The following is a 288,358-nucleotide window of genomic DNA, read 5'->3' on the forward strand; positions in this document are numbered from 1 at the left end:
AAAACAGAATACTAATTTGCACCCCTTGCATTGTAACATGGTTTTGTCCAGGAGACTGAAATAAGAAGTTTCTCAAGTTAAGATCCTTAATAAATCAGGCCCATAATAGATCCTAAATAAATGAGTTCCTCTCCTAAATGTAACAATCCATATTTTTTTAAATGATGAGGGTCCTCTTGACTCTACAATTATTCTTACTTCTTCATTATTTTTAGTTACATGTACAAGTTATTTTGCAAATGTATTTACAGATACAAATTGAATCATTTGTTTTCCTTTCAGAAAAGAAATGACTATGCATTATATCTTCGGTTGACAGTTAATTTTTTTAGGAAACTAAGAAATGATTTAAGTGAGTGTTCTAAAGGAACTAACAATCCCCCAAAAAATTGTGTAGATCTTTAATAGGAGAAGCAGTGCAATCACTGCTGCAATTGTAAGATTTTATTTTTTAAGTATAATTTGGTGAATTTGCGGAAATCACGGGGATTAGGAGTTAAGAAAAGTCTAGGTACGGTGCTGCCATTAAAGTCTATGGAATTTGGATAGTTACTGAAGCATATTGAACATGGATGAAGTACTGCAGCATGTGCAGAACATGACTATTAAGCTAACAGTAGTTAACCTCATTTAAGACACTAAGAACCTTTTTGCATTATGTTTTACTCCCTTGGCACATTTACTTATGCTATATAACTGTGGATGGCGTCAGGTTTTACATGGGAACAAAGATAGTGCCAGGTCATTATGAATCTATAGCTGAGTTGGCAGACTCATTTGATGCTCATAAAATCTTTGCACCTAATAAAGCTAATAGGATGCTGGTAGCATGTTTCCATTAATTAAAAGTGGAAAAACTATAGCAATGAGTCAGTATCAACTCATCATAATCATGTAAGCCTGGTCCCTTGACAAATGACTGTCAGACCCATATTTCTCTTTCAGCAGGACTATTATAAGTCATGAAAAATATTAATTACAGATTTTTTTCAACAATATATAGACTGGACGGTAGCTGAATGGTAACATAAAATGTAACAGACAATGTAATACTTTATAGTAGAGATGAGTGAAATTGGGAGAACATTTTGCACCATAAGACCTGAATTGGAACAGGCAATTTCTGCTAAATACCATCCTGCAACTGTATTTGTAAACTCTCATTTATGCACAATTTATAGTCTATGGATAAAGCTGGGATGATGATAATCAATTTATTCTGCTTTTATGTTTTGTTTGGGTATAACAATTAACACACAAGGTTATATTCCCCTGGTGAAACATTAGAAATTTTGCCGCACAATGCAGAACAAGACAAATATTAAGCGGAATTTTGAAAATGTTGTTTATTTCTAGCCATTACTAAACATACACAAAAAAAATAGAAATACAGTGACCCTGCTAAAGGACTGCCCTATAGGGTCATATCACCTTTTAAAATAGATCCGTTATAGGTTTTTAAACTGAAAATGTTGATGACACACTTATGGGATTAAACAAACAGTAATAGATAGATAGATTGTATGTATACTGTAAAATATAAATGCATATTACATAAATATACTATGCCCCCTAAGGTAGAATTACTATGTGCAGTTGGCATTGCCTTTCAGACTGTTTGAAGCTACAAGGTTTGCAATGGTGGTTGTCAGTGTTCTCACTGCAAGGGAGAACAAAGAGCTTTGTTTTCTCATTGTTGATCTTGTCCACAGGTTCTGTATATGTTGCAGAAAGGAATTCAAAACACCAGCATTATATATGCATATTACGCTCATATTATGGTTTACAGTTGCTTACGTCCTGACTTTTTAAAGGTATCCCCACTCTATATGTGGAAAGCAAGTCTCAATTAAACTGCTTAAATGAATAGCATTGCTACTACTGAAATGAAATAAGCCATCCCCATTGTACATAATCTAATAACCTAACCAACAACAACATCCCTTTTGAGAATAACATGATCTCACCCCTAGTGCTGGCAGTCAGTGGATTAGTTTACAAATGACATTAGCCAACATCAACTGGGTTAATCTAATTTATTTAAACATACAACACTAACCCTTTAGAGGACCGAAGATGAGATCTTATATACAAGTATTAGTAAACCTTTCTCTGGTCTTCAAGTAGTTAAATATCATATTTGGATTTCTGTGTCTGAATTCTGAGACTACATAGAGACAGAAGAAGTGTGGACTGAGTGGGAGATGATAGTGAAGTAGACAGCTGAGAGATCAAATCTGGAGTTGGGATAGTCAAAGACCTCCATGACATGTACAAATATAAGTACATTATTCATGGCATGCTTCAAAACGCTAAGGTCATGATACCTAACGTCAGTACTGAAATGAACAACATTGCAATAAGTGCTACAATGTTGCCTTTTAAAAAGTTGTTGCTTTTCAAGTGACACTGAACCTAATATATCAACACAAACTTTAAACTTGCCCTGTAGTAAATAAACCCTTGTTGGTAGAATCTCCAGGTATTTATACAGTGGAAATGAGTTTTTGCTGACATTAAATATTTATGTAAGAAAAGAAAATAAATTCTGAAACAGCCAGCCAAGGAAAAGAGCATGATCAACCATCTTTACAACCCTTAAGCAATATGGATTATATTCAAGCCAATCTCTGGGCTGTGGATTTAGCAGGTTACCGAAAGCATGTTCACCTGTATCCTTTGGGATCAATTCAACTCCTGAAAGATGATGCTTTTCTGTACACCATAACATGTTTTCTTGAACTGAACATATTACCATTTTAAGTACTGTAGAGAAGGTGCTTTAGGGTAAAAATGAACTATGTTTTTAATTTAAACCTTGCTTTCTGTACCGAAGAGAAAGATATAGGTGCAGCTCAGAAAGGTAGGACTACAGGAACTATTTCTTGGAATTTAACTCTTAGTGGGAAGACTGGAGCTAACTCTTTGTATAAAAAAAGCAAAACTGTGCAATAAATGACATTCTAACAATAATATTTCATTAAAAAAAATAGGCATTTTGTAAAAGTATAACTTATTTCTGCTCCAATTAACAATGGCCCAGTTACTTTAAACTCTCTTATTTAATCTAAGAAGACCTTAAAAGACTGTTAGCATCTTTGAAGCCTCCTTAACACTAAGAGGTTATGCTCTAAGATAAGTAAGACTCTTGCTTAGGAAGCACTTCGGCATTACTTATAACTAAAGGGTGAGTGAAATGATATGTAAATATGAGTGTTAAAGCTCTCTTATTCTTAAGCAAGGTGAAAAATGTAAAACAAAAAAAGTAACTCCTAAACCTACCATTTTAGCTTATAATAGGCTTTAGGTTATAAAGATGATTCCTATAATATTTTGGTATTTAAAGCTACATTACCACATGGAGATAATTAGTTCCTTCCCCTCCCCAGATCCCTGGGAGCCGCTTCATATAGATATTTTGGGATATTGGGGCTGTATCATGTTGCAGAGGGGGTTTGTGAGCTGGAGAACCAGTTAAAAGCCAGAATAGTAAACATTTTGTCTTTTGATTGGTCTTCCCATTCATGCACTTCTTCTACAGCTGGTAATAGTGCTTTAAGAGATGGAAATGAAAGCAATAATCTGTACTATCACTTCCATTGTGCATCTCTTCCCATCTTTTTCACCCATCACAATCACCTTTCACAATCATAATTATAATTCCCCCATATCACCATCATTATCCTTCTCTCCTGCCTTCAAAAGAAAGGAACATAAGCAGTGGAAGCATTACTATAAGACCGATTAGCAAATAAAAAAGGGTTCAATATAAAGTTATTACAATATATAAAATAACAATATTCAATATTTATTGATAACAAATCATTAATTTCAGTTAAAATTACATAACGTAATAACATCAAACTACTTGGAAGGCTGATGTCACGAATCGGGGTCTTAGTCCTGTTTACACCACTCGGTGGTACCATATCACCGTACATCTGTACATCTGTGACTTCTGTCTGCAGTACTGGAGGCTGCCATCTTGAGTGAGACATTTGCTAACATCCTGCTGAGTCTGAACACCTGGGGATAAATGTATTATGGTCCGGTTTTTTCAACTCAACGGAAATCGGCGAGTTTACAGCTAAGATTTAAAGCAGCGCTGGCTTGTAAAGGCAAGTTTGCCTTTACAAGACATTGCCGCTTTAAATTTTAGCTGCCAAGTCGCCGATTTCCAGCGAGTTGAAAAAAATCGCACTATAATACATTTAACCCCTGATCTCATCCACCAATTGGCTTCCTCTGCAGACTATGAAAGTCTCCTCCTACACTCAGCAAATTGCCAGTGCAACACTTTCCTAGTTCCTGGTTCCAAATCACCACAGTTGCTGCATGTGTTGCTGCTCCATTCTGCCTGCTGTATACAGATCTCAATCCTTCATGTGAATTAAGCTTCATCCTGGTTGCTGCTTCATTCCTCCTGTTATATACAGATCTCCACCATTTATCCTCTGAGGGATTTTAGCCACATCCTGCAGCTGTGTTAGGGACTTCTCTGTGTGAGTTCATCTTCATCTTACTGGCTGTTATATGAACTGCAAACCAATAACCCTCTGTGTGAATTCAGCTGTTTCATCTAGTTGCTGTTATGTGAACTGCAAACCATTAACCCATTCTGCCTGTTGAAATAAATACTTTGGTTATTTATTCCTTGTGTGGATTCACCTTCGTTCCAACTGCTTGTGTACAGATTCCAGCTGTTATCTTCTGTGTGGTTCCTACTCCCAGTTTCCACTAGTATCCTGCCACAGCTAGTCCCAGGGGTCCTGAGACGGATTCCAGAAACCCTATTGCCATGACAGCTGAACGCTAACTAGCAGCGGAATATGAATCTTAATACAGCAATGGAGTAATGTAGCAGCATTATTCACTGATCATTAATAGCATTACATAGGTTAGCATACAATATGTCTCTTAATAAGGAACATCTTGTTGAGGTATGAGCTGCCATTAATGGGACTGACATCATGGATTTTGCTCGGAGCGGTCAGTGTCTTGTCAGTTTTTATTGTTTGTACCTATTACTGATTAAACATGTTTTATATCTCTCCGCCTCCTCCTCACTTGTATCTACTTTTTATTAGCACCAATATACACATCTAGTCTCAAATAATAATTAAAGAGAAACAATCAATTCAGGAAACAGTGAGGTGAATGAAGAAAGGCCAGGGATCCTCACTTTAGGAAACACGGGCTGTCCAGCTAATTTATGAGTGTTACGCAATGGATAAATGAGTCATTCTGAACTGAACTCTTTTGTATGCTTAAAGCTGTCACCGGATGTTTAAGCGGCTGTAAAGATCAATTGATATCCACTGTGTCCAGTTAGTGACACCAAGGAAATCCAAATAAAGCTGCTTTCGTGTCCTGGCTCTTCTCTCTTCAGATACATTTTCATTAGGGGCATCTCCTTCTTCAAGCTGTTTCTCTCCTACACTATTTGGTTTTTTTTCTAATTTTCTCTTTTTTACATGTTATTGGAGGAACAAAATTCATGTGAAACCGTAGAACTGTTGAATCCACCATTAATAGTCCTGCTTGTACGCAGGACTATTAATGGACATAATATAAGGATTTTTATATTTCACTAGGTGGATATGATTTAATGATTGTTGGTTGGCACTTAGCTGCATTATATATTTGTGGTACTTTGTGGGTTTATGTGCCATTATATACTCTAACTATACTTTACATATAAGAGTTTGTTAAGGTGGTTATGGTAATTCTCTAAGAGGATTTAGGCAGCATTACCTAGGTGCGCATTTAGGCAGCATTACCTAGGTGCGCTGGAGTGGGCTCATTGATTTTTGATAACCATGTCATTCTGTTCACCTGTTCAGAGCTCAATAGTCAGTCCCTTATGAGCTCTTCACTCTGCACTGATGATCATACATCGGTCCCCTTTGAGGGCATAACTCAGTTGAGTGGGACTGGGGACAACACAGTGCTCAGAGGGGAACTTCAGGCCACTGTATTTTGTCCTTTCACTACACCCAATCACTACAGAGCTAGCTCCATGATCCCATTTCCACAACATTCCTTTGGTACAAAAAATAACTGTATTATACCAATGGCTAAAAGTGATCATGTGCCAAAACACTCTTAATGCTGAATCCCTAGCATACAGCACATATAGATAAATATAAATGTAAGAAAGAAAAAGCAAATAAAACTACCAGCTTAAAGTAAAACAAGGAAAAACCTGTCCATTCCCAGTTGACTATCAGAGCACCCTGCAGTCTCTTCATAAAATATTTTACTCTACTATCCACAACTTTTATGTGTTCTCAGAACTCTCCAGTGAGCACTATTCACTCACTTCAGAAGCTGGCTTTGGTCTGAGCTGTCTTGAATGCTTGCCCTCCCTAAAGCTGGATACACACCTATGCAATCTTACTTCAGATGAAATTTCTGTAACATTTTCACCAATGACTGAAAGTCATTGGTGAAAATTGGTGAAAATGTTGTTGATCTTCATTTCAGAGTTTTAATGGTACACCTGGGTACTGGCATCAGAGCGGAAGATTGTTACCACTTATATCCGGTCGCCCAGTTGAAAATGACAGATTTGTGTCTTTATAACTTGGTGCAGCTGCCTGGTCGCTCTCATTGTGTTCTCTTTATTTTGCACTGTTCCATAATATGCAAAAACACCTTAGAACAGATCATAATCGCATTATTACACATTTAGAAAAAATAAAACAAAGATTTTTTTAAATAACATTTTTTTAGAACATTTAGAACATTTAATAAATTGAAAATGATTTTTAACAAAACAACAAGAACTCAACTAAAATGTTTTTGTAATAAATTAATATATTTTGTTATCTTTAACCATTTGTGCTCTATTTTTGTATTAGGATATGCGCTGGTGGGATTTCTTCAGCACATGAGAAAAAAATTTAAACCTCGCAACATTATAACATTTTGTTAACATATCTTTGCTCTGTGGGTGTAAATTTGGCCCACATTTTTCTAGCTCTGCAAAGTTCAAAGTTGCTACATTAAGAGAAATTCTCTGCAAGTATCCTAAAGTGAATGGAATCACATTCACTTGATCCAGAACCATCACTATTACAATGCAGGCCTTGTATTGTACTTTGTCCGATAAAGGTAATTACAAGCTACATTACTATAAACAATTTTCTCTTCTACACTAGGATAGATCAAACTGTAATCAATTTATTCAAATGAGTTTTTTCTTGATTGAGAACTTATGCTTTGCAATTGAACTTCAAGCAGCTGCGGATGCCTTGTCCTGAGATCGCTCCAGCGACACTGCAGTTGCACTATAGTGCTTCTACAACCAAACCTGTGCCGCAGTCTTTGCTGCCCTGTAGACAGTATTCTCTTGCTCATTACTTATGTACTGAGCTGCAGGACCCATGCAACGGTCTATTGCAAATGTAAGCGCCCATAGCTCAATAAGAGTAAAACTTGCTGCCGTCATATTTACAAGGGAATTAGACTTTTCAACATTCTCTTAACTGATTGGCTCGCAGGCCATCAGATCCCTTTTATATCATATCTAAAATGGAGGATTTCCACTCACCTGTCATTCAATCACAATAGTGAGCAGGACCTGATTATCCAGTAGGTGAACTAGGCAGCAGCCTAGGGCATAAGATTTTTTGGGGTGCAACATTGTGATAGGGAGAAGTATAAAGTGGAATTAATTTTAAGATATGAGAATAGTTCTACAAAGTATAAAGAAAACATGAAAGAAAAATGTAGTAAGGTTTAAGTTTTGACGCATCCCATGGTAAAGGCTGAAGACAATGAATCATCCTTGGGCGGTGCTTGAGGATCTGCGTTTAGGAGAGATAAGTATGGCAACAGTCACAGGCATGACGGCCCCCTTCACATTTCTCTCTCTTCATGCCTGTTGTGCAAGACTTGGGAATACCAAATCTTTTATAAATATAGCAATATAAATATCTGCTAGTTTACATTGCAACCTGTTTTAAGTGTAAAAAATGCACTATGGCTGTGTAGCAGTTTGAGATTATAGTGTGGCCTTTAGTACTATTAAAATATTACAATTATATTTAGATGAATGTATGCAACAGTATTTTAAACTTGTTTTTGTCAGTATGCTTTGCAACTTTTTCACTTTGAACATTTCACACAGGTGGCAAGACTTTAAGTAGCACCTTAAGGACAAACTGAGAGACCCCGAAGACGTGCCAGGGGTACAAGCCGTTGGTCACATGGCATCCTTAGACCTCTGTCTTCTGGACAACATGGCATTGGTCTGCATAGATGACCAAATGTGATAGGTGTGGGGTGTATTCATAACGACGAAAGCCCTCCTACAACAGCACAACAATCCATCCCAGGTAACTTTGATAGAGATGGGCTCCTGCAACTGCATTGGTAAATGACTACTTCATATGCCAACACTCTTTGGAGTTTTTGTTAAAACATGAAGCTTGTTGAAGATGAAATCAGAAAAACAAGTGTCCAAGAAACAAAAATGAGTTCAGTCAGAATCTGCATGTCAAAAATTACCTCTTAGGCTTACATAAGGAGATATATTGTATTTTAATCAAGGACCTATTAGCACACATCATGCCTGAATAGCTCAGAAGCTGAGAGAACTAGCTTGATTTGTTTTTACTGTCATGAGTTAGAGTGACTTTGGTGGTAGAATGTGTAAGGAAACTGTGTGGTTTTGATCCTGTAACTAATACAGATTGCCATCCCTGGCTTTAAAAATTATGTATTACCTGAATAAAGTTGCAGATATAGTGATTAAAGAAAACATTGTGAGAGATGACCATGAAACAGAAGACCAGGCTAAAGATTTAATCTCACTTCTTGAAACACAATGGGACACCTATGTGTCTAGCCATGCCCCTTGTACACTGCATCAGGCAAAGTGGAAAAAGTGAATGTGATCCCTCTGACAAAAGACATTGTGACCTTGAAAACGTCCCTAAGGAATTGGCAAAACAAAAGCTGGAAGAAAACCCAACTTTTATTTGGAAGATGCTGAGTAAAACTCTTTTAACTCAAATCATATTGTTCAATGAAAAGGAGAAGCAGCAAAACTACTCTTTGAGACATGAATAAGAACAGAATACCTCTTAATGCATTTGTGTATGAGAGGCTATCAAAGCTTGAAAACAAACATTCATAACTTGACCAAGTTAGAAAGCAGAGATAAAAGGGCTGAAAGGGTCCTATTTTGCTTTCCACAGAGATGCATTGGAGATCATTATTGGAACGTGCAGCAAAATTGGTGTACCCTATGTTTTCATGAAGCTAGGAGCAACAACTCCTGTCAGAGGTCTGACTGTATAAAGAAGGTTTACAAGTGGAGCTAACCACCCACACACCATACCATACCTAAACTGAGGAACTCTGTAACCACCCTGTGCCAAATAATGAACATAAAACCAGAGGTGATGGCTAGTGTGGCCACTATCTTTGCTACCACTAGTCTGAAGTGGTGAGTGTGCCGATAATAAGGCCACACACCATATAGACAGAAGGTTATCCCGAGCACTTCTCTGGTGACGTAATTTTCCTGGGGACAAACCAAAATGGGGTAGCTTTATGCCAACAGTCCCAACTTTCCAAGTACAAATCGTTTTTGGCACCTAAAAAAGGGCATAGCCTTGCCCAGAACAGGAATGGTTTGTGGATTAGGGCAATGTTTGGGCAGCTCAAGACATGGCCTAAGGTATTCCAATATTCCAATAGGGAAAGTTGGCAGATATAGAGTTCTAGTAATGTGAGTATACTGGAGGCAAGAGATGGGGCAATGTGCATGAACCAAGTGTGTGTAGCATTTAGTAGGAAAATATTGGATCCTTGGATTAAGGATCTGTGACAATGTGTATGTGTATGTATGCGTAGGGCCGCCATCAGGGGGGTAACCCCCTGTACGGCTGTATGGCTACCAAAAGTACTGCAGCTCAATATATGGTCCAGGCCCCCTTCTTGCTGGCACAGGGCTGTAGCAAAGGTGGAGCCTGTCCCCTGTTTCCTACTCTCTGCACTGAAACGCTGCCCGCCTGGTGTCATGACGTCATAACTTTATGAGGAGTAGCCGTCAGGAGCTCTCAGTGCCAGCAGAAGGAAAAGCAGGAACTAGAAGAATATGAAACAAGAAGAAAGAAGAAGGTGTTCGGCCCATAAGTTATGTACAGGAAGGGGAAGGAGGGAGAGGGTTTCAAGGTTGTTGGGGGTGTCTTAAATACCTCTATAGGAATTAGTGTTTACACACATAGTACATCCTATTGTCCACTACTCTCTGCTGCTAATTACTTATTATTAGCCCAGAATTATGCTCTTTAGCTGGATTTTATGCCTGTTATTCTGTATGGAAATCCTGTTTTTGTTCCATTTGCTCACTTTAAAAAATTAAATAATTAAAAATAAACAGCTTAAAATATCTACATTAAGCAAGAAATTGGTACAGTATCCAGAGTAGAGATGCTCAGGCTCGGTTCCTCGGAAACCGAACACACCCGAAGTTAGGGGATCCGAATGTCTCTGTACTTTCCCGCTTTTTCGGAATCGAAAATGAGGCAAAACGTCATTGTGAAGTCGTCGGGTCTTCAGAGTTTTGGAATCCTATAAATACCGCCCGCCACGGCGATTTAGCGCCATTTGAGAGAGGGACACAGAAGGAGTAGCATAGAGTGTAGAGCAGTTGGGCAGTCAAAGTTAGAGAATTGAAAGAGGGTGGTAGCAGTGTTAAACAAAGTAATCAGTGACATTCAGGAGAGCTCCATAGCTCCATTGTTAAATCTCATTGCAGAAAAATACAAATAGTAGTGCTTACAGGGTTGATTAAATTCTACAGTGTTATATAGATAACATACAGAAAGCAGAGCTCCATTGGTAATTCTCATTGCAGAAATACAACTACTAGTCCTTGCAGGCTTTTCTTCTAAATTTGCACAAAAAAAGTGTTATATACACCCAGGGCCGGATTAAGGGAATGGAGGCCCCTGGGCTAAGGGGCCCTCCATTCCCCGCGAGGCCCCCAATGTGAGCCGTCCGCCGCCCCCACCCCCCGCGAGGACCCCCCCAAGCACTTACCTGTCAGTGCAGTCCTCCGTCCCGGCGCGCTGTAAGCTCCTTACTGAGGAGATCTCGCGAGAGTTCATGAACTCTCGCGAGATATCCTCAGTAAGCAGACTACAGTGCGCCGGGACGGAGGACTGAACTGACAGTACTCAGCAGCATCGATCGGGCCGGGGGCGCCCCCGCCCCCGACCGATCAATAATGCTGCTGAGGAGTTTGAAGGGCCCCCTGGATGCCCGAGGCCCCTGGGCTATAGCCCAGTTAGACCTCGGGTTAATCCGGCCCTGTATACACCCAAAGAGAAGAGCTCCATGGCTAATTGTCAACAAATACTAGGCATTGCAGGCTTTTCTTCTGACTTTTCTTTTCTGCCACTGTTGTGTGCCAATGTGTCCTAGATGTGGTAGATCTGCCGTGTGTTTGAGTCATTGCTCTGTCGCTTACCATCCAGCCAGGTCGCTGCAGTATTTGTCCAAAAGTGTATGAAAATAATAATGTGACCCGTGAGGTGGTCAAAACTGACTTCAAATGATTTAAAATTAGTGTTATTAAAATTAATAATTATGTAATTTTTGCATATTTTAGCAATTTTAAAAAAAAATACAAAACCAAAACACACGAGGGTGGTTTTGCCAAAACCAAAACCAAAACACGAAGCTAATCCAGATCCAAAACTAAAACCACTTCACAGGAGTCAGTGAGCATCTCTAAACCAGAGTTGATTTGTCTTAAGAAACCAAATATAAAAACAATATAGGGGTTGGGAGTTACATTGCTATTCTGGCTCCTATTCTATAAATAATATAAGCATATGAATATTCTTCTGATGAATTTATAAACAAAATGGGTTTGTTATTATACTGACGCCAAATCCATACAAAAATAAAGGCGGAGATATTTGTTGACTATTCTGGCGCCTAACCTCTAAAAAATATATTTGGGGTTGGTGTTTGACGAAACTATTCTGGCACCCAGTCTGAAAATAGGGTGGGTGATGGGAAAAATAGCACTTAAATGGGAGTGATATTATTTTAATATCAGAGCTGGTGCTGGGGGAAATATATGTACATATTGAAAGGGAATTATTCTAATGTAGGGGCTGTTTGAGGGGATGGAGGCTTATTAAACATAAACACTTAATTTAATATTAGAATGGTAGGTCGGAAGAAGGCCTAATTATTAAACGTGGGTCCTATTAATGTAATGTCTGGCTTATTGGGGTTAGGCTGACCTAGTGTTTAATCATTGTTCTGCCTTCCAGGAAGGGAATAGTAACTATCTCTTCCAAACAGGGCCCCAACATTCTAAGATATGGCCAAGCAGCAACTGACCTAAATATACTATCAACAGCACCAGGTAGTGAAAGCTGCAAGGAGAGCACAGCACCGGGTTGGAGAACGGTCTAGCACTTGTAAAGATTAAGGCACTGCCTCTGGGAGGCAGCATTTACTTACACCAAGATAAAAGGGAGTGGGGAGGCATTGACGGTTTCATCTGTACTGGGACCCACAATTTCTGATGGCGGCCCTGTGTGTGTGTGTGACAATAATCTCAAAAGAAGGAGAAAAGGAGAGCGGGGGTAGTGTAATAAGAATGTATTGCACTTCATGGGTGCATGTGCAGTCTGTCTTTTTGGGAGGTGTATAGAGGTGAAGTACATTTTGTGATTAGTGCATATGGCCTAATGGAGAGGGCCATGTCCATTGTTAGGCTTGTGTCCAACAAATGGGATAAAAAGATTTATGGAAGACTCCCCCTTTTCATCAGAAATGCCACTTTTGATTACCAGAAATCAATACTTTACTGGCAAATATGTGTAAAAATATTTCTCCATAATGGGCCTGGTTTAGAGTCAATTTGCATCTTGTCAAGATTTGCTTTAACAAGACTACAGGCACCAGCATGCGCAAGCACTTATTGCTTTCAGGTCTCCCTGGGACATATAATTCCACAATAGTTTGTAGCACATTTCCACATAACACAAAACACAGAATAATTTACTAAGTTGTACCTTATCCCACATATAAATTCTTAAATGGGCAAAATTATTGCCACCTTTTAGAAGTAGTTAGAAAAAGATTTCAAGCATTTGATTCTCCTCCCCCATCCTCTTCCCCCCTCACTGACTTCATCATCACATCCCGAGTGTCAGTGAGGAGCCCAGCAGAGAGGAACAGCTGCCTCTAAAAAAGTTTCAGGTAAGTAAAAAAGGAAGGGGGAAGTGTAATGCAAGGGGGGAAGTGTGATGCAGGGTGGGGGTGGTGTGGGGCATGGGGGACATTGTGATGCAGGGGGCACACTGAAGCAGGAGAGGCATTGTGATGTGGGGGGCAGTGTGATTGAGAAGGACATTGGGATACAAGGGGACATTGTGATATGAGTGGCAGTGTGATGCAGGGGGACAGTATGATGCAGGGGGACAGTATGATGCAGGGGGGACAGTGTAATTGAGAGGTACATTGTGATGCAGGGGGGACATTGTGATGCAGGTTGACATTTTGATATGTTTGGCAGTGTGATGCAGAAGGGGCAGTGTGATGGAATAGGTACATTGTGATGCAGGAGAGACATTATAATGCAAGGGGAGCAGTGTGATGGAAGGGGGAAATTGTAATGGAGGGGGTCATTGTGATGCAGGGGTACAGTGTGATGCAACGTGAACAGTGTGAGGCAGTGTGATGGAGGGGGGCAGTGTGCTGGATGGGGGACATTGTGATGCAGTGAGGCAGTGTGATGGAGGGGGGCAGTGTGCTGGATGGGGGACATGGTGATGAAGGGGGACAGTGTGATGTAGGAGGACATTGTGATGAAGGGGGAACTGTGAGATGAAAGGACATGTTAGGGATGTCTACTTGGATTACTGAAAAGGAAGTAGTGTGATGGAGGAGAGCAGTGTGATGGAACGGGGAAATTGTAATGGAGGGGGTCATTGTGATGCAGGGGTACAGTGTGATGCAGGGGGACAGTGTGATGCAACGTGAACAGTGTGATGCAGTGAGGCAGTGTGATGGAGGGGGGCAGTGTGCTGGATGGGGGACATTGTGATGCAGGAGGGGCATTGTGATGAAGGGGGACAGTGTGATGAATGGGGAACTGTGAGATGAAGGGACATGTTAGGGACGTCTACTTGGATTACTGAAAAGGAAGTAGTGTGATGGAGGGGAGCAGTGTGATGAAGGGGGCAGTGGTGTGATGAAGAGGGCAGAAGTGTGATGAAGGAGGCAGCAGTGTGATGAAGGGGGCAGTAGTGGGATGAAAGGAGCAGCAGTGTGATGAAGGGGGAACTATGTGATGAATGGGGAACAGTGTGAGGAAAGGACATGTTTGGGCTGTCTATTTGCAGGGCTGTCTTTTTGACTGGGCATGATGGGCAGGTGCCCAAGGGCCCCACGGGCAAGGGGGACCCAGGCAGGGCGCTTAATTAAAATAAAAAATCCTGGAAAAAAAACAAAACTTATCTTTTGCGGTCACGCAGTCAGGTCAGGTGGCGATCCGGCTCCCTCCCTGGTCCCCTCCTCCTGAAAACAAAATCTTGATTCAAGATTCCAGAGCAGATTCAACACAAGGTATGACAGTTTCAAGTTTTCAACCCGTACCATTCATCGTCAACTCAATGAAAGGAAGTTATATTGTCGAAGGCACGAAGATCATGACTCTTACAGCAGGACAGGGATTCCAAACACCCTTCAAAAAGTACCCATTAACCTGTGCGACTTCATGCTGCAATTAACATCTCAAGTAGTGCCGGCTATGGGGTACTTGAGCACCCACTATATTATTGGGATTGCAAGTTCTGGTTCCTGCCATTTCACCTATACTCCAAACGGAGAGGATCTTTTAACAACGAGAAAACAGCCGATGCAGAGTCAAGGAAACTTGGTTCACTCTGCGAGGGAATCGCAGAGTGCATACGCAAGTTATGAATGATAGGGAATTATGAACTACTTAAGACTAAGGAATCTTGGCGGGAAGAGCAGAGCATACCCCCTGCTGAGATGACCCGCTCCTTTGGATTCCTTTGTATGAACTGGCCAATGATGACGACCTCTTCGACCTTCCTGAGACCTGGACCAATAGATGCATGCTATTCCATCTTCATTGTATTACTGTATGTGATTGTGTATATAAGCAGCATCTTGTGATCCAGAGTGCAGACTTCTTGTCCCCAGACTTCAGGATTGAATGACTGCACTGGATCCAGAGCGCCTGCGATAAGTAACGGCTGTATTTACTATTACTTCGCTTGAGCATATTATTCTACTTATTTGCGAATAAATCTTTGTGCTTTGGAAACACAAATCGAGGTTCGACAATCGTTATTGGTTAGCGACAATACGCACATAACAATTTGGGGGCTCGTGAGCTTTGGAGGTTTCGTTGCCGATGATACGCAAGACCAACGGATTTCGGTTCCTCAACAAAGGGTGGAGACACGTCATAAACGGGTAAGAACGCATGGTGTTCAAAACCTGAATTTTACTCTGTGTTGCGAAACCGAATGTCCGTTTTGCATTATCTAGGGCACGCTAACTAGAACCTAGGGACAAAAGAGAAAACTGTTTCTTTTTACTGTCATTGTGCGTTTTAACTGTATTGCATAGCGTATGTGTACTTCCTGCTGTGCATACGCGAACTTCCGGTAAACTTGCCACGTGGTTAAACAATCGTTTTGATAGTTATTGTACATGCATAGTATAATCACTTGTGAAAGCCTCTGAGACATTATTACTATTGTTGGGAACTTTTGATTTTCTGCGCAGAAAAGGTGTATAGTGTGTGATGTTGTAACGTAGATACACTGTTTTATTGTGGATTGTGCTCAGTTGCTGCCTGACGAGGCGGATTGCCCAACTGAAGGACGGTATACAGGGCAGGTATACCGAATGCGAAAACGTGTTTTTCGCAAAGCGCTACCAATAGATCGCAAGGTTTGCTAATAATTAGTATTGGTAGGCAGTGCGATCCGATCGCACCGTTAGTGCGGATTGGTGAAGCAGCTAGGAGGAATTATACTGGAAAGGCAGGTTGATTGTATCGACTTTGCGCTCCCAGCGATAATAAACTCAGCAGATTTTTGTGGTTAAGCCATGGTATCGAGGAGCTGATAGCCCTTGGGGCCCACAGTGATATTTCTGTATTAGGGATCCTCGCCTGGTGCGAGAAAAGCGAGTGAACGCGGCTAAAGGAAATACGTTCACCGAGCATTATAGATCTCTAGCAGTGAGTATAGCAACAGAGTTGAAATCATTAGGTGGAAGGAACAGAGCACTGCGGTGTGTCTGTGTTTTACATTTGGCCGGAAGGAACAGAGCATTGCGGTGTGTCTGTGTTCCGGGTAGAAGGTATATTGTTCAACATGGGTGCTAAGCATACGCTAGAGATGGTCAGTGTACTGCCTAAGGAAGGCCCTATTGGTTCAGCTAGGTTTCTCATGTGTAAGAAATATGGTGCATATGCAACTGTGTATTGTGACACGTGGGTCGGGATGACCATAGCTTGTGATAGGCCTTTCCCAACAATAGGGAGTTTTAATGCAGAGGTACTAAATACTGTAAAAGATAAAGTATGGTTGATCAAGTCAACGAAAAAGAGAAATAGACATAATGATTGTTTAAAATTGTGGCAAATGGAAGGTAACACGTGGCAGAGCAGCGAATGCAAACCGGAAGTAGGCGTGGCGAAAAGCGCGCGCGAGGCGGATGTTACCATTGAGAAGCGTGGCGAACTCAGCGCAAGCGCGCCCCCGCCACCTTATGTGGCGGGAGGGGTAAGTACAGCCGTTGTTAAAACTGAAAATAGAAAAATTACTAAGTTGTACCCTGTTTTAAACCAGTTTCAATCAAGTGTATCTGAAAATGAAGATGAACCCACTGTGATTTCGTCTATTGCCCATGCTGTTAGTGTACTAGAGGCTCAGCGCAAGTATGAGAAAATGGCTGAGATAGGTGAGAGTAGCGTGATCACTAGGAGTGAAAGTGTTCTAAATCTAGGGCCTGTAAATCCTGTAGTGTCCCCTGAAGTTAGTGTACCAGAGGGTGTGTTCCCGGTCCGCACAATATCGGTTCCCAATGGGAAACCGGATAAGGATGGTGTAGTTCCTTTAAGAAATGTTACAATGCATTGTCCCTGGACTAGATCAGAATTACGTTCCATTATGACTGAATTCCCAGACCCTAGAAAGGAATTAGCTAAATGTCAGAAATTTGTTAAAGACTTAGGGAATGCTCACGAACCAACCAGTAAGGATTGGCGGTTAGTGTTGAGGGCGTGTCTTCCTCCCAATACTAACATACAAAAATTTATTGAAGATTGTTTGTTGGAGGAAGATGACACCTTGACTGATGAGATTAACCAACGGAATATAGAACAAATTGTCAAACATTTAGCTATCTGTTTTCCAGTAGTAGTAAATTGGAGTAAGATTTTCACCATTAAACAAAAGGATAGTGAAACTGCCTCAGATTACTTTTCTAGAGCTATAACAGCGATCACACGATTTACTGGGATATTCAACATAAGTGAGGATCCACATCACAGAGAGGTAGCTGTAGGAGTACTGATGGACGGCCTTAGAGAAAATTTAAAGTCGAGAGTACAAACCACATTACCTAATTGGAGAGGCGTCACGGTAGACTCTCTTAGGGAGTCTGCTGTGGAGCATGACAAGAACCTTTTTAGAAAAAGGGAAGAGAAAAGTGATAAGTTAATGACGGTAAGTATACAGGCTCTAGAAGGGGTGCACACACGACCACCAGCATACAACCCATATAACAGGAAACCTAAAGTGATCAGGTGTTTCAACTGTAACGAGGAAGGACATTACAGGAGAGATTGTAATAAAGAAAGACTCAATACACATAGGGGCGGGTCACATAGATATCCTCCAAGGAAGGATTCACATAGACTAGAAGACTCACATCTACCCGCACATATTACGGCAGCAAATGCTGCGCGGGAAATCAATAGTCAGCGCTAGGGGTCAGGTCATACCTGTAGTCTACAGCCAGTGAGGTTAACTGAGAGTCAGAGTGAAGAACCAACAATGATAGTTGACATAGCTGGTAGGAAACAAACTTTTCTTGTAGATACAGGGGCGGCCCGATCTGTGATAACCTCTCCTTTCAATCTACAGGTGACCAGTAAAACTATTCCAGCTATGGGGGTGACGGGAAAAGTGCTACATCATTCTCTAACTAAACCCGCTGAAGTTACTATCGGCCCTCTGCATACTAAGCATTCGTTTCTCTTAGCTGTAGCGGCTCCTACTAACTTGCTAGGGAGAGACTTGTTATGTTAAATGGGATGTGTCATATACTGTACTTCAGATGGTGTGTTCCTAGATATACCCGAGAAGGTTGCACATGAGGTACAGGACATATTGGACACCCCTCAAAGGTTAATGTTACACTCTCCTGTTATAGAACAAAGTCCATTTCAAGTAAAGGAGATGTTGCTGGAAATACCAGGTTCCCTATGGACCAGAGATGGACAGGACACTGGACTGATGGCAAACGTAGCCCCTGTCATGGTCAATCTAAAAAGTGGTAGGATAGCTCCAAAAATCCCACAGTATCCATTAAAACCGGAGGTGGAACTAGGGGTATATCCTGTTATTGAGAGGCTAATACAACAAGGGATTTTAATCCGTACAGCCAGTACAGCAAATAGTCCCATTTTCCCTGTGAAGAAGAGTGGGGGGAGGGGGCTATAGATTAGTCCAGGACTTAAGGGGAATTAACAAAGTTGTTTAGAGCCAATTCCCCGTAGTGCCGAATCCAGCTATCATCCTCATGCAGATTCCACCATCTGCCAGTCATTTTACTGTCATTGATCTATGTTCTGCCTTCTTTTCAGTCCATCTTCACCCTGACTGCCAATACCTTTTTGCATTCTCCTACAGGGGAGTGCAATATACATGGACCAGACTACCCCAGGGGTTCATTGACAGCCCCAGTATTTTCTCCCAAGCCTTACATGTCTGTTTGCAATCCTTTCAACCCCACAATGGGTCTGTTGTAATTCAATATGTGGACGATTTGTTGTTGTGCTCTGATTCTTTTATGTCATGTTTACATGATACTAAATTGTTGTTGCTTCATCTTTCACAAACAGGGCACAAGGTGGCAAAGGATAAATTACAGCCATGTCAGACTAAGGTCAAATACTTAGGACACTGCCTCAATAAGGGGCTAAGACACCTGACAACCGACAGAATTGAGGCCATACAACACATGACCCTGCCACAGAGCCAGAAGTAGATTCGTACTTTCTTGGGGATGTGTGGATACTGTAGGTCCTGGATCCCAGGTTTTTCTATTCTGGAATTACCATTGCAGGAGCTAGTCTCTTCGTCAAAACCAGAACGTGTTGTACACACAGAAGAGTCAGAGCAAGTGTTCTTTAATCTTAAAGATAGTCTGACTAGAGCACCTGCATTGGGAATACCTGATTATGAAAAGCCTTTTGAGTTATTTTGTACAGAAGCTGATGGTTGTGCAGCAGGTGTCCTCGCACAGAAACATGGTGACGCTAGCAGACCGGTAGCATACTACAGTGCACAATTAGACAATGTGGCAAGATCACTCCCAACATGTCTCAGAAGTGTAGCAGCAACGGCCCTTCTAGTAAGTAAGAGCGAGGATGTAGTATTAGGACATAATTCAACCATCTATACACCCCATGCTGTATCAGCTCTGTTAAGATCAGCCCAAACCAGACATGTTTCTTCAGCTAGATTCACAAAATGGGAACTAGCCCTGATGGCACCCTCAAACATCACCATCAAACGATGTAGCACCTTAAATCCAGCTACATACCTTCCGTATGGGTCTCTAGAGACACAAAGGGTGGGAGGTGAGGAGACCCTGGTTGATTATGAGTTAGGCAAGAATACTGACACGCATGACTGTATGGAACACCTGAATCAGACCTTTACTGCAAGGCCCAACATACGTGACACCCCCTTAGAAAATGTAGATTTTACGTTTTATACAGACGGAATTTGCCATAGACAGACAGAGACAGGAGAGCTATGTACTGGTTACGCTGTTGTAGACGATCAGGATGTGGTAGAAGCTGAACCCCTTGGCCCACCTCACTCAGCCCAGGTGGCGGAACTAGTAGCACTAAGGAGAGCGTGTGAATTGGCAGAGGGTAAATCAGCTAACATATATACTGACTCTAGGTACGCCTTCGGGGTAGTGCACGATTTTGGGGCCCTTTGGCGTCTTAGAAACTTTACGACAGCAGCAGGTACACCAGTAGCACATTCACAACACATAAAAGGACTTCTGACAGCGATACAGTTACCCAGAACAGTAGCCGTCATAAAGTGCAAAGCCCATACCTTTGAAGAAGACCCAGTGTCACTGGGCAACAACAGGGCAGACGAAGCTGCTAAATGGGCAGCAGGCCAACCTATGACTGTATCGACCGAGACTATGATGGTTTTTCAGACATTAGACATGCAGAAATTAATTGAAATGCAAGATTTGTGTTCCCTGCAGGAAAAGGCGGTCTGGAAGGCAAAGGGATGTGGTCAAGAGTCCTCAGGACTCTGAAGGGATGGACAAGGTAAGCCTGTAGCTCCCCGAACATACTATCCAAGCCTGGCTGAAGCAGCACACGGCCTGACTCACCTGGGTAAAGAAGGTATGCGCAAACTGGTGAGAGCATACTGGTGTGCTCCCGGATTTTCCTCTCAAGCTGGTAAGAAAGCAATGTCATGTCTTACTTGTTTGAGGAAAAATGTTGGGAAAACTATTCCAACTGAGCCATCCCACATCCCTCCTACAGACGGACCTTTTCAGGTAATACAAATTGACTATATCCAATTACCACCGTGCAGGAATCTAAAGTATGTGTTAGTGTGTATTGATGTGTTTTCCGGTTGGGTAGAAGCATATCCAACAGCCACTAATACTGCTGTGTTCACTGCAAAGAAAATTGTACAAGACTTTGTGTGTAGGTTCGGTATCCCTAGGATCATTGAAAGTGATAGGGGTACCCATTTTACTGGTGATATCTTCCAAAATATGTGTAAACTCATGGGAATCAGTAGCAGACTTCACACCCTTTACCGACCACAAGCCAGTGGTAAGGTGGAGAGAGTAAACGGTACTATCAAGAACAAACTGAGTAAGATAATGGCTGAAACTGGGTTGGCATGGCCTGAGGCTTTGCCGTTGGTCCTCCATAGCATTCGAACCACTCCTAGACCTCCTCTTAATCTGTCCCCCTTTGAGATACTGTTTGGACAACAACCTCATTTGATCGTGAGTCCACAAGACGACTTAAAGTGTAATAATGAAGTGACTGTACAATATCTTATAAGAATGAGTAGACAGCTGAAACAACAACAACAAAAACTAAAAATTCTGTCACCTGGTATGCCAGAGACGAACTGTCATGATGTTGAACCTGGAGACTATGTTATGATCCGCAATTTCTTACGTTCAGGTTGTTTAACAGACCGTTGGGAAGGCCCGTACCAAGTGCTGCTGACCAGTACTACATCACTGAAGGTTGCAGAGAGAGACACTTGGGTCCATTCCACCCACTGCAGGAGAGTCCATAATCCGGAGAAAGTGCAAGATAAAACTAAGACCGACGACATAGAGCTGTCACTTGTGAGCCTGTTCCGGGAGACCTAAAGCCTGCAGTTGAGACACCTGAACCAGAGATGTTGCCTCAGAACTATCTTTCCAGCGATGGAGTGGCGGTTTTTGTTTTTCTTTTGTTCCAGGATTTTCCTTGTTTTTACTTTTTCTAGGACATTCTATTTTTGTGAAGGAGGATGGAGGACGGAGGAGAGTTCTGGGAGTGATACGGATAAAATGGAGGCATGTAGCACAAAAAATATCAACTTTAAATTTCAGTGTACAAATAAGCTATCTATAGTATTTGTGTGCTACATGAAAAAACAGTCAGTATTTAACTTATGTGCAAAACAGAATACTAATTTGCACCCCTTGCATTGTAACATGGTTTTGTCCAGGAGACTGAAATAAGAAGTTTCTCAAGTTAAGATCCTTAATGAATCAGGCCCCATGTCTTTAAAATAAGTCCATGAACACAAACAACAAACTTTTTCTTCTTGAAGGTGTGTTTCATGCAGGTTAAAATCTGCATTTGTAATTTGGGGAAGTTGTTCTTTCACAGATATTTTAATGTTCCAGGTTTCTTATAAAGTTCAGAAGGATGATACATCATAACTAATAATTTATTAATATTATTTAATTTATCTTTTTGTTACTGGCGTTACTACAAAAGGTTGCAAATTTAATCAATATTCAATTACATTTTGATTTTTAGATTGTAGTGGTGGATTTACGTTGGACATACTGTATGCAGTTTTATGTTGTCTTAATTATCTCCAATTTTGGAACTATTAATTTAACTAGTCAAGTTGACTTTAATCTGTCATTCACAAAAATAAGCAACAAATAATACACATGGCCATTGGAAATACCATAAGTGGTCCTGACAAACCACCTTTACTGATCCATACAGGTCTGGATTTGTGAATGGCCACAAAGGTGATAACAGGACCAGTTCCCCCCCATAGGTCTCAGTGACAGTCTTGGTTTCAAATGGTCCCCACTTTTTAAAGTCAAATACGTAAATAAAATGGGCAGCGCACATCCTTCCTAAATCCTCAAGCAGCTCCAGTTCTAGATAGACTGGGCTGTTTTCCACTATAATTATGAGACTATGGTCATGTGATTCCCTTGCCATAGTGAAAAGCAGCCTAAAGCTAATCTAGATGGTACCTCTATGAGGAAGGTGCAAAAAACAGCATACTCCACCGATTCCCAGAAGAAATCAGTCTCTAGTGTAAGAAAAAAGACAAATAAGCAATTATTATTCATTATTATAATTATCACATGATTTTGTATATCAACTTCTAGGTATAAAATAAATAAATAATGATGTTTCCGGTTGCCCTATCCCTGTGTAATTATCTATTTCCAGAATAGCCATCATCTTAACAAGCTGTTTAAATGTTCTTTATTGAATTAACCATATTAAGCTTAATATGCAAAACATGCCTTTACACTGCTAAATATTGGCCTGTTTGCAAGACAAGCATAAAAGGGATTACAGGTTTCTAGAATTCTTGAGCAGACTTTATGTTTATGTTTGAAGTAAAGCAGTAGCACTGCTGTGATTAGTGCTACACTGGCAAGTTTTTATAACGTAGTGTGATTTTTATACTTTTCCAAAGCAGTGTATGTAGATATATTTTAAGCTATGATATATATATACACACTATGTAAAATGTGTACAGTATATACATGTAATATGTATACTTTGAGGGGTGGGCTGTGCAGAGGGCAGGGGAGCATCTGCCCCCAACACTGGTACAATTTTAAGACTGGCTGCCTGCAGTCAGGGCTGCCAAGAGGAATTCAGGACCCCGGTACAACAAATTCATGGGGCCCCCCTTATAGTTGAGTATGCTAAAAAAAAAAACAGAAGTGTGGTCATGCATTTGGGGGCGTGGTAAATGCACCATTGGGGCGTGGCTAACACATCAAAATCACTAGGCTCTCAATTCGCCAGAGCGTCACATATGTCCAAGCACTCCTGACTTTCAGGACATCTAGCACCACAGTGTAGTATACAAAGAATGCAGTGTGTACACAAAGAGTTTAACCTTGGCCTGCACCCTACATTGGACACAACACTCACCAAAAATTGCCATTGTCCCTACTAGAATCACAACATTTCTAATACTGTCCTGCTCTCTCCTACCTGTTCTTCTCACTTTCACCACCTGTGGCTGCATGTTTCTTTAGTTGCGACTTGTCTGGATCCTGGAATGCTGGGGGCCCCATTTGGGAAAAAATGGCTACATTTAGATAATTCCAAACAACACTGGCGTTAAATCAATATCACCCACGATTAATAATTAGGCCTTCCTCCAGCTCCAATATTACAATAATGTGCCCCTTCATCATCGCCATGCCTTATGATCACACTGCGCCCTCCATGCTTCTTTTGCCCCCTTCCCCTGACTCCCCTTCATCACACTATACTATGCTGCGCCCCCCCTTTTTCAACCCCAATGTGCCATGCCTCCCCCCCTTTTAAACCCCTCTTTGACAGGCCCCACCTCATTTTTTAACCCCTCTATGACAGGCCCCCCACTGTTTTTTAACCCATCTATGACAGGCCCCCCTTCGTTTTTTAACCCCTCTATGACAGACCCCCCCTCATATTTTAACCCCTTTATGACAGGCCCCCCTTCCTTTTTTAACCCCTCTATGACAGGCCCCCCTCGTTTTTTAACCCCTCTATGACAGGCCCCCTCCCCCTCATTTTTTAACCCCTCTATGACAGGCTCCCCCCCTCATTTTTTAACCCCTCTATGACAGCCCCCCCCTCATTTACTTACCTTTACCTTTTCTTCTCTCTTGGGGCTAGATTTACTAAGCTGCGGGTTTGAAAAAGTGGGGATGTTGCCTATAGCAACCAATCAGATTCTAGCTTTCATTTATTTAGTGCTTTCTCCTAAATGACAGCTAGAATCTGATTGGTTGCTATAGGCAACATCCCCACTTTTTCAAACCCGCAGCTTAGTAAATTTAGCCCTTGGTCTTCTCTGCTGCTCGGTGCTCCATTGCTCCAGACTGTCTGAAGGCTGGGCGTGACATGATGACGTCACACCCGGCATTCAGACAGTCTGAATGGAGCACAGAGCAGCAGAGAGGAGGGATGCCGGCGCCGCAATCACGTGAGTATTAATATTTTTTTTCTTTACTACCCTGCTCCCCCCACCAATGACCGAGCCCCCACGCCCCCCGCCGAAAAAAAAAAAGAAAGGACACTGGAATGCTCTCTGTATTGTATAGAGGACACTGGAATGTTCTCTGCTTTTAATAGAGGACACTGGAATGCTCTCTGCATTGTATAGAGCACACTGGAATGCTCTCTGTATTGTATGGAATGCTTTTCTTGTATAAAGATCATTAAAATGTTCTCTGTATGTATATTGCTTATTAAGATGCTCTCTGGACTTTATATATTATATATGTTATTAGAATGTTCTCTACTTTGAATAAATATCACTAGAATAACATCTGCCTTGAACAGTAGTCAGGTAGGACTGTTAGGTGTTGTAGTTGATTTTAGCTCTTTAACACAATAATGTCTCATATGTTTCATTGGCTATATAATACAGCCATATTAGACGTAACATGACCACATTGTTTTTGACAATCCCATTCTTTACTGCATGCTGTTGGAAAATCCTAGGCCACTAGCTTCTGCGTGCCCCCCCCCCCCCCCCTCCCTCCCATACCAAAGGTTGCTAGCCATTCCCTAAATAGTATGAGCAAAATTTAAATCCCCCTAGAGAAATCCTGCACTTACCCCTGCATGTGCAGCATTTCCAATTGCCAAGCACCAAACACTACTGTGTGTACCGACCTTGCTATCAACACACATAAATGGGTATTAGTTATCTAGTTACATTCTTAATTAACTAATTTTAAATATGTTTAACTAACCATACATACAATACTTGATAATGATCATGGGTACTAATTTAATAAACAATTACCTGAAATGATCAGTTTTGTTTCAGTAGCTGCAGTTTACACCTTGAATATGTAGAAATATGCATTGTGGCATGCTTATATAAATGTATTCCGCCCTGCCAAAAAGTATTTACAGTTTCTCTAAAACTGGTTACATTGTATTCATATGCTATAAGAAGTTGGACTAGCGCAGAGCTAAGTCCACCTTTCAGCTGTTCTTCATAAACCGGAAGAAATCTTTATTGACACAACAGGCTAAACAGTTTGGCATTTTTAAATCAAAGATGACAACTCTAAACCGAATTCCAAAAGCATGTTTCATTTTGAATAGAAACTGTTGTGAAAGATCACTAGACCATCAATTTTTAATGCTGCATAGTGTAAAGGAAAAGAAAGTTCAGCTCACGTCCACTTCCTGCTAAATAGGTCAGCTTATGTGGAAAGCAATTATTGTAAATGCTATAGGTGAAATGTAGGTATGCACATTATATGGAAAATCCACTGAGAAATATGTACAATTTATTTACTTGTATAATGGAATTTTTACCATGGCGTCTAGCACTGTTAGTCCAGACTTAATTATGATATATGCTTCATAAGCAATAATTTAAAGAAAATTATTATTGGAGACTCTTATTCTACTAGAGGAATAATTCATGGGCAGAAGCATAGCAGTGTAAATAACTACTCTGATATATAAACACTCTTAGTGTAACCACATGTTTAGCTAAAAACACCACTGAAGCATTAATTGTACTTTATCCAATTTATGTAGCAAATTCTTCTTGTAGAGGACAATTTAACATTGAAAAAGTATTGCAAAGAAGTGCTTGCTCCTGATCTGATATTAAGGCTAATGCTTCCTTTTGTGTTTCAGTAGATCATTTGGATAGTTAGAATATCCAGATTAACGGCGCTAAATTGTACCCAGGGATCTCTTGTAAAAAGTTCAACATATGAATCAAGAATGAGCAATAAAAATATCAAAAATAAACAATAGAAAAATAAAAATAGTAAAATGTATTACATTAACATTGCAAAAGAAGTGTCCAAGTAGCACAATAACCATCTATATTCAGTTCATCATATATAATCCCTTCAATGCTGGATATGCAATAAATCAACTCCTACCATGGAAACAAAAAAATATGTACATCTAGCGTGATATAGTTTAAAAGTAGCGGTTTTATTTATGTCCCATGAAACATGTGACAAAAAAGGCATAAAAATTCCAACAATGAATAAAAGTCTCAGTAGCATTTATGTAGAAATACTCCTACCATAAAGCCAATGTTTAAGCGCATATCATATATCCAATGGATTTCAACCGTTAATACGGTCTTTATCAAGAAGGCCTGACCTTCTTGATAAAGACCGTATTAACAGTTGAAATGCATCGAAGCCCAGACTGATCTATGAACTAACCTCAATATTTTGCAGATGATAGAGAGTGAGATCGAATCCATTGGATATATGATATGCGCTTATACATTGGCTATATGGTAGGAGTATTTCTACATAAAAGCTATTGAGACTTTTATTCATTGTTGGAACTTTTATGCCTTTTTTGTCACATGTTTCATGGGACATAAATAAAACCATTCCTTTTAAACTATATCACGCTGGATGTACATATTTTTTTGTTTCCATGATTCTAATGTTTGAGAGACATCACGAGGAAGGAAACATGAACTAGCAAGATATTTTACTATTATTATTCAAGAGGAAACGGAGAAGAGCGATAAAAAACCTGCTACATGCTCATTATCTAACATCCTCTGGTAGGAATTGATTTCTTACTTTTTATACGGAGGTGACGGTGAGGTGGAAGCAGGGCCATCTTAACAACATTATGGGCCCCCGGGCAAAGCAGTGCACCGGGGCCCCTATATATATATATATATATATATATATATATATATATATATATATATATATATATATATAGATAGATAGATAGATAGATAGATATAGATATATAGATATATAAATATATATAAAGATAGATAGATATACTTGCTCAGTGACCCTTGAAGGTTTTTCTGCAGGTTTTTTTCTTTTGCAGGATTATTTATTCTAATTAAGAGCCCTGCCTATGGGGCCCCCTTGCCCAAGGGGCCCCGGGCACCTGCCCATCGTGCCCAATGCAATAGATGGCCCTGGGTGGAAGTCACAACTACTTTTGCTCCACGTGTGAACATTTATTGCATATCCAGCATTGAAGGGATTATATATGATGAACTGAATATAGATGGTTATTGTGCTACTTGGACACTTCTTTTGCAATATTAATGTAGTACATTTTACTATTTTTATTTTTCTATTGTTTATTTTTGATATTTTTATTGCTCATTCTTGATTCATATGTTGAACATTTTTCAAGAGATCCCTGGGTACAATTTAGCACCATTAATCTGGATATTCTAACTATCTGTATATAATTCAATATGTTTGTGTACCCTGTTTCATCCATGATATTCGGCAGCTTTTTTGATCATTGAGCGCTGACAGTTTTTTCTGTTTCTATTTACAGTAGATCATTTAGTTAGGTTGTTAGCTGTGTGGGTTATGCAGTACTCTTGTATTATATACACTTTTGAATCTCATACTCCCACTTTCAAAACTTACATATGCAGTCAGTTATTTTATAGCTGTATACATTACACCCAGGGACAGCACCACCATCTAAGAAAGGTAAGTGGCTGCTTAGGATTCTAGTAGGTCCACTGCCTTGTTGATGCTCTTCCAGTCATCCAGCCTGCCCCGTACTCCTGCTTATCTTTTCCTGGGTCTGGTCTCTCTCTTTCTGTGTACACATACAACTAACCAACTTTAGCTTCAAAACAAATATTGAAGGGAGGGGATGGAATATAGAAGACCACCATGGGTCGTACATTCTAAGCCTTCTTCCAGGTTTCCAATGGAATTGCAGACCTGCAGCAAGACCTGAACATAAGTATTGGAAGCTGATGACTGGTTGACCATCATCAACAAGAACCAACATGATGAATATAAGTTAAATCTAAGTTGGGGGCGCCAAGAGGGATTTGGGTCTCCGGTACAGCAAATTTCTGGGCTCCCTCCCCCTCCAGACATAGTAGAGTAAGAAATATGTGCTGCCACGCAGCAGTGGCAGCGAAGGGGGCGTGGCCACATAGTGACATGTATTAAAATGGTGTTGCTTTCTCCTATCTGTTATTGCAGCTTTCTCAACCCGGTACTGGATTTTTGTATGAATCCTAGAATGTTGGGACCTTCTTTGGAAAATGTGTAGGTAAATGAAATATGGAAGGCAGAGCAATAAGTGAAAATTAGAGAGTAAGGAAAGCACCCTTGTGACTGCCACAGAGTACAGAGGGCACCCTTGTGACCGCCACACAGTACAGAGGGCACCCTTGTGACTGCCACACAGTACAGAGGGCACCCTTGTGACCACCACACAGTACAGAGGGCACCCTTGTGACGCCACACAATACAGATGACACCCTTGTGACTGCCACACAATACAGAGGGCACCATTGTGACTGTCACACAATACAGGGGGCACCATGGTGATCGCCACACGATATGGAGGGAACCCATGTGACCGCCACACAATATAGTGGGAACACTTGTGACCACCAACTCACATCCTACACAGTGTCATACACATATATACCCACAATGCCATATACATACACAAGCACAATGCCATATACCTACATACACAATGCCATATACCTACACATACTGCCATATACATAAAATGCCATATACATATATAATGCCATATATATACACACACACACTGCCTTATACATACACACATACACACACACACACACACACACACACACAATGCCATATATACCCACACATATGATGCCATATATTTAAACAATGCCATGTACATACATACATACATACATACATACATAATGTCATATACACATACATAATGCCATATGCACATACATAATGCCATACACATACAAAATGTCACACATTCATAATGCCATACACATACATAATGCCATACACACACATACTGCCATATACATATACACACAATTTCATATATATATATACACAGTGCCAGACTATAACACACCCACCCCCCAATGTCCTTACCTTCTGACATACGCTGGTAAAACTTGTAGGAAAAGGAAAGGAAGCCTAATATTCAGAAGCTAATAGCTCCGCGGCTGCGCTCTGAAATGATAGGGGGCCTGGCAGCAGTCTGATTTGTTGCCTGGCGTCCCTGGATCTAAGCTGCTTCTATTGAGTATGTCATTTCTTCGACCATACATATGTAATTACAGTATATACTCTGTAAAGTAAATATATTTTGATTATCAGTAATAGTTATAATTGTTCACCTGTGTCTGTTTTATTACAATGTCCATGCTTTATGTAAAGTTTATTTTACATCACTTTATTTTATTAAATTAATATATTTTGATGTAAGGTGTATTATTTCTATATTTGCAATATATTTTGGTCTGTTTTAAGCACCAGTGTTGGGGGGGGGGGGGGGGGGCACACATTTTTTTGTTTGGGGCATCCAAAATCTTAGAGCCGCCAATGGTGCTTTACAAATATTAAAACATAATGCAATGAATATTATTATTGATTAAGAAAAACATGACCAAACAAGATTTTACAAAGTCAATGTTCTTTTTTGCAAATTTAGACTGGAGCTAAAACTGATCAATCAGCTCTTGATGTCTGCAATAGTATTAGCATACATGCTTTTGCAAGGATCTATTCATGTTCTTGAAAGTGGTAAATGGACAATATATAGTTCTGCAAACTGTCTTTGCTGAATTGGAGCTGCCATGATGATAGATACTGTATATGTGGAAAGCAAAGGAAATCCCATAATAATCCTATAATAATAATGAACATCATTTTCTATTTCATCATTATCATCATCATCATCATTTATTTGAAAGACTCCTCAAAAGTCCAAAGCACAAAATACAATCACTTCTTTGACAACAAGAAGTCTGGCGTGTCCTATGAAAATTGGGACGTTGGCAGGTAAGGCTTTTTTTTAATGAGTAAATAAAGCTAACATCAAGGGAAAAGTAAAAAAAAAAAAAAGCCCTTGATCTCCTTTGTAACAAATATGGGGTGTATATGTTTTTAATATTAAATTAAGCTATACTGTGATACGTAAGACTCCCATGCTCAGGGCAGAAATGCTAGCCAATGTTTCCTTTTGATTGTTAAATGAAAAAAAATCATTTAGGAGCTATTTCCCACTTATTCTGTTCATTTACATCTTTCTGTAGCCTGTGCTTTTGGAAAATAAGCATCCCAACTAATTTGTATTGGTTAACAGTAGATTATGTTAGGTAAGTATATTATGTCTTCCAGTGAGCACTAAAATGCTGAAGGTTTCTCACTCTGCATAAATAATTAAGTCTAGATAGAAATCTACTGGCAGTAAAATAATTAGCATAGCATAACCTGTTCTACACTGTACCTCTAAAATGTAAGTTGTGTGTCTAAGGTCAGATGAACAGATACCTTATTAAATATATTACATACTATAATTAAATCTGCTCTTGAAAATCAAAGGAATAATCAGTAAATTAAAGAACTGCAAAGACAAGAAATGCAATATATTGGATGACAGTTTATGAAACAAACATGAACAAATCAATCGATGAACTAGATTTAACTGCTTCTTTTTACACAATTATGTGATATATATGATATAGGGAAATGCATCCCCTACTGTGAACTATAAGTGTATTGGAAGTCACAGAGGTGATATGTGACCATATAAACGCACAAGTACACAGCACATATAATTCCATACTGACTTGTCGTTTTTTCCCTTATGCTTCATGGTGCTAATCCTTATGATACCCCAGTAGTAGTTCTTTAAATAGAAATTAAATATGTTAGAATTGCTATTATGGTTTAAATAAATTATGTTTTGGTATAGTAACTTGTTTTATTTAATTAAGTATTGTTGAATGAACTTTGGAAAGAGGTATGAGGATACTGTGACTTTCTCTGACAGCTTGGGCATGCGGTGGGGAAGGGGCCAGAACAGATGCTAGTTGGTGGTTTTACGACCACCTCTAAGACTATGGTTGATAGTGTAACCTCTGGCTGCAGTAATTAAAATGAGGGTGAGTGGAATTAGACAGAGAAGTATTAGGGAACATGAAGCACTCAAATATATTTTGGTATATCTGAAAATGGACAGAGTACTATAATATATTGTGGTCTTTTTCACTGTTCTTTGTCACTGTCTGGCATCACTAGTGACCAAGATAAGGATATATTTCACATTTTGAAGTCATCGAGACTATACTGTGTGCTATATATACCTACCACCTGTATAGACTATACAAGTCTAGGAGTCTTATGAATAACGTGATTTAATATGGAATAGATTTATTATGTAGTACATAAAACTGTAAGTCTTACTATTTTATATAAATTTTGTGATAATACTTTATGTCAGACTTTTATTTGTATAACATTCCACCCATTGGCATTCGTCCTACGAACATACTGTTTTGGAAATTATGTAGAGAAACTATAAAACATCATTTTCCAGAGTATAGAAGAAAAAAAAATGACCATGAGGAAATTGCCATTTGAATCTGAAATAAAAGAATAATAAGAATTAATTGAAATGATCATGGAAGAATGTGTAATACAAAACTGTCAAATCGGTAAAACATTATAAAAAATGTATTACTAGGAACTGAAAAACATATGTGCATTTTCTCTACTGTACATGTATGTCCAACTCTCGGAAATGAAAGAAAGTATTACATTTGTTTATTGCAAGATACAAATATTGATGACTTTTAAAAAGGGCTGTATGTGGTTTTTTTCCACATAGGAAGCAATGTAACGTTATGGGGGACAAAAATAAACAAGTGGCCCAGACTCTTCTACCAGTGTGCCACAGCAGGTTACTGGGCACGTCAAATATTATGTAGGCATGGTATTAAATAGCCAATAAAATGTATAAAAAGTTATGTCGAAGAACTATAATCAACTTCAACATCTACCAGCCACATCTGACTAGTATTGAATGCAGAGGGTATCCTAGCGTGTAGAGTGCATTCTAGTGAGCCCCACTTGTCTCCACATATAATATTAATCCCCCTCTATAGACACCAGTCCAAACATAACATTAATACCCTTGCACACACAAGTGCTCACATAACAATAACTCCCACACATGCACCAGTTCCCACATAACATTACCCCCCGCCCCATACACACCAGTCCAAACATAACATTAATACCCTTGCACACACAAGTGCTCACATAACAATAACTCCCACACATGCACCAGTTCCCACATAACATTAATACACTTGCACACACCGGTGCCCACATATCAATAACCCCTACACATGCACCATTTCCCACATAATGTTACCCCCCATACACACCAGTGCCCACATAACATTACCCGCCATACACACCAGTGCCCGCATAACATTACCCGCCATACACACCAGTCCAAACATAACATTAATACCTTTACACACCAGTGCCCACATAACAATAACTCCTACACATGCACCATTTCCCACATAACATTACCCCCCATACACACCAGTGCCCGCATAACATGAAACTCCCCAACACAACATTAACTCCCATCCTCACATAACATACACTTACAATAAGGTGGATGGTACCATCCAGCAATGCACCAGACAACCAGCCTGTCTCCTGCTCCCTCTCCCCCCGTAGGTTTTTTTCCCTTTTAAATGGCCAAGTCAGGCAGTGAATTGTAGGACCATATCAGGGGAAATATGCCATTTTGCCCCCTGGTGCAGCCTGCCATTGTGTAAACATAACGGGGATTGCAAATTTAATGTCCGATAGCTATGTATGTTATATGTTATATCCAGTAGTTGGAAATGGGCCAGTTTACCTAGGCATTTTAAGACATGTGTTACTTGCATTAGGCAAGGAACCCACTGGCATTGCTTTAGCATAATATTATTCCTTTTATTTTTTTCTAAAGATTTATACAAAGATAGAAATGATAACAGGAGAAGAAAGAAGAAATGGGTATATAAAGGCAGCAATTGATTGCAGGATAGAAGTTATAATCATTACACAAAAAGATAATTGAAAAGCTGTAGAAATCTACATTGAAAAATGTGTGGCATCAGTTGTCATGTTACCTTCCATTAACATAATATTCCTACATTTTATTCCCCCAAATTGTATCTATCACCTGCTGAATTCTAAGGACATAGTAAACTAGTCCTCTATTATAAAGATGTATCAGTAAAACCATCAAAGTTATTAATGACTATACATTTATAGATCACAATAAGTGACTGCAAAAATGAAAAGAAATTTATGCTAATGCATCTCAGCTCAATTAGCTCTTTATCTTCAGCAAAGTAATTGGGACCTATTGAATTTGTGACAGCAACCCCCTTTCTTTGCTGACTGAGCTGTTTTTCTCAAGATCAAAGAAACACCCGTTAAATAGAGTCCACTAAGTATAGATTCACAGCACATACACAACATAAAAGTTTTTGTCTTCTTTTTTTGTCTTTAGTATTTATTTAAAATGATTTATTTGCAAAATTTATCAGAGAAAGATGGTGCTCTGAGTGCAGACATTGAATGCATTTTGGTTCGATATTCTCTAGTTTTATCCATTGAACTATAATTCTGAGGATCACCAACAAGTAAGAAACAATAAAATTACATTTTCATTATAACATAACAATTATAGACATGGTTGGGATAAAGTGATAAAATGCAAAACGGAAAAAAAGTAAAATACGGTAAAAGAACTCACTTTCTGGAGAACAATATGGTTGTGTTTTGTTTGTTCTCTTCTAGGTAATTAAATGTTCAGTCAACCAGAAAGATAACAATTTTAAATACAATAAAACATCATATTTTTTTTTAAAATGCCGTGAAAAATATTTGATTGCAAAAATATAAAATGTACTTGGATACCTAAGCAAATAACACAACTAATTCTAATTGCTTTATATATTCTTTTTTCAGCAACAGATATGTACAGATGCTGGCTGGGCTGGGGAGTAGGACGGCATATGCCACTGGGCCAGTCCCATAGTGGGCTACCTTGGGCTGGGTCACTGAGCTACCTGCATTGATTTTCCTTTAAAATGTTCCTAAAAGGCTGCTGAGCCGAGTCTTGCCCCCATAAGCTAACATTTGCCAGCCCATGGATATGAATAGCTTTGGAATTGGTTTTTTCACAGGACCTCCTTTTTATGGGAAGTTAATTTTCTTTCAAGACACGGTACAGTGAAATGTTTGATATAAGACATGTATTATGTTTGCTGTATTTTACTTGTTGATATTTTATGGCAGTTGTGACCACTATTAACAGTTATGATTTATGGAGTCATTTTGCTAATTATATTTTTAGGTTTGTGATGGGGATTTCTCAGCCATTAGTGAATCTAGCCATGTATTTACTGGATGAACTCTGCAGTATAATTAGTTAACCTTTCAATGCTTTGTTTGTGTATTCATTGTGCATAATACGGTCTTCAAATACATATTTATTCTAGCTGTATTTACATTATGGGGGAGTAACTTGTTAGTAATTCCATAGCTCTTTGAGGACCTCTACAGCGATTGTAAGTCTATTTTCATGATAATAGAATTCTGCACCTTCTTACTTTTGTGCATTATATAAGGTGACATTAAACAGACAAAGACTTTAAATCGGATGAGATCCACGGTGATAACAAAAAAAACATGAAGGTAATTTACTGAGTGCAGTGGTGCAGTACAAAATCCTCTTTGGTGCTGCTGTGATTGGATTTACCAGGTGTGCCTAAAATTCCACTGAATTACTTGGATTTGAGGATGAGAGGGTAGCAATGATGAAGGGCAAAATCCTGCACCCGTCTCCGGGGTGGGAGGAGGCGTTGTGTTCCTTGCTAAATATGGAGTAGAAGCAATGGTGCTCCTTGTTTTTACAGAGCACTGATAATACAAGATTTTATTTTTCATAGAAAGTGGATTAAAATGAGATTTAAGTGGGCAGCACGGTGGCTAAGTGGTTAGCACTTCTGCCTCACAGCACTGGAGTCATGGGTTTAATTCCAGACCATGGCCTTGTCTGTGCAGAGTTTGCATGTTCTCCCTGTGTTTGCGTGGGTTTCCTCCGGCGCCCTCCGGTTTCCTCCTACACTCCAAAAAACATACTGGTAGGTTAATTGGCTGCTATCAGATTGACTCTAGTTTATCTCTCTAAAATTGACCCTAATCTGTGTGTGTGTGTGTGTGTTAGGAAATTTAGACTGTAAACTCCAATGGGGCAGGGACTGATGTGAATGAGGTCTCTGTACAGTGCTGCGGAATTAGTGGCGCTATATAAATAAATGGTGTTGATGATGATGTGAAGTGCAGAGGGGACACATTTTTAAGGCCTTTCCTTGGTGTATGGAAGGTCACACAGCCATCTCCGTCCCACACAAGGGCTTGAGAGTAGGGATGAGCGGGCTCGGATTCTCGCAATCCGAACACCCCCGAACAGTGCAGATCCGAGCACTGTTCGGGTATTCCCGCCGATCGCAAAACTGTAAACGAGGCTTAACGTCAGGATGGCGAGATCCGGATTCTTTATATTCCCCGCTTGCCGTCGCCATCTTCACTCGGGCATTGATCAGGGAAGAGGGAGGGTGTGTTAGGTGTCCTCTGTCCTGCTCTCTCTCGTAGTGCTGTGCTGTGCTGTGCTGTGTCCTGCTCAGTCCAGTGGTGCTGTGCTCTGTCCTGCTGAGTTCAGTGGTGCTGTGTCCTGTGCTCTGTCCTGCTGAGTCCAGTGGTGCTGTGTCCTGTGCTCTTTCCTGCTGAGTCCAGTGGTGCTGTGTCCTGTGCTCTGTACTGCTGAGTCCAGTGGTGCTGTGTCCTGTGCTCTGTCCTGCTGAGTCCAGTGGTGCTGTGTCCTGTGCTCTGTTCTGCTGAGTCCAGTGGTGCTGTGTCCTGTGCTCTGACCTGCTGAGTCCAGTAGTGCTGTGTCCTGTGCTCTGTCCTGCTCAGTCCATTGGTGCTGTGTCCTGTGCTCTGTCCTGCTAAGTCCATTGGTACTGCAATATAACTACGTTCACTGTTCCTGCAGTATATAAGTCCATCAGTACTGCAATATAACTACGTTCACTGTTCCTGCAGTATATAAGTCCAGTGGTACTGCAATATAACTACGTTCACTGTTCCTGCAGTATATAAGTCCATTGGTACGGCAATATAACTACGTTCACTGTTCCTGCAGTATATAAGTCCATTATGACTGCAATATAACTACGTTCACTGTTCCTGCAGTATATAAGTCCATTGGTACTGCAATATAACTACGTTCACTGTTCCTGCAGTATATAAGTCCATTGGTACTGCAATTGAACTACGTTCACTGTTCCTGCAGTATATAAGTCCATTGGTACTGCAATATAACTACGTTCACTGTTCCTTTAGTATATAAGTCCATTGGTACTGCAATATAACTACGTTCGCTGTTCCTGCAGTATATAAGTCCATTGGTACTGCAATATAACTACGTTCACTGTTCCTGCAGTATATAAGTCCATTGGTACTGCAATATAACTACGTTCACTGTTCCTGCAGTATATAAGTCCATCGGTACTGCAATATAACTACGTTCACTGTTCCTGCAGTATATAAGTCCATCAGTACTGCAATATAACTACGATCACTGTTCCTGCAGTATATAAGTCCAGTGGTACTGCAATATAACTACGTTCAGTGTTCCTGCAGTATATAAGTCCATTGGTACGGCAATATAACTACGTTCACTGTTCCTGCAGTATATAAGTCCATTATGACTGCAATATAACTACGTTCACTGTTCCTGCAGTATATAAGTCCATTGGTACTGCAATATAACTACGTTCACTGTTCCTGCAGTATATAAGTCCATTGGTACTGCAATTGAACTACGTTCCCTGTTCCTGCAGTATATAAGTCCATTGGTACTGCAATATAACTATTTTCACTGTTCCTGCAGTATATAAGTCCATTGGTACTGCTGTATAACTCCAGTCCAGTGGTACTGTCCTGTGCCGCATATAATTTTTAAAGGCTTTGACGAGTGTGTGTGGTTTAGGGGTACGCTCTCTTGTGCTGCATATAATGGAGTACAAAAATTTGGAGGATAAAGTAGGGAAAGATCAAGAACCACTTTCTCCTAATGCTGAAGCTGCTGCCACTAGTCATGACATAGACGATGAACTGCCATCAACGTCGTCTGCCAATGCCGATGCCCAATTTCATAGTAGAGGGCATGTAAAATCCAAAAAGCCAAAGGTCACTAAAATGATCAAAAAAAAGAAATTGAAATCATCTTAGGAGAAACGTAAACTTGCCAATATGCCATATACGACACAGAGTGGCAAGAAATGGCTTAGGCCCTGGCCCGTGTTCATGACTAGTGGTTCAGCTTCACCCAAGGATCTAAGCACTCCTCCTCCCCCCCTCTAAAAAATTTAAGAGAGTTAAGCTGTCATCAACAACACAGCAAACAACTCTGCCTTCTAAAGAGATGTCATCACAAATCCCCAAGGCGAGTCCAAGGGTGTTGGTGGTTGCGAAGCCTGACCTTCCCATCACTGTACGGGAAGAGGTGGCTCCTTCCACCATTTGCAGCATGCCCTCTGCATATGCTGGAAGGATCACCCACAGTGCAGTTACAGATTTGGATAATGAAGGTGTCAATGTTGTACACCGGGAGGAGGATACTGATGTAGCTGGCGCTGAGGAGGAACTTGACGAGGAGGATGCTGATGTGGTTATCTTAAATGAGGCACCAGGGAGGGAAACAGTTGTTGTCCATGGGATGAAAAAGCCCATCGTCATGCCTGGGCAGAAGACCAAAAAATCCACCTCTTCAGTCTGGAATTATTTCTATCCCAATCCGGACAACAATTGTATTGCCATATGTAGTTTATGTAAAGCTGCAATAAGCAGGGGTAAAGATCTTGGCCACCTAGGGACATCCTCCCTTCTACGTCACCTGAAGACCCTTCATAATTCAGTGTTTAGTTCAGGAGCTGTGGCTAGGACCGTCAGCAGTCAAGGGACACCTAAATCCCTTGGTCCTGTTGTATCCACACCAGCAACACCCTCCTTGTCAATTTCCTCCACAATCTCGATTAGAGATAGTACTGCAGGCCATGTCACCGGCATGACTGAGTCCTCTTCAATCCGGGATTCTTCCGGAGGATCCTGCAGAGGTATGCCTACTACTGCCGCTGCTGTTGCTGCTGGGAGTCGGTCATCTTCCCAGAGGGGTAGTCGTAAGACCGCTACGTCTTTCACTAAACAATTGACCGTACAACAGTCGTTTGCCATGAGCACGAAGTACGACAGCAGTCATCCTATAGTAAAGCGGATAACTGCATCCTTGACAGCTATGTTGGTGTTAGACGTGCGTCCGGTGTCCGCCATCGGTGGAGTGGGATTTAGACGGTTGATGGAGGTATTGTGTCCCCGGTACCAAATCCCATCTAGATTCCACTTCACTAGGCAGGCGATACCCGGGATGTACAGAGAAGTACGAAAAAGTGTCCTCAGTGCTCTGAAAAAAATTGGGTTGTACCCACTGTCCACTTAACCACGGACATGTGGACAAGTGGTTCAGGGCAAACTAAGGTCTATATGACTGTGACAGCCCACTGGGTAGATGCATCACCTTCCGCAGCAACAGCAGCAGCTGCATCAGTAGCAGCATCTCCGAAAATGCCTGCTCGTTCCAAGGCAAGCAACATTGTGTATCACCGGTTTCAGTAAGAGGCACAACGCTGACAAACTCTTAGAGAAACTGAGGGAAATCATTTCGCAGTGGCTTACCCCACTTAGACTCTCCTGGGGATTTGTGGTGTCGGACAATGCCAGTAACATTGTGCGGACATTACATTTGGGCAATTTCCAGCACGTGCCATGTTTTGCCCACACAATAAATTTGGTGGTGCAGCATTACCTGAAAAGGGACAGAGGTGTGCAGGATATGCTTGCGGTGGCCCGCAAAATTACTGGACACTTTCGGCATTCTGCCAGTGCCTACCGCAGACTCGAGCAACATCAGAAAAGCCTGAACCTGCCCTGCCATCACCTCAAACAAGAGGTTGTGACACGCTGGAACTCCACCCTCTATATGCTGCAGAGGATAGAGGAGCAGCAAAAGGCCATTCAAGCCTACACAGCCACCTACGACATAGGCAAAGGAGTGGGGATGCGCCTGAGTCAAGCGCCGTGAAGACTGATTTCCGTGTTGTGCAAGGTTCTCCAGCCGTTTGAACTTGCCACACGAGAAATCAGTTCCGACACTGCCAGCTTGAGTCAGGTGATTCCCCTGATCAGGCTGTTGCAGAAGCAGCTGGAGAAAGTGAGGGAGGAGCTGGTAAACCATTGCGATTCCACAAAGCATGTAGCTCTTGTAGATGAAGCCCTTCGTACGCTTTGCCAGGATCCGAGGGTGGTCAGTCTTTTAAAGTCAGAGGAATACATTATGGCCACCGTGCTCGATCCTCGGTTTAAAGCGTATGTTGTGTCTCTGTTTCCGGCGGACACAAGTCTACAGCGGTGCAAAGACCTGCTGGTCAGGAGATTGTCATCTGAAGAGGACCGTGACATGGCAACAGCTCCTCCTTCTTTTTCTTCCACACCTGTGGCTGCGAGGAAACAGCTGAGATTTCATAAACGACCTTCTGGCGGGGATGCAGAGAACATCTGGTCCGGACTGAAGGACCTGCCAACCATTGCTGTCTACTGTCGCTACATTGGATGCTGTCACCATTGAAAAAATGGTGGAGGATTACTTTGCTGACACCATCCAAGTAGACATGTCAGACAGTCCTTACTTTTACTGGCAGGAAAAAAAGGCAGTTTGGAAGCCCCTGTACAAACTGGCTCTATTTTACCTGAGTTGTCCCCCCTCCAGTGTGTACTCCAAAAGAGTTTTTAGTGCAGCGGGGAACCTGGTCAGTGAGCGGCGAAGGAGGTTGCTTCCTCAGAACGTTGAAAAAATGATGTTCATAAAAATGAATTATCAATTCCTCAATCAAGTACAGCACTGCCCTCCAGATAATACAGAGGGACCTGTGGTTGTGGAGTCCAGCGGGGACGAATTGATAATGTCTGAGGATGAGGAAGTACACACTGTAGGGGGCCAGGAATCAGAGGATGAGGATGAGGACGACATCTTGCCTCAGTAGAGCCAGTTTACTTTGTACAGGGAGAGATGAATAGCTTTTTTTGTGTGGGGGCCCAAACAAACCAATCATTTCAGCCACAGTTTTGTAGGCCCTGTCGCTGAAATGATTGGTTTGTTAAAGTGCGCATGTCCTATTTCACCAACATAAGGGTGGGTGGGAGGGCCCAAGGACAATTCCATCTTGCACCTCTTTTTTTGGCATTATGTGCTCTTTGGGGCCTAGTTTTTCAAACTGCCATCCTGTCTGCCACTGCAGTGCCACTCCTAGATGGGCCACGTGTTTGTGCCGCCCACTAGTGTCGCTTAGCTTAGACATCCAGCTACCTCGGTGCAACCTTTTGGCCTAAAAACAATATTGTGAGGTGTGAGGTGTTCAGAATAGAATGGAAATGAGTGAAAATGAATGTTATTGAGGTTAATAATAGCGTAGAAGTGAAAACAAACAAAAAAACAGGATTTTAGTCGTTTTTATGCTTTTTAAAAAAAAAATCAGAACCCAAAACCCAAAACCCAAAACCTTGAGGGGGTGTTTTGGCAAAACCCATTAGAACCCAAAACCTTAAGGTAATCAGAACCCAAAACCCAAAACCCCAAAAGTGGCCGGTGCACATCCCTACTTGAGAGCAGAAAGTAGGCGTTCACCTAGAAGTTCCCTGGTCAGACCATCTAGGCACATTGATGCAAAACCAAGACATTTTGCTGATTGCACCCGGTATACTTCATATTTATGTCCATAGTGCATTTTTAAGGCTCAGGCCATCAAATACAGTGATTTATGGTGTAGTGAGAATTGTTTAGTATGTTTGGAAAGATGGTTCTAATATTTAAGCATAGATGGAGTTCTACTTTAATGTTTAAACAAGCTTCTGCTCATTCATTCTAGTGAGCAGCTTAAAGTTAGGATGATGTTATCAGACACTTACCACTTTATCTACAAAGACCAATCAGCAACATTGACAATCACAAACACTATAGAGATATTGACATGGCTCTTTCCTGCCTACAAGCGTGTTTGCAGTCACGTAGTCAAGATACATGCATCAACACTGACTTCAGGATAGGGGTGTACTTCTATGAGGGGACACCAGGAAGAAAAAGACATATTTCATCAGGGGAATGAAACAGGGATTCTCACTGCATAATCTAACTAACATACAGCTTAAGTATAACTTATTATCATATAGTTAATAGTTTAAAATTATCAAAAACATACAATATATAACTTATACTTAAGGTAAGACAATTGTTATTCCATAGTCAAACACATTTGATTGTTTAGAGAAATACCCTATTTTTATACCAATTGATCCATGTTTGATATTTGTGAAAATCCTGAATGTAACCAGTTAATTCATGTCTACTTTCAATTTACTTATTATTATAATTCTATGTTGAATAATTGTGATCACTACTCTTTTAACGTAGCAGATGCATCTATAATTGGACTGTTGTGCGTCTTTAGATATTGGATTGGATCCGTGTCAAAAAGAATGCTGAATAGAATATAAGCTTTTATTACCTTTCCAAATCCCACTTCAGAGGTCATTACACCCTGATTTGTGTTCTACAGTCCAACATTGTCCTGGAAGAAATAACTGCCTGGAAACACTGATGAGCAGGTTTACTGAAGAAAGAATCATTATTCATATACACTCAACATCTGAGTTCATTAACTGCAGTTGTAAAGTAAAGCCCTCAAGTAGATATGCACCTTTATTCAGATTCTGCCACCCTTGTATAACTATGTCCTCATAATGTAAAACCCTTTTCAAATAGTTTTTTTTCTTTTTTCTATTCACAGTCTACAGAAAAATGCAGATAATAAGACACCAATTGTGTATCTAGCAAATACTTGAACATTACTATTTGGCAAGGGCATTATCTTATTCTGAGCAGATGTACCTGGTAAAATGTAAATTAGTTGATTAAGGCTGAATACTGAGCTTGTTTTGTTTCTACCTCTTTCTTATGTCTGTCTTTCTCTCCACATGGTGCCCACGCACATTGCAATCTGATCATTTGGCACAACATCTGAACACACTCAAATTTGAAAACAACAAGCACTTTGTCCACACAAATGGATGGTCAAATAAAACTGATCTGTTTGCTCAGGTACTTGGCCGAACAATTAAATTTCCGTATAACAAATGGGCATCTCCACTTTAACATTAAATGAAGATATACAATCAACAAGGAGAAGATTGAAGGTCATTGTTCAATTATTTCTTTGGAGCTCACATGCAGTACAATGGAAGCTTGGTCAGTAAAATTCAGTAGGAATATTTATAATAAAATGACTTGCATTCAGCTTTTAAGGATGGAAATGGGGTGTCTGAATATTATGAACATCTGTACTTTTTAGATTAAGAAAGTTGAAGTATATACTTCTGGCATGATAATTCATTGACGTCAATGTCTTTAGAAAGAGTAAGAAAACACATGCAAAGGGAGGTCAGGAACAGGGAACGTGAAGCACTGTTGACATCACTTAATAACTGTTAATACAGTGTTTCTTACAAAACTAAGATCCAGTGATGCGCACATGATACGATCCCTTCGTGTACCAGACATTACATGAGAACGCAGTAGCCCAGATATTATTATTTATCTCACAAAGTAGCATCCTCAGTTGTCCCAATTTTCTGTCATCAGCCATTGTCCTCATTTTGCATCAGCAGCTACTATCCCCATACTACCAGCCATTGTACCAATATCAGCAGCCATTCTCCCTCCTATCCTGTCACTGCCAGGGCAGGCTGGGCTGGGGGGCAGGGAGGCATCTGCCACCCGGGCCGGGCCCGTAGTGGGCTACCTTGGGCTGGGTCACTGGGCCACCTGCATTTTTTTTCCTTTAAAATGTTCCTAATAGGCTGCTGAGTCGAGTCTTGCCCCCTGGGCTAAAATTTGACACCCCTACCCTGGTTATTGCCCACACGTACGTAGCCTGTGTTTCAGGGCAACTATTTCACTATCGTCACTTTCTCTGTGTTATATTTGAAGCTTATTACTGCTAATGTGCCTGCCACACCCAGGCATGGGCTATGCCTTGTAATAAAGCTTGCAATGATTGATGTTGTGCTGCTTATTAGTAACAGGCCACAACACAGTCTTTCCACAATATGCTCACACTTCCCAGAAAGCTATGTCTTTTCTGATATAACATTAACCAAATTATTCTTTAAGATTGGCATGTGTATTTATTCATTGGTATATTGTACAGTCCAATACAAGATTTTTGAGTGTTGCCATCTCTAAATTATTGGTAGTCAGACCGACCTGTCCCTCAAACCCTCTGTGGTTCCATCTTCAATGCTCCAGAGATGGCTCTCTGCATTCCAATGGCCATTGGTATCAACTGCTTCAATAAACATGTAATCAGAACCACCCAAATATCACAAATTAATTTAAGACATCCAGATTTCTCAAAACTTGACAAATAACAAAAATTAAGAAAGTGTTGTGTTCATTTGTAAATACATTTGTGTGTGTTATACTATTATTATAAAATATTTAACCAATATTATTAGTCTATGATTTTTTTTTTGTTCACTAGTTAATGCCTGTATACACCTGTCTTAATATCACCTTCATTTCTAAGCTGTCTGCACTGTGGAAATTGTAGTGTCTGAGACAGAACATGTTTGGTGGAAAAATAAAATTTTGCAAGGTTGCACTTAGCAGCTTTGATTAAATTAAAATATATAAGGATGCATTGAATGTGTAGCATACAGACATAGCATGATGTCTACCTACATTTTACAAAAACAAAGCTTTGATCAGAGGACAATTTAACAACAGTTTTTTTTTATCAAATAAGAGATATGTTCTATTTTTTATTCATATACAACTAGTGCTGGTCACATGTCATCAAATGGGCCAAAAATTGCTGTCAGTGTGGTTCCAAAATGTGCCTAAGAGATCTGATTAAAATCTTAAATGTGGTCGGCAGAAGACTGCTATCGGGCTGCGCACAAGTACTTTTTCTTACCGCAGTAGCAGGCTCTCAAGTGAGCTGGTCATTCACGCCAAGTGGAAACTGATCTTTACACTCAGCACTCCAGCCAAGCTGCTGAATTCTAAGGTCCTCAGTACATTTTCCACTCTGAGCAACTATGTGTAACTTAGGACTTAAAGAAAGAAAGAAAACATCCTAAACCATTAAACTAATGTTATTTGTGGGATAATTTTCTTGACTATTTGCTGAACGTCAAATATTCTGGTTTCTATTTAAATTCCTAAACAAATCAATGTTCTTTTGTGGTGATTATTATTTTATAGTGGCAGAAAAATGAAATATTAGCTTGATGGAGCAGAATTTTCTAACTGGTTTCCTTGTACAACTGTCCGTTTTTATTGAAACATAGAAATCAGGCCAACACTCTGTCGCTCAGGAGCTGCTGATTACCTTTTTAGTGGTTTTCAAGTAGAATATCGGAAAAGTCAACTTTTGGAATGTCATGCCTCAGAAAGAACATTGGCAATGTCAGACCTTACCACCAATCTAAAATATTTGTTGACAGAGCAATTTTAACGGAACAAGTATTCCATCTATATCTATATATACATGTATTATTTGCTTGCACGCAGGTTAAGTCTCTAAGCACAGGTTAACATTCATAATGTATTTTCTTTGCTGTCATGAAAAGTAATTATGTGTTTTTTGATGATATCCTGATTTCTAGTAGGTGTTTTTTTCATTGCAGGCAGTTGGCAAAAAGACACTTGTGTTATGTGAGTTAAATACAAATGTCTTGGCTTAGGGAGGGAAGCCAACTTCCTTAGTTACCATCAAAAGGTTCTACAAGTAAAGAAAATGATTCAAAAGGACTACCCAGTCTAAAGTATTCTGCACAATTATCATGCTGTGTCTATTAACTCCCCTTAAAATAACGCTTTATTCAGTGAATAAAAAGTGTTTCCACTAAAGGGAAGACAAGGCAAATAAGGTAGAAATGCTTACACATGACATTACAGTATAAGACACTATACATGTGTATTGATTTATTTGGATAAGCTTTACAATGTTTCTTCCTTGTCTGGTCACAGCTCATCACATAGTAGTCTAATATCCCTGACATATTATGTTTCTCTTATATATATCGTAATATCTTAATGTGCACAGATCCCCTTCAGTCATATCACTTTCCCATGCTACATATGTGCCAACATTAACACCTGTTTATTCTCCCAGTATATAAAGGGGTATGATGCACACCAATACACCAATACACATTTCAATTGTAGATGTGCTTTATATACACAGTTTATGAAGATGAATAACTTTTAGATTTTCAGCAAGATATATGGGAAAATATATCTTTATATACAGCAATTTACTAAAGACCTCAGGAAGAAGATATACATTTATGGTATACATACTACATAACTGAGACATGATGGACCTCAGTCACTAAGGAGAGTAAAGCATAGAAAAGGTGTAACTTTGCACACGGGCAAAACCATGTTGCTTTGGAATGGGAGGTCAGTTTAAAATGTGGGGACAGATTTATCGTTGGGATAGGGCATGTCCTAGATCAACTTTAAATTTCAATGTAAAAATAAAGCTATCAAGTATTTGTGTGCTACATGAAAAAACAGGTAGTATTTAACTTATGTGCGAAATAATAAACTAATTTGCGCCCCTTTGCATTGTAACATAGTTTGCCCAGGTGCAAGTTTACTTCTTTTGTTGCTTTGCTCCACTTAATGACTCAGGCCTGACAAGTGTATTATCACAAATTTGGAACCACAAATAAAGTACAATGTCAACTGTATCCAACAGCAATAAATATAATATGGAACAGTTTGATACCTACTGTTTTGGAATTTATATAAGTGAAGAGGGGAAAAAGTTATAAGGAAGGGCGCTATGTTGGAATGAGGGGGGTTATAGGGGTGATAAAAGAGGGGTGGGGAAAGAAGGAGAGGGATCCATTCAGGCAGGATTGAGAATAGAGACAAGTAAAGTCATTAACATTTAAAGAAATCTTTTCCAGAGTTATGAAGTGGCTCAGTAGTCAGGGAGAGACAGGTGATTAAATGAAGGTCAGTGTGCTGAGGTTTTTACGGAAACAGACAGGGGAGCCTCTTAGAATACTGGTCATTACATTTCAAAAAATTGACAAACATGCTTGACAAGAATTAAAAGTGATGTAGCCACACTAAATATGCGTCTAATAAGTTTGTTTTATGTTTGGGGATCTCCAGGATGGGGGGAGGCAGCAGGACAAAATTTGGATTTAGCAGAATTATAATATTTGTAATGCTACAGATCAATTTTCTTTTATCTATGTTCATAGAGCTTTGGGGAGAGTTCCAACAAATGTGCAAGAAGGAACCTTTCTGGTCACACTCTCTGCAGCACATATCTGACTTATAGGAAACATGTTGTGTAGCTTTAATGGGACACAATACATTTGTATTAATAATATGTAGGTGGGTTCTTTTACTGGAGCATTTATCAAGGCTGTAGAAGCTTCTACATCCTTCAACCAGTCTTTTAAAGGAGTTTTTAAGCTTTTGAGGTAATAAAAAAGTGTAAGATTTCTGTTTTGGCTGCACTCATTTAAAAAATTAGACAGAAGGATGAATCGTTGCAAACATGATTGCCCGCCACCTAATAATACTAGTAGATAATCACATTAGAGAGGGTAAGTAGGTTTGGAGACTGAAAGTTGTTGCCTGGGTAAAGGGTAAAACTTTATGTCCATGAGAGCAAACTACAGTATCTAGGTTTTGTCCCGGCAGCCAGTTCTTTTACTACAGCAAAGATGATCCTTGCTTAGTGCTGAGTTGTTTTGACACAGGGCTGATAAAGGAGAAAAACAATGCAATCAAATGCCTTATAGGCATCTAATGCCAGAATCAATGGTGGTTTGGACATGTTTACATACTGGATCAAGTCAATAGTTCTTTTAGTGTTGTGAGCAGTCCGGTGCCTGGGAATAATACCAACCCGATCTTGGTGTTTAGGAGAGAGTAAAATATTATTGAGCCTGGCAACAAGAGTTTTGGCAAAAATCTTGGTTCACATTAAGTAAAGAGATAGGACAATTACTACTACAGAGAGTGTGACATTTGCATTCCTTGGAATCTTAGCCCCTGTAATACCAATATCAAAGGTGGGTCCTTCCAGAATCACAATAAACAGGGTCAAAGGTTTCAGGTGTCAGAAAGTCACCAAATTTCTTGCAATAGAAACAGGCCATCTCGAGCCTGGAGAGCAAATATCTCTTTTAAGCAAAGTTATGTTTCTATTGTTATAAGCAGTAGCAGGTGTTGTGGTAGTAGAAGCAGCAGCAGTAATAATATTAATATTTGTTTTGCAGTATAGTAGTAGTATTTTATTTTACAAAAACCTGCATTCTATATCAGTACCAGACGCCCCCACTGAATTTCTATGTTGTTTAAGTAACTGTTTTTTAAGCATATTATATTCATGAGTATAATAACATTCACCAATGATAATATCTAGCTTACTAAAAGTAGTAAAACAAATCACTATGATGCAAATAGCATTGATTCACTGCAATAAAACAAATACTAGATTTGGTAAATATATCTGCACAGTTTGTTAGACAAATGAAAGCAACTGTCTGATTGGCTGATATGGTTAACAATACATGCATTATTTCCACCCTAGTATTAAATAAGCCTTTTAAACAAACAAACTTTACAAAGTAATATCTGCAAATCTGGTACTAAACAGGAAGATTTACATTCTATATCCCTGTGAGAAAGCATACAGTCTTCTGCCTTTTATAGTAAAAAAAAGTTTTGAGATGTTAAATGGGCATTTAAACATTTTGCTTTTTACAGTCTATATTACCATTGGTCCTTCATGTCCATTCATGATGTTACACCCTCCAATCAGTGTGTAATGCAGTACATATATGAGGTCAGTAGTGACTACCAATATGCTAACTAAACACTTATGAGAGAACAAAAAAAGACAATTCGATTTTTACTTTTTTTTTATTAAACATGGGGATTGACATTAAGTCGTAGACTTTAAAGTTCTGAGGTTGAAATGTCAAATGAGCCTATTGATCCTGTGGTTTGTTCTGCTACCGAGGTTCTCACGTGTGAAAATCTATATAAAAAGTCCATTGATTTCAAGTCTTTGGAATCCAGTGTTCAGAAGTACAACAAAAGATACTTGAATGTTCCCATCAGAATGAAAGATATGAGCAATACCAGGGAATAGGCAGCGCTAGTTCCCACTGAATAAATGGATGGAGTCAGGAGCCATAATAGTGCTAAATGATATAAAACTGCACTCTGTTCTCAGTAAGTAAGCTTCCAAAACAGTCAGCAAGTCTCTTCTTTGAATCTTTCCAAGCATAACTTTCCTCAAACCATTCTGGGTAGAGTTCCTGTATTTTGCCTTTACTCTTAATGTTTCACATCTTACTTCACTGCCTCTCTTTTCTGATAAAATGTCCTTTTGTTTGTAGTGGATACATAACAAATGTGTTCCTTTTCAGTCAGGTTAAGCTATTGTTTTCCTCTGGTGAAAAGCATCTCTTTCACAAGACTGTTTTAGTTTGTCGTGTACTTGATGTCATTTAGATCCATTTAATGATTGAATTACTGGGTTCAGTTGACTTGAAAGCTTACGTGGGATCTCCTACTAGAAATGGTGTAAAACTCATAAATATTTATTTCACATATCAGAATATATAGTTTGACATATGGAGCTTTAATTTAACAAAATATAAGAACTAAATTAATCAATAAAGTGGCCAATGTCTGACAACAGTAACAAAGTTTTGATGTAAACTATGTGTAACGTATCATTTTTCACCTTTGCCCTCAACAGTTAATGTTACAATCACATTTAATATAAGAACAACTCTGGTGATGGGTAAATGTGCTGCACTGCAGCTGTGACCAAACTGGAATTAGTAAAATGTCACCTGTACATTGACTGGTGTTAGATTGTTGTTTAAAGAATAATGCTGGTCCCATGCAGGCCAATCTGTGCCCAATTTGGACACCCATAGCTGGAGAAATTGGATTAAATTAGACCGATCTGTTATTTTGTGGAGTGGTTGTATTACCTCTGGCATCACTTGTGCCTGTTAACCCCTTCATCACCCAGTTACTGTGTAGCTTTGACACCAGACTCATTTTAGCATATTTGCTATGTGTTGGTTAAACAACAATCAATTATTTTTTTTTATCTTTATGGTGTCAGAGTGAATTTTATGTTGCTCTTTGTGGCAGGCATTGCTTTTGGTTACTTATTTTTAAATCAATAGATTTTTATTTTACAGAATTATAAAAGCTGAATTAGATGGAAATTGTAAACAATACAGTTTTCCATGTTTATGCTGATTATTTTTAAACAGGTAACATGCACCTAGAATTATTTCCTTAAATGAGTTTGTTGTCAATTCTCCAATTCATTTTGATACCTAACAAATAACATTATAGATATTTTTCCATTTTTACAGTTTATTTGCTCTATCTGCATTTGACACTCCAGCTTCAATTAGAGTTTAAACGAAGTAAACCTATTTTCAAACTAATCTGAGACTTCTTCAACTCTGTAGTACACATTCTACTGCAGGTGGTCTTGGTGATCATGTGATCGATTCTTTGTTAGGCGTACAGACATCTTTAGTCCACAACAATATCAAACCAGTTGACCAATACTGGCTATGATAACACATCATGTGTGTCCAGCAGTAAAATAGCCTTGTAAAGATTTGTTTGAAAGCTTGTGCTTTTTGTGTAAGCATGTGTTTCCCATTGTATAATTGTGCATGAAAGTGTGAGTGGGATACCATAATACAGCTACAAACCAACCCTCTGCCTCCCTCAACCCCTCCTTGGTCTGTCTTCCGCATTACTTGGCTCAGAGGTATTCTATATTGCTGTATAATTTTACTTTGTGTTTTGATATATGTCATCATTATACCTAAATTAATTACTATTAGGAGTAGTATATTTGTATAACCATGTAGGTGACTATTAGTCACCTTGTACATCTGTGTTATATGTTTTCGTGATATTTATATTTTATTGAGATTTTCAAGAGTATATTCAGTTCACCATCCTGCTTTACAATCTATTACAAACTGAGGTTGTACTCTATGTATGTTATTAGCTGTCATGTGAGACTTGGCAACTTGATGCAGGTACACTGAAGAGGATGCTAGGAATGAACATGAAAGTGTATGTGGATGCAAGAAACTGTGCTCACTTGCTGGTGGACACAAGGATGCAAACAGATACATGTCTATTCATATCTCAGCTGCATGTACAACTGTAGGTTGATAAACACCTACACTGGTGTACATGACTAGCCCTTATCCATGTTGTTTACTGCTTGTCCCGATCTTTAGTCTGTCTCCTGATAATGCTCACCTGCTGCCTGCCTTGACCTCGGCTTGTCTGATTTAGATTTGGTTTCTTTGGACTTGTTATAGCCTACCTAGTCTTAGCATTCCTGTTATTCTACTATTCATTGGTGCTCCTGTCCCATGTGAGTAACTTATCTTCAATTCATTAGCAATCTATTTACACAGAAAAAAAAAAAGTAAGGGAAATATAGAGTATGGGGTAGATCTAACGTGGCGTTAAAGCTAATACCGTTAATATGTTAATATTAAGCCTGCTGTCTGCTCGCGGCTCAGCAAAAAGTCAGCATTGAAATTACTGTATTAATGGTAGTTACATGCACTATTACCATAATGTCGATAATAGTGTGCAGGTCGCATTACTTTTACAGTAACGCGGCCAATTGAATCTGCCCCTATGTGTCAGTACAAATCTCTAAGGAGGATCGGCATCCCTCCATGGAAGTCCAGAAAGGTCAAATTTATCAGGACTTGCTCAGCAGCTTATTCCATAAGATTTTGATCCAGCTAACTTTTCAAATAACTGTTGACCTGTCCTTCTTGCACCAGCTAAAAGTCCTAGCTACGGCCAGAATGTACAGCATTTTCATGGATTTTGGAGATTTTAAAACTGAAAGGTTGCTACCTTACCGGGTAATGGCCAAATGTGAATGCCCAAAATTTGGGAAATAACTTAAAATGTGAATGCCAGGGCCAGCACATAAGGAAACAAGTTTATCATCTAAAAGATGAGGAGTCGATTGTGTGAAGATTTCAGTGTAACACCAGTGGAATAGAATCTTGTAGGCACTCTATTTGATAACCCCAGTGTGGGATGTTCTGTTTGCCTTGATTAAGACCCTCCTCAATTTAGGATCTATTAGGTTCATCTGTAAATATCTCTCACACCTTTCCATATATGGAATTCTCAACTGCATAAAGGGACATAAAAAAATAAATAAATAAATGAGAACAACAGCTTGAATGATTCAAAAGATGTGTAAGATGTTAAGTGGGAGTATGTAGTGTTAGAGGGAGGTGAATATTTATTGACAATTTGTCCTATATAAATCCTTCTGCCCCTACAACTTTGCTAATTTGCTGTTGTAGATGTGTTATTATCTCTGGAGTCTTCTTTCAGGCTCTGATGGCAAAAGTATATTTGTGGTCTACTGGTAGAAACAACACTGACACATGTCTGACAACATTTGGGAGCTTCCAACATTTTTCCCCAGTATATTGATGCAGTGCAATACATACAATATTGAAAGACCTGCAGAAAGTTAAAAAGCAATATTTAATGATAATTGAAAGAGCATTCAGTTTACTATAATACACAAAGCAAATGGTGATTTTAATTTACCTCAGGACAAGTTTATTCCTGGGTTTATTTCTAGATACACAAGTGCTCCATTATATACAAATATTTTAAAAGAATTGTATTCCTCGCTAAAGTTATTCAAAATCTGCAATAAAATCATAGCCACCAATTAGACATTTGTTCTCATGGTGCAGCCTGCATACAGATTAATGTCTGGTTAGATGCTGTGGCTTTCAGCCACAGATATTGACAGCCACAGATATTGTATAATTTATCTTAAAATTAGATAGATTGATAAATTTCCAAAATTCATTGGTTAGATTTGGGAGGGATGTGAATGGATTAGTAATTACAGCCAATGAGTCATCTGCAAACATCTCCAGACGGTGTTTAATGCCATTTACCAGGATGCCCGTGATGTTCAGGCTCAGGCGAAATGCTCTAGCCAATCCCTCCATACATAAAATGAAGATCAAAGTCGGTAGTGGACAACTTTGGCGAGGATCATTAGTAATCCTTACCACTTCAGAGAGTGTCACATTAATACTTGTTTTGTCTGATGGAGATTTATAAAGAGAATGGATCCTGTCAAGTCAAACAGGGCCTGGGTCCATGTGCTTCAGCATCCCCTCATAAAGAGCCAATCAATCCTATCATGAGCCTTTTCGGCTTCTGTGGTTTAGGGGCATGGCAGAGCTTTGAGAATATGTTGTGTTTGATCAAATGGATTAATTTGGTAGTATTATCTCTTCCCTCCCTCCCAGACACAGAACCAACCTGATCAAAAGGGATCTGAACCGGGAGCAAAGGTTTAAGTTGATTCGCTATAAGTTTAGTAAATAACTTTATGTCCAGATTGAGCAATGAAATGGGATGGTGGCTAGGGCACATGGAAGGATCTTTTACCACTTTTGGGATTACAGATTTGTTGGCTACAAGAGCCTGGTCTGGAAAAAAACATTTTCTCTGACATTTCATTAAAGGCTTACAATAAGATCAAATCACTGAATTTATCAAGAAGATGGCGAAATCGTTCTAGAAAGTCACCCAATATGCTATCATTTTTACTTACGGCTTAATGGGTAAATATCTAGGTCCATAACAAAGAGCCTAAATATCCCAAGATGAACTATTTTCTTTATGCTTTTGGGTTAGTGTGAAGTTGTGCCTCTAGTCTGATGTGGATGGGCCTCATTATTCTGATCCTTTACACAAACTACTATACATTTTTGTACAGTAAATATTTACAGTGTAAAAGACAATATTGTCACTAGTAATTTCTAGATGTCCAGTAAAGTATAAACTGCTTATTTAGGCTTTGGCAGCAAGAAATTTACCACTTTATGTTTACATTTTGCTGCCCCATAAAACCTGCTGCCTGAGACATCTGGCTCAGACTGTACCATTATAGGTAGATCTGTGGTTAACTGGGATCATGAAAAGGTTTATACTTTACTAGTAGATATGAATTCAATTTTCAAAAGTGTTCTGTGAAATATTCACCTTTGGCCGTGAAATTTAAATGTTTTGCCAGCGGAATTTGGTTTAAGTATTCCCAGTCCACTACACAAAACAGCAAAATGAATTGACCATCGCTGTAAATTGTAGACTGTAAATTTTGTGAAATGCGAACTTACAAATACTGCGCGGAATGCTGACGCCAAAGCAGAACTTGAAAATTGTGTCACTGGAAGCTCACACCTCTAAGAAATAGCCTGTTGCACCGTGAGACACAATTTGCATGATTTTTTGCTGTACTATCGCCAGGGCCGTATTAACCCGAGGTCTAACCAGGGGCCTCGGGCATTCAGGGGGCCCTTGACAGAGCTCAGCAGAATTATTGATCGGGACAGGGGCGGGGGCGTCCCCGGCCTGATCAATGCTGAGCTCTGTCACTGCAGTCCTCCTTCTCCGGCGCTCAGTTATCTCCTTACTGAGGAGATCTCGCGAGAGTGTCACGAGATCTCCTCAGTAAGCAGCTTACAGCGCGCCGCGGAAGGAGGACTGCAGTGACAGGAGAAGGCAAGCGCTTGGGGAGGGGGGCGGTCGGCTAACAGGGGGGCCAGTCTGCTAACGGGGGGGAACTCACGGGGGAATGGTCCCCTTAGCCCAGGGGCCTCCATTCCGTTAATCCGGCCCTGACTATCGCCCACCTCTAGTTTAGTATAGTAAGGTATAATTATAGCCACTCCTAAACACTGCCACAATGTATGAAAAGAATATCCACCAATCCCAATACATCCAATACATAACAAAAACATACGTACAAAGGCGCTTATGGGTATCCACACTAACAAGATGGCAAGCTTCTTCTCATGGTCATAAACTGGATCAATACATATAAAAATGAACCAGAAATAGTAATATGGTGTAGTATATCATACAAATAGTGTCCTTCACTATACAGAGGTAACAAGATTCCCAGAGAGGTAGTGAATAAATAAAATCACTCTTCAACCCCGTATTGTGGATATACATATTGGCCTTTATTCTATATGCTTAGAAGATGAAATTTTGAACATGTGCGTTGTATAATGACCACCAGTTTTTTTTTATTATTTTATTTCCTCACTGTTTCTCTGGGAATCTTGTTACCTTGCCATCTTGTTAGTGTGGATACCCATAAGCGCCTTTGTACGTATGTTTATGTTAATTATTGCCCACCTCTATTTACAAGATATATAAAGCTGGAGAGATTTCTCTTTCTCTTTGCCACAATCCCATATCAAGAAAAGCTTGCACACCAACAGCACTGAATAACCCTTATATGTCTGTTATTGAAAAAGCTATTTAAATATGCAGTAATTAGGGGAAGCCTATTGTTTAAATTTTATTTTTGTGATGTTGTCTATAACCGCCACAGTCTGGACATGCTAAGTGCATATCTATCTCTTGTAAAGCATTCTATATACTAGGGAAAATTGAATTCATTCAGTTAATATGTCTTTCTGTTTCTACCAAAACATACCTGTTAAGCGAATGATGAAGCTGGGCACGTTAAATTTTGAATCACATGAATTAGATAGGTGGTGTGATCAGGAGGATCAATGATCTCTGTGTTACCAAGTGCTTTACAAGTGGTGTTCATATAATCAGCACAGAACCTTGTGTCTTTCTGTATTTAGAAAGTAATTGCTCTGTCACTTATGAAAAGCGTATTACTCCAATAACTGAAGAGATGAAAAATCAGAGAACATCTGCCTGCCAATATGAAACACGACCAAGTGTTCTCAGGTGGATAAACTGGATAGAGTAATGTTCTAATACATTAAGCACATATACTTCTTCTTTCTTATAAAGCGCATTTGAATCAAGACTTATACAAGACAAATTAAGGCAAAAACAGAAATGTACACTGTCAATGAAAAATCAAGGATATATAATACCAGTCATAACCGGGGAATGTTAAGTCATCCACAAAGCATCATTTTTATGTTATTTTCCAACACATTACCAGACTGCGCAGCTCTACAGACTGCTCTGCTATAACTATGTTAAGTAATAAACACCAAGACCATACTTTAGTGGATAATGTGTGGGTTGGCAAGCTCAGGGCTTTCAGGTACATTTCGTAAGCCCCATTCCCAAGCCAGCCAGGTACTTGTAAGGTAGTAGAATGGCTGAAAAGACAAAAATTCCATGGAACATATATAATCTATTATGACAGATGTAGGAAACTCATAACTGACAATGGAATAATCATTTTCACTTTTCTTAACATGTTCTAGAGAATTAAGAAGGTGAACGAAAGATTTATTCACATGATTTTTATTTTTTTTATTCTGCACAAGAAATATAGACTGCTAATGGAGTTAGATGTGTATTATAATTTCAGTTTAAGGATGTCTGTAAAAAAAAAAAGGAAATGCAATCTATCGATTTACCAAGGAACCACAGAGAACCCCTCCATGATTTGTATCATGTGACCAGGCCAACATATTTCTCACGGTTTCTCCAGGAGTGACTTGTTAATGTTGAAGTCTAAAGTGAATGTAACTTTTTTTTAGGACAAATTGTACTTTTTGACTTTCTTTCAATGGCATATGGGAAAAATATACATTTATTAGATTATATGACAGGGAGTATTACAGGGAACAAAACAAAGACCACAATGCAGTTAGTCCTGGTATTACCTCCTTGTTATTTTTGCATAGTCAATGAAACCCTACAAATACATTGCTTCATTTATTCATTATTAAATTATGTTTATGATGCAAAGCCTAAAATCAAGATTAATCATCACCTTTTATGCAGAGAATACTGTCTTTACACAATTCAATCAGGCATTTTGTCTTTTAAATGGACATCTAATCTAACGTTAGAACATATTGCCACATGGTTTAACACCAGGACAGGGTCTATAGAGCCTCCCATTAGACCAAGGCGCTCTCCTCTATGGAAGCCCCAATGATGACTTCACAAAGCTTTCTGGAAGAGTTGAGCAGTTTTTTGTGTGCATAGCATTGTATATTTGACTTATACGGAAACCTAGGAATTAAAGTTGTGGTATTTTTCCTATCTCAGATTCTCCCATAGAATCTGTGAAAGATTTAAGTCCAAAGTGACCTGGATCAGCCATTGTCAAGTCATCCATCCATAATTTCTCACTTTTGTTTAACCTCTTGTCACGGTAAACACAGGCCATGCACAAGCTCAAATCTGTGCTTCACATCGCTCTTCTCACCGGTAAGCATGTGTAGGAGACAGAAAGTAGTTTTCTGATTGTTTGCTTGTTTTTTTGGTTACAGGCAGCCTGGGACCATGTAAACAACAGGACTTCCATAAACAGTAGATGGACTAAATGTTGAATATGAAACAGCAAAAGGTATTAGAGCATATGAACAGCAGAGGATTATACTGATTATAAGAATAAGAAACTGATGGGAAATTAAAAGTGTCCTGTCAATTTAGACTTTAGAGATGGAACTGACCTGGACATAAGACATGTGTGATTTATATTGCAAATCAATGCTAACAGCATAGCATATCCGCTGAAAGACAGCTATAGGATGACAAGCAAGTAAAGGGCTATTCTCATCAGGATGGCTTGTTAAGACAGTTGGCAGATAGTGCTTTGCATGCATTTGCTAATCACAAGATGTGTTTAGCTTTCAGTGTGGCTGCTGCATGGTTCTCAAGCGGGTGTGTGGATTTGTGGTGAGGAAGTGGGGGCTGGAGTGGCAGGAAGTTGGGCATCATAAAGAGTAGTTTCCATGAAACCTAGCCTTTATTTCTGGGCATTAATGTAGCATTAAGCTATTCACATTTTTAGAATCGGCTACATGCAAGGATAACTGCATACAGAGCACATCTCTATGTACAAATAGCTTTAAATCAAAGGTATAGGATATGTATATTAAGTTTACATGGGCTCCTAACACCTATAAGATATCTGTCTCATTATTATATTTTTATATGAATGAAGGTTCTGTTTTATGCTAATGTCACTATCCAAACAATAAGTGCCCCTTATAATAGCCAGGAACAATGACTAGGAAACATTTGCATTATTTAGTAGATGTTAATGTTGGGCATAGTCACAATTGTAAAGCACTACAGAATCTGCTGGCGCTATATAAATAAATGTTGATGATGATGATGATGTTCAGTGTAATGAAATTATGCTAATCATGGGGAAAGAGCAAGCAGGCTGTAAATAACAAAATAGGGGGGACAAAAAGCATGGGACCCCCCAAATTTACTAGTACCAGTAGAAAGCTTTGTCAGAACTGATGACAATATCGCAGGGAAACTGGCAGCATGGGACTCGCATGCTATAATGCCAAACCAACCCAAGGCTGCTCAGCAAGACATTCCCTATGGAGATCGGGTCTGCAAAACAAATGCGGGCCACATACCCCCAACCCCTCTAGGTATAACCAGCCCGGTGCTGTAAAGTACTAGGGCTCTTCCCACATCCCTGGTGCAGTGGGTGTGGGGCAATAGTATTAAAAAGGTGTAAAACCATTTTGTTCATGGTACACTACAGATACCAGCACACCCAGACTGTTATAAAGCATTTAGGCATGCTGGTGCTTGGAGTATTACAAGTGCCAGTATACCAATGGCTACCAGGGCATGCTGGCACTTGAAGATCCACAATTGCCAGTGTGCCCTGGCACCCAGGGCCTGCTGGGACCTGTAGTGCACCAGGGGAAAATGTAAATAGAATACAGATAAAGGTTTAAAAATGTAATTGAAAAAAACACTCCTACACTACCCTCATTCACCCTCTTTATTGCTCACTTTTAATTAGCCCATTTTGCTCCACCATGTGGCACTTTGGAAGACAACGGCATTTCTAGGTGCACTCTGAGAAGAATAATAAAAAGCTTCACACACACAAAAGTAGCACATGTAATAAACCTATTCCTGACATCTGCTTACTGTCATGATTAATTTAAGCCACTAACAAGGATAAATCATAAGTATGAAATGAGAATAGGGTAGTACTTAAGTGGCAGAAGGTTGGCCGCTGATTGATTTAATGTTTATACTTTTGCACAGTGAGTCTTTTTATTTGTCCACACACCTAGGTGCACTTCTAGTTTGTGGAGGTGTATTGCGAGGGAGAAGCGTAAGCATACATCTTTACGTACCAAAAAGTTATTTGAATAGGCGTTCTTTTGGAGGGGGAGGGGTTTTGAATGCTGCCACAGACCTTACTTGGGGTTGTCTCACTCCCCCCCCCCCCAAAAAAAATAACAGAATCAAAAATGGTATACTTAAGGAAAAATGTGCAACAAGGTGATCAATTACTGGCACACACTTGTGCTCCCATACATTGCCTGAGTGTGCTGGTATAAAATTAGATGGATTAAGATATAGTTTGGTTGGATAAGAATTGGATTTCCATTGATATGTGAACCTATTTTAGCAATGTGGGTCTGAACCACGAGTGCTATCATTTAAGACTTGGGGGGATAGTTACTAAACTGCGGGTTTGAAACAGTGGAGATGTTGCTTATAGCAATCAATCAGTAATCTGGGGCCTGATTCATTAAGGATCTTAAATGAAGAGGTATCTTATTTCAGTCTCCTGGACAAAACCATGTTACAATGCAAGAGGTGCAAACTAGTTTTCTGTTTTGCACATAAGTTAAATACTGTCTGTTTTTTCATGTAGCACACACATATCAACTTTAAATTTCAGTGTACAAATAAGCTATCAAGTATTTGTGTGTTACATGAAAAAACAGTCAGTATTTAACTTATGTGCAACAGAAAACTAGTTTGCACCCCTTGCATTGTAACATGGTTTTGTCCAGGAGACTGAAATAAGATACCTCTTCATTTAAGATCCTTAATGAATCAGGACCTTAGTTATCATTTATTTAGTACATTCTCCAATATGAAAGCTAGAATCTGATTGGTTGCTATAGGCAACATCTCCACTTTTTCAAACCTGCAGTTTAGTAAATATACCCTTTGGAATTATACCTTGGAAGTATATGAACTGCATTTTCAAAACTGACTACTTTTAGAAATCATATTACTATTTCACCATCATTTCAGTGTTCTTATTTCAACTGATCTAATATTTTTCTCAGATCACTAATTTCATTATTGTGGAATTTTGGATACATCTTTATGTGCACGGTACAGACCATCCAGTCATACCAGTGCAACACTGAGGCACACCAGTGTAAAACTAAAGCATTTGTATTGAGTGCACTTTATAAATGATGGCCACATTGTGCCACATTTTGTTCTATGGTCAATGTATATGTGATTATTTTATTTTAATAAGTGATCTTTATTTTATTTCACCCTAATGTTTAACTTTTACCCACTACATTTTCAAACCAATGCATCTTTCTGAAATCAAAATATATTAAGATACCTTATACAAGGGGCAAACAATTGAAACACAACTTACCTTGCAAACAAAATATTTTAAATAAATATTTTAATTTTATTATTGACATTTACAAGAAGAAAAAAAAAGCATATTGATTTGTTACAATTGTATCAAAATTTTAAAAATATGAATGTTACACAAGTAACAGATTTTACAGAAAAGCATTTCCTTGCTTTCCCTGAAAGTAAGAAAACTATACAGCGTAGGAAAATATCAATATCAAAAACATAGGTCAGGTAAAAGCACTTATAAAAACAAATGTTCCACAGTACAAAGTTTCACAAAATTGATGATTCGTATTTTAAATGTACAAATTTCTATGTAAGGATTTCAGTAAAATCTAGGATCAAGGTTTTGCCAACTTATTACCCATTTTTTAGTGAGAATTTGGAAATGACCTTACAAAAATAAATCTCTGTCAAAGTAGTAAATGCAGTTTTGAAATGCAACTTAATTTTTACAAACAGGGATTTTGTTTAAACAATGCTTGTATTTTTCTTTTTAATTTAGAAACCAATGTTAAGACAATCCTAAGGTGCTGATCATCTTGAACTTACTACTGTCCCTTTTTATTGTTATTATCACAATTTTGTGCCCTTGTGCAGAATTTATCTAAAAAACATATGTGAGGTTAAGGACTAGATACTCTAGTAGTTCTTTTAGAGAATGCACCCAACTTTCAAACATCCCCGTCTCATCAGAGCAATTTCTCCAAAATTAATGTACTATGTCTGGCTTACACACATAATTGAGAAGTACAAAATCAGACAATTATAACATCAAAATAAGATCACAAAGAACCAGTTTAAAGTAGGACATCTACTTAACATTCTGCATGCTGGAAGTTAGGCTGTGAAGTGTAATGCATGCAGGAAAATTGAATATTGAACACAGTTGTTTGAAATATGTCTCTGTCTTTTTCCAGCAGCAATAAGATTATTATTTTAAAAATAGTCTCCTTAAAGTATGGACGTTCACTGGCCTGTTCTTAAAATGGAGACGTTTCATTGTAAACAAACATATAATGTTTGACTGTCATAACTTTTTTCATTTTGACAATTCAGATATGTCACCTCTAAACATATTGTTCTGCTTCTCCATCTTTGGAAACTGTCTTAGATGTACTCATTTTCGATTCCTCATTTACATTTGCTGATGTCTTTTCTGGAAGTGATGCCAAATCTTTAAAAACATCTACATAATGCCCAAAACCTGGACCCCAGTTCAACAGATTGTCCCAGTTGAAATTACCAGCTTGCTGGCTTAGTTTCATGGGTAATGTATTTTCAGCCTGTAGAGTGGCTGTTGATGTTTGGGTTCCTGAAGGACCACCTTCAGCTCTGCGGCCTGGATATCTCCGGGGCTTTAGTCTAGCACCATAATTATCTTCATCATCTGCATCTGACTCATTAACTTGACTTAATTTTGGCATTCTTGATGTGTACACCATTGGTTTGTCCCTATCATACTCCATTTCTGAGCATGTAAAGGATTCATGTGAATCACTATCAGATGATGATTCAGGAGCTGGAATTCCATCCGCTGGATTCCTCACTCTTGAAAGGGGCCTCTGGCAGTCCTCCTCAGATGAAGATCTCCCATGGTCTGCACTACAGATGCTTGGATTTCTTGGTCTGGGAGTATTAAGTCTTTCAACTTCCTCGATTGAAAGACCAACAGGGGGCCCACTCTCCATAGGAATCTGTCCTATAGGTTGCTTAAGCCGACTTCCTGGTCTGGAACTATGACCTGCCATGGTCTGAGGACTTTTGCTTCTTCTACCCAATCGGGTTGCATAATTAAAAATACCAGGTTGGCAAACATCATTATGCATTTCCAAGGATGAAAGATGGAGTTCCCGTGCTGGACTGCTTCTGTAAAATGTAGACGACTTAGAAAACGGTGCTGGACTATGACGAGACAAAGGGTTAGGTGGTGGACAACCGGAATGGCCAAGTGTAGCAGTTCTAAGTCCTTGACTATAGGATGGTTGATATGTTAAACTGCTTGCTCCCAAAGGAAGTGGAGATTGTCTTGCAAAGCCAAGAGGACTGTGTCTTTGAATTGAGAATTTAGGAGTGTGGCTCCGGAACTGTTTGTAGTGCTGGATAATGTCTGCATCAGAAGGAGCAATACTGCTGGCATTGTCAATATCATAGTGCTCTATTTCAGTTTCAGGCATGGCTAAGGGAGCACTAGGTATTATTTCTGAGCTGTGTTGTATATCTGTTTCATCATATATTAGATATGGGTTTTCTCTTTCAATAATATCTGGTTTAGGATTTCCTTCTGGTTGTTTCCTGATAGTCATGTCATCACCATATGGTGGAATATTGTCAGGATCATCAAAGGCAACGTTCTCACTTCCCTTTTTCTTCTTTTCTTTAGGTTTTTTCTCTTCTTTTGGCACTTTGTTTTTTCTCCCTCTGCACTGATTACACAAGATCAAGCTAAGTACCAGCAGAGCAAGAATTGTAGCACAGCTTCCAACAATCGCTGGGACAGCCCAAAGTGGGAGAGACAGGTGCTCTGTATGTGTGTTCAGTGTACATATGTGTCCTCCGTGTAATCCACTCTTGCAAATGTTACCCTGAGGGCAAATAACACCAAGACAAGCTACAACGGTTTCACAGAGCTTCCCTGTGTGTGTTTCAGGACAAATGCAGGTAAATCCAGATTGGGAGTGAGGTTCGCAACTCCCTCCGTTTTGGCAAGGGCTTGAGGAACAGTCCCCTGGTGGTACACAGGTGTATGCGTGCCACTGATTTATACACATCAAGTCACCCCAACACGGGTTACTGGCACAAATATTAGGACCTCTGCATCCTAGTTTAGCATATGTATCGGACTTAGTTATACGCGCCATGTCGTGTTTTCCACTGAACGGAAGAGTTTCCCGGTTATACTTCACATAGGCAATACATCCATCAAAACCTAAAAAAAATAAAAATAAAAGTAAACAATGAGTCAACATGTAATAAAAAAGTACCTACATATCCTCCTGCTGAAAAACAATGTGTCATTAACAAATACATTGTGTGAAAAGATATGAGCAGATCTTTGGCATATTTATCTTACATTCTTTCTATGGATAAAAAAGTATTTACATTTAAGGACAACACATAAAAAAATGACAGCACATATTTCTCAGAAACTTCTCGCTGTTATTTAATTTACTAGAATATGAATAAGCGTACTTCTATTAAAGGATTAACATTTCTTATTGTTTTAATTCATAGTAACTTTAAAAGAAAAAAATAATGCAATACTATATTTCATTATACAAACTAAGAAAGGCCATACTTGATTTCTGTACAATCATATGACTACAGCTGAGCTGGCATTCATGGTAAAATTATTCACAGAAGTGGAGATTGAAGGATGGAAGTGTAACATGGGCAGGTTCAGGCTGGGCTAGGGGTCATGGGGCCATCTGCCCCATGGGCCAGTCCCATAGTGGGCTACTTCGGGCTGGGTCACCTGCATTTTTTCCCTTTAAAATGTTCTTAATAGGCTGCTGAGTAAAGTCTTGCCCCCTGGGCTAAACTTTGCCAGCCCTCCTCTGAACATTGGTCCATAAGGTACTAGATAAAAGGGAATGTTTTATCGGAAATCAAGTAGAAACTATCAACACAACGTTCAAAACCCACGGGATAAATCGACAGGAGGAAAAGTGTAGATTGAAAATGTTAGGAGAACCTGACCTGAACCTAAGGGTACCTTCAGTGAAAGAAGAAAATAGAGCAGGTGTAGCCTGAGAATTAGATCATATAGAATCTGATGAGAACCTAACTTATAAAGTGTTCTCAAGAACATAGAATTTTGGAGAAGTGTGGTCAACAAAAGAACAGCTGTTTGGCACTGTGTGGTGTGATGGAAAGTTAAAAGAGATAACATGAATTAGAGAATAATTGCCCAGGTATTATACAATATTGGATTGGAATTGAGGGTGAGAAACATGATGGTAGCTGTTAAAGAAAGGGTCAAAAGCTTGTTCCGTCAGAATAGAAATATACAATATAGATAGAAGACTGCCTTACATGATGTCATAGTATGTAACATATACAACCATTTACTTCAACAGAAAAGTCTTTATCTCCATCTTTACTGGAAGAGGAAAATGTTGAGTCAGAGTGAGATTACTAATTTTATTATCAACATTGTGTAAAGTATAGCAACACCACAGTCAGCGACATGAGCACAGTGAATGGAAAGGAAATGCATGGATTTGTAACATGAAACGAAAACAGAAAAATAACCGAACAAATGTCCAGCGTTTACAACAGTTCAAGTATTTGTTTTGCAAAAAATTTAACATTTTTGCAAACATCAAATAAATCATGCAGTTCACAGAATATGAATAAACTAGACAAACATGTTATCACAATTAGCTTGATAATAGGGAAAATTGATCTTTCTGTAAATGTTTTACCATTTTGGTTGCTTTGAGATGTCTGTCCAGGTGGAAATCCTCCAAGCTGAAGAGTAAGAACATTAAGACCTCCAAAATCTTGTGTTACATGATGAATGTCTCGGATGTAGGTTTTGTCCAAAGACATAGTAGTAGTAGAACCATTCTTCTCCATCACAAGAGTGTGCCAACGTCCATCAGCTAGGTACATCTCTGGAATATTTCTCTCCACTTTTCCTGCAACGCCTGCATCAGATGTGTAGTGTAATTTTCCATTCTTCACCTACAATGGGAAAAATAAAGCATAAACACATTATATAATTTATTGTCTTTGTCTGACGCTTGCTCAAATGTTGTATGCATTCCATTTACTTTGTGTTTATTGTTACTCTCAACTAGTTGTTAGCTTTGGTCACAGTACTAAAATGTGACGTGATGAACTGGGTTCATTGCGTCTGGCACAATCATTTTAAAATGTGTATTATTATATTTATCTAAGTCCTTTTCCCAAGCTAAATTCAAACTGAGTACGGCTAAGTAGGACAATTAGGACTGGCACCACATATCTACAAAACTCAGATTAAATCATGTTTTGAAAAAACACTTTAACACTGAGTCACAAAATCCTGTTTCAACCTTAAGACAAATACATATTCAACCTGACGATATAAATGTGGGAATAATGAGCTCTAGCAAATTTACGAGTTTAAATAACTATTTCTATGGATTTTATATTCATCTTATATAACTGAAACAGCCTTTAATGGGTCCACTGTGTTCCATTCCAATGGGTTTGCAGCACATTCTATAATCAGTCAGAATCAAAATACATTGTATTTAACTTGATAATGTTCTACTTCACCTAGTAAAAATATAATCTGTTAAACCAAGAGCAATAGAAACGTTGTTGGCATATTAAACATTTTTCCATCTATCCAAGCAAAATTATTTATGTCCAAGAGCAAAATGATAGATACATGCAACTGCTAAAGCCACATTGTATAGGGTTTAGATATTGGATCAATGGATATCCAAAGAGCAAAAAGCTTGTATGGAAAAGCACAACATGTCAGTTATGCTTGCTGTGACACTGCAATCTGTAGAAATAAATCGCCACTCCTGTAGGCAGCTATCTAACTAATATGCCCCCACATCACCTGCGTCTTAGGTTGCTCACTTTCATAATGAAGTCATGACTGTTAATGAAACGATTAGTATCACTGAATGATTTTTACACACATGGAATGATTTAAATATAAAATTGCAAGTATACGTGTAAACTATATCCCTTAAGTGTAATAATTTAATCTGCACATGCATACAGCGATACCATTGTTTTTAAGTGACAGACAATCAAAATGATCAAACTAGGATGAACACATTTATAAAACAAACTTTTGGATGAGATGAACCCAGCACTACTGAATTTAAAATCTTAAATAAGTTTAATGAAATTGATGTTCATGGATTTTAAACTTAATGATGTCAGATGTCTGAAAAGAGATGGAATATATAGCATGCTGGACAGATTTATTTACGTATAAATAATTTACTATCCAGTAGTTCCTTTACTTGCTTTTTAATCACTTACTACAAAATGATTGCCGAAAACTCACAGCAAGTTTCACATCCCTAGTGCAGGTCATGTGTATGGGTATGAGTATTTTACTTAATTCTTAACATAATGGTCAGGTAAAAATATATACAATAAGCGGTTTACAGTCTACCCCTAATTGAACTTTAATTCTGTTATTTTGCATTTATATACTTTATCGAGCTAGACATATGTGTTCAGTATCCCTAAATCAATTCACTTATCAGATGATATCATGGAAAGTGAGTACACATGAAAACTGCTGGACTTTTGGAATGAGAAGCTTCTTTATACTAAAAAATATATAAATATATATAGATATATGTATTGGGAAATATCCAGTAAAGGAAACTTTTGGCTAGTGACCTGTCCAATAAAGTGTATTGCCAACATTACTGCTGCTCTCATTTAGAATTATGACAAGCTTGATTGAGCCGCGGCCAGGGACTAAACTTATCAGGTTCTCTTTAGGGAAAGGTAACTTCTGCAGAGCTGTGCTTTTTTATACTACAGGGAGGAAGATAGGGACACTTTTTTGGCTTCGAAACACATTTAGAGTTCTGTAACTAGTTTGCCATCTTTAAACAAATAAAAAAAAACAACATAAAGTTCTACATTTTAAATTAGATATGACATGGACTGTGGAATCCCCGGTCACAAAAGAAAGTCTTTTCACGCTTTCATTTGTCACAAATGATTAAAGATAGTGAAGGGTTAGCATGTATATTAAACAGATCAAACAGGCGCGATAAAGTGAAAAGAGACAAAGGAAGAAAAGCGTCAATACAAAAAAATTGGGAGAAAATGTTCTTCAAATTTTGGACCTAAAAACAACTGGGTACTTTTGTTTCTCTGCAGCTGATTAAATAACTTTTTTTCAATATCTGATAGAGATGAGGCTTTTAATTTTAATACTCTACTCATGTGGATGACAGTTATATGCCGTACCTATGACGTCATGGTCTTTTTGCTAGTACGTGTTGGCTGAATGTATGCAATTTAAAAAATAGAAATGTATCCTCATAAAATTTACATAATTATCACTGGGCTGAGCCACAAACTGACAGTGATGTCTGAAAGCAACAATTAGAGAACCTCTTGTAGGTAATTTGTATGTGCACCTTTCTAATAATTAAACATAACATGCTAGTCCTGTGCAACAAAAGGGCTGATGGTAATTATTGTAGTCAGCAGTTGTATATTTCAACTGCGTTTCACATTATGAACAATTGTATTGTTCTTTTTGGTGTTTCAGCAAAAGTATCTTGAGTGGTTTTGACTTTTTTTATGCATATTTTTCATTCATTTAATTAAACGGAATCCTGCTTAAAGAATGGAAACGTAATAAAATACTTGCACTTTTTCATTCATTACTAATGCATTGAAAACAGGACTCAGTTCAGCAGATGTAATCTTAAATCTTCAACTTAAGCATTTCCCATTTCAATGAATTTAGCCAATACTACATTTGCTGAATGTACAGAAATACCACAAAAAAGAGAATAAGCTCCTTTAAAATTTACCATATAGATTAGCAGAGGCAGGGGCCTTTGGAAAAGCAGCTAGAAAGCTTTATGTATGTTTTTCCTTTGCTGGTGGGTCTGTGCCAGTCATTTATAAACCCATCAAACACAATGGAGGGCAGTGTTGGCCAGTGCAGCATGAACATGCACAATTACTAAAGCTAGGGCTCTCATAATTGTAAAAATAAAACTAAAACGGGACTGCAATGTGTCCTTAATTTTTCTCAGGCCATAACATTCAACCGATACTACAATTCAGGTCTCAAAAAAGGCAAAATAGTGATGGAAATGTATTGCAACTTATTTTGGTTCATCATGAGGTTCATGGAAATTCACGGAAATAAATGTTAGGTGTTACAGATTTTGGATGGAAAAAGGGTCCTGTGCTAGGAACAGTTGACACAAAAGAGCCCTAACTACAGTACCTTCCCATTGACAATGGCCAAGTAAAAATACAATACTGATAAGACACTAACCATTTATACAGGAAACCCAAATGGTCTAAACAAGACTTTGATTGCTTTTTGCGTGCAAATAAAATAAGCATCCATTAAAATACGTACCTTTACAATAGTATAATTGCTGCTTTCATGAATTTGAACTAAAACACCATTTTCACTTCTTGTCCGGAATTTAATCTCCAAGTGATTAACATATATGGTCTCTGAATCTACACTACGTTGTCTTAAAAGATATTCCCGTTTCTTGGTCTGACTTAGTGCGTACTCCAGATAACCTCTGCCTTCAAGAGATAAGGCAGTGTCTGCAGTCATATCTAAGACATGAAGAAAACAGATCAATTTAAATGCTCAAAAATCATAAGAAGGTAAAAAAATCATTAGAAACATATACAAAATCATCAAACCAAGCACAAGGCTAACCTGTCAAATTATTACAATTGATATATTTGAGATATATTGCTGAAACAGGCAGTAAATACAAATTGAGAGGTTTCCAGAGATTGGATGACTGATTTGCTTTGTCCGATTTCAAAATGTTGATGAATTATCAATATATATTATAATAAAATAATAATTAGCTTGAAGGGTATTACTGAAATAAAAACAGTTCCAATATCAGTTTACTGTTATGAGTTATATAGTAAGTGAGGTTTGTACCAGCAATATTTATGGAGAAAAAAATGCAAACTAACGAAAAGAGATGTCAAAATAAGATATTAAACAGTAATTTGAAACAAAGCTTTTATTTTTGCTGACATGTATTTCCTAAAAAGATGAAAAATAGTGAAAAACAACACAAAGCATTTTCTCAGGAACATTGTGAAAAGAATGGATGTGAATTTGGACTGGGGGATTATGCGATTCACCAAAATAGACCTGTTTGTACAAAATCTGGTGTAGTGTGGAGACATATTTTTTCACTTCAATGACCCAGAAAGTAACATCTTTTAATACATCTACCACTCCTGTGTAAAACCAGCCCTAAATCTGGAAAAGGAACAGAAACACCTGTAGTGTGTATGATAACACTTTAAACAAGAACCGCATAAAACCAGCATATAAAATGCATTACTTTATATTGTGAGCACTTAGGCTATTTTTCTAGTGAAGTCAGGTTATTATATAGCAATGTAAAACTTAACGTACACTTTTCACAGTGCTTTCCAGTAAAGCCATCTTTACAGTTACACTGCTGCCAGGACCAATTATCAACACAGTTTCCTCCATTTTGGCAAGAACTTGTAGTACAGGCTCCTTCTAATCTTGGACACCTACACATAAAAAATAGAGAAGTAAAACAATTTAGTATGTGTTTTGGATAAATGTGACAAATGCCCTTTTCAGTTTCTTTATAGGATTTCTAAATTAGGAAAATTTGACTATAGTTTGAACGTACACCGTTATGTACAAATCTATTTTTGTGTTCTATACTTTCAAAGGCTACTAGCTCTAACTTTGAGAAGTTTGTATCTATTATTAAAATTGAAATATAGATTTGATGGGTTAAAATATAACCCCTATCCCATAAGTAAGTGTTTTCTATAGTCACTCTCTAGTAGAGTGTGCATAGCACTTACCTGTCCTGAAACCCCTTTAATCTGAGGACATACACAGTTAGTCCCTGTCTATGGACAGCCTCCAGTATCACAATGTCTTAGTGTTGGAACTAAATAGCACAAACAGATTTATGTGCTACTCAATTCCAGTTACATTCCCAAGATGGTATAATGGAAGCATAATGGCTGGGGAAAGAAAACTCCCTGCCTTTGGAAGGTGGCAGGAGCATTAAGACAGGCCACTTACACCACTAGAGTGCAAATACTTACATATAGAGCTCAGGGCCTAATGCAGGTGTGGCCTGATCATTTATCAGGCAAATAAGGTATCATCATCATCATCATCATCTCCATTTTTTTATATAGCGCCACTAATTTCGCTGCGCTGTACAGAGAACTCACTCATATCAGTCCCTGCCCAATTGGGGCTTACAGTCTAAATTCCCTGACACACAACCACAGACAGGCACACAGACTAGGGTAAATTTTGTTAGCAGCCAATTAACCTACTAGTATGTTTTTGGTATGTGGGAGGAAACCGGAGCACCCGAAGGAAAGCCACGCAAACTCCTCACAGATAAGGCCATGGTCGGGAATTGAACTCATGACCCCATTGCTGTAAGGCAGAAGTGCTAACCACTTAGCCACTGTGCTGCCATCATGGCCAGGGTCATCTATAAAAATGCTGTATGGAATTGTTGCCTGTAATAAGGCTTGCCTGACTAGGAGAAGAGACTTTGGTGATTTTGAAACAGGGGTGATTGCTGGGGTGTGTTTGGCAGGAGCTTCAGTTACCAGCTCCACTTGCTGATGTTTCACAAGCAATGTGAGAAACTATACAGAAAACAACTTCTGTTTCACTATGAGGAGACATTTATTATAATAATAAATGTAGACTTTTATCCAACTTTTAATCTGAGATCATATAGATAATGACTCTACCTCATTGAAAGTTATGTTTATGCTTAAATTTATATTGCACTTTTTTTAACAATATATCCCATTACGAAGCACGAATGTCAATATGTAATATGTGATCAATGTAAGATTATCCTATTGCAACCTGAAAAAAGCTAAAGATTTACAATAAAACATTAAAGAAATACACAACTGTATCATTATGTTATCATATTTCTTGGTCACTGAAACATACCGATCTAGGATTCCTTGTGCTGACAAAGCTTGGCTGGGTTCTAGAGGACGCCCGTTCACTGCAAATTCCATTATACAACCTACAAAGTCATGGCTTTGTACTTGTCTTTTTCTTTGTAGTATTGGTTCCAGGGATCTGATACCTCCTACTGTTATTCTGTTTGGCTGAACATCCAGTGTCCTGTTCCAAGAAAGAAGAATTATTGCAAAGCAAATTACTTTTTTTAAAAGCAATGATGATCATAGCATAAATCACTTTTTTTGTCTAGACTGAACAGGAGATATGTATACTTATAACACACGCTTTAAAATTATTTGCATAATCCTTGATGAAGCTTGATTGTTATGCTTCTGGGCGATTATGTATTGTAATCACAGTATAGTAAGGGTGACGTTGGATAGATGGGAGATCACTACTAATTCAGAAAATAATAATATACAGAAGGGCTCACAGTTATCCTACATTGTATCAGATTCAAATTCAATGGATTCGCACTTTAAGCAGTTAGGGATCTATTTATTAAATGGCGAAAACCCTATATGGGGTGTTTTCTCCAGAAATAAATAGGTGTTTTTGCCAGAGATATAGCTTCAATGGGTCACTGCTGCAATCCATCTTCTGTTATATTAGGATGGCAATAACAGAAGAAAATTATTGAAAAAATTCAATATTCTTATGATAGACTATTTTTCCAATGGGCAATTCTTTTTTTTTTTTTTTTTTTTTTTTAAATATTTGAATCTATTTTTTTACAATTTCATTTTATATTTTATTTTTTTAATTAGAGGTCTTACAGTTCCACTGCTCATGGCTAAACCGGCTGGACGGGTCATGTATGCTCATAGCCCCTCAGACTGGCCCCACAAAGTGTTAAGTTAACCCTTACCGCTCCAGATCAGTATCGCAGTGGCAGCTGAGTATAGCACGGCTGCGTCGTCAAGATTGTTTTGCCAGTATTAATAAATAGATCTCTAAGAGCAGTTACTAAGTTTGCAGAATTTATTTTTAATTTATTGAGTTATCATGAAAAGAAAACTTTAGAGGTCTTTATCATGTAAGGTTGATTCAAGTGCATATTATTTTCTCTGTAAGCATTATATTACAAAGAATCAATGTGTCTTTCCCATCTAAATATTTCATGGTGACTTCTTCACTCTTACATATTATTTGCACTTCAATATACTCCCAATCTACAAGTCATCCTGAAGCAAAAATCCTCTCAATATTATTACTATTTTTCTTTAACTATCTTCATTCACCCCGTAGTCTATATGATGATTGTAACTCCGTGCTCCTTGATGACCTTTGGAATGCTCAAGAATCCATTTGCAACATTATGATACTTAGGAGATGCATTTAGTAAATTTCCAGTGAGTTGGTGTTAATTTATATGTTATATTATGTTTGTTTATTTATTTATACCTGAATTTTTTTTAAACATTGTATAAAATTCAAAAAGAAATTAAAACTATATAAAACAATCGCTTAATATTTGTCCTTCTGTGTTAAACAACGGGACAAAATGTTGTTTTAATGTTTACTAAGTTAGTGATAAAATTGAGTGATAGAATAATTTAAATGTCCCATGGTTAATATCTGGAAGTCTTTTCAGCAAAACACTTACTGACATAGGAGAGATCTTTACAGTTCATTGAAATGAATGAGTAATATAATCACAGATTTTATGGAGTGCGATCTAATAGGAAGTTAGGGCCAGCATGTCTTGAAAATATGTCCTTATTAAAAGTAGCTGTGCCTATAGGGAACATCTTGTGAAATTTAGAAGAATTTACTGTAAAAATGTGACAGTAGGCAGATGACTATTTCACTTAACAACTTAACAGGGAGATCATGTGTTCAAGGCGTGATAAAATATCTATACACTGGGATCTCGTTAAATAATCAATTACATATGTTGTCCCTATTAAATTGCGCGCTGCCATATGGCATTAATGTAAAATAAATTTTTTGAGATTTACCAATCACTGGAAACAGCCGTAGTACTGACGGTGCAAAATCCTGGTTCCTGGTCCTCCGAGCAAGTGTCAACTGTCAGTGACGCCGCCTGCAATAAAGTTTCAGATTCAAGGTTATATAGCTGTACCAATTTTCCAGTCCTGTTGTAAAATATTATACAACAGTATTACCCAATGGAAAGGAATACATGTAAAGTCATTTTCTTTTATATAAGTTATAGATTCCAGTAATACCATCTTCAAGTACTACTTTTCGTTTTACCATTCCACACCACTTGTCACTACCGCATTCTGCATTTTGCCGAATTCATAGTCTATAATTAGAGCTGGAATGACAATGATGTCAATTCAGCTTGCTCAGTGGTTTGTGAATTCTGGATAGAAGAAAAATAATGGATGAATTCTGCACGGAACACTTGAGGCCAAATTCCGCCAGAGAAACGTGAGAACTTAGAAATTCAACAGCCAACATGGTGAGTATCACACAGAATAGTTTTTAAAATGTCACTCATCTACATTATAGATACATAATTGAAATATATATATATATATGCAAAGATGTGGGAGTGCATTTTCTAACCAAAGTTATTTACATCTTGCAAAATTATGTTTGCTAAACAAATTGCTTGCATCAGCAGATACAGATGCAGATTGGAAGCATATCAGACATGCTAATAAACAAATAGAGCCTGAGTCATTCAGGAGAGCAAAGCATAAAAAAGGAGTAACTTTATACCTGGGCAAAACTATGTTGCATTGGAGGGGAGGTAAATTTAAAATGTGGGGACAGATTTGTTGTTGGGGTAGGGCATGTCCTAGATCAACTTTAAATTTCAGTGTAAAAATAAAGCTGTCAAGTATTTGTGTGCTATATGAAAAAACAGACAGTATTTAACATATGTGCAAAATAATAAACTAATTTGCACCCCTTGTTTTATTACATGGTTTGTCCCTGAGAACATTTACTCCTTTTTTGCCCTACTTTCCTTAATGACTCAGGCCCATTGGGTTTAATTTACAATTAGGAGTGAATACAGCTTGAAGGTGCAATATTGCACATTTACAAAACCATGTTGCACTAAGGGGGATGGGGGCAAATTTAAAATGAATGGTCAGATTTAGATTTGGGAGGCATGTCGTAGCTGAAATCACAGTGTCATTAGAGAAAATGTTCAGAAACGTACGAAAGTCCCCAATTTATGTTAAAATCCAGTTAATGTTGCTTAGTTTACTGATAATTTTTGCAGACAGTTGCAACACTGTTTCAACTAATTGAAAAAAACAATTTAGAATCAGATGATGGTCATGCATGTCTAGTTGTTTAGTAACTAGAGAAGAGATGTAAGAGCTCAGACTACTATCTTTACAATCTGAATTGATATATGTCAGATCTCCTGGACAGCAAGATTAAAACAACTTTAATGTAAATGTGTTTTCCACCATCATTCAGCAGACAATTTTCTAACAATAATAATAATTTTCAAGATAATCGGCTAATTTGAGTTAAAAAATATTATGACATGCTCTTTTTCTTTGTATGAAATATCAATAATATTATTTTAAGATTCCATTTATTTCCATCTCTTGAATCTCAGCAAATAAAGTATGATGGTACTTTTATTCATATAACATAAAAATGACATATATGATATTTCATATGAAAGAGATTGTGGCATTTTTTTAATATGTGCAGACATTTTTTTAATATGTGCAGTGTTGTTATATTTCCCAATTCAGATTCTACCTATCCTTTTCTAATCTGCAATATCTCACAAGTGACAACTTAATGCTTTTACCAGTTTCCCACAAACTCCCGTTGCACTTTAGGAAATGACAGATTTGAAATCCTGTGGGTTGAGGACAGACTTATATTGTACAGTTTTACATGTGGAAATCATGGTTCATTCAAAAAAATTATATGTGGCAGAAAAACTGTAATTCAGTTATTCTTGGGTTCCACAAAAAGTCTGCACACGGCGAACAAAAAATTTAATTAAATTTACATACAGGCTCAAAAAATGTCTTTGGCTTGAAAAATTACATATCAAAAAGAGCATCTGTCGCTGTGAATTAACATTTTCTAGTTCAATGGCATAGTAAAATGAACTAAACTACCAAGCTGGCTGCTTGCTCCTTGAATGCATTTTTTTTAGTTGTGTAATGGCTTTTAATCTGTCTTCTCAGTTTTAGCTGGTATTTCCTGTGGTGACATTACTATGCCATATAGGGATGTGACTGATTAAGCAGACATTCTATCAGTTTAAAAAGAAAGATGCACATGTGTTACTTTGGAGAGGAGGACAAAGGTAAATACTGTATTTCCATCAGTTCTGAAGACCCAGCAGCAGCTTATGACCACAGCACAATAATCATAGCACTGTTTCTGTATTAGCTGCAGCCTAAATACATCTGTGCTATGGTCGCTGACCCTTTGCAATTTTAAAAGGCAACTTTTCTATCAGGGGATTTTTCTGGTCTTCTCTCCCATCCCCGTGGAGCTCCATTGCCCAACCACCACCATGTCCGAAAGGTTAAAAAAGTTAAAAAATGTATTCTACTAGTAAATCAAATATTAATTTGTAAATGATTACAGTCATTCAGAAGAAAGACAAGTTATACAATTATTATTATTTTTTTAAATAAAATAAAGAGCAGTTTAATGCCTTTGTAATTCTGCTAGCCTTGTTCTGGGCCTATATGGTATAGCCATAAATTCTGTATCTTGGTCAAGCACACAGTACTAATGATCATTTCTTTAAACTGAGTGCTATTCTCAGTGTCTTTTCTTATTCTGTATAAATATTGACTGAAAGTGAGCATATAAAATGATTGGATTATGATCACTTCCAATGTGCATGCCATACTGAAGTGTATACTACAGTGTTGCCTAACCTGTTGCACTCCAGGTGTTGTGAAACTACAAGTCCCAGCATGCCCTGCCAGCTATAGACTGACTTTCTACTGGCAAAGCATGCTGGGGCTTGTAGTTTCCCAAAACCTGGAGTGCCACAGGTTAGCCAACACTGGTATACTATGACTCTATTAAGTGTTTTATACATAATTTGTTTGTGTATCAATGTACAGAGCTGCATAACATGTTGGGCCTTTATAAATAAAGTATAATAATACAAATTGAGTATAATACACTTTGATGCACTAATCTGAACGAAAAAGTCTGCCAGGTACCGTATTTGCAAGCCAGTGTTTTCACCAATGATTTGTAATGCAATTTTCTTCATGGTCCATTTGATCACATTGCTGTTTGATCAGATTCTGTGCTTCCTGTACTGAATAATAATCCCTACATACTAGTACAATATGATAATGCCATTACAACTGAACACACGAGTCCTGAGAGTTTTGGTACTGGACAAAGGAGTGTATTGAGGTAATAAATTGCCAAGTGTCAGTCACAATAAATAAGCAGTGAAGAGTGTATGAAGCCTATAGTCGACTACACACTAGTTCATTATATTAAGAATTGGAAAATTCCTGAACTACACAGGGAGTGGCGATAATTGTTTTCAATGACCAGATCAGAATGATGAGCCCCAGATGTTCAATGGACACCTGCTTCTCTGAATGATTTCATATCACTGATTTATTAATGAATCCTTCATGTTCAGTGCCCCATAGGCATGTTATCTCAATCACAACATGTCTATATGTACTGCAAGAAAAATATATATGCATTTTACTCTTATCAATTAAAGTCTAAACATTCTAGAATATGAAATAAGAATTTTATACTTATAGATAAACTTGTGATAGAGAGAGTTATTGACTAGCAAGTATAAGTGTAAATATAGGTGTAGGACACAATTCTTATTGCTTAAACCATGCAATCATGTACCTAATCCCCCTAGTGATCTAATCTATTTTCACATGTAAAAACAAATTTTATTTCCTCGGGATGCAAGAGCAATAATAATTTATACCATGTGGTATAGGACTCGATCAGTTGACTAAAACATACAGTGCTAAAGCAAATGTTCCTGAAATCATTGTGACCATTCCTTCTCACTGCCTTAAGGTGGTGCTCACTGTCGTTGTCGTGAGTGTTAGGCACAGGCTCCCTAATCATAATGTCATTCTAATGAATATTTCTGCAAATATGTTATGTTCCTTGTTTCACTATAAACCCTGGCAGCAGGGGAGGGCTTGCAAATTTAGCCCGGGGGCAAGACTCAACAGAGCAGCCTTTTTTAAAAGAAAATAAAATGCAGATGGCCCAGTGACTCAGCCCAAGGTAGCCCACTATGGGACCGGCCTGGGGGGCAGATGCCCTCCAGCGCAGTCTGTCCCTGACTGGCAGTAGCATATGGAGCAGAGAACCGTCCAATCTGCTTTTCATATTATGCAACAAAAAATGATAGATGCTTATGAAAACAAAATCAAAAAAAGATTTGTTAACATTGCTGAACAAGGTTAAATCAACACAATTATCTATACCTAAGAGAAGATTATAAGGCATGTTTAAGTAATTTTGTGCACCAGTAAATGGTGTTATTAATCATAATGATACTAAATTATTCTGATTTACATGACAAATCTAAATATTCCTGATATATTTCATTGCATGGGTTAATGTCCACTGAACACATCACGTTAATATAAGATACTTCTATTAACTTCTGCCTATGGACAGAACTATAAAATGCTACAAACTATAAAAATGAAACAATATTTATTACCATTCCAGCTCTACGCGCAATCACTGTGTGGAAATATCCATCCGAGACTTTCTTCATTGTTGTGAGCTTGTATGTTCCACTGCCAAGATTATAGGAGAACCTCATCCTCTCCTCTACTATCTCCAGTGCAAGAAATTCAGCTGTATCACCAGTCTGGTTGTCGTAATTATACAGCAGCAAAGCATTGGCTTTAATGGTAGAAAATTTTATGTAAATATAATTATTGTTGGGATCCAAACTGGGGAACTCCATGTATGACAGTTCTTCAAATCCATAACTGTTTAATTCACAATGTTTTCCAAAGACACCTACATGAAATGAAGAAAAGAGTGGTATAAAAGAAAAATCCATTGTATTAGGTCTATACATCATCATCATCATCATCATCATCACCATTTATTTATATAGCGCCACTAATTCCGCAGCGCTGTACAGAGAACTCACTCACATCAGTCCCTGCCCCATTGGAGCTTACAGTCTAAATTCCCTAACATACACACAGACAGATATAAACTGTTATGAATTAAAAATATAATTTGTTTAGTAATATTTTTTTTTTGTGGTGCCAGCTTACTAGCCACATGCAAAGCAGAAAATATGTATAACTTATTCCAATATTTTCTATTTTTGTCCCCTTTAATGCACATGGCTGCCTTATTAGAGCTTATGTTTAAACAGCAAGGTCACATACTGCTAAGCAATGCTCTACAGCTAAGCTGCACAACAAGTAAATTATTTTGGAGTGCCCTGGTTGTCAGACGTGCACTAAATTCTATTGGAAATCACCTTTCCTTGGGGTTCTCAAAACATCTGACATTTGGGTACCATCTAAAGGAAGGGTGAGCACCACTGCTCAAGAATCTAGAATCAGCCTTCTTACTGTATGGACTCTATATGCCCTTCTGTCTCCTCACCTGCTCAATCTATGGGATACCAAAGCTCAAATGAGTGAATTGAAACTTTCATTCACAAAAGAAGCTGTTGCTTATCACCATGCTGAGTAAAAGACCAATAAGAATATTGTATAATAAGTATACTGTTATATTATTATAGTATATTATCAATCTAACGTTCACGTCTAATGATATGAATTATGAGTTCTATGTACTGACGTAATGTACAAACTATGTACTAAAATACATAGAGCCCCAGTGCTCCATTTTTGGAGCAGAGCAACAACATATGTAAAATTTAGTTATCACATATAGCGCAGCTTTGTTAAGAAAATGGAGCATAGCTTTACAACCGTCAGTGGTGCTGGCTGAGCTCTGGCCAGGGTGGAGGGAAGAGAGTAGAGTAACACAAGTATTGTAATGATAACAATCATTCCACCTCCAGCCACACCTCCGGTGCACAGCCGCGCAAAGCAAGAAAGAGTGGAAATGTTCCGCTGTTTCCTCCATATTTGCATGATACATAGCCTTATATGAGTCTTGCAGAGTATTCTTCCATGTTCAGAAAATATTTCAATTGCTTGACACAAGTGAACTGTAGCCCATATCATAGTTGTAACCCATAGCAAAGTGATGTTTTAATTGACACTTTTTAGCATTAGAAAATAAAAGCAAATATGTGATTTATTGCAACAAGTAACAGCAATTTCTGCACATTTTATTTGTTCGAAAACTTCTGCAGATGTCCCCCACTGTAAGTGTTCATCAGGACTTTTCACTGGTTAAAATTGTTTGAAACAACAGAAGTCTGTATTGAAATGTGTTTAGATAAAGGAATTTTGCTGAATGTCCTTCTAGCTCTTTCTATTGTTTTCTTTTTGTTTTAATACCATTTTGGGTCTTAATTTGATGATCATGATGAGCTGAAGCGAATAACCATAGGGGTAATTTGGAGGCTAGAATCAGGTAAAGAATACATTTTATGTACAAGTAGAGATGGTCTCACTGTGCAGGTATTTGTTAATGTTATTCTTCCTTTGCATGCAAGTCAAATGTAGCTTCCTGCACTTCATTAATCATTTTGTGTCTCTCATTCCTTCTGGTTTTTTAAGCTTACTTTCACATGAAAACCAATGGAACATTTTCAAGCCAGAAAGTTGAAGCTGCTTCATTTTTCATGTAAACTTGCTGTGCCTGATCTCTTCTTTAACGTATTATCCAAAAAGAAAAAAAAAAATCTGTTTTAATGATGCACAAAAGTTTGGGGAAGTTGGCTTACCTTTTTATACAGCCCCATTAAACCTTAAATCCTGTTCTTATAAATTTTAGTGAAGTGTATCAAATAATCTAGTTAAAATTCTAAAGCAAGGTCATCTGGAAATGTAGAGGTCTGACTTATCTTGAACGGCAATATACATTGCTTTATTTCCTTGTAAATCCTGATGGTATCAGAGTATGGTATGAATGAACAGCCTAGACACTGGAGGTTAACGATGAGCCACTGTAACTATCCCTTTTGTGATGTCATGACCCTATGTTTGCGCAGTTGGTATAAACATGCACAGGTGGTTAGTCTGGCAAGATGTCTATTGAGAGGGGAGTAACTTTTTGCTCCCTATGATGGGAGTACATGGGCAAATTAAGGTCTTTCATGGAAAATGTGGCCACAGTCAAGCTCCTAATTCTGTGTACATAGGCAGGAATGAGGTTTCAGTCTGTGGGAAAATATATTCTAATGGACTTCTAAGAGTGGAGACTGAGCAGTATCCCCAAACAGGTGTTTTTAGTAGTGCAAATGGCCAGTTAGGTATGCTATATAGGAGTGATGCCAATAGGCCATGGACTAGTTGTTCTATATAGTGAGGAATTTAAGCAACTTGCTGTGCCTGCTGAACGAGGCCTCACCTTGGAAAAGAAGCTGAAGAGCATGGCCATGCCTCTTATTGTCAAGTTAAGTACAATTATTTACTAATTATCTCTGATTTATTTATTGCACCCTGGAGTTGATTTTTCCATAATAAACCAGCAGTAAAACTGCAAATTTGTGTCTGATTGTTGAATCAAAAGTCTTGAAAAGCTTTAAAAGAACCTTGAACGTGTGTAGATATCATTCCATACTATTACAAGGAGGTGGTGGTGGTAATAGGGACCTTGGATGACTATTTTCAGTGTGAACTCTTTCTGCATTATTAAGGTGCATTTCATAGTGGAAGCTCATTATTATGTTGACATAACCCAAAGTAAGTAAGCGAGGTTGTAGATTTTATTGTTCACAGTTTTATTTGGTTCCTACTTTTTAAACTAAGGAATACCCATCAGCGGATGTACAAAGAGCAAGTGGCCAGGACACAGTCCCTTACCAGACTCCTAGTCTGTCCTGGACAATCGGGGTGGAGCAAAAGTGAACGCAGAATTACCTGGTTGTAATCTTTATTGGAAACTTTATTCAGACAAAATAAAGAGATACAACGAGTAACAAAAATAGTGACTTTAAAAAATAGAAAGTTAAAAGCATAGGGCTCAATCAGAAAGGTCGTATTTTATATGGTTTGTACTTTTCATCAGTCTACTTGTGTAGTGAAAAGTCACTTCTTGAGTCATGTCCCTACTTCTTGAAAACCTCAATAACATCTTAACTATAACTAATTATCTGTCTGTCTCTACATTCTTCCAAGATGCACTGATCACCAAATTGATAAATAAGGTTGTATCCTCATGGAAAAGCTGGAAGGCACACACCAACACTTATGAGGTAATAGATCTCTGGCTTTCAAAGAGAATGGAAACAAGTGATTTAACGGAGTGCTTCTTCCAAGATGTATGAAGACATAGTTCTAATTATTTAAAGACATCTTTAACTTTCTCGGCTGATTTCTCTCCAAAAGTCGGTCCTATTGGCACATCACAATATTCTGGTTCCAAGTCCATATTATTCAAAATTAAAAATGAGCTGCATTAAAGTTGATACAGAATCTGACTTCATTGTTCATTGTACTTGTGAAGTGCGGACAAATTCTTAAATTGTGTGGAAGAGTTTACCTTTTGTTTAGGATGGGCTTTTAAAACCTGCAGATTTGTAGCTATCTAGCCTTGAAGGAAAATAATTGTTGCCATATATCTATGATGATGATGATGATAAATGTGTACAGTCATTTTGATTATTGTTTTGCTATACTATTCCATTATCCTGCATTGGCAAGGAAAGTTGCAATCTATACAATACTATACAATACTAATACAGTACTAATTGCAACATAGCGAAAAGCTGCAACGTTCAATAGTATTTAACAAAACATCATAGAAATAATGTAATGACTGCTACGCTATGCATTCATCTTATCTTGAGCAAGGATTGGCATGCTTGGTGCAGTACTTGGGCTATTGCTGAGCATCCTGGGTAACAGCCCAACCATCCCATTCACATTTTATAAACATATCTTTTCTTAGTGTTGCTTCCACACTAATTAAATGACTAAATCAAAAGATAATAAAGAGTAAAGAGTAATAAAACTCACCAAAAGGGCAATAACAGTAGTACCCATCCACTCCACTTTGGCAAGATCCCCCATTGAAACATGGATTGCACTCACAGTAATTTATAGCAGATTCACATAGTTTGCCTAAGATTGAAGAAAAAAAATCAATTTGGTATTTATAAAAATAAAATAATAATCAAAACAAAATGAATTACTTTGGAAACTAATAAAAATAACTTTTGAAATATCCACCTGCATATGAACAATCTGAAAATGAAAACACTGAATGTGTGCTAAAGACACATCTTTAGCCAAATTAAATTTACATTTACACATATAAAAATAATTATTACTTAATTAAAATGTACCAATCGAACACAATGAAGACATTCCTCAGCATTAGCCTGTAGATACCAGTTACAAGCTAATTTATAGGCTGATTATGCCTGAATGACATCAGTATTCTCAGTGGTTCCACCCACAAATGGCTGCCTTCACTGTTGTATGTTTCTTGTCCACTTTTAACACTAGGGGGTATATTTACTAAACAGTGGTTTTGCAAAAGTGGATATGTTGCCTATAGCAACCAATCAGATTCTAGCTGTCATTTTGTTGATGGCACTAAATGAATGAAAGCTGGAATCTGATTGGTTGCTATAGGCAACATCTCCACTTTTTCAAACCCGCAGTTTAGTAAATCTAACCCTAAGGTGTTAAATAACTAAGGTTGGAAATATTAATTCTGTATTTTGCCACGCTATTTTGAGCATAGTAGGTTATCTATATTTACAAACGTATTAAGCCACATATTTCTATTCACATAACACCATGAGTAAAAAAACAAACAATCCAAAAAATAAATTTTTAAGATAAATCATATAAGCCTTCACCCTGAGAATTTGATCACTACATGTATTTCTACTCCAGGAACCATGTTTGAGCAGATTTTCATTTTAACGTCCAAGTTATAAGATAATGGCAATTCCACATGTTGAGAAATTTACAGACCATCAAACTGAGTCAGGGAGTGGACAGGGAACGCTTAAAGCAATATGGTTCCGATCTGTCAAATGTGCACAGAGAATTTAAAAGCATCCAAAAATTATGGAATCTCCCAGGCAAAGATTCATATTTTGATTAAAGAATATTTCAGCGACACTGACTGATGCACAAACGTATACAGATAGTGAAAAGCTTTTATGTTGATATATTCTTTGTAGTTCTGGTATATTACAGTACCAGGACAATTTGACCTCTGGCTCACTCTTAGTCAACTCTAACTGTCTGGAAAACTTAGTCATGATGGTTTTCAATTATATGCTTTTTAAACACAGACTATATACTGTACTTGCACTATAAACAAGATGGTTTAGCTATATGCAAGGGCCATAGCAAGCCATGCAACTGGTATTTGCTCGGCAGCAGAGAGGGTCTAGGACAAAGAGGAAAACATGTGCCAAGTCCCACTCAATAGTCAGATTTCACAGCTACTGAGGAAGAAAGGAATGTACATATAGTTCAGCAATGTCAAATAAGTGAGGACAGAAACAGTGCATTGCAGGGTTGTGTATTGTTTTGGCATAAGACAAATCTCAGTAGGTGTGGTAAGTGTAACTTTAGAGCGGGAGCAGAATCGGGTTATGGCGCATGTCTTCTTGAAAATGTTGCTATGGGGTCCTGTAATTTGTAGTAATGTCCTAGCTAAATGCACAGTTCTGTATATCATGCATAATAATGTATTTACAGGTTGTTTATTTTGCTGATGCTCAGTAAATTTCTGCTTTATTCGCTTTATAATTATAAGTTGCAGAATTGGGATCATGTATGCACAATTTCATTTTGACAGCACTGCGGGATGTTTAATCCATAATAATAAAGTCCTACAAATTATTAGCTGGGCAATTGCCCAGGTGTATGAACATAATATAATTGCACAAATTCCAGTTGATGGATTAGTAAATGAAGCTTCATGAAATTATTATGCCAATTATAGTTACATGTGTATAATAACAGCAGTAACTGTGTGTTATTATGGCCTGGTCACCTCCCTGTTGGCTAAATGCAGCTAAAATTGCTTTAAGAGGATATGTGTCAGCTTACAATATATTATTTGCAATCTATAATTCACTTGCTTCCCACCACAGTGACTATTTTTCATCTTGTGAAGCAGTTAGATATTATGGCAATGGCTTCATTCTTGTTGGCTTTATACATTTCTGTACTTCTTCATAGCTGTCTATTGAGAGTAGTGTTTGACCTTTTAAAATTGGCTTACTGGACTGTTCTATGCTGTCCACTAACCTTTATTTCTATCCCATTGGTTTTGTTTAACGAAAAGCTAACTGTATGTTATGTACAGTGACATTCATGTCACTAAGGGGCATATTCAATTACGTTTCCGGTCAGCGGGATCACGCCAGAACGGGCCGCGAAGTTAACCCACGGTACCGCAATAACATGGATTTTCGTTCGTACCCCATAGGGTTGCGTACGAAAATCTGCGTTATTGCGGTACCGTATTACCGGCAATACTGCGCACTTTCCGTGGTAACGCGCGTTACTGTGGACCGGAATCCTATGTAAATATGCCCCTAAGTGTCTACAAATGTGTAACTAACTCTTCTATTAGAGCTCATTATGTTCCTTAATCCCCTCATCTTCTATAAACCCCGTCCTGTTTTGTATTCCTATTTAATAATACTTTATCCAAAAACAACTTGGGGAATAGCGTACCCTAGGCATAACCTGTGGCTCTCCAGGTAAAACTACAAGCCCCAGCATGCTCTTGTGTCATGCAAATATTTGTCCTTCACAGCCTATCCTTTGGCTCTAAATATTGCATGTATGTTTATTAGCATTTATTCTTAGACATATTGTCATTATGTTTTACCTGTGGAACCAGCTTTACAGACACAGTTGAAGCCTCCTGGGAAATTTTGGCATATGCCACCATTTTTGCATGGACTTGAAATACACTCATTGATATCTCTCTCACAAGCAATTCCGGTAAAGCCATCCGGGCAACTGCAGGAAAATCCTCCTACTAGGTTGTGGCAGGATCCGCCATTATGACAAGGGAGAGGCAAACATTCATCAATATCAGTTTCACATAAATTCCCTTCATATCCAGGCATACATTTGCATATGAAAGTCTGAAGTGGGTCATTTGCCACTATAATTACAGGAACACTTTCCAAAACTGTTGCGGTTGGACTCACGGCAAGTCTTCTCATGCAGCTTCCACCATTGTGACACGGATTATGCATACATGAATCATGATCTACTGATTCTATCCATACACCACTTTGCCGAAATAATATTTCCTTGATGCTCTCAAAGAAAGTACCTACACCACTTGGGTTGACATATTGATTGTTACTTCTTTTCACTGCTGTCATGACATAGGTCCTGTTATTCTTTTCAAACACCCCGTAGACTTGTACTGCAGTTCCAAGGCCAGTAAGCTGTGAACTACTTAAACGCAAAAAGTGCAAGTAATTATTGGTTAAAAAGTCTTTAACAGTTGGTATGTTTATACGAAGAAGAATACTGTTATCTATTGTAGCATTGCTGAATCCGGTAAAGAAAACTCGGACGTTATTCGTTACTGCACTGTGTAAACCATCACTACTGTGAACCATAAGGTCAAATGTTCCATCAGTAGATCTTGACTGAGAATGAAGGTCACAACTATCTGTTGGAATGTTAAAGAGACTTGTGACGCCTGATGTAAGAGAGCAGTGGAAGCTATCCAAAACGTCTGGATCTTGAGGTTTCACACTGCCTAAAGAGCCACCAGGAAAGAGGTTTCCAAAATAGTGAACAAAAATTTCAACTGTCCTTGATTCAGATGGGTTATCATTTTGGTCGATAACTTTAACATGTACAATTCCTGTAGATGACATTTGTGGAAATCCAGAGTCTCTTGTCACAACAGATAGAAAAAAATCACTAATTTGTTCCCTATCAATTTCTCTGGTTGTAGTAAGCATTCCTCCAGGGCTCAGACTGAAATAACTGGTAGCTGGTCCAGTACTAAGGAGATAATAATTAAATGGACCTTGATTTGGAGGAAGGTCATAGTCTGTGGATTGTAGTGTCATCACATGAGTCCCTGCTCTATGATTTTCCTTGACTTCTCCTTGAGTGGTAGATAAAGCAGGTCCATTGTCATTAATGTCTTCTAGGGTTACTCTTAAGGTTGCACTTCCTGTTGCAGATGGAGTTCCAGAATCAATAGCTAACACAGTAAAGTTATATATAGGTGTAGTTTCTCTATCTAGTTCAGTGGTAACAGTAACCTGGCCTGTTTGTGGATTAATTGAAAAGGCACCTTTATCATTCCCAGCACCAATAAAGTAGGAAAATCGGCTCCAACTAGGAACTGAATCGGAGTCAAAGGCACTTACAAAGGTGACATGTGTACCTGGAGGTACACCTTCACTGATCTGCACATTATACAATTTTAAGCTAAAGACAGGGGGGTCATTAGCATCAAGAATAGTGATGTTCACATTTACTTCATCAATGTCAGCACCACGAATGCTACCAGTATTTTTAGCTAGGACTTTCAATGAGATTCGTTCTTCCTTTTCTCTGTCTAGAAGACCAGAGACATACAGCTTTCCTGTCTTTCTCTCAATCTGGAAGCCTTTTTTCCTGCTACTGCCAAAGATTAAATAGTGTACTTCCCCATCAACACCCAAGTCACGATCACTTGCAAAAACTTCCCCAACTACAGTTCCTTTAGAGGCAGCCTCAGAAACCTCAAAATAATACATTTTGGATACAAATCGAGGTACATATTCATTTGCACCATCCAGTTGGACAGTAACTGTCACAAAACTGCAGCGTTCTTCATCAGGAACATTAAAAGCTTTCACAGTCAGATGGTAAGACTGTTTTGTTTCATAATCAAGAAAACCTTGAGTGGTGATTACACCCGTGTTTGGGTCAATTACGAAAAGGTCACTATCTGATGATTGTATTGAATATGCTATAACTGCATTAGGGGCAGAGTCTACATCAGATGCATTCAGGCGTATAACTGTTGTGCCACTTGGTGCATTTTCCATGACCCTAGGTAAATATTCTTCTGCTTGAAAAACAGGAGGATTGTCATTGACATCTTTAATATGTACTGTTACAACACAGTAACCTGTTTTAGCTACCCATCCTCCATCAACAGCACTGATGGTTAAGTCATGTTTTTGGCACACTTCATAGTCAAGGTTTTTGGATAAAGATAATGCACCTGTGGAAGTGTTTATAGCAAAGAGACTAGCTTCATTTCCTGCAGTTATATTATACGTGATTACTCCATTCATAGAGGTATCCCTGTCCCTTGCCGATACAGTTCTGATAACTGCTCCCACTGTAAAACTTTCCAAGACAGTTATGCTTATGTGGCTTTGAGAGAATTCTGGTGTATGGTAATTTTCCTCAGTCACAGTAATGTTAACCATTACTTGGGATGACAGTGGAGGATTGCCTTTGTCTTTTGCTGTAACTTTAATCATAAAGTTTTTATGCAAATCCATCATTAAAGATGATACCACACTAATCCAGCCAGATTCTTTGCTTATGTCAAACTTTCCGCCAATGTTCTCAGCTGAAAGAGAATATTCCACTTGTGAATTAAGTCCAAAATCCTTTTCATCAACAGCTGTAACTTTAATTAGTTTTGTGCCAATTTTCGCATTTTTGGCAACAGGGGTAAAGTATTTACTCTGCAAAAATTTCGGAGGATTGTCATTGCTGTCAACGATGTTAATTGATATTGTAGTTTCACTCATGAGAGGGGGGCTACCTCTGTCAGAAGAACTGACAATAAAACTGTGTCTGTTGATATTAATGTTTCCTGATGCACTGGGGTTCTGATACTTTAAGTGTTGTTTATTGAAAATATCCCCTGTAGTAGAATTAATTCGGAAAAATTCAGATTGGGATTTAATAAAATAATATACTTGGCCATTGAGCTCCTCATCTGGGTCAAATGCCAAGACTTGGGTAACCTTAGTTCCAGGCTCAGTTGTTTCTGGAAAGTTTAAATAATACGATGGTTTACTAAATCTTGGTGCATTGTCGTTTACATCTGTCACAAATATGGTCACATCCGTACTTACGGTCCATCCAGAATCGTGAGCAGAGACACGAACAATGTAGCGATCATTATCTTCTCTGTTTATTGGTCTGCTTACTGTAATCACACCAGTACTGGGATTTACATGGAAAGGCAGACTAGTGTCTGCAATGGTGTACCTACTAATTGCATTTGCCCCAGAGTCTTCATCTGAAGTTGTAACTTGTGTAACTACATAACCCAGAGCTGCATTCTCTGGAACTGATGCACTGAATATTTGAGAAAATCGTGGTGCATTGTCATTGTCATCTAAAACATTGATGATAACTTTGACTACTGAGCTCTGGGAAGGAGTCCCTTTGTCCGAAGCTTTGATAGATAAAATATGCTGAGAAACTTTTTCTCGATCCAGTAGCCTTGTGCTTCTAATGTCACCAGTAACTCTATTTATACTAAATAAGTTATCTTTATTCCCGTCAACTATGGCATAGTCCATCTGGCCATTGGAGCCACTGTCCTTGTCCTTAGCATAAACTGTGAGTATTTTGCGTGGCGACAGGTTTTCCATTATTTCGGCAATGAATGGGTCTTGCCTAAATTGTGGCATATTGTCGTTGACATCTAAAATATCTATCTCTAGCTTCTGGTAAGAGGAGAATGGTGGGAAGCCCATGTCTCTAGCTTCAATCCATAGGACATATTTTGAAATGATTTCAAAGTCCAACGGGTTCTTGATGTAAAACTGTCCATTTAGTTCATCAATATGGAATGTATTGCCAAAGTTACCACTGGCAATATAAAAAGATAAGGTTCCGCCTCTTGTTGATGATCCAAAGACTGTTGTCACCAGTGTTCCTACTTCTTCATTCTCAGAATACACAAATATTTTCTCATCAGCTCGTATCTGTGGGAAGTCAGCTTTGTTAGCAAACCTCACAGTCACTGTGGTAGAATCGGATTTGGAATTAAATCCACCATCTTTTACTTGGACAGAAAATGTTAGCTCAGAGGCACCCTCTAACGACTGTGCAGTACTTATAGCACCTCGCAGTGGATCGATGTGAAACTTCTCTGCATGTCGACCTTTTAAAGAAAAATGAAGCTCTGAGTTTGAGCCCATGTCTTCATCCGTTACTGTCACAGCAAACACAAATGAGTCTAAACGGAAAAAAATAAATAAAGACCAATTTAGATAACAAAAAGCAAAAACTAAAAGCAGACATTTTCACATAAAGTGCAAAGAGTATTTCAAAATCAGTACTGTATCTGAATATTCAGTCATCTTGTAGAATAGCGATCAGTTTAATTTATCACAAAATTACACAAACTAGGAAACTTGATTATCAAATGTCATACAATTCTGCAGTTCTTTATGCTAAAGAGTTGGCATTTTCCATAAGTTCATAGTAGCAAATTCTTACAACGGTAATCTTGCACCAGATAGCAATAAATGTACTAGTAATTATATTATATATTGTATCTTAAGAAAAAAGCCACTAGCTCCTAATTGCAGAATAATATTATCCAGCAGTGGCCAATGCTTACCTGAGGCTGTAGGAGATGGTATGTGAGTGACATATGGATGATGTAGGAATCTTGGTGGGTTATCATTTACATCCAGGATATTCACGGTCACACTTGTTGAACTTGACAAGGTAGGTGACCCACCATCAGTAGCCATAATGAGCAATGTATAATTGTCCTTTATCTCCCTGTCTAACAATGAGCTACTGATGATCTGACCAGTGGAGGGATTAATCGTAAACTGAGAATTCCCACCAACCAGACTGTAACTGTATAAAAATACAAGATAAGATATAAACAGTTAATATTTGCACATTAAAACTGGTTTTGTTAAACTAAATAAATGTTGTTTCGGTTTAGCACAGACTATATTATAGAGCTTTCTACTGGCTACAGAGAAGCACCCTTGAGACAGAACATTAAAATGAGTTACTCTGGGGAAACTCATTAAATTGTACGTATTCTGTTAATGAATACTAAGCTGAGATGCAGATTTAATGTTCTATTAACATTGCTTCTGCTTCAAATAAACCTCTACGATCATTTTAAATGACTTTAAAATTACAACTATGGCTATTAAATCCTAGCTCTTAATAATCTGCATCCAAAGTAAATAACCTCCTTTATGAAAAATTAAATACTAAATATAGGTTTCAAATGCATTACATTACAATCAAAAGACCAATTTAATTAGTTTTTTTCTTTTGTGGGAAATGAGCCATTGAATGTATTACAAAAAGTAAATGGCAATTTCAACATATAAGTTTGCATTATTTTTATAATGTATTTTGTCAATTTGCCTCTGAACTGACTTAATCTAGAAAATAAAAATAGAAAGTCTACATATGTAATGCTCCAGCAATATAAAGTGATGGGTCAGTAATGTTCTTACAAGCTTGAAAAAGACTCCCTACATAGCAAGGCCGGCTAGCACAGAAGACTTAATTAATAACTACTAAAAAATTGTTTTGAATTCCCCAAGTACTCAGTAGGTAGCATTTGGCTTGTCAATACAACTTAACATCCTCATTATTCGGCTTGAAGAATATAGTAGTGGCAAATACCTTAAATTATGGTTTGTCACATGAAGGCAAATGGTGTTGACAGCAGGAGGTTGTTTGAAATAGAGGGTAGAAATGAAATGAATAACTTGTAACAGAATGAGACTAGCGGAAGCGTAGGCTACAATGCTTACCGAACAACACCATTCAGGCCAGCATCAGGGTCCGAACAACTGACCAGCAGAACATCTGTGCCAGTGGGTGTGTCTTCTGGGATACTTATAAAATGCTGACTTAAAGCAAACGCAGGTTTGTTGTCATTGACATCATCAATGTTCACTGTAATCGTGCCTGTTCCAGTCAGGGCTGGGGACCCTATAAAACAATAATAATCATAATAATCACCAAAGGAAGTTAAAATACAATGACATTTGTGAGACATCTCAAAAATAGGCAAAAAATTGATTAATGTCTCATTTTGGCAAATGTATTAGTAAATATGAGAAGGATGCAAACACAATTGTAAGCATGTTAGCATGCTGATAAGCATTGTATGTGTGTTTTAATTACTATAAATCAACCTAACTTAAGCTATTTGTTACAGAAATACTTGTAGATATAATTTTTTAAATGGCCTGTTATTGCCAGTGGACCCAGTATGCAAATTAGACAGAGACGGCAGTCATTGGAAGGAAAGATGGTCTATTTGTTTATTACAACAGCCTAATTTTATTAGATGGCTGAGGTTTTCGTGAGTTGCTTATTTATAGTTATAATGCATGTTGTCTGTATCAGAAGTATTCAAAAACACATTTCAAAATGTCAGGAACTAGTTTCACACAATATATATATACCTATGTTGGTACAAATATAGAAGTGCATATTTATGAAACTGCTACAAAGGAAAATGTGCTTTAACCAATATCAACCAATAAGATTAAAATCAAAGTAAATGTCTGTTTGGGTTGCTATGGGTTACAGGACCTTTTTCACAGGCACCATATTTCCTAAAACCCCCCTAGGTACAGATGTTATTGCTTTGCAATATGAAGCACACATTCTATCCTTTTAGAATAAATGTAAATATGACATGCAGCGACATAATGTGTACAATAATGTTGCATTGAACACTCACGGAAGATAATGTGAAAGTAAGCCCTGCTTATAAATAGGATACAAGTGTATTTTAACAGTGTTTCTAAAACACACGCATGCAGAAACATATGGACACTGTAATGGCTATATTTAAAAAAATTGACAACAAATGACGTAAGTAAAATTCCCGAATTAGCACATTTGCTGCAACATAAAACCTATTAGTCTGACTCATTTCACACCACCCTGTTTTCATCACGTAGCCAATGACAGGTTTTGCTGGCAATGACAAGTAATGTTCTTGAGATAAAAAAAAATTGCTGAGTGCTTTTTCTTTAAAAATGAAACGTCCATTGGCAATTTAACATTTGTCAACAGCAATAAAATGTAAGAGGAAAAGAAGCGTGTGATTGCTTCCTGATTTCCACAATTACTTTAAGAGGAAAGGAATGTTCAGTCTGTCACTTTACACAGGTAATAAAATGTTCTTTCACCATGTTTAACAAGTAAATCTTTTTCTGGACAAATTCCCTTTTTTAATTTGTTTTACAAAGCTACAAGTTTGGTAATGTTTACTAAATAGGTTCCTTTTCAAATTCTCATTTAATATGTGTCAATTTATAACAATTTACACAGTGTGCCCCGCTAACTTCCACTAGATGACGGCATCTAGTAAAATATATCACATTTTACTAGAAATTACAAAACATCTAAGGGTAAATGTATCAAAAGGAAAAGTGGAGATATTGCCCAAGACAACCAATCAGATTTGAGCTATCATTTATGGAGTACATTCTGGAGAATGATAGCTAGAATATGATTGGTTCCTGTGGCCAACACCTCCACTTATCCATTTTAAAAGGTTTGATACATTACTCCCTAATGTTCTGTAATGTCCAACTGAATTGAACTATTTCAGAGCCTGTAAGAATGGGTTTACAGTTGATGGAGCAATATGTTCTGAGGAAAAGAAACAAACTGACATAGTGCTACATATCTCTTGTCCACTTCTTATTTTCAACCATTAGACAGTCTGCATTTTGCCTACAAGCAGACGGTGTGAAATATACGAAGAAGACGTCAAGGTCTGCACATTCAATGCTCAACATATTTTAGTCGGGAATTTTGTTGCAATCTTGAAATATTAACAGTGTCAACAGTCTGTCGACAGGAACAGGAGTCTTCAGGCTGGTAAAGTGGCAAAGCTGTACAGCCAATAAACTCTGACATACTACTACAAAGCTGTACAGCCAATCAACTCTGACATACTACTAAAAGGTTTATTTCTATGTGCTTTACTGTACTTATGTAGTTATACAAGGCTCTAGAATCTAATGTTAGTTGAATTGATATGCACAGCAGGAGAACAGTAGTGCAGTGTGATCTAGGGGTCATTCATCTTGTATGAGAACTATTGGTGCTAATCAAAATAATATTTATCTTTCTATCATGGTATCTTCCTCTGTCAGAGGTGCATAGATTCTGGATTTCCAAGAAGGATGTAAAATCCAAAGGTAACTAACATCAAGTTCCACCAATATAATGTGGGGCTTTGTTAAAAAATCCAGGTTAGTCCTTCTGGTCACACTTCCACATTTTTACCTCTTGTTGGTTAAAGACAAGTTCCACCTGTGTAAAAGATTTAAGGGCTAAGCACAGGGGCACTAGATGGACATGTGAGTTCTATGATTCCACATTTTCTTTCCACCCAAACATTTGTATTATATGTATATGTATAATACAAGTTAGACACAATTTTCATCTAAAACAAAGAGGTAACTTGCATCTGAACAAAAGACACATGATGACGCATTTCAAGATGCGGCCACGACTGAACACCTTGTATATACACCTGGGGCTAGATTTACTAAGCTGCAGGTTTGTAAAAGTGGGGATGCTGCCTATAGCAACCAATCAGATTCTAGCTTTCATTTATTTAGTACCTTCCACAAAATGATAGCTAGAATCTGATTGGTTGCTATAGGCAACATCCCCAATTTTTCAAACCCGCAGCTTAGTAAATATACCCCCTGGTCTATACCTGAAATAGACATATGAATATGCATCTGGTTTACAGCCAAGGTTACAAGCCTACAGATAAAGCCTAGAGAATTTAACATGAAAGCATTAGCATATCTGAACGCAGTACCTAAATTGTTCACAAACTAATATTCTAACAAAGTGTCATATACATAACAGTGTAAGAGGCGTGTTACTCATAAACGTGAATGTCACATTTAGCATTTTAAATACCATTGAATACAAATAATTTTTGTTATCTTTTAAAGTGAAATCTTTTTTCCTGCAGCGGTCATAATGCAAATAAATAATTAATGCAAATAAATTTGCAGATATTTAACATAACATAGAATTAACAATAATGCTTTGGATTAGGTCAGTGGGAGGGGTAAAGATGCATTTATTATCAGTTTGTATCTTACACTAGGGGTAGAGCAACCACAACAGATATGTTTCCTGACAGGCCTATCTGCGTCTGCGCCCAGGTCTAAATCGGTGGCATTTACATGAGCATGTCCTTACTGCACTCGGCCTACGCTTGCACGCTCCTTGCTTCCACCAATCCGCTTCTATGAGCGCAAGGAGTCACATGGGCAAGATGCAACTTGCTATGCATGCGGTCTTTTTTGTGCACAGTAATGCAATTTATATTAAACGCTACTCAAGTTGATTTGCATCCAACTCTACATAAGGCTCAGGATGTGTAGCAAACATTATATGGTCTTCTCTGGAAAACATGTAATTGCCTCTGGTTTAAAGTGATTAAATAAAGCTATATATTTGATTGGCTTTATGTACTGTTCCTACAAAAGGGAATCAGTTTTTGTTGAATTGTTGAAAGCTCAAATTCAGAGCAATAAATATTGTACTCTGACATGTGATCTGTGAGCAACAGAGTTATGTTTAAATGAAGTCATGAAGACTACAGAAAAAAGCAAGTTGGTAACTGTTTAACTATGCAGTCTGAGTCTAATACCAATATCATTTTTTGTGGTGAGAGATTCTATTTTTCTTGGTCAGGCTCGTTTCCCAGAATCCTGGATTTCCCTGCAATAGCAGTTACTGCTGGGGACTGGGTTTCTAATCATTCACTAGTGGACCACCAGTAAGCCTTTCCTAAAGCATCCCTTGACAATAATCTGCATGATGAGGAAGAGAGCTTTTGTACACTCTCTTTGTTGTGTTACTATGAAAAGCTAACGTCATACGGTGCCCATTTTAGGACATTGCTACTGCTTGACTTGTTTCTCCATCAGTCTTCCTCCAAAACAACATCCTAGAAAAAGTACCTGTTTCCTGCTCCAAACCCTTTGTCAGCCCTGCTCAAAATATCTCTGCTTCCTTCTCTCAAAATCCAGTCTCCATTCTCTGCTACCAACTTCTCCACAACATGGAACAAGTCATGAACAGTGTCAGTGGTCAATTCTTTCACCCAGAGCAAGAGACAATAGTGCGGTGGCTCAGTGGTTAGCACTTCTGCCTCACAGCGCTGGGGTCATGAGTTCAATTCCTGACCATGGCCTTATCTGTGTGGAGTTTGTATGTTCTCCCCGTGTTTGCGGGGGTTTTCTTTGGGCGCTCTGGTTTCCTCCCTCATTCCAAAAACATACTGGTAGGTTAATTGGCTTCTATCAAAATTGACCCTAATGTCTCTCTCCCTCTCTGTCTGTGTGTATATGTTAGGGAATTTAGACTGTAAGCCCTAATGGGGAAGGGACTGATGTGAATGAGTTCGCTGTACAGCGCTGCGGAATCAGTGGCGCTATATAAATAAATGGTGATGATGATGATGATGTTGTGGCCACTCTTGCATCTAGTACATGCATACCTGGTAAATTGTAGGTTCTATCCACTGGAGCAGGGAACACAGAGCATGGCACCTGTGCTGTGACTCAAACGGTTCAACTAAAATGCCAGTTGCTCGCAAATGCCAACCAGAATAGAGCAGCAAAACAAAGTATGTGAGTGCAGCCACTTATATCTATCTACTAATCTGGCTTCATTGTGTGTGTTCATGGCACTCATTAATTGTCTTGTTATTGTCTAATTTAATCTATCTATGTAGCTATCTATCGTACATATATGTGTTGTGTGATATATGTAATGTATAAGGAATTTCACTCAAAATAGGTGAGCACAACTCACTTTGCACTTTTATTATTTATTTATTTATTTATTATTTGATTTCGAAACAACACATGTTGTTTTGTTTATTTTATTTTTTTCCTTTTGGGGCCATCTGTATGTGCAATCTTGTGTGGAAGGACAATATAATAACAAAATAAAACCAACTATTAGCAAAATGGAGTGACGATTTACTGATTAAGTGAAACAACACATAATTATGTGACAAATTAAATTCTAGCAATTAGCGTGTCTATGATCTTTAGTCAACATGAGCTTTATTCAGCAGATTTTTAATAAGCTTAATTTAATAATTATTCTGATTTCTTTAAAGTAGGACAGATGTGACATATGGTATTTAATGGTTAAACATTTTGCAATGAATCTGATTTAAATTAAGTCGTAAAAATGCTGTCATTGTGAAGTATAATATTCAGGCAATATATTGTGCAGACAATTATGGTTTTCTTGCATATGGACAGCAAATTTGACCTAAAACCTACACAGTAACATATGTGTCTGATAACATCATCATCAATCTTAATTAGTTCCACTTACTGAGGAAATAATCTCTCCAACCGCACATCATTTTATCTCAGAAAATATACAGAATCATCATATAAAACACCTTAATAATTCACAATGTTCTGTAAAACTGTTAAATCCAAATATATTTAGAACACTATTTCATTAATAAGATCTAATTAATAGCACATTGTACTAATTCAATTAGGAAAAGCATCTGCTCTGAGCTACAGCTTAGCAATACAATAGTATACATGAGCCATTAATATTTTGATGCCTTATGCCTCTTAATCACTAACATGTCTGCTAACTCGTTAATGGTCTAAGCTGATCAAGACACATTACAGGAATAATTAGGTGACAGCACCTGCACCTGATGTGGTATATTTTTTGGTTATTTGACTATATAACAGATTTTTCAAGTTTTAATATAATACGATTTTTAAGTTATAGCATTATAATGAAACAGAAATCCAGGACAATAATGTTATGCAAAAATAATGGGAAACAAACACAGTCAAACAGTATAGGTGGCTATTCCCACTAATCCTGATAATCCCGATATATACCAGCACTCTGAATTATAGGAAAAAATATCCATCTCTTATTTTAAGATTTCTAGTGTCATAAACTAGACCTACTTCTTGGGAGACCAGAGATACATTTATGAAAAACAATGTGTGCACAGGAAAGCTGTCCAAAATAAAAGCTCCTGACCCCTGTACAGCCTGTTTTTCTACACATATGCATTAGAAAATGGATAAGATGCATGGAAAGCACCGTGCGTTTTGGACATGTTTTAGTGATGACATTTTATCTTGTCTTCCATGCATTTTTAAGGTGTTGTACTTTTACCAATACAGTACATTGTATTGTTAGTGCGTATTAACGCATGAAAAATAGGTTGTGCCATGTTTTAAAATTGACATAAAAATGTTAGCACTCAATGATGGCCACAAGCCCAGAAGAAAACATTCATTTAATGTGCCTCATCTCTGTCCAGTTTTATATTATTGCTGTGACTGATATTCAATAAGTCAGAGCGGCAAAGCAGTCTGAGTCACATGACCGTGGCAGAGATAGAAATAAGTGAACAAGATATGGAATTCATTGCCAGGGAAGTTCGTGATGGCAGATTCAATAGATATGTTTAAGAAAGGGGTAGACAAATTTTTAGCAGAAAAGGGTATCCAGGGATATGACCGTTAATTAAAATGAAGGATAGTAGTGGATATAGGGTAAAATAGGACTGCAGTATTGAGTTTGGGGGAATTTTCACAATTGAAACAGATTGGCGGTTGCTTACTCTGGATCAATTTCAAATATAAGTGCAGGATCGCAGGAGATCCAAAATAGGTTGAACTTGATGGACTGGTGTCTTTTTTCAACCTCATCAACTATGTATGAACGTGATATTGTGGAAATTAATTGTTAACTAGTGGCTATTAGTTAATTAGTTGTTATTAGCTTTTAACTATTGGTGGGGGATCATTGGTACTCCATGGTGAAGGCAAGTTGGGTGTTTGAGTGGCATGTGGGGCAATTTGTGTCAAGTGCTCAAATGAGGGCACGTTGGGGATGCAGAGGTAGTTTGAGTTTGGGGAGGCTTTTTTTTGCATTTCTAACTTTTTTGGCTTAAATTTGTATTTTTGGGGGTGGTGAGCTGTGTGTTGGGGGGAAGGAGAAAGAAGGAAGCAGAGTAAGAGAGAAGAGGAGGTGTATGTGTAAAACTGTATTTAATACTAAGATTGAGGGTAGTGTACGTCCAATTGAAGGTTAGAAGGCTGCACATGCAGCCATTGATGTGTATAAGGTCGCCCATCACTGGTCCGTGGACACCACACTCTACTAAGAGATACCAAGTTAGTCACATGCTTATAGTGACCAAAATTTGCAGACTCGATAAGCCTAAGGATACTATATACAGTGTTGTATAATAAATATTTGCAATAAGGTATACATATTAATATGAAAATCACTCTAAAGATATTTATATGAAACAGAAAAAAGAAGATGTAGCAAAAAGAATCTTGGAAAATATTTCACTAGTTTCACTAGAAAAAATGAACTAAAATTGGTTCAACTGAGCGTTGTTTGGAAATTAAAGGACGAGCTGTTAGTTTATTTTAACTAATATGTAAACTACTTTCACACCTTAGCACATGGCTTTACTTTCTATTGGTTTGTCTGCCAGTGACTGCATTAAACAATTCTCCCTGAAGCATAGCTGAAAGATTTAAATGTGTCCTGCAAAGGATGATTTGTGTGTGTTCTGAAGACTGTATTCTACTGGGGAAATGACTGAGCGGCTGATGGCAGTGAGACAATAAATAGGATAGACGATGCAGTCGTTCAGAGTACGAAATGTTTCATTAGTGTCCTTACTTAACATTTTCAATCAATCTGTTTGTGAGTTACCACTTTCCTGAGCTCATCCTACATCAATAAAATCATACCCAGATGTTTTCTAGTACAGCACGGGAGGATACCAAATTTCATTTTAAATTGGCAAATTTACTAGAGAAAAATATTTGATACTTTACGTGTGTAAAGTAAGTGTGTTTGTTTTACTTTCCTCAGCTTAAATGTCTTATAATTTATCCAGAGTAGCAATGTAAATAATCTAAAATTACATCCACAAGAAAAAAGTCATCCTTAAAGTCTTATTTCCATCTAATAGTTATATACAATGTGATCCTTGTGATTAATAAATACTACATCTTATATAGTACTAAATGGCATGTTACAGATTACATGCCTCTAAATACACTTGAGATATGGTCCATCCGACCGACATCTATCGTATTATTGTTGTGACAATGTTGAACACAGAAGGCCACAGGGCATTGAGCAGAAAATTAAACGTTTACCAACTGTAATTGGTCTTTGCTGATCAAAAATAAAGATTAAACAAGTATAGTTTTACAAGAAATGCTTTTCATAAACACACAAAATAAAGTAAAACAAATCAAATGATTTGTAATGTTTTTGTTTGCATTTACATGTTGACTCCTATCCATTTTTTTACACATACAGTGATGTTCTTTTAAACCTGGCATACAGGATATTCCTAAACGCTTTTATTAGTAAACTTGTAGTTATTATATGCACCTATGGGAAAGTGATAGCAAAACAGACACTGGGTGCATTGTAAGTATGTGACTATTTCAATGACTCACAAATTACCACTGATGACAAAAGGAAATGAAGAAAATTACTGCAAGTTTCCTCTTTTATAATTGGTTCACCTCCCAGTAATTGGCATAGGATAAAGATGGATCAGTGTTAGGGCCGGATTTACCATAGGGCTAACTAGGCTACAGCCCAGGGGCCTCGAGCATCCAGGGGGCCCTTTTAAGTGCTCAGCAGCAGTACTATTTGGTCGGGGGCGGGGGCGCCCCCGGCCCGATCAATGCTGCTGAGCACTTTCACTGCGGTCCTTCCCCAGCGCGCTGTAGTCTCCTTACTGAGGAGATCTCGTGAGTCTCACTCTCACGAGATCTCCTCAGTAAAGAGCATACAGAGCGCCGGGGAAGGACTGCAATGCCGGGAGAAGGAGGTAAGTGCCTTGGGGGCGGCTCAGATCACGGGGGGGGGGCCCTCACGGGGGAATGGAGGCCCCCTTAGCCCAGGGGCCTCCATTCCCTTAATCCGGCCCTGATCAGTGTATATACCCAGCAAGATTTTACAATTTAACAATTGTGTGTTCATTATCATTGTAAAAAAATATATATGTTATAATTATTTTTATTGGCTTGTCATGCAAACTTTTATGATGGATGCAACTATATAGAACTGTTTCAATGCTTGTAATATTTATATCAAATTATTTGTACAGTGCTATTTATGCAGTATTGAAGAAGTGAATCAATATAGGGACTCCAAGAATGTAACTGAAGTGCATACATACATAGTTTAATGGACTCCTAGATACAGTGTAGAAGACGCAGTAAGGGTGACTTACAAAGAAAGGAGGTTCATTCCTCCCAGCTTTCAGACATTATGCACTCTCTATAGCGCCATGGAACCAGTTATAATGGCATGAATTAGCATAGCAATATGCACTGAGTGCAAGAGAAACACTTTAATCATCAAGGAAAAAATTAAGCATTTTTTCCTTTTCTGACCCATCCTGAAATAGCAATAGTGTTAGGAGGACACTGGCGGTACTTATCCCGCCACTGCCCTTGTTAAAAGACTTCCCTCCCATGCTTTGCATAGGAAAGATTCGCCGGAGGCCTCTGGCAAAGGCTACCGCTGGCCGATTACCCAGGGATAGGCTTCAACAGTCAGGAGGCTTTGTTAAATAAGGAGAACCCCTAAATCCGGTGAAAATGTGAGCTTTTCTCCCCTTGATAAATAGACCCCTTTATTCTACAATTTTATTATCTACTACAAAAACCTTCCAGTCAGTCTAATTCATACTAAATGTTTTACAATATAAAGAGCATGCGGTGTTATCTAGTGACCAGGTGTATGACATTACTGGGGATATGCTGTGATATTATGTAATTGGGTGTATGGTCTGGTCAGAAGGACCAGCAAAGTGGAGACAGAACGGAAAAGGGAGATATATACAGAGATATATATATTGCCAGGCTGATTCAGTTAGGAGCAAATCTAGCTCTAGGTGCAAAATTTGATTTCCAAACAACTCTCAGGGGAACCAATTTTAGTTCATTGTTTTCTAGTGAAACTGGTAAAATATTTTCCAAGATTCTTTTTGCTACATCTTCTTTTTATTGTTTCATATAAATATCTCTAGAATGATTTTCATCTTAATATGTATACCTTATTGCAAATATTTATTGTACAACACTGTATATAGTATCCTTAGGCTTATCGAGTCGGCAAATTTTGGTCACTATAAGCATGAAACCAACTTGGTATCTCTCAGTAGAGTGTGGTGTCCATGGACCAGTGATGGGCGACCTTATACACATCAATGGCTGCATGTGAGGCCCTCTAACCTTCAAAGGGACATACAATACCCTCAATGCACACCACCACTTCTCCTATTACCTTCTTTGTAAAACTATAAAATTATCTTCGCTTACCTGTCCATTACATTTTCCATACCCCCACTTCTAAATTTTAACCTTGACCACTGACAGCAATGATTTATAAATAACATTTGCCACCTCTGATGATCGACTCCCTTAATGTACACAATTAATATTTCACTATTAAAAATAGATTATATGGGACAGGAACACCTGTATTACCTTAGCTGAGCCTTGCCAGCTGGGATAAGTGATGTTTACTCAGTAGTGCTATATAAATAAATAGAAACATATGCATGAATGTCATATATATATATTATCAGTGATAGGTCATTCATATCACGAAAGAAAGAAAGGAAACATTTATATCCATTTCTGCAGCTTCATAGAGATCTTATAGCTATAAATAGCAGCATGTAACTCCACAGGGAATTCTCCAGCCAATGACTATACAATACTCTTAATATTCTCTGTGCATGCTCTAAAACATTGGAGTTCTCATATTTGCATTCTGCTGCAAGTACTGTAAGTTCCAAATGATATTTATGGTTGGACGCAGCTGTGTGTTTTATAGAAAGAAAAGCTCTTGGACTCCACATCCAGTTCTTGTATTGAAACAGTAGACCCTGACTATAAGCAGGTTTCCAGATGTGCAGTTTAATATCCATGCAACCAATAAATAAATGGATGATGATGGGTAGAAGGCAAGTCTTAATAGAAAAATGTTGAAAGAGTTAAAGGTATTAATGAACAAAGCTGCCGTACCGGCACTATTCCTGTCATACAGCCAGAATTTAATATTTACCTATCTTTCTTAGTCTCTTCCAGATGGAATAAAAGAGAAGAATTCTCTCATTGGCTTTCGCACAAAGCAAGGGACAGTTACGCAAAACAGTGATTTACACACTTGCAAGCTGCAACAGACCCGTAAAAATGCTTTCACATAGACGCCTATTGCTTTTCTGGCAAACGTACGAGGTAGAGTGATAGGTAAGTATATGCAATTTGAAGGCTGTCATGGTTGTTGGAGTATTCATATCCCATAGAGATGTAAGCACAGCCCACTCAAGCTAATTTACGCATCAATGAATATCTTGGGACAAAAATCATGACCTGAATCTTTGGCGTTTTTGCTAGGGATAGTGCTACAGAAAATAATTCAAATGAGAAATGTTAGTATGACCAATTATTGTATTGACAATTAATATATTTACTGTACATTTTATGACATTCGTATATTTAAAAAAATGCAGAAAAACATTGATTATAACCCATTGTGTATAATTAGATACTTAGAATGTAAGCGCTCAAATGAGCAGGGTCCTTCATTCCCTTTGTTTTCATGTCGATTTATTTTGTCTGCCTTGTATTTCCCTGTTTTATGTATGTACTGTTTTCCCTACTGTACTGCGCTGCAGAGTACTCTTGCGCCTTAGAAATCCACGATAATAATAATAATAATAATAATAAGGTAGTGTGGATGGACATGTTGCACAAGCTGTAGAAACAAAAGTTTGTGCATTTTTATTTATTGTTATCTATTGTCCATGGTTGTACAAGGATATTATAACCATTACAACACTAACTCATTATTTCTTGTAGGTTAGTGAGACAAGATTAATAAAACATCTTACGCAGGGTTGGTGAAATATAGTAAGCCCGGTAAGCACAGAAGGTGGGTACCACGTAGATCGGGAAGTTCCGTCTGCCCACGACGTGACGTGACCGCTTGCACTCTGAGTCCCTGCTCTGAACAGAGCAAGGATCGGATAAGTGGGGGTATTAGGGAACGGCGCTTCACTCCACATGCGCAAACTCCAGAATTGGGGGGTTGCTGGGGATCTCAGCACCGACCCTAATTATCATCATTGTCGTCTATTTGTTTATATAGCTCCACTAATTCTGCAGCGCTGCACAGAGAACTCACTCACATCGTTAATTTCCTCCAGGTGCTCCAAAAACATACTGGTAGGTTAATTGGCTGCTATTAAATTGCCCTCTCTCTCAGTCTCTGTGTGTGTAAGTTAGGGGATTTAGATTGTAAGCTCCAATGGGGCAGGGACTGATGATCCATTCAGACTTACACATACTTTGTGATCATATGATCACTTTTTTCTGTAGTATTCCTGGACTAGACTTAGAAAAGCATAATAAACATCCCGTTGCATTAAAACTCAGATCAGATATTGAACTTTACTCATCATTATGCTGAATGACTTGCTGCAGTAAGATGTCTAAGTATTTCATTTATTTTCCACTATGACAAACTATTTTTTAGACTTTATTAAAATATTTTGTCAAACTGCACCCATTTTGAGTAGGTCCAAGCCTTCATTTGGGTGTCAAAAGCTTAGCACTGACCTGTAAAAATCAGGCAAGCATAGTATAAACTAACTATGAATCACTGTAACCACAATTCCAACCCCCCGTTTCCTCAAAATAAAGATGGGGAACCCTTGTTTTTATTTTTTTACATGGCGATCACCAAACAAATAAAAAAAAGAAATAAACACATTATAATTATGTAAATAAAGTGGTGTGTATATTTGTACCCCTGGAACCCTCTTTGCTAATCATTCCATACAACGGGGTACTATTCTTGTCATAAGATTGGGAGCTATGCAGAAAGGTATGACAATTTCTCCTTCTCAACTGTTTGCTCAACAATAAATTAAACCACTGGGCATTTAAGTCTTGCACTAGAAAGGTCTGTTAACCATCATATGCATAGGGTATTTAACTTTTCCAAAAATGTTTGGGCTGCCCGTATTATTAAAGCACATTTTATGTATTTCATTCAAAATAGCAAAAAACAAACAAACAAATTGCATTATCATTTTGAAGTGCTGACCTAATAAAAACCTATAGGTAGAATCCTGATTTTTGCTGTTTTAAAAGGCAAATTGATACCAAACCTATAATCAGAAAGTGTTTCTTTGTAGAATTTAGCAAAAAAACACACACACACACACACACACACACAAATTTTAATTATAAAAAATCACATTTTTGGCCGGTTTGTTAGATTTTTGTTACTGCGTCAGCAGTTATAAACAAAACAATGGTATTTTCTGAATATGCAAATTCTTATGAAAAAAAACCAAGGTATAAATTGTGTGGGTACTGCACAAAGGAATGACTCATATCGATGTTGGAATATGATCAGCCCAAAAGATCCAAAACGGGCTCAGCACGGGGGTGGGAAGTGGGGGGATTGGGATTGGGAACAGCCTCAGCAGTGAACGGGTGAACAGCAAAATTGCAAGCGTACTCATTTGTATGTGATTGCAAGAGTAACATTTATCACTTATAGAGAAGGTGGATTAAGGACAGCATGCAGTAATACCCCACAAGAGACAGACGAGACAGAATTGTTTTACATTGTCATACACACAAACGTAAACATTGGTTTGTACAACATTTTATCTCAATAGCCCTGGTACTGATTGAAAGCATGATATATTATTTCTCCTGCAGATCTTGCGATATGCTTCAAGCATAATTATCCTTAGAAAGTTTAAAAACGAAATCTCAGTAGTTTTAGTGTACACACATAAATATCACTGTTATATTAGGTATCACCACAATATACTGGCCTTGAAAAATCACTACAGACTCTGTAAGATCTATTGTTAACCGTCTGGCAGTGACATCACTCATTGGAAACTAAATAACACTGACACACTTCTCAGCATCTTAAATGGCTCAAAAGACATAATACTAACATATTAGTTATTTTAACAAACAACATGTGTTCTGTGTAGCTCTTGTAACTGAATTAAACTATAGCATTTCTATGTATCAGATATCTCATACTTACCTACTTTCTTCAGCTCCCTTCCGGGAGCCAGCCAGTGGAGGGGGGCGTGAAGGGGCGGGGTGGCCGAAATCGCGTCATTTCGGCCCCGCCCCCTGTGACGTCATGACGCAAATTGCGTCATTTGACAGCGGGGGCGGGGCCAAACGCCGCGATTCACCGGGAATCGCGGCGTTTGGGATCTAATTCTGCCCACTTCACTAGGAAGTGGGGCACTTCCTAGTGAAGTGGGCAGAATTCGGGAGATTGCCACACTCGCCCGGGAGTCCGGGAGACTCTCACAAAATGCGGGAGTCTCCCGGACATTCCGGGAGAGTTGGCAAGTATGAGATATCTTTTATCCAAAAGTGTTTTGGTTAAGCCTACCCAGCATTACATTATGTTTCATGATAATTTGGTTACTGGGGCCAGATAGTGGCAAGAGCATATAAACAAACTTAAATTTAAAACTGGAGAACAGCAGAGGTAGAATCATAAGGATGGTGGAAGTAGCAAATGCTACCAGGAACCGATATGGGCCTATATGTTGTCGAGGTTCAAGGCCAGCATGTAAGGTGCAGATAAGAATGGACAGCCATAAGGAGATACAAAAGAGGCAGACAGCAAACAATGGGTCCCATAAAAAGACAGGCACTATGGGTAACACACACCCATGGAAGTAGATGCATTTTGATGTTTGTGTAAGTGGTGATAATATTGGTAGGGTATGTGAGGAGGGCACCTGCTGATATTTCCACCAGGACCCAGGGGCCTTTAGCTATACCACTGGAGAAAAGACTATAAGAGAGGAGAATAGGTTATTATCCCATGTTTGCCTATTTTTCATACCTTGCTGCCAGGAAAAGGTGGGTGGGACATGATGATGCCATACTGGTCATTAAGTGATTGGGGCAAGGTGTATGATGACACTATTTTCGTCACCACGCCCATGCGATGTGTTCATTAAAATGTGCCATTCTCTCCATTATGTGCCTGGGAAAGCTGTATGATTTTTTGATCTGAGCCATCACAGTAAGTCCTGTCCACATTGCAGGCAGGTAAGTTCCCTTCCATATATTGCAGAGTAGACAACTATGGTTTATTGTTGGAGCACCTAAGACATGCAGGACCGCACTGTCAGGGCCGCCATCACGGGGGTATGGCCGGTAAAGCTGTGAGGGGGCCAAGACAGACTAGGGGGCCCGGATAGACAACTTCATCTGTCTGGGCCCCCTGGACTGTCCGGGCCCCTTAGGCTGACCAACTGGTCCCCAGACACAGATTGAAATTGAGCCCTACAGATCCCTAACACCTAGGATCCAGACGTATGTGCATAGCGCATGTTTTTGCAGCTGCGAGACAGGAAGCTGTCTGTTCTACTTCCGGCGTTTGGAACGCACTCGCAGGTAAACCATCTGACTCCTGCTGTGAATGGAGGGATAAGGAGAGGATCGGTAGCTTCAGGAAACATCACCTTGGAGTGGTAATTCCATTTACTCTTTACCACCATTGCTTAATAGGGAACGCAGCTTTCCTTAAGAGATATTTCATAAGAATCTTTTCTGCTCACCATATTATGCTCGCGTTTAGATGTTAATTATTCCCGCATTTAATTTTGGCATGTATGTACTTCTATAAGTGGCAAATCAACACTAGGACTTACTGTTTGTGATTTGCAAACTATCACCTTCATTACCATTTGGAATTGATTCCTCTGAGGACTTTTGCTCTGTTTTGTTTTGGACTTTGATCATTTGCATATCAGTATATACGCCTTTGGACATTTTTATTTTAAGTATTTAGTGCACTGATCATTGTTTAAATACAAGTAATTAATTTTTTAATTATTTGCATGTCTGCAGTTTCCTTCATTTACATTTTGTGAACACCATCCTAATTGCTATTGTTCGTCATCCTTTGTTTCATTATTTAATGTTTTTGGGGTGTTACTTTCTTTACATTTTCTATTACTTTACGTTTATAAATTCACTCATTGCGCCTTGGGAATCTTTATTTTGATTCCCAGGCACTGATAGGCTGGAAGCACGGTGACATCATCACTATGTTGCGCACTTCCAGTCTATAAGTGCCCGGGAGCCACAGCATCGCTTCAAGAACCAGGTAAGTTAATTGGGCATTTATTATGCTAGAAGGGTAGGGGTGGCATTTACTATTATGGGATGGTGAGGTGGAGAGGTGGGGGTCATTTACTGTGATTAGATGTTGAGGTGGAGAGGTGAGGGACATTTACTATGATGGGTTGGTGAGGTGTTGAGGTGGGGACATTTACTATGATAGGATGGTGAGGTGGAGGATATTTATTGTGATGGGATGGTGAGGTGGGGGATATTTACTGTGATGGGTTGGTGAGGTGTTGAGGTGGGGACATTTACTGTGATAGGATGGTGAGGTGGAGGATATTTACTGTGATGGGATGGTGAGGTGGGGGATGTTTACTGTGATGGGTTGGTGAGGTGTTGAGGTGGGGACATTTGCTGTGATGGGTTGGTGAGGTGTTGAGATGGGGACATTTGCTGTGATGGGATGGTGAGGTGAGGGACATATACAGTGATGGGATGGGGAGGTGGGGGAAGAACATTTATTGGGATGGTGAGGGGAGAACAGAGCATTTACTGTGATGCGGAAGTGGGGAGAGACATGTACTGTGATGAGGGAGAGGAGGAATGTACTGTGATGAGGGAGGGGGCATGTACAGCGAAGAGGGAGGGGGAATGTCTGAGGGAGGGGGGGCTGCCAGATTATTTAGTTCTGGGCCCCACAGTTTCTGATGGCAGCCCTGCGCACTGTATTTGATGATCAGGTCAGCAATAAATGTTGAAGCACAAAGGAAAAGGGATATGACTTAAAATTTGATACTAAATTCTAAAAGAGATGAGTACAAATGGTGTGGGATGTAAATGTGTCAAGCAATGGCATTAAGGACAAAAAAAAATGAGCGTTAAGACCGTTAAGAGGAGGGTGTGCAGTAAATACGGCATACCAGGAAAATGAATTAATCCTAGGTAAGCAAATTATATATTCTGTGAATTTTGTGGCAAAAGTGTGGGGGATTGAGTTTATTGAGGTGGCTGCTACTGTGTCTTCTTCAGCAGTCAGGGATGGGAGTTTTTGGAAACAAGGGTATCAAGATTGTATATATATAAACTTTCCTTGAGAAATCTAGCAGTACTGTAACAACAGGCACAATGTTTGTAATTCTACATAAAACAAAGGTTAGATGTAATTAGAAAAAGTGAATTTGGCTATGAAGTTCATAAATGTGATACAATAACCCATAACTGTAAATATATATATATGTATGTATAGATATATATTTATGTATACATACAAATATATTTATGTATATATATATATATATATATATATACATGAATATGTGTAATATATATATATATATATATATATATATATATATATATATATAGTCTTCTAAACTTTGTGCTTGTTTATATACTATTGACAGATCATCCACTTTGTCCAATTTATATTTGCAGTTTCAAGATTTAGACCAAGTCATTTTAACTCCTCCCTAATTTGTGCTTTTAAATTGTTCTATGTGTGCTGAGCTGATAGATGCCAGATATTTGGTATTTGAGGATACTATATTCTTCCCTTTATACATAATGCTGTTACAGATGGAAATTATTATTAATTTAGCTTGTAAAAAGTATAATTTTAAATATATTGCTGAATGTCATTGTTCCTACCTCTTTAGCATTATATTTATTTTACTGGACTATATATGATAAAGTAAAGTTGTAAGATTTAAGGAGTAGCTACCCTGATGCAGACATATATTATTTATGATGTGCACAACGCCAAAGTGCCAGCTCAAAGGGCACACTACCCAATTTAGAAGAACAAATCATCTGGCCATATTGAATACTGCTAAGCACAAATCCGCAACTTTTCAGCCCTTTGCCCTCGATCTAGGCAAAACTGCTCAGTGAGTAAAAACTCTGAATATGATGCATGCCCTCAATATATGCCACATGAGTAACAAATTCCAAATATGTGAGCTATGTTGCCTTTTGACTTAAGTGGTTAAACTCTAGGTACACATAATGAATAAATACAATCTAAGCTATTTCTTAATACAAAACAATATATACCCTCTAACTATAGACAACGGGTTTTGAACTTGTCATCAGGCCTCACTAATAGGTTTGTGAATCTCCTCCCAGGAACATTTCATGTTTTAAACCGTGCCCTGCTGAGGATAGATGTGGAGGGACACTGTTTTATATTAGTAATAAAAGGGACACAGTTATGATCTCTTCTTTTTATGTTTACATCGGAGCGTAGCTTTAGAAATAATTATTGCTTGTGTGTGAACAGATTATATCAAGATGATATTAGTGTCAATAATAAATAATAAGAATTTATAATGCATTTAAAAGCAACCATGAAAAGTACCTGAATCGGTAGCTGTGATCAGTAGGATATATTGCTCTTTCACCTCTCGATCCAGGCTTTTCACAACACTTAGCTGCCCATTAGGTGACAATCTGAAGGCCTCGTCTTTATTGCCAGAAGCCAGTGCATATGTCAATCTGCTGTTAATACCTTGGTCGTCATCTCTTGCTACAACCTAATACAATGAAAACAGAGGTTAAATATTTCACAAACGTATTTCCTTTTTTGTTCAAAGTTGTTTTTGATCTCCTGCAGAATTGGGATTAAATTGACCCACTAACTGACTATATATATCCTAAAAATTGCACTATGAGACTCTGATGTCCCCAAAAGATTTAACCAGGTAAGTCATGTAGAACCTGCTATTGAATCTGTCTATTGGAAAGTATATCTCTCAGAGGATTTAAAATAAATTATAATGAATAATCTTTTTTCTACATATTCCCATTTCTGAGCACTGCTTTGTCCTGAAGTTGTAGCAAGCATCCTACATTTTGTTAGATCCACCACTGACTACTTTATTGTTGGCTGCAAATAATACTGCTGACTTGTAATAACAACACACACTTTCCCGTCTAGCTGCTACAATTAGAATTCCACTTCCTTTTGTGGTCCCAAACCTCTTTGATTTTAAGATCATTTGGGTAGGGCTATATTTACCTTTTGTTTCATGCTATTGTATGTAATTTGTTTATGTCATGATCCTCTCGGTGTAGAGCGCTGTGTAGTGTGTCCGAAGTTTATGGATAAAAGATAATTATAATAATTGTGTTATGTCAATGTCACCACTAGGGGCACTGCTCCACTGAAATCTACAGGTCATAAATAACCTTAAGAAGACCATCAATGTATTAGCTACCACTCATCAATAAATACAAATGAAATAGAAATTGGTATGTATTGAAAAAAAGATACATGTTCATGTGTTTTACAGAACATTTATTAAAAAAATTATAATCAGAATGAATAAATAGTGAGTAAATTACCCAGTGCAGTACCTGTCCATGTATGTTGTATGTTATAAAGACTTCTGACATATTCAAATAGTTAATAATGTTGAAGTTTGCACTGGGATTTGGATGAATGATTACTGAGTTACACTTACCTGAAGAACAATTTTTGGCAATGTCTCCAGATTTTCAGGAACATTAACTGAATAGGGGGACAATTCAAATTTAGGAACTACATCATTAACATCAGACAGAAGAATGCTGACTGTCGCTGTGTCAGTCCGTGGGCTGCTTCCACGGTCCGATGACTGGACGACCAGTGAGTATGAAGACTTCTTCTCTCGATCCAAAGGTTTGGCAATTGATATTACTCCAGTGACAGAATCAATCCTAAATTCACTTCTTGGATTTCCATCTGTAATAGTATAACGAACCATACCATTTATCCCTTCATCTGCATCTGCTGAAACCACCTGAATGAGGTCTGTTCCAGTTAGGGTGTTTTCACTAATCTCCACTTTATAGAGACTTTGTGAAAAGCGAGGACTGTTGTCATTGACATCAAGCACTATAACCATGACATCCATTGCAGAAGAAAGTGATGGTTCTCCTTTATCAGTAGCTATAATTGTTAGGGTATAGTTGGAAACATCTTCTCGATCTAGCTCCCCTGTCAGACGCACCTCACCATCAATATTTCCAATACTGAATTTGTTCCCCAAGGAACTAAGCAATGAATACTGGACATAACAATTTGGACCACTGTCTGGGTCTGTGGCTTGTGCTCGGAATACAGTAGTGTCTGTGGGTGTATTCTCTTCGACATAAGTCAGCTTTGGAGAGATGAAGCTTGGTGGGTTGTCATTGACATCCAGCAAAATTATGGACACTTCCACCATGCTTGTGTATCTATATGCTGGAGGAGGAGTCATGTCATGAACTTGAACCATTAGACTATAGAAGGATTGGCTTTCCCGATCCAAAGTCTTAATAATACTTAAGGCTCCATCTTTGTTAATCTGAAATTGACCCATACTGTCTCCAGAGGATATACTATAATGCAACTTAGAGTTCAACCCTGAAAGTAAATGAAAAAACATGATTATTGTTTAAATCTTGCTATGTCATGGACTTCAGTGGTATAAAGCACGATGTTAAGATATTAAAGACACACTAGCCATAAAAATGTATTTAATTAATTATTCCAAACAAGAGGGTTTGTATGGTATCTCTTGGAACAGGCTAAGAACAAAGTTGTGTCCATCATCTCTTTCCCTGCCTATTTTATTTTCGTGTTTGCCTTGGCCTTCCCACATCCCCACTAACATTATGTTACATCCCTAATTATGTGAGAAACCTTTCCTGCTGATAAGCCATATACCAATCTGTTATCTTGTGAAAGATTATCACACATGGATAAACCTGAAAAAAGGTCTTTGGTAGGACATAAAGGGATTATGGGACAGATACAAAAATGATGGCTAAAAGTATTATTAAATGACCATTTTTATGTTTACACTAGACGAATACAAGAGAACAAAGGATATATTAAAACAGGGTTAGTGTGCAATAAAGGCAAAATAACATGTTTGAAAAATATCCATACTATATATGTATTTATTCCGGTTTGATTGTCTCATTCAATAACACATTTTCACATTGATCTGTTGCACGTGAATGTATAGAGAAGCTCTGTTCTTGCTTACAAGTAATTATGACAATTGTGTTTTAGTAGAGCGTTACTGTGTAGATAAATAACCAAGCACAGTCCTGTAATACGAAATGTGCTCATTCTATAGAGTCACTCCTTTCTGAATTCCTCATGGTCAGGAAACAGTTATCTGCATGGACCCAGCTTCAAAGACCAAATGCTTGGTTAAAATTAATATTGTATTTTGTTAAGCCATGCCATTATTATTGTTAATAATTCATTAATTTGTATATTATTATCATTATTATTAATAATTATAATAATAATAATAATAATAATAATAATAATAATAATATTATTTGCACAAGTACTGAATTTCATAAGTAACATTTTAATTAGGTGAATCAATAGTTTGATTGCTACTTATGTAAAGATTTTTATCAGTAAAAAGCAGAACAAAGGGCAATACTAGTGGAGACACCTCTGATATTATTGGACCATTATGATGCAGAGCATGTAGAGCCCCATAACTAATGAGGCTTGTGGACAGAAATCAGTAATCTCATCTCAGGGAAAGAAAGAATCTACAGACTTGTAAATTCACATGATAGCAATGAAATAACTGAAGTAACTGAAATAATAAGATCCTTCAGAAAACTGGTGGACCACTAGACGGATTCAGTTAATAAACATAATCAGTTTTGAACTAAGTCACTGAAGGCAAGATTATACAAAGAAGCTTTATGATTTACCAAAGCTACCAGCTATAGATAGGGGATTAATTAAGTTAATTGTTCTGGAGGCTTGTCTCTCTTAATACAATACAAACATATGTATTTACTCATTAGCGTGAGTTAATAGATTAAATCCCACCCCAAAAATTGGATGATGCTGGATATATTAATTAACAGTAGCTTACATCCTGTTCTATATAGGAATATGCAGTGTACATAAATATTTTATTAACTCAGCAGAAAAAAGCTGTAAACTATATCAAACACTAACCCCTATTCAAAAACATTCATGTTTTTTTAATGAGTGTTTTTAAAGCACTCTCCCAAGCCAAACCATACAATATGAAATCTGCATAAAACAGACACAAACACACACAAAGACACAAACACACAAAAGAAGAGGAGTGGAGGTAATATTACTACTGCACAGAACCTAATGTCTGAGGCTGAGAAAGAGTATGATAAGGCATGGTAGAGAATTCCATAGGTGGTTCAGGGGACACAGGAGAAGCTGGAGTGATAGGTGGTTGTCAGTGAGGAGGCAAGGTGCAAATCAGAGGCAGATTTAAGAGGGAATGTGTTCCTTTGATTTAAAATTAAATTCAAATTGTATTTAAATTAACTTCAAAAAGTATACCAAACTAGTATAACACATACAATAGTTATTGCTATTGCACTGTTAACAGATGATAAAGGAATTGTTGGGCAAAATTAAAGAAGTCATAAGGTTATGTATTGTAAAAATTGTGTTTGGCCTAGACTTCTTAGGCTAGTTTCATTGTATAATTTCAGGGTAGGAAAAATGCAAATATAATGTGCTTCTAAACATTACCATAACACACCTATATTAATTCATTTTATCACAATCTTACATATCTATCATGATGTTTCTGTAAGCTTTAGTTGTAACGTGCTTAGCTGTAGGTGGTATGTGTGTGAACTCCAATACACGTGTCCTCCACCTTGCAGACCTAGAAATAATAGTACTACTTAACCGTTCATAACTGTGGAACGTCAAGACTACAAACACAGTTTTTGATTACCCCTTCTATACTCATTTGTTATACTAAGTTTTCTCTTTATTTTTATGTAATATTTACAATTAGTTTGTATGTTCTCCCCATGCTTGCTTGGGTTTCCTTCGGGGGCTCCGGTTTCCTCCCACATTCCAAACACATACTGTTAGGTTCATTAGAATGCAGATAACCTCCTTGGCGCTGTTAGCTGCCTAAAGGAGAAAGGTAAAGGTGACCCCCTGTACCTTAATAGGAAGAAGAGAATGTAGTAAACCTCCTTGGCGCTGTTAGGTTAATTGGCTGCTGACAAAATGAACCCTAGTTTGTGTGCCTGTGTATGCATGCGTGTGCGTGAATTTAGTCTGTAAGCTCCTACAAATCATTATCTCTTTTTCAAAAGTTCTCTGGTTGGCGAACAAAAATGGCTGCCAGACTCATATAGTCTGCAACACATACAGAAGCTTACAGCTCTCAGCATGTCATGTGATTGAGAAGGGGTAAGTAGGAAGATGTCACAGTGCATGCAGAGTTCAGATTGGCATTCCAAAGTCTCTCTGCTCACTACATTATGTGCCACGTGATTGTGGTTGTCATGGTAGTCCAGAAACATAAATCATTAATAGCAGCCTAAAGAGAAAAAAAAATGGAGTGGAAACAGCAAATACTGCATACCCGCCAACTTTTATAACCTCCCCTCCGAAGCTCCCAGAGGTGGGTTGGTGGCAAGTGCATGAGGGGGTGTAGTGATGTCATTGCTTTCATTTCTTTTTCCACTTCTAACCTTTCTAAATATCCTCCTCTGTCTTCACCTCTCTATAAACAAATTTTTCTTAACTAGTTTTCTTTTCCAGCTTACCTGCATCTATTCCATTGTACAGTCATTGCCAAAAGTTTTGAGAATGACACAAATATTATTTTTCACAAAGTCTGCTGCCTCGGTTTTTATGATGGCAATTGCATGTACTCCAGAATGTCATGAAGAGTAATCAGATGAATTGCAATTAATTTCAAAGTCCCACTTTGCCATGACAATGAACTTTATCCCCAAAACAACATTTCCACTGCATTTCAGCCCTGCCACAAAAGGACCAGCTGACATCAGGTCAGTGATTCTCTTGTTAACACAGGTGAGAGTGTTGACGAGGACAAGGCTGGAGATCACTCTGTCATGCTGATTGAGTTAGAATAATAGACTGGAAGCTTTAAAAGGAGAGTGGTGCTTGAAATCATTGTTCTTCCTCTGTTAACCATGGTTATTTGCAAGGAAACACGTGAAGTCATCATTGCTCTGCACACAAATGGCTTCACAGGCAAGGATATTGCTGCTAGTAAGAATACACCTAAATCAACCATTTACCAGATCATCAAAAACTTCAAAGAGAGAGGTTCAATAGTTGTGAAGAAGGCTTCAGGGCGCCCAAGAACGTCAAGCAAGCGCCAAGACCATCTCCTAAAGTTGATTCAGCTGTGGGATTTTGGCACCACCAATGCAGAGCTTGCTCAGGATTGGCAGCAGGCAGGTGTGAGTACATCTGCATGCACAGAGAGGCAAAGACTTTTGGAGGATGGACTGGTGTCAAGAAGGTCAGCAAAGAAGCCATTTCTCTGCAAGAAAAACATCAGGGACAGACTCATATTCTGCAAAAGGTACAGGGATTGGACTGCTGAAGACAGGGGTAAAGTCATTTTCTCTGATGAATCCCCTTTCAGATTGTTTGAGGCATCTGGAAAAATGCTTGTCCAGAGAAGGAAAGGTGAGCGCTACCATCAGTCCTGAGTCATGCCAACAGTAAAGCATCCTGAAACCATTCATGTGTGGGGTTGCTTCTCAGCCAAGGGAGTGGGCTCACTCACAATTTTGCCTAAGATCCCAGCCATGAACAAAGAATAGTACCAAAACATCCTCCAAGAGCAACTCCCAACCATCCAAGAACAGTTTGGTGATGAACAATGCCTTTTCCAACATGATGGAGCACCTTGTCGTAAGACAAAATTGATATCTAAGTGGCTTGGGAAACAAAACATAAAAATTTTGGGTTCATAGCCAGGAAACTCCCCAGACCTTAATCCCATTGAGAACTTGTGGTCAATCCTCAAGAGGCGGGTGGACAAACAAAAACCCACAAATTCTGACAAACGCCAAGCATTGATTAGGCAAGAATCGACGGCCATCAATCAGTATGTGGCCCAGAAGTTGATTGACAGCATACCAGGGCGAATTGCAGAGGTCTTCAAAAAGAAGGGTCAACACTGCAAATATTGACTCTTTGCATAAACTTAATGTAATTGTCAATAAAACCCTTTGACACTTATGAAATGGTTGTCATTTTATTTCCGTATACCATAGCAACATCTGACAAAAAGGTCTAAAAACACTGAAGCAGCAAACTTTGTGAAAACCAATACTTGTGTCATTCTCAAAACTTTTGGCCATGACTGTACTAGCTTTACTTAGACATTTTTCTGCAACACTAATAGTATCACATTTTTCATGACCTCTAACAGCCTTCACCTCCACTACTCTACCCCTCATTCTCGTCGACAAGGATGTGAACCCTACGCTCTGATGAAACACTACTCCAGGAACTATACAGGGAATCTAGAAACTCCATACAGTGCTCTGTGTATATAAGTGTTAGTGTAAGCAAGACTGGCGCTTACTAAGTATGACATTCATATCACACATTAAAAAAGGAATTAATAAACAAGACCTATATGGCGATAGGTGACAGCTAAAAAAGATCCCCAAAAGTTTCACAAATGTTTGCAAAGCATTCTTGAATTTTTTTGTAAAAAATATATGTTTCAAGAGAAAATCTTTCGATAAGCAGTCATTTAAATGCCTCTACATGAATACTAATATATGCAATTTAAATCCTGCCTTGAAAAAACATATTCCTAGAAATGTAGGGAATGAATTGAAATATAGAGAAACAGATTAATGTGACCACAGATTTGTAAAGCCTCAGCAGACACTCTAAGTCGCTGTGAGGATTTTTCTTTGAATGGATTTGGAATAGTGTCATTGTTGTAAATATTCATGATTGGTGTATGTGGAAACTTCCTGAACTGCAGACAGTTCCTTTGTGCAGATTCCTGCGAAGATTAATCATGGTCTGCCATAAATGGAAAGGGTGTAGTGCTAAATGTGGACGGACAATGTGCAGGAAGCTACTATGATAACAGCATAAACAATATTACACGGTATTAATACTGAAGATACATATTCTAGTTTAAGAGATAACAGAAATAACACACAAAAGTATCAAAGGTAGAAGTACATGACCTGATGATAGCATATGGAGATTCAATTGAGGTAGATTACTGTACTCAAATATATTAATCAACTGCCACTCACTGGTAGATTATAAAGTGAGTTGTAGAACCTTAGATACATTGCTTTATTATCCACATGTCTTCCAAATTCAAGGAACAAACTAGAGGTCAGCTCACAAGGCTGCACATGCAAAAGCAATGTAATTATAGGATTAAAAGGACACTGTCATAGATCATGTATAGTATTATATACAGTATACAATGTATGAGGAGATTGGTGCTTATAATACAATAGATGGGCAACAGGCGGCTTGTGGTCCTTCCCCTTCCAGCTGCTCTGAATCTTATACTGTGCTTAATAGACAAAGAATAGCAGAACCGGGGCAGACAACGTCCGCATCACATGACCTCCTCTGCAGATGCGACTCTCCGCCTATTTCAAGTTGCCTATCACTGCTATAGATAAAAATATCTATATACATTGATCTCCTTACATAGTGCATAGTGTATAATACAGCATAACTCCCTACTGCATAGGTCCAAAAATGTCTGTGCTCGGCAGCGGGACAGGGAGTGCGACCATGACGCAAAGGGGACATGACTATGGTGCCCTGTAAAGCACCATTATATACCTCTCTTCCCCCGACATTCCCACCCGCGGGAAAAACATGTCCCCGGGTGGGATAGAGACATAAAATCGGGACTGTCCCACTGAAATCAGGACAGTTGGGAGGTATGCAACTATCCCTGTTTACGTGGGACAGCCCTGATCAGGGCAGCTTTATACCGACCTGGACAGAGGGTTGGGAGCTGTGTCCCATTAACTGCTGCTCTGCATAGCAAAACAGAGGTGAACGGGTGCTTCCAAGCAGGTGAGCATGTCAGAGAGTGGGTGCTAAGGGAAGGGGGCTGGGGGCAGTTCAGCATGTCAAAAGCTATGGACACACCACTATGATGAATGCATATTCCCCAAAGATGCTACTCATGTGTGCACCATTGGGAGGTATAATACAGGATTGATAAGTAATACTTTAGATAATTTATAGTAAAATGTATTAATACTATATTATATATATACTGTGCACAGTATGAGGACAACTTTATACTTGTAAAGCCTCTGTTTAAAATCTAAATGTAATTTATACAAATTATGGCCATTTAAAACTGTACTCCTGCAAAACACAAAAACACTATTTAGCATATGAGCGGTAGAAAGGGTTGTGCACCGAAGTACCTTAAATACCTTCCACAGCTTTCCCCTTTAAATGCTTTGGAGAATGCCATAGAGAAGTGGTTCCCAAACTGTGTGCCGTGGCTCCCTGGGGTGCCGCGGCAATCTCACAAGGGTGCCTCGGCCAGGGCTGCTTGTAAGCAAGGCGGGGGACTTCTTGGTAAATATTTTGGCTTAGTGGTGCCTTGAAAAAATGATGGAGACCCTAAGGGTGCCTCGAACTGAGAAAGTTTGAGATCCACTGCCATAGAGTACTAGTTTCAAACTAATCAGTTGCTTCCTTCTATGGCACTGAACGCTCCCCTCTCTTCATAGATCTCCCAGCCAAAAGCTGTTGAATCCTATGGGAGGCGTTTACTTTGGTGTACAGCCCATTTAATGAAGCATTGCACTCCAACAATTATTTGAACACTAAGGGACTGTTGCAATAGTCTATGACAGGTGTTTAATTTTAATTTGGCTGTGCGAGCACTGTATCAGTTTTCATTAGTTTTATGAAATGCAAATATGAAGAGAAAAGAGCAATATAACATATGTTAAAATATTTTAATGAAAATTTATATAGGAACAAAACAGGATTATACTTTTATTAGAAATAGGGTATATTTTCACTTTAAAACTTAGCTCAAACTCTAACACTTATTATTACTGCAAATTTGCTTGGGTCCCCAATAGATAGATTCAGAATATTACTTATTACTACCCAACTATGTCTGGGTAATACAAGATTATTTAAATGAGAATACAATAGCCACATGTTTTACAGTGTCAATAACAAATGGTAATATATGAAGACAAAACATAATAATAATAATAATAATAATAATAATAATAATAATAAAACAAAAAAATGCAATATATTCACGTGAAATACAGATATCCATATTTACCAATTATTATTTAATATTGAAACACAATATACAGTATAGTTTAATGTCCTTAGGAATAGCAGTAATTGTGTTTCTAATTTTTAGATAACATTTGCCAGAAAAATTAGAAGCCTGACTCAGTATTTACTGTATAATCCTAATTAAAGTGGATTATATCTAAATAAATATTCATGCTAGCTACAATACTTATCGTATATCTGAAATAAACAAGTAAAGTTGTCTATGCAAACATTCTTCATAATATTTATACAGTCATACTGTTTGCAATGCTAGCAAATTGCCTGTCTGTCAAATAAATTGATTCACTCAACCTCAAGCCAGCTGTCTAACAGACGATTCTCATGACTTAAAAATTCTAAAGTTCTGCTTTCTTACACATTGAGGCTTACAATATGTTCAGAACACTAACCTATCAATGGTCTCGACACAAGACAAGCTTGTCACCTTTGGAGAGGACTGCTACATGACTGGCTCTGTCCCGCCCAGGGACATGTTTGTCCCACAGGTGGAAATGTTGGGGCAAGGGAGATAGCTAATGGAGAGCCTAGCTGGTTACAGCGCTAGGCAGCCCTCTGGGAGCATAGCCACGCCCCATTGTGACTTGACCCTGCCGCCATCTAGATGTGACCACGCCCCCTTTCCTCCTCCCAGGGTCTTGCCTGTTCGCAGGCATGCATCACAGGTAGCAATGTGTTAAAACAGCAAAGTTTCATATTTCTTTTGCCAACGGTGACTGAAAAAGCAGCCTATATACTTAATCAGCCAATAGACATCAGGAGGGTATGTATCTCCTGAACAAAAGGGGACACAGGCATGGCCGCTGTTCTGACACCTGAGAGGAAGGGTGTTTACAAGTAACACCTCTATACAGCCAATGTGATATATAGTATGTACTAAATGTTTTTTAAAGATTTGTAGAGTTCTGAAGTGCTCAATATACTTATGGGCCTATAGTGCCAGCAAGAGGAGTGCTGTCACCGCTGATACCCTTTGATATATTGGACAAATCTAAAAATAAGACTATCTCTGGTGAAAACAGCCATTTTGACCTGAGACTTATGACTGCATTATAAATAGACCAGTTAATATCAATATAATTCTGGCTTAAAAAAAAATGGAAATGAAAAAAGAGTGAAAACTGTTGTGACAACCAGGCTTAAAATAGCAAATAAAGATCTCCACCCAAAACGAAAAAACGTTTATTGGATTAAGTTCAATGAGTTAAAATATAAAACAGGAATCGTTATAATTATTGAGTATGCGCTGTTTGCCTCATCTGCCAGGACCGACAAACCCTTTAATAATTTAACCATTCATCTGTTTAAAACAGGCTTAACGGGGGTTGATGCCCTCCACCGCAAACGTTAGAAGTTATAGAACATGCACAAGTGTAAAATGCTAGAAAAAAATGTATCCGCTCCTAGTGTATAATTTAATATTTATATGCTTTAATGAAAATTAAAATCCATATTGTACAGTTCTGGAAAAAATATTTTACTTTATCATAAATAAAAAAAAATGTATTGCCACCTTCAATTGAGTAATGTTTTAAATTAATTATAATATATATTGACATATTGGATTTTAAAAGGCCACACAATCGCAAAAGTGCTTGGCTGAGGGACAAGCCGAACACCTTGTTTTTCTAGACCTGATTTAATAAAAGTAATAACTAAATTGTCTGGAAATGAAACCATCAGAAAACAAGCCATACCTTCATCTGCATCCGTCACATTGAAGGTGAGAATTGTTGATCCATAAGGTAAATTCTCCATTACAGAGGTGCTATAGGAGCTCATACTGAAGACGGGAGGATTGTCATTGATATCCAAGATATTGAAATAGACTCTCACACATGAGGACTGTCCTCCACCATCCCCTGCGCACACCGTGAGAATGTAATACTGTTGTATTTCATAATCTAGTGCACGTGTTAAGTTAAATACTCCAGTCACAGGGTTCAAAAAGAATATGCCATCTTCATCATCATCGATAACAGCGTATGTGATCTCTCCGTTGACACCAGAGTCATCGTCCATGGCCAATATTGCAGCTACAATGGAACCTAATAATAATAAGGAAATAATTTATAATAATACTATTGGGCATATCAATGGAAATATGGCACAAAGTAAGAATTTGCCGGTTTGCAGATAAGATGTAATAGAACATAAGTTTAGCTAGCAAATATGTGTACAAACATAATATATTCCAATGAGATCGTCCAAGTAACTGTACTAAAGTGACCAAATAATCAGAGAGGATGCCTTTTGTGTTGTCTGTCAGCTTTGATTTTCATGAATCATTCCATAGAAAGAAAGGGAAGATAAAGAAAAAGTTTTATAGTTAACAAACTTAGCCAATCAGCATGACTCGTCTCTCGTGCCGTTGAAGTGTTGGGTCGTGCTGCATTAGCTGCACCATTGGTGATAGGTTTCTCCATTCTACGCATTGATTATTTCAAAAGTTGCAGCATTGTTGCCCTTCTATAACGTGAAGCTTTTGCAACATGTTGTTGAAAGATTTACTACCAAGGAATTGCTAAAATGTGTTCTAGTGTGTACTGTACGTTTTCACATCCATACTGCTTCATGCATGTTCTAAAAAGCTTATGAGTACAATATGTGCATTTCTCCATGAGATCAATGATCCATACATGAACATCTGTCTCCCTTCAATACACCTGGATAGAAGTAAAAAGAGGCGAATGTGCACATGGCCTAGTGACACACATTAGCTTCTTATACTAACATAAAGCGCAGCTGAATTAATTATTACTTAGAGAAATGTGTTTTACCTGGCATGGTGTCTTCCGCAATGTCGAATGAGTAGACGGCTCTGGTGAACTTAGGTATGTGATCATTGACGTCACTTATTGTAATGTTTATTCTCATGTCTGAGGACTGAAGACCGTCATCTGCCCTGACCAGCAAGGAATACTTGGAGCGTCTCTCTCTGTCCAAACGTTTGGTAGCAATCAGATCTCCCGACTCCGGGTCAATACGGAAGCTATCATCCGCACCACTGATGATAGTGTACGTTACAAGTGCGTTAGCACCCTAAAAAAAATAATGAAAACATCAAAATGTTCTTCCTTAAAAAAAGGCAACAACTCAATAAAATAGGCGCAGATATTGCTTTTATGGAACTTATTACAAAGACCATGAAATGGGATTGTACTTTTTGGGATTGTAGAAAATAGAATTTTTTAAAAAAAAACAACTTTATTTTAAAAAAAGGAAAAAATTATATATTTTTACTAATAAAGCATTTTCTTGTGGTGACCCCCCCCCCCCCACACACACAACCAGTCATATCCTTATTAAACAGTCTTCCCCATGTGTTCCCCTTAATTAAAGTTCGTTGTAGGCCCCCAGGTGAAGGCTATCCCACAGCAATAGCCATCAATAGCATTCACCGGCCCAGTTTTTCTGTGTTGATAAATAGGCCCCTTTAATTTATAAAGACCGACTTCCATTAGTGTCCTTTAAAAACATACCTATTATTTACTTACTTTTACTAGACTATATTACGCATCATTGTACAATGGAATAAAAGAACAGCACTGAGAATTATAGAACGCACTGTTTGGGCAATGTAATGTTATTACTTGCTCATTGAAACAATTAACATGGAAATGAAATGGCTGTGAAAGGTACATAATCTTAGCTATGATTAAAATTATAAACAGATGTCATTTAGCTAATTCCCTTACATTTTTCACTCACTATGAGTGAGTCAGTGGTTTTACTTTTGTGTAATAAGAACTTATACTGTAAGTAGTACAGACATTTTAGCAGTGATATTATATTATATATTGCTGAAATCACAAATTTGGAAACATAATAAAACAGACTCTTAACGAAGAGTGATAATATCTGAAATTAAAACAAATCTCAGTGAAAGTTACAATGTATTTCACTTTTTATTATTTTTTTTTTATTAGACTAGCCCATTCTTTCCCCTATTAGTACTCTGGCTAATATCGCTTTACCATAGAGTGTCCAATAATGTTTCCATAAATAATACTGGCATTATCTGCTTGTTCTGACAACAGAATGTGCCAGTTATACAAGTACGGTACACTGGTAGCCACTGCTACCATTGACTTGCCCTGCTGCGCAGTGCCCTATCTTCTGAGAACCTTACAGTCTGACTAGCCTGCAAACATATCATATGCTGCTTGAATCAGTGAAAATCTCAGAAGAAAAGGAATAGGTGGAACTGCACACAACTTGTATTATAAGGAATAATGTACAGATACTATAAGTCACTGAGTTGTCACTAAGGAGTTCCATGACTTGTTTTAATAAACTTTTTATACTAACAATAAATTAATAGTTTACAGTAAACCAGGTGCAAATGCAGGATTTGTAGAGGGGGGTTTCCACACCACGCCACCAGTGGGAGTGACCAGCATGCCTGGGGCATTGGTATAATATTAGACAGTGCTTGGCTGCTCTCCAACTCTTCCTATCCCCATAATATACATGGGCAATGCTGTGTGCACTACTGATAGGTGCACGCAGCTCTCCCTTTTCAAGCAGAGCCGTGTGAAGCGGGGGCAGGGTCCAGCCACCTCAATTATACAGTGCCCCAGGCTTGGAGGGGGGTTTCAGGCACTAGGAAACCCCCTCGGTTTGCCTATGTAAGGGGTACATTATCCTCTATATAACCTGCAGGTATCACTGCTACTATAGCTGTCCATGACTGGACGGTCTTCATAGACAACAGCTTACAGTAGAAGCCCTTACTAATGTTAATGTCATTAATACCATTGATGTTAATCAGAAAATGCTACATAAGTGTTGAATCTAATCCTATGAAAAAAAGTCATGAATTCAGAATTAGGAACCTAAAAGAGTTGTATACCAAAACTAGTGCAAAATGGTGATCCCTACTATGGACAGGATCAACTGGGAGTAGGTTGAATAAGGGAGCAATGTTCAGTGCAGGAAAAGGAAGCATTTGAGTGTTGGTTGTGAAGTGATCTTGTGTTGCTACTGGCCATCACCACCTTTTCCGAACCTGTCCCAGTCTAACCAGCAGTGATCGGTACGCAGGAGCTATATACAGTATAATAATGTGTAATAGCCAAAATACATATTGATAATTAAATAAGTCAGAACTCCTAAATTGCTGAACTGTAAGACGTTTTCAGCAGCATGTGTTCTGCTCCTGAAACTCAGCTGCATGTTACACTGTACCGTATCTGGAAAACATTCCTGGAGTATTTAACATGTCTTTATAAACCACAATCTTAATTTTTCTTCTGCCTCGTTATTTTTCAACATTTTTATCATAATATAATCCAGCTATTTAAGCAAAATCTATACCAGTTTAATAATAAATGGATCCTGTAGCAGGTATGGAAGTGAAGTAATCCAAACACTAAATGCAATACAATACATAAAGCAAAATAAATACTAGACAAAGTATGATGACCACAGACTAAATGGAGCACAATGAATCACTACTTAATAATTTTATTACAAACACTTTTTGGTACTTAAGTAATTATAAAATTTGAGGTGTTACAAGCAGAAATTTTCAAAACAGCTCTGCGAACAATTCACCTCCAAGCTATATTCAAAAATTGTATAACCGGAACGTTGAACCTCTGAGAAATGGTTTATTCCAACGTGCAATGCGATCTGTGGAAAATTGTGCCACAAATTCACTCATCTCTGGTTACAAGAGATGATCTTATGCTTTCCAACTATAGCGTTGTATTAGAAATCCTCTGTGTTAGGCTTTCACGCGTCTTATACGCTGAAGGGTACTATGCCTGAATTCAAATGATTTCTGGTGTATAAAAACTGTTGTAAGCTCTTTCTGCCTGTTGGTATGACTGCCACACGATTTGCCCTAAGGACATTTCAAAGCAACATTTCATTTATGAAATACAAGTAGTGGAAATATTCAATGTAACAACTGATGGCTGTTCAATAGTTTGATGCAACAATCTATTCATCTTATTTTACCAATTACTCATGTCCATATGGGGGCAGCATGGTGGCTAAGTTGCTGGTATTTCTGCCTTACAGCACTGGGGTCAAGAGTTCAATTCCCGACCATGGCCTTATCTGTGAGGAGTTTGTATGTTCTCCCCGTGTTTGCGTGGGTGTCCTCCGGGTGCTCCGGTTTCCTCCCACACTCCAAAAACATACTGGTAGGTTAATTGGCGGCTAACAAAATTGACCCTAGTCTCTCTCTGTCTATGTGTGTGTGTGTTAGGGAATTTAGACTGTAAGCCCCAATGGGGCAGGGACTGATGTGAGTGAGTTCTCTGTGCAGCGCTGCAGAATTAGTGGTGCTATATAAATACATGATGATGATATCTCCAGTGATGTCTCTAGTATCAGTGACCCACTTACCTCATAGGCAGATTATTTTGCCTTTATATGAGATAAATAATGTTCAAAATTAACTATTAAATATTGCAGAGAAATGTGAAATGTTTGAACACTACAAGGAGTGTTTCAGTATTATGTACCTTTCATCTTCCTGTACCTTATTGGTGTCTCTTTATTTGAACCAATTGCATTTGTAAATATATAAAGTTAGACTTTTCCGCTTGGAGAATTGCCCAGTTCAAACAATGTTAACAATTCATGGGCTCGTTATCCACAAATAAGAAGTATCACAAGTAAAAGAGCGATATTTCCTTTCTGTCAGTTACCGCGTGAATTATACCAAGGTGTCACAAAAATATGTGAAAGATAATACAAAAAATTTCAACAGAATATCCATGATTTTGCAAGGAAATTCCAGGTGCCTACAGTCCCCGGAGACCAAACATAATTCATTCCTTGTTTAAATGTTGAGAAGGGCGTTCCTGGTGCGGTACTATGTCTAGCTAGCAGTCATTCAGTGTAAATGATAGGCTAAAGGAGAGTTCTGGATACTGCATTATGGTTATTTATGGCTGGTTCAGGCAATCTGTATATCTACAGCCATTAATGAAAAACGCTGTCAACATCATGAGAGACATGGTTTGCCTATAAAAGACCTACACCTTACGTTACTTTTTATAATAAAAGTTTAAGGATTTATAATGTAAATCAACTAAAAAGTATCCAGGTTAGAACCCATGTCCTCTCCAAATATGGCAACCCTCATGCTTCCTATGAAGCCCTCTATTCCATAGCTAAGGCATACCTTAGTAACCATCCTCAGATGTGACACATACACTCCTTCCTCACACCTTAACTACCGACATACCAAATATCAAAAGTTTGTGTCATGTGCTTGCAATGACACATATTATTTTGTAATGGTATGTGTTACATGTATCTATAAAGAATTAAATCCAATACTAAAATATATTTTTGAAAAAAAAACAAGCCGGAATTCCAAACAGGAAATTTAGCATTTACCTTTGCAGAACTCAAAATTTAAAATATGGGGACAGATTTATAGTTGGGGTAGGGCATGTTCTAGATCAATTTCAAATGTCAGTGTAAAAATAAAGTATTTATATATCAAGTATTTGTGTGCTACATAAAAAAGCAGCCAGTATTTTCCTTATGTGCAAAAGAATAAACTACTTTGCACACCTTGCGTTGTATTATGGTTTTGCCAATGTGCAAAGTTACTCCTTTATTTGCCTTACTTTCCTTAATGAATCAGGCCCACTGTGTTATGTAATATCTACATGTCATTAGTATTTAATTTAAATTCAGCATAAAAAAGCTGCCTCCTGATTTAAAAAAATGACGCTTCTGTGTTATAAATCATACCCTCTAAATATATATTGTGGCAAATGTGCATTTCTCCTCTAATGCTTAAATGTTTGGCTGTTAACTTTTAGCTTTTCATTCTTTCTATTTGGACGCAACCAGTTTCTACAAGTATTATAATAAAAAGATAGTAGGTTTTTTGGATGATTAGATAAATAAAAGGGGAATTATAAAACGTCCTCTCTTTATTAGCCCACATATGTAAACAGTTACTTATTTGATTACGTAAGGGCACAAATGGAGTTTATATTAACTTGCATAAACTTTAATTGGTCGATTTTTAAGTCCCAGTTAGTCCTTGGTAGCAGGAACAGCTGCCTGGCATTACATGCTGATCACCATGGGAGATACGACTATCAGGCAGCAAGATCAGGAGTAGAAAGCACCAGCCCCATCTGTCTTTCGGCCCTAAGTCAAAAGGTTTAAAGAGACCCTATATGTACAGCTATTTGTGTTGCGATTTCAACCCTAGTGACATTGGCTGAATGACGCCCAGGGAGAGGTTGGATCCATTCTGTAAGGTGATGGCAATCAGGGCAATCCATATAAAGCCAGGCAGCCAGTACAGATAGCTGTAAGTCAAATATTAAGAGATTGAAGTAGTTCCCTAAATGGGATAAAATAGAGATGAGCGAAAGCTTATAGAAATTTCATGCAAATTGGGTTTTGTGATGGAACAGACCGATTCTCAGAGGTGCAAAGTTCCGCAGGTACTATCTTCGAGGACCGATTTTACTACTCCGTTCAATTTAAGATGTTCAACTATGAAATAATATACAAAAACATTGAATATATCTGTTGTGAATAAAACATTTTTTAATTACAAATACCTCATCAGCATCTGTTGCAGTCAACTGCATTATTTTAGATCCGTCTCCAATGTTTTCTTCCACTGTGAGATCAAGTATATCTGTTGGAAATACTGGTGGGTTGTCATTTATATCCTGTAGTGTTATCTCCACCTGCAGAAGAAACAATATCACCTGGTTACTACACTGCTTAAAACCTAATGACTCGTCAGGCAAACAAATGCATCAGATAAAGGCATTTCAATGTCAGCTGGCCACAACAGCACTTAACCACACCAGTTGTTGCTGAACTACATCATGTTGGTGCATGATGGGAGATGTAGTGCAGTAATATTCCTTTGTGTACTTCAACTATTGCTGATCTCCATTACACTGGTGTGTCATTGGTGATGTAGCTCAGCAACAGCTAGCATGTCAAAGATTACTCATAATAATATAGATACTATAGATATTTAAATTACATTTTTTGCATTATACATAATAAACTGAAATTATTTATTTGCAAACTAATTTATTTGGAAGACAAGTAAGCATGGCCAGTTAATTACTTTTAGAAAATGCAACCACAAAACTAAAACAGAGAATAACTATTTTTTTTTTAAGTTACTAATTCAGAGTGGCCTTGAGGGCATTTGGACTTAATCAAGTGTAAATACAGTCCACATTCACAGGCTCGGTGGCATATATCTGCCAAGAGCTAAGTGAAAAACGCTTTTCAGTCATTGAAGACTGTAATTGACATACGGATAAGAAGAAATAAAACACTCTTTGGTATATTTATACATCAGACTCCCTCAGTGAGAGAATACAAATTTCCCATTTTATATAAAATTACTGAACTTTATTTTTTTTTCCATTTAAATCTAAATGGGGACATTTTACTATGGGGGCATCCCAAACCCACTCATTCATTCAGATCCAAACAAACGTCCCCTCTACATATAATGTTTATGTACTGTTCAAATATTAACAAATGTTTCTAAATGATGCAGGACCAGGCTATTTGCACATATTTTTTGTATATGCTGTTTGTTTTACAAGCTTCAGATGCAGCATTGAAAGACAAAACTGTTTGTTTTCCTTAACTGTGAGATGGGCTGTAGATGCCTAACATCTGATAAGAAAAAACAAAACAACTGCATTTAGTCTATCCTGAAAGCAATCTTTTCCTTTACTACATGCAGTGTTGAGTGGTCACCAAAATTACCAGGACCACCAGTAAGACACATTTTAGTTCCAGCTTGTCCAAATCTAGTAGTGTTTAACCCCTGGCGCTAGTTCACTGCAAGAAGGGTCATTTCAGAATGGTAAGACAAAGCAGAACAATGCTGCAGTACCTTTACTGGCCTGAGTCTGGTGGTGGTGCTGCATGCTGTTGTTCTAGATTGAAGATTCTGAATTGGCTCAAAAGATCAAATATTTGCTATAAATTCCCGAACTTTAGAGAGGGAGCATTTAACCCCTGGCTCTAGTTCACTACATCAGATCACATCTGAATAGTTTGGCAAAGCATAAAAATGCTGCAGTATCTCTACTGGCATGAGAGTCTTGCTGGTGGCATAACACAGATCATCCATTAGCCAACTTAGGCTCTCGTCTAAAGCCAAGTGGGTGGACTGGATTACCACAACCCGGTTTTTGTGTTGTCTTTTTCAATTTATATTTACAAACATAGTGGTTGGTGGGGGGTCCAAACCAGCATCTTGCCTAAGGCTATTTCCGGAGAGTAGGCATCCTCCCGTGGTGGAGGCAGGGGCTTAATGATGCAAACTTTGCATCAGCAGGCCCCAGCGCCACTATGCAATGCCGTGAAATTCAGCATTTTATAGCAGGGGTCGGGGCCATGGTGACATCACACCCACTCCTACACCATTCCTCCCAACATTTGGAGTTCCAAAAGAGGGACAAATAAGCCACGCCCCCAGTTGAGACCAATCACCGACCACAAAATTCCTGTGTGCGCAGCAGCACTTTTAGAACAGACGCCCTGCCCCACTACGTCCTAGACCACCAGGGAAACTGGCCGCTATGGAGTTCGTGCATGCGTAGTAGCGCTTTTAAGACAGACGCCCTGCCCCACTTCCTCCTAGACCACCGGGGAAACTGGCTGCTATGGAAACGAAGTGTGGCGCTCTGATATGGGGACAAATTGTAAGTCGGGCAGGACAACGGGACAGTCCCCTGAAATCGGGACTCTCGCTGGAATCAGGACACTTGAGAGGCATGCTACACTTACACATGAACTCCCCTTAAATGTAGGCAAGTATGGAATATATTTACTTCAATGGTACACTGTCCTATGTATAAAAACCCTACAAATAAAATCCGAATATATCCAAAACCAATTGCAAAATAAAAAGATTTACCTGAAACCTGACGCTGCAGATCTCCGATGGCAGCAGCATGCTGACAGCAAGTTATTCCGAATGGACAGGTCTTCGGCACTACAGCTTGACGTCATCGCGACCTCTGTCGATGTTAATTTAAAGCGGCAATGTCGGAACCCCTCTGGTTAAATGTTTAAACTATTAACCCAGCCACTTTAACATTGACAGAGGTCGCGATGACGTCAAGCTGTAGTGCCGAAGACCTGTCCATTCGGAATAACTTGCTGTCAGCATGCTGCTGCCATCGGAGATCTGCAGCATTGGGTATCAGATAAGTCTGTTTATTTTGCAATCGGTTTTGGATAAATTCGGATTTTATTTGTAGGACTTGTCGCTGTCGAATTTGTACTAGTCAGTCAAGCATAAAAACAGGTGTCCATGCACATGCTTAGATGCTTTGTTAAAAGTTAGGACACATATACATCATTGATCTGAAAATTATTACAGTAGGTGCTGACAAACTTGTGTAACAAACATAAAAATCACAAGGTAATGGCCTTTTATTTAGTTTATTTTAGCTTAAGACATCTTAGGTGAAAGAATTAAAGAAAACTATTTTTTACATGGAAACATTTAAACCAGGCCTGTCCAACCTGCGGCCCTCCAGATGTTGTGATACTACAAGCCCCAGCATGCTTTGCCAGTAGACAGCCTGTTGATAGCTGGAAGGGCATGCTGGGACTTGTAGTTTCCCAACATCTGGAGGGCCGCAGGTTGGAAAGGCCTGATTTAAACCATGCTCTAAGTACACTTAGATTTATTTAAAAATGTTAAACTGCGTACTGTAAACGATGCATTAACCTGCTGTGTGAGATGCGTTTATCTTTGTATACTTTTTACTTTGGAAAGTCTGATAATGAAAAAAAAGTTAAACTGCGCACACTTGCATAGCTAATTGTGTAAGACACTCCACTTACGATACAGCACTCTTTTTAAGTACATCAATATGTATTACATTCAATTACACAAGCAACTCAAGGGTAGGGGAAAATCTTGACAACTTGCAAACAAATCATACATTCAAAATACACTCTAGGGAAACATGTTGCAAGCTGTTTACACAAACCAGGCTTCTTGTACCCTGGACTGCACAATTTAAGGTCTTGAGAGGTGGTAAAAATCAGCCTTAATGGATGTTACTGCATTGTGTCAGTAAATGTATAGACTATTTTGACTTTCAAAGCTATGCGTAATCAGAACAGTCATTGTTGCTTTTCTAACTATTCAGAGTTAATATACCACAGATAGAGTTCTGACCTTCAGATTTGGAAGATTCTAGTATTAAAAAACGCAGATTGCATAAATATTTTGTTGAGTCAATAGCCATGAACATGCATATAACCGATAATCATGAGACTTGATCAAACTGTATGCAGTAATGGGTCATAGTGAATTGATGGGCTATATTCTCATTGATATAGTCTCAGGTTATTAAATGGCTGCTCTTTAAGTTAATCTGACAGTGGGCGCAATATAATGTATATAAGCTCTGAACTGTCTCCTACAAGCCTTGCCCATATCTGCCCAGTGTGATTTATTGCCAAATCCTCACTAATATACTGTACTTATTTTCAGAAACAGACAGGTTATGCTTTGGCTCTATCCAATAAACCATACTTGCCTACTTTTGAAGGCAGATGTCCAGGAGGGGGTCCGTCGAGGGGGGCGTGGCCACGTGTGGTGCGCCGTTAGTCTCCGCCCCTGTCAATCTTAGGCAATTTTAACCAATCACAGTATGGGTGGGGGCAGGGCTAAACGCATCATCGTGGCCCCGCCCCACCCTCTTAAATAACGGCGACAGCTGGATTTTTGCCTGCTCTCTCGGGAGTCCGGGAGAACTCCCCAAAATTCGGGAGTCTCCCGGACATCCCGGGAGAGTAGGCAACTATGCAACAAACATAGTTGACAATATTTACACAACCATGTAACATTCCACAGTAAATATAAGTATATAAATATATATAAATATAAATGAAATATATATATATATATATATATATATATATATATGTGTATATATATATATATATATATATATATATATATACATATATATATATATATATACATATATACATACACACACACACTTGTCCTAATCATTGTATTTAAATGTATTATGTTATTGTTTGTGATGTCCAGACCCTAGGAGCTGCCCAGGAGTTCAAATAACTTGCAGCTAATTAAAGCTTCAAAACTATTTCTTAACATTCAGTCTGATTAAAAGAAAAGACGCCGAGATTAATAGATGGCGAGGAATGCTATCTGGAAGCAGAGCGGTTTAGAAGTGGAGACAGTCATATTTCAAAGTGAAGTAAACTTGAAATACTACTGACACTGAGTACTCCTTAACATATCCTTCATTGCAAAAGCATGCATAACACTTAGAAAATGCATTTGATGAGTAATTACAAAAAATGAACAAACCAGGATAAATACACAGTTGATCTTTCACAAGTGAATTTAATCTGCTCAGCGCAGAGGGAATGCAAAGCAATGTTGCAGCTTGGGAACCGATTGTCACCACTTGGCAGAGAAAAATTGTGAATTGATTTTTTTACAGCCATAAAAATGCAGCACTGTGAAGTCCACTAAGGGACAAATAGAAGCGGCGGGGAAGTATTATATAGTCTCCCTAACATATAAGAGATTTGGAGCACCCCAAGTGTGAAAGGACTGCAGGATCATGTCAGAGATAAGCTGGTTGCATTGACAAGACACTGTTTATTATGTTGTTTATTTTTTAAACTGGCGTCCTTGATAAAGAAATTCATCTGGATAATTTAGTCAGACTAACCCCCCTCATGCCTTGAAAAGACAGTCTACCATAGGCAACAATTACAGGACACTATGGGGTATAATTACTAAACTGCGGGTTAGAAAAAGTGTAGATGTTGCCTATAGCAACCAATCAGATTCTAGGTATCATTTATTTTAGTACATTCTACAAAATAACAGCTAGAATCTTTGGATCTTGGTGTTGGTATGTTCTTCCCGTGTTTGTGTGGGTTTCCTCCGGGTGCTCCGGTTTCCTCTCACACTTCAAAAACATACTGTTAGGTTAATTGGCTGCTATCAGAATTGACCCTAGTCTCTGTCTCTCTCTCTCTCTCTCTCTCTCTCTCTGTGCGTGTTAGGGAATTTACACTGTAAGCTCCAATGGGGCAGGGACTGATGTGAATGAGTTCTCTGTACAGCGCTGCGGAATCAGTGGCGCTATATAAATAAATGGTGATGATGATGATAGAATCTAATTGGTTGCTATAGGCAACATCTCAACTTTTTCAAACACGCAGTTTAGTAAATATACCACATAGTGTCACTTATTTATGGTTAACTTTTTTAACACCCTAGTGCTTATTCAATAACTCTAAAGATCATGTAAACTCAGTATCTGATATGATAATATATATAGCAAAGGCTGTGTATTACTGAACTGAGTAATATACTTGAAATAATTGTTTATAAATATGTTCATCATGTGCTCTTTCACCACTCTGCAGCAGGTTACCAGGTTAGGAGGGAGGTGTTTCTCTAATTGAACAGACACGTAGGGCTAGATTTACTAAACTGCGGGTTTGAAAAAGTGGAGATGTTGCCTATAGCAACCAATCAGATTCTAGCTGTCATTTTGTAGAATGCACTAAATAAATGAAAGCTAGAATCTGATTGGTTGCTATAGGCAACATCTCCACTTTCTCAAACCCGCACTTTACTAAATATACCCCGTAGACTTGTTTGTGCGAATTACTAGAGACATTACACAGGTACAGTACCAGTGATGTCACTGTGGTCTGAGCTTTCTGACCTGCATCATACACTGTCCTAAAGATGGGGGAGGGATTTCAGTTGTCTGTGATGATGTGCAAAGGCGAAGTTTTACTTTTTAACAGAGCTAAGCTGAAAAACATATTTTACATTCATGGTTTATATCTGAAAATTAAATTGTTGGGGTTTATCGGTCTTTAAATAATCGCTATTAAAGAAGATCAGTCACATTTTAATTAAGAATACAGCTTGTAGCATAACAGTGTAATGAACAGTGATTACCTTCCATGTTCTTGTTCCCATTTATCTGGAAACTACATTTCTCATGTAGCCACTTATCTGCTCCCCTCCCACTTGAATTCCGATAAAGCATGTAGCATTTAGCAGCTAGTAGGGTTTGTGTGCACAGAAACCAGACGTGATATAGAGACTGACAATCCTGTATTACACAGTGGCCCAGCTGTCTTATAATGACAGCAGTGCCTAATTAATCAGTGAGGGTATAAGCTGGCATTGTATTACAGGGTACACAATATTTGATATTTGGATTGGGTGGGTATATGAATTAGAGATGGGCGGGTCCGGTTCTCCGAGAACCGAACCCACCGGAACTTTGGATATCCGAGTACCGAGCTGAGCAGCTCGGTACTCTCCCGCCCATTCCGAATTCAAATCGAGGCCGAACGTCATTGTGACGTCGTCGGATCTCGGGGCTCGGTTCTCGCGATACTTCAACTTTATAAATACACGCCTCCACAGCAATCCATCGCCATTTGACAGAGGGAGAGAGCAGGGTGTAGTCATAGGCTAATTAGAGCAGGGACAGAGAATACAATATTGTTCTTGCAATTGCTCTAACCAAAATCGCTAGTGCAGAGAGGAGGATAGAGGTTTATTATTTTTTCTTCATATTTGGCACTCCCCAGCGCTTTTGGGGTGTCCCCCATAATTGTGCATAAATATTTCTGGCTGTCAAAAGTCATATCTGTCAGCAGTATCTACTAAATAATTTTTAGCACTCCTCAGTGCTTTTGGGGTGTCCTCCCTAATTGTGCATTAATATTTCTGGCTGTCAAAAGTCATATCTGTCAGCAGTATCTACTAAATAATTTTTAGCACTCCTCAGTGCTTTTGGGGTGTCCTCCCTAATTGTGCATTAATATTTCTGGCTGTCAAAAGTCATATCTGTCAGCAGTATCTACTAAATAATTTTTAGCACTCCTCAGTGCTTTTGGGGTGTCCTCCCTAATTGTGCATTAATATTTCTGGCTGTCAAAAGTCATATCTGTCAGCAGTATCTACTAAATAATTTTAGCACTCCTCAGTGCTTTTGGGGTGTCCTCCCTAATTGTGCATTAATATTTCTGGCTGTCAAAAGTCATAACTGTCAGCAGTATCTACTAAATAATTTTTAGCACTCCCCAGTGGTTTGCGCTCAGAATGGATTCAAAGCAGTCCACATATGATCTGAATGAGCAACCAGGTTCTGTCACCAGTCCTGATGTTAGTGTTCCCAGTACGTCATCTGGCCAAGGCGATGTCAAACAACAGAGTGTTTTCAAATTAGTGCAAAAAACAAAAATCAAAAAAAAATTTACTGTATTGAAGCGAAAAAGAAGTGTAACTGAGCAAAAGTTAAGTGACGATAAAAAAAAAATTGCAAGCATGCCATTCTACACACGCAGTGGCAAAGAGAGAATGAGGCCTTCACCTTTGGCTTTTAGTGGCAGATCCCAAAAAGTTACCCAGCCTACAATTGGTGCACAACTACTGTTACGCGTCAAAGCCGAGCTGCAAGATAACAGTGAGGCATTACAGGAGAATATTTGCTCTGATTCACAAATGACAACAATCCCTGTGGAGAGTCCATCCAACAGTGGAATGTCTAATCGTGAGCATTCTGCTGATGTGTGCCTTAATAGCCCGAGTGTAGCCGGTGATACCCAAATTGAGGATGCCACTTTGGAATTAGAAGAGGATGAGGGGGAGATTTGTGTAGGCGACGAGGGCGCTAATGAGGATGTTGATGAGGATGAGGTTGTTTGTGTAAGTCCTGCACCAGTGGCAGCAGTTCTGGCACGTGACAAGAAAAAGGCCATTGTCATGCCTGGGCATAAAACAAAAAAATCCACTTCTTATGTGTGGAATTATTTCTACCCAAATCCAGACAACAATTGTATAGCCATTTGTAGTGTATGTGAAGCCACAGTCAGTCGAGGGAGGGACCTTAACCATCTTGGAACCTCGTCTTTGTTACGCCATTTAACGAGAGTTCATGGCAAAGTGTTGGGAAAAGCTGAAAGTTCTTCCCAAAAGAATACAAGCACTCCCTCATCAGCTAAGACCCTCCGCTCACCGACATACCGACGGCTACAAAATACACCCACCACACCATCCTCATCAATATCCTCAGTAGCGCTCGGAGTTAGCCCGGCATCCCACTTAAGGCTGGATGACTCCGGCACTATTATTGATTCCTCTGAAGAAAGCGTTAGTCCTGCTGCTGCTGTTGCTGCTGCTGGGGGTGAATCGTCATCCCAGAGGCAGGTTAATAAAATGAGCAGTCCTACATTTCAGCAATTAACTGTGAAACAATCATTTGCGAGGGGAAGCAAATATGACAGCAGTCACCCAGTCGCCAAGCGAATCACAGACGCCATGGCTGCAATGTTAGTGTTAGATCTGCGTCCAATCTCCACAATAAACGCAGCTGGTTTTTCACAGTTAATTGAGGTTTTGTGTCCGCGTTACAGAATTCCATCGCGACACCATTTCTCCCGTAAAGCTATTCCACAACTATACCAAAAAGTGTGTAAAAATGTAGAGATTGCGCTGAAAAATGCCATTCTGCCCACTGTTCACTTAACCACAGATATGTGGACAAGTGGAAGTGGCCAAACCAAAGACTATATGACTGTGACAGCCCACTGGGTTGGTAATTCACCTTCACCAGCAGGAACAGCAGCAGCATGTACACCACTACATAACATTTGTCAAAGGCAGGCCACTCTTTGTATCACCGGCTTCACTAACAGGCATACGGCTGACAATTTGTTACGCAAACTGAGAGATGTGATTGATGCATGGCTTATACCACTCGGACTCTCCCCAGGGTATGTCATTTCAGATAACGCCAACAATATAGTGCGAGCATTACAGCTGGGTGATTTCCAACATATTCCCTGTTTTGCTCACACCATCAACTTGGTGGTGCAGAGCTTCCTACGAAATAACCGTGAGGTGCAGGAGATGCTTTCGGTGGCCCGTAAAATTTCAGGCCATTTCAGGCATTCAGCCACAGCATGTAGGAGATTACAGCAGCTCCAAGAGCAGTTTAACTTGCCCTGCCACCAACTTAAGCAAGAGGTGGTAACTCGGTGGAATTCCACCCTGTACATGCTTCAGAGGATGGAGGAACAGCGCAAAGCCATCCAAGCATATTGCACAAGTCATGACATTGGGAAAGGAGGGGGGATGTATTTCACTCTTGCACAGTGGGGAATCCTTTCAGTGCTGTGCAAGGTGCTGAAACCATTTGAAGTTGTGACATGTGAGGTCAGTGCAGACTCTGCTAGTTTGAGCCAAGTCATTCCTTTAATTAGACTATTGGAAAAGCAGCTTGAGAAAATGAAGGAGGAGCTGAAAGCAAGCAATTCAGCAAAGTATGTTGGCCTTGTCGATCAAGTACTTAATTCGCTTCACAATGATCCTCAAGTTATTAAGATCTTGAACTCGGATCAGTACGTTTTGGCCACTGTGCTTGATCCAAGGTTTAAAACCTACATTGAGTCTTTACTTGTAAATGAGCGAGATGTGAACTTTTGCAAGGAGCTATTGCTCAGCAAGTTGGCCGCTGAACTGGGCCTCGGCTTGACGACGTGTCCTCCTTCACTTTCTCAAGCTGTTGCTCGTAAAAAATTAAATTTCCAAAAAAGAAGCAGGGAAGACACAGGGGGCAGACCAGAACAATTTAACATCTGGGCTGGTTTGAAGGATTTTTCAAAAAAATGTGTCACTTTGCCCATAACTCCATCCAATATGAGTATAAACATGCAAAGGATGGTGGAGGATTACTTTCAAGAGGTAGTTGATATGGAAATGTCAGACAGTCCCTTTCCTTACTGGGAAGAAAAGCAGGCCATTTGGAAACCCATGTACAAACTTGCTTTGCAATACCTAAGCTGCCCACCCTCCAGTGTGTACTCTGATCGAGTGTTCAGCACAGCAGGGAACTTAGTCAGTGATCGCCGTAGAAGGTTACTTCCCAAAAATGTGGAGAAAATGATGTTTATAAAAATGAACTACATCTTCCACGAGGAAGGCCTTCACCATCCAAGACATCCAAGCACTGACTGTTCTCTAATGGCGGATTCAAGTGGCGATGAATTGATAGTCTGTGATGATGACGTACACACTGATGAGGGTGAGGATTAAGCTGAAGATGATGCCGATAACATCTTTTTAAAACTTTCTATGTAAGTGTAGGGTGCAATCTACCCCCAAAGAGGAAAGGGACTTGTGGCATTTCCATATCACATACCATCTTGAAAGGCTGCTGTTAGGGCAATTTATCCTTAAGGGTAGGGTGTCATAGACAGAGTGACCCTAAACTGGCTTTGTCCATTTTTTATAATATTGTACAGTCTATAATGGCTGAATTTTTGGGTATTTTATACAAGTGGAGGGGGGCCTAGCGAGACAGAAACCAAACTGGCTTTTTCCATGTCAATTAATATTGTACAGTCTATAATGGCTGAATTTTTTGGTATTTTATACAAGTGGAGGGGGGCCTAGAGAGACAGAGTGACCCCAAACTGTCTTTCTCCATGTCAATTAATATTGTACAGTCTATAATGGCTGAATTTTTTAGTATTTTATACAAGTGGAGGGGGGCCTAGAGAGACAGAAACCAAACTGGCTTTCTCCATGTCAATTAATATTGTACAGTCTATAATGGCTGAATTTTTTGGTATTTTATACAAGTGGAGGGGGGCCTTGAGAGACAGAAACCAAACTGGCTTTTTCCATTTCTTTACATATTTAACTATAAGTGTAGGGTGTAATATACATTCAAAGACGATGGCTGCATTGCCAATATGCATAGATGGAGAGGAAGACAATCTGTTTTGTGTGTAGAATAGGCCTACCAACGAAGAATTAAACAGTTTTTTTGGATGATTTATTACCTCAACAATTAGATTACTTGTCTCTAAAACAGTTGGAGCACTAAATTGGGTTAATTTACGCCCAAAAACATGGATTTTCCAAAAAAATAGCAAAACAAAACCAAACAAAACCAAAACCAAAACCAAAACACGCAATGGCGGTTTTGCAAAACCAAAACCAAAACACGACGGTAATCCAGATCCAAAACCGAATCCAAAACCAAAACACGGGGGTCAGTGACCATCTCTAATATGAATATACCTACAAGATTTCCACCAAGAAAGTACACAGAAGAATATGGTGTATGCTAGTAGCAGAGACTAAACTGTAAATACAAAACATCCTTATATTTAATACTACCCTCTACACGAATAATAACTACCACATAATGTCATCTCACTTACGTATTACTTACTCACTCTCGTATTCGCTCCACTAAAGTGCATTAAAATAAATTAATTAAGTTATATGTCACTCTCTCTAGAACTTCATCCATGCTATAGTGCCAGTTTAGGCCAGTGTTTTAAGCTGGTGGTATAAAAAGGGAGCACTGTATTTGCTATCTGATATGTGACATGTCCCTTTAAACTCAATACATCTAGCAATCTATCCTACGTTTCAAATCTAAATCTACACGGAATGATTAGATTCCTCAGTGCATCTGTTATCTCCAGGATAACATAATGATCACAAATGTATCCTCATAAACACTAACAAATACTTTTAAAACACGGAGTTGCACCTGTGACGCCAAGATTCTATCGACTTTCTGAAGCGCTGCCGCTATGTACGGCACAGTAGAAGAGGAGAAAAGAAAAACTCTGGCATTGGATGCTGACATCTGGATTCTTTTACAGGGAAGAAATAGTTTTCATGTGTTTCTACTCTGTAGCCTGCTTCAATTTGTTTTCCAGTTGTGAAGTCCAGAAGGCTAGGTTGCTGGGCTCTAGGACAATTAACTTAGGAAAACACGGGGTGTAATTCACTGACTACTGCGGGCAATTCTATATAAATCTGTTACTTCAGCCATGGAAGAATCTTCATAACAGAAGAGAAACTTGTCAGTGTATTTGGGAGTGGACGCATTCAAGAACCCTTTTAATTTTCTATTTTTGTTCAGAAGCAGCACATGTGAAAATGGCAGTGCCAATTTTCCTTTGTATAATTCACCACAACTTGGAAGCCAAATGTCTAGAGATGTATAGAGTAAATCAGGACACTTATGCTTGAGCTCAAACATACAGACTGCTGTCTCCACTGTCTGCTCCCAAACCAGAAGCCTCACTCTTCAGTACATTATAAGTGTTCCTGCAATGGAGGCCACCTGTCAGTTTAACATGATGCAGTCCCCAGGAACATACTGACTGATGGAAAACTGATGGGAACTTTCTGGAAGAAAAATTAACCAAATTTAGCTCTGATTTCGACTTTCGAAGGCATGCACAGTTTTACAGTGCACATGTTATTATTTTATATTTTACTTTCTGGAGCTGTATGAAAAAAGACACTTTGAAATGAAACCATAGTAACATAGCTGCACAATGGGATTGTGAAAAGAGCGAGTTTTGCCAAAATTGGACGAGTACAGCACATTTGTAGGAGTATTATTCAATTCCACACCAACATCAAGGGCTAGATTTATTAAACGGCGGGTTTGAAAAAGTGGAGATGTTGTCTATAGCAACCAATCAGGTTCTAGCTGTCATTTTGTAGAATGCACTAAATAAATGAAAGCTAGAATCTGGTTGGTTGCTATAGGCAACATCTCCACTTTTTCAAACCCGCAGTTTGATTCAATTATAAAAAAGATTCTGTGATTTCGGAAAGTAGTTTAATGTTATCTTGAGATATATTTTTAAAGCAATGAAATAATTTGTTTGTTTTTCCCTTGACTTGATCAGGTAAAGAACTTACCTTTAGGCAAGCTGTTTATAAAAGCTCTCTACTGAAAGTGAAGTCTGGTCTAACGAAACACATAAAAAACGGCGTCAATTCATTTTCCCCCTGCATAAAGACATTTTCCCCGGTGAGAAATCCTTTCTCTCCCAGCTTGCAATAGGAATTTCACATGATGTAATGTAATAGCTCAGTTGAAAGTAATGATTTTCTCCTGGTCTGAGAGGTCTACACCATTATAAATAGAAATAATATATTTTTTTATATAGACATCAATATGATTTCCTGGCAAAAAGGAAAAGGGATGTAAAACAAATTCAGCCCATGATAAAAGTCCTACTTCACAGCATTATAATTAGAGAAAATAGTCAAAGACGTCATTTGGAATGGAAAAACCGTTGGCGAAACCACTTCGGATTTTCTAAATATGCCCCCTAATTTTTTTGCAGTATATGTCTTATATGATAAGTGAGCGTGATATACCTGTAATCTGCAGAGATACTGTTGTATGCAGCGTCAATGTACTAAACTGCGGTTTTTCCATTAATAAGCTATAAAACAAATCTGCTGCAACTTGTACTAAAGACAATTTGACACAATAGCGGCTTATGATTGGGGCTTTAGGTATGGTAGCCCAGTGCCCAGAGTGGTAAGGGAGTCTAGGGGGTAAATGTATTAACATGCGGGTTCTTAAAGGGAAGTTTCCCTTTACAATGCAGCGCCGCTTTAAATTTAATCGCTAAAGACGCTGAACTCGCGGGTGTTGAAGAACCCGCATGTTAATACATTTACCCCTAGATCTTTCCTGCTCAGACATAGGCTGGGTACACACTACAGAGTTTTCAGCTGATTATCGGGCCAATCACACAATAAATGGCCGTTTGGGGCGATATCCCATTAGTGTGTACACTCCAACGATGAATGATTATCGTTCCAAAATGCATTGTATCATTTCATTTGATTTGTAAACTGAACTAAAAATCTCGTTCAACGATGGAACAGGTTCTAATTCTGCAGTGTGTATGCACTCATGAACGGCTGTCTCCATAGATCTTTATGGAATGTGCAGAGTCACCATCTTTTCAGCTGACGGTTATGATAGATAAAGAGCACAGATCTGAAGGTAAATTGTGTAAAATGTGTTTAGTGTGTAACATGAATCGGCATGCTGATCGGGACTTTTTTTTAAGTCGTTCGTAAAATCGTTAAGGAGAGATCGCATTGGGAGAAATTTTGTATAGTTTATACCCAGCCTTAGTGCTACAAGTATGACTTTGACAAGATAAACGTAGCTTGAGATAAAGAGTTTTCTGTGTATTCCCAGGAACACAGGTAGATGTACTTTTTTTTTTGTTAAATACCTGAAGTATAACCCTTCCTGGATACTCTGATGAAAATGGAAGGGGTCTGGAGTTATTAAAGAATTATATGTATTTTGTGGAATGTTTAAGCATGAAAAAAAAAATATGTGGAATAGCGAAGCCCATGACCTGAGCACTACAAGGGCAGATGGTAGATTTAGTCCTCCACAGTTCAGGCTTATTCAATTAGGTGGCTCAAGTACAAACCTCCAAGTGAGACTTTGCCTTATTCATGAAAGGATTTAGAACTTTACAACCCCTTTCACAAATCTACAATTTTAGCTTTATGCCTGATTTGCAATGAAAACAATTAATATCCTGTATTTCAGTAAATCTGGCATATACAGATTTTGTTTTCTAACTTGGTCTATGTTTCGTATAATGATTTTGACAACCGTATGTTGTAATGAGAGTTTAAATACCATTTATTTAATCGAAGGAGCAGATATGAGTGAAGCCCTCAGTTTTGACTATACATCTGAACTGTCGATTAAAAATGAGAGACGGATTCCACAGGAATGCTGATCTAGCTGATGTGGCTAAAGCTGGACTTTACATTGGCAAATGCTGACTATTTAATAGCTTGACAGTAATCCCGGCTACCAACCATCATGTCAGAGTGTGCTCTAAAGATGTGTGTATTACTAAAATATGATCTTACAGAAATGTAACTCACTTTCCATCACAACACCACAGACAGTGTTTAAACAATAGAGATATTTGAAAATATACAAGACTGCCATTAAGACAAGCGCTACAAATACAACATATTAAACCCAATCAATCTCCTGAACATGTTGATATTACTGCATTTCAGAAAAACAACCAACTTTTAGTGATTGCAAAGTATAAATATTAATCTATTTCATGTTAAAGGCTATGGCCCTGTTTCAGCAAAGTCACTTCCTCAGGCTCGTGATGCATTGTGGGGAATTTCAGACTTTCTACATGGGGTCTACAGAGCAAGGTCAGCTTAGGTAAAAGCAATGTTATTGTCATATATCACTGCTTGTCATGATATTGGGAGACAATGTACAGTCAGTTACACAAAAAGATGATCACCACTCTTATTAACTAAATATCTTCCAATATTCATGATTTTGGTGGTAGTGTCCTTGTTATTAGACCCCAAAACGGACATGATCTAGGTGTGGCTTTGGGAGATTGTGGGCATGGTTGAGAAACATAGGCATGGTTTGAGTAAATGGGATTTGATTTGGATTAATTCTGGGCAGAAATGATTTTCTTTCCGATAGTTTTATTGTGTAGTCACCCCCCTTGCAAAGTACTAAAGGACAGGCGCACGCTAAATGATAATAATGATAATAATAATAATATGAGTGGCTAAGTGGTTAGCACTTCTGCCTTACAGCAATGGGGTCATGAGTTCAATTCCCGACCATGGCCTTGTCTGTGTGGAGTTTGTATGTTTTCCCTGTGTTTGCGTGGGTTTCTTCAGGGTGCTCCGGTTTCCTCCCACACTCCAAAAACATATTGGTAGGTCATCAAATTGACCCTAGTCTGTGTGTCTGTCTGTCTGTGTGTGTGTGTTAGGGAATTTAGACTGTAAGCTCCAATGAGGCAGGGACTGATGTGAGTGAGTTCTCTGTACAGCGCTGTGGAATTAGCGGCGCTATATAAATAAATGGTGATGATGATGATGTATATTTGTGGGTGTTCGGCCATGTAGTTTATGTCTTCCCCAAAGCAGGGATGACCCTATAACTCTGGTAGCTGATCTGTTGCAAATTCTAAATCGGTGGCAGCTGTGTTGTATGATCTAAAGCAGAACAGAGGAATGGTGGTTTTGCCAAGTATAAACTGTGTGTCTGTTGGGTAAACATGACATCATGACGCTGACACAATAAAGAGGTGCTACAAAGCAGACAATGAGTGAGTTTATCATTACTGCCCAGGTGGTCCTCGAGTCGGGTCATTATATGGTCTATTCTGTCTGAAGACAGTTTCACCAAATTAAGTTTAACTATCAGTTTACTATTTCCTTTGTCAGAGACAGTAATATCACTACCCAGCTCACAGTCACTTTCTATCGCACAACAAAGTACGCCGAGTGAAAATCTAATATATTTTTGCAATAAAGTTTCCATCCTTTATGACCTAATGTCAAATACAAAGACCTGAGCAAACTCAGAAGGACTCGGCAAAGTAAAGCCTACCTTGCTACCGTTCACTGCTGTGCAAGCTATCTTTAATTTACACTAGACAATCACAAGCCGCTAACCAGATGAGAACCATGTGTAATTCAAGATAAGCCTATGCTTAGCAGTAACAAACAATACAGTATATCATCTCAGAACATCAATCTCTCAGATGTAAAGGAATTGATACCTCAAAACGTTCGCTAAATTGCACTGTTTATTGTACACAGAGCTTTAGTCAGCAAATTTCTAAAAGTTCTATATATATATATATATTATATACTGAATGAAATAGATATAAATGTATCTGTTAAACCTGCCCTGTCCAAACTTTTGATTACATAGGCCCAAATATATTGCTGGCAATTTTTCATTTTTTGCAAAAAACAATTCTGGTGTTCCAGGTGTCCGGATAAAAGATCACACGCCTATATTATCCTTAGCATGCTGAAATAAATGGACATACTTCATGTTTCCTAAAACTCAGGGTAGAGAATGACATAAAAGTGAGACGCTAAAACATTTATTTTTGCAAACTAAACCTGCAATATATTGCTAACTGCATAATTTTGTCTGAGAAGTTGAACCTAGTGAATACTTTAGGGGAAATCTTATATTTCTTGGCCGCAACATATGTAAAACAGCTTTAAAAAAATAATTGCAATAACTTAATGATTGATTGGCGGGTTGATTGAATCTCACAATTAAAAAAAGAACGTATTTTGTTTTTGAATATTTTGCATATCTAACAAACATTTTGAAGGTGTTATCACGTGTTTGTTATGTTTTTCTAAGGCTGTTTCTTAAGGTAACCCTAGGGAACTCTCTCTGCCTAGAGTCTGGATTACATTTTCTGCGCATCCAGAACACTTCATCATGCATCTTAGCCAAAATCTGTTCTGGTTTGCTGGTGACTCATTCTGTAGGTATGAGAAAGCCATAATAAAGAACATTTTACATAATATGCCAAATGCGTGGTAATTTAATCCGAAAACCAAGAAGGTACGTACTGTTTTAGAACTGAACATGGGCAAGTCTCTGCAGACAAAAGAAGGTTTTCTAAATTTTGTTACATTAGAATGACACATTGGGGCTCATATATGAAAGTGAAATAAATTATAACTGGAGTAAAAAGGGGAGATACTACTTATATTCGAGAATTTCATCAATGCCACTGAAGAAAGCTGAAATAACATCACTTACTCTAGTTTTTCTTTACTCCACTATGATAACTGTCAATAATTGAATTTATACAGCATAAGCTACGCCAACATTTACAGCCTTTAAAAGACATCTTGCACCGTGATCTCTATCTTGTTCAGAAACCAATGTAGATAGATGTAGAGTTAGAGAGAGAGGACGAGAAAGAGAGAGAGAGGATGATGGATGCCATGAAACACACAACTAAGGTAGATTGCTGCACAAATTAAATAGACTATATACGTACTTTTAAATACTGAGTGCCAGAGTTCATAGTGATAGACTGGGCAAGGATTGAAAGGAGGGGGGTGTTCAACGCAGTAGAGCGCAGCATCTGGTTTGTTGTACGTCACTCAGAATCACAACCAAACAGATGCTGGGTTCTATGACACTGAACACTCCCCATCTACGAATCTCTCCTTGCTGATCACTCTCAAAACCAGCAATCAGCAGTAAATGCCAGTTATGAGCACAATTCCTTTAAAAACTGTTTGTCCTGATTTAGATGGACCTCAGTTAATGGCGTCACTCTCCTTGCTTTATAAACAATCCATTTTCTCTTCTCCTACTTACAGTATTTAAGCTGCTAGTTAAAAGCAGTGGCGCAATTCTTGAAGGGAGAAAATGGAATAGTCAATTGAAGCTTGTGGAGCTAGAAATAGGATTGAGCAGACTCAGTAATAAGCCACTACACTACCCTTCCATGGTGTAGAACTACAGCGCAATTTAATGTCAAACTAGATAAGAACTGTTGTAAAGTCAGAGATATTTTGAAATGGAGATAATGGTTTGTAGGAGGATAGCTAAGAAAAATGACAGATCAATGCTTAAATAGTGCTTAAATTGTTATTTAAAGGAAAAAAAATATATGGTTGCAACTATAGTGAGAGGGAAGAGAGGGAAGGGGGGTGTGTAGAGGCGTGTTGGAGCAATAATTATTATTATATCAGTTTCATACAAATATCGCTCTCATCCACAATAACCCTGAAAACATAAAAGGGTAACACATTTATAGATTCTGTACTGTGCTGACTTTTTTAAAACACCGGTAAGTTATTTTTACAGATTGTGCAGTTGGAGTAGTTAATGTATATCCATGTAAAGTGCCGTAACCATACCCTTTGTTTTGCGCATAAAACTGGGCAAATCATTATATTATGTTTTAGACTTGCTCAGTTCGCCAAATTCTGGGAATACTTTACAATCCACAAATATTCACTGGAAAACACAATACAGATATTTGACATGAAGTACAAACAAATGTTTCCCATTTATACTTGTACTATTAGGGACTAGATGCCAGCATACACTTCACCATATGTTTCAGATTTTATCCATGTTCAAACTAAGTGCCAGCTGCGTGACAAAAGTGTACAACCAAATCAGTCAAACGTTCACAGTGCAACAGCACTAACAGGTATATGACAGTAACTGATAAAGACAGTTCTGGACAACTAAAAGCTAAAGATCAACAAATAATTATTCTGGCAACAGGAATATTCCTAGGAAGGACAAAAACAATTTTGTTCCGAGAAAGACTGCTGTAATATCAACCAATCAAATAACTTCGTTTAACTGCAGTGTTTCTATATATTGTCAATAGAGAGCAAGCCATTTTGATCTTCTCAATGCTCCTGTTTGTGCTCCATAGAATATAAAGCATTAAGTATCTTTTCATTCTACCACTGCAAGTATAGGGAGTATATCAGGTGCCCAGCCACAGAGGGGCTCTGGGCCACAGCAGCAGAGCGGGCTACATAGCTGCCACCTATACTACTCCAGGAGCCCCTTCAGCTGCGGGAGCCCACTTGGTAGTTATACACCGCATCTCCATTATACAGTTAAAGGAGGTGGAAATACCTTTCTAAAAGGACATTTCCTGAAGGTAAAATGTATTTCTGGTATGGGAGAGTTACAGAGTTACTTTCCCTCTGGCGTTCCCTTCCTCTCCTAGAACAAAGTGAAATGCTGAGTGGGCGCAGCAGTGATGGAGAAGGAGGCAGTCAGACAGCTTTTTAAGTGAAGTGAGGGAAGGGACAAGGTCCTATAAAAATACCCTTCAAATTTTTAGTTCTAGGTCCCTCAAAGTTCTAGTTAAACCCCTAGATGCTCGCCCAGCATCCCCAACTTTTTGCACTGTACAAGATGGAAACTCATATAAAAAAAGCAGATGTTTGGAGCAAATTTAAGTAGAGCGTTCCATTGGACCACCCCTTGACCCCCGAGTCCTATGCAGCTGCTGTTTTTTTGCCAACACAATGATATTTCAAAACCCCAGCCCCAATAGTTACCGTCCAGGGACTTTGAAGTCTGACTAATTGCTTAGGACCTCCTTACAAACAGACTGTTTCCTTTAGGTGTTTCCCAGAAGACTACAGGACCCGAAAATGTAAATTATAACACCTTACCATTATTACCATTTATTTATATAGCGCCAGCATACACCATTAAAAATATTTCTAGTGATTTGTAGATAAATAATTGGCGAATATGATTATTTTGGTGAAAAACAAAGTGGAACACCCTCTATTAAAATCCTGTAGCAGAAATGAATGTTAAAATTGGCGTATTAACGGTAATAGGTTTAACGCTGCAGTGTTTAGGGGGAAACTGAATTCCCCCCTTAGAGTGCAAGTTTAGCAGTGAGCTCTCTTAAGAGTGAGATGGTTATGCTGCATTGCATAGATAAAGTTATATTAGTATCTGCATTTACAAAAGAAGGAATATGTGATAATTGCAGAGAATTACTGGGAAGCTGCCTTTTGTAGCAGAATTAGACAAGGACTAAGGTTGTAGAAGAAAGGGTTGAAAGAGGAGAGAGGGGGACACCAGAGACATTAGGTAACTGCTACTTGAACTACTGTGTTTTGAATCTGCCAACAGCCTCTAAAACACAGCCAAGGGCAGCATGTGATACAATGTGCTTGAGTGCACGTCATAGGGAAAAAACGTTAGAAATCAAGAAGTGCAGACAAAAGGTAGAGCAGCTTAACAGCTCTAGATGTGATGAAGTAAACATGTTGGGAATACTGCACAAGATGTATGCTATGTTTATGGATTTATTAGAAAAAAAACTACATATGCATTAATATTAATATTTCTATTTCATTTACTTGTAAAGCATGGGTTACCAAAATAAATCATTGTCAAGCTTTTTTCCTCTTTTTTATAATGTTAGTTTTTCCTTTTCTTTTTAAAACTTTAACAACAAAAAAAAGAATTTAGAACTAGAAGCCCAATCCCGGGCATCCAGTTCCAGTGTGCACCCACATGCTGGCGAACTGTCACACCTGTGCGCAGAGGAACCCTGCACTTGCCTGGCAAGTGGTAAGACTCCACTTATCGCTGCCAGCCAGTATCATTGGGACAGTATCGCCAGGGAGCTGAGCCTTGCTCGCCTGTCTGGCAACCTTTTCTTGTTACATTGGGTGTTAGAAGATTTTCTATCTTTGCAAAAAGCAGCGAGAGAAAATCTTCAATATTGCCAAATATTGATATAGACTCCGCAGTGGCGCACGCAGGGGATGTTTCTGAGTCTCCAGAACAACCCCCCCCTGCGCTAACTAAGTGGCCGCTATAGCTGCACTGTCCTATACAGCAGCCGCGGCGCTGTCAAAGAAGCGTCCGCGGCGGTGCTGTAGTGAATACAGCACCGCCGCGGACACTTCTTAGACAGCGCCGCGGCTGCTGTATAGGACAGTGCTGAAGAAACGAAGCTGCTGCGCATGCGCAGCAGCTCTCGCGGGGGGTGGTTTTTTTTTGGGATGGGGGGGAAACCCCCCCGGAAATCCTCCGTTCGCCCCTGCTCTGTAAGGTAGTTTCAATGAAACTGGATTAGTACTACAAGAACACATTGTAGAATAGATGAGTACTGTATATTAACAGAACCACAAAGAAGATTATAATTCCTGCTTCTGGATGTGGAACTAGGAAAAGACAATATTGTTGTAGGCCCATCTGTATTTTATAATTGAACTGGTCCTATGGTACATGGATTTTCTCACAAATGTGTTTTATACATATACAATGCACAGTCTCAAATGCCATTGGATATAAATGTAGGTATATAGATAGAGGTATAATACAGGATAGTAATAATAAAACTCTAAATCTAAATTGAGATCTATGTAACATAAAGATCAATGACTTCCACTTAACCAGTCACGATGAGTAGTAGTTTATACCTTTGTGAGCAAATTATATGTCACAGCTTTGCTGTGCTTGGTTGACTGAGTGTACCTACTAACTACTAAGTGTACCCAAGTGAATTTCACATTATTTCTCTGCAAGAATTGGATTTTCTTTTGGAAGTATATTGAAATACATATATATTTTAAGTACATTGTACAGGAAAAACAAACAAAAATAGCAAAGAAATATACATAATTCCATAATTCCTACCTTAGTTGCCTTAGTTTAATTACAGCAACCCTAGAAGGTAACCTCAAATGTGAACACCTAGTGCCTGATTTTAAGTTAGGAACAAAGCAAAGAAAAAGAGCAACTTTGCACCTGGACAAACAATGTAACATTGCATGGGGTACAAATTGACTTAATTTTTAGCACACAAGGTAAACACTGGCAGTTTTTTCATCTAGCACACAAATACTTGATAGCTTTATTTTTACACTGAAATTAAAGTTGATCTATGACATGCAAGATCCCAACTATAAATCTGTCCCTACATTTTATATTTACCTCTCCATCTAATGCAACATGGTTTTGTCAATTTGCAAAGTTACTCCTTTTAATTGCTTTGTTCCTAACTCAAAATCAGGCCCCTAGGTCTAGTTTAGTGCACAGATACCAAATATGGGCCTCATTTAGAGTCCATTTCAGGCGCATTGTGCACATTTCCAGTGACGGGCATGTGCAGTAAGCATCAGTTCCGTCTGCTTTTCAGATGCAGTGTATATTTGCGACAACTTGCGTCTCAGTACGAGGGAAAGGGTGGAACACGGAGTTATGTAGGAGTGACCATGAATAATTTCGATACTTTGGACGTCTACCCGCAAAAACAACCTTAGACGGATCAAGACGCAGACGGAACACACAGCAAAATTTTTTTTAAAAAGTGCGGCAGGAATTAGCTGGCGCAAGTAGTTAGCTAGCTGTGGGAACTGGTCGCAGCTCAGTAGGGTATTACGAGTGGGATGCAACTGGGGTTGCATGCCACTCGCAATACCCTACCAAGCTGCAGCACACTCCCACTCCTACTCTTGCATCTTAGACGCACATTGCGTATGACTCTAATTGAGGCCCTATGTGTACATTATGGGAGACCTAACACAGTCAAAGAAAGCAGTATAATTCAAACTACAAACTTCAAACTTTGTAGAATGGTATTACTGTCACTAGTTGGTGGTGACTGCTAATAAAATGTAATTACTAATTGAACAAAACAATTTCCTTGCATTGAACATAGTATTGTTGGTAAATACAAAGAGGAAATACAAACAGGACAAGGAAAACTTTAATAAAGTAAAACATGCATGTCTAAAATATGACTACATCCTACAATATACTTACGTTTTACTGAAACAGAGAGATGTTTCCATCAAGTCTATGTAAACATTCTTAGATAGTATACACATCGCCATGTTAATATAAAAATCTATTTGTGATAATGAGGATAAAATATATCTACTCGTTTTTTATTTCCAATGTAATTCCTCTTGTGAATACTCAAACAAAGGCCTTCTATTTTCTTAGAGCTCTCTCCCTTAATGAAAGCTGACTAGTTTATGTGCTTAGATACTCTGTCAATCCACTTAAGAGACTGATAGTGATGTTGTGTTAAGTTGTGCGGGGCAAGTAAGGTCAAATAGACAAACACATGCATCATTTGAATCTTTCAAAAGAAGTTATATATATATATATATATATATATATATATATATATATATACATATATACATGCATCTGCATACATCTGATATTGAATAGTTTTCAGAAACTGCATCTTTAAGCGCATACATGTAGCATGTTCCAATTCTGCTTTTTGATGGTTCTTCTGAACAGATGCTTACTATTTTGCAAAAGTATGACCACATTCCTATTTAAAGCCCTGACCAGCACCAGTCTGTACTTTATCTGGGGCAAAAATCCTCCATCACCATTTGATGTCATCTTGTTGTACTAATCAGTGTGTGCAGCCACTAAAATATGCATATCTATACATAAATAGGATTGAAATGATCCCTAAGGGTCTGATTCATTAAGGATCTTAACTTAAGAAACTTCTTATTTCAGTCTCCTGGACAAAACCATGCTACAATGCAAGGGGTGAAAATTAGTTTTCTGTTTTGCACATAAGTTAAATACTGACTGTTTTTTCATGTAGCACACAAATACTTGATAGCTTATTTGTACACTGAAATTTAAAGTTGATATTTGTGTGCTACATGAAAAAACAGTCAGTATTTAACTTATGTGCAAAACAGAAAACTCATTTGCACCCTTTGCATTGTAACATGGTTTTGTCCAGGAGACTGAAATAAGAGGTTTCTTAAGTAAAGATCCTTAACGAATCAGGCCCTAAGCTATGTTTCTGAAGAAAGATCTCGAAATACTCATTTTAGATATGAAGGCGCAAAGGCGCTTCGGACATACTAAGGTAAGAGTAAGTAACTAAACAACATAAAGTAAATGAGTAAAGTAAAACTGGAAATGTGCAAGACATGCTAGACATATAGGGTTAACATATGAAAGCAATTGTTTCCAACAACCAAAAACCACAAAATGTCTTCTGGCAGTCAGCAGCATATGTTCCTTGGACTTAAATGTGTTTGTAGTCATGAACAAATATGCATGTGCAACAGGCATGGCTGGAATAGAGCCACAGACTGCAAAAAGGGTCGTATAATAAAAATAAAAATATTAAATATTCAGGTCGAAAGCATATATACAGCAGTCATAAGCAGAAATATATAGAGTGTTCAATGACATAAAGTTTGTTTTGATTTTAAAAATGTCATTTTCTAAAACAAGAGAGGAATTTGGATTATTACCAATTAAAGAATAAAGCACATTGCGTTTTTATTTTTACAAATATGAAGTTTCAGTGAAAATTTCTGTTTTAACGCCCACATTCAAAAGTGCATCAGTCAGAAGTGCTGACTGGAAGTTCATTACCAGTTAAGTATCAGGTTTCAAATTATATCATACTTGCCTACTCTTTCGGAGATCCTGGAAGGCTCCCAAAATTCGGGGAGTCCTCCCGGACTCCTGGAAGAGTAGGCAAACCTCCCGGATTTGCCAAAATTCACGCCGTTGAAGGGCAGGGGCAGGGCTTAATTGCGTCATTAAGTCCCACCCCCGCTATTCAATGCCGTGAATTTTGGCATTTTATATTGGGGGGCAGGGCTATGGTGATGTAATGATGGCACCACGCCCCTTCCTACCCCTGTCACATGACTTCTCCCCGGGATCTCCCGGAGGAAAAGTTTTGAAAGTTGGCATGTATGAATTATGTCATGCTAGACCCACCAGGCCGACAGACCCAAAATAACCACAGATCGCATATTGATCAGTACTGGTTAAAAATACAGTTAGACGATGACTGAAAATTTTCTTGTTTTGTCCCTTGTTGTGCAAAAATTAAAATACAGTGGTACATTATTTTAAGCTTATTTAAGATTTTTTTTAAATTTGATCTATTAGTTGTGTATATTCATAATGATTTAGTTTTTGTACAAATGATAAAGATAAATACCAAACCCACATAGACTGAGAATTATAAAAATTAACGGCCATTTCTTCTTATTATTATTATTATTATCACCATTTATTTATATAGCGCCGCTAATTCAACAGCGCTGTACAGAGAACTCTCTCACATCAGTCCCTGCCCCATAGGAGCTTACAGTCTAAATTCCCTAACACACAGACAGACAGACAGACAGAGACAGACAGACAGACTAGGGTCAATTTGTTAGCAGCCAATTAACCTACCAGTATGTTTTTGGAGTGTAGGAGAAAACCGGAGCACCCGGAGGAAACCCACGCAAACAAAGGGAGAGCATAGAAACCCCTCACAGGCCATTTTTTATTTAATTTTTAGTAGCTGCAGTTGGATGGTTATTATTGGTCGGATAAGAATAAGACTTAATTGTTTCCAGTCCAGTCCATGTTGGTTAGGGAATGATAACGTCTGTTAGTATAAACACAAGCCCAAGTAACAGTTTCAGTGTGAGGATGCTATTTACTGTGTTTATTGGTGGTCTTCAGGACAGATCTATCACTCTCCATGTGTTCCAAGCAGACAAGAACCAGGCCCATTGTGAGAATGTGATAAAATGAAAAAAATGTCATTAAACGCTAATTAACCTTTTGACGTCTGAACACCACTTAACAAACCTATGAAGTTTCAGACGCAATACTAATTGCTTAAATATTGTTCAGATGCATTGTTATGGTTCAATATGTGCGCAATGTGTAACTGTTTGCTCAAACTGTAGATAATATATAAATTATTCCTGCTTGAAGTAGAACTGTGCAATTGTAATTAATGAATATTATTTAACATTACTAAGAAATACAAGTTTGCCAGGATATCCATAAACCTTTCTGTTTATCAGTCAATCTAATAAAAATTAAAACAAAAGACTTCTTTCTGCCAAATGGCATAAGTTACAACCACTCGATTGCAGATATTTTAGTTTACTTGTTACAAAAAAAAAATAACCGGAGGAATAAAGTGCTATTGTAACCCTCTCTAATAATCAAAACCCTGGAACATCTGCTATGTTCTCAGTCACCCCCAGTGAAGTTCTCCTAATTATAATTCCAACAAGCAGCATGTCTTTAGTATACAGACGGCTCATCTCTTACTGTACTGTTTTGTCCCAGAGACATAAGACAAAACCAGCCACATTTAAATTGCTCCAGTAGACATTGTCAATGTAACGGCAGACAAGCTAACCTATGCAGCATGTTATATTCTGAGGCTCGCATTAAATAGACATGTTTGTGAAAAAATGTAATCTTCAGTTTAGCTGAAGGAGACACAAGAAACCATTCAAACAAAGAAAAGGTTGGGTAAATGAACAATCTACTTAACTAGAATACATGTGTAATCATTTATACCCTAGCAGGGAAATAAATGGCTCCACTTCGCCACATATTTTCTGATTTTATTATAATGCAGAAGTTATGTTAACATTCTAAAGCGCAGACGTAAATGTGGTTAATTAGTAAATTCCTGAAATATGCTCGTCTAGCACTTAAATTATAGGAGCATGCAGTAAGTGTGGTGAGATGCTTCAGTGCATTTATTTGGTCTGAATTTACGCCTTCGTTACTGTTATCTTCAGGCTTGCGATACGTTTCCTTCATTTCCAAGGTATGGAAAGCTGTCTTTAATTTACTCCAATATGTTTACTAAAGCTAATCCTATAAAAGAAAGCCTAAACAGTTTAAATGAGTTAGGTCTTTAACCCTTCATGAACAAGAGCTCTTTATGACTAGACCTGCACGTTTAGGAGGTATGCAGCTTTCATTACAACTTTATCCATACTTGCCAACTCTCCCGCATTTTGGGTGAGTCTCACGGACTCCCGGGAGAGTATGGCAATCTCCCGCCTTGGGCAGAATTTGGTCCAAATCGTCGCGATTCACCGGGAATCGCAGCATTTGGCCCCTGCTGTAAAATGACGCGTTTTGCGACATAAAGTCGTGGGGTGGGACCAAAATGCCACGAATTTCGGAGCCCCGCCCCCTACACACCCACCTTTCCTCTGTAGCTCCCGAATCATACTTGCCATAAGTTGGCAAGTATGACTTCATCATTTAATTATCTACCTTGGAAAAGTTATTGTTTTTTGGGACTTATAGGGTGTTATTTTTGCATTATAAATTATTTTGTGAGCATTGTATTGGGAAAATAAGCACACTTTTCCATGGTTAAGAGCCAAAATGCAGGCAAAAAGGCTTTTTCACCACTTTTTGAACTTTCCCCTCTATTTTGTTATTTAACAAAGTCAGAGATTCCTCCGTCCTTAGCCTAATTAACAGAGCTTGACGACCTCTATGAGGACAGTACTATTAGTCAATCTATTAAGCTTTTCTCAGTAATGTAATGCCATCTCAGGATGGAGGTACTTTTTTTTCCATGGGATCCAGCTGAAGCCTCTTCGGCTTCGTTGGATCCCTCATGGGTGAAATTGCTATGTGTATGCACATAGCACTTCCTCCATCTCCTGGCAGTGTTAGGCTGCCGATGAGCAGGAAGAAATCTTCATGAAAGAGGGTGTCTTTTTTCGCTGGGGTAGGAAGGCAGAGTGCAAAGGTCTTTGTGGCAGTAAGGGAAGGCAGAATACAAAGGTATTTGTGGGAGTAAGGGAAGGCAGGTGCAAAGGTGTTTGTGGGAGTAGGGGAAGGCAGAATACAAAGGTATTTGTGGGAGTAAGGGAAGGCAGGATGCAAAGGTCTTTGTGGGAGTAAGGGAAGGCAGAGTACAAAGGTCTTTGTGGCAGTAAGGGAAGGCAGGGTGCAAAGGTCTTTGTGGCAGAAAGGGAAGGCAGAGTACAAAGGTATTTGTGGGAGTAAGGGAAGGCAGGATGCAAAGGTCTTTGTGGGAGTAAGGGAAGGCAGAGTACAAAGGTCTTTGTGGCAGTAAGGGAAGGCAGGGTGCAAAGGTCTTTGTGGGAGTAAGGGAAAGCAGAGTACAAAGGTATTTGTGGGAGTAAGGGAAGGCAGGATGCAAAGGTCTTTGTGGGAGTAAGGGAAGGCAGAGTACAAATGTATTTGTGGGAGTAAGGGAAGGCAGGATGCAAAGGTCTTTGTGGGAGTAAGGGAAGGCAGAGTACAAAGGTCTTTGTGGCAGTAAGGGAAGGCAGGGTGCAAAGGTCTTTGTGGGAGTAAGGGAAGGCAGGATGCAAAGGTCTTTGTGGGAGTAAGGGAAGGTAGAGTACAAAGGTCTTTGTAGCAGTAAGGGAAGGCAGGATGCAAAGGTCTTTGTGGGAGTAAGGGAAGGCAGAGTACAAAGGTCTTTGTGGGAGTAAGGGAAGGCAGAGTACAAAGGTATTTGTGGGAGTAAGGGAAGGCAGGATTTAAAGGTCTTTGTGGGAGTAAGGGAAGGCAGCATGCAAAGGTCTTTGTGAGAGTAAGGGAAGGCAGGGTACAAAGGTATTTGTGGAAGTAAGGGAAGGCAGGATGCAAAGGTCTTTGTAGGAGTACGGGAAGGCAGGATGCAAAGGTCTTTGTGGGAGTAAGGGAAGGCAGGGCACAAAAGTCTTTGTGGGAGTAAGGGAAGGCAGGATGCAAAGGTCTTTGTGGGAGTAAGGGAAGGCAGGATGCAAAGGTCTTTGTAGGAGTACGGGAAGGCAGGATGCAAAGGTCTTTGTGGGAGTAAGGGAAGGCAGGGCGCAAAAGTCTTTGTGGGAGTAAGGGAAGGCAGGATGCAAAGGCATTTGTGGGAGTAAGGGAAGGCAGGATGCAAAGGTCTTTGTGAGAGTAAGGGAAGGCAGGATACAAAGGTATTTGTGGGAGTAAGGGAAGGCAGGATGCAAAGGTCTTTGTGGGAGTAAGGGAAGGCAGGATGCAAAGGTCTTTGTGGGAGTAAGGGAAGGCAGGACTGATGTGGGACAAGCAAAATTTGGGGGTTGGATCCTTTTTTATGTGTTTGGACAGCATTTTCTTTGTGTGACATTCAAGCATTTTTATATGAGTGCATGACACCAAGTGTCATGCACTCATATAGTATCAGATTGAGTGACATGGTCTTATGGTGCTACAATATCGGGAAAGTGTAAATGGAGAGTTTCTATAGACTATGGCATCCCACATTTTTCAGTGTGCATTGATAAAAATACAATAAAGTAGTGAATAAGATATAGTTACCAACATTTAAAATACTTTCCACAGACAGCTTACTGCTTAGCCGATGCATCTTAGCATGTCACAAATTATACTGTCTCAATGGACCTTGAAGTACTACAATCCTCATCAAGATCACTTCACTTCTGAGCTTACTTATAACATGCTTTGTACATTTTAATTACTGGATAAATATTGACTTATAAAACCTACAGATTGAGAATACATGGCAAGAATTGCATTCAACATAGAAAAACTGGCATTTCATTGACAGGTTTTGAACATTGAAAAATAAGGACTTTTCCATAGATAACAATTTCCACAGACAAAATCTTTAAATCCTGGGAATGTCCTTGGTAATTAGGGACCGTTGGCAACTAGGGTAAGATTCTAGAGCCGAGGACACACAATCTTTCTGTTGTATATATAAAACATGTAATGTAGGACGTAGTCTGCACCTGCTGCCTTCATCACCTTTGTGGACGCTTGACTGAAAACTCGAAAAAAAAATCAAAACATTCTTAGAGGAAATATATAAAAAGACCTTTATAGGATCTGCAACAGCAGGAATCTGAGCCAAGGCAATGCTTTTGTAAGCCAAGATTAAATCAAATGACCAGGAAGTTGAGTAGAATTGCTTGACACATTAAGTCTCTATTCATCATGGTGAGAAGCAGGGCAAAGAATGTTTAGCAAGGCATGACATAATCTATAGGCAGTTCTGCACTTGGTTAACTCCATAAAACACTATTCTTACTATATCTTTTTGAGAAACCTATCTGACTGATAAGAAGCCAGCATGCTTGATATATATTATTAATGACTAGCTGTATTGTTATTTTACATTTGGTATGACACATTGACTGAAGATATATTCCTGCTTTTGTCTGCAGCATTTTTCACATTCCTCAGGTACAATGTGGCCCTAAGTGTTCTGTGCAGAAATTCTCCCTTTATGTTTGTTCAACGTAGACTTTCGAGACCTACCCCAACCGTACCACACAACACATAGAATTGACCGCTGTTGTCCCAGATATATTTATAGACTATAAATTCTGCAAAATGTAATTTAACAACTAAAATGGCTAATGTAGGGATGATGCTACCACTATGTGACACTAGGCACTCGCCTAGGGCGCCAAAGTTTAGGGAGAGCCTACAACACTGAATGAGTGACATAACAAATTGACCCTAGTCTCTTTCTCTCTGTCTGTGTCTGTGTGTGCATTTTAGGGAACTTAGATTGTAAGCCCCAATAGGGCAGCGACTGATATGAGTTCTCTGTACAGCGCTGCAGAATTAGTAGCGCTATATAAATAGCTGCTGCTGCTGACGATAATGTTACTCTGTGTATATATTTTCCTCACAGCACCCTAAAACCAGGCGTAAGCTGCTGACATGGAGAAGTAGCAAGCGGCAGCTTCTCACAAGTGTACATCATCATCACCATCATCATCACCACCCCTCTGGGGGTCTCCCCATCATCTGCGCCCTTCCTCTTGGGCTCTGGCACTTGCTGGTCTTCCTTCCCCCCTCTTTCCAGCTGTGCTTTGAGCTTACTGAGTTACTGTGCTTATTGTTTACTGTACCGTGCCGTCCCACCTTGTATTGTACTTGTTTGTCCCTGTACGGCGCTATGGACACCTAGTGGCGCCCTATAAATAAAAATTAATAATAATAATAATTTATATAGCGCCACTTGATTCCGCAGCACTGTACAGAGAACTCACTCACATCAGTCCCTGCCCCATTAGGGCTTACAGTCTAAATTCCCTAACACACACACACAGACAGCCAACTAACCTACTAGTATGTTTTTGGAGTGTGGGAGGAAACCGGAGCACCCGGAGGAAACCCACGCAAACACGGAGAGAACATACAAACTCCACGCAGGCCACCGTGCTGTCCTCCCAGGGCACTTCCACTGGCGCTGGCTAAATGGCCGTTTCACAGAACAGTGAGGCAAAATCAGAACTGTACAGCTGGGACTTCACGCCTGCTCCATTGGGAAATTCGATTTGCATGAATTTTCGCCACAGCTTTGTTCATCTCTATTATCTTTCAATGGCGTTTATTTTACAAATAATATGCCACAGCCTGTTTTTAAAAATACTATGCCACATTGGTACTTAGGGCATTCTCTGCACAGTTTTATCAGGACAATGATGGAACATTTGCATCCTAACTTAAGTGAATTACCATGTAGACTACAGTCATTTTGTGGCTAGCATTTATTAAGTACCTCAGACATAATTTCCATTATATTCTGTAGTTCAAGTAGATGTGGAAATAATTGCAAAGAAAATGTTATCACAGTTAGACCTTTCACCTTGCTTTAAGAAACAAGCTGAATTGAGGGAATGTTGTTTCTTACTTGGCTAACAAATGGCGTCAGTAGTCATGTATTAATCCTTGGGATTTTAGAAGTCCTTGAAAACTGTTTCTTTGCAGATCATGTGATGGTTTAAACAATATTTTAAAAATCCTAAAACTTCTAGTCGGCAATTCTTTAGGCCTGTGTTATTTGCTAAGGGCTTTATAAATGTGGCAAGATCAAAAAAAATAACTACTATTATATAATGTCTGCTCATCAATGGAAAACTCCCAAGGCACCCAATTTGGAAAGTGCTTATGAAAGATAATGTATTGCCAATGCAAGGGCTGTGTTCATTCCCTGGCAATCAATCGTAGACAAGCCAAGCCACATGGATTAAATTAAAAGTCCAAGCATTTACCAAGGGAAATCTCTTATTTTCCAGCAGCTACATATAATTCAGAAACATAAGGAGTGAATTTTTAATAAGACCAGTGGAGTAAATATGGTGAAAGATAAGATAATACAATTCGTTGTGTTAGGCCTCAGACAACATATACACAATGTCAGCACATTTGGTGACCTTGACACAGCTATTTACATCTGTAAGATGCCAAAGACTGCTCTTGATGGCCTGGGAGTTGGGCTCGATCTGGAAATCATTCAGTAACTTAGCATTACTAGCATCCCTATTGTGAGCTATTTGCTTTTAGGGTCTCAAAACAACTTGGTTTATTATGTTTTGTAATGAGGTCTAGTTAACATTTTTTCAGTAACAAGGAATGCAGGAACATTAAAACTGATGTCAGATAAAGAACATTTGGTCATTTCGGAATGTTTAGTTTTTTTCTTAATTGCTTGAAAACATTTGACTGTGAAGCTTTCTCTTATTTCATATCTGAAGCAGTTTTTAAGATACTTCAATGACTTTGCAGTTGCCCTGTGGCTATTAGTTGACTTCATCTTAATCAAGTTTCATACACCTTTGAGCTGTCACAGTTAATGGCCATATTATGCAAAACTCAATGTCTCAGCTTCTGAATAAGAGAAAACATTTCAAAGGTGGCTTTAAAAATAGACTTTCATTTAGCTCCAAAATAATATAACAATTGATGAAATGTTGGTAAATGCCAATTTCATCACTCCGTAAACAAAGCAAGGGACACTTGATTAATGCACCCATAGCCGTGGACTAGCAACCAAAGAGTGTTCATCCAAGGTCAGCCACCAAAGGAGTGTTTGTAAAGACCCCCCAGAGAACTACAATTAATGACCTACCATATTTCATGTACTGCTTGCTGTGTGTTCTCACTACAACTCTGCATCAGTCTCTAGAGGTTACCAATCCTTATTATCAATCTGTTGTGTCTAATAGATGTGTTTGTAATTTTCACCAATTACTAAGAAAACGAGTAACTGTATTCACTTTTAAAAAATGCCAAATTGTGTGGGATTTATCTTAAAGATAATGATTTCAGAGATACTCTGGAATTACAACGTAAAATTGCAATTACAAGCAAGTCAGCTGGATAATATTCTTGTTATGCACAAGCCAAATATTATTACTGTACTAAATGTTAAAGGGCTACTTTCATAAAACATTTACTGACACATTGTGGATATTGTTAAATTGATAATTTATCTAAGTGATCTTTAGAAAAAACATGTCAAGAGCATCAAAGCTCTAAAGCACCATTCCCATGATAATCTTAAGTGAATTTCATAGTGTTTCTGATCGCAATGAAGATCTTATGATAATGGAAATGCTAGGCTTAGGGCGGAAATTGGGTAAACAAAGTAAAATGATTGAATTAATGCTTATTATGTAAACACAAATGAACAAACTACCATTTTTCCACATTAATAACATGGTTTATAAACAAAAAGTGCCTGGCACCTAATTAATATACATTCAAAATAGATGTGGTCAGAAATACTTATGTTATCACATTATCAATTCAATGCTTAATAGACCACAACAAAACTTTTCAATCACAGAAGCTCAAATGCGTACACATTAGGACATTGGTAACTTTCTAAGGGGGGAATTCAATTGGCCACGTTACTCTCGAAAGTAACGCAGCCGGCGCACTGTTACCGTTAATACGGTAATTTTAACCTGGATTTCTGCTCGCGGCTCCCTGAGCCGTGAGCAAAGATTAGCATTAAAAATGGCTGTACTAATGGTAATAATGCGCACTATTACCATAGTAACGGTAATAGTGCGCAGGCTGCGTTACTTTCGAGAGTAACAAGGACAATTGAATTCCCCCCTTACTATCTATCTATCTATCTATCTATCCTATATTTGAAGCTGTGCCAAACTCCCCTCACCCACTAACAAATCGGGACATTTGGGAGGTATTACCTAATATCAAATGATCCATCCATTTACTGTTGTGTATATATATATATATATATATATATATATATATATATATAAGTTAACCCGTGCATGATACTCATGCATTCTAGTCAAATCAAGCTACTTAAGGTCTTAAAAAGGTTCTTGTCATGCATTTGGACCTAGCCCAGGCCTCCTCAGGGGAAGAGCGTTACTTCCCGACGCAAGCGGCCTTTTTAATGTGTGTTCATGAGGTAAAATTACCTCACGAAAATGAGTTTGACTCCTCAACTCCTAAATTGAGCCTTTACTACCCCTCCCACGGGGGGAAGGGGGGATGATGGAAGTTAACTGACTTGACTATTCTAATTTTTTTATCAAAAATGTCAGTATACCAAATTTCAGGTCAATTGGATGAGCCCTTTCTGAGAAAATAGTTTTTTCCACACACACACACACACACACACACACACACACACTAACGCACGCCTCTACACATGTGTGTTCATGAGGTAAAATTACCTCACGAAAATGAGTTTGAGCCCTACCAAATTTCAGCCCTTTTTGAATTTTTTTCCCCACACACACTAAGAATTTAGTAGGTCAGTGTATAACTCTGCCCAGCAGGTGGCGCTGCAACTTGGTTTTTTTTTCCACACACACACACAGACAGACAGACGCCACTAAGCATTTATATATTAGATATATATATATATATATATATATATATATATATATATATATCCAAGGAAAGGCAGCACTCCATATTGGAAGTGCAAACCAACACTGTGCCAGATCCAAAAAACCATATGCTGACTCACGCATGTCTTCTGGGACGGGCAGACCAGCACCAGCGTCTTAGAAGAATAGATGGATGAATGGATATAGATATTTAGAGCAATTTCTAGGATAACAACAACCATATTACTCACTAAGACATATTTAAAAAGTAATCATTTCAATTAACTTAACGTGTGGCATTCCATTTAATTACCAGTTGCTGCCAGTGTAACCCAGACCATGAAGCCATTATATCAATAGCCCTATGTGTGAGCTTTCATGGTTAATTAAATCCTCACTAAATATGTCACATTTGTGATGCTCTTATCATTACTTATTTATTTATTTATCTATCAAAACATTGACCCATTAAGGTGATACACCTTGAAGAGGGCAATGGCTGTGCTACATGAATATTTTACAGGGCCCTGGAGATTATTTTACTCTTGGAGATTAAGCCTTGACAGCTGAACTCAGTGCAAAGAGACTATAAATGTAGAATGAGAATTGGATGTAAAGTATTTCCATTCATTTAGCCTGTTTATAGTACTTATATTTGTTTCTAACTATAATAACTAACTAACTTAACTCTACTTTTATATTTTGATAAAACCTAGTAAATGTGTAGGGTTCAATGCTTTTTAAGAATATCTATTTCATTTATTTCCTAGAAATCTAAATGAAACACCATTGGAGTCATTTATTTATAAACGTACAGTAACCTATAACAGCCAATGATACCTTGGTTTGATTGTTTAATTTACACTAGATGGATCAAAGCTTTCTAGTAAGGGGTGTTGGGCTGGTAAGAGTATTTTTTCGGTGCAATACGCAGCACATATACTACATGCTACATTTAATTTACCACAAGCTTGCAGAATGGTATGCATGGACGTGAAGAATAAAGTCAATTTAAATTAAATAAAAAAAAGTTAAAGTGCTACCGAACACCGCACATTAACATTAAGCAGATTCTCAAGAAGAATTAATCTGGAGAAAATCTAGAAAAATCTATAAAAAGTCATTGCTTCAAGCTGCAGTTCCTAGTAAATTTATAGGTTGCATTATTGAACATTGGTTTAACCCTCAAAATGACTCTACGGTGTGTTCAAGCAAGTGGAACAATAATATGATGCAAATAGTGGTATAATAATCACATTTAATATATAATTGATCGCCGTGAAAACAATATTTTGCAGCTTAGAGTAACCAATAAGATTTCTTACGCAAGTCTCTACTGAGCCAGACTAACCAGTGCAATTAATTTGCTTGTTGTTTCCCAATTTTTTTTCCCAATGTACCTAAAATCTGCACCTCTTACACATTTGCACCATGTACAGGGATTTATTGCATAATGGCAAAAACGTAAATGACACAAACTAGAACTGCGTATGCCTACATAAGACTGTGAGTATATCTTTTGCACCTGCTAGAGGGCCGCTGATGATCAAGATGACGGTCGCCAGCACTAGTTAGCCGCTTCTGATTGGCTGATTGGGAATTTACCTCTGAAGCTGATAGGTGCTTTCTGTATAAGATTTTGTGGTTGTATTTTTAAAAAAAAATTATTTGTATGCAAGAAGGACTATTATATCTGCTGTATTATATAAAGCCTAATAGCAAATGTGTTTTCTTTACCAAAACAAATGTAAGAAACTTTACTTGTGCTTATGATCTGATTGTGTGTATGCACATATGGGTGTTTGTATGTCTGGCATAAATCTGGTGTATATGCTTGAGATGCCTCCGACTCACCCTATGTGCGTGAATACACTATTTTTACGGGTCATTTTTCTTTGCCATAAATTATGCCTAACATTTCTGTAACGCATCGGGCCCAATGTTTCCAAATGAAAAATGATATTTTTGTTCAGTGGTACTATGCTTGTTTTATCCGATATGTGGAATAGATGCCTAATGGCGTATTGCCTAATACACACATAAACAGCTTTGTCTACAGATAAACCATCAGTCTAGGGTGCTGTTATCCAATTCTTATGTGGCCGAAATGGATTATCCGAGCTGTATCACAGTCACATCTTTCCTGAGTTTATGCAGGATTATAAAAAAAGCATTAGATACATTCTACTTAGACCTAGAAAGCACCTGTGTGCTACAAGCATGTGAAGAACTAGAAAACAATGTACATATGAAAATTATACAGAATCCTCTGTGACAGCTTTGCATGCTAATGTGATGTAGACGGAAACATTTCTAAAAAGTGGTTTTAAGGAACCATTAATCATGGCTTCATAGTTTGGTATTATGTAAATGTAGAGTCACATTCATGTATTTATGAGCTCCAAAAAAACAAAAAAAACAGTATTGTTTAATAATGTGGTTTTCTAGCATGACTCAACTCACTTTACTCAACTAGTTGGTTTCCCAAAACTATACAAAACGTTATTTAAAAAAAACTGAAATGATTGCACACTTCACAAAGATAAGGTTTACAGAGATCTGCTTCACTTTGGCTTTTCCAGGGATGATTTTCAGGAGGCTCCCACTGATTCAACGACCCAGCACTATTTTTGAAAATATGCTCAAAAGACTGTACAGCGTTTGTAGGTAATTGATGAAATTACCCAGCATTCTACATATCAGAAATTGAACTCATCATCATCATCACCATCATCACCATTTATTTATATAGCTCCACTGATTCCGCAGCGCTGTACAGAGAACTCATTCGCATCAGTCCCTGCCCCATTGGAGCTTACAGTCTAAATACCCTAATATACACACACAGGCAGATAGAGAGAGACTAGGGTCAATTTTGATAGCAGCCAATTAACCTACTAGTATGTTTTTGGAGTGTTGGAGGAAATCGGAGCACCCGGAGGAAACCCACGCAAACACAGGGAGAACATACAAACTCCAAACAGATAAGGCCATGGTCGGGAATTGAACTCATGACCCCAGCGCTGTGAGGCAGAAGTGGTAAGCACTTAGCCACCGTGCTGCCAGGCGGGCTCATGTTAGGTTGAACACAAATGGCGTTTTTGCACATAAGATGCTTTTATTCACATCAGAGCATGACCATCAACCACTGGTTTCTGAATTAGTGCTTGTGTGTTTACGCAGAAGTAAAAATACGTATTATAGGCTGAAAATGCAATTTACGTTCAACTTAACATGAAACCATGATGCTCATACAGAAGAGGAACAAAATAACTATTCGCTTTCCTGAATAGGGTTCCCACTAGCAGTTTATGAATAGATCCAATGAGCTAAATTAACTGACCAATCACGTGCACTTCAATTCACAATTAGGCAAACAAGAAACATCTTTGCATGATTTTAGAGGACCAGTTCAGCTTTTACAGACAAGGGTGCAGAAAACATTAATTCTGGGTCTAAAATGTATTAAAAAACAACATTTAAGAGTTGTGAAATGTATTGGTAAAATAGCTATAATCTAATAAAACAAATAGAAAACAGGACGAAATTAGCTTCTTTATTTTTTAATTCTGCACTTTATTTTACTTTACTCGGTTGGCCAGCTTGACTTTTCTAAGAAGTATTTGTGCGGTAATTCAGTATACCAAGGCTGCAGCAGTGAAAGCCGCTTCTATTCTTCATGATGTCCTGTTCATTAATCATCCTATGATCATCGTGACAAACGTTTCTCACTTACAACTGAATATCTTACCAGATGGCCGCAGTCTAAACAGTAAAGATTATACTGAGCACTTGGGAGGTTTTTAAGATATGGTGTAAGGCTACAAGTAATTTGGGATGAATTAATTTTGTGTTAGCATTAATAAAACTGCATATTTCTGTAGGTTTGTGCCTCCATAATCAAATAACAGCTTCATGTGTACAGTAATAGTTTTTAGATTTAATATTCAGCATTTGCAATGTTGATATGTTAATTTTCTTGTTCTTACAGTACTATCTGGGGATTCTAATTCCCATACACAGTTGTTATATTTGCAAGGTTCAAGGCAAATTCTACCAGGGATCCAAGACCTTTATCCCAAATATTTTTTCTTTTTCAGCATGATCTCATTAATGTTACATTAACTTAACAAAATTTGCAGTACTAAATTTTTACTATAGCCTTATAAGTAAATTACTGTACCTTGCTTGGGATTATGATATAGTTAGATACATTTAACGCCATGTTCTGTACAGTGCTACAAGTGGAATTGTTATCTGCATGTACAGCAATCCCAGACTTTATCTACCCATAGAGGGGGCCAATCCAGTTTCATGGCCTGAGAACCCAGCAACAGTATCTGTTTCCAATGTGCTCCTCCACATATCTATTTAGTGCATTGATCTGATGACTGCACAAACTGGCAGATTTCGATTATCGGTCTATTAGTTTGTCTGACAGCTGTGATCTAAATCTGACCAATTATATGGTAACCAAGATTGCTAATTGATTTCTCCCAGACATCCATCCAAAGTGCTGAATTTATAGGAAGCTTTATTTTAACTACTGAGTTGCAACACATTGGGGTCAATTTAATTCCTTGAATAATGCGACCTGCGTACTATTACCGTTACTACAGTAATAGTGTACAGTATTACCGTTAGTACGGTAATTTTACATCTGATTTCAATTCGAATTACAATAACCATACTAAGCAATGGGCAACACGGTGGCTAAGTGGTTAGCACTTCTGCCTCACAGCGCTGGGGGTCATGAGTTCAATTCCCGACCATGGCCTTATATGTGAGGAGTTTCTATGTTCTCCCTGTGTTTACGTGGGCTTCCTCCAGGTGCTCCGGTTTCCTCCCACACTCCAAAAACATACTGGTAGGTTAATTGGCTGCTAATAAATTGACCCTAGTCTGTGTGTGTGTTGGGCAATTTAGACTGTAAGCTCCAATGGGACAGGGACTGATGTGAGTGAGTTCTCTGTACAGCGCTACGGAATTAGTGGTGCTATATTGGTGATATATAATTGGGGATGATGATGGTAAAACAATTAGCGCTGCGTTATTCCTACACTAAAGTGGCCATAATAAATTGGTCTCATTGTTGTAAACACAGGCAAAATATACAAATAAAACATGCACAATTGCATGGATCCAGAACAATTGTTACTTTCTGTGAAAATTATAATTTGCTTGGTTTCACAGTCAACAATATAAACTGTTAAATATAAAACAGAATTTAGTTCATAATGTTAAAGCATGACATTGTAGATACACGTTACACTTTACGGAAGCCTGATAATCCCAAAGTAAAATGTTTACAGTGGGCTAATACTAGTAGTAATCATTGCTTAATTATCCCACATCTTGTAGTACATAATTGCTGTTTTGGCCATGTGTTTTGTATAGCACAGCAAAATCATATCGTGCACACATATGTCTATTATGTGCAAGGAGGCAAATTACTGAAAAGGTAAAAAGCACATGAGCGGTATTTTGTTTTCATTGAGACTGCAGGCAAATTTTAACAAGCTACAGTATAACACTATAAAATAAAAACAATAAAGAGCATTGTAGACTGAGCGACAAGAGCTGCACAAACACTTGTCTCATTTTAGCCATTGTCTCTTTCGTGCCAAGGAATTGCAATAATTAAATACTGTTGAACTAACATCATCATGTATTTAAATAACCACAGGGAACTGTTTAAGTGCATCTTGACTGTGAGTTTACATTTTTACCCCCACTGTTGTTTATATACACAAGTAACATAAACAGAGGCAGTCTGTCCTTGAGTAGTTTAACCACGCCACCTTTGGGACCAACAAGCTCAGTTTAGAAACTCAGACATGGGACAGCTGTGAGAGGATTAGCTACTCTAGCCGACTTTTTTCATATGAGCAGGTAAAATATCACCCACCCACATCTTATCCATCCACACAGAGGTCCCTGTGCTTTTCCTGTAATTTATCTCCTCTTAAGCTAAGCATCCATCAAGTTTAAAAACAGCAATCGATTACAAAGTCATTACAGTGGTAGACTCTTACAAAGGGGTCCAATCTCATTTGTCCTACATAGATAGATATCTAAAGATTTAACAAGACACAAAAGGCAAGTATTAATTAATTAATTAATTAAAATAATTTGAGCACCGTGTTCTCATCTGATTTTCTGCTAATAACCAGTAGCTGTTATACACTTCTTTATAAATGCCACACTCTGGATAATTGTGTGACAATATGTCATTGTTAATAATTGTTACAAATAATATATATATATATATATATATATATATATATATATATATATATATATATATATATACCATTGCACAGTATTTACCAAATATTCTCATGGTATAGTGCAGTTTTACTAATATAAGCATTACATATTATAAGCAATGCAGTTTTAGTGCAATATTGTACAATTCACTAACTTCAATCACATCAAAATATGTGATAGATGAATAACATTCTACGTCACTTAGTTTGCTACCTGTTTGGCGAAATTGCAACACACTATCTGGGCACTTTGGGGGGGCTGTCCAAAATGGAAATTGCATTGCTGTTTTGTTGCATAATTTTAATAACAGTAACTCATGTTAAGGAGAAATCACTGCAAATAAACTGCTCTAGAAATCACTGCAATAAACTGCCCTAGAAATCAGTACAATAAACCGCTCTAGAAATCACTGCAATAAACTGCTCTAGAACTCATTGCAATAAACAAGTTAGAACAATCCAAACTGACTACTTGTCTTTCCTATATTCACTTTAATGATGCACCTTATTTTCATAACTACTGATCACTGCAAATTTCATGATAATAATGGTGATGGTTCTTTGGCAAAAACATCATTTCTGAACGTGATTTGTCACTTCTAGTATATTTATTGAATGTATGACTTGTATGCACCCAAATGACAGTGCTATTCTTCCATGTTGCATTAACAATATTGTTGTATTGTTTGGTGCTCTCATGCTGCCTCGTCAATGTGGTAAAACAGTAACTGCAATCACAGCTCCTGGGTTAAATGCCTTTCTGACATTCCCAATCTAAACCCATTGATCCCAGATTGATGGGGATTTTGGGAGGATGGTAATTGTGGGTTGTTTAGGACACGCACATGGAGTGACACCTGAAAACCACCAAATTCTCTGTATGGCCTTATCTGTGTGGAGTTTGTATGTTCTCCCTGTGTTTGCGTGGGTTTCCTCCGGGTGCTCCGGTTTTCTCCCACACTCCAAAAACATACTGGTAGGTTAATTGGCTGCTATTAAATTGTCCTTAGTCTCTCGCAATCTGTGTGTATGTTAGACAATTTAGACTGTAAGCTCCAATGGAGCAGGGGATGATGTGAATGAATTCTCTGTAAAGCGCTGCGGAATTAGTGGCGCTATATAAATAACTGCTGCTGTTGATGATGATGATGATATTCGGCCAGCTTAAGGTTGTGCTCCCCATATCCAGTATTTTGTCTTCATATACATCTTGAAATGTATTTTATTATGAAAAGTTTTACCACCAAAAAGGACAAACATGCCTGAATATAAGTGCGAAATGTATTTTTTGCTGCATCAGTTTGTACATTGCAGTAATGTGAAATCTGTGAAGGTCTATGAGATGTATTTTCAGTAATATCCCACAATACAGTGGCATTGTTCTAATCTCACAGCCTTGGAAACTGGCAAACCAAGCAGCTTCCCTTCAGGTTCACCCATGAACAGACAAACAGGTTTTAATTTCAACGTTCAGTATTCTGATCCCTCAATTAACCGAGATGCTAAACCAGAAGGTAACAGTAAGTTCAGTGTATGTAACTTGCCACCACTGAATTAATTCCAGATATCTATCTGTTGCATGGTTTACATTACTTAAAATTGAGACGGCAGAGTTATTTTCAATATAACAGACATTATCACCTTGAAAGTTGTTCCACTATTGATTCATACTACAAATTACATCTATTGTGAAAATATTTAAGAATTTCCCGAAATTAAATGTTCTGTGTCTTACAAAATGTTCACCATTAAACACCAAACCATCCCTATTTCTTTTAAGTGTGCACAACATTGTAAAGGGAAACTTTTATCAATAAATATAATTAATTTTTTCTTTTCAGTTTCATTTTTAAATAATGTAAACAAATAATGTATGCAAACTCCAAAGCAATACATAATTTTCTAAGAATATTTCTTAAATTAACAATTGGTTTTGGAACCAATATCAAGGTACTCATTTTATTAATATTTCCTAATATCAATAGAAGCAACAACCCACCGCCATGGTAGCAAACTTATAATTTCAGTCCATGATCTGCAAATTGATGAAGATGGTCTCAATGTGCGTCCAATAGCTTCTAGCTGGTCAGTAGGCAGATTAGACACGAGTAAGACTGATTTCCAATGGCACAATGGAGCTGTGCATACAAAGTAACACTCATGGTTTTTTATGTGATTCTTACCATAAATGATTTTGATTGCATCAAATTAATATTTAAAACAAAAGGTTGAGTTTTCTGATAGAGGTGACACCTTATTAAAGGAATTTCATTGGTCTCCACAAAACACTGTGGGCCTCATTTAGAGTCGGACGCAAAGTCCATTTCAGGCGCATCCTGCCTATTTCCACTGATGGGGCATGCACAGTAAGCAACGGTTCCCTGCAGTTCCGTCTGCTTTTCACACGCAGTGTACACTGCGACAGCTTGCGTCACAGTACGAGGGAAAGGGTGGAACACGGAGTTATGTAGACTTGACTGTGAATAATTCAGATACTATGGGCGTCTAACCCGCAACAACTACCCAAGACGCAGACGGAACACACGTCAAACAAGACTGAAAAAGTGCGTCAGGAATTAGGTGGCGGAAGTAGTTAGCTAGCTGCAGGAACTGCTCGCAGCTTGTAGGGTATTACGAGTGGGACGCAACTGGGTTTGCATGCCACTGGTAATACCCTACCAAGCTGCGGCACACTCCCACTCCTACTCTTTCATGTACGTTTTAGAAACACATTGCGTCTGACTCTAAATGAGGCCCTGCGTGTTATCTGATTTTTGCCTTTAAAATTGTGTGAATAATATACTGCAATATACTGAAAAGACACTACATTTCAGACGTGCTTATATACGGGTTAAGAGAAGGTTCATTATCCATTATTGATACAGTGCTTACAGTATAACAACTCTCAGTTTACAGTGGAATATGCTATGTATTTATGCATTTTCTTTGTGCTAACCTGTGAACTGCAATTTGGGTGAACTGCAATTCGTGGTGGCTTCTAATTTGTCATTGCTTAGCAATTCAGTAAATCGGTTTGTGAAGATCAGATACAGCTTATTCATTTCTTTTATTCTTCACTGTGCTTACAGTAATGATTTGCTAGAATTACATATCAGTTTGAAGAGTTGCGTCAAAGATGTCAAGGAAGTTAAGCAGTCATATGTAGCACAGATGTATTCTACTCTTGTCATGTTCTAAAAACCTGATTGGGTAAGTAAATGGCAATTCCCAGATGTCTTGTATCCTATACAGCACTTGTTTATTCTTTGAGCAGCATGCAGGTAAAGGGGTAGATATATAATTAGGCACAATAGGGCCATGCCTGATATAGTTTTTGCAGTCCTGTCAATCAGGCTCTTTTACATCTTAAATGTATAGCTAACTATGCCATTATTCCATCTCCTTACACCCATTGTTTTTGTAACTTCTGCTAAATTGACCGCAGTTCTCTATACTTATTTCATTGCTTAACACACCTGTTTTTACAAATAATTTATGTCGGAATCTGTGATACACAGCAAATCTAGTCTTCTGCCAATGTCATGAAACAGACGATTTAGCAAGCTTTCAAATTTCTCAGCGTTTACTTTATTACGATGGACAATCAAGTCAGTCAAAGTGAGTCCTGCTCCCTTATGCTGCCAGACAAAAGTTTAGGAAACGTGGGAATAAGTCTTAAGTCAGAAACCTCTTCCCACAACTAAAGATTTTTGGAAGATGGTAATTTACTGGAGTGTTTTACATAGCCAATAAAAGCACCAATACAATCCCACACTATCTTCTATCTTGCATTTAAATAAGTGCAACGAGCAGAAAAAAGTAACCCATCCTATAATAAACTTATTGCTCAGCGATATATCATGCAACCACCTTGTCAGGAACTTGTAACCAACATTTAGGAACAAATAGCAATGTGAAGGGAAGCAGATTGGTAGAACGTCTCTTACACCCCCGCATCAGCAACTTCCGTCTGTTCTGACTTCAAATCCAAAATGAACATTGCAATTTAAATGTTATTTCATGTTAATGTAGTTTGTAATTTTGTACCACCGCAAAATAATGGATATGTTTTCTTGTTCCTGTAAGCAACCCATGCACTGCTCTGTGAAAGTACTTTGCTCCGGCAATCAAACCTTTGCTTGCACTTTGAACATTTGTATGAGACTGAAATTTAAGATACAAATTACATTGGGGGAAATAAAAAAACTGGAACAAGGAGAAAAGGTGTAGTTGTCCATCAGAGAAAATATCTGTTATGGGCAATAGCACCTTACATAAATACCTTCGCCTATCCATTTTTGTATTAAATGCCAGCTTTGAGCATTCTTAGATAGGGGGGAGGGGGGGTTGGTTTCTAGCAGAAGCCAGTTCAAATGTAATGTTTTAGGGGCATGAACTACATAGATGTGCCTGGTAGCAGAGAGACGGGCAGAGGATCCCTGTGGACCGTTCTGATCGCATTGAAGTACTCAATTAGAGCAGCCATGCACGGTCATACCCAGTAGCACACTGATTGGATGACGATGATGGCGCTAAAAGATAATGTTAGCATAAGAAAGAAGTAAAAGAACAAAAATCAATGAAGGAATAAACAGTAAGAGAAAGGAAACAGGAAACTTCAAGCAAAACCATGTGGGTCACATGCCAAAGTTTGTCCAATCAGCTTCTCTCTGACAACTGCATAATGCACAGTTTTCTCCCAAATAATCCTACTACCAGGGACAGGGGGTACCTCTGCCTGGAGCTACTTTTTCAACATGGAAATAAAATATATGCAAGGAGTTGTAGGAAAGACATATAGGAAATAAGGGAGGGAAATAATGTACAATAATTTGATGAAAATTGAAAGAAGTGAATAAAGGATCATAGGAAATATCAGAATGTATGGCTATGTTTTTATTACAGGATGACTATGAATGTCATCTGTTAATAACTTCACGTGGGTCAGTACGTGGTCGTGGCGATTTATTCTCCAATGATCCACTGTGAAAGAGTTAAAGGAGATCTTACTGCTGACTCAATGGGTATTTAAATCCTATGATTAATGGAACAAGCCACTATTAAAATGGTTAGTTCTTAGGTCACCCACCAAGGGAGATAACTGTACTCCCTCAAACTAAATTTACTATGCCATCCCATAACCTCCCTCCTTCTCAGGCACACACATAAACACATTTTTCTTCTGCTTGAGGCGCCTTTGTGCTCCTCCAGGCATATTCTGTCATATCTGTAATGTGCCTTGACTATGTTTGGCAACTTGCCAAGTGAACTGCAACTCCTGGTCGCTTCTAATTTGTCATTGCTTAACAATTCAATAAATCGGTTTGTGAAGATCAGATACAGCTTATTAATTTTTTTTTTCTTTTTACTCTTTACTATGCTTACAGTAATGATTTGCTAGAATTACATACCAGTTTGAAGAGCTGTGTCAAAGCTGTCTTTAAGTTAAGCAGTCATATGTAGCACAGATGTATTCTACTCTTTAATGTTCCCATATGCATTAAATTACAGAAACACACAGATCTTAAGAAAACAATTTGCAGTTTAAACTAGCTAAACAACTTTCTATATGTTGAATTAATTCACTTTATTTCCTATTCCTTTAAACTGAAAAAACCCCGAATATATTTACAACCAAACACCCACCACAAAATGTACATAAATATATTTGTTTTGTTTTCTTTTATGCATATAGAAAAAATATATTAGTATTAATTTATCTCTCAAAGATCTGAACAAAAGAAAAATCACCATGGATAGAAGCTCCTGCATGGAGTTGGCTGTAGATAATGAGCTTACGTGTAATTGGCCACTTTCTAAAATCAATAACCTATGATTTGTATTGGCTGCTGAATGTCGACAAGCTATAGAAATACCTTGTCCATATGATAAACTCTTAGAGATATTTCATGTGCCAAAAATTGGCTACAATAAATAACAAAAGATTATCTCTTTCATGGGCGTTTCAAATGTAGAATTAACAAGGGACATATGTGGACAGAATAATAATGTTATGTAATGTAGGTCATTATTGTAAATAAAGTGACTTAGCATAGTGTACAGAGATGGCAACTGGGACTTAGGGAAATGCGTATGTGAACATTAATCGCTCCATAAGAGACTGATTAATGGCACTACATCACTCTCAAATCCTGCTGAACTTTATGGTATGCAGATTGCTTTGTTTTCTTGCAACTGCTTGAATACACAAATTAAAGTGAGATAGAGTAAAAGGAATATTTTGCATTGCTATAAATATTAACTTTAAGCTTCTGATGTATCTATTGCCTGTAAACTGTGGAGATCATATCTTCTATCACAATTATCTATCTGTGCTCAAACACGGATGTACTGGGGGTGCATCCATCACCAGTTGTTGATTGTAAAGGTATTACGGGGCTACCGCTGTAGCCTCCAGGGATCCCCGCTCTGCTCTGAAAAAGCAGAGAGGGGCCCTCAGAAGAGCAGTCAGATAAGGGAGCAGCCTCAGAAGAGCAGTCAGATGAGAGAGGGGCCTCAGAAGTGCATTCAGATGACAAAGTGGCCTCAGAATAGCATTAAGATGAGAAAGTGGCCTCAGAATAGCAGTCAGATGTGAGTGGGGCCTCAGAAGAGCAGTCAGATGAAAGAGGGGTCCTCAGAAAAACATTCTAATGAGAGTAGCCTCAGAAGAGCAGTCAGATAAGAGAGCGGGTTCAGAAAAGCATTCTAATGAGAAAGGGGCCTCCAAAGAACAGTCATGTAACAGGGGGGCCTCAGAAGAGCAGTCAGATGAGAGAGCGACCTCGGCAGAGCATTCAGATGAAAGAGGGGCCCTCATAAGAGCATTCTAATGAGAAGGGCCTCCAAAGAGCAGTCGGGTGATTTTCATACCCTATATATAACTGTTCTGTGTCTGTTGTATTGTCATGTTACTTCTCTCTCCTTTGGCTTCCATTGTTAAATTGCTAGGGAGTTTAACGCTAAAATTCCAAGTATAAACCAAGAGTTATGACACGTTGTCTGTGTTTATTTGAATTTCATATGACCTAATAAAATATACTTTCTATTGTGCTTAGTCTTCTAAACTAAAGGACATATTAGAAAAGATCAAACACTGCTCTGTTTCTGGTTATACTTCCCATTAGAGAACTGTCTCACTGCTTCATCAGCAACATTGTAGCCAACAGGAACATGGAACCAACTTGAGAAAATAGTTCTGAGCTCAAACCAGCACACAGGGAAAAAAAATGACATAATGTACTGTATTAAGTATAACACATTTCTCTCTACGTCCATGAGCTTACTGGGATGCACTATAATCATTGCTCACTGCTATGATACAAAAGTGTTTATTGCATTATCTACTTGCAGCAGTTTCCGATATATATGCGATTCACTCAAATTTGCCACGTGTCCCTGATTTCCACAAATAGTTTAGATGTTTTAATTTGTTTGTGTACGTTTTTGGACAAGCAAATGTACTTGTTTATTTAAAGTAAAATATCGACAAAGTCTTAAGATCTCACTACGTACGCGTTTTCTTCAGTTACCTGCATTACTGAATGTATTTCTGCCATCTCCCTATAACACAATATAGAACTGATGGAGAATAATAACAAGGGTGTACACTGCTTATTTTCACATGAATCTGACCTTGTAATCACAAACTCTGTGTTGAAATCTCAAGCTCACTGTAACTGAATTCAAAGTAGGATAAATAGTGATCCTACATTAGTCCGGTATTTATAACAGATATACTAATTACTTAGCCTGATAATTATAGACTAAGATGGGGCTGCACTATTTTTTTTTACAATTTGGCTTTAACTATTTTCCCCAGAAATAATCCATATGATAGCTGAACGTTGGAGTACTCTGTTTTGTGTATTTGGGTAAAACATTTATTTAAAACTGACAACTTTATAGAATCACTTGTATAGAAACACTTATCACACTTGTTTTGTGTTCTGGATCCATTTTTTATTAATTACAATAATGCTTTATTGCTCGTGCTGTACAAGTTAATTGTCAACTAAAGTACCTGTTAAAAACTTAATGCATTATAAATAAATGATGATGATGATTGCATTGTCTTGTGATTATGATCCTGCCCACTGATAATATTTTATATATTGGGATACCATCCGTGTCAGAAGTAGCAATGAAAAAAATAATTAAAGTTTAGTACAATTTGAATTGTGTTGTAGCCATACAATCTTTAAGTTCCGCTTTTGCTTCACCATTCCACACTGTATTAGTAAATGTACATTTTATTATAGTCTATGAATAAAGCTGAGGCGACAAAGGCTCAATTCATTCTGTCATGTGATTTGGTTGGACTGAGAGCACACAAGGCCGTAGTTCGCCAGGGAATAATTCAAAATTCCATGGACAAATACGGAATTAAGTGAATATTTTGTGGGACAATTATGAAGATTCTACTCATCTCTACACCTCAAAAATGTCCAGATTTGAGGAGGACGTCCTGCGTATCAGAACTTTTGTCCCGTTTCCAGGACAGTTGGGAGGTGTGCCCTCTGTTGATTGCCCCTTCAATGCAGCGTGTACCACTGGCAGGAAAGTGTGGCATTAAAAAAGTGTCTTTATGGAGTGTAAGGGGATTGGTGGAGGCCTGGTGCTTTAGAAGCAATGAGTCGGAACTCCCAAGTGATGTGGCATGATCCAAAATTATGTGATCACATCCCTATGCATTTTGACCATGCCCCTCCTTGTACACACAATATACTGATTTTAAATATGTGAGTTGTGCATCTTAGGACAGAGCCAAACTTTTCCTGAAGCTTGTATTTAATTACTGCATTATGAGGACATTCCTGTATTACTTCAATGCTTTTTAATCTTTTATTGTACACTTTGTCCTTTACTGTATGCAAATTTCCTGTTAGACATTACAGTAATTATTTTTCAAACACAATGTTATCTAGCATTTATATTGGGCCTCAGTATATAAAGTACAAATATGGAGTGTAATAATAATGTTAACTCCAACAACAAAAAGTGACTAATATATGCTTTAAAATAAAAACCTAATATAATAGTAAACTGCAGGCTAATACATCAGATGAGAAGAAAGGAGGCTCCAAAGAGCTTTGTATGCACTGCTTTCTAATTCATATACTTCTCAAAAGGAAATGTGAAGGACTTAGCTTGGTTCCTTCTTGAAGTGGATGGGGGTTACCAGCCCTGTCACTTCATTAATTTACACAGTTTAGACAACAATGTGTGAGGGCTCTCAGAGGCCATTCATACCAGGGCAACAACAGGCTGTGCTGTAAATGACAAGCCCCCTACAAAGAAGGTCTATGGCCTCTGTTGAAGCAAGCTGCACACAAATACTGTGGACACAAACCCTCTGTGCTTTACAGTTTACTCCCTGACACACTTTTATCACTGTTGCAAAACTGGTTTGAAAATATTTACCTTCTCATTAGGAAGTCTGACAGCTAACACAAACACATATGACACCCGATTTTAAAATGGCAAGGGGTATCTATCATTAAAGCGTGCTATGCTGTCATTAGAAATGAGCGAAGTTGTGACAGAATTTTGTGCGAATTGACTGTTGTGGCAGAACAGGACATTTCCCGGATGTACCATTCGCCAGCGATACAATGAGTTTAAGTTTTGCTTCACCATTCCGCAGTGTGGGCCCCATGTAGAGTTGGTCGCAAGTCGATTTGCACAGCGTAAAATACGAATTTCACCACCACGAAAAAAAAACTTATGTTTGCATCTTGTGTATAGTACAGCTTATAGAGGAGGATCAGGAGAGGCATGGAGCGTGCAAGTATACGCCAAATAGAGTAAGGGTATGCTCAAGTAAATGCAACCGATGTAGACCTAGACGCAGACACAGATACACCTGTCAGGATACATATGTGTTGCAGGTGCTCTATCCCTGGTGTAAGATACAAAGGGATAACGGTGATGATCAGCTGAGATACATCTGACTCAGCATGCTACATATAATGTTTATATTTTATGGATGTAATTTATGCCTGCAATTTTTGCGGAAATTGTGTCCAAGACTACATAAGGCCATGTGTCTTCATTTCTGAACTTTCGGAAATTCTACTCTATAAATAGAGCTGGGTCGACGACTATGTCAATTAATTGTCTTCTGCGGTGTGGCTGGGCTATAAAAAGGGAGAAGTCCGAGTGTAACGAAAATGATAGGGGAAACTCCAGGAGAACAAACATTGTAGAGGGAATGTGCCTACAGTTTTGCCCTTTAAAATATTTCTATTTTAATTACAGTATAATTTGTCTGTAAATTAAATGCAGTTCTCATTATATGAGTTGATGTTTATTAAAGATGAGTATTTAATTGCAAAGATTAACTGTAAGCAATTTTATTTAAACATGATACGCAGTTGTCTATTGTCCCTCATTTCCAGTCCTAGTAGTGGTACGTGAGTGAGGTCATCAACCAATCCACAAATGGTATGGCAGCATGGGCAGCTAATTTCTACTGGTTCTGGATGTTGGTATGTTTGCTGTAAGCAATGGTGAATTTACATGCTTAGTTGTTTGAGCTTTTTGTCATATGTCAGTACTCCTTTACAAACTGTCTAATAGCTGTGGGATGTGGCGATTATTGTTTTGGAGGATATTATATAACATGTTACTTTTTAACATATTTACAGTGGACAGTCTAGTTTAGTCTGAATGCTGTATTTTACCCTCATATTTTGAATGGTTACATTTAATATAGGATTAGTCCTTAATTCAAAGAGCAATTGTATTATTTAAATAATGACTCCTCTTCTAACGCAGACAGTTCCAGTCCCACTAAAATAATATTTCTTTGTGGGCGCTAAGCATTGTAATTTGTAACTGTGGCTTGTAATTTTACTAAATTTATAATAAAAGCTTTGCTTATATATTTCTCTTAATTCCCTTTAAAAGTCATTTGAATAATATGTCTCTGGTTAAACAATTTTATAGGCTAAATCTTATCAACTTTCTAAGCATTCATAGGTAACAACAAGGTTTGTCCTTCTGTTTTTGTACCAGATTCTAAAGGCTGCACATGCACTTTTCTGGACAATGCCACTATCTGGTCAGGATGGGGGGAGAACCTGAGTATATTGATGCATTCCTTGTGTTGTATGGGACAGGTACATCAATAAGCCCCATTATGCAGATGTAAAAATAAGAATTTATTTTACTGAGTGGAAAATTACAATGGAGGGACTGAAGACTGTGTATATTTGCTATATATAACTATATAGTATATATAGCTGTAGTCTGCAGAGCCTCAAGGGTGGCAGTAAACAGTACTCTGATACTGGTTATAATGGAACGCCTTCAGTCACATCTTATAGAAGAAGCACATAGCACAGATAAGTCAATGCAATAAAAAAAGTCAAAATTTAAAACTGTTGTATGTAAGTAACGGCAGCCTTGATGTCCTCTTATTGTTTTTATTATTACAGGTATGTGCACTCAAACTGTGGAACAAAAATTAGCAAATTGTCGCACAAAGTGACTGCTCAACTGGACTGTGAGAACTTGGCATGGTGCATGCACCCGCAAGTTCTGGAAAAGTGTACAATTCAATCAGAAAAAAGTGTGATGCTCATCCGTATATTGTGGGTAGTTAATGGTGGCTAAAAAGAAGCCACCATTAACAAGAAGATAAATAAAGTAAATTACCGATGCTCCTCTGCAGTCTCACTGGGGGGATTACTGATGATGCACAAAGCACTAGCTTTGAAACTACCAGAATCCAACTTAGTCACCCTTACTTACAAAGTCCTCAACAATACCACCCCTTCATACATCTCAAATCTCATATCAAAATACTCTCCCTCCTGCCCTCTTAGATCTACCTCTGACCTGCGCATTGTCTCATCTCTGGTAACCACTTCTCACTCACGCCTACAAGACTCCTCCCGAGCTGCTCCCCACTCAGGGGCTGGCTGGGCTGGGAGGCATCTGGCCCACAGGCCTTTCCCATAGTGGGCAACCTTGGGCTGGGTCACTGGGCCACATGCTTTTTTTTTCTCTTGAAATGCTCTTGGGCTAAAATTCACCAACCCTCCCCTGTCCCCACTTATGGAATTCCCTACCATGCCTAATCAGGCTTTCCCACAGCCTTCAAGTCTTTAGACGTTCTCTAAAAAACCTTCTCTTTTTTTAAAGCTTACCTTATCCATGATGTTACTATTCACACTAATACACCCTCACAGCTATCCCAATCTCCACTCTGAGCCACACTCGCTCCTCTTGTTTCAGCTGTGCCCTCTTCCCTTTAGAATGTAAAATCTCTAATGAGCAGGTTCCTTCATACCCATTGTTTTCATGTCTGCATTTATTTTGTCTACCTTGTATGTCCCTGTTTTATGTATGTACTGTTTACCCTATTGTACGCTGCCGAGGAGCACTGTGGCGCCTTACAAATCTACGATAATAATACTAATAATACTACCTAATTACATTTATATTTTTCAAATACTATTACTTTTGTGGTACTTTTTTTGTTTTATTTTGTTCCAAAATCAAGCATTTAGAAATCCAGACCAATCTAGAAATCCTACATTTGTCCCTGTAGTTAGGAAGATAGTGTGGCTCTGTGTGCTGAATGTGCCTATAAGCCAAGAAGTTTGCTGTTGTGGTGAAAAATGTACATCCTGCAAAATGTTTCATTATATTTGCAGAGCTGTTGATACATGATACACTTCCTTTATTGAAATGGGATTTCTGAATCAGTATCTGTCTCGTTTAAACAAAACAGCGAGCTCTTCCATGTATATAATATTTCCATTTTTCCCGCACTTGCACCCGACCACCAGGATGGGAGCGAATGAGCTCAGCTGCTTTCTTTTTGTACTTTTTCAGTTGTTCAAAGGCTCTGTGGCAAGGGGCAGCTTTTATCAGCTCTCCCTTTGGGTTTATGAACTGAGTGGAATACGTGTGATGCATTTATGACAGAAGACAAAACATGATTGAATCAGCAGGGTAGCTTCTTTTGAGATATTGGCGTGTCAATCAGGGAGGGCAGCTGTGACTGGGACAATACTCCGCTGCACTGAAATAAGCTTAATCAGCTTCCTTGTGCTTATGTATGCTGATCTCGGATGAGATCAGCCTAATGTGTATTAGGATGCAGAGCAAGTAAGGCAATGAGAAAAAGAGACCGCAGCTACAAAAAAGAGTGAAAGGAATCATAATAAATAAAAATAATAATAATTACGTTTTACACTTGCTTCTTGTTACACATATATGTTCTGGTAATCTATAATCTAATCTTCATTACAAGGAAGACAGTAATTCATTTAAAACGATTACATAACCAATAAGTGAATGTATTGATTGTTATATGCGTTGCTATACATCTAAACAATAAACATCATTAGAAAAGCAATGTGACTATAATTCTGCTCCATACAGATTAACTATTTATGTGCGACCCAACACATTACTGACACTTTGGGGTATATTTACTAAACTGGGGGTTTGAGAAAGTGGAGATGTTGCCTATAGCAACCAATCAGATTCTAGTTATCATTCATTTAATACATTCTACAAAATGACAGTTAGAATCTGATTGGCTGCTATAGGCAACATCTCCACTTTCTCAAACCCGCAGTTTAGTAAATATATCCCAAAGTATGGTTTTATCACAATTACATGTAACAGCATGTAATATGTAAATGTATAAATCAAACAAAGAAAACCCACAGTTAATAAAGAATATTTTAAAAAGTATATGAAAGCACAAGTGAACGAACTTTCTTACATCCTACTCTCTTCTCTAATAATGAGAAGTATGGAAACACACAGTCCTCACCGCTGTCTGGATACAAAATTTATGAGAGGATTACTTGTTCAGTCATTGTAGGTATATGTGAAATTAATCACCACGAGACACACAGACACCTATACAATCTTAACAGAACTATTCTATGATTTGCTTGGAGAGTAACCCAGGGTCTGTCTAAGTACTTAAGCTGCTTCTGGATATGACAGAGCTGAGATATAATAGTGATAACATGTGACAGAGGAGTACTGCAGATACCAAGTGACATCTCAGTACATACAGCCCTTTCACACATGCATAAAAATGCACATTTTATATGCAATTCAAATATTAAAACATTCACATTTGTTATGGCGAGTAAACATTCCCAGATTAGGTTTTATAAGCATCTGTAAATGCAATGTAATGTAGAAGCTTTGTACGATACGTAACTTATAAAGGTAGGATTTGGGCACTTACCATTCCAAACTTAAAAAATGCTCATACAGCATATGCACAGTAACTCATTTACACATACTTCATGCGTATTAATAAGACACAGATCTAGGCTAAATCTGCTTTGTTTATTTACGAATGTTTGAATGAGCCCATAGTATCAACGTTATGCAGTAATGCAGTAATACTTCTCAGTCAGCCTGCTACAATAAATAAGATGTGAGGTAGAACAAACATTAGATGAAATTGATTTAGGTTCAGTGCGATTTTTTATATATATATATATATATATATATATATATATATATATATATTTATTTATATATATAACCATTAACAGTTGTTATAGATTCAGTCTAAACATGGCACATACCTTCACTTACAGTAACATTGTCTAAACAATATGTCATTGAGAGTGTTGTAGTCCAACAATACCAGGAGGTAAAACATACTTGCCAGCTTCATTTTGGCTCTAATTCTGCCCACTTCACTAGGAACTGGGCAGAGTCCGGGAGACCTACCCAGACGTTCCGGGAGAGTTGGCCAGTATGAGGTAAAATTATATTATAAGTTTACATTATTGTTCCTACACAGACACTGGATTGCTATAGCTGTTAGTACTATATATTTTCTAGGAATGTTTTTGAAGAATACACAAAGATTCAAGATGCTGAAAACATGTACTGAGATGGTATGACGATACCCAATGAAAAGGATTATCCTGAGGTCCAATTTCAGCTGATTTCACCTGAGTTCTGTCTAACATAACAATCCCAATAAAAAGTGTACACTAACATATAAGAGAAACATACAAACAACAAGTATTATTCAGGGGCTGGCTTGGTTCAGGGGCAGGTGGGCATCAAATTTACCAGCCAGTCTTTGGGAATATTGTAAGCTTTCAGCCCCTCTTGGGATATGCAAAGTGGTGTAGAATGGTGTACAGTAGACCAATCCTCTGACAGGTCTGAATACCAACACAGTGCTGCTAATAGCAGGCAGTACCAGGCCACAGTCTCCTCAATTTGGATGGGTTTACTCTGGCTACTTGGATCTGATAGAAATGGCAGTGACAAACCGTTGTTTTCTATGTAACTTTCCACAGCTCTCTCACTAAAATAGGCCAGACCTCATTCCTCAGCTTTGGCCTACCCAGACACTGTCTTTTATCCATAGTTGCCAACCATTAATGATTGGCCTCCGGGAGTCTTGGTGTAGAGATGGGTGTGAGGGGGTGGGGCTCTATGAATTGACCCCACCCGCTTGACATAATTATGCAAACGCGTCATTTTAGCTCTGGGGGGGGCTGTCAAAATGATGCGATTTCCGGAGAATCATATCATGGAGGCTTCAAATCTGCCCACTTCACTGGGAAGTGGGCTGATGCGGGAGAATTGTCAGCTCTCTCGGGAGTCCGGGAGACCTACCCGGAATTCGGGAGTCTCCCGGGCATTCCGGGAGAGTTGCCAAGTATGCTTTTATCCCACCAGAAAATTCCATGCTCTGGAGGCTGGTCAAATCAGTTGGTTGTCCGTGAGTGTTAGCCTGCCATTGGCTGAAGCCTTTATTAACATGGTTTGGGGACCCCAACCATCTCAACCACAGATAAAATGTAAGCAATCATTTCATTGCTATCGCTATGTGTGTAACCCTAGAACATTATATGCTAATTAAAAACACGTGTTATTTTAATAACTGGACATTGTCTTTGCTCTTTTTATTGCATATTTATGTAAAAATATACAATGTCTACACAAAAGTGTAATTAAAAAACAAAGCATTGCAATATATTGCCTCCTCCTTAGCAATGACAATGTAAAGCGCTTCCAACCATCAGAAAGTCTACTGACAGCCAGAAAAAAACAATATAAAAATGTAATTTATCCAAAATAAAATTAGATCAACAAAATTGTAAAAATCTTCTAAAACTACTCACTACACATAGCAGGTACCATCACAATGGTCTTGGGACAGTTTTCTTACTCCCTTACTGGAATTGGCAACCATGACAATCTTGTCACACAGACTTTGCAGGGTTTGATATGCTGAAAATTGGAAAACGACTGAAATGATTTGAAAATGAAAAATCCAGACTCTTGAAGTGGTAAAATCTCCTACTTATGTATGGAAATGAAATGAGTATATTTCATAGCAGGGAAATCACTAATCTTTTGCAGTGAAGAGAGTGCAGAGCTAACATAGACAGAATTATCTGCAGTTTATAGATTACACAAGAAATTAAAATACAGAAATTCATTCAAATAAATGATCTACTTTCAAAATAAGACGGAAACGGTCTCTCTTTTATATTGATATTGCAGAAATTCCAGCATAGAAATCCTATTTTTGAAGGAAGGCGTTTTTTTTTTACTGAGGATATTTTTATCTAAATTTTGAACAAAAAGTAAAAAGAAAGAAACAAATCTTAAAAGGAAACACAATAAAACCATCTGGTTATGAGTACGTTAACTCCTTCTGGTCCAGAAAGTTTCAGCTATTATTCATTAATTACTGGTACTTGTATTCATCTAGTTTTATTTCTAAGACTGCAATGTAAATATTATATTCTTTTTAATAAACATTTGTTAATTGCAAGGACAAAACGGTGACCGGCATGTTGTTTATTTTTCTCTCTGTAATTTATCTGCAACAGAATAAATATAGTAAACACAGGAATTTGTCCTTATATGTGGTCCATCAATAAACTGACTAGTGCAGTCATCTGTCACCCATCAGTCTTCAGTCATCAGTATTCCACATTTGGCATTATTAAACAAGGGGACAGCAAAGGAAAACAGCACAAACAGGAAACACAAAATCTACCTGCCAAACAATAAATATAAATATATATATATATATATATATATATATATATATATATATATATATATATCTCGGAACATAAATAACCTATATTAACAAAAAGAAGCACATTGTACTTAATTAGAAACCATTTATAACACATAATGTAAATATTTTACAGACTCAATGGTTTATTTGCTTATACTAAAACGCATCTGTTTAATTTTAGGCACAACATAGTGAAGAGTCTGTTTGTTAGCAAAGAGCAACATGTCTGATCTCTTCCACTATAAAACAATGTTATACTTGACCTGTTGGTCCTTCAACGGTGGGCCCAAAATGTTTGATCCAATTAAGATTTCGATTAACCTTGGTGCAGAAACATATTGCCTATTAACCTCATTGGACTTCCCACTGTGTTCCAATTGTTTGCCCGATTGCAAGTTACTCAGATCTGTCCAATCTTACCCAACAACCGATTGTCCAAATCAGCCACATTAAGATATTTTTCAATCCATCCAAACAACCAGATCTGCCAATGTGTGGTCAGCAGAAGCAGGCCCATGGCATGATGGGGTTATGAAATGTTTTTGTTTCTATGCAGCACGGATGAGCAGGGCCGCGGAAGAGCAACTTCTTGGGGCCCCTTCCATAGCCGCCAAAGGGGGAGTGGTCACACCAGTTTGGAAGCTCCTCCCACTACACAGTCAGGCCAAGGCACCCAGACAGGCCTGGACCCTACTACTTTACTAACAAACTCCACTTATTTAAGTTATCAAGAAGCCATCACTTTATCGGCTATTACACAGGACTACTTTCTGGCTTGTACATACAAACAGGACATGGAAAGTATGGTCTCATGGCAGTTGGCCTGTGCTCATACAAGCAGACATTAAGAATGCTTAAACAAAATACACTTTATAGTTAGTATAAATTGTGGTGGAGAGTTCTCGGCATCAACTATTTAATGATCAATTCTTTCCATTTTACAGCGAACGTTTCTAAACAAGCTGGTGGGTATTATTAAACTGATATCTTCAGGAGGCAGAAGCAAATTACAGTTCAGCTACATAACTGCTCTGGTAAAACTTTTATTACTTTTAACAAGCTGAACATTTATATACATCACCATCATAAATCTGAGCAGACTGTACACTATGTTTGCTTACCCTTTATCCGTGCCCCACACTGAAAGGCAACATTTTGTGTGAGTAAACCACCCCCTTCTAGGCTTACTGGGTAATGCTTTATAGCCATTAGTAAAATTCTAGCAGAAGTTAAATATAACTCCATAAAAATGCCACTATGAGTATTATCCTGCAGTTATCATTTTAATTTTTTAAATACCCCGAACATATGTCTTGCTTTAATTTTCTACAAATTCTTTGGACCTAACACCTCACAGATTATTCCCATCTTCGTTCAACCATCCATCCCCTGAAATATATTGAAACGTGTTCTCTAATTATGTTCCATGTAATACGAACTCTGCATGTTCATGATTGTACATCAAGACCAACAACAGGCCACCAGAGGAGTACACAGCTATCCGCTATTTCTACAAATAAAGAGAAATGCCAGAATATTCCCTTGGTTCTAATGGAAAAGAAGAAGAAAATGGGTCCCTGTAGACCGGCACAGCTGGGCTCAGCTGTAGATGTTTTTCTGAGACATCCTGAATTGTAAATTAAGTAACTCACACAAAGGTATGTGGGTCATAGGTGTAACTGTCAGGCTAGTTTTAACACATTATTTGACAAGGGATGTAAATCGTATGTATTTTAAAAACTATAAACACAGACCTTTTGACCAGACTTATTAACTTGTTTTTTGGCATTATTAAACAGCATGCAAAAATGTTGTACAAGGTTTCTTAGGAGAGGTTTTCTGTCTTCTTATTTCCGCTATCAGCAGACATTTAAATCAGAGGTAGCACAGCTCTGTCTCCTGTAGCCATAACTGAAGGACAAGAATTGTTATATCTATCAAACAAACAACATAAATACACTGTTTGGGTCTGGCTTGCTGGTGGGTGGTTTGCTATGGAATAGTGTTAAAATTTGCCATATAGACTTACAGCATCTATTATATTTTCACATGGGTTTTTTTTCATACTTGCCCATTCTCCCGGAATGTCTGGGAGACTTCCGAATTCCAGGCCATTCTCCCACATCCTGCTTGGGAGTCTTCATGCAGCGATTTGCAGTGAATCGCTGCATTTTGGCTCTGCCCTCAGCATTAAAATCAAGCTTTCACTTCATTGTGCTGCCCCCTGTTGTCCTCACACTTCACCCCCCTTCTGGGATCTCCCGAGTTTTTTTCAGTAACTGTTGCTGGCTTAGATTCCAACCATGGCCATATCTGTGTAAAGTTTGTATGTTCTCCCCGTGTTTGTGTGTGTTTTTTCTGGGTGCTCTGCTTTCCTTCCACAGTCCAAAAACATACTGGTAGGCTAATTGGCTTCTGAGCGGGTGCCTGGTAGGGAATTTAGACTGTAAGCTCCAATGGGGTCGGGACTGATGCGAATGATTGCATATTCTGTACAGTGCTGCATAATATAGTTGGCGCTATATAAATTAATGATAATAAATGCATACAGAAACAATAACTGGTAAATTAACAACTTCACAGAGGATTTACCCATCGTCCCTTCATGTTCAAGTCAATATTTTAAGTTTGGGGTATCAAGGTTTAGTTGGAAATTGACTTTTATTTCTCTTAAAATATTATATTATTTTTCTTTGGAGCTTTCTTTTGGTAGCATATTGAAATACAAATATTTCCTTTTTTATTTTAGTCCATGCTAAAAGGCAAGATTGGGCAAGTATATATTTTTTAAGATTCTGCTTTTTGTAACTCTTACACAGTCAGTGCAAGCTAGGTCTGCTGAAAATAACAACACAAATATCTGTAGTTTGTATTGTATTACACTAAGGGGTATATTTACTAAACGGCGGGTCTGAAAAAGTGTAGATGTTGCCTATAGCAACCAATCATATTCTAGCTATCATTTATTTAGTGCATTCTACAAAATGACAGCTAGAATCTGATTGGTTGCTATAGGAAACATCTCCACTTCTTCAAACCCACAGTTTACTAAATCTAGCCCTAATTCGTGATAGGTCTGTTTATATAAGCCGTGTCATTTTCTTATTTTTAACTTGGGAAGAGTTTGGCTTGTATAATGGGTTTGCCCCTTTGTTGGCACTAATAGATTCAGTGTATATTGGATCTAATAGAGATGCTTATATTAGATCCAAAACAGAGCTAGTCTTGATTTCCTGCACAAAGGAGAAGACTCAATGCTGGCAATGTGCCGCGTGGATATCAACGCAATGTCTGGTTGCGCAGATTGCCCGCCATTACGATAGGAATCTCCGCTCATGTTTCTGTACACCTCTATGGGGTGTGAGGAAAAATGATCAGAGATTCTTGGACACAACATTGGCACGATGTGTATCCATGGACGTTGTCCCGAGACACAATGTCCTGAATTGAAAATCCCAAATAGCGTTCAGTTTGAACTTTATGTGCTGCGATTGTGGTGGCAGGAACCAAATGAAATAGTTCCTGACACCTTCCCAGCATTTTTGCCTTCCATCTTAAATTGTCAGTGCAGAATAAAGCAGCAACCACGGCTTCACTGTTTTAAGTTGGTGGGAGGTCGGGAAGTAATTAAAGCAGTACTCTGCAGAACATTATTTTATCATACACTCGTCTGCTACTGCAGTAGCCCTCCCCCCAATAACTGCATTTATTTGTTTACTTCCACTTAACCACCTCATGGAACCGAGCACTATAATATGTTACCACATATAGCAGAGGTGCTCAAACTCAAGAGCTACCAACAGGTCATGTTTTTAGGATTTCTTTAATCATGCACAGGTGAGTTAATCTATTTTTCTGGATCAGTAATTATCCCACCTGTTTCTATAGACAGAAAACCTGAAAACATGACCTGTTGGTAGCTCTTGAGGACAGGGTTTCTGCACCTCTGATATGTAGCAGATTACAGTGTATTATGGAGGCCCACTATGACTCATGGAAAAGCTGGTCTGCAAAAGATGAGTGTTGTTCGGTGTTTTCAAATAACTCGATCATCAATGAGATTGCAGGTGAGGCTCTATTTAGGGTGGTCACTGTTTTAGGCATTGTGAGTGAATATGCTCTAAACTAGTATCTGGGTTACAGACTGGGCCCTGCACAATCTGGGGGTAAAACCCATGGGGTGTGGTGAACGGAGGTCATGCTGACACTGTGAAAGCTTGAGACAGAAACGAAGATTGGAAAACAAGTATGTGTTATCTCTTTCCACCTCACCCCTCAGGATCCCCCAGTTTGTGGTAGTTCATTTTCTACTACGCCGGGTGTGCATTTACACCATCTGGAAATCTTCTGAAGATCATCCACCAAACAACGTGTGCTAATACACATTGTCACCTGGCTGTAGGCATCTCACTGACCAACTGCCAACTAGAAGGGCTGAGGTCTGCTATGTGACTTGGACGGCACAGGACAATGTTTGAGTGTGTTGTGATTCTCAGAAGGCTTCACAGAGCTTCAATGTTTGCACCTTTCATTTATTTTATTGTTTAAGCAATGGTCAAAGTGGGCTGGTATATGGTGGTATGCAGAGGGAATTTAGAAGTAGCAGTATGGAAAAGTGAATGGAATTTGATAATTTTACAATGAAGAAGTGGTGGTATGGCATACCACATATACCAGCCCACTTGTAGACAATGAAGAAGTGGTGGTATGGCATACTACGTATACCAGCCCACTTCTAGACAATGAAGAAGTGGTGGCACGGCATACCACGTATACCAGCCCACTTCTAGACAATGAAGAAGTGGTGGCATGGCATACCACGTATACCAGCCCACTTCTAGACAATGAAGAAGTGGTGGTATGGCATACCACGTATACCAGCCCACTTCTAGACAATGAAGAAGTGGTGGTATGGCATACCACATATACCATCCCACTTCTAGACAATGAAGAAGTGGTGGTATGGCATACCACATATACCATCCCACTTCTAGACAATGAAGGAGTGGTGGTATGGCACACCACATAGACCAGCCCACTTCTAGACAATGAAGAAGTGGTGGTATGGCACACCACATATACCATCCCACTTCTAGACAATGAAGAAGTGGTGGTATGGCATACCACGTATACCAGCCCACTTCTACCACTGGCGTTATGTCATATCCCTACTTCTACTGATTTGATTGTAAAACTATTAATTTGCATTCACTTACATTCTTATTACATTTTCTATATAACTATTTTTAAGTAAGTGGAAATAAAATGATTAAAAATGATTTTCTGTGAAAAACCTGCATGAGTACAAATTCTAAATAACACGGGTGCACTGCTGTGATTTATGAACACCCTGAAAGCCAATACCTGTATATTCTGGGTGCAGTGAGGAACACGAACACAGTAAGCAACGAATATATTCAGAAACCAGATAATAGTACAAAAAAACTAGATCTTTATTATTTTCAAAATAATGGCATCATTTTAAAACAACCCTAGCAGTGAGCCTTGCATATAAAATGGAATTATCTGATGCTGCAAGATCTTCTTCTACTAATACCATACTTGACCACTCTCCTGGAATGTCTGAGAGACTCCCGAATTCCAGGTATGGCTCCCGAACTCCCAGGAGAGCAGGCAATTCTCCCGCACCCTAGTGAAGTAGGGAGGATGGGAGCCCCAATGACGCGATTCGCCCCGCCCCCGTGACAAAATTTCAATTTCGTTGCAGAGTGGAGGTTCAATATTACAGGATTTTACGCAACCCCCCTCCTCCCACCATGCCACTCTCCTGGAGGACAAAAACGAGCTGTTGGGAAGTATAACTAATACTATTTTGAAAGGTTTACAAACATGGCCGTTACTGCTTTTTAGAAGAGAAAAAGAAGTCTTGCTCAAACCTTGTTTCAATGGTTCAAAACAGAAAAAAATATTTTATTAATAACTAACATTTTACACGAAATAAAACACTCAGGGAAATCTATTTGTGGTCCATTAAATAGCTGTAAAAATTGTAGTCAACAGTATATATATATTTATCTACAGTATATCTCCTAAAATAATATTCCAGTGGCAGAATTCTTAGCACTCATCTAATACCTCTGTGTCTTGCAAAGCTAACTCATATAACTGATCCTTATTGTCCAGTGCAGGCCTGGCCAACCAGTGGCTCTCCAGGGGGTATATTTATCAAGCTACGGGTATGAAAAAGTGGAAACCAATCAGATTCTAGCTGTCATTTTGTAGAATGTACTAAATAAATCATAACTAGAATCTGATTGGTTGTTATAGGCAACATCTCCACTTTTTGAAACCCACTTTTTCAAACCCGCAGCTTGATAAATTTACCCCCAGGTGTTGTGAAACTGCAAGTTCCAGCATGCCCAGACAGCTAGGCCTGATCTAGTGGAATGATAATGCTTACAGCTTCCCTATGTTTTAAATATAATTGTCATTACTATTCTCTTACATATTTTGTATCTGAGATATTTGATAACATTTCTGCGGTGTATATTACATAGTTCTGATAATATCAATGAGACCACAGTGGTTTTGAAGAAAAGGTTATTTTTGGGACACATTAAGCTTAATATATTCAGCTTGCTGATGTATAACAGCAACAGTGTCTGTAGGGATATCAACATAGACCTCCAAGGATAGAACATAATCATCCAAGGGCAACTACGTTGTAATCAGATATACCAGGAATGTTGGTAAATGTTCATTCATCTAAAGTGGAAGGCAAAACATATGAGCAAATGCAGATGATCTGGTTGCATACAATTTAACTGCACTTATCTTTTAAACAAGTTGGGGCTACGATATGACACTGTCCCAAGGATACATGACTTATGCTCAGATATCCAGTATATCATAGTTCCCTACTCTTCCGGAATGTCTGGGAGACTTTGGAATTTCTGGGAGTCATCCCGGAATACCGGGAGAGCACTGCAACCTCCCGGATCGAGCCTACTTCATTAGTGATTTGGGTGGGGGTAGGGCTTAGTGACATGGGGCCTGATTCATTAGGATCTTAAATGAAGAGGTATCTTATTTCAGTCTCCTGGACAAAACCATGTTACAATGCAAGGGGTGCAAACTAGTTTTCTGTTTTGCACATAAGTTAAATACTGACTGTTTTTTCATGTAGCACACAAATACTTGATTATTATTGCACACTGAAATTTAAAGTTGATATTTGTGTTCTACATGAAAAAATAGTCAGTATTTAACTTATGTGCAAAACAGAAAACTAGTTTGCACCCCTTGCATTGTAACATGGTTTTGTCCAGGAGACTGAAATAAGATACCTCTTCATTTAAGATCCTTAATGAATCAAGCCCATGATTATCATGTCATTGTGGCCCTGCCCCATGTTACAATTGGCCAAAATGGTGATATTTGCTTAGGGGGCGGGGACAAAATGACGCAGTTATTCAAGCCCTGCATCCACACCCCCACCTCTAGCTGGATCTCCCGGAGGCCAACAAGTAAAAGTTGCCAAGTATGCAGTATATATCATTCCCAAGTAGCCGACACTGTGCCGTCTATGATATTCTCCCCATGAGAGACGGGCTCTTTAGTTGCCATGTGATGAATGAGATGACCAGGGACACTGCAGGTCTAACACATAGACATTTAATCCAGATTCTTATTGGCTTGGATTGAAAGGATATCAAATCTGGCAAACGTTATATATTTAAGTCTAATAGAAACTGCAGGTAAGAAATTAAATGAAATGAACATTCCACTGGGAATTTGGCACCGCAGTACAGTGCAAGTGCACATTTATTGTGCAAGCCATCTCAGGCTTACCTTTCATTTATACTCGGAGCTGCTATTAACACTAGCGCTCTTCATCTTCAAAGCAAATGTATAAAACACTGTATATTAGAAACAAACAACATACAGCATAAATCCAAGAAAAAATGCAGATTTATTATTTCGAAGGTTTCAACTCCTAGGGATATTATTAAACTTTAAAAAGGCTATAAACATTTTTGGGGGTGGGTTAAGTGATTTAAGCCTAGCTTTAATACATTCTTGGCAACAAAGACTTGGCTTTAGACCAACTTTCAGGGAAATATATTGAACAATGAGGTATATAAATAGAAAGCGGGTTAAACCAAGAAAGAGAACAATGCAAAGTAAGAAAAAGCACTTGTGAACTCTGTCACATACTTTATACCAAATCAGAATGTTATTTAAAAGGACAGCACCATCTACACAAAACAGGATTCAGTGAAAAGGCAGTGTGACCGCAAGACCTATGTAATATGTAATAAAAAAATGACATTCCTTTTGTTTCTGTAAATATCTGCCACTAAAGAAGAGGGGAAGTATGTAACACTGTAATTACATCCATACATTGGAGTCATTTTTTATATAATAGAGGTACCTGTTTTCACTAAACAGCGAATGACAAGGTGTTATACAGCGTCTATCACATACACTCAGATCACTAAAAACCAGCCGTTATTTACATTACATGATAGGACGTCTTCCTTATCACACAACCAATGCCATTACGCCCTGTCACTATCTCCTCCTCTGTAGTAGATATTAGTGTTATGTAAGAATAGTTTCATGGAAAGGAGACAACATCATGGGTAAATGATACCATGAAAAGGGTGGAGAAAAAAAATAGCAAAAGAGGATGGGAAAAGAATACACATGGGGTTAGTTATATACTTTTTACGGTTGGGACAAGTGGGAAAAAGATAGTAAAATAAGCAAACATTTTAATACCTAGTAAAATGTAAATTACACGCTCAAGGCTACATGTAGACAAGCACTTTCTCAGAGTTCTCGCTTTCCATTCCAAATGGAATGCAGATGGCAGGAAAAGCACAATTCAAATTCTACCTGTATAGGGAACAGTCTCCCTACGTTGGTATGTAGTTACTAGTCACATGGGCAGTATAAAACATTTAATAGAAAGAAAACGAAGAAATTGGTGCATAATGTAATTTCTTCTAAATGTTTTTAATTTATTTGGTCTGTTAGTAATCTGTTGGGTAAACACTCACCTCCCATATACTTTGCCTATATGATACTTTTTGATTTATCATCAGCTATTATATAGCGCCACTCTTTCCGCAGCGCTGTACAGAGAACTCACTCACATCATGAGTGAGTCCCTGCCCCGTTGGAGCTTACAGTCTAAATTCCCTAACATACACACACACAGGCAGAGAGAGAGACTAGGGAGGAAACCCACACAAACACAGGGAGAACATACAAACTCCACACAGATAAGGCCATGGTTGGCAATTGAACTCATGAACCCAGCGCTGGGAGGCAGAAGTGCTAACCACTAAGCCACCGTGCTTCCAATATATGCCTTTCTTTATAGCTTTGTCATTTCCTTTCTATCATAGGTTTGAGCAGGCGTGTGTCTGTAATGCAGCAGTAACGAGGCAGTGCTCACAGGCAGCAAAATAAAAGGATTTAATAGTAATACTTAATAATTACAATATTTGTCTTTTTAGATGCATAGGGGCGTATTCAATTGTTCCTCCGGCCGCCGGGAAAACGAGCGCGTTAAAACTATTACCGTTTATCCGGTAATATTGCGCGTAAAAACCATTAATACGGTAGTTTACTCGCTGAATTTAATCTCGCAGCTACTTGCTGCGAGATGAAATTCAGCGAGTAATTACCGTATTAACGGTAATATTTTTAGAGCGCTCGTTTTCCCGGCGGCCGGAGCAACAATTGAATACGCCCCATAGAGTTCATATAAAACTGTTTATGGTAATTTGTATAAGGAATGAGAAGGATACAATTTTAGGTGACTTTGCAGTGAGCATAATGGATTGACATACCCCTGAGTTTTGGGAGGGGATCAAGGTCTGTAGATACAGTACCCCATTCAAAATAGAGTCTATTGCCAACTCAGAACTAGAGTTAAAACATAATCTTTTGAGCGGTGCGAACAGTATTTGCAGCAAGAAAGTATGGAATGTCTACTACTCACCATCCATCCATTGTAGCTTATTTAAACATGTAGGGCCTGATTCATTAAGGAACTTGAATTAAGAAGTTTCTTATTTCAGTCTCCTAGACAAAACCATGTTTCAATGCAAGGGGTGCAAATTAGTATTCTGTTTTGCACATAATTTAAATACTGACTGTTTTTTCATGTAGCACACAAATATCAACTTTAAATTTCAGTGTGCAAATAAGCTATCAAGTATTTGTGCGCTACATGAAAAAACAATCAGTATTTACCTTATGTGCAAAACAGAATACTAAATTGCACCCCTTGCATTGTAACATGGTTTTGTCCAGGAGACTGAAATAAGAAACTTCTTAATTTAAGTTCCTTAATGAATCAGGCCCGTAATGTATAAAACACACACACACACACACACAAAAACAACACTTTTATATGTTTTCGATATGCAGACTCCGCATTCAACGCTATTTATGTAACAGAAATATCTCTGGTCAAGACTACCATTGTTACTTCTTTGCAATTTGTACTCCAGGGGGTAAATGTATTAAGCTCTGGGTTCAACACCCGCGAGTTCGGCGTCTTCGGCGTTTAAATTTAAAGCGGCGCTGCCTTGTTAAGGGAAGTTTCCCTTTACAAGGCAGCGCCGCTCTAAATTTAAGCGCTGAAGACGCCGAACTCGCGGGAGTTCAAGAATCCGGAGGTTAATACATTTACCCCCTGGAAGAGGTAGAGGTGGTGGGTTTTGAAATCCCACATGATGTCGTTAAAACAAATGCAAGATGGTTTCTTTGATAAAGCTGAAAACAGGAGTACATATGAAGTCACTGCACAGCTCTTTGTAAACTGACATAAAGCAGTTACCACTGACATTTAACACCTTCAGGACAATGAGAGCGGTAATGTACCAGTGTAAATAATGTTTAATTTTAGAAACACTTAGACCTGTTTAACAGATCTTGGGAAACTGGCATATTGTAGCAATTCGCTCATATTTTAACACCTTTACTACATGGAGCAAGTCTGTCCGCAAAAGCCACTGAGAAAACAGAACCGTGTAAAAATAAATATAATTTTACTTTTAACACAGTTACTGTGCTGTCTTTCAAATCAAATAAAATTGTCTGAGAAACATATATTTTTCCACTATTATAAGCTAACAAGTATAAATACTGTATAGCAGTTTATACAGGTAAAATGGTAATGTACGGTTGACAAATTAGACCAATTATGGGGGAAAATGATAGTTACATTTGGCTCCTCCCCTTCACACAGTGAAGGCTGCCATTTTGTGGATTGAACCAATATTCAAATATAAAATGTTCAAAACAGTCTGCATGTCTCCTAGTATGGAATACATTTGTATATATGTATCTATGCCATCCCTCTCGCTGCCTTGGGAATTGAAGTTTTTAGTGTAAACATAAGTCAGCTTTCATATTTCTCATGAACTATTTAATTGAAATGTTATCAGGCAATTAATGTCCTTTCCTCTTAACCTTTTTAAACAAATGCCGCTGTCATCATTAGTCAAACAGAGGACCAGAGAGTAAGACTCTGAATAAACAACAAGTGTGATATAATACTATCAAAAAGAGATTAGGTGAAAATTGTATAAACAGCATAAACATAATGGCTTAGGAAACTATTTACAGAAGCTGTACAGAATGTGTTAAATTTATCTCAAATGATGTCAGCCAGCTACATTTAGGTCTAATATTACTATTATGCAATCTAGTAGAATTTGGACAAGCAAAGGTTTCAATTTGCCCAACTTCTTTTGCAGACTTACTGCAAAGCCCCAATCTTTTGAAATTGCACAAGACACAATAATTGTACTTGTGAATTTTAATGGTTTGTAGATTTGTAAAAGTAAAGATTATTGGATTTTATTTGCGTAAGATACATTTCTGTGCTGTGGACTCACACCAAAAATGTGTATGTATATGTCAGTTGCTGGTGCAATGATATGGTAACGACTATAAGCAGCACTAGCAATCCACTCTTGATTGGCTTATTGTGTAAAACAACAGATGTTTGTATTTAATTATGTTTGTATTTTTATTTGTATACAATTACATTTTATATTGAATATTTGACTTTATATTTAATAACTGCCAAGACCATATTCTTTCTCTATTTTCTGCATATGACTCATCCTTACATTATTCCATTGTGTACAAATAGGGTAATGCAACATTAACATTTACTACTAATATTGTCAAGTCAATATCTACGCTATCTCTATGCTAACGTGGGGCAAAAAATATACCCATTTGGGCTTGACGTAAACCTGATGCAAATGCTGCTGTGTTTGAGCTGGACACATCTTGAAATGCATCCGATCAATATATGCATGTAAGTACATATGTACAGGCAGCACGGTGGCTCAGTGGTTAGCACTTCTGCCTCACAGCACTAGGGTCATGAGTTTCATTCAAACAAGCATACTGGTAGGTAAATTGGCTGCTGACAAAATGAACTCTAGTGTGTGTGAGGTAATGTGTGCGTGTCGGGGGTGTGTGTGATATGGAATTTAGACTTTAAGCTCCAGTGGGGCAGGGACTCATGTGAATGACAAATATTCTATTTACAGAGCTGTGGAATTGGTGACGGTATATAAATAAATGATGCTGATGACGATGTATGTTTGAATCGCAAATGTGTCCACCTCTAAAAGAGGCATAACAAAAGGCAACACAAAAGAGTGCCACAATATTACATGACAGTTGTGGAACCAGAATTAACTGAAAATAAAAAACAGTATAAGCCAAAAAATGCAATAGGACTAACCAAGATCTAGAAGATGAGCAATTCATTCTCAAGCAACAAATATGTTATCAATGAATAAATATACAATTAAATGTACTATAAAGTTATGGCAGAGATTGGCAACAGGAGACTTTGGAGACACTCACATAGCTTACATTATGTTTTCTGTTTTAAAGCACAATGTAGCCCTCTTACCCTGTACATAACCTTCAACTGGATGGCATTTAATTCCAGACATATTGGGCCTGATTCATTAAGGAAAGTAAAGCAAAAAAAAAGAGTAACTTTGCACCTTGTCAAAATCATGTTGCATTGGAAGGGGAGGTAAATTTAAAATGTGATGGCAGATTTATAGTTGGGGTACGGCATGTCCTAGATCAACTTTAAATTTCAGTGTACAAATAAAGCTATCAAGTATCTGTGCGTAAATGAGAAAACAGTCAGTTTTTAACTTATGTGCAAAATAATAGACTAATTTACATCTCTTGCATTGTAACATGGTTTGTCTTGGAGACAATTTACACCTGTTTTTTGCCTTACTTTCCTTAATGAATCAGGCCCATTACCTTTCTATCCTCCTTACTTTCTGATAGCATTATACTCTAAATAAGGTTACAGAATGTAATAGCTAACCACACATCCATTACCTGAAATGAAACTAGTTGCATAGTGCACTTTCTGTTTACAAAATAGTCTAATACAGTAGTTATTTAGTTTTATGGATTTTTAATGTAATCAACTTTTAATGTAATCAACTTAGCTGTCAAAGGATCCACTGAAGACATTAGAAAACTATTTGTTTCTGGCCAGAGGATGGCATTTGGAAGCAGGACTGAGTTATTGACAGTGTAGGGATTATCCTGGAGGGACACAAATTTTAAAGCACTAAGGTTGATACATTGACACTCACTCTAGGTGCATGTTTCCAAAATAAAAAGTACTTTTTACACTTTCTTCTTGTCTGACTGCATGTTATCCGTAAACACACCAACTTGTATAGCAGTATAATGATTAGTTAAAAGTATATATATAAAACACATCTACAAGTAAAAAAAAATAAAATTAAAAAACTTATTTAAATATACATAGTTTTTAAATTTTACAGGAACCTTAACCAGATGTTTGTGGCCCTGGGTCCCCTGATTTCTCATCAAGCCTTGGTTGGATTGTTCAACGATATAACATATTTTTTTGTAGATGAAACTAAGTTGTCTGAGGTTTTGGGAGCTTTTGCTTCCCTGTAGTACTGTTGAGACACGATCTGCAAATTGATCTGTCTATCTAGGGTAGGAGTACCCTAGATGGACAGGAGTACCTGGCTCCATATATACACTAGTAATACTAACAGTGTTTAGCATTGCTTCGCAGGTTTGATTCCAACCAGGGCAATCTGTGTGGAGTTTGCATGTTCTCCCCATATTTGCCGTGGTTTCTTCCAGGTGCTCCGGTTTCCTCCCACACCCCAAAAACACATTGTTAGGTTAACTGGTTTCTGACAAACCCTGTTAATCTACAAATATGGTTCTTGTGTGGTAGAAAATCTAGTTTGTGAGTTCCAATGGGTAAAGGACTGATCATCATCATCACCATTTATTTATATAGCGCCACTGATTCTGCAGCGCTGTACAGAGAACTCAGTCACATCAGTCCCTGCCCCATTGGGGCTTACAATCTAAATTCCCTAACATACACAGACAGAGAGAGAGAGAGACTAGGGTTAATTTTGCACCCAATTAACCTACTAGTATGTTTTTTTGGAGTGTGGGAGGAAACCGGAGCACCCGGAGGAAACCCACGCAAACACGGGAAGAACATGACTGATGTGATTAGTTCAAGAGAATGGCATAATATGGTGGCACTTTACAAATAAACAGTAATAGTATATCAATGCTGGTACTCAGGGATTGAAATGGTTATTATAACGCCTTGCACAGTTATTGCATGGTTAAATAATCAGCCATTTCATTCTGTGAGCACTAGGAAGTAATTATATTATGTATATAGGGCCCATTTCATCTACAAAATTTTAAATAGCACAAGCACTGTGATTGGGAATCCTTTATGGGCATTTATACTTGTTAAGTATTAGTAGTGCAATGATAAGTGTCTGTCTATTATGTGCCCAATAATGCCTCTCATGCACTATCCTATGTTTCTTATGTTCCAGACACTGTCTACTGTGCCAGTAGCTACTGGTTTACTGCTCATTAATAAAAAAAAATGGTGTCCAGTGAATTCAAGTAATATAAATTGACGCCAATCTAAGCATAAAACAAACCAAAATTTGCATAAGCAATTTCCAAATATTTCTAATTTCTGAATCTTTTATTTCACCCGGCTCCTATGGTTTTTGGATCTGACTTCTACATTTTCTCAAGACTTGTCTAAAGGTATACTGCATCACAATTGTTTACTCTCCGGTAGTGTTCAGGAAACTCACCCTAATGGATCCTGCTTCTCATTCTGGTGAAGTAGGCGGGGCCTTGATTATGTAAATTGCACAATCAGGACCTGCTTCAGTTGCATGAGAAAGCAATTTCCATCTTCATGCAGTGGTGGGAGGGGCCTGATTTCCTCATAGCCCTGCCCATTGTAGCGCAATGATCCAAACTGCGTCATTGCACAGTGGGGTTCAGGGCCGCAATGGCGCAATTCGATTTATCACGTTCCCCTCGCTTGCCCTTCTAAGATCCTGGAGAGGGACCAAAAAGTAGGCAAGTGTGCATTGCATGGACAGGAAGTTCGCGGCCATGAGGCTGGTTGCAGTTCAGGTCTACAAAACAAAATGTTTGGTCTATGCAATTGTGATGTCACAGGAGGTTGTTATTTCCATATAAGGTATTTTACTCACAATTTTCTACAAAAATGATACAACACTGAAAGAATTTAGTAAAATATACTGCATTATTCATATGAAAAATGTAACCAGCGAGGATAACGTCTATAATTTCATTGTAAAACTTTTGAACAGTTAATAGCTTTCCCCTCTGTGCATAGTTGTGAACCTATAAAGATTTTGAAACTGAAAATTCCCGATGTATTAAAACGCCTAAGTACTGTACTTTCCCAGATAAAGTCACCATTCAGTTTGCGCATTTTGTATTTCAGTGGCACAGCTCTCACAGTGTATTTGACTATTTGGGGGGATTGTATGTTCGGGAAAGAGGTCTTAGCCTAAGATCAATTCTTTTGCCATGTCTGGCATTCAGGCAGACATAATAATCCCTCTCTTGTTGATGGCATGGGAACAGAAGAGGGGTTAACATGAAAATCAAGGGAGGACCCCAACGCTGTCATAAAGGCAATGAACAGGAAAGCCATAAAGAAGGAACATGATACCAGACAGGAGTCAGTTATACAGCCAGTAATGTGTTCTTTGGAGGGGAAGTGAATTTCCTGGAGACACTTCAAATTGTCAGCTAAATTTCAACAGTGGAAAAAAGTCTCACTCCTCTTTAAAGTGAAACCATCCAGTGCCAGAGCTGTGCTGCATTGCTCAACGTGGAGCAGTGGAACCACTTCTGTTGACATTGTCCATCACCATAGGTCGTACTTGAGAAAGCAGACACAAATAATTGTTGAATGAAAAGACTCTACGTTCAATTTAAGGAGGTCTCAAAGTCTAGCAGAACACGTCCACACAGTATGCAGTATTCTAGGCATAGATGGGCATGCTATTTTATAATCCTTCCCTAAATATATCTAGTAAAAAGATTGTAGTTCACCACTTCCAAGTCAGCATATGGGGTGGTCAATAAATTCCTCAAAATGGGAACAACATCATACAAATATCATGAATGGAACTCTCCAGCATAGAACTGAAGACTAAAACATGTTGAAGTGTGACAATCATTATCTATCTATCCATCAATCTAGCTATCTACTGCGTGTATAGATAGATAGATAGAGATAGATAGATAGATAGATAGATGTATATATATATATATATATATATATATATATACATATATATAGACAAGGGACACACACTTACCAAAGATCAGGAGTATACAAGCATATCTTAGTTTTATAGCTGTACTGTCAGAAGATCCGTTCTCGTATTACGGCATACGTGGCATACAACTGAAGCTGATGGCCACTTGCTCCAAGCCAAGTATATCATTAGACTTCGTCAGGAGTGGCATCAGGGCCGAATAAGAGTTTAGGCCACCATAGTATGATACCATGGTAGCACCTCCTCGTCTACCATGCGAAGGCTAAAGTTAAAACTGAATTTGTTTTAAAATGTGACTTCCTTCCCTCACCCCCCGGCCCCCACCAAAATTTACGTTGGCATGTTCTGAAAATCAGCTCCACTTTGCTTTTTAAATGAGTCATGGAAATCTTTGTTACTCATTTTGTTTTCAATAAAATCAGAACTGTATAAGGGAAAGGAGGTGTGAATGTGCAGCACTAAGGGTGAGGATGTGAGGCTGGAAGCCAGTCGCCGTTCTTGTCTCTCGTACTCGCTCAACCGAGGAAAACTCATTGTCTTCAGCCTTCACCTGGGGAATATGTCAAGATTAAATCCTTACTACATTTTTCTTTCAAGTTTTCTTTTTACTTAGGAGATCAATCGCTGTCTTATATTGTACAATTTATACCACTTCTGGTCACAATTCTGCACCCCCAATTATCTTGCACCCCCTAAAGCCTTGCACCCTATGCTGCAGCCTCTATGAGGCATCTGTTGCGGCTCCTTGTCCCCTGGTGTAAGATCTCCACTGATGATGATTGTGTGCATTTTGTGTACTACTCCAAGTCACACGTATCTTATGATAGGTAAGGCTTGGAAGGCAAAAAGGACACAATTTACACTTATGTTGTAGGTGTAAATTGTGTCCAACTCTACATGACCCTCATGATGCATGAAATTGCTTTTATCACAAGCTTTTAAATAAGAAATAAAACAAATATACTGATTAATTTGAGGATTAGACAAGAACTTCAGCTGACAGAATTGGTTACAATATGTATAGTGATCAGTATATATTGTATATATTTATTTATTTTGCACTCTTTGTATTTTCCAATGTGTGAAAAGACAAATGTGCTCTTCACTGACAGTAGATGAAACAAACCTCTAATATAAAATTTAATAAACACGTTTCCCATAAAATGTGTTTTGTATTGTCATTATTACAGCCAATTGCAGTCAATTTCCAGTGATGTGTTCTGTAAAGCAAATGATACAAAAATATGGAGTTTGTATGTTCTCCTCGTGTTTGCGTGAGTTTCCTCCGGGTGCTCCGGTTTCCTCCCACACTCCAAAAACATACTGGTAGGTTAATTGGCTGCTATTAAATTGACCTTAGCCTGTCTGTCTGTGAGTGTGTGTATGTTAGGGAATTTAGACTGTAAGCTCCATTGGGGCAGGGACTGATGTGAGTTCTCTGAACAGCGTTGCGGAATTAGTGGCGCTATATAAATAGCTGATGATGATGATTGAATATATCAAAATCAGTTATACAATACACTAATAGGGGCCATAAACCATTGTGAATAAAACATTGAAATAATAATTGTCTTTTAAAACAAATTGGGGTCTGAAGTCCCCTTCAAGGGAAAACAATGGGTATTTTAGGAAGAAAAAAAAAATCAAAGAAATTAAAAGGGTAGTTAAAATGTGCAGGTAGGTAGTACTTCCAGGTGAGGTTGTCACTTCTGCTTATATGTGCATTTCAGTCACAGCCAAAAAATCTGCAAAATGTCATTCCAAGAATTTGCTTATATGGCTCATCATAATAAAGAATAGGAGCTGGTACCTATAACAGTGGGTAAAGTGGGCAAAGGTGCGTGTGAAAAACTGCCCATAATTCCCTGGTTCATAAATGCCCCCTACTTTCTTTAAGGATTATGTTGTAAGTAGTATTTCGGCTACCAGTGTGAATAAATAGTAGCCATTTCATATATGTCATAGATGCTTTGACTTTTCTTAAATTTTTTAATATTGAAATTTTTTGGCTGTAGTGAGTTTTGTTCACAGCTTGCTATTTCATCAATTGCAAAAGAAAACATTTATGAGTCAGAGAGCATACAGACTCTTGTTTGTGTATAGAAAGCAGTTGTTAATGAGAATTCCTTCCCTCCAAGTCTCAGAGCTTGTTTCAAGTGATTTATTTACTCCGAACACTGTGGTCTAAACCATACTGAGTCTGGTATAGCTCAACCAATTTTGTGTTGCAGTTGCAGACTAAGGGTTTCTAGACTATTAAACTTTCCAACAACATTCAAGCCCCTTGTTTGTCTGAGTGACAGAATATGCCATAATTCTACGTGTATTCTTCATTTATATTTAATAGCTGTACTCTATTCTTAAATAGAGGCAGCGTTGTAAGCTGCTGATCAGCTCTCTCTGCTATTCACAAATTTAAAATGCTAATCATATTAAGCACAGTTGCTCTGCTGAGCCAGCTATTAAGGATCATAAAAGTCCTGCAAACCCCATATGGTTTTAATATTATATTTTAATGATCATTTGTATGCAACTTCTTTGGAACAATGCAGGATATTCAGTAATTGCACTTGGAGAAGAGAGACCTTGATCCAGTTTCAACTGAAGTTAATGGCGCTCAATGGAACACAAAAATAAAGAAAAATATTTATAACCAAGAAAGAAATATGTTTAGAGTCTCTTTAAAGATGGCATCTCTGCTTTACATTGTGCTTAATGAGCATTTTCAGTAGCGGAGGGGCAATTCTGGCTGTCATATTATTACTGATTGTTACATTGTAATTTATAGCACCAATATATTCCGCTCTGCTGTATAGAGGGGGACGGATTCAACGCACCATGGTGACAACACAGTAACATACGATGAAACAGAAGGTGAGAAAGCCTTACTCGCCCAGCTCACACCCTAAGTTAGATGGAAGAATGAAACACAATACCTAAGTGAATATTGTGTAACATGGTCCAGCCACTTAAATGTAATGCTGTTAAAGGAGGTTTAGAATTTAAAATTATATTTTTATAACTATGCATGAATCACACTGCACACTGCCCTGAAATGTATCACTTAGTAGGTTTCTTCGAATCTCACTCTTAGGGGCATATTCAATTGTTGGCGTTACAGCCTAAAGTAACGTGCCACGCACACTATTACTGTCATTACGGTAATAGTGCGCGTAAATGCCGTTATTACGGTACTTTTCACACTGGATTTCAGCTCGTGGCTCAGGGAGCTACGAGCTGAAATCCGGCTTAGATTACTGTAATAACAGTTATTATTGGCATATTCAATTGTTTACTTTTTCCGTTGTTACGGTAATCTAATCCGGATTTCAGCTCCCTGAGCCGCGAGCTGAAATCCAGCGTGAAAAGTACCGTAATAACAGTATTTACGCGCACTATTATCGTAATGACGGTAATAGTGCGCGGGGTGCGTTACTTTAGGCTGTAACGCCAACAGTTCTACCAATAGTGTATATACACAGGGGCGGATCTAGAAAAGTATCCTACCCGGGGCGATTTAGGGGGGGCAATTTAGGCCCCGCCCCCTTTTTGACTTCAAGGCTGCCGGCGGCTGCACAATATGTGCAGGTCCGCTCGGCAGTGACAATGTGCTGTCCGGCTGCTCTGATTGTGTTTTAAACACAATCAGAGCAGCCGGGCAGCACACTGTCACTGCCGAGCGGACCTGCACATATTGTGCAGCCGCCGGCAGCAAGCCCCTGCTAGGGGGGGCGACCGCCCCGATCGCCCCATCCTGGATCCGCCACTGCATATACATGTAAATTAATTTTATGATGCACACTGTCTACTACATTTTCAAGAGACTATGAAATGCAATAAGTAAAAAGGACAAACACGATGACTATTTCTACAAAGCAAACAACTACCGATTGAAACTTTAAATATCCACCAACGTTAGACCCCTGATGCTACATTACACTCCTCTTTCCATGTTCTCATTTTCACCGAATTGTTTAATTACAACTCACCCATCTCTCATGTCAATTTACATAAAAATAACACAGAAAGGGAGGAGTGAGGGGAGAAGTGCTTTTATCTGGATGCTAACAAGTATTAGTCAGTCAACTTCAGGACACAAGAGCCACTGTTCCCATTCAGCGCTTTGTTTTAAATATTGCCTTGTTTTTTCTCAACAAACCATAGCGTGGCACTGCACTGCACAGCCCTTCCAAACCACAGCTGTCAATAAAGAGGCTGTTTACCCTATGAATATGCTGTGCAGAGTCAGTCTTCCCATGAAAATCAAGTCATTGACCTGACTACCAAACCCTTTGTGAACCAAAAGGGACTATAATTTTTCCCCCTTAGTTCTCACATGTTGTAAAAGTTCACTTGTTACCTAATACAAAATGCATTAATTCCTCCAATTCGAGCACACCATGAATGATTTAATTGTGAGCGATTAGACATAGTTTTTCTTACTTTCAGGGGAAAAAAATAACTCTGGCTATGCTTGGAAATGTTTCCCTTAAAGTCTGCCTTAGCTTTATTATCTAATCAAGTGGAAGACAAAAGGCCTTTGTTGCTATTGGCTCATCCAGAGAGCAGCAATAAAACGTTTTCAAGATCTTCTCACTCTTTTGTTATCTAAAATGGACTCAGTTCTGGTGAATAGATGTCACATAAAAAAATATATATATATCTATCAAAACAACAAATGGAGTATAGAAACAATGTTTTCTCTTTTATTTTATTTTTTTTTCTTCAACAAATCTGCTTGCAATCTGATAGCGGCATTACACTTGGGAAAGATTTGCATCAAAAAGATTATACATGGGTTTGGATTCAGGGCTTTTCGTGACCATAGAAACTTAGAAATGGTGGAAAATTCAGTCCACTGAACTTCAAATGACTTTATTAAAGTGTCACTAATCAGAATAAAAAGACACAAAGTTTTAGTGTTTAGGCTAACAAACTGAATAACCTTTAAAAGCCTAATGACCTTCTTAAGAGCATTACTTTAAGGAAACCTTGTAGACAGCAAGCTAAATAAGAAATCCTTCACTGCTCTCTCCAAAAGATTAATTCCAAACAGAACCCACACACTCGGTTGAACTGAGCTTGTGAGAAAGAATCAAGGAGCCTAAATTGTTATTTAATGGAATGTATACAAATACACCGCATGTACTGTACTCATGAATAATAATGTCAACTCCTCAGACACGCAAGTTTGTAATCTAACATAAAAACAGAGATGAAACAAGGGCTGTTTCTCTGAATAAAAAAAACAGCACAAAATACCCACACAGTGACCCAAGTCCAAGTTGACCCCATACATGGGCAGGTAAGTTTGACAGATCTGATTGTTTAGTGCTTGAGCTGAATGCATAGATCCGACGGGACCCACTATCAGAGTTTACAGGGCGACCGCAAACCCTGTTAGAGCACGGTTCACGTCCGACAGTACTAACGTCGTAGTTAAATCCAGGTCAGATGTTGGTTGGAATCCACAGGCATTCTGTCATACGTGGAGGGATTTGCAACCAGTTTTGTCTAAAACTAACAAATTGGTCATCAAAATCGCTGTGTGAATGGGCAGCTTAAATATTAGGCCAGTTGTCGAGGTGGAAATGTAAGTGAATGGAATGTGATAGTGTTACAATGAAGGCAGTAGGAAAAGCACTGCATACCACTGTATACACCCCCACTTTCACCACTGTACTAGACAGATAATGATCAACTCTGACCTGTAATATACTTAACATACAAAGTTTTAAATCAAAGACAAAGAAAAAAAATCCAAGGACATTAAGGAATGTTATACACTGGTATCTATATAAAACTTTGAGGAATGTGATTTTCTTTTCTTTTTTGCTATTAACGATAGAAGAACCTATTAATGAAATAGCTTGAATGCCCTTTGAGTTTTTATTCTTGAGTCTAAAGTAAGTGTTGTCTGTGCAAAAGGCTCTATTTCAAATAATGAAAACTAAACCCTAAAATGATTAGTAGTTACTTCAATTTCTCTTGTAAAACAATCCAAAAGTTAAACATGCTTAATTCTGGAACATTCATCTGGTATGAAGTTGATTAAGGAGACCTGATACTTATGTTATTGTTAGACCCTCACTCTAAATGGTCCGCTGAGAGACCACTCCTTGAGTGAAGACAGTTTGAAGGACATAGGAAAGAAAGCAATGTAATGGGTAAGAAAATTAGCTCAATGTAACAAACCACCTGCTTTGCTATTATACCCTCCCAGCCATTCTCCTAGATACAAAAATAAGTACCAAAATGGATGCTAGGCTTAATTATATTTCATTGCAAATTTTTAATTGCCATATTTTCAGATAACTAGTTATCTGGGAAATTGACTGGGAGTTATAGCCATTTATGTTTTGTGTGTGTGCTCTAGAGCCGTATCTTTGTAATTATATCTAAATATATGCTTTGGGGTCTATGTATTAAGGCAGATATCTAAGGAAGAGAGGAGCATTTACACTCTTAGAACCATATTTTTCACATGACAGACATTTGCACGGCCATCTGCGGGAGGTGTGTGCTGAGGAGCAGTTGGGAAGGAATGAGGGGATACACACATGGTAATGAGATTAATCGTTATCATGCGGCATAGTGCACTACCTTCTACCTTCCTCCGTACGCCAAAATCCTTCGTAATATTTGTCATGTTATTGAGCAGAGCGGAAATATACAGCAAGTGAACAGTCGGTGCTTAAATTTGATGTGTTGGAAACAGGAAAAATGGGCATGCATAAGGTTCTGAGTGACTTTCACAAGGGCCAAATTGTGATTACTAGATGACTAGGTCAGCACATCTCCAAAATGGCAGGTCTTGTGGGGTGTTCCCGGCATCCAGTGGTTAGTAAGTACCAAAAGTGGTCCAAGGAAGGACAACTGGTGAACCAGTGCCAGGGTCATCAAGGGTCATTGATGCACATGGGGAGCGAAGGCTAGTCGGTCTGATCTGATCCCACAGAAAAGCTACTGTAGCACAAATTGCTGAAAAAGTTAATTCTGGCTATGATAGAAAGGTGTCAGAACACACAGTACATTACAGCTTGCTGTGTTTGGGGCTGCGTAGCCACAGACTGGTCAGAGTGCCTATGTTGACCCTTGTCCATCCCGAAAGCACCTATAATGGGCACGTGAGCACGAGAACTGGACAATGGAGTAATGGAAGAAGGAGACGTGGTCTGCTGAATTATGTTTTCTATTACATCATGTGGATGGCCGGGTGTGTGTGAGTCATTTACCTGGGGAAGAGATGCCACCAGGATGCACTATAGGAAGATGACAAGATGACGGAGGCAGTGTGATGCTCCGGGCAATGTTCTGCAGGGAAACCTTGGATCCTGGCATTCATGTGGATGGTATATTGACACATACCACCTACCTAAACATTGTTGCAGACGAAGCACACACATTCATGGCAAAGGCATTCCCCGGTGGCAGTGGCCTCATTCAGCAGGATCACTACAGAAAATGTTCAGGAATGGTTTGAGGAACATGACTAAGAGTTTAAGGTGTTGCCTTGGCCTTCAAATTCCCCAGATTTTGATCTAATCGAGCATCTGTGAGATGTGCTGGAAAAATAATTCCAAGCCATGGAAGCTCCACTTCACAATTTACATGACTTAAGAACCTGATGCTAACATCTAGGTGCCAGATACCACAGCACACCTCCAGCGATCTTGTGGAGTCCACACCTTAATGGGTCAGATCTGTTTTGTCAGCACGGGGAGGGGTGCTGAGGTATGATGGACCGACACAATATTAGGCAAGTGGTTTCAATGTTGTGGCTGATCAGTGTACGTAAGAACTAAATATTAGCTATGGCGCCTCTCTGCTCAAAAATAGGGCTCTGTGGACCTCTGTACATAGATAAAAGCCTTCTCTTTTTAGTTCCCTGTGTTCTGCACTTTTAGAACTATTTATTTGCAGGTGATAACAATTGCCATAAATATTATTTTCTAGTGTGCAAAACACACAATGATCAAATTGTATACCTTGATAACAAATAATCAGTGTTCATCATCAAGGTGTTTTTACAATCTACCTAGTAAAAATAAGTATTGTAATTCTTAACCTGGGACTCTCACAATCCAAAACAACATACATACATCACTTTCCAAGTTCTAGAGCTGGAACATTTTTTTACTTACACATCATCAATGGCAATAAAGGATAATAAGCCACCTTAACAGCAGCCTCTAGATATGACCAGGGACAATGATTCAAGTATGGTGGTGCTCCCTTGAATACCACATTGGTAGCATGAAGGAATATATAAAGAATTAACATAAGGAGTAATGTATTTGTATTATGCTTACTTAGAGGGGTTGTATACGTTTGATCTGCCGTGCCTAGCTAGGCATACCGCCCCATGTATTCTTTCAACAGTGATTCTCCTGGACATCCACCATCAGGGCCATCTCTTCCATAGGGCACGATGGGCAGGTGCTCGGGTGCCCTGCAGCTCAGGGGGCCCGTCAGAGGCAGCTGCTCACAGTGCATGTCGGGCGTGACGTCATCACGCCCGCCCGACATCCATTGCGGAGCGCAGCATGGAGGAGGAGACCAGGGAGGGAGCCGGATCGCCAGCTGAGAGCAAGGTAAGTATTTTCTTCTTCTTTTTTTCAGGAACTTTTTTCTCTCGCTGCCTCTGATGGGCCCCCTGGACTGCAGGGCCCATATATATAATCATTTTTTTTTTATATATATATACAGGGGCCCCGGCGCACTGCTTTGCCCGGGGGCCCCAAATGTTGTTAAGAGGGCCCTGTCCACCATTACAAGATTTGAACTGGGCTCCCACAGCACTGACAACTGGGAGATCACTGCTGTTGTACACAATCCACCTTAGTTGATCAAGCAGATAGGACATAAGAGGGGTGTAGTAAACTGAGCTCCTGGGTGCACTGGCCAGTGGTCCTCTAGATTGGATATCTACTACTTATATTACTTACATACTGAGCATGAGTTTGAATCTGCCACTCACCCAGCTGTCAGTGCCAGCATCTGCAACTATCTCGTGACTGTCAGAACTGGCACAGGGCAGCTGGTAAGATATGGTTCCTTACAGTGGGGAGATGTATATGGGGGAAGTTTTTTAAATTGTCTAATAGTTACTTAAGGCAGATGTCATGTGTTACATTGTGCAGGTATGCCGTAATGTCTCTGCATGAGATATATATAGAATTAGTCTAAACGACATTTGTGAGCAAATAAAATAAGTGTGATTACTTTACTGTAATTAAACATCTACTGATGGCTTCTTGTGGTGGGGATTACAACAAGTATTTTCAAAAAAAGACAAAAATCTGGTACAACGATTAATGGCACACTTATAATGCATGGATTTCAGTAGGAAATTAAAGTAAGACAACTTGGACAACTTTCAAATTGGGAGGATTTTTTTCCATTACATTGAGCCAGATAAGATCCAGCAGCCTTCAGCACAAGCAGACGAGGAGCGAACACAGGAGACAAGAAAAGATTTTGCATCTGATACTTTCAATTCATAAATAATCTCTATAGTGACCCAGCCAGAGATCACTACCTCACACATAAACGTACACGTTCTTACAAGAGATCGCAGCTGAGCATCACAACACCACAGGGCAATTTTTGATATTATGTAGGAACATCAATGGGACTAACAAATGAACACAATTTAGATTATGTTTCGTCTTTTGTTTTTCAAATGCTTCCCATGAGATGTTACATCTATGCCAGCTACAAGGTATAATTATTTAACATGCACCAGGCATTTATGCAGACATATAATTCTTGTAAATTTGGCAATCCAGTCCTGGAAATCATGTGGTTTTGGATGTTCTATGGAAAACAAAGGGAGATATTTTATTCTTTTGAAAAAAAAAAAAAGCAAAGATTCTGCTCAAGTTCTCAACACGTCTTAAAATATCATTGATCAACATCATGAACCAATTAAAATTTTGACAACACAGCAAGAGTCAAAGAAATCACAAAAAAAAAGATACTTTCAAAGGTCTTACATTTTTGTATGTTGTAAAATACCAAAGTAGTGAATTTTTTAACAGAAAAATAATAGATAAAGCGAAACAGCTGTGGAGTGGTAGCTTTACCTGATGAAAAACTACAGTTAGATCCCGCAAGTGATACTACCTTATATGCAAACAAGATGGAGAAGAGCACTCGTTTCCAAATTGTACTGTCTGAACGCTTAACGCATGGTTGGTTGTATATATATTTATATATTTGATAGCGATGCCCTTTTAAAAACATGAATGCTTCTGTGTCTCTTTTCTACCTTCTTGGTCCACAAAAATGTCGATGTGTATTCTCCTTCATAGGCCCCAACAGTGTCTGCCTGAGCTCTAAATTGAAAATAATTGTATGTAGTCGGTGGTATTATTGGGAATTTTAGTGATTAACAGCTGTGTGCAGCAATATGTATCGTGTATTAAGTGAATTTGTATCTGGAAAACTGCCAAGTAGTGTACGTAGGTTTACATGCATATTTATAGCACATGCGTGTACACGGTTACATTTGCCCAAATAATAATTAGCAAAATGATTTCTAGAGAAATGAAACATGCTGCATTTTTTACACAGAGGGCAGCGGTGGGTCAAACAGCACATTTTCCTAAGCTGAGAATATGTTGTTTTATGCACATTCTGTAGCAATTTGAAAAAAAAACGGTTAAAGGTGTTATAAAATTGCGCCCATCTAATCCATAATGAGACTACAATTAACTTCCATAGATAAAAAATGAATAACAATGTACAGTATACAGGACTTTTTAACACTAATATTAGTGCATCACTTTTAAAATACTCTGTTGCCAATAAAATGTATTTTAGCAGAGTAATAATAAATAAATAAACATACAAAAACCATAAAAAAACATAAACACAAAAAAAAAAAATATAGACCAATGGTGTATATGCCAGTGTTGAAACCCTTTCATCAAATAATGCTGCAGGCTATTTGCTTGTGCTAATTTTAGAGTAATTGTTTATACATCGGAGTGTTTTCTTTTTTGGCTAACGTAAAATGCACTTCATATAATCATCCATGAACTTTCTGCATGTGCCTTGTCAGGACTATAATGGTAACATGCAGAGATTGTTCTGCGCCAGTCAAACTCTCTGCTGGGGTTTATTTCACACAGCGGGTGTGGCTGACAAAGCCAAGTATTCAACTATCCCTTATTTTTTTTTTATTGCAAGTGTTAAGTACCCATCACATATCATATGTCTTTTTATCATGCACAAAGAAAGGCTTGTTTTGCTCATCAAAGGTTGTGAAAGACCCGATACATAGTTTGCTTTTGATAAGTTCTTTGGCAAATCTAATAAAAAAATAAATAACTAGCAATTGTTTGCAAGAGAGACTGTGAGCTATGGGACCAATATAGTACTGGGATTCCGGTAATATGTGAGTTGAAATATGAATGTGGCATTGTAATTCCAAACAAACGGTTTAAATATGGCATCAGCCTGGGCAATAGACTTCCTTACACTAAATAAAAATGTGTAAATAAAATCATCATCATTTCTTGACTCTGAAGCCATCGGAAGGGTTATTTTTGGATACCCAGTACACAAATACAGGAAGTGACATCACAACTTGGCCTTGCAATTATTTCTTTTAATTCTGACATAGGTAGGGGTCATTTTTTTGGTCCACTACTTGTATATACTACTACTTGTATATAACTGTGCATACTATTCTGTGAAGGCTAACAACAAACTAATTTAGCTTCGAGTAACTGACAGGATGTTGTACGTCCAGACCTATTCTATTCATCCTAGTATTTCAAATGACCTAAAATTTACAGTTGATATGCATCAGACAATATTCTATATATAGCCTATATTCTCCACATATGATACGTGTACATACCTACAACACTTAAACTCACATGGTGAATATTTTATTGAAGCTAGGAACCTAAGACCTCCAGGAGACAGAAACAGGATATACTGATATATACAGTACAGAAAGATGTAGGACCACAAGATGAACTGCTGCTTGGACAAAATGATTTGGTGGCGTCTAACAGCTACCGTGTTTCTCTAGTGTATAATGATAAAGGCACATCATTTCAGTATAATGCTTTTCTTACTGCTTTGTGGTACCGGTAGAAAAGAATATTTAGTTAATAATTAACCTTTCTCCATCAGAAAACAGACATGCTAACTGTCCTAATTAATCAACGTCTATAGTGATCACAAGAGAGAATCTACAGCCTTCTTTTATTTAATTCATTACCCTTCTCTTCCAGTGTCAAGCTTCCATTGTGACAAACTATGCAGATTGCTGCCTCTCTATTCAATAATGGAAAGTGATTGAACATTGCTGAAGACTACTGAAAAAGATTCACACTAAGTAAAATAGCGGCTTGTGTGAAGCTTTCTGGCTAGTTGCACTGCTAAGCAACCACTTCTTATATGAGACTAAAACGTGTATTTATGGATGAGCATTGTACATGGCTATACATACTGCTATGCAGACCATGCCACGCTATAGATCAGCAGCAGAATATTGCTATACAAATTGAAGAAACTACACCCAACTATTGTAGCATTTATTCCATTTTGGAAACCAAAATAGACTTGGTGAAAAGATTTATTCAGAACACATTTCACAATCTAGTAAAAAAAACGGGTATATTCCAATACATCATATCTGATAACATTGGCATTTGGAAAATCACATTAGAACATGCCCCCATCCCCCCCAAAAGATAATCTATAAAAATTAACCGAAAATGTAGACTTTAGAATTTTTTTCTACAATATTGTCTCTTTTGTCCCATACCCAACCATCAGTATCAAGTCTCGATAAGCCCGTTGTACTATGCACAGAAGAACATAGTGACACTAAGCTCAATGAGACCCAACCGTAGAGAATGGGGGATGAGATGAATGGTTGTACAGCATTTCCATACGCATAAACAATGGGAAAATCTCAATCCCCAGCAGAAAAACATATATCTTAAAAGCTGTTATCAACTGGTTCTTTTTAAAGTGATCTTTATATAACCGTTTTTAGGTGTGTTTGACTCTTCATCTACTACTCATCCAGATGTCCCCAGTTTTGAAATGGTTGGTGACAGAACCACCTGAAACCAAATGGATCATCAGAAAGCAGTATAGAGTATTTTATGAGATGAGCGTGTGGTTCTTGTGACCTGTCCATGTGTGTGATTATGTCAGAGACGGCAGGACTTCATATGATACATACAGTGCACTGATGTGACAAAGGGATTTGAAACAAGCAGAAAGTCACAGAATGAAAGTTTAATAATGGAAGGAGCAGGGTCCTCCAACAGTACAGACTAATGATGATGTGAGGCATCTTCTAAACTGACATTGGAAGACTATGTACCAGCCTATTCTATTGTTATATCACGTTTACTTAAGAAGAGCAAGCAACATGACAGTCCATACTCTCCCAAAGTCTCCCAAGACCAACTATATGTTCCCTGCACAGAAATATTACCCATAAATTATATATGGACTTTGCGGAATACAAGTGTTCACTACACGCTGGGCTCATGTACCCCAGATGCAACTAAATGCAAGGTTTAAAGGAAAATAAAATCTTTGCTATAAAAAGGGTATATTTTCCCAAATAAAAATACCACATGCTGTTCTTTTTTCAGACCTAATAAAGAAGTCATAATATGTGGCAAATATTTACATAATGATATCCTTTTTGAAAAATGATATGGTGATTAATACTTAATTTTCACAAAGAAATAAATTGTTTATACAAGAATAGGATCCTTTCTCATAGGCTTTTCCTCTTTTATAGATGTTATTGTAAGAAATTAAATGGGTCAGACAAGAATAAGTCTCCTTCTCAGCAAATAAGTCCAGACCGATTCCTTGTTTTTTTTACCCACAATCACAAAGACACCGATGTAGATCACAGTTTATAACTGAGTTAGTTTAGTCTATAAACATGACTGCACTTTAATATCTCCGAGGCCTGTGGATATCTATCTAATCCTGGTGTTTTAGTGGTCCCACTTGTCTTTATTACTTAGTATCAGAGACTCTTTGTAGGGTGGGAAACCTTTTTTCTATTGATTAACACTTTCACAGGGATTGTAAGTAAAGCGAGTTATTCTTTTGTTTTACCACTAACTAGGAACTAGATTTAGTGGCAGATGCTTTCTCTGGTGTTACCAACCTACCATCACAAATCATTGTAACAAAGCACTGTAAAAAGTGATTTATTCAAAAAGCGTCAGATTCTCTTTAATTATACGCAGTATTTGTCGAACATTAAGGGGAGGTGATCAGTAGGGGCCTTAGACTGCGGGCAGTCAGTGCGATTTTAAGCAATGCTGCGGGAATGGATTTAGTGTAATAAGTCTGTGGCAACATCAGATCAGGTTATGAGATCAGACCAGCACTGTGAAGTGATCACACAGCTGGAACAGTTGTTTAATCTATACCTGGATTGTCAAGTTGATGACATCAGTATACAACAATGACACATGCCAAAGGAATTCATCAGAATGACGAGGAGGAGGAAGAAATAGGGCCAAACAATCAGGAAAGACACATGTGGCCCCTTTGTGCAAGGAAGTATTGTCACAAAGGTATAAAATAAGCCTACTCATAAAGGTGATTTTAATGCATACTTGTCCACTCTGCCGGAATGTCTAGGAGACTCTGGAATGTTGGGAAGTTATCCCGGACTCCTGGTAGAGTAGGCCACCCTCCCGGATCCCACATAACTTTTTTTATTATAGCAATGGCATGTATCACATTGTTGTGCAGCAGGGGGCCATAATGTCGCACGCTACTTCCTCACCCCCCCGTACTTGTCCCTAGGACCTCCCTTCCTGGATCTCAGGGGAGGTCCAAAATGTAAGCAAGTGTGTATTTCTGGGGAAGACCCGCCACTATGTTCAGAACTTTGTTTAGGATTGACAATTCTACAGTAGGTTCTGGGTAAAAGAGGATGGAAAGTAGCACAGAGTGATGCCCTGCAATATCTGCTGCACTCTCCTCGTTCCTAGGGGTATATTTACTAAACTGCAGGTTTGAAAAAGTGGAAATGTTGCCTATAGCAACCAATCAGATTCTAGCTGTCATTTATTTAGTGCATTCTACAAAATGACAGCTAGAATCTGATTGGCTGCTATAGGCAACATCTCCACTTTTTCAAACCTGCAGTTTTGTAAATATACTCCCTAGTTTTCTTTTAGACAGGCATGGTGTCCGGCCTTTAGGATAGTAACGTTTAGGGACAGGTTTGTACTTAGGATTTACTTATAACTGCAGCTATACAAGCCTGTAGTACTCCCATTCCTTCCCACATGGTAATGTGTTGTGTTGTGAGATTGTCACTTTACTTCTTCATATATTTTATTGACCTAAACCAGCATTTCTATGCTTTCTTGACTAATTTTTGTCAGTCACTATAAAGAAATGTGTAACTTATAATTGCCGTTAGTATGTCTTTAAAAATAAATCTATGTTTAGTGAAACCATGTATTTTTTTCTCTCTCTCTTACTCTCTCTCTTTCATTTCAGTCCTTCTCATTTTCATTCCCGAAGGGAAACATTTGGTAGAGGACCTGACAAGTGTAAATGATTAGGTGAGGAATTACAGGAAAGGACTGGAAAGTAGCACTGATAATAAATCTTCCATAAACAATAAAAAATATATCTTGCATATGTTTTTGCTGTGACTAATTAGGAGTTAAGATTATTTGCAAAACAAATAAAGTACATATTGTGATCTGCTATATGACCACAACTCATATTTTACATCTAATAAGGGACAGGGCATTAATATGATTAGTGAGTAGCCTATAAATTTAAAGAAAGTAACAAATCCATGTTGAAAGTAAATGTAAAGAAATATATGTAAATTACACGGTGCCCTCAATGACGAAGTGCATTCAGTGCTCAGCGTGTACCTTACAGTGGCAAATTGCAATGAGGAGGTGCAAAATTAATTCTATTGAAAGAATAGGATAAGATCTGTAGGTTGGTGCAAAACTCCTTTCCTAGGGGTAAATGTATCAAGCTGAGAGTTTTCCGGTGGGTTTGAAAAACCAATCAGATTCTAGCTATGATTTATTTAGTACATTCTACAAAATGATAGCTAGAATCTGATTGATTGCTATAGGCAACATCTCCGCTTTTCAAACCCGCCGGAAAACTCTCAGCTTGATACATTTACCCCTTAGAGTGTTAACGGCTGTGCGCTTCAATAATCGCATTCTGAAAAAAACAGGTGGCATACCGTTGTGTCTGCGGCTTAATTTGCAAAGAATGCAACTGCATCCAGTGTAAATGACTTCCAATGTGTTTCCATGTTAAACAACTTTGTGCATCATTTATCATTTCCTACATTGAGATGTTAAGAGGCAACATATTTGGCAAGATAATTTTCCTTCACTCTGTTATCACTCTCTGCATTGAACTGTACCCAAATTAACACTGGAGCTACTTCCCCACGTTATATTTTATTGCTGGTTATTAAGTAGATGAGTACAAAACCCAAACTGCCACTAGATGGCAGCGCAGTGCTCTCTTTTCTACAGCATAATGCTCAATATAACACAAAGTCTATGTATATTAATAACAGGATTAACTGCTGCGGATGAGCCTATGTGTGGCACACTAGTACAAGAAGGTATAATTCTATTTCACACTGGTTTAACAAGCAAAATAAATATGTGTCAGTCTGATCTGGTTTAAAAAAAATAATTTCCAAAGAAAATCTGACACATTAAAATATGTAGTTTCATCTTTTATTTTATTGGAGATTTTTATAAAATCAATCATTAACAAAATGTTGAGCTGTACTTACACTACTATGTGTCATACACCAATAACAAAGAGATCAGATTATTTGCTTTTATTCTACTATTTTTTTATTATAAATTTGTCATTGTCGTGCTGTTCCACTGAGTATATGGCTAATTTCATTCTCTCTCACCAAAGCAAACCATATGGTACAAATCATGTTAATAAAAGCAATTATGGGGAGAAATTAGATTCTATGTGCAGAATGATCTCTTGTGTTCTATTGAACATTTATAGAAAACTTAACAAATATATATTCTTACACTACATTGTTCTGGTGTACACAGAGTAAACTGGATTGGGTATAAGGGTGAAAAATTATGTTTGCAAAATTATTTACGCGCCTTAACACTTAAGCACACATTGCTCAGTAAAAGCATCAGCATGGATATAGCCTGATGTGTAATGGATCATTTTACTACTAATTATTATATTCCTGTTTGGGGATAATACAGAATGTGACACCATAAATTAGAGTAAAATGTCAATCACCATGTCAGACCTTCCAACATGAACCCATGACGCGATTGTGTCATCAAGGTTTGACCTCATCCTCTTTCCAAGGAGAGGAGGAATCTGAGCGGTTGGCCTACTCTCCCAGGAGTCCTGGAGAACGTCTACCGGAAGTTCCGGGAGAGTAACAAGCGTACATGACCCATTTCACCCAACAGACAACTGCATGCTCACAATCCTCTCACTTGAAGTCCCAACTGAATTAATTGATAATTTATATATTATGCAGCCAAGATGACTGAAGTTGGGAAATCAGTTACAAAAAATGTAACTCATGAAATAACTTCAGGATAAAGGATAGACGTAAAGAAAGCTAACGCCTAATTGGTCGCACACACAGGCTTTACAAAAAACAACATTAAAGAGCAGATAAAACCTTGTAATTTAGCCTCATTTTAAGAGAGCAGTATAAGAAGCGTGTTCATTGACAAGTCTACTCTGTTTCCTCAATTAATTTTCCCATACTGTGTCATTATATTTTAGTGTTAGCACTTCTATTTGCAGCAGGGAACATTGAAACTGACACAAAAGCAAAGCAAACTCTCTTGTCAGAAAGTGTGGTATACAGGACATTATTTCCGGGAGTATCAGTATGGCAGAGCGTTTCATGTACAATAATTCCTGTGTGTAAAAGCCTAGAGGTAGTCTTTTAGAACCCATCCATAAAAACTACTACTCACAGTAGGCCTGAGTCATTAAGGAGAGCAAGGCAAAAAAAGGAGTAGATTTGATCCTGGACAAACCATGTTACAATGCAAGGGGTACAAATTAGTTTATTACTTTGCACACAAGGAAAATACTGGAGGATTTTTCACGTAGCACACAAATACTTGATAGCTTTATTTTTACACTGAAATTTAAAGTTCATCTAGAACATGCCTTACCCCAACTATAAATCTGTCCTCACATTTTACATTTACCTCCCTCTCCAATACAACATGGTTGTGCCAAGGTGCAAAGTTACTCCTTTGTTTTTGCTTTGCTCTCCTTAATGACTCAGGACCATTATGTTTTAGGTTATACTTTTTTTACCTGTTCAGTCTAGGAATCTGTTTTTTATCTACAGGGTTCGTGTACACCTCTTTCAAGCTAAAGTAACTTTAGACATTATTGTATACATAACTGTAATAAAAGTACCCTTAACTTTGATGTACAATGTATAAAGCAATTCCGGATACATAAGGTAAAACTGTGATTTTGTTCTTTCATGTGAACCATTAGTAATTTAAAAAGTTAACTTTTCAGTTAATAAAGTGCAGACAATTACACAAATTGTTCACAAGCTGGCTTCATTAAGTGGTATAGAAAAGCAGTTGCATCTGCTCTGTATCTAATGCCAATCATACTGCTGGTTACTTTAGACATTCTTCATTACTTGCTTCAAAGAGAAGTTTACAATCCCCATAATCCAAACTGAATTATTTTCATTAAAGCATTTCCTGATTCCTAATGTGGTGATTGGCCATGAATTGTAGGAAGGTCACAACAAAGTCCATCTTGGGGTCAGAGGAGCTTCAAATGCACTGATCTTATAGTAGTGTGTGTATTAACATGTACAATGATGGGCATGAAAAGGTTTATTCCCCATATATATACAGTATATAATAATAGTATTTCCAAATGTGTAAGTTGTTTGTACACGGCAAACCCAACCTTTGTTACTGCTCATATATAGTACAAGTTAACCCGTGCATGATACTCATGCATTCTAGACAAATCAAGCTACTTAAGGTGTTAAAAAGGTTCTTGTCATGCATTTGGGCCATAGCCCAGGCCTCAACCATCAACCACTCCCCACTGTCACCCCCGGCAACCACCAACCACTCCCAACTGTCACTTCTCCTTCAAGAAATATATATATATATTTTTTTTTAAATCTTTATAAACACTTTTAACAATTAACAAATTAAAAACATCTTAGTATACCAAATTTCAGCCCTTTCTGAATTTTTTTCCCCACACACACTAAGAATTTAGTAGGTCAGTGTATAACTCTGCCCAGCAGGTGGCGCTGCAGCTTGGTTTTATTTTTTCCACACACAGACAGACTAACACACGCCACTAGACATTTATATTATAGATATCAACTGGTTACATATGATCTCACTACAGCCAATCAAAATCTACTGGCAGCAGAGTTCAAGTATATCTAGTTATAGCGAGAGTATCTCCAGAACTAGACTTCTCCCAGAAAGTCTCCTCTAATTCTGGTTTTAGACACTGGAGGGGCTGAAAACAAACAGGAACCATTATACATTTTAATTAAGATGCCAATAAGAAACAGAAAAACGGTATCAATAACATCTATGAAATCAGCCTTACATCCATGTTTACAATAGGTGATGGCTGAAATAGAAATATATGGGCAGCACGGTGGCTAAGTGGTTAGCACTTCTGCCTCACAGCACTGGGGTCATGAGTTCAATTCTCAACCATGGCCTTATCTGTGAGGAGTTTGTATGTTCTCCCTGTGTTTGTGTGGGTTTCCTCCGGGTGCTCCAGTTTCTTCCCACACTCCAAAAACATACTAATAAGTTAACTGGCTGCTATCAAAAATTGACCCTAGTCTCTCGCTGTCTGTCTGAGTGTGTGTCTATGTTAGGGAATTTAGACTGTAAGCTCCAATGGGGCAGGGACTGATGTGAATGAGTTCTCTGTACAGCGCTGTGGAATCAGTGGTGCTATATAAATAAATGATGATAAATCTAACGAACTTGCCTTACCTTCGGATAAACCAGCTTTTTCTGGCCACCCAACATACCCCTTCAATGAGTGCATCTGTCCGAACCCTCGCAGCTACTGGCATGCAGCCAGCTTTCCACTAGGGTTTGTTTAGTAAATGTGGCTCGAAACTGAATTGGCCACAGCTTCCATCCAATCTGGACCCAACTGAGTTTCCTGCCAAATTTTTCCGGCCAGTTCATTCCTCTTTCAGCTGGCAGCACTAACAATACTCAGCTACAACACAGTAACAGTTACAGTTCTAGGGGGGATTCCAAACCAAGAGGGTACATGAGGAGGGGGTATCCCTTAATAGCAAGAGGCTCTATATTCTTGTGTATCCAATACAGATTGCAAGCGTAATGCAATTTTATGTACTTACCGGTATTTAATTGTGGTGAAAATTGTACTTTAAATGATTTTAAAAAAAAATACTGATACTAACTGGCTTTTATAACAATTGAATAATTGTATAAAAATTACTAAGGTTGAAGATATTTCTCTTTAACCACTAAACTAAACTATTTGATAGAAATATAACACTGAGTATCAACATAAAAGTACAATATAATGTATGTAAAATATATATAGCTGGGGAGTACCTAGCAAGATTATATTACCTGGCGTTTGGTTAGGTAACAAAATCTCTCTATAACTGGAAGAAAGCTGCTGAAAGTTAATACTGTAGATGAACATTATTTGGCTGGTGTCCTCGCTGATAATTTTGACTGACTAAATAAATAAGAAATGATTGCTGGTAGTAATTAAAGAATATTTTATTGAAGATGTAATTTTATATAAAAGACAAAAATAATAAATAAAACTCAACAGGCCTTATGAAAATGATTGTAGTCATTCTCTAAGGTGAATGTTTTACTGTCTATGCAGCCAAAAAACGTGGAAGCTTCTGAAACAGAAGGTTATATATTTACAATTTTCATTGTATTAGTAAACCATCAAGATTAAGAATATAATAAGAGGCCAAAGCTGAAAGGAAGAAAATTGCTAAATGCAGGTACAAAGTTGTATTAACCAAATTGATTTGTTAGGACAGGGGTTACAATGCCATTTAAACTGGGTCCCTATGACACAATTTCTAAAAACATTTAGGGCATTCTTGCTAACTCTTACGGAATGTCCAGGAGACTCAGCACTAAGTTACTAGCACTTCTGTCTTACAGCACTGGGGTCATGAGTTCAATTCCCGACCATGGTCTTATCTGTGTGGAGTTTGTATGTTCTCCCCGTGTTTGCGTGGGCTTCCTCCGAGTGGAGGTTTATTGGCTGCTATTAAATTGACCCTGGTCTGTGTGTGTGTGTTAGGGAATTTAGACTGTAAGCTCCAATGGGGCAGGGACTGCTGTGAATGAGTTCTCTATACAGCACTGCGGAATCAGTGGCGCTATATAAATAAATGGTGATGATGATGATGATGATAATGAGTCCCATATTCCTGGTAGGTCTCCTGGATTCAGTTCTCCCACACTTCACTTTTAAGCGGGCAGGATGTGAGCCTCAATGACACGAATTGCGGGGAATCGCTTCATTTTGGTCTCGCCCCTGCGATTAAATCAAAGTGACGCAATTAACCGCGACCAGCCCTCCTACCACAACCCCCCCTTCCGGGATCTCCCGGAGCCAAAAAAATAAAAGCTGGTAAGTATGATTTAGGGCTGTCTTTATGAACGGGGGTTAACACCAACAATAGCACTGCAAAGCATAGGGCATCCTATTTAACAAGTAGAACCATGTCCTTGTTGTTGTTGCAATCGTCCTTCTGCTATCTCCATCTTCGGGCCTTCTTGGGCCCTAGTTAGGGAATACATACTGAGCACCTCACAAATGTGTCAAACACATTTAGATTTTTAATTTTTCAATACAGATCATTGATCTCATATGTCTTGAATTGCTTTATACTGCATTTTGAAGTATATATATATATATATATGAATATAAATGTAAATACCTATATATATATATATATATATATATATATATATATATATATATAGTTATATATATAGAGTTATAGTGCTTACTGTTATTTGTACTGTGCTGTTTCACCTTGTACTGTGCCATTGTTTGTCCTTGTATGGCGCTACGGATACTTTGTGGCGCCCTATAAATAAAAATTAATAATAATATATATATATATATATATATATATATATATATATATATGAATGAAACTCTTCCTATCTTGCACCATCTAGCATGGCCTGTGGCAGTACACTGAGAAGTATTTGTGGCACATAAAATACAAGTTGGGAGGCAGAATAATGTTTATACTAGAACGTATATAATGAACTTGTAAAGCAAAAGAAAATAGCTCTAATATAGAACTGTAAATAACCTCATAAAACCAGTGTCTCCATGTGGTCCCCGAATGTTTAAAATGTTAAAGGTTATTTATTTTAAACATGCCCCATTTACTATTATTTAACAGACTAAAACCCAGCAAGGTCATAATAATCCCAGACAAAACGTAAATCCAGACTTGATTCTGCTGTATTTTGTGTATTAGGCAGTTTTTGTTTATCTCATTTACGAAATTGCTGGCTCAGTAGCAAAACAGAAGAAAACACAGATTTTTCACCACAACGGGTGGTTGGAAATTGGCGTCAACCAGTGCTAAATTACAGGGAATAATTTATGGCTGTTTAGACCCACATAAGAATTTATTGCCCTTCCTCGGACTTCTGTATTCTCTCCCCATCCCAAGTTGAATAGTAACCATTCAGGTTTTTTGGAAGATATAAGCGAAAGGCCTCATCCACTGAGCTAAATCCAAAATGTTTGTAAAATGCATTATGTGATTATAAATTGTACCAAAATGTCAGTGCTGAGATAATATTCAGCTCAGATATGAAGCGCCAGAAACTGTTGGCAACGACACAGCACAATATTATCAAGATACAAATGCTGGTGATGCTCTTTTGATGTTAAGCTCTGCCAGAAATAATTTTACAAGTTTACATGACTTGAGTCTTCCCTAATAAAAATGGAAGACTTTAAAGTGAAAAAAACGAAGTGTAGGGTAAAATCACAGTGTGTAGGAGGAAGCTATGTCTGTTTTCTAAATCCTTGCATCCAACGAAAGGAACACAGATGGCTGTTAGTGATAAAGGTGCAATGTATTGTTCTCTGCATTCTGCACTGTGAGGCATTTACCATTAGTTTTCACTGCACTAATACGTCTTCAAAGGCATAGAAAATGCTTTGAGAAGGTCCTTCTGGCTAAACATTTCCTTTCCCAGGTTAAGCTGTACATTCAGTAACATATCGCGAGTGTGAAGATTAAGAAATTCCTGTAGATGTCAATGTTAGGAGCATGCACAAAAGTGGACTATCGTATATAAGAGTTTCATTGAAGAAAAACACTTGTTAGTATGGCTCTGTTAGGTAAGATTGGTGATTTTAAATAACCCTCTAACTACATGCAGATTATTCGGTGTCAAATTGTATAATGCTGGCTAGACGTGCCGATCTCAGCGACAGTCACAATATGATAGCTCGCCTTCTGTCTACCCCCAAACTGAGTGCATTGCCTGGTGATAATCTAGCGGAAATCGCTTTGATCGTTGTCAGTTATTTCTTTAAATGCCGTCAATAGATAAAATCTGTCTTTATTTGTAGCAATCTTAACAGGCCGAACAGCCAAACTGTGCACCCATGTGTGTGGCCCCATTGGATTCATAGGCAAACCGAGAGGGGTTTCCTAGTGCCTGGAAACCCCCTCCAAGCCTAAGGCACTGTATACTTGAGGTGGCTGGACCCTGCCCCTGCTTCACACAGCTCTGTTTGAAAAGAGAGAGCTGCATGCACCTAACAGTAGTACACGCAGCATTGCCCATGTATATTATGAGGATAGGAGGAGTTGGAGAGCAGCCAAGCACTGTCTAAAATTATAGCCACGCCCCCATGCACGCTGGTCACGCCCACTGGCGGTGTGGTGTGGAAACCCCCCTCTACAAATCCTGCGTTTGCCCCTGGGATTGTTGTACTTTATCCTCTGACACTTGAACCTAGTAGAAGGATCTGCCCATATATCTGTTTTGTCAAAGAACATTACATGGTGCCATATAATGACATACAGATTAACGGAACTTACATAAAATGTGGAAACCATATTTTATTTGGTTTCAGTGACAATAGGGGAATATATTATACATACCAATCTCTTACTGTTTTCCTTCGGGAGATCCTGGAGGGGAGGTGAAGTGTGAGATTGGAGGGGGGCAAGGTGCCGTGAATTGCGTAATTTTGGCCCCGCCTCTGCAACACAATTCGGAACAAAATTCCGCAATTCACCTTAAATTGCGTCATAGAGGCTCCCGTCCTGCCCACTTCACTAGGAAACGGGAAGATGGCCTGCTTTCTCGGGATTCTAGGAGACTAACCCAGAATTTGGGAATCTCCCAGACATTCCCGTTGATTGCGCAAGTATGGACTATATCAGTCATATAACCTTCATTATCGGAACTAGAAATCACTCTCCATATCAAAATATTTTTTTTACAAAACTGTTGTAAAGACATACCCTGTTTGTAAGAAAGTATTTTAATTCTGCTTTTCAAGTGTAGGAAAAGAAATAAGAGTTAGTCATTTTGTACAGAGCCACATTTTAATACATATTTCCATCAATGAATACAAGCAGGAACAATGTTTTGTGAGCTACATTTGACTAAATGAACAATCAAGTGCCAGTTTTGCCTGTGTATTGTTTTATTTGACATTTAAACAGCTCACTTCACATCACTTTAGCTCATATAATCTTATTAACTTGCACATTGCTGTTTTCTAGTTGGTAATAGACGCATCACCCTTCACTGAGCAAGCGGCTGACACAATTCTAAACACGGATTATACATTTATTAACAAATTAAATCATAACTCATTGAAGGAAATTTTGTAAAATGCTTATTGTATGTGCTATAAAACACATATCATGGTTTGCTTTTTTCAGAATTACTGGATAATCCAACTATTCCCTATCATACCAATGACACACTAGGCCTACAGTTCAGTAAAAGGAAATCGTAACCATCAGGCAGTGGATCATTTTAACAAATATTGAATTATATTACATACTTGCCTACTTTCAGGCAGTGCAGTCCGAGAGAGGGCCGTGGCTAGAGGGTGGGAGGGGTGAGGCGCGGTCAATCGAGTCATTTTGGCCCCGCCTCCCGCAACGAAAATTATGTTGTGCCGCCAGGGCCGGGCCAAAATGACGCGATTCCCCGCAAATCGCATTATTTTGGCCAGGGAATTGCGGGATGCGGGGGACTTGCCTGCTCTCCCGGGAGTCCAGGAGAGTTGGCAAGTATGTTATATCGATATGATAAAAAATATATTTTCCAAGGTTACAAAGTAAAATGTACTTAAAATATGAAATACCACACACAGCCTGATCTTTTGGACATCAATTGTTTGTGCACATATGTCATTATTACAATTATAAAATAAATATTCATTATTACATAATATTAACAAATATGTCTTTAAATATAGATTCAACATAACCTTAGAACACGACTTCACTTGTAGATAAAAAAAGAACCCGAAAACCTATGACATATGGTGAGAGGCCATAAAATATTCTTCTTAAACATTAATGACTATGGGGCCATAAGAAGTGCAGTGTATGTGTTCCTGTGCATTCCGGTGCAAATGAAACCCAGCCTTGTAAACAATGGCCTCTGACATCACTCATCACAACTCACTAGTTCACCATTCATCAATTTTAAGGTCATTTAAATATACAGGCGCATGATGGGCCTGATTCATTAAGGATCTTAACTTAAGAAACTTCACATTTCAGTCTCCTGGACAAAACCATGTTACAATGCAAGGCATGCAAATTAGTATTCTGTTTTGCACATAAGTTAAATACTGACTGTTTTTTCATGTAGCACACAGATATCAACTTTAAATGTCAGTGTACAAATAAGATATCAAGTATTTGTGTGCCACATGAAAAAAGTCAGTATTTAACTTATGTGCAAAACAGAAAACAAATTTTCACCCCTTGCATTGTAACATGGTTTTGTCCAGGAGACTGAAATAAGAAGTTTCTTAAGTTAAGATCCTTAATGAATCAGACCCGATATCACAAAATGCCATATGAGCCATGGGCTGGCATTTTACAGTTTTTTTTGACTGTGTGTAATCTACAAGCCTGGTTGTATTCTGCCCATTTGTGGTCAGTCTGTTTGTCTGCCTGCTAGTGCATGGATGGATTGATGAGAAAACTACGAGAGTGATGGTACAACAAGTACCTTCTGAAAAAACCCAAAAGAAAGATGTAAAGCAAGTGAAGTGGGAAGGAAGGTCCCCCCCCCCCCCCCCCATTTTTTGTAAGTAGGTACGCCGGCAGCTGCACAAATAATATACACTATACAGCAGATTCTGAACGATATCAACAAGGTGTTCCGTAACTCTAAGAGTATGATTTACAGTAGGGCTGTCTAACTGCTCAATCCAAACATTTTTGTGCTTTCCCCCCTAGTTTCCGTGAAAGCTCCATAAATTCTGTTGAATGATATTATTTTTTTTACAGTCTTTGACCAGCAAACACAAAGTTATAACAGAAATGCAGCTTCAAACAGCAGTGAGATTCAGAACAGCTTGTTAGTTTCTTAAATGTTAGTATTCATTAGGTAAACTTGTTTCTTTTAAGGAATAAGAAACCCCTTATAATAACTATGATAAAGTATAATATTCACAACTTGTATAAAAACACTTAGCCTTCATTTTTATGTCCATATACAGCATAGTTGCCTTCTCTCCCGGAATGTCCGGGAGACTCCTGAGAGAGCAAGGAAACCTAATAGGTCCAGGACACACTTAATTAAATGGTGTGGGGGGGCTTTTGACGTGAATCACGCGTCATCGCCAAACAACGCAATTTGCTGAGCCCCGCATCCACATGCCCGCCTGACCCCCGGAATCTCCCGGAGGCAAACTTGCCAAAGTTGGCAAGTATGATATACAGTCACCAAACTCTTTGGTGATTTCCAATATCTGTATAAATGACACTACATGTTGCATTGTACCAGGGGTGTGTTTATAACGAAACAAACTCAAGCATTTGTCTAACACACTAAATTGTAGGGTATACAAAACTTCAGGAATTGATTTAAAAATGCTTATTTTCTTGCTGCAAAAACTTGAAATTAATGGATTCTATTGGTTGGTAAAAGCAAACATTATTTAAGTGACAAAATGTGTCTTATAGTGTACACCACACTAACGTGCTTGGCTTGGGGTATATAAAACATACTTGCCTACTCACCCGGAACTTTTCGGAGGCTCACGAATTTCAGGGAGTCCTCCCGGAAGAATAGGCGGCCTCCAGAGTTGATGGAGGAGGGTTTTAATGGCAGCATTTTGCGTCATTAAGCCCCGCCTCTGCTATTATAAAATGCCGTGAACTTTGGCATTTCGTAGCAATGGGCAGTTCTACGGTGTCACCACACCCCCTCCTACCCCCAGTCACATGACCTCTCCTCCCGGATCTCCTGGAAGAGACATTTGAAAGGTGGGCCAAGTATGGTATATAAAAACACTGACCAATCATTGTATTGTGTTTTGGCTTGTTATATGTGATCAAAATGTGAGCCCATTGGAAAGAATTGGATATGGTTTAACAGAAACCTTTCTTGAACAATGGTAATAATAATAATAATAATATTAATAATAATAATAATAATAATAATAATAATAATAATAATAATAATGCAAAAAATCCTGTTTCCACCTCAAGCAGAACTATGACTTGCCTTATTCCCAATCATCCCATACAGTATTGTTATCTTACATTAAATCACATCCTATTCATATCATATCATTAAAGCCACTATCTACTATCGTTCTCTACATTTTTTGTAGCATAAAAAACTATAGAATCCCACTGCATGCCATATAAGTTGGCCAATAACATTCACAGCGCAAAAAGCAATAACCAAACTACAGTTTGGATTTCATCATTTCAGTATCAGGTAAGCTAGAGGAAGCAAATGTACTTAGCATATAGCTGGCAGATACATAATGGCAGGGATGCAATTAATCACCAATGGCATCTCAAGTATGTCCAGCGGGTTTATTAAACTACAGAAAGTAAAGTGCCAATAAGAACTGCAGCGTGGGGACTGGTGAGTTGCCTAGCAACATCACATCAACTGGACATGTCAGTGCTGTTGTACTATGGAAGTCCAGCACGTTAACAAATAGCCTATTGTGATAGTCAATCAATACAGAACAGTGACTCAAACGTACACACATAGGTATGTATGATAAAAAATGATGCTTTGTGAGCGTAACAATAAAAATAATTGAACAATTAAACAGGAAGAACACGGTTTCCTCTTGTTCTCTATTTTATTACAAAAGGAAGCTCTGACTACTCTCCTGCTAGAGCACTCTCCAGGCAGCAACTCATTTTCAGTCTGTGGCAGATCTCTGGGCTAATAAATATAATAATGCATGCTTATAAACAGATGGTTAAGAGGAGAATGCACATCAGACCCAGGCAAGAGGTGAGAGGGATCATCCTGAATAGCACAGGATGGGATTAACCACATAGCGCGAAAGAAGAATATTTTACAGTTATTATTCAGTGTGCAAATGGAGAACAGTTAGGATACTTCTGGTCAGGCTTAAGCATACTTACCAACCTTCTGTTTTTTAAATCCGGGAGCCTGCAGAGGAGGTGGGCGTAATGGGGGGGGCGACGCGCATTTTGGACCCACCCCATAACGTGATGACGCAAAACGCTTCATTTGACACCGGGGGCGGGGCCAAACACAGCGATTCACCGGGAATCACGGTGTTTGGGATTTAATCCTGCCCACTTCACTAGGGCAGAATTATCCAGATGCGGGAGATTGCCACACTCACCCGGGAGTCCGGGAGACTCTCGCAAAATGCGGGAGTCTCCAGGACATTCCGGGAGAGTTGGCAAGTATGGGCTTAAGCAAGTGACATGTGTGGATATGGCTAACCCATACTTGCTAACTTTTTAAAGTTCCCCTCTTGGAGGTGGGGTGTGAGGACAGAAAGGGGAGAAATGCATCATTTTGGCCCCGTAATGCTATGGTATCATTTTACTGTGGGTGGCATCATGGAGGCCCCCATCCTGCCCACTTCACTAGGAAGTAGGCAGAAGCAAGAGAATGGCCTGCTCTCCCGGGAGTCCGAGAACCCGGAATCCAGGAGTCTCCCAGGAGAGTGAGCAAGTATGGGCTAATCAATAACAGATAATCAATCAATAGATAATCACAGCTTCATTTTTCCCCTTTCCCAATCATGTCATTTCACTGAGGGGACGGAGCCAGAATGACACATTTCACTGTGAATTAGGGCCCCTATCCTGCCTACTTCACTTGAAGGATGCAGGAGACTAGTCTACTTTCCCACGGGTATGGGAGACCTACTTACAATTAGTGAGTCTCCTGGACTCATACAAGACAATAATTCCCCAAATGTAAACAATGCATGGAGGACAGTAAAATCTCACAGCAACAGTAAAATGTACACTAACAGATAGAGCACAGAAAATAAATAGATAGTAGCACACAATGAATCCATTAACATGAGCTATTTAGAAAATGCAATCAGTGGTGAGTGTAATGTTTAAGAAAACCTTTACTAGAGACCACTTAGGGCTAGACTTACTAAGCTGCGGGTTTGAAAAAGTGGGGATGTTGCCTATAGCAACCAATCAGATTCTAGCTGTCATTTTGTAGAAGGTACTAAATAAATGAAAGCTATAATCTGATTGGTTGCTATAGGCAACATCCCCACTTTTTCAAACCCGCAGCTTAGTAAATCTAGCCCTTAGTGTTTATTACAGATTACAAACCTGCATTTAAATCTAATTTGGTTAATAAAATAAATGAATGCAACACCCAAAAATGTCTACTGTACATTCTTAAGGTTAAGAGGTCACTTTAACTACAAGCAATATAAGTTAAACAAAACCATGTACCGATCCCACTGCACTAAGCAAAATGCTTACACATTAAAGGAGGAGAACACATTGGGCATCTATGTGAGTGTGGTTGTGTAGGTTGAATAGAAAAAAAGATTTTTACATGTGTTTCAAATAATATACTAAAATAATCTAAATATATTGATTGGATTACATGAAAAAAAATCAACATATAGACCTAATCATTCTTTGCTAAACAAAATTAGTGCATATATCATGTAGACCAGAGAGATAGGTAAACTGTGCTCTCCAACTACAAGTCCCAGCATGCCTGGCTGTAGCCCAGGCACCACAACAGTTTGGGAGCTAGAGGTTGACTAAGTCTAACGTAGAGTGTTTACAGTAAGAAATACTGCATTTGTGCCTGTGGACTATGTCCCTGTATAAGTGCTGCAAAGCTCCCTAGATTTTAAGAGCAATTGATTTAGAAGAAAACTGGAGTTATCTCATTATATTATATTAGCTGTTAAAGATAATAATCATTTTCAGCATCAAAACTGGATTATGCTGCAATCTTCAGTCTTGGTTGGTAATGTATTCAGTACTCATGCAAAACACAGCGCCCCAAGCATTCTAATAATATGCCACATTTATTTTCCATGTCTTAAGCATACTTGCCCACTTTTAGTTTTTGGATTCCAGGGGATCCTGGAAAGGGGAGGGAACGGTGTGTCGTTTTAGCCCCGCCCCAGCAACCAAATTGATATTTTGTTGCGGGGGCAGAGTCAAAATGATGCAATTACCCGCATATGGCGCTGTTGAGGCTTACATCCTGTCCACTTCATTAAGAGAACTGTCTGCTCTCCCGGGAGTCCGGGAGACCTACCCAGAATTCGGGAGTCTCCTGGACATTCCAGGAGAGTGGCCAAGTATACTCTTAAACATACTTGTCTACTGTTTTGTAATGTCATTGATGCTCCCGAATTTTGCACCACTGCAGCTAAACACCTGTGGGTACATACCTTAGGCCGCTAAGTGTAATCTGCTGATTAGTGCAAACCAGCATAATGGATTCTTCACAACATGTTTCCAGACCTCACAACATACAACAGGAACACTGGATGGCACGTCCAATGTTTTAGTGACAAATGGTCAAAAACATCAATCAGAAAGTGTAGTTTCTAGTAAAACACATCAATAAGCACAGAGAGCAATAATCAGAGCTCCTGCATGTTGAAGTCCTAAAGGAATGCCGTTATTAGTAATAATAGCTACATTTAGCTGGTTTATTCTGAAAGCAGTATCCCATTCCACTGGAATCTCTACATAAGGCACATTTTATGTATCAGATGTAAGGGAAGAAGCCATGCATATATAAACTTTAGCCTCTAAGTGAAGATCCTAAAATGCTTCAATAGGAAAACATTTGTTTTTCATTTGAGGTAAGGCTTTTGCTAACCAGTAAAAGCCTTAACTTGCTTGTAGAAAGACTGTAAGCAAAAGAACGTTTCTCAGGCTACTGCGACCAAAAAGGGTTTAGCAGTGGCTGGAAACCGGAGCTGCTTAGTCAGAAGAGCTCACTATAACACTGCAAACTTCTGCAATGAAATACTGCATACCTACAGCATGTCAGCTACAGAACGTGAGCGCTTCCAAAATGTTTTCATTAAGTATAGAGAACCTAATCTCCTGTTTTGTTTAAGGCCACACAACTTTCTAGAGATTTAGTCAGCACTAAGGAAGATCGCTGGTCTCACAATGGTAACAAACTGGAAACTAATTGCAAGACAGAAAATGAAACCTTAGGTGCAAAATTATTTCTATTGTGATGGTCTACTCCACACAGGGTTATCAGATTGGCCATATAAATCAGGATACATATGATATATACATGCTACAAGTCTGAATGGTAAAAATTGTAGGCATATGGCATGCATCTCAACTAATCTGAGTGCAGCCAAGTTATATATATTCCAATTTACATGTCTAATCTGTTAAACCAACACTCAGGTATGAATAACCACGTTTCAGTAATGTCATAGTAGATGAGTTACAAGTACACTTTAACCAACTAATACAGCAATATGACAAAGGATAAATATTTATAAAAACTATGGGCCTGATTCATTAAGGATCTTAACTTGAGGAGCTTCTTATTTCAGTCTCTTGGACAAAACCATGTCACAATGCAAGGGGTGCAAATTAGTATTCTGTTTTGCACATAAGTTAAATACTGACTGTTTTTTCATGTAGCACACAAATATCAACTTTAAATTTTAGTGTACAAATAAGCTATCAATTATTTGTGTGCTACATGAAAAAACAGTAAGGGGTATATTTACTAAGCTGCGGGTTTGAAAAAGTGGAGATGTTGCCTATAGCAACCAATCAGATTCTAGCTGTCATTTTGTAGAATGTACTAAATAAATGAAAGCTAGAATCTGATTGGTTGCTATAGGCAACATCCCCACTTTTTCAAACCCGCAGCTTAGTAAATCTAGCCCTAAGCGTTTATCTTATGTGCAAAACAGAATGCTAATTTGCACCCCTTGCATTGTAACATGGTTTTGTCCAGGAGACTGAAATAAGAAGCTCCTCAAGTTAAGATCCTTAATGAATCAGGCCCTAAGTCACGTATAGTTTGCACTGTTGCGAAGTGTGATAACACTGCATACAACAATCACATATATTATGCATTTAGTTTTCTGGCATATTCTGTGTAAACCTGGCCTGTAATCATTTTGTGCATTTGCAGGCAGCCTGTCACACTTCAACAGAGAAACCCCTATATATCTCCATTATACATTTGTGAGAAAAATATTATCTACTGGCATTATTTGCATCGCACTGTAGCAATTATATAGCATGGTTAGTGTTGAAAGATCATATATAACATTACAGCTATTGAGCAGTTCTCCTATTATGATCCTGGGGGTGTAATAGCACAATATTAATCAACCTGTCAGAAATTGTGCACGCATTAACAAAAACTCCTTTTTGTTGCAATAGATGATGGAGAGACAGTTTGTTCTCCCCCTTGAGCTGTCCAGCACACATGTATGTTACCTTTTACCTGCACCACATGAAACCAATAAGAAAACAACTCATTATTATTTCAGAGACATTTTCAGGATAATGGACTTAGCATTCAAAGAATCCTAAATGTTCCAAGATGAAATCAACATGTACATTTCTACAATGAAGCCCTCATCCCGGAGGTCTATCACTTTCCTTTAAATATATTAATACAAAGCATTAGGCATATTATCTATAGTTATTGTCAGACATGTCTATACTTATATATTTAGTTGCTGACAAAGACATCACCCATAGTGCTCAGCCAGTTTATTACCAGCGCACATTCCTATGACCGGCTGAACACAATAGATGTATGTTCAGCAACATGTAAAGAGCATACAGTTGCATCTTGCTGATATAGGCCACAAAAAGGTAAAACATCTTACCTCTGCTTTTTGGGTTCTGGGAAAGCTGCTCTCTCTCTCAATGGCATACACATCCAGCAGGTAGAGGCGCGCTCCACGCTCCCGGTCCAGAACTGCTGCCGTTTGGATGACACCTGTATTGCGCCCAATGGTGAACAAGCGTCCAACCGTTTTCCCTTCACATTTCACAGAAACAATGAAGTATTCCACCGTAGCCTCTGAGCTTCGGGCACTGGATGCCTCAATAGACATCACATTGGTCCCAACAGGTTCACCCTCTTTTAAAATAGTTATATACTTTGGCTGGGAAAAAAATGGACCATCAGTTCCCTGAAGAATAATGGTCAACTCAGCAGTCGTTCTCTTCCTCTCAGGTCCTAAATCAGTGGCAGCCACTATTAGTTTGTATAAAAGATGAGATGGTACCATGGGAGAGGCCACCCTTAAGTCACCACTGTAACGATCCACAATAAAAGTTTCAGTGTCTCCATTAATAATTTCATATTCTATTTCCCCATTGGGTCCTTCATCAGGATCAAAAGCTGTAACGGTAGTCAGCACAGAACCAATAACAAGGGTGGGATCTGCAGCAAAGGCGTTCTGAGACACAAATGTTGGGACATTGTCATTGAGATCACTTACTAGTATAGTGACATTCTTCAGGGCATATTTCCTAGTCTCTAAAGGCACAGCCTGGTCACTGGCCCTGACAGTCAGTTCAAAGAGGTTGGAAAACTCCCGGTCAATCTCTGCATTAGTGTAAATTGTTCCTCGCACCTCATCAATTAAAAAGTGAGTACCTCTTGGTTTCTGCTGGATGATAGCATAGTTGAGCTGTCCATTAATGTCTGCATCAGGATCAGTAGCAGTCACGGAGATAATGGATGTTCCAAGAGGCACATTCTCTGTTATTGATTTAAAGATATCTCCTGCTGGGAAGCTGGGTGGGTTGTCATTGAAATCCCTCACTTGTATAATGACTGACATGGTGGATGAGCGAGGTGGCCTGCCATTATCTTTAGCTGTGATGTTTAATTTGTACAGTGCTTGTGTCTCAAAGTCCAGCTTTTTAGCCAGGAAGATGCTCCCAGTGTTGGGACTAATGCTAAAGGTGCCATGGTTATTAGTCCCTGTAATACTGTAATGAATATCAGCGTTATCGCCAGAGTCAGAGTCTGTGGCTGCAACCGAGGACACCAGTTCCCCAACCCTCATATTTTCTAATACATCCACAAAGAGAGCTGCTCTGGGGAAAGATGGTGTGTTATCATTTTCATCGAGTACATCAATACTTAATGTGCATGTTGAACTTAAAGGGAATTTCCCAGAATCCACAGCTTGGATGGTGAGAGAATAGGATGCTGTGGCTTCATAGTCCAACTTTCCCACCAGTGTTACCTGCCCTGTACCATTATCAATTGTAAAGTGTTTTTCCTCATTCCCCTTAATGACAGAATAGGTCATCAGACCGTTGCTTCCCTCATCCCCATCAGAAGAAGAAACCCTTAACACCTGGGTCATGTTTGCTGCTGATTCTGATATACTGGCTTGGTATAGATCTTTAGAGAATTTGGGAGAGTTATCATTGATGTCTCGTATGTAAATCTGGACAGTAGCCTGGTCTTTTAGTGGTTTGGGCAAACCTAAATCAGTGGAGACAACTTTGAGTGTGAATGCCGCTGCTCCCCTTTGCCTCATAAGAGCCTCTCTGTCGAACTGGTGGGTGCTGGTTATGTCCCCGGTAACTGTGTTCATCTCAAAGTCAGGTTGCATAGTTTCAAACGCATACATAATTTCACCATTAGAGCCAAAGTCCCTGTCTACAGCAAAGATTTTACCAACAAACGACCCTCCTTTTTGCTCCTCTTCAAAGTAGAAGACATAATTAGTGCTGTTAAACAATGGCCTATTGTCATTGACATCCTCAAGTATGATCGTAACATTTACTATGGCACTTAGTGGTTCAACGGCTCTGTCTGATGCAGTAACAAGTAATACATATATATCTTTAACCTCTCTGTCCAGTTCACTCTTTACATATAACTGTCCATCTGGGAATATACCAAATGCCTCCCCCACATTTCCATCTGTAATATGATATGTGATTTCCCCATTAGCCCCGGAATCTTTGTCAGAAGCGTGCACTTTAAAGAACCTTGAGTTAACTGGCTCTGACTCTAAGAGGGTCACTTCATATGACAGCTGATCGAACACTGGAGGGTTATCATTGACATCATGCACAGAAACGGTTAATATGAAGCTGGATGAGAGCTGTGGGACCCCCATGTCTGACGCTAGAATTTCTACTTGGTATGACCCAGCGTTGACATCTAGTGCTCCTGTTATACTCACAGCACCACTGACTTCATCCACCTCAAACAAGCCTAGAGGGTTCTGTTTTAAGATGTAACCAATCCTACCATTTACACCTTCATCTAGGTCAACAGCCTTAGCATGAAATATAATGTGACCTTCTTTCCAGTTCTCCACCACATTTACACTTTCTACTGCCTGTAGAAAACGGGGAGAATTGTCATTTAAGTCCTTTACTGTAATATTAATAATTGCTTCCCCAGTTACTGCCCCACCGCTGGCTACAACTTTCAAGTGGTAAAAGCCTTGTTCTTCTCTATCTACCAAACCCGCCGTCATGACCAGACCTGTGGTTTTATCAATAGCAAATACCCCCTTTTGGTCCCCGGTGGTGATAAGGTAAGTGATATTAGTATTCAGGTCCATAGTGGATGCTGTGACTGTCCCAACATTATATCCTAATGGCACATTTTCAAACATAACAAAGCTATATGTTTCCAGGGTAAATGATGGTGGATTGTCTTGAGTATCCAACACAGTGATGGTAACGATAGCATGGTTGTGAGATTGTAAGCCTCCACCATCAGTGGCCACAACTTTCAGCTGATAAGCAGTTTTTTCCTCCCTATCTAGCGCAGCTTTTGTAGAAATGGCTCCTGTCTCAGCATTAATCTGAAATTTAGAAGTGTCCCCAACTCTGATGGAAAATTTAACTGTGCCATTTACGCCCAAATCAGGGTCAGCTGCTGTCACGGAAACAACAAAACTTGCAGGTGGTTCATTTTCCTGAATGTTGGCAAAGTATTGCACAGGATAAAAAACAGGACTATTGTCATTAACATCCAATAGAGTAACAATGATTTTAGCTGAGGACGATAGTGGTGGGGTTCCGAGGTCAGTAGCCAGTACCACTAAGTTGCAATTTTCTTGTTGCTCTCTGTCCAGCTCTGTCCGAGTACTAAGTTGACCAGATAATGGATCAAGGCGAAAAGAACCTTGACATGGACTTTGGGTATCAGAATCAAAATAAAAACGGATAGTGCCATTGTTCCCAAGGTCACCATCTGTAGCCTTTAGTGTGATAAGTTCGGTGCCAATCAGGGAGTTTTCTGGCAAGGACACCTGGTGTTGGCCACCAGCTTGGGAACCAGTAAAAGTAGGCCTTTGATCATTTACATCCAAGAGACTAACAAGAAGAGTAGCATAGCTAGTTTTGGGTTGAGGGCCCTGATCCCTTGCACTGATATTGAGGAGCAATTGAGGGGCAGTTTCACGGTCTAAGGTGGAGGTACTTGTCACCAAACCACTATGTTCACTAATAGAGAACCATCCCAACTTATTTCCAGATACAATAGAGTATCGTAGATTGGCATTTAGTCCTGTGTCACCATCTGTAGCTGAAACTCCACAGATATATGAACCAGGTGGTAAGTCCTCGCTGATCTCCACTTTACTTTGTGGTTCCTGGAAGACTGGAGGGTGATCATTAATATCATTGACATAAATCACAAGGCTGGCCACTGATGATCGTGGCCTAGGGTGACCCTGATCTGACACACTAACAGTCAAGTTGTAGGAAGGTATGCGTTCTCGGTCCAGTGCACTAGCTACTTTGATTAGGCTTAGGTTGGGCACTTTGGATGTTTGTACCTCAAAGTGGCGCTGCTCATTGCCTCCCAAAATAGCCACTGTGACATTCCCATTTGCAGTAGGAGAGTCAGAGTCAGTGACAGTGAGCAACGCCACCACTGTTCCAACTTGTGCATTCTCATCCACTGAGGCATAACGAGAGGTGGCTGGAAAGTAACGGAACTTTACAACAGGGTCATTATCATTAACATCATTCAGAAAGACAATTGCCTCTGCACGGCCAGTAAGTGGTGGGGTGCCCAGATCTTTGGCCTCAATACTGAGTGTATATTGTCGTCGACTTTCATAATCCAGTGGCTCTCTGATAGTAACAAGCCCACTTTCTGGATCAATTTGAAAAGGGGTGCCTTCCGCCAGCTGGTACATGATTGCAGCATTATCCCCGTCATCCCTATCAGTAGCCTCTACTTTGAGAACACTTGAACCTACAGGGGCGTCCTCTTCAACTCTAGCCTGGTATTGGGAGCTGCTAAATACAGGTGGGTTGTCATTAATATCCTGCACTGTTACATTCACTTGTAAGTGCCCTACTCTTTTGGGCATTCCCTTGTCCTCCACTTCCACAAGCAGATAATAACATGAAATGGTCTCCCTATCTAATGGGCCTTGTGACATTAAATGCAGAAAACCACCGTCCCCACTTGGGTTGACTGTAATGCCTAATTTAAAGCGTCCATCTTGGTTTCCTGAAACAATACGGTAGGAGCGGTGATCTACCCCATTAGTACCAGCATCAGAATCTGTCGCGGTGTCCAGTATGACCTGTCTTCCTCCTTGTGTGTCCTCTTTAAAAGACACCACAATGGAGGGTTCAGGGAAGACAGGAGAGTTGTCATTGATATCCAAGACAGTAATACGAACTTCAGTTGGGTAAGTTGGTTGACTGGACAGAACAACCAAGTTGATAACATCACTGGTGAGACTCTCTCTGTCTATGGTGGAGGTGGTGTGTATGTATCCAGAAGTGGAGTTAATGCTAAACAGTGCATGGGATTCACTAAGTCGGTAGGTAAAGCCTGGTTTGGTAGTGATGGTACCTACATATGTCCCTGGTGGTTGTTCCTCCAGAACTTGAAATATCTGACGGGGTTGGGAGCTGCTTAGTGCTCCAGGCACTGACATCAGCAAGAAGAACACTAACAAATGCATCAGTGAAAGTTTATGCAGGTAATATATCCTCACACACAGCAGACTCATTTTGCACATACAAAGTTCTGTGTAGACTTTTACAAATGTAGAATCATCCAATCTTATTCTCCGTGAATTAGGGAGAATAATGCAACAACAAAAAATAAGTTATCTCCAACAACCAAAGAGGTTCCCCTTGTGAGCACTTAATATAAAAAGTGCATGTGATGAGGATTTCAATTGTACATCCAGGAGCTGAATACAGCGGCGCATCCCGCAGTGCAGTCACAGTTCAATCAAACTCAAGAGAAAGTCAACACATATCTCAGGTTAAAGACTTGCAGGGAACTTATTGCACTTGATCAGTATCCACGCACCTTTTTTTGCACCGTGTAGTCAGAAGAGAGCATCAGACAGTGGGATCGCTAGGAGAATCTCTCTGTTCATCAGTGAGAGCTTGGTCCATCCACAGTTGCTGCAGTCTCCTTAGCACAGCGATGAGTTAGTAGAGGGAAGGAGCCTGCTGCTGTTATTGGCTGGATCCCCCACTCTGTGCTCCCCGTACACCTTCAGATGCTCCCTGGGGCTGATCTTTGCATTGTCCGCGCACAATCCAGCTACTCATCGGAACCCGCAATCGTGCAGTCTGGGGGAGATTTCTTTTTCCTCACCATGCCAGGTCCCCTGCGCATCCCAGCCAGTCAGCAGCAGTAATACCTCCTTCCCTGTAACTTGTTTTCTGCCAGAGATGCCCCTTTGTAATCCAGTAAGTGGGGGGTTTAGAGCACCCCAGCGCACAGGAGACTGCGGGGGAATAGCAGCAGTCTCTGGTTGTGCATAGTGTCCTGGTCTGTGGATGGGTCTAGTGGTCACTGTGCGCAGGGTCCTGCAGTACAACTGTCTCCTGCTGCCTTTACTGAAACAAAAAAACTTTCTTCGCTCATTGATCCCTCTTCACTTCAGCCAGGATTGGAGCCCACAGCCCCCTCCCTGCTCTCCATCCTCCGCACCGCCCAGCCACACGCTTGTCACTTCCAGCACCTCCTCCCGACCCCCGGATTGGACAGCAGCTACCGGACTGCAGCCCCCTCACTGCACCATCTCCTGCTACCCGTGCGCTCCCAGCTGGCCACGATTGGCCGGCGATGCTTCTTGTTAGCGGGCCAAGGGAGGCACCTTCTTGGGAGCAAGGTGGAGCAATGACCGGGATGGTCTGTGTCTGCACACAGGGAGACAACCCGTTACTTGCTGTAATAATAGGGTGGAGGGGGGAGGAGAGGGATGGAGGGAGTGTGTCTGGGAATGCACTGATCTCAGTTAACTCTGTGCGGCTGAGCTCCGTCTGCCAGCAGCATAAAAGCGTTTCGCACTTTACACTATTACACATTAGTAGTAACCGAATAATGCACATATCTACCCGATGTCACATGCCAGGGCTCATGTATGTGATAAGTACATTTGTACGCAATCAAACAATAGCAAATGGAAACTTTTAATGCAAATGGTCTCACTTTGCAACACTAACACTCTTCTAATATAAATAGGTGTTCATGAAATACAAAGACGCTCTTTAGTCACATGTGGTTTCTGCATCGCTCAGATACGCATTTAATTGTATTTATTACAGATTTGATGTGTATTGAAATATAGAATTTTAAAGACAATAATGCATGTCCATTACAATAAAGTAAATACACATTTTGTTAGTATCTCAAGCATGTCTCATGGGTTTGTATACAACCTCCACTTATAGAAGTAGTAATGAAATAGCAGGATAATATCAGGTATACAATACATGTTTTCACGATTGAAGAGGAATTACATTTTTATAGCGTATAGTGGTTTGTAAAATTGTAAAAGCTTTAGCTGCGTCAACACCTCCCTCTAGTGGTAAAAAGTAAATATTGTCCTAGGACACGTTTACCTGCTTTAGCTACAGTAGTTCAACTAGTTGTGATTGCTTTTGTTATTGTTGTTATATTTTATTTACAAGGTGGCACAAGGCTTCTGCAGCACTGTACAGAGCAAATCTCATGGCAGCACAAGTCAAAACAGGGACAAAAAGTGAGCAGGTATGAGACATAGAGCACAGATATGAAATAGAGTACAGACATGATACAATGGGTATACTGGGGATAATGACAGACAAAAGAAGCAAATTGGAACAATAGGCATAGTGGGGTTCACTGTGGTAAGGGCCGGATTAAGACATTGTAGGCACCTGGGCTAGGGGTACTGAGTCGCCCCCATTTATCAATTATGTATTGCTATGCACACTATTGTGTGTGCATGCAAGGGAATCAATATACAGGGTGATTCAAAAGTCGCAGTACACCCTTTTATTTCAAAAACTGTACAGGAAATTGGGAAACCTGAATACTCCAGTAAGGTATGGGTGACGTTGTCTATCTTTTACGGTATGTACCAAACATGGGCGCCATCTTCAAATCGGCCAATCGGCCCAATTCCTGTAGAGTTTTTGAAATAAAAGGGTGTACTGCGACTTTTGAATCACCCTGTATATGTATATATATATATATATATCATCATCATCATCATCATCATTTATATAGCGCCACTAATTCCGCAGCGCTGTACAGAGAACTCATTCACATCATATATATATATATACATGGTGATGTCATAATCATTTGGAACATACTAAACTATATATTTTTTCTGTTCTCATTTGTTACTCATTAAGGAGCGCACTGCGGCCGCATTGACAGTGAGAGCAGGCAACTAACAGCATCAGATTTGTTGTTAGCTGCTGCCTCCCTAATGTGAGAGCCAGGGCGGGGCCGCCTCCGACCCAATGAAGAAGAAGCCGGCGCCGCGCGGCATTGCAAAAAAATAAATAAATTAAAAACATTCCCACATTAATATCTTTTCTAGGGCCCCACAGCTGCCCGAGGCCCCTGGGCTTCAGCAGTTGGGGGCCCTCGTGTCAAAAATGTGCTAGTTAATAAATATGCCCCTTTATTTGTAAGGTATCACACAGCTCCACAGCACTTTACGTTGCTATAACAAATTATATATAAAAACAGAAAAGACCATACAAGGTTGATGGACATGGTACAACCATGAGACACAGGGTAGAGAGGACTCTGCTCACTAGAACATTCAATCTAGAGGGAAAGGGCATTGCTGAAGGCTAGTGGTACAAGATGGTGGCTTCTAGTACCTAGAGGGAGTTGTATCAGGTGGGAGTAGGAGAGGCATTAGGCAGAGGTGCATTTTGAAAGGGCACCTGAAAGGTTGAAGGTTCAGGCAGAGTATGGTAAGGCAGAGTAGGGAGTTCCATAAGTGCAGAGCAACCCGTGAGAAGTCTTGGGAGGCAGGAGTTGGTAATCAGACGAGGTGTGGCACAGATCAGAGGCAGATCTAAGAGGGTGTAAGGGAGAGCTTCTCATGAGGAGGTCACAGGTATATGAGGGGGAGCTGTTTGTAAGGGCTTTGAAAATGAGTTGGAGTAGAAGGAATTGGATTGTGGAGGTAATGGGCACCAGTGTATGTAATTACAGAATAGGGCAGAGGATGTGGAGCAGCAAGAGAAGAATATCAGTTTTGCTGTTAAATGTAGGATGGATTATAGTTGGGATAGACGGGTGAGGGAAAGGCCAGATAGGACAAAGTTGCAGTAGTCAAGGCAGGAGAGAATGAGACAATGATTAAAAGTTTTGGTAACATCATGTGTGACAAAAGGGAAGTCTTCTGTCAACATTTAAAAGTATGAGAATTGACAGTTTTAGGGACTGGTTGTCAAAAAGCTGAAGGCGGAGTCAAGAGCAACACCAACATAGCAGGCTTGGGGGACCATGGAAAGCACGATGTCAACGGTGAGGGTGACACTGGGATGAAGGAAGATGATAAGTTTGGTTTTAGAAATGTTGAGCTTTAGGTAGCAGTAGAACATCCATGTGAAGATGCCTCAGAGTTGGACAAACTGGATAAAAGCGAAGGAGATAGACCAACGGAGCAGATGTATATTTTATGTGTGTTCTTGCTAGATGTGGTAGTGGAGGATGTTTAGGTGTCGCTCTGTGCATGGATTTTGGAGCAGAGGAGGTGTGGGAGGCACGGTGAGGCAGAAAGGAAAGGGGTTGTGGACGGAGAGCGAAAAGGCAGAGTTACAAATTAGAGATGGAGCTGAGATGGATGTGGAAATGTGAGGTCCAGTGAGTGTCCATTGCAATGAGTGGGAGATGACCTCCACTGGGAGAGACCAAAAGAGGAACTAAGCCAGTCATTCCCCCTATTCCATTGCCTGATATCACCTTGCACAAGAGAAAAATAGTCTTTTTTCGTGCACAGCCTCTGCCCATTGAAAAGCATTGACACCACCCGATTAAGCTTGTTTAATTGCTTGTGTTCAATACTTTCACTAGCCGATAAGCAAATTTATTTCTCCAGAATCTTCTTGCCTTCTGAATCTGGCGAAAATATTCTCAAAACTTTAATTGAAGAAAAGTCAACCTAATACCCTTGCCCACCTCTTCATAAAATATAACATTTTTGATCTGGGTCCATTGTTGTCCAATGGGAAATAAAATCTTCTTTTCTTCTTTCTTGGCATGTAAGACAGGCCTATACTAGATAGAGATGTGCAGATCTCTCCATAGATCGCAAGCAGATTGCAATGTCAATAATATAATAATTTTGTGGTTGGCTGCTAATTTGCATAGTGCACCACACAAGTTGTTGTATACAACATAGTCAATTTCACACATTTCTAAACTTACATTCATGTGACAGTTCAGACTTTATAGCTTAACTGTCACACATCAGGTTTCAGACATGAGCATTCATGTGTGCCTAACAGTATGCATAATTTAAGTTGTAGAATAACACAGAAGGGGGCAAGCAGAAGGTGATGGGGTCAGAGAGAACCCTCATGATACCTTGTGACCCATCACACTGTTGACATGTAACGAAAAACAGCCCTGACTTCTGTAAGCCTTTATTCAAGTGTGTACAAATGGTGGTGACATAACTGAGACCCTGGATGTACTGTAAATCTGTCCCTGACTGACTGGAGTCATTTAGCTTACTTTCTTAATCTTTATGTTCAGTAGTTAATCTAGAACTGGTGTGGTGTAGAAATCACAATGGTGTTTCTATTAATATTCAAGGGATTTTTAATTGCATGACGCAAATAACAGTAATGTGCTGTAACACATAACAAATTACATAGTGCTTTGATTAGATGAATCACTGTTAAGCAAATGAAAAGGAGGCAATCACAATTCATGAGTCAATATCACATGACCATATCCTTATAAAAATAGCACCTAGACCAGTGTTGACTAACCTGTGACACTCCAGGTGTTGTGAAACTACAAGTCCCAGCATGCTTTGCCAATATATAGTAGCCTATTGCTGGAAGGGTATGCTGGGACTTGTAGTTTCACAACACCTGGAGTGTCACAGGTTAGCCAACACTGACCTAGACAGTTTCACATGAGTACCGTTTTTTCGAACCTATCCCAGTGTCTCCTAAGTACATCTTGACTTCTGTACAACACGCCCGATTTAATAGAGATGGACAAATCTATTTGCTGGATTTGTAGGGAATATAGATTGTAAGCTACACTGGAGCAGGGGCTGATTTGAATGATCAAGTGTACTCTGTAAAGCATTACATTATATGTAGGCACTATATTAATAACAGTTAATAAATAAATACATTTTTGTATATGTGCCCACATTTCTACCATTCACAAAATTGGAACAAGCCCCCATAGACTCATCTAATCCTCCTTTAATTGCTAATTATGCCAGGCTGATGCTTACTCTGTCACAGAGGGGGAATGAACCTAGTAGCCTTATGCCCGCCTAGCTGGCTAAGTCACAAAGCACTTGGCCCATGGCGCTACCCTGTTGTCACTGAGAATGAACAATGCTTAGTGCCATACCAGTACAATAGCTCTGAAAATCACCCTCCCCAACATTAGATCTCTAGACTGAGAAATAAAATCTTCTTTTCTTCTTTCTTGGCATGTAAGACAGGCCTATACTAGGTGGAGATGTGCAGATCTCTTCATAGATGGCAAGCAGATTGCAATGTCACTATTATAATAATTTTGTGATTGGCTACTAATTGGCATAGTGCACCAAACAAGTTGATGAAGTAAATTCAGAGTAAGGTTTTTTCTGTAACATCCTTTGTGGACATCACAATAAGTATTTTAGTTGAGGTAGTGAAAAGCTTCTTTATACCTGTGTTTACTGTTGGAGCATCTATAAAGCTACAGACTTCCCCTGTTTAGTCTAGATGTGCTTAAAGTTCTTAAAAATCTACGTTTGTATAGGATTTGACATTGTCATATTTCCTCTTAATATGTTCATGAATAAATGCATTAGTCTCTTGTAGACAGCAATGTGTAACACAGCAAGGGGTAATTAAAAGGTACAAATCTATATCCATGTTCTCTTTCTTCCTGGCTTGTACCCTTATAAAAGTTGAACGCCGCTATGTCTAGCCCACCGTTGCTAGAGCAGCCTGCAGGGATATCCACATTCTGCACCACTGGAGGGATTAAATGACAAAATAGGTTTTGTTCCAAATGATTTTTCATACTGTTTGTATGTGTGGGAAAATGTTTGCAAAACTGGGCACACGATAATTAAGGTCAGAGATAAATTCCAGATCTAACCACATTGAATCGGAGACTGAAAAATGAATGATAATAACCCTGCCACAATTTAGCTCTCCATGGGCACGATGGGAGGTGTATTTATATAATGGGGTCTAGACTAAAAAAACCATTTAGAACAATATAAATGTTAATTAGCTTCTGGGTTTAGGCTGTATCTGCATTGCCACTTGAATATACACACTGAGGGCTAGATTTACTAAGCTGCGGGTTTGAAAAAGTGGGGATGTTGCCTATAGCAACCAATCAGATTCTAGCTTTCATTTATTTAGTACCTTCTACAAAATGATAGCTAGAATCTGATTGGTTCCTATAGGCAACATCCCCAATTTTTCAAACCCGCAGTTTAGTAAATCTAGCCCTGAGAGTCAAGAAGTAGTCATGGGTTGTTCTGAATATCGGAATATGATGTAATTATGTCATTAGTTGCTATTCTTCTTCTACAGAATTTACAATTAAATAAGGTACTACAGAGAGCCCAAAGCTATCCTGCAGAGACTAATATATAATTATGTGTACCGTGTATATTATATTACAGAACATTATCACATTCCTCAGTATCCAGCACTGAAGTAGCTATGATTGTTTACAAACATTCCCAGTTTTCTAAACAACTTAGTGGAGCAGTATGTGAACCAGAAAATTAACAATGTATTTCACTGGAACTGTGTGAAAAAGTGTGGCCAATTTCTCTACTATGGGACAGAAAATGAGTTAAATGTGGAAATGACGTCTGCAGATTAGAATATTAAAAATATCACAGGTCACAACATAACATAAACATTTCAGCCATGACCTGGTAAACGTAAATGGGTCAATGTAAAATCTGAAGTATATATTTTTTTCCTTTCTGTGTGCAAACATGAAACAATTGCTTTGCATTTTGTAATTGCTCTAGTTTTTGGAGGCTTTACCCCTTTTGGGTATTACACAGTCAGTTGTGGATGTGACAGTCATTGCTGTGATGGACAATTAGAAAGTACATATGCAAGCCCAGCAAAACTATAGGTGCCTGATTCATTAAGGATCTTAACTTGAGAAACTTCTTATTTCAGTCTCCCGGACAAAACCATGTTACAATGCAAGGGGTTCAAATTAGTTTTCTGTTTTGCACATAAGTTAAATACTGACTGTTTTTTCATGTAGCACACAGATATCAACTTTAAATGTCAGTGTACAAATAAGCTATCAAGTATTTGTGTGTTACATGAAAAAACAATCAGTATTTAACTTATGTGCAAAACAGAATACTAATTTGCACCCCTTGCATTGTAACATGGTTTTGTCCAGGAGACTAAAATAAAAAGTTTCTCAAGTTAAGATCCTTACTGAATCAGGCCCTAGGTCCTTATCTCATATGAAACCACTAAGGCTCGGTACACATTATACAAAATTTCTTCTGATGTGATATCCTTATTGATTTTACCAATGACTAAAAAAAAAATAAGTCCCGATCAGCATGCCGTACACTCCAAACACATTTTACAAGGTTTACTTTCAGATCTGTGCTCCTCATCTGTCATAACCATCGGCTGAAAAGACTGACACTCCATAGAGATCTATGGACACTGCCGGTCGTGAGTGCATACAGTATACACTGCAGGATTGGAACAACATTGTTCCATTGTTGAACGAGATTTTTAGTCTGGATTAAAAATCAAATGAAATGATACGATGAGCTTTGGAGTGATAATCATCCATCGCTGCAGTGTACACACTAATGCGATATCGGGCCGACCAGTCGTTTATCGTTTGATTGGCCCGATAATCAGCTGAAAGCACTGTAGTGTGTACCCAGCCTAAGAGGAACAGTCAACCTGGCATTTCACAATTAGCATTTAAAATTATATATTATTTGTAGAACACAATGCTAATGCTCATAATGCTGCAAACAACCTTGGTCACTACACCATCACAGAGAATAATGGAGTGATTTACTAATAATGTAAGACATCTCTCACCATTTCTGTAAAAATAATAATAATAAAAAATAATGTTTTTAAAAATAAATATATGTTTCCTATCATGAATCTTCAAGTTTGAGAGAATCTTACACCTTTAGTAAATACCCCTCAAAGGCTGTGGCTGTTTCAGAACACATGAGAGAGCTATGTCAAGTTAAGGGCTGCTTACTTTCACTTAATTTAATACATTTTATCTATTTTTAATCTTTTTAACATTTTTATTTTTTTCCACACCGGTACAAATAGTACAAGTTGGCACAGAGCTGCCAAGACTGGCATGGTAAAGCAGTGTATTATCGCCAGGGCAGCTTCATATCGCTCAGCTGCCCCTGTAAAGTTTTATTTTTATAAATTGTGGTGGTTAAATCAGCCTTATCTTCACGATCTGGGCTCTGTTGAGTATCCCACTAACCCACCAAAAATGAACTGTCTTAAAAATTTTCAAAGAAGTTTAAAAATATATGTGTTTATTATAAATACATTTCTTAAAAGAAATATGTGTGTTATTTGTCTATAGCATGCATTGCTGATTAAATAATGAGCCTTGATTTGTCAGTGCACTGAACAGTGAGTGATAAGTATATGAACAGTTAGTGCTTATAAGAAGGATGATTACCCTTTTTACACTATTGTATGCCTCTTATTATTCGTTCATTGTTCAATAGCTGAACACTGTACTTCTTGAACACTGTATCCATACGGTTCGCATTAAAGCAGTTTATGAAGATGATTTAGTGAGACAGCTACCTCTTGTGGCCAGTGCAGCATAATGCAATTATGCTAATGTTTGCTCATAGTAAGCCTGCAGTTAAACACATTTTAACTTGCTGGGTTGTAAGCTGATATTATCTGTTGAGGATAGAGGCAAGGAGAAATGTGTCATTATTATTCATGTTTATATTTCTTATATTTTTATTTAATATATGTGTCATAATTATAGAAAACAGAGTTTGATTGGATATTTTTTCCCATTTATTTTGCAGCGTGTATAAGAAAGAATTAAGCCATACTCAATTCATTATATCATAAGTTTAAATCTAAGAAGCAGTCCAGGAGTATTATTGGTATGAATCTATTGTGTATGCTTAGGGATCCAATGCAGACTCTTATATGGAATATAATAACCCTTATTGTAGGATTATTAGAAGTCACTGAGGAAAGCCAGAAAATCAAATATTACTTCTAATATCCTTAACATGGGGGAGTGCAGTATTCCTTAGTGTAATGAAGCTGAAGTTATGATATGATATTACATATAGGCATCTATTTCTTTGACTAAATATATTTTAACTTATTACTGAGATTAAGAGTAATCTGCAAGGTTTTTGGAGGTTAGAGGGCCACCCATGCGACCCCCAGTGTGTGTCAGGTTGCCAATCACTGGTTTATACAAGTGTTACAGTATTTATACATAGATTAACAACACTTGTGCATTATATGTGGCTCGTGAAAAATTTGGCTAAATTTGGGTAATGTGAAGACCATATAGCCACACAGCCTTACCTGTTTTCTTAAGCTTGGTTGAGTTATAGTGTTTGATATAGATATTTTGATAAGTATGATGTTTGATGCTTTGGTTTTTTTTTTATGAAATCATAGTTAAGTAAAGACTGAAAATTCTAAGAACAAATTTGCAATATGAATGAACAGTTTTGTTTATTTAATCAAGTATCAATCTAAAACAGACTTCAAGCAGCAGAGATGGGGAATGTTTGTGACTGTTTTATGAAACAGAGATGCTAATTTGTGTACAATTTGTGTAAATAATATCTGTATGAATTGTGATTTGCCACTGTGAGGACACCGGGATTGGAACCAAAGCTCACTAGATACCCGGTGCTCTAGGTTCACAGGTCACACAGGTAAGGAGACAGGAAAGAGATAATAATCCCTTTTATTAAACAAAGTGCTCACATTTAGTAAAATACAACAGTGCTCCCCAAGGAGAAACTTGTTCCCTCGCCAAATATAACAAGTGTCAGAAAATCACCAGTGCAAGTAAAAACTCCCCAACAAAGTCCCCGGCAGGTTACCTCCCAGCACAGAGTCCTAGCAGGCCCAAACTCCTGGTAATAAAGTCCACAGCTGACAATCCAAGTGGGCCAGGGGTTCTGATCCGTAAGGTGGATCTGTGTATCCTGCTGATCCCAACCGCTCGGCCAACTCTCCACCAGCTTGGTGGGACCCTGGGTATTAGTTTCCCTACCGATGTTGGCTCACCAATTCCCCAGAATCTGCGAGTGTCTCCAGGAGTGGTAACAGAATCAGTCCTAGAGGTACACTGTCTGATCTGTTTCAAGAAGCTCCTGCTTCAAGCATTCATTTCTGGCCCTGAGAGAATAAGGTTACTCTCAATCAGTTCAAGTCCTTGCTGTCTCGAATTACAACCGCCTCCCCTCCCCAGACATCTCCTTTTTGTCCCTTCTCACAAGACACCCGATCCTGGCCACTTCCCTAGGTCAACCCCCACTCATTGTCCTCTTGTGTTTGGTGGTGTGAAGAGTTTGGGTGCTAACAGGGGTGGAAGTAGAGCATGACATCAGTGGTGTCCCCCCTGCGGTGATAGTGCCATTCAGACTGTGTTGAACAGTAGCTGGAACAATAGTTAGTAAACAGGAAGAGTCCACCTCCTGATTTTAGATAAGGTCCTGACCCTCCTGTTTTTAACCCCTTCCACTCGTTTTTGATGTCACAGGGTCCACAGCTGTTTCACACTTCCTATGAGCTGCCTCCCCCCTTCCTCTCTGGACACCACAGCAATAACAGATCTGGCCACCGGGCAGCATTTAATAACAGAGTGGACCAAGATTCGGTTGTTCAATTGGCCCACTGATGACAGATCGGATTGGCATGATATTCCCAATGTAAGGCCCGGGTTTCTCACAGCCACATTTGCCAAAATACTCACATTTGCTCTCAGATCCCACATGTACTCGGATATTCCCCCACATGCCATCCAAACCTCCCCACTTGACCCCCCCATGCAACGCAGACCTCCCCATATACCCTTCACATGCCACTCAGAGCTCACCACATGCCCCTTACATGCCACTCAGACCTCCAGACCTGCCCTCAACACCACTCAGACCTTCCCACATGCCACTAAGATCTCCCCACATGCCCCTTACATGCCACTCAGACCTCCACACATGAGCCTCACATGCCACTCAGACCTCCCCACTTGCCCCCAATTCCACTTAGACCTCCCCACATTCCACTCAGACCTTCCCACATGCCACTCAGACCTCCCCACATGTCACTCAGAACCCCCCACATGCCCCTCACATGCCACTCAGACCTCCCCACATGACCCTCACATGTCACTCATCCCCACTTGCCCCCAGGGGAGGTCATATGACATGGAAGCCAGCTGCTCCCATTCAGTCTTATTTTCTGCTTTATAACAAAGACTCTGGGCCATACGGGAAGGCTCGGTGGGCCAGGGCTGTCTGTTGCCCACATCTGATCTAAGTAAACTCTTGGCATTCCATCCATAATGTGTTGCACTATCTGCTAGAAAGTGGCGGAGGTTTTTATTTATCCTAAAGGGCATTACTATGAATTTGTAAAGCCAAATGGCTTTATAAAGGCCTGTGCTTCAAAGGCCAGGTGTATCTGCCAGTATGTCTTGCTTAGATCCATGGTGCAAGTGCCCCAACTGAACAAGCATCTACATAGGACATGTATTTGTTAGTGACAGTGACCTCATTCAATCATTAGTAGTCAATGCAGAACCTGATACGTTTGTCCTTTCTGGGTATCAATAGGGAAATCATGGCCCAGGGACTATAATAATAAACCAGGGCCCCCTGGCCAGCATTTCATACATTTCTCATTTCATTGTTGTTTGAACCTCTGGGGCTACCTGATATGTTCTTGGTTATTTCAGGTATGATCCTGTCTCTGCGTATGTTTTAAATATTCAGTTAATGTAGTGTAGCACCTAGAGACATGTGTAAGTAATAGAGTTTATAAGGACACCTCTGATTTTAATATATTTTTTATATGATTACAAACGTCAGATGTTTGCTTGGTGGGTGCATAGACGACTTACTGGAACAAAGACATTACTTTTATTAAAGGATACTTGTGGTACAAGTGCTCTTTTCTTGTATAGTCCAATTTGGAAAAAATGATAACTATGAAACATACGCATCTATACATATATATGTATCTATTGTTTATCACTTGAGAAAGTACTAGATGGTTTATTATTGTTAATTTCTTAATTCTAAAGCTGTGGTTAGGGCTGTTTATCAGGCAAACTTTTATTCTGGGGGGTAACTTCTTGCAACAAAGTCATTATACCCTACTCTTTCTGTTCAAGATATTAGCAATAGTAACACCTGCTCTACTTAAAAAAATATATATATCAGCAAGAAGCTGGGGCAGAATATTGGCACATAATCTGTCATCACCTTGCAGGGGGTTGGGTATGCATTAATGATGACGATAAATCCGTCACGCATGAGACCTACAAAAAAAATGATTCCAGAAAAACAGGAATACAATGTACACAGACTTACCTGAACACCGAAGCTCCAGATTTCCCATGGCACCGGAGTGCTGACACGCAGTCATTTTGAAGACACAGCTCTCCGGCAGTACAGTTTGACGTCAGTGCGTCCTACATCAATGTTAATTTAAAGTGGCAATGTTTGGACCCCGCAGGTTAGGTGTTGAAAGCCTTAGCCTGCGGGGTCCAAACATTGCTACTTCAAATGAACATTAATGTAGGGCGCACTGACGTCAGACTGTACTGCCGGAGAGCTGTGTCTTCGGAATGACTGCCTGTCAGCACTCCGGTGCCATCGGAAATCTGGATCTTTGGTGTTCAGGTAAGTCTGTGTACATTGTATTTGTTTTTTCTGCAATCGTTTTTTTTTGGTAGGTCTCATCCGTGTCGGATTTATCGTAATCGTTAATACGATTACCACCGCTTGCAGGGCAGGTCCTGAAATTGTAAATAGCTAAATAATTGTCTTTTAAGGAAGAACGGTTACTTGAATAATTCTCAATGGTCCATAGATAAGGCAGAAGACCAGGGTTTGGAATCCAAGGGAATAAGTACAGCCACAAATTCAGAACAGCTAGCCAAGACATTGCTGGGATTGACTGGAATGGGTCAGCCGGCCACAATGACTCCTCAGAGGTGAAAGCAGGCCAAAGAGTATCTGACAAAGGCAATACCTTTCCTTTAAAACAACATTATGCGTTCTCTGGATAATTTGGAGTACATAACACATGATATGCAATGGTACAGGATAAATCCTGCACAACACATTATACATAGGAATGTTCAGCACAGTACATCCAACAGTGACGTTGCCACAAAAAAATAAATATTTTAATTAGAAGCACAAAACATTGCTATTGATGGAAAGCCAGTGATCATAGACGCATGTTGATGGGAATTGTAGTCTATTCTAGTGTAGGAAAATAAAGACGAACTAGGCAGTGACTTATAAATACCAGCTTTACAAGGTACTAAGCAATCTGCCCTTCATGGGACCAATAGATACATGTCTTACCAGTGATAGGCAGAGAAGTAAGACAGGGCAAAGTTCCATTTCCTGGAGGACACATTCCTAACAAAGCATAATTTGCTAAAAAAAATAAACATTTTGCTGTAATAATATATATTATGGTTACATCTTTTGTTTTTTCTACAATAAACTAAATCATCCTGTGATGTTCAATGATAACTACCCACAAAGGTTTACTAAGAGTTAACAAATCCCTGACATTTCAAAAGGTAACATCTATCACAAGCCAGAGAACAAATCGTAAGAAGACCACTTTTTCCATTTTTCCTGGATTGGCTTTTACTTTTATTTTATGATTTTTGGCAATCAGGTCAGGATTACTTTTGATGATTTTTAAGATTTTTTTTTGTCATAAGGTACGAATTACTTATGATTATTTTTTAAGGCTTTTGGCCATTGAACCTGGATTACTTTTGATGGTTTTTTTGTTGTATTTGGCAACTGAGTGTGGATTACTTTTTGTGGTATTATTTTTTTTTTAATATTGTCACTGGATTACTTTTTGCGGTATTACTTTTAATGGTTGATGAAGGCTATCAACCCTGGTTTAGATAGACGGGCCTCTTGGAAGCAGAAGACAATGAGTTATATTTATGAAATTCTCTGCAATACTAATTTAGTGTTTTATTTGTAGATCAAATTCCATCATAGTAACTTCCACTGTTCGTTATACAAATATAGCAGCCTGATCCAACTTATCTAAGATATATGTGTTTGCTTCTGAATTTAACAATAGAGTTCTGACTGACTTAGGCCCATAGCCCCAGTTATCACCATAATTTACTATACAAATATAGCGGGAGCAGCTGAGTGATATTTAGCTGCCCGGTGATACTTGCTGGCAGCATTAAGAGTATTCTTAGCATTCTACCAGCCAGCCCTACATGCATGTGTGACACAGGCCTTACATTGGGAATATCATGTCAACCCGGTTTGTCATCAGTGGGCCAATTGAACACCCACTCTGCTATTAAATGCCACCCGGTGGCTAGATTTGTTATTGCTGTGCTGTCCAGTGAGGGAGGGGGGAGGCAGCTCACAGAAAGTGTAATACATCTGAGGACCTTGTGACATAAAAAAAGAGTGGGAGGGGTTAAAAACAAGAGATTCATGACTTTATCTAAAATCAGGAGGTGTACTCTCCCTGTTTACTAACTATTGTTCCAGCACCTCTTTAACCCAGCCTGGATGGCACTATTACAGCAGGTGGGAGTCCACTGATGTCATGCTCTACTTCCACCCCTGTTACCACCCGAACTCTGTACTACATTAATCACAAGGGCCAATGAGTGGGGGGTTGACCCAGGGAGGGGGCCAGGATCGGGGGTCTTTTGAGAAAGGACAAAAAGGGATACCCGGGGAGGGGAAAGGGTTGTTGGAGAATCTTGAGAAAGCAAGAACTTGGACTGATTGAGATTAACTGTATTCTCTCAGGGACAGAAGGTATTGCTATAGCAGGAGCTTCTTCCGACTGAGTAGAGTGCACCTCTAGGACTGATTCTATCACCACTACATCAGGACACACTCGTAGATTCTGGGGAATTACTGAGCCTACATCGGCAGGGGGACAGACTAATACCCAGGGCCCTACCAAGCTGCTGGAGAGTTGGCCAAGCGGCTGGGATCAGCAATATACACAGACCCACCTTATGGATCAAAACCCCTGGCCCACTTGGACTATCTTCTGTGGACTGTTATTGCCAGGAGTTTGTGTCTGCTAGAACTCTGTGCTGGAGAGGTAACCTGCTTGGGACTTTGTTGGGGAATTTACTTGCACTGGTGATTGTCTGACACTTGTTAATTTTGGTGGGGAAACATGTTTCCCCTTGTGAAGCAGTGTTGTATTTTAGTAAGTATGTGCACTTTATTTAATAAAAGGGTACCTAGAACTAGGTATCTAGTGAGCTTTGGTTCCAACCCCGGTGTTCTCACAGCATGCATGACCCAGCTTTGCTAGATCACACATGCGCAGGGACAGGAATAATGTTGTGCTTGCAACATCCTTGGCTCTGGTTTCTCTGGTCTGCGCTAGCAGTTGGTGGGAGTTGGTTCAAAAGCGAAGAGGAAGATTTCCAGAGAAAGCATTCGGTTAGAAAGTCAGCGAAAACTTTGGGTAAGGGGATCTGACATGAGTTACTATGAAATTCTAAACATATTTCCTTAGATGTCCCTTACAGGATCAGACTTTACCAGTTTCTACTTTTGTTCGGGAGATTCCTCTATTTTGATACTGACTCCCAACCTCCCAAATGGCAAAACCCTTGGATAGATAGAAAGAACCCTTAACTTTAGCTAAAACACCAGTTTCTGCCAGATAAGGGCTTTTCTCCATTTGTTACGTAGGCCCTGTAGTCTGGATTAATGAATTAAATAAGTGATGCAAAAAACTTGTTTTATATCAATTACTTGAGTCCAGGTTAATTCAGTCAGAAAGTATGTGATAAATTTAGAACCAAAGATATTTTTCCAGTATTAAATGGGTCTGTTTGCCATTTATGCTCCTAAACTGTGTGTTATGGAAATTACAGTATCAAGTACTAATTCAAATCTATTGAACATAGGTTCCCAGAATGGGTGATTCTTGTTACAGCCCTTCAGCTCACAAGGTTTTACAAAATAGATTTTTACCTAAATGGTAATGCAGATTCAAAGAGATATGGCAAACAAGTTAATATTTAAAGTTTGATCTGTTCCATTCATAATCTACATTCCATAAAACTTACCGTTCAGAACATACTGGAGAATTAATGTAATTTTTATACAAATTCATTGGTTTTCTTTTTATTTAGCGGTATATATTTTTTCCTCTTTATGTTTTGACCAGTAGCCAAACAGTGGGGCTGAGATATCAGCACTGCTATGTGCCCTCTTTAATGTGTGATATGCTGCCACTAGGGAAGTGTAGGGAGCGAATTTCCAGAGAGCTCCCAAATGATAAATAATGCAAATATGATTTCCCAAGGCGCAAAAAGGAGATGTGAGTGCAGGGAGTGTGTGCTTTATATATCAAAGGTGCAAAGAAACATATTATGTAAATATCAATATTCAACAAAGGAAATGGCATGAACACTATGTAGAAAATAACCATTTACATGCACATATGAAACCGGCGCCGGAGGTATGCGATCGAAAACATTGGTGGTCAGTGGAGAGCAACAGGCAGCCAATCGCTAGGCTGCCTGTTGCTGTATGGGGACACACACAGGGTTGCCAACTCTGAAATGAAAAACAAGCAACCGCTAAGTGAAAAAAAGCCCAAACAATCCTGAAAAGAGCCCAAAAAAGCCAAAAATGTATTATTTTTTATTTATGATACAAATATCAAGATAATATTAATAGTAATGGGATCTGCAGCAGTTTCTGCAGTTATAGTAACTAAAGATGAAGGCTCAGGAGTTATAGCTGCCCTTTAGGGGGTTTGTTTTCTCTGTAAACTACAATATATCCCTAGCTTTACACTATAATTACACACATCATGTTCTGTCTGGTCACATATATACTCTCCATATATACTGCATACAACACAGACAGGCTCCCCATAGAGGAGCCAACGCTGAAGTTTACCTACCAACACCTGAGATCACGCCCACATAAGAGACCAGCAGCGTCCTTACACTGACTAAAGCATTATTATACACAAGGCAATAAAGTATTTTGAAAAAAATAAATGTTGTGAAGCCCAAAAACTGCAACCCGCGACCACCAGAAAAACCCTGCAACTCTAAAAAAATACAAGCCCAATTCCGCTTGTTATAAGCGGAATTGGCAACTATGGACACACAGTACTGTGCGGCAGACAGGAAGTCTCACTTCACTTCCTGTCTGACTGATCTGAGGAGGGATGCTGGTCAGAGCAGCTAAATGTAAGTGAGCAGGGGGAGGCTGCCTATACTAAACTATGAAGGGCTGTCTATACTCAACTATGGGAGGGCTGCCTATACTAAACTATGAAGGGGTGTCTATACTAAACTATAGGGTGGGCTGCCTATACTAAACTATAGGGGGGGCTGCCTATACTCAACTATGGGAGGGCTGCCTTTACTAAACTATAGGGAAGGCTGCCTATACTAAACTATGAAGGGCTGCCTATACTCAACTATGGGAGGGCTGCCTATACTAAACTACGAAGGGATGTCTATACTAAACTATAGGGTGGGCTGCCAATACTAAACTATAGGGGGGGGCTGCCTATACTCAACTATGGGAGGGCTGCCTATACTAAACTATGAAGGGGTGACTATACTAAACTATAGGGGGGCTGCCTATACTAAACTATAGGGGGGGGCTGCCTATACTCAACCATGGGAGGGCTGCCTATACTAAACTATGAAGGGGTGTCTATACTAAACTATAGGGGCGGCTGCCTATACTCAACCATGGGAGGGCTGCATATGCTAAACTATAAGGAGGGTTGCTTATACTAAACTAAAGGGGGGCTGCCTATACTAAACTATGAAGGGCTGCCTATACTCAACTATGGGAGGGCTGCCTATACTAAACTATGAAGGGGTGTCTATACTAAACTATAGGGGGGGTGCCTATACTAAAATATAGAGGGGGCTGCCTATACTCAACCATGGGAGGGCTGCCTATGCTAAACTATAGGGGGCTGCCTATACTAAACTATGAAGGACTGCCTATACTCAACCATGGGAGGGCTGCCTATACTAAATTATAGGGGGGCTGCCTATACTGAACTATGAAGGGCTGCCTATACTCAACCATGGGAGGGCTGCCTATGCTAAACTATAGGGAGGGCTGCCTATACTAAACAATAGGGGGGGCTGCCTATACTCAACCATGGGAGGGCTGCCTATACTAAACTATAGGGTGGGGGCTGCCTATACTAAACTATAGGGGGGCTGCCTATACTTAACCATGGGAGGGCTGACTATACTAAACTATAGGGGGGACTGCCTATACTAAACTATAGGGGGGGCTGCCTATACTAAACTATAGGGGGGCTGCCTATACTAAACTATAGGGGGGCTGCCTATACTAAACTATAGGGAGGATGGGCTGCCTATACAGAACTGTAAGAAGGAAGGGGGTTTGTCTATACTAAACTATAGGGAGTGAGAGGTGGGCAGTCATACAAAACTATAGGGAGGGAGGTGGGGGGGCTGACATACAAAACTATAGGGAGTGCAAGGGGGCTGCAATACACAACTATAGGGATGGGGCTGCCTATACCAAACTATAGGGAGGGAGGCCTACTATAATGTGTGAGGAAAGAATGGTGTATGTTGCTATAATGTGTAAGGGAGTGGGGGGTCTTAATAGCACTTCGGTGGGAGGTAGGCTATTAATATAATGGTGGAGTTTAGGTGGAGGCTAATTATATAATGTGTGCTATATTTTTTGTGGGGTGATGGTGGGGCAATTTAATTTATTGGTGGGGCCTATTAAATTAAAATGGGGTGACAGGACCTTTAATTTAATGCTGGGGTGGTGTGGGGCTATTAATTAAATGTGAATATTAATAATTTAATGCCAGGGATGGTTGTGGGAAATGGTTATATTAAACATAAATGCTATTAATTTATTGCTGGGGCTGTTTGGAGGGAGGGAAATAGGTTTAGTTATTAAAAGGGAATATTATTACTTTTATGTCAGGGCTGGATGGAGGGAAATAGATCTATTTATCAAATGTGAGTACTATTATTTTAATGTTGGGACTGGAGTGAGGCCTAATTATTAAATTTGGGTGCTATTGATTTAATATCGGGGCTGGTTGGAGTTTTCTAACTTTCATTTACCCATTTTTTTTTTTGCAAATAGGGCCTCCAACATTCCAGGATCCAGACAAGCAGCAACTCATCTAAAGAAACCAGCAGCCACAGGTGGTGAAAGTGACAAGAACAGGTAGGAGAGAGCAGGACAGTCTGCCAACTGTCCTGAATCTGGCGGGGCAGTCCCGAATTTGGGTGACTGTCTTGCTTAGTCAGGATTTGGTCCAACTATAAGGACAGTTGAGAAATATGTCCCGCTTCACACTGTACTGCTCATGAAGGCAGAGCTGCGTGCACCTAACAGTAGTTTTGCCTGTGTATTTATCTAAAATGATAACGCCGCTGTCTTAAGTGGCCCAAGCCCCTAAAAACCTTATTTCAGCTCTGGTTATACTGTAGTGATTCTTGCATTGATTCCTTTGCCTGTCTTCTACCTTGTACTGGTCCCATTCTCGGATCACTTTGTAGAACATATATCCAGCCCCCATTGCACTGACAATATTATTAATCCATCCTCCTTTGTACTTAGTATATCACCAGCAAACCTTTGGAATAGCTCTCACCTTCACTTATGCCATTGTCTGCCAACCCTCCCTGCACTGTTATTAACTCAAACTACCACCAATCACTGGGCACATTTAGGGCTTATACACAATTGGTACAAAAGAAGTGTTTTCTTGCAGATGCTTGAAGCATTTCACCTTTGTGGTGATCACACTGGATAACCATTAATAATATAAGGATTATTTTTAATGCATTTTTTTTAAACACATATTTATATATTATATAGAGAGAGATTTGACTGGTAGTTTGCATCTCAGGACATCAGGGAAAGATTCAACAGTGGGGTAAGGTGCTCATATGCTGAATCTGTGATCAAATACAATTGTGCTAACATGTTTCGTAATAGTTAAACTTATTAAACAAAATCAGATATGTTTCTATGAAGGGAATATTGGGATGTGTTAGTAGGCAACTAAACACGTTTGAGCACAGAGGTATAAACCAGTTGAAGATTCATGTATTTTTATAGAACAGGACTGGCAGCTTTTTCCCTGCATTGCTTTAGAGATGACCCACTGTGTCTTAAGTCATCACATCCAAGTTTTCCTAAATGTTACTACAACCAAATTCCAGTAGTTTTAAATCCCACCTACTTTTGTGTTGGCCCCACCTCCAGCTGACATGGTCCCACCCACATGAGACCACTTTAAGATTTTTTTCCAGGGCCACTTTAAATTCCCAATCCGCCCTTAACTGGAACCATGTCTTCTTCTATACCATTGACTCACTTTACCAACTATATGGGGGAATTACTTTGCACTTACCAAGACTTTAGAACTTTATGGAATATAGGACTGCATTTATAAACATTACACAATTTGCTTTCTGTGCCCAAAACTAACTTGTTTAAGGGCATGACCAAACTGCATGTATTTATGTTTCATATGTCCATGTATATGGTTATGTACTGCATAGTGTTCATGCCATTTCCTTTGTCGCATTGATATTTATATGTTTCTTGGTACCTTTGCTATATAAAGCATGTCCACACACTTCCCTCCCCTCACATCTCCATTTTGCACTTTGGGAAACCATATTTGTATTATGTTTTGATCAGTTGGTGTGTCATATAAATGACTTATCACTCTGTGCGGGAATTCAACAGTTAATCGTTGGCCAGGACATATCAAGCTGTACAACAAAGACTGCTCCATTGGTAGAATTCAACTTGATTACTTTTATCTATGTAAATGTATTCTATCAATGAGTTAAAATGAAATCAACCAATACTGCAGTAACAACAGGAATGTAATACAGGAATCAGGTAAAATATTAGTTCAATGGCTTCTTTGCATGTATGGGCTCAGGACAAAAGTCCTATCTGTTCTTTCCTATAACTGTACCTGACTGGAATAAATTATTTGAAGTTGCTGTAGGCTGTGATAGGAACTTGTACTATCCATATTCCCTATTGTTTCCTTGATTTACAAAACCATGTAAACCATTAAGTGAAAAATAATTCTTAAAATTGCTTATTGCACTATGGAAATAACACATGTTTTCATGGCACACATTGCTCTTGCTGGTGAGCACTTTGTTCTGTTTGGCACAGGCAAGATAGCATAAGACCATTTTTCATGATAATTTAGCATTTGGAGCACTGTGGATGATATTTAATTTCAGCAAGTACCATGGCAATGTTTATGCAAAGAGGTGGGTCATCACAGGTCAATTCATTGCCTTGTTTGGGTGTGGTTAGGCTAGCACTCAGTACATTAAAGGCTAAATTCTGCCGGCAAAACATGCAAGTTTTCAGGGCCAAATGCAGAATAAGGTAGATTTTGCAGAACAGTTTTGATCATTTTGTTCCTACCACTTAAACACCGCCTTTTTCCTCACCCCCATCGGCTGGTTGATTAAAAAGATCAGGCCCTATGGTCCCAGTATAATGAACCCATTATGCCAAAAAAAGGGCTCATCTAGATATATATATATATATATATATATATATATATATATATACACAAGTTAACCCGTGCATGATACTCATGCATTCTAGTCAAATCAAGCTACTTAAGGTGTTAAAAAGGTTCTTGTCATGCATTTGGGGCTAGGCCAGGCCTCCTCAGGGGAAGAGCGTTACTTCCCGATGCAAGCGCCCTTTTTTAACGTGGTTTTGTCCACATGTCACCACCTTATCATTTTTCTCCATCACCTCATCCTTCATCTTTATCGCCACATCTATCCAGATGTCTATCCACAGGGATCTCTCTCAGCGGTCCTGAGTATCACACTCCTCTCGCTCTGTCACCCCCGGCAACCACCAACCACTCCCAACTGTCACCTCGGCAACCACCAACCACTCCCAACTGTCACTTCTCCTTCAAGAAATATATATATATTTTTTTTAAATCTTTATAAACACTTTTAACAATTAACAAATTAAATTAACAAATTAAAAACATCTTAGTATACCAAATTTCAGCCCTTTCTCAGTTTTTTCCCCACACACACTAAGAATTTAGTAGGTCAGTGTATAACTCCGCCCAGCAGGTGGCGCTGCAGCTTGGTTTTTTCACCTGCCCCTTAAGCCACCTCACCTGCCCCCTTTAGCCATCTCACCTGCCCCCTTCAGCCACCTCACCTGTCCCTTCAGCCACCTCACCTGCCCCCTTCAGCCATCTCACCTGCCCCCTTCAGCCACCTCACCTGCCCCCTTCAGCCACCTCACCTGGCTTTTATATTTATATATATATATATATATATATATATATATATATATATATATATATATATATATATATGAATATATGTCAGTTTTTTCGCATAAACAATGTATTCCCATACTAGGCATGCTGACCAAAATTGAGTATATTTGTATGCAGATTTGGTAGCATCTCAGACTTATGGCACTGGAGAGACATAATGGAAAAGGGAAGGGTGAGAATAAGGTGAGTACAATAAGAACATGTTCATGTAATTGCAAGTAAGGTAGACCTGGAGGCATATGTATATGCACCTGTCAGGAGACATATCTCTTGTGGGTGTGTATATGACTCTTCATTACATTATTATATTGTGTACGAATAGGGTAATGTGACTGTTGCACTTATTACTAACACTGTCAGGTCACATCTGCTCTAACCCTATGCTTTCGCTGCACTACCGTGGTGTATAAGCATTGCTACCTGTTACTTAAGCCGTAAACCTGGCACCAGTGACGGATCCAGGGGGCTTGCTGCCGACAGCTGCACACTGTGCAGGTCCGTTCAGCAGTGACAGTATGCTGCCCGGCTGCTCTGATTCTGTTTTAAACACAATCAGAGCAGCGGGACAGCACACTTTCACTGCTGAACGGACCTGCACATACTGTGCAGCCGCCGGCAGCCTTAGAACACAGAAAGGGGGCGGGGCCTAAATCGCCCCCCTAAAATCGCCCGGGGTAGGACAAATGTCTGGGTCCGCCCCTGCCTGGCACATATGTTAGTGTTGTAGAGCTGTACGCATCTCGAGATGCATCCGGCTGAGCATATGCAAACAAATGTGCTTTTTCATCCATCTGTTTTTTCCTGCTTTTGTTCTCTGTGGTATAGTGGAAGCAGATCAGGCTGTCTACCTCTGGTGCTGAATTCAAATCCTTTTGCAGAAGGAATGGTCATATATGGCAAGTACCGCCTCGATCTTATTACAATAATTGTCTCCATATAATGAAATCTCATTTCTGCACTGATCTGTAAATGAGTGCGCCTACTTTTGGAGACGGTTTTCATGGCTTTGCAGACAGGTGCATAGTAATTTCCACTCTGCTTAAAGGGCTTGATTTTTGCACTAGCTCTAAAATGGAAAAATACTTTTAATGGGACGCATCTCGTGCTGTCCAGTTGCACTTTGTATCAAGCTGCAATTTTTTCAGTGATTTCAAATCGCTCGAGATCACCAGCGATTTTATGTGCACAGTCGCCATATGTATTAACCTGTGATTTTGACATTACAAAATCCAATCTCCAGTGATGTGTGTCGATTTTAAAACACCTATCTCGCCAGAAACAGCAACTCGCCCGAGATTCAACAGAAAACAAGCATGCTGTTAGAGCCAATTCTTAACATAACAGGAGGCACAATACAAGTTTTAATTATGAGAGTAATCATGATTTATTGTTTAGAGGGGAAAAAATTATTATTAATTATTTTACAGGGGCCTAATTATTTTATGAATAAATTATTGGGGCAAATTTCACTAATGATTATATGTGAGAGAAAAAAAATACTTTATTAAACTATAGTGACATACTATTTCCTTACCAGTGGGGCAATAAGAATTGTTTCCTGATGTGGCAGCGCTTCAGAAACTTTGTATGTTAGTATACTGATATGTCATCTAACTATATTAATTCATGCTAAGGACTTGATTTACTAAAATTACAATTTACAACTACTGAAACTAAATCACAACTGAGTGCGGGGGCAAAATGATTTTTAATCACTTCCATCTGTTTATATGGTATGAAATAATAATGGGTATACTTTAATCTGAATGACAAAATCCACATCTCCTAGTTCCACCTACTAAGCACTATGATTATTCATTACTGGTTTCTATGGGGTAATATTATGCCAGTATTCAAATAGGTATGGCACAGTGGCTAAACTGTGCTCCTTCACTTTCAATAGAGGAGCTGCTCTATATAACCCTATAGCACGTTCACTGAAATGTTCCTCAATTTTCCTCAAAGGTATATCTCTCCCCCACAGACGATACTCAGTGGGACTTTCCACTTTATATAATTGCCTTAAATGCAATATGGTGGAAGCAGATATATATATATAAACCAAACGCCCACTTAAATTGCGCATTCAGGAACATATCCGTAATATTAAAAACGGAGTACAGAGTCACTCTGTATCTAGACATTTTCTATATAAACATAGTAGTGATCCTAAATATCTGAAGTTTATGGCCCTAGAAAAGGTATCATTAAACTCAAGGGGAGGTGATCTACAACGTAAACTTTCCCAACGGGAAATGTTTTGGATCTTCCAATTAGGTACTCTGATACCCAGTGGTTTAAATGAGAACTATGAGATAGCCCCCTTTTTATAAACACTAATTGTTTTTTAATAACACTGTATGTTTTTATTAATACTGTATGCTTTTAAATGTACATTTTTATATATTGTATGATATAGTTGGTATGTATATGTTTGGTTATTGAAATCCAACTATAGTTCTGTGACACATCTCAATTGTTTTATGTTACAGTGTATGTCTCATATATATTGCACTTTATGCACCTTCATATGGAGCAATAATCACCTTCATATGGAAGGTTTTGTTTGAATTAATAATACATATCACTTGGTTATACATCACCTAATATTATTATTGCCCCATTCTTGCCATATATTATATTAAAGTGTACATGTCTTAAAGATTTGGTACTTATAGCACTATTGGTACTCCATATATACTATATAGGAGGCACCATACTAACTTCACTTATAGATTATAGAGTGTATCACATCAGATAATCTAGTCACTATGAGGCTGGATATATGGATTTTTCTAGGTAGGTTACATCTTTTTCTAATGTCTTAAATATCGTTGTATGCTTGTTTTACATAGTTTTCTCCGGTATACGGAGTGTCTGTTTTGTCCTTTTTCAATAAAGTTATTGTCGCGCATGCGCGGAGACTGGCGGCCTCTGCGCACGCGCCAAGATGGCGCGGCCGTTTGCTATATAAACGGCACTATGGATGTGTTATGTTATATGCTGTTGCTCCTGAGGAAGTCCCGTTGCACCGGGACGAAACGCGTTGAGCGGTGACATCTACCAGCGCTATTGTGGTTACCTCATAGGAATGGCTTGATCTTTTACATGGTCCAAGGTTATTCATGGTCTTTTGACTATCTGGTACGCAGTTTTTATTTACCTAGGGTTGCATGTTGCACATGTGTGCTTCACCTTCGGGTTTGCTACCTATTTTTACACTTTGTCTCCTGGTGGAGGACTATCTCTGGGTTCTGGTGCAGTTTTTATACATAACAATACTGCACTATGTTATTTTTTGTTCTGTTTTTCTACATTGTCGCTATGTCTGATGGAGATTGAGAGGGACTCCATATGATCTATACTTCTTGAATACATCCTTACGGTACGCAGTTATTACATTTTCCCAACACCTTATTTGTGATAATACACATTGGGGCGCCCTACTTGTTTTTTCTGTTGCAGCATTTTCGTTATCCGGATTAACCATCTGGCCACAAGTATCCTGAGTGCTGTTGTTTGGGACTGATCCTCTAATACTGGACTTTATATACTATCTATACCAGTTGTTTATCCAAATTGTATTTACGCTGTGGTAATTAGCGCCATCATATATATCTCTGTTTGCGTGTTATATATATATATATATATATATATATATACAAGTTAACCTGTGCATGATACTCATGCATCCTAGTCAAATCAAGCTACTTAAGGTGTTAAAAAGATTCTTGTCATGCATTTGGGGCTAGGCCAGGCCTCCTCAGGGGAAGAGCGTTACTTCCCGACGTAAGCGCCCTTTTTTAATGTGGTTTTGTCCACATGTCACCACCTCATCATTTTTCTCCATCACCTCATCCTTCATCTTTATCGCCACATCTATCCAGATGTCTATCCAGACACAGGGATCTCTCTCAGCGGTCCTGAGTATCACACTCCTCTCACTCTGTCACCCCCGGCAACCACCAACCACTCCCAACTGTCACTTCTCCTTCAAGAAATATATATATATATTTTTTTAAAATCTTTATAAACACTTTTAACAATTAACAAATTAAATTAACAAATTAAAAACATCTTAGTATACCAAATTTCAGCCCTTTCTGAATTTTTTTTTCCACACACACTAAGAATTTAGTAGGTCAGTGTATAACTCCGCCCAGCAGGTGGCGCTGCAGCTTGGTTTTATTTTTTCCACACACACACACACACACAGACAGACTAACACACGTCACTAGACATTTATATTATAGATATATATATATACTGACTGGGGTTGTTCTATATTCAGAAATGTTGGTTTCAAGTTAGGAAATATGCAGGGATTCACTTGTACCTTTTACTCCTGAATTGACATTATTGGGAATTACTCAGAGGAGCAGGAGGGAAGGGAGGGTAATGGAAGCTATAAGCACTGCAGCTCAAAATGCAATCTTACAGTCTTGGATACATCGAAAAGCTCCATTATTAACTGTGTTTGAAGAAAAATTATTTCATGTTTTTCAAATGGACTGGTTAGAATCAACACTAGATAAATAAAACAAAATAATTTTAGTTCGACATGGAAAGAATCTACATCAACACTCTGTCTAGGGTCACCAAAAGACAGATTCAGAGCATGATTAAGGGTTCCGGCCATCCTAGGCTATTTCAGCAGTAGCACCCCCCCATCCTTCCCCAATATAGGCTATTTCAGCAGTAGCGCCCCCCCTCATCCCACATCTTTCCCCCAATATAGGCGTTTAGGGCTACTCTTGAATATGAATATTCAGGAGTATTCTCCAGCATTCACATTTAGAGAGATTGAGCATTTCTCTTACCAGATCTTGTTCTTCTCTCTTGCTTGTTCTTGCAGCTTTGTTGTCTTCTAACTTGCTTGCGGAAATACGAGGTCCTGTTTTGAAAACATGCAGCAATTGTATTATAATGCAAAATGTTAACAAACCCCGAATGATTAGGCCCTTTAGTCCAAACACAACATTATGGCCAGATAAAACTACCCCATAGCACAGGTATATTTAGGCAATAAAATATATGAAAATAGTTGTCAAAGAGCTATAAAAAAATACAAACCTTTATCTGCCTTCAGCCACCTCACCTGCCCCCTTCAGCCACCTCACCTGCCCCCTTTAGCCACCTCACCTGCCCCCTTCAGCCACCTCACCTGCCCCTTCAGCCACCTCACCTGCCCCTTCAGCCTGCTCACCTGCCCCCTTCAGCCACCTCACCTGCCCCCTTCAGCCACCTCACCTGCCCCCTTCAGCCTGCTCACCTGCCCCCTTCAGCCACCTCACCTGCCCCTTCAGCCACCTCACCTGCCCCCTTCAGCCTGCTCACCTGCCCCCTTCAGCCACCTCACCTGCCCCCTTCAGCCACCTCACCTGCCCCCTTCAGCCTGCTCACCTGCCCCCTTCAGCAGGGCCTGATTAAGGGTTCTGGCCGCCCTAGGCTAATACGGCCGCAGCGCCCCCCCTCCTCCGAATATATAGGTGTATAGGAACACTCCTGAATATGAATGTTCAGGTGTATTCTTCAGCATTCAAATTTAGACAGATTGTGCCATTGTCTCTTACCTGTCCTTGCTCTTCTCTCTTGCAACTTTGTTATCCTCTCGCTGGCTTCTGGAAAGTTGGCGTCCTTTTTTGAAAATGCAAAAATGTATTATAATGCAAACCCTGAATGATTAGGCCCTTTAGTTAAAACAAAACACTCCATTATGGCCAGCTAAAAGTACCCCATTGGACAGGCATATATAAGCAATATCTGAATATTTGTTGTCAATCAAATACAAACCTCTACCAGCCCCATCTCACTAATATTTAGTATTCTAGTGATTGCTGAGACCACCCATGTGACCACCACACAATCATGAGATTCTGCCCCCCAAAGCTGCTCTATTTTTTAAATACCCCCTGCAGCCATTTTCCTTAACCACAACCCCCCCCCCGCACAGCCATTTTCCTTAACCCCTGCTGCAGCCATTTTCTTTACCTCCCACCCTGCATCCATCCCCCTTGCAGCTATTTTCCTTACCTCCACTCTGCTAGCTAGCTATCCCCCCCGTCACATCAAAACTCCCCTAGTCACATATATTAGCCCCCCTCCTCTGCCCTCCTTCATACATATCAACCTCTCTACCTCCCTATAGATTTTCATGGCAGCCCCCCCCTCCCACCCTATAGATTTGTATGACAATCCCCCTCTCCCTCCCTATACATATGCATGACAGTCCCCCCTCTCCCTCCCTATAGATATGCAGGGTAGTCCCCCCCTCCCTATAGATATGCAGGGTAGTTCCCCCCCCCCTCCCTATAGATATGCAGGGTAGTTCCCCCCCTTCCTATAGATATGCAGGGCAGTTCCCCCTCCCTATAGATATGCAGGGCAGTTCTCCCCCCCTATAGATATGCAGGGAAGTTCCCCCCTCCTTATAGATATGCAGGGCAGTTCCCCCCCTCCCTATAGATATGCAGGGCAGTTCCCCCCCCCTCCCTATAGATATGCAGGGCAGTTCCCCCCCCTCCCTATAGATATGCAGGGCAGTTCCCCCCCTCCCTATAGATATGCAGGGCAGTTCCCCCCCCCTATAGATATGCAGGGCAGTTTCCCCCCCCCTCCCTATAGATATGCAGGGCAGTTCCCCCCCTCCCTATAGATATGCAGGGCAGTTCCCCCCCCCCTCCCTATAGATATGCAGGGCAGTTCCCCCCCTCCCTATAGATGTGCAGGGCAGTTCCCCCCCTCTCCCTATAGATAAGCAGGGCAGTTCCCCCCCCTCCCTATAGATATGCAGGGCAGTTCCCCCCTTCACTTACCTGTAGTCGATCCTCTCCTCAGATCACCAGATAGGAAGTGAAGACGTCCTGCTTCCTGTCTGCTGCACAGCAACAGGCAGCCTGGTGATTGGCTGTGTGTTGCTAACAACTGACCACCAATGGTCAAGTGATCGTCGAGCCCTCCACCCCCCCCCGCGGCGATCCCCAGCGGCGACCCCCCCTCCCCACCCCGAAAAAAAAAATGAATGAAGAAAATAAATAAATAAATAAATAAATAAATAATAAAAAAATAATAATAAAATAACAAGAAAAAAAAAATACCCACAGTGCAGCGCCCCCCGGGACCCAGCGCCCCAGGCTGCAGCCTGGTCAGCCTAGTGGTTGATCAGGCTCTGCCCTTCAGCCTGCTCACCTGCCCCCTTCAGCCACCTCACCTACCCCTTCAGCCTGCTCACCTGCCCTCTTCAGCCACCTCACCTGCCCCCTTCAGCCACCTCACCTGCCCCCTTAAGCCATCTCACCTGCCCCCTTTAGCCACCTCACCTGCCCCCTTCAGCTACCTCACCTGCCCCCTTTAGCCACCTCACCTTCCCCCTTCAGCCACCTCACCTGCCCCCTTCAGCCTGCTCACCTGCCCCCTTTAGCCACCTCACCTGCCCATCTGCCGCCCCTCCCCACAAGACATTAGAACGGACTTACCTGCTGTGGTCTTCAGCGCTGTGTATGACAAGCAGTCTGGCAGCGATCTCTGCTAGCTGCCTGTCAGTGCAGCCCAGACTCTTCTTACGCTGGTCACCTGAGATGTGGAAGTCCTGATCTCATGTGACCAGAGTAAGAAGCGCCCACACTGACAGGCAGCTAGCAGAGATCGCTGCCAGACTGCCTGTCATGTGATAGTGACAGTTGGGGCCACTCCTTTAGACCAGGGATGGTCCTGATGATTCCGGCTGCAACATTTACAAAAAAACAAAGAATAAAAAACATCTCGGCAACGCTGCGCCCCCCTGGCTCCAGTGCCCCAGGCTGCAGCCTGATGAGCCTATTGGCTGATCAGGCCCTGTCTGCAGGACACCACATTGTTTCAGCTCCAGGGGGTAAATGTATCAACTGCGAATATCCGGCGGGTTTGAAAAGTGGAAATGTTGCTTATAGCAACCAATCAAATTAATTTTGTAGAATGGACTAAATAAATAATAACTAGAATCTGATTGGTTGCAACATTTCCACATTTGAAACCATCCGGAAACTCGCAGCTTCCTACATTTACCCCCAGAACTTAGCTTGCACTCCTCTTATTTAATATTGACTGTGTTTCTGTGTTGAGGATCCCAAATATCTGATTTGGGTGAAGTGGGGTTGAAGCTCCCCAACAGACCTTTTTCTCTTTTTTTCTCTTTCTTAGTTCAATAAGTTGTAACAATAAAGACTTATCTTTAGACACGTAACTGGGATGTTAGTTGGTTTGAATTAGGTAGTTTACAGAATGAATTGCACATTCATCCAACATGTTGATAGCGAAGTTGAGATCTTTCAATAATGCTGAGCTTATCTAATGTTCAACACCGTTTATAAAGGATTCAAATGTAATTATCAGCTATAAAAATGTTGCTGAGTGATCTTCTATATCAGATATTGTTACGGTCATTATATTGCAACACAGAGCTACCAGAAAAATATTTTTTCTTTAAAAATGACGACAACTGTAAGGGGAATTGTTATTCTTTCTATATGTTAAAAAGTTATTAGATGGCAGTATACTGTAGGTTGCATGGGGAAGAGAGGGGGTAAAATAAACAGAAATAAACCTCATACTTGGGCAATTCATTCAAGCAATGTAATGTACAGTACTTTCACACACTCCAGCTGCTTAACTCTTATGAAATTCAGCTCATGAATATAGTCTCACGGAAACTGCTTACTAAATGTCAGATAAGGCAAATGTTGAAATTCTTTTTAATAACAAACTCAAAGAAAAGCTAAACAATGTGTTTCATTATCAGTGTTTAAATAGGGTACTAGTTATTTATATAACATTGACCAAATTTCTATGTATTCATTTATCACTTCAAATCATGGATGAAATATCATCTGAAAAGTATTATGATTCCTTAAAAAAAATATCCACTAATTTTGTTTTAGAAAAAACAACAACATATTGCTTAACAGATACAAAAATCATTTGAAAATGTATTTTTCTTATTATTTTTCTTGAAAAACAGCAATGAAACTTCTCAGTCTTCTGCATGGCTATTGAGTAAATCTGCTGCAGTAACATTTCCAGGAATATTTGCAGAATTAGACCACTAATTGTTTACAATGAATGTTTGTCTGGTTTCATTTTTTTTTACATTCTTGTACCATATTTGGGAACATGCTCTGAACTCATATTTGCTACATGTTTCACCAGCTTTGGAAAATCGTATCACAGTACTTTTTCTTATTAAAAGACTTTGAGGACAATTTGTTAGGTCCTAGCAGTTGTGAAAACAAAGCACATCTGAAAACATAATTTAGTACCAGTGAATATTTGCAGAAGTTTAACGATGAGCATATTGAATCAGTAGTACTGTCATGTCATCCTTGGAGGTATGAGGAGTACAAACTAGGGATGTGCACCGGACACTTTTGGTGTCTCGTGTTTTGTGTTTTGGATTCGGATTTCCTTGAGGTTTTGGGTTTGGATTTGTTTCGCAAAACACCTGACGAAAGGTTTTGGTTCAGATTTAAAGGTTTTGGATTCGGATTTATTTTGAAAAAAACATAAACAGTGTTAAAATCAAGTTTTTTTGGTTTATTTTCACTCCTACGCTATTATTAACCTCAATAACATTCAATAACAATCATTTCCACTAATTCCCAGTCTATTCTGAACACCTCACACCTCACAATATTGTTTTTAGTCCAAAACAGGCTCTACTGAGGCAAGATGTCGTCCTCATCCTCAACCTCTGATTCCTCTCACCCTACAGTGTGTACTTCCTCCTCCTCACACATTATCAATTCGTCCCCGCTGGACTCCACAACCACAGGTCCCTCTGTTTTATCTGGAGGGCAGTGCTGTACTTGATTGAGGAATTGATAATTCATTTTTATGAACATCATTTTTTCAACGTTCTGAGGAAGCAACCTCCTTCACCGCTCACTGACCAGGTTCCCCGCTGCTCTAAAAACTCTTTCCGAGTACACACTGGAGGGGGGACAACTCAGGTAAAATATAGCCAGTTTGTACAGGGGCTTCCAAACTGCCTTTTTTTTCCTGCCAGTGACAATATGGACTGTCTGACATGTCTATTTGGATGGTGTCAGCAAAATAATCCTCCACCTTTTTTTCTATTGTGACAGCATCCAATGCAGCAACAGTAGACATGTCTGCAATGATTGGCAGGTCCTTCAGTCCGGACCAGATGTTATCAGCATCCCCGCCAGCGGGTCTTTTAGGAAAACTGAGCTTTTTCCTCACAGCTTCATCCTCCAAATTTTTGTTTTCCATTATATGTAGCACAAGAGAGCGTACCCCTAAGCCACACACACTCGGCAAAGCCTTTAAAAATTATATGCGGCACAGGAGAGTACCACTGGACTTATACTGCAGAATCAGTGAACTTTGTAATATTGCAGTACCACTGGACTTATACTGCAGAATCAGTGAACTTTGTAATATTGCAGTACCACTGGTGGACTTATACTGCAGAATCAGTGAACTTTGTAATATTGCAGTACCACTGGACTTATACTGCAGAATCAGTGAACTTTGTAATATTGCAGTACCACTGGTGGACTTATACTGCAGAATCAGTGAACTTTGTAATATTGCAGTACCAATGGACTTATACTGCAGGATTGTTTTTGGATATTTTTTTTTAATTTCTTTTTTTTATAATTATTTATTTTTTATTTTTTTTATAACTTTTTTTTAAATTTTTTATAACTTGGGAATAATGGGGAAATAACAATCCCCTTAGAAGGACAGAGCACAGGACACAGCACCACTGGACTCAACAGGACACAGCACAGGACCCAGCAGCACCACTGAACTCAGAAGGACAGAGCACAGGGCACAGCACCACTGGACTGAACAGGACACAGCACAGGACCCAGCAGCACCACTAAACTCAGAAGGACAGAGCACAGGACACAGCACCACTGGACTGAGTACAGCACAGCACAGCACAGCACAGGATATAGCAGGGCAGAGGACCACCTAACACAACCTCCCTCTACCGTGATCAATGCCTGAGTGAAGATGGCGGCGGCCAGCGGGGAATTTATAGAATCCGATTATCGCGAGATCCGACAACGGGATTATGACTCGGAGCCTCGCTTTCAGTTTTGCAATTGGCGGGAACACCCGGATCTGTCTCGGATCCGGCTCGGATCGGCAAGGTTCGGGTGGGCTCGGATTTCAGATATCCGAGCCCGCTCATCCCTAGTACAAACATTTACTCATGTTCCATACTCAAATGTGATCAGACAACTTCGTAATGCTAACTTCTTTGTACAAGAGAAGAGCTACGCTAGTGACAGTAACAATGAAACATGCGTCCTCATCCAACTTATTTAAAAACAAAACTGTCGGGTACAGCAAACATTTGTCCAACCTATTTTCATGGAGAGCAGTTAGGGAAAGGCAAATTGGTGAAAGCAGGGCCTGTACATGCACTATGAGGTCCCTTGTCTAATGTATTCCCAAAAATGAATGAAGGACCTCCCAAATCAGAAACTGGAGAAGTATGTGGCTGACAGATTTATCCTCACATTCTGTACCTGGAATCGTCCCCGGTGCACATGCAATCTGTCAGAATGTGCATGCTCAAACTCCTCTTATTAATAGACACAGGAGGTACATCTGCAATATCACTAGACAGGGACAGAAACCTATTCTGACTGATCATTTGCCCTGCCCTACATTTGTATCCAGCTGCACTGGTGTTAGCTGGTACTGAATGAATTGAGCAGAAGCCAGTGATCCTGCACAGGGACACTCAGCAGGCAACATGCGTCTGTATTTGGCCTTGACAACCTTATCAGAAAATCCCTGCCTTCTATAGAGACTGCAATACTACAGGCACCACAGCCACATGCAGTGGTAGCTATCCCAGTGCAGACAGTACCCTCTGCAGTCACCATAGCTCCTGTGCCAGCCTTGCCCAGGTCCATGGTGTGCAACTTCCGGAGGTTTTGTTGGAGAGCGGAGATGCCCAAATGTCTGGCACTTCTGCACAATGGTGCACTACAGATTACAACTACCCAGCATTGAGTCTTTAAAGGAGCCTCTGGTGTGAAATATTGCCAAGCCAGAAACAATCTTCTGTAACAGATGACTGAGATATTGTAACCTGAACAACCATGCACCATGTATACTGGCTGGACGACTTCTGGGAAGGAGAAAGAGAGTCTCCATTGAGCAGCAAGAGATGCTGCGCTGGCACTGTTGCTAGTGCTATCAGCAGAATGTACTGCTGGTGTAGCTGCCTGACCTGCTTGGTCACAGATAACAGGGGCTGGCACATCATCTGTTCAAAGGCCAACGATGTTCATTTTGTTTCACTATTGTTAAACTCTGCTTGTCCCATACTTGTAGCTTTTACATACTTAGATGTATCTATTTTCCTGCCCTCTAGCAGTAAATATGTTAATGATAATATGGAAATTACAGTAGCAGTTAGGGTCTCTGAATTAAACTTCCTTTACAATGTAGAGCTCATTTCAAGTTTGCTTTTGCTAGAGAAGATTGTGTAACAGAATGCGACGCAGTAAGTTATTCTTCCACAAGAGGTCAGCATTGCAATTATAATCCTGGTACTGGGCATTTCACATCTATATACAATGTGGGATTGGTAACATAATACAGATATTCATGTTTTACTCATATCACTTAAACATGTTTAGTATAGGAATTTATAACGAGACTTAGCTTGTGACTCATGGAGAGATACAATAAAAGAGATTATTGTTCATAATGATAGTCAGAGCCTCCTTATAAAAAGCCAAAAATAACCGATATGCTGGCCTCTCACATTTTTAGGTTTACTGCAGTACTTAAACCTCGGAGGACAAGTAAGATTTACAGTTTGTCAGCAATGATGGCTTTAATAAACTGATTAAATGGAAATTGTTATATATTCCAGGCATGTCCCCTTAAGCGCAGTATTATATTTCATGACTAGCCTGTAGCACTGTACTTAGAAAGACAAAAAATATGTTTATTTTCTTTTTTGCTTATAGCCGTTGTATGCATAAGACGTCAGCTCAAAAACACATGATTTTGAGGAATCTTTTGTTTGTTATTTACTTGACAACAATAATTTCAAATATATATATATAATCCTCTGGGGGTTATTTTATGTAGTCCACTCATTACTGGGAGTTGCATCATTTAGAGATGGGCAGTTGGCTAAGCCAAGAATCTTTTACCTACTTTGTGTACTCTGGTGAATTTCATATCGTATTTTGTAGGACACATATGACCTTATTTTGGCAGCATGTTGAAATGAATATCTTATTTGCTTACTTACAGTGCTACTTTTATCCAATTAATACACTCCTTAAAGTTACCTTTAAACATAAGCATAATGAGCTAGTTTGCTTTAGTATGGGAACACCAAATATGTGAATTTCATAATGGGTATGATGTAATTATAGAGTCTGAATACTCTCTACTTACTATACTGTTGACTCTGTCTACAGCCTAGAACTAATTTTATTTGTATTTTTTATCTTTAACTGGGCAAGCCAGACTCCCATACTCCAGCATTTGTAGAATCAGTGTCACCTGAATCTAACAGCATTTGACATGACAACAAATATTAGATCTAGGTTACATTGGATCAATAATTACTCGCAAGTATAGGAGATGTGAGACAGATCTCCCTACAGTTCTTATGATCTCTTTACATCCAAGAAATCACTGATTCTGTGACCAATAAAACATCACACCGCTTCCTTTTATCAATGTGAAAGCTCAGTTGAGCTGTAGTGAGTGTACAGCTATTGATTGACTGTGAACCAAAAATAACAGTTCTCTGACAGCCAGGTTTCTAGTATTGATCTGCATGGTGCGGAATATGGTAGTCATATCCAGCTATCAGTAATTAACTCTAGGTGGAATAAAGTCTGTCATTCACCAAAGTAAACGTGCAGGGTGGAATAGATTAAAAAGACTTTTTAACAGTTAAATATTAATTTGTTTATTATTCAAATTTGACATTTTAATAGGTTCAAAACTGAAAACAAATGTTATATGCAGAAAGCTAAGAAGGAGAGAACACTCAGAAGCTGGAATAGATAGCAAGGTAAGGTTATCTGCACAGCTTTAGTAGACAACAATGCAAAAAGGAAATTAGCAGTTCTACAGAGTTATGGTAACTGGTTGGTACATAAGGATAAAGCAGCTAATGTGTGGCAGAAATCATCAATGGATGAACATGTGCAAAAATCAAATATAAAAAGGTTAACTTAACTTGAGGATTCCACTTCTAATAGTGGATGGTAAGGGAAAGAATTCACCATGGTTGGAAAGGAGCCTTCTAAAGGACTCTGGGATAATGTTGTGGAGCGGCACAAGTTAGGAGAAGGATACAAACAGATTTCAAAGGCTTTTACTCTCCCTCTGAGTACCATTCAAAGCACTATTAAGAAGTGGAAAGTGTATGGCACCTCTAACACCTTGCCTAGATTAGGCTGTCCCTACAAACTGGATGACAGAGTTAGGATATTGGTCAGGGAAGCTACCAAAAGGCCAATGGCAACTTACAAGTCTTTATGGCTTAGATTTTTCAGTCTGTGCATGTGACAACTATCTCACAGCTTTACACAAAGCTTCCCTGTATAGCAGGGTAGCAAGAAATAAGCCTCTTCTGAAAATGTGACTTTGCAAAAATAAAACACTTGGAAGATTCTGATGCCAATGGCAAAAATTTGTTTGGTCAGATGAACTCATAGAAGTGCTATGTTTGGCACAAATCAAACAACACACCACCTAAAACACACCAAACCTACTGTGAAGCATAGTGGTGGCAACATTATGTTGTGGGGCTGTTTTCTCTTCGGCAGGGACTGAGCGATTGGTCAGAGTTGAAGGGAAGATCGATGCTGCCAAGTGCATCCATATTCTCGAGGAAAACCTGCGGCACTCTGCTCGACAGCTGAAGATGGGCAGATGGTTCACCGTCCATCACAACAATGACCCTAAATAAACCAAGAAAAGAATGCAGTCGCTTAAGGATAGTAAGGTGAATGTCCTTGACTGGCCAGGTCATTGACCAAAATCGGAGAGAAAATCTGTTAATGAACTTAATAGTCCAAAAGAGAGCAGTCCATCACCCCTCACCTCGAAATCTGACTGAACTTTAACAATTCTGCAAGGAAGAATGAGCAAATTTTCCTCAACCTAGGTGCACAAAGCATAGACATATCCAATCAGACTGATGGCTGTAATTACAGCAAAAGGTTGCTCAGCAAAGCATTAAATCAGGGGACTCATCACTTTCCACCACTGTTATTCTAGTTTTTCATTTTTTATTTATTTTCAGAACTGCTGCCCTTTTCATTAGTTTAATGTTGTAAGACGAAATGTATAAATAAAGCTGGGAAAAGTTTGATTTAATTAATTTAAATTTCCATGGTGCAAATGTGACAAAAGGTAAACATTTTGACAAGTTATGATGATTTTCTATAGGGACTATATAGAGATATATAGATAGATATATACATATATACACACACACACACACATATATATATATATATATATATATATATATATATATATATATATATATATATAAAACAGTGTGAATTCCGGTGTATGAATCAGAAAAATATAGCAATGAAAAAAACAAATGGCACTCAGACATTGCAGAACAAAAATAAGAACTGTATGGTCTCTTTTTTGTCTTTATATATACATATACTCAAATTATTATAAATTGCAAAGTTACTTCAAATTACTGGCGCTGTCATAAAGGGAGCCCCTTCCAGGTGATCGATAATTAGGAATATCCAGATATCCAGTGTAAGTGCTTCTACTCCAATGGTCCAAAAGTTGTTGAGCAGAGTGTGCTGTTTGAGATTGTTACCTTGCAGAATGGACCACTGATAATAGTATGCATAGTTGATTAAATACCTCTGTGATTATCTAAGTATACCTGCGAACCTCAGTTGAGCAAAATAATAAATGATGGGTCTGAAATCCAATTAGAAGTAAATGCCACCATAAACCAGCATTGACCTGTGAATGAATAATAAAATCACTGCTGCTTGACGCGTTTCATTGCTGTCTGCAAGTTCATTAGAAGCATTTACACAGAACGAAAGTTCAATCTGCTATTTAAGTTGCTTAACATCAATCAGAATCTGCTGCTCATTAATTAGCAAGATGTGTTTAAACAGAGAAAGTGAGTTAATTCAAGATTGTTAAAACAGTTCTGCAAAATTCTCCATAAATGAATAAATATAATGTACCAAAACTATTAATTTAAATGAAAATATAACATGTTAAATGCACTGGTTCATCTGCATTGGTGCACAATCATATTTATAGGTACATATGAATCACATGACTCTTTATAATTGTAAATTGTTACCCTATCAAATACATATTTATATTAGTACCTACAAATAAAATACAGATATATGACAGTTATATAATAAAGACTATGCCTATAATAGAAACTATGTATATAACTTTTATCCCATATTCTCAGAACATTTAATGATTCACCATTTCTATTAGAGATCAACAGTTTGGATTTGGTGATATATATATATATATGTATATATATATATATATATATATATATATATATATATGGTGGAGAGATCAAACAAGATATCTACAGATGGCGCTTACCCAATATATGGAAGATGACACAAATACAGAATTGCATATGCGTGTATAAGGCAGTAAATAAATAGATGAATGTATAATGATAAAAGCAACACCTCCACAATGTGCGTGTGGCAGCCAACCTTAAAAGCGGATGGTTAGTCCGATAACATAGTAGGGTATAGATAGTAAAGGGCGGCGCCTTCAGGTGTATACAATGTATATAAACATATAGGCACAAATGTACACAGAAATAGTCCAGAGTAGTTAGAACAGGACGGTGTCTGTATCAGTACCGCAGGTAACTCAAAATCACTGTAGTATAGGATAAATATAATCAGAAGTTGATCGTGCAGAATATATAGAAGTGGTGTGCGTACCAGATATATAAAATCAAACCGCTTATCTGTATAGTAGCTCCTTAGAAATCCCGGAGTATGATCTGCAACCAATTCTCCTTAACGATGGATAAAATGTATGTTCTAAAACAACCGCGACACCAAACTTATCTGCATTGATGCTGTGCTAAGGGGAGAGATATACTGCACCTCTTGCTTCAAGCATGTAATATCTAAAATGGAGACCTCCATTTTAGATATTACATGCTAGAAGCAAGAGGTGCAGTATATCTCTCCTCTTAGCACAGCATCAATGCGGATAAGTTTGGTGTCGCGGTTGTTTTAGAACATACATTTTATCCATCGTTAAGGAGAATTGGTTGCAGATCATACTCCGGGATTTCTAAGGAGCTACTATACAGATAAGCGGTTTGATTTCATATATCTGGTACGCACACCACTTCTATATATTCTGCACGATCAACTTCTGATTATATTTATCCTATACTACAGTGATTTTGAGTTACCTGCGGTACTGATACAGACACCGTCCTGTTCTAACTACTCTGGACTATTTCTGTGTACATTTGTGCTTATATGTTTATATACATTGTATACACCTGAAGGCGCCGCCCTTTACTATCTATACCCTAATATATATATATATATTATAGCCCTCCCTCATTTTCTCAAGTGCCATTTTAGAACAGACAGCGTGCAGGGAGGAGGCTATGCTCTGCTCTGTAAATAGCATTCAGGGTAAAAGAGGGACATAGAAAGCAATAGAATTGTGTGATTATTGTACAACTGTTCTGTAGAAGGTCAGCTAGAATAGTTTATTGATTAATTGCTTTTAATTTCAATCTTTCAGAGAGTTTAGAGTAGACGGACTAGTGGCTACTGGTTGTTGTTAATGTATATATATAATAGTGCTAGTATATATAATGAGTTAGAAATCATTCTGACCTATGTAAAATATTTAGGGAAGGAAAACAGTGTGCTTTTGCTATAGAATTATTAGCAGCAGAATCGGAAAAAAAACAAATTTCTTCTAAAATTTTAAGTTTTTCTAGTGAAAGTAGTGGGGCAGTGACATCTCAAATAATTTTGAAAACAACTGTGTGTTTATGTGTGATGTCTAATTTTTTTCTATTTTCCAGTACTTGTCAATTTTGAAATGGCCATATAGTGACATCTATTTTTTTAAAAATAAATTTTGTGTGTTGTGGTTTTTTCTGTGCGTTTTCAGCATTCAGTGACCGCATGTAGAACATTGCAGTGGCTGCAAAAAATCATTTCATCTGCCATGCCACCAACTGAAGCAAGTCCATTAGATAAATTAACAGCAACAAACAATTAGTGTAAGGTGCAGAAGATAAAAATGTTGAAACTCTACACACACACTAAATTTGGAACATTACACAGCATGCATCATGGAGAGTGAAGAGGCAATAACAATCAGATGTCATTAGATGGACAGAGGCATTAGTAGATATTTAGACAAGTAGATACACAATTGTAAAGATAATATAGATATTCAGGCACTAAAAAGTTTAGATTCTATTTATAACTTAGTGGAAATGAGTGCAGCTGGACATGGGTATGGTCTACCCCACAACAAAGGTATACGAACATAAAAAGGGGGAACCAGCACAATTCAACCACTAGGAATTGGAACGTGTGTAACATTAAACAATCAAACCGGCATGTGGAAAAAATGTAACAGACAATTTATTAAAAAGGATACAGATATGTATCAATCAATAAGATACACAATAAAAATATTATCACAGAATAAACTATGATAATTAATATCGATTGTAGATGCAACTCCAAGTATCACGAAGCATCAAATAGTTTCCCTAATTGTGGTATATGTATCACACTGCAGGAATAATAATATAAACAGTGTGTCCAGATGTAATCAATCAATAGAGCAATCGCCCAAGTGGCATCAATGATATGATGGTATTCCAGTATAATAAGCCACAAACGGAGGGCTTAGAGAAATTAGACCCGATGTTAGAATGTTTATCATACACCTTTATGCATATATATCTAGGCACTAATAATTGCAAGTAGAATATTTTCACACTGGAAGGTAAACGTAATGTGAACCTAATGAGCCACAAACAATAATGTGCAGGACTTGAGGGACTTTTCCCAAAATATAGATGTCCACAAATACCTCCAAAGATGTAATCAGATTATGTGCTGTACAAACTTCCTAGGAACTGAATAACTCACGAACTTTCCACTGGACGTGTAAAAACGATAATCCTAGTATGCGGTAGTCACGTGATCCTCGGGTGCGCACCCTATAGATGTCCGTCCGGATCCAGAGTATACGCAAGATAGTTCCTTTGAAGCAATTGCCCGGGTATTTTCAATAGAGTTGATGCCGGGATCCAGCTTGTAGCTCCCCGATGGTAGGACACACTGATACTCAAGTAGCTGACGCGTTTCATCTGTACAAAGCAGACTTTATCAAAGTGTGCTACATAAAAAAACAGTCAGTATTTAACTTATGTGCAAAACAGAAAACAAATTTTCACCCCTTGCATTGTAACATGTTTTTTTGTCCAGGAGACTTAAATAAGAAACTTCTTAATTTAAGTTCCTTAATGAATCAGGCCCATAGTCATTAATTCATTTTTAATTTTTAAATTTTATTATATCCATTTATAATTTCATATCTATTTTTATATACATCTTTCATTATTATTTTTATTATGAATTATTTTTTATTATCTATATTTATTTATAATTTTCATTTTTTTTTCCATTCATATTATTATTACTGCAGGATGCGTCCCATGCAGGTCGGACGTGCCGCGTGAGCTCTCCCCTGGGGTCCAATTCCTGGGCTTCTTATTCCTGTGGAGTAGCCCGGCGCCTCTCCGTTGCCTACCTCACCTCCACCTACCCTGACTCCTGCTGAGTTCCAGGGTGGCGTGGCTGCGGTCATGTGACACAAAGTCGGGGAATTTGAATTCCTATATCTTGCACACTCTGACACACTGCCTGTGTCAGAGCAACAAGTTACAGATTGGCATCTGGTTCTCTCTCTTTGTGTATCCTGTGCTGCTTCCTAGTGTTCTTCCAAGTATGATCTCTGGCTTGTTAGACCACTGCTTCTGGATTACTCTACTGCCTGTGCTCCTGTGTATCCGACCTGGCTATCCTGACTAACTACTCTACTGCTCGTGCTCCTGTGTATACGACCTGGCTATTCATATTGACTACTCTTCTGCCTGTGCGTGTATCTGACCCGGTTTCTATTAGTGTCCATTCCGCTGTCCGAGTATCAGTGTATCGACTCTGCGACTCTCCTGAATGTGGTATCTCTTCAGTGTATCTGACCCGGTGTTCCACTGAGACATGACGGGATTCTTCAGTGTATACTGATCTATCTCAGCTAAATTATCCTGCCATGCTTACAGCTTCAGAGTCTGTCCCCGGCAGCAAAGCCCATCCCACCTTGAGGCGGTTCTTGGTGAAGACTAGGGGGTTCGTTAGACTCCTTGGGAAGGCTTGTGATAACTCTGACTAACAGGAGTCTCCCATGAGATGTAACACAAATTAATTATTTGAGTCTTTTAGTAAAGGTTACCCTGCTTATTGTCTGGGAAAGTTAAAATAAAGTTGGCAACACAGTAAGATAAATAACAAACTTATAGCATTGTTTATTCAACATTTTTTTGAATTACTGATTTTATAATACATTGGATATGACTAGTATCTTAAAGGCAATCACAAATTCACTTCTCTGTCATGACCACAGTTTAAACCTTTTTCATATGTCTGTTAAAATGAGAGTTACTTTTTAAGCATAAATAAGCATAAATGCTATTATGTTGCAGTTACAGTGGCACTAAACAAAGTTTATTACTTTTTAGTTTTTTCTTTAAGTTTACTTTTTATTTATTTTCTTAAAGTTTAATCAGGATATACTTTCCAGGTTCTGTGATTGGCTTGTATGATGGACTAGAAATGTTCTTACATTGTAGAAATATCAACATGGGGTAATGTAATGTAATGTCACGTACATTTCTCTTTAATTGAACAATTAAATGGATATGATATAGGACGTGGTAACGTATCATTTGTGTCATATATTACTCAGCATTCCTCTCCTTGAGATTGAGTGTGGAACAGCAATCTGTTCTGTTATTGATTGGCGGAGAACTTCTTTGTAAATACACAATACAGGAAAGAAAAGCTTTGCACAAACCAATAACTGGATTGTGAACCACGTTTAAAAAAGACATAGGAAGATTATAGGTCAGTTACAATGTGAATGAAGAGAGTGATCTATGCCCATCTAACGTTCATCAGTCTGCCATATTAATGTTCATCAAGTCTTTGATAATCTTACCAGATAAATAGAATCCTGACAGGTTTGAATATAAATGTTACGAATATGATGCCTTAGTCAGTATTAGCACAGGCTTACCTAGGGCGCGGAGTCTAACGGCCTTCCGGTCTTCACCAAGAACCACCGCAAGGTAGTGTGGACTTTGCTGCCGAAGAACCGCAGGTCGCGGCCCCCAGATTAGCCTACTGACGTAAGGGATAAAGTTCTAAGTGATGGCAGGCAGACAAGCAATAAGACAAAGCGGTGCAAGTACAGGCACTAACCGTTAATTCCAGGCGTTGTAGGTCTGGAACAGTAACCGGTAGATGCACGGAGCCAATGGGTGCGTGGCAGGATATGGGTCCAGAGACACGACCGGGTCAGTACACAGGTGATATCAGATATACGGTGCCAGAGGGAGATCCAGAGAATAGTTGGTTACACAGCCGAGTCGGTACACAGGAGGTATCAGGTATACGGTGCCAGAGGGAGATCCAGAGAATAGTTGGTAAGACAGCCGAGATGGTACACACGAGATAGTCCAGTTCGTGGTGCCAGGGATAAGCCAAAGAATAGTCAGGTCACAGCCAGGTAGGTACACAGGAGTAGGAGGAATAGAGGGATACACAGGGAGCAGGTTCACAGGAGTCAGGAACACAGGAACTGTAGCCAGGAACAGGAAACACATTGCTCTGACACAGGCAGCGTGTCAGAGCAGAGAAGATATAGGTGTTTGAATTTCCCGCCCAGGAGTCACATGATCGGCAGCAGGGAGAACCCGGAAGTGCGGCGGCGCCATCAGGAGAAGCGCTGCACGGATCAGATACCGCTGTCAGACCACGCTGACAGCGCAGCGGAACGGGGATAAGGTAAGTTCTTAACAATAAACTATTAGAAATGCATTTTACACAGTGGAAACATCAGCAGCAAGGAACTCGTACTTGTGGCCTATGTGATTAAATGAAAAAATTAAACTGATGACAAAAGTGAGTGATGTGGTTTTTACTTTTAACTCTTAACTTAGTATTTCTCATACATATCCATCACTTCTCCTGTGTCACTCAAATCTCATCCATCATGACCACTCATCATTCATCCCTCAGCACTCTCCACTCATCAATTGTTACTAATAACTTGTTCCTTATCACTCACCACTCCTTATTTGTCCCTTATTACAACACCACATGCAACCTCCAATCATGCAGAGAGTCAATCATGGCCTCATGATTAGTAGGTGGGAAAATGAAGTAATATAAAGGGGTTTGGCTCTGCACCCGGTTATGGACACTCCTCAGTAGTCAAAATAACAAATTATTGTGTCCAGTACTGAGGGGGTGCTTATTTTCAACATATATAAGTACATATAGAAACAGAGAAAAGAGTTGAATGGTGAAGCACTCCAGTCCTTAATCCCAAACACATAGATTAAAACTAATCTTTATTCAAACTTTCTATTAAAAAGGCACTCAAAAAATCTTAATAATTGGCGAATTATTATATAAAAAAATGGGAAAATTAAGTAGTATGTCTGATCTTAGTAGTCTTAGTAGCAGAAAATTGCTGCCCACTTGTTGGATAGCAGTTATTATTATTACCATTTATTTATATAGCACCACTAATTCTGCAGCTCTGTACACAGAACTCACTCTCATTAGTCCCTCCCCCATTGGGGCTTACAGTCTAAATTCCCTAACACAGACACAAGTTTTTGGAGTGTGGGAGGAAACCGGAGAAAACCCACGCAAACAATTGAAGAACATGCAAACTGCTCACAGATAAGGCCATGGTCGGGAATTGAACTCATGACCCAAGTGCTGTAAGGCAGAAGTGCTAACCATTTGGCCACCGTGCTGCCCATGGTACTTCACATAGATTGTGCTCAAGCTAATGTAACTGGGCAGATATTGAGATATGTCTTGCACAATGTCTGTCTGTGGTTTATATTAGCAATTCATTTATATTTTGTTATCTGTACATTAGGATTATTATAGTATTATTGGAAGTTGCTGATTAATGCCTATGAAAATATTTATGTTATTTGCAGTATCAAACTAAAGGAGAAAGCAAAAACAGTTATTAACTGATCTGCTAAGATTATGTCTGAGTGCAATGCTATCTATCTGAGTGGTTTCTTTTCTATCACATTGATTGTGAAGTATCATTGCATAATTACTTTTTAATATTAATGCAAAGGGGCTGTCCGAATACAATTTGTAAATTAATGCAGACCAGGAATTATTGCCCTGCCGCTGTTTCCCATAGCGGTTAGAGGTCTTATTCTCTAGGGTTGGTTAGGACTTGATAAAATGCTCCCCTGCAGCACCTCC

The 288,358-nt window shown here is 38.8% G+C and overlaps 1 protein-coding gene across 1 annotated transcript; it reads right to left on the reverse strand.

The window, feature by feature from the left end:
* Positions 1-60,359: 60,359 nt before the first annotated feature.
* FAT4 (FAT atypical cadherin 4) lies at positions 60,360-242,507 on the reverse strand. The gene is made up of 17 exons (XM_075200053.1): positions 236,495-242,507; positions 127,981-128,112; positions 122,206-122,467; positions 121,123-121,473; positions 110,766-111,688; positions 109,661-109,835; positions 90,856-91,036; positions 89,682-89,929; positions 84,945-89,294; positions 82,094-82,198; positions 77,686-77,993; positions 72,995-73,080; positions 71,016-71,195; positions 69,453-69,577; positions 68,409-68,620; positions 64,750-65,011; positions 60,360-63,251 (listed from the first exon to the last, which is right to left on the reverse strand). Exons 1-17 carry the CDS (start codon positions 241,640-241,642, stop codon positions 61,393-61,395), a joined length of 14,907 nt encoding a protein of 4,968 aa, XP_075056154.1. The 5' UTR covers positions 241,643-242,507; the 3' UTR covers positions 60,360-61,392.
* Between the last annotated feature and the right edge of the window lie 45,851 nt (positions 242,508-288,358).

Source organism: Mixophyes fleayi, chromosome 1, assembly GCF_038048845.1.
Source record: "Mixophyes fleayi isolate aMixFle1 chromosome 1, aMixFle1.hap1, whole genome shotgun sequence".
In the NCBI taxonomy this organism is placed as follows: domain Eukaryota; kingdom Metazoa; phylum Chordata; class Amphibia; order Anura; family Limnodynastidae; genus Mixophyes; species Mixophyes fleayi.

Bases quoted from the DNA above. Each gene is read 5' to 3' on its own strand.
- FAT4 (XM_075200053.1), bottom strand. From the start codon at position 241,642: ATGTGCAAAATGAGTCTGCTGTGTGTGAGGATATATTACCTGCATAAA. The intron at 89,930-90,855 runs GTAAGCATTGTA...ATTTTTATACAG, and splicing joins GGCCTGAATGGTGTTGTTCG to TTACAGTCTGGTTGGTGGGA. The intron at 77,994-82,093 runs GTGAGTTTTATT...CATTTCATGTAG, and splicing joins CTACTGTTATTGCCCTTTTG to GTGTCTTTGGAAAACATTGT.